A 288358-nucleotide genomic window follows, 5' to 3' on the forward strand; every position below is an offset into this window, starting at 1 on the left:
GTTCCCGTAGCACTGCTAAAAACTGGTTTTCCACATTTAAATTTTTTCCATCTTTCAGCTTGAAAACTGTCTCATGAAATCTTTTGAATTTCAAAGCGACACACTTCTCAGTCTTCTGCAATCCCTCCTACCAGGAACAAAAGTGTCCATATCACACACTGCATCCTGCCCCAGAATTTTTCCAGTGTGCCATGAAAATGGATAAAACTGCACTTTTGTACCCAGGGTCTGTCAGAGACTCTGTGGTCTATGCCTAGCTAGCTGCTTTGGTCAGGTTTCTGGAACCAGTCAGTGAGATAACAGGGACAGTGACAGGACAAATAACAAAAACCTCTTGAGTCAGTTATTAGCACTCTTTCCACATTCATCCATCTCTTGAGCCTGTTGCCTGTGTCCCTTCACCTCAATGTCTGAGTTCTGTGTTATTAATCACTTGCTCATTAGTCCTGCAGCAGAAGTTAAACACTTTTGCTTGTCTGCCACAACTGTGAAGATGCCACAGCAAAAGAGCTATTTCTCAATGTCACCTGTTCAAGAGTGATGTATCTTCAAGTGAAACAACAAGTTTGGCTTTTCAGACTATTATCTCTACAAGCAGACTGTTTCTGCTTATATTTTGGAGGTATTCTTTCACTTAGGAGCTTACACCAACTGTCAACAGAAGCATTAATAACAGGAAAACCTGGTGCAGGTGACTAGAGGCTGGAGTTAGAATGGTGTCAGGTAGAGGCGAAGAGCAACAAGAACATTCTGGAATACTACTGAATTAATATTTTTGGGAAAGGCAGAGAAATATATTTCCTGCTGACAAATCCTACATGTTACAAAACAACTTACTTGGTGGATATTATTCCAGTATTTAGGGGAATATTTTGTCAAATGAAACAGTGTGGCCAAAACAAAATAAACAATAAAAAAATTGGCTGATTGTGTTCCTGTAAAATACTTTTGAGTTTGAATGAACAATCAGAAGCAACTGTACCTCTGCAAATTCTCCAGGTGAGCCATAGCCTCTAGATAATCAAAGACCTGCTAATCAAAGATAAAGTGCTGACAAGAAAAAATGCTTGAAGAAGTTATTAGAACTGCTCTTCTCAAGAATACTGTCAGCCAGTGTTTTTTCTTTGGTGTTTATACTACAGTGATTATTGCAGATGGGCAAGTATTTTTTTCCTCCATCCAATCTTTTTGTGGCCTTAGACCCCAGACCTAGTAGTATGAGATTGTGTCAACTAACACATGCCTGGTTCAAAGGACATGGGCAGCCTGATAGCTGATACTGCTAAGCAGATGAAACCTACATCCACTGGAGAGCCATTGATGGTACCATCCTGGTCTCCAGGACCAGCAAGGATGGAAACCCTGCAACTAGGCCAATAAGGTCACACAAGTTCTACCACTTGCAATTATTTTCTTAAATAAGCAGTGTGCTTTTTTATTCCAACAGAAACTCAATATTAACAGGAGCTGATGGATGTGTAGAACTTCTGAAAGTCCTCATATTTTCTGTAAGCCAGAAAAAGTAACATAACACCAGATTTTCAAACATTCTTTCGATCAATTACAGGCTTTCACTAAGCAAAGTACTTGTTATGAATTTAAAGATAAGCATGTCTATATATGGAGGAAACAAACAGGCTGAGATCATCAGTTTCAAATAGATCTTGATGCCTGTTTATACATATTTATGTACTTCTTTTTGTAATTGGAGTGCTGGCCATTGTATTAAAAGAAATTGCTTTTCAAATTTTTATTACCCTAATTTTGAAGGTAAATATGAGTGACTCAAAGAACAACCAAGCATTGCAGCTGGGACCTTTAGAACCCACCCCAGAAGGAAAAAAATCCAGTGAAATTCAACATGAAGGCCCTATTATCTTCTTTCGTTAACTGTCACTACCAGCTGTATTGGCTGTATGTATACTGTCAGCTGCAGTACGGAGCTGAATTATGCTGACCCCCCTGACAGTTCAATATCTCTATCTACCTTTCTGATTTAACTCAGCCTGAAAGTTTCAAAAGACTACTTTCAAGGACTCACACACAGGATACAGAACAATATTTTGAGCTCCATCAGTGTCTATTCACTTACATTGAGTATATGAATGTGTTTGTGTCCATGGTAAAGCAGCCCTTGGTCTTAAGCCTGCACCTGAATTGAATGCCACTTCTGAGCCCACTGCAAATATTCAGCATAACCAATAGTCCAGACCTGTGCCAATCTATCAATCATTAGCTGGCTATTACTACAACCACGCTATTAAATTCAGCCTCTGGAGATGGATGTTTCTACTCCTCTCTCACACAAAATACTATGCAGAAGGCCAGAGCAATACAACACTTTGAATATAGCCATGTCTCCTTTCTCCTCTTACTATGAGAAAGAGCTGAACCTTCCTTGATGAGTGATTCCTTGCATAACATTAAAGAGTGTAGAATGGAACAGTACCTCCCTCTATAGCCCCTCTTCCTATCTTCCCTAAGAAAACAAATGGCAGGTCCCTCTAGCTTAGTTTTTTTAGGCAATGACTTTTCTCCAAGAGATTTACAGCAGCAGCCTTGTAAGAGATTTGTAGCAGGCAGTCCTTCATCTGTAGTCTGACATCCTCATTATGGGAGCCATAATTTTCCTGGAGTGAAATGACACGAGATTGTAATAGCTCATCACGTATTATGATGGCACAGTCTCTACAGGAAGGCTTGTACTTGGCTTTGTATGTCTCCTTTGGGTAACACAGAACTTTCTCAAGAGGCTGAAATAAATTCTTCTGTTTTGATTGCTACCGTGCCATCATTGCACACCCCATCCCCACCTCCATGCACACACAACAGCACCATCCTAGGTATTTTAAAGAACATTTTCTGAAAAGTGGATTTTTTGGGGGGCTTGGATACCAGATATGGAACATTTCAGCTGCAAATTGCTAGCGTGATTCTGGCTCAGGCTGGTAACGATGTAAAAGTGCAACAGGTGTTCCGCTTGCATGAAATGGTCTATTCATACAGTTCTTCATGCACAGGTGATCTGACATTAGAATGAAGTCTAATAGGTATTAAATAGGGCAAACCCCCACACTTTAATATACAAAGAATATCCATTTTACTTTCAGTATGGCATGAATGTACTACCCTAGGTACAAAGCAGTACCTAAACGAAATGCTTAGAAAGCCATTTTCTTAACACACCAAAATGATAATCTTCTAATGAGTCCTGAATATTTTTGATAGCCTTCTACAGACAGGATCTCTACTGTACACCTCTATCCTCTCACCAGAAAGTTACGTCTCTAAGAGTATAATGGACCAAAATTTTGATTTAGGACTGGAGAAAGAAAATTTCACCTTCCTGATTCATTCAAAAAGCTCTATACTCTTTTCTCTTTCCTCGGAGTCTTCAGTGTCTACATTGAAACAGACCTAATATGACTCATTGTATGTATATATATATGTACTGCAGTACAAAGTAGGATCACATTAGGTTTTCTGACTTTCTCAGAGGGTTTACTGAATTGACCTGTTCTTCTGTGGTCAGACATGCAGCAAGAAGAAAATACTAGCTTTAACTGGTGAGAACTCAGACTTACTGAGCACTGTGCATCTTTTCTTAGTCAGCAATCAAAAAGTCTGCAAGAATCCTACTATTCTAATTCCAAAGAAGGATGCCTTGAATGTTTTTACCTTGACTGACAAAAAATCACAACTGACAGGATTTTTAGTATACAAGCTGGAGTTTGTAATATACAGTTTCAGTTCTCTGCTTTGTTATTGGTGTCCTGTATGATTTGACACAAGCCTCTATGCTGTCATTCCACAGCACTAAAAAATGTACAATGGCATGGTTTAACTTTTCAGAAAGATGATCTGTTTCACATGGGTTCTGAGATATATAGGACCACAGGGGTCTGAGCAGGTCAGTGGGTTTTATCCCCTTATTGCTCATAGAGACAGGCTGACATCCTATTTGCCATGTGTTTGCTGCAATTCCTTCTCAGGATGTTCTTCCATTAGTATTTGGCTGAAATAGCAGAATCACTCCTAAAACTGCATCAATACATGAGTATACGAAAATGAAGTCCATTCACTGGGCACATTATGGAGCGAATACATGTGGTTCTGTATTTAAATAAATTCAAAACCCCATAAAACCAGATGTCATAGGTTAGCAAGCATAGTCCCGGAAGGGATGACCTTGCTAAGGGGTGCTTACAGCTTCCACTGGGACTTGATAGAACCTATCAGCTGGGCAGTTTGAATATGGACAATTCTTTAAGCCACTTAAAGTTGTGACCGCCTCTGTGATCCACACTTAAGAATAGACAAACTCTCCCTCCAAGCTCTCTCTCGTTTCCAGCGCTGGGACAGGTGACTGCGGGCCCCGTGTGGGGGCCAGTGGGCCCGGCCCCTGCTCAGGCCAGGCCGGGCCGGGCCGGGCCGGGCTCCAGGATGACCCCTCAGCAGGGCTGTGGGCAGCCAGAGCGGCTCGGAACCCCCCACCTCCACTGCGGCCAAGATTTCAGCGAAAGCAGCACCGATGTCCGATGTCCGGCAGAGGCCAGGTGACCAACAGCGATAAGACACACAGCTGCAAGGCCGAGGTGAGATTAACCCTTTTAGTGCTGTGAAGAGCTGAAAACCTGAGGGAAGAGAGAGAGGAGATGCTTAAAGCTGAAATTCTGTTGTGAAGCTATGATATATCAGAGTATCCCGTTGTAATTTCATGAAGATATGGGGGGTGGAGTGTTCAACTCGTGAGCAAAAGCACCTGCGCTGAGATAGGCAGATGCTGACACAGCTGTAATTTCATGAGAAGTTTGGACAGGGAGAGATGGAAGCGATGAGGACTTTTGCTCCAAATGGGAAAGGAGAAAACCTCAGTTCCTAGAGATGCTCCCAGAGATAGTCCTAATGATGAAGATGAGGAAGACCCTTTGCTCCCAGGGAAGGAGAATGGCCTCTGTGTTTTGTTTCTGAACGGCTCAACCTTAAAATTGTACCCCAAAAAACTGGCTCGTTGTGATAATGTTTTCATAGCACAAGCAAGAAGAGACTTCTCTTTCTAAATGGACTGAACAAGGTTATTATGAAAGTGGTAAACAGACTGAACATCTTAAGGGCTGTCTTTTTACATTGTCAGTGGGAGAAGGGAGGAAGGTGGGGGGAGGAGGAGAGTTCTGAAGATATGGTATAATTTTTTTCCCCTTCTTTTAGGTCTGTTAATAAACTTCTTTATATTCTTTCAAGTTTGGTGCCTGCTTTGCATTTCTCCTAATTCTTATCTCACAGCAGATAAACAGTAATGAGTATTTTGGACCAAACCACTACACTAAATTGGTGTTTCCGCCTGGTTACAAAACCAACCCGCTACACCAGAACAACCAAAAAAGCCAAAATCAAATAAAAACAACCCCAAGAATATGGAAGCTGAGCACACAGGATGGGATTTTTAAAAATTCAGAGTGGTTGCCAAGCACACATAGATGCAGATTTATTGGTAGGTAGGAGAAGTCAGCAGAATGATAAAAAGCAAAGTTTGTCAATTAGAAGAAGGAGGCAAACAGACTGACTGCAACAATATTCAATTTTTAGTTTGCAAAACGCATTGCTTCCCATTTCATTAATGGCAAGGCCAAGTTTTGACTACCTCTTAGTTGTGCACTTCATTCAGAATTGAGCCTGTTCAAAAATTCCATCTCAAAATTCACACTTAAAAACATATCAAAAAGTACTGAATTTTATCTAATACTATTTTAAAGGTATTTCTCATTAACATGAAACAAAAGATAGAGATTATATTGTACTTTGTAAAATCCTTAAGGTTTTAAATATGGGTGGATAAGGTCAAGATGTTGCACCTGGTGAGAAAAGAAAAGGTAAATATTACCATACAATTAATGCTTTCTTCTCAGAATAGAAGCAGTTTGGACATAACCTACAATTTTCTCAAGTACTAAAGGCATTTCTGTCATTCTAGGGCTTTCTCTCTGTTGTTGTCTCTCTTTCTCAGTATCAGACAATACTTGAAAAACTCTTACCTGTCATTTTCATTCTAGCAATGAAATGAAAATACAGATGAAGCTCTTGGCTAGGGCAGAAGGGCAGACTCAAATCTCTTAAGGAAAATAACAGTAAATTTGGGCAGTCAGATTTGCTCTTTAGCAGCTTGTGATGTAACCATGCCTTAGAGCCCATTACCAGCTTCAGAAATGTATCCAAAAAGCACAAGTCAAAAGATGAACATATGCTTAAAGTTCAACTTCTGTAATACTGATCTAAGATTCAGCAAGTCTCATTTCAGTTCCTTCATGAAATGCTAATCTAAATAAATATAAAAGCACATATAATTATGAATAAGCCAGAATCAAATTTTAAGTTTTCCTCTCCTTTGCGTGACTGACCAGACAAAGCACAGTAAAACTAGTGAGAGCCAGGCAACTACTGCTACTGCTATTACTGCATCCCTACCAAAAACGTAACTAATCTCATTGGTCCAGAGGCAGAGATTCTGGTGATTATTTCTAACACTGGTATCTGTTCAAATAATTTCTACAATTGTAACATACCTGCACTAAATCCCAGTTACCTATGCTACAGCTGGTATGTCTTTACAAGCTTTTCCATAAAGGCTCCCCTAGCCAATGAAGGACAAGCATTTTTTAATCACTGTGAAGTTACCATTACCACCTCTCTGCAGCTGCACAAGGCTTTTCATTTTTGGCTAGAATATTTTTTTTTTTAAGAGTCCACAAATTTGGGGACAGACACTGTGTTTTAACTCATTACTCTCTTCTGGTAATCATGCTGAATATGTTAAGTCTACGTGCAAAAAAGTAGGAGGTAGAATTAAATTTCCATGACAACACTTTGAGGTCCTAAATGAAGCAAAAGTCCTAAATGAATAGACTATTTTAAAAAATTGAATTTAGTCTGTTTAACAGACTGACTAAATAACATCTATGGCACAGACCTAATGCTTTTGATACCCAAGCAGACACAAAAGAGAAACACTGGGACAAAAGTCAATTCTATAAATGGCAAAACGGAGGAAGAGAGATACAAAAGTCAATTCTATAAATGGCAAAACGGAGGAACAGAGATACTGATGGCTCCAAAGGTACACAAGAATTGGCTACAAACTTCTTGTTATCAATTCCCGTGTCAATCACAAAATAACAATTCCTTCTAGAGAGTGCTCCTGCAAAACAGTTCTTTGATGGCCACATCTTTGAACACCACAGAAATATTTGGATAGAACAAGATGGAACAATAAAAGTAATAGCAATGTACATTTAAATGGTAAATCGGTATTTTAACTAGGTATTATAAAATGTGAAAATTGTGATGTTACCGATGAGTCATCAACTTTGGAGGTATTTAAAAGATATGTAGATGTGGCTCTTAGGGACATGGTTTAGCAGGGGACTCGGCAGTGCTGGGTTATAGTTGGATGCAATGATCTTAGAGGTCTTTTCCAACTGAAACAATTCCATGATTCTACTTGCCATTAAACTGACAAGAGCTAAAAAACCCAGTGTGATTCACAACTCACCCACATGTCAGTTTCTGGGTTTTTTTTGGAAGCCTAACAAAACTCCTTCTCTAGTCACAAGGTCTCCTTTTTCTCATTCTGCCTGTCAAAGGATCATTTTATACTTAAGTCATTGCGATACTATTTCTAATCCTGGATATTCTACTATATTGATAGAATAGTAGATAATTCCGCTACTGAGTTAAGATTCGGCAAAAAAAATATTAACAGAGTATTGCTTCATATGTTTAGGCCATGTTCAAACACAACTGCTGGGCCAGTAAGCATACCTTAAAGGGGACTGATGTTAGCCAATGTGATGCTCAACTACAAGAAGGACATGACAGAGGATCTAGGAAACTACAGGCCATGTCAGCAGGACCTCAGTGCCCAGGAAGGTTATGGACTTTGATCACCTTGAGTGCGATCACATGGTATGTACAGGACGATCAGGGGATGAGGACCAGCCAGCATGGTGTTAGGAAAGCCAGGTCTTCATTGACCAACATGATCTCCTTCTATGACAGAGTGATCCCCTTAGTGCTTGAGGGAAAGGCTGTGGGTGTTTGCGGACCTGAGCAAAGCCTTTGACTCTGTCTCCCACAGTATTCTCCTAGGGAACCTGGCTGCTCATGGCTTGGATATATGTGCTGTTTGCTGGATAAAAAAAGGTCTGGATGGCTGAGCCCAAAGAGTGGTGGTGAATAGTGCTACACCCACTTGGCAACTGGTCACTAGTGGTGTTCCCCAGGGCTCAGTATTGGGCCTGTGTAATATGTACTTACATATATTTATAATAATTATCAGTTTTTTTCAATGACCTGGATGAGGGGATTGAGTGCCCCTTTAGTCACTGTGCAGATGACACCAAGTTGAGTGGGAATGTTGACATGCTGTGGGTAGGGAGGTTCTGCAGAAGAATCTGGACATGCTGGATTGATGGGCCAAGACCAGTGGTAAGAGGTTCAGTAAGGCCAAGTGCCAGGTCCTGCCCTTGGGTCCCCATGCAGTTGCTGCAGGCTGGCGGAAGAGTGGCTGAAAGCTGTGTGGTAGAAGAGGCCCTAGGAATGCTGAACATGAACAGTGCCTGAACATGATCCAGCAGCATGCCCAGGTGGCCAAGAAGGCTGATGGCATCCTGGCCTGTATCAGCAACAGTGTGGTCAGCAGGACCAGGGATCGTCCCCCTGTACTTGGCGCTGGTAAGACCACACCTCAAGTTCTGTGTCCTGCTCTGGGCCCTACCCAAGGACATTGAGGCACCGGAGTGTGTTCAGAGAATGGCAGTGGAACTGGTGAAGGGTCTGGAGCACAAGTCTTATGAGGAGTGACTGAGGGAGCTGGGGTTGTTTCACCTGGAGAAAAGGAGGCTGAAAGGGTGACGGTATCACTCTCTACAGCTGCCTGAAAGGAGGGTGTACCCAAGTAGGGATCGGCCTCTTCTCCCAGGTAACAGGAACTGACCTCAGGCTATGCCAAGGGAAGTTTATACTGGATATTACAAAACATTCTTCTACCATAAGCGTGGTCAGGCATTGGAACAGACTGCCCAGGAAAGTGGTTAAGGCCATGCCTGGAAGCGTTAAAAGAAGTGTAGAAATGGTGCATGATTCTACTACAAATTCTTGGCTCCAAATGCGTACATACTACGGTGTCATACGAGCGGCTCTTTTCTTCTTCTCAGCGGGAAGCCCCACTGAGCAGAGCCTGGGTTCCTCACTCAGCTGCCCCCGCTCCGGGTCACACACTGCCCGTGGGGCGAGCGAAGGACGCGGCCTAAGGACAAACAGCTCTACAGCGGCGGCACCTCCGCCGCCATTGCCGCACCGGAAGCGGCGGCGGCGCGCGGGGGGCGGGGCGGGGGCGGGGCCGCCGGCCGGGCAGGTACCCCCCGCGCCGCGGAGCCCTGGCCACGCCCACCCGGGCCCCGCCTCTACAGGCCCCGCCCACCCCCCGGTTCCGCCCCTTCCTCGAGCGGCCGCGGCGCGGGGGAGGAGGATGAGGGGGCGCCGCGGCGGCGCTTGTGGTGCAGCCGCGCTCGTCTGACCGGGCCCCGCCGTCCCCGCCGCTTCGCCGGCGCTCTCTCCGTGCCGCCCTCCGTGCGCCCCGCACCACACCGCCGCTCGGGGCGGGGAGTCGCAGCGAGTGGATGCCTAGCGGGCACCTCCGGGGCAGAGACCCGCGGACGCCATGGGCTGCTGCAGCTCCGCCGCGCACGTGAGTGGCCCGTGTCCCCCTCCCTTCCTCCAACCCCGCCGCTCTCCTCTGCCGGGCCCTGTCACAGCCGCCCGCGGCCCCGCTGCCCGCCCCGTGGCTGTGCCCCTCCCGGCCCCGGGTCTGCCCCTGTCGCTGTCCTGTGGCTGCGCAGCCGCCTGTCCCCTCCACAGCCGCGCTCTCTGGCGGCCGTGCATCCCCTTGTGCCCCTCGCAGCACAGCTTCCCTTAGGCTGCGCACCGCTTTGCTGCCTCCCACCACAGAGCTCCGCTTTGCTGTGGCGGTGCATCCCCTCGCTACACCTGTAGCGCCGTTCTCCCGTGGCTGCGCGCTCGCCCGTGTCCCAGTCTGTAACCATACTCTCTCATGGCTGGGAGCCCCTTGCTTTCCTTCTCCCCTTCACGCTCCTCCACCATCAGCTCTGCTCTCCCATGACTGTGACTCCCTTGCTTTCCTCTTCCGTAGCCTTGCTGTTTCGTGGCTGGGTACAGCCCTCTCACATCCACTCGCCCCAAGCCATGCACATGAACTGTGAACCTTTTTGCTCCCTCTGTAGCTGTGCTTTTCCCGCTTATGGTTATGCACCCCCTTGTTCACCTCCCATAGCCTTGCTCCTACCGTGCTGCGCAGTTCTATCCCTGCATGCTGTTCTGTGTGGTGCTTCCCCTGTGGATCAGCTTCACCTTTCCCCTTCTTCCCCAGCCCTCCTTTGGCTTTGCAATCTTTGCCATACCCTGCTCCAGTTCCTTGCTATGGCTGCAGCTGCAGACCTCCAGTTCTTACCTGCCATCCTCGTAGTGCCTTGCACCACTGTCCTGTGATCCCCACCCCACCTCCCCCCGCCATGCCTCAATACATCTCCCTAGATAGCTCTGCATGCCTTTCCGTTCTTGCAGCATGTTCTTTGGGGTCCCTACTGCCCCACCCGAGAGAGAGAGGCTATTCCGTGGGAGGAAAGTCATCATGCCCAGGGCATCCCTCAAATCCACTGCCTCTGGAAAGGGAGACACAGTGAGGAAGGAGGCTGGGATTAGGACTATGTCCAAGGGTTCAGGTGCCTCCCTACATCCATTTCCCTGTGTGTGATTGGTCCCGTGCACATCTCTTGTTTCCGAGGTCGGCTTTTCTTTCTTCCCCCTCCCCCTTCGCTCTGCTTTGCCCTTACTGACTCCTTTTTTTCCCCCAGAGTGGTGCTGCCAGGCAAGGCACAATCGGGAGCTCCACCCAACGCTCCAGTTTGTGGCTGTGCTTCCCATTTTAACTTTCCCTTTAAACAACACGGCTAAAGCTATGCTGCTTTTTTGCTTGGCTCTTTTCTGAAGGCTGTAGTACGATCACGACTGATGCCTTGGCTGTGCTTTGCTCACTTGTAAATGTTAGTTTCCTTTGGCTGTGTCACTTGCAGTGGCTGAATCCAGCTTCCAGCAGACTGCTTATGTGGGAAAGTCTGTCTCTGCTGTCCCAGATGACTCATCACACAGATGAGTTTTTGTAGCTCATCCGTTCAGGCAGACTTTTTTTTTTTTTTTATATAAGAGCTCTGTCCTTCCAATGCAGAACACTGCGGAGAGCTGTCCAGTTGCAATAGGGAACATCCTTTCTGTGTAGCAAATATGCTGCAAAGAGGGAGGCAATCAGCTTTATGGTGCATGAAGAAATGGTTTGAACTAAGAGAGTGAGATATATGCTAAATGTTAAGGGAAGATTTTGAAATTGTTCAGTCACTGCAGTAGACTGCCAGAGGATATTGTGAAGTCTGTATTGTTTGAGGTTTGCTAAAAAAAAAACCCAAACAAAACCATGTTAGATAAACATCTGTCAGGAGTGGCTTAAGGAAAGCTGATACAGACTTGGAGCACTGAGAGTGAAGTTGATGTTTTGAAGTAATGTTTTGAAGTCTTTTCCAACCTTATTTTCTGTGATTCCTATCCAAATTACTTTTCTTAAGTGTTTTGTAGGCTCTTTCTAGCTCTTTTGTATGAATTTGAATTGCTGTTCACTGTTCTTCTCTTAAAGGAAAATGCAGGCTTCTTTGTTTGTAATGTTAGAGGATGAGTTGGTTTGCATATCTGGCCTGTTCATAGGTTTCAGCCGACTGATTCTGGGTTTTAGTGAAATTTGTGTTCTGCTGCCAGGTTGTATGATGTTAAAAGTATCCTGCTGAACTTTTCATTTGCCTTCCTTATGTGTGGCAAGATGCAGTACAACAATTGAGCTTTGTACCCCATATATATGACTGAAGTATGAAGAATGGCAGTTTATTGAATTTCCTGACCGTAAGCAGTGGTGTGTCTCCTCAGGAAATCCAAATCAAATGCTAGTTGCTAGTAGATAAAATATTCATTTTATCAGCAGTTTTGTCTGGTTATATGGATTACAGAAACCTTGCTACCTGAAATACAGCATTACATTAGGTCCTAATGCCTGTCTTATCATGCCTTTTATCATTAAAAATAAATGTTGTGTTCCTCATCTTCCATGGTCCTTGCACTCCCACTCTTACATTTTTTCCTGGGCAGGGGTCCATCAGACATTCCTTCATGTCTCCTCACCTTTTTGCTTCTCCCTTTGTAGTCCATATTGGTCTTTGACATAGTCTCTCCTCTTATCATGAATGCACTCATTCCTTATGACTTTGTTTTTCAAGTAGATTTTCTCATTATTTTTCAGCTCTCTAGCCTATTTGATCTTCATCTGCTAATCCCCATTTGTTTCTGAGAGAAATGATTACTTCTGTTTTGATTCTGCCAACCATCTTATCTGATTACCGCATCTCCAAGTCCCTTTCTCATGACTGCCACCTTCTCCTCTCATTTCTGATAATGCATCTACCTGTGACTGATTGTTGAACAGGATAGATTTCTTTGTAGTTTTATTCACAGCTTTTATTTCATACTCAATTACCAATTTTTTCCCTTAGATGCATTTCCCATTCCTTTGCTTTGCGGACTGTGTAAAGCTCTATCTTAAGGCCTTTTCCTATGCCTCTTCCCCAGCAGAATCTGAAGGTTTCCAGAGAAAAACTGATTAGAATCGACATGTTTACCTTTATTCAGCATTATTGATTGCTACTTACAGAGATGTATTCTCGTGTTTGTTTTCTGCTTTTTCTGCCTTTTCAACTACCCAAAGCCCCATTCATTCTGTTTTTCAGTTTTAATTTCAAATTTCATGTTTTTACCTTCTGCTGCCATCTTATTCCCTTCTTAATTTTATTCTAAGTTGCTATTCTCCATCCTTAAAAATAACCATACTCTAGTCTGTTTCCCTTCTTTTCCAAATTCCTGAACAGAGGAACGTATGCTTGTTGCTACACATTCTTTCCTCCTTCTTCCTACTACATTAATTCCAGTCCAGATTCTGTGTTGTGCTGAAATGATCTTCGATTAATATCTCTACAGGCTTCTTATGCCCAAGTTGCAAGGACTCCCCTTCTTTCTTACCCTCCTTGATCTCTGTTGCTTTCAATAGTATATGTAATCCTCTACCACATGATGTCTTATTCTCCTTGGGACGTCTGTAGTACCGCAGAATTTTTCGAGTTGGAAAGGATCATTGAATCCAACTCTTAAGTGAATGGTCCTTACAGGGAAAGTACTGTCCTTTTGCAATTATTCACTGCCTTCTACTCTCTGAATATTATTTGCCACTACTTCTATCTGTGTTTGTACTTCCAGCCTTTTCTCCCCTTTTGTTAACTTGCTATTTTTTTCAGCTTTATCTGTTAAGAGTCATGTTAAATTAAACTTAATGCAGCCATACCAGACTTTCTTCCAGATGAGCTCATTCTTTCTGTTACTCCACTGCTGTTTTGCCTGCTGAGGTGATTAGAACTGGAGTACTTCTTTTCCAGTTTCTTTTTTATTTTCATTCTGGTTTTCCATGTTTGCATGAAGTTCTTTCACTTCCATGGGATGACAGCATCTTCTGTGATCTCTACTATTTCTTTGTCATCACAACTAGAATTCTTGTTTACTTCTTGTTCCTTTTCAGTGTTACCTTGTTTCTTTTTGGTGTTATGAGGGTGTTATCTTTTTTTCTTTAGGGACTTGTGCAATTCTGTACTTACTGAGTATCACTAAGCTGTCATTTTTTTGTGCTTGCTGTCTCTTTACTATCACCGTCTTGCACCTTGAACTTTAGAGAAAAGCTTGTGCAATGTCAGCTACATTTTAGCAGTTGTCTTAAAGCAGTCTGTGTATTCCTTGTTAGTTATCATGACCAGATCTTCCTAACGTTTCTTTGAATTGTAGTTTAGCCAAAGTGTACTATTGTATATGAGATGAAAGCCTGTAAAAGAAGGGTCAAACACTGAAGTGGGATTTCTGTCTCCTGTCTGGTATTGCTGTTAGTTGTCAGTACCTTCATGTTGTTTCAGCCCACTGTCCTCTCTTGGCCATATCTTTATCATGAGATGGCTGTTTTCTCAGGATGGGTGCTTCTGTCTGGATGCATCTCTTTTGCCATGGATCTGCTGTGCAACAAACCTTAAGTTTCTTCTTACTTTTGATAGAGGTAGCTCTAGTTCGGGTTTGTGGAATTTTTTGTGTGTTTGTGCTGTTTTGGAAATGATCTTCTCTACCTAAATCTAGGGATCTTTTGAGCAAGTGGTGCAGAAGTTGTGAGTTGTTAGAATAATTGGATTTTTTTCAAGTCTTTAGTTCTGCTGAGAAAGAAGAATGGAACTGAGCGCCAGTATTCTCTTCCCTTGCTTTTCATTCTTCTCCTTTACCAGTGCTATTTTCTTCTATGTCACAGTATCAATCCATTTTAAAACTGGATTTTCAGGAAGTAACTGTTGGAGTTCATCACTCCTGTGTTGCCACAACTGTTAGCCTGTGCCGTAAATCTGTTTGAACTAATCCATACAGGTTTTTTGTTTGTTTCTAAGCAAGAAAACTTCCTTTACAGTATAACTCAAATTGCTCCACTGATCTAGTTTATAGCACAGTTCTGTAGAGTTTGGATTGTTATATCTGAGGGGGCAGAAATTCATACATAGTAAAAGGGAATGAGGTGTGGGGAGAGACAGACTTTAAACTGCTTTCTCATTCAACGGTTGTAATACATCTGTTCTCCCTTCCTGCTGTTCTGCAATGGAAGTAGCTGATTGTAGTTAAAAGGTGTTTGGTTTGGCAACACGTGATAGGAAACAAGGCAATTTATTGAAGTCTCAGTCAGTGTTTGTATTGCAATTGGGAAATACTATGTGTGTTTAAAATAAACTTACAGCTTTTTACATTAGTGACTTAATCTACGATATGTGTGATAGAAGCTTGAAATATCGCTGTAAACTGGAGGCATGACTGAGAAAAACAAAGCACATGTTATTCTTGGTGGGTTTAGTGGTGGCCTTGGTTTTTGAAAGACTGTAAGAACTTCCCATTATAAGAAGAGATGAAGACAGATTATCCCTTATCTTTCCCTTGAACATCTGCTAGCAAAACAACATTGAATAAATCTGGAGTTCCTAACTTTTTGAAAAAATGAGTAGTTCTGACAGAATGTCTCTTCTAACTGTTATGGGCAATACAGATTCTAATTGTACATCAGCCATATATCTTCAGCTGTCAGAAGTTCTCACAGTCAAATGAATTTAAGGGACAACAAAACATGCCTGTTTCATTGTGGGCGTACCATCATGGAAGAAGACCAGACAAATAATGGTGTTGATGAAGGGAAACAGAATGAGTTGTGAATTCTCCTTCCAGGAGATAGGAAGCTTGATTTCCCCTTTAGTATATTGACAGTAGATGAGGCTTCTATTCTAGCCTCTGGTAAGCAGATATAGTATGAGGGATGAAGTGTACAGGCAGGATCCAAGAACATGCTGATGATAAGGCATCTCATGGAGTTGCTTCTGTATTTCTGGTCTGTGAGCTCCGTAAGTTTCCTGTGAAGCATGAGATGTCCTTTTATAAATGCTGTCACAAGCAGCACAACCTGTGCAAATAATTTCTTTTGATCTTAACATAGAAATATTTCAACTACATAGATACTTGTGAGTACTCTATAAAATTCACTGAGCTTTTCCTACTGAGGGCTAGCTAATCTGAGGTTCAGACTACCCTTCTGTTGTATCACTTCTTGAAAGTTGTAAGTAGCGAGTTCTTTCCTTTGCTTTGTCAGGTAATTCAAAGATCGGGCGTTTTAAGAGCTTCAGGAAGTGATAGTTTGTACTGGGAGCAAGCCTGGGACATAGGATCCTTACAAAATTTTTTTTTTTTGGATGGAGTGAGAACAGTTTTGGAGAAGACTGATTATCTTGCATTGTTAATAGTGAATGCTAAATCCAAAGCTTATGTTACTGTAATCTAATTGACATCGAGACTGCTGTCAGCCATCAGACTTTTAGGTTAGTAATTGTGAGGGTATGTTCAGTATCACCCAACTGATGGCTTTTATTTGTCATTATGAAGAAATGACAGTGTTTGTTAAGTAGTGAAGTTGTCAGCTGTCTTTATGCTGCTTACTCTGAAGACAGGCTTTGGCGCTAGCTGTGCATGCTTTTTCCGTATTTTGGCTGACTGTAATTTTTGTTCCTATGAACTTAGTGATTTCTTTTGTGAAAAGTAGAACTTGCAAACCAATTTAACAGAAAGTGTGTCTTTGATATTTTGTATTTGCATCTTTCCGCCTTTGAAGCAGCTTTTGGAAAATTGTGTAGATCTTATGCTTACCTTCTAAAAAATGTTTATGCAGTGTTGTCAGGTTACTTCTACCTGTTGACTAAACTGATGGCTAATTTTTACCTTTGTTTTATGAAACTGTACTGAGAGCTTTGCTATAAATTTTAGAGAAAGTTTGTGTTGGTGAATATCTAATCGGGTTTCTTAGATATTTTTAATATCTAGTATCTAATAGTGGCCTTTCAACCACTTTGAAGTTTCCTAGACTTAGACAGTAAGTAAATGTCATTGCATTGATTGGCCTGCTTTTGCTAGGCCCCTCTGCTCTTCTCTTTTTTTTTTTTTTTTTTCCCATTTAAATCTTCTTGGTAAGCATTTTTCTAATGTGGAATAAAAGTGTATAATTGTATGACAACAGCCTCAAGAGCATCTGTATGTATATTTAAGAAGAGAGACGTGTCAACTTCATTTTGAAGTTCAGCTTTACAGTCCAAAAATTTAGTTTTCTCTGCTTTAATATGATTTCAACCCAGTATGCAATGCACTATAAGAATAAGAGATGATTGCTGTATATTGGAAAGCTGATTCCATACTGCATTTCTACATGCTAGTTTCTAGCAGCCGCTGTTTTTACTAGTGATGTTGCTGGACTGGTGGTGGCGAGCATGGTGAGCAGAACATGGTGACTTGTATCTGATAATATATAATGTTCCTGCTCTTTATTAATGTAGTTAATAACACTAGAAATGAGCACTGGCCTGTTTTGTTTTCATTTGGTTTTAAATTGAAACTACTCTTGCAGCTCTTCAGATATATTATTTGACAGAGGAAGAGACCTCTGCGTATTGTATACAGATCTACAGAAACAAAAGAGGAAACCCATTTGTTCAAGGTCATGATAACCATGACCTGGGAATGCTTTGTCAGACTTCCCATAGTTTGTTATGAAAAACTGAAAAATTATTGCCTAGTTAAAAGGAAATACGCTTATGTAATAAGGTAGGGGCTTGACACATTATTTCCCTTTCCATTCTCCTCCCAGTGTTAGCTCCTGTTAATCTAATACACTCTGTGTCCTTGAGCACTGCCCTCTTACTGTAATTATGAGTGTTTTTCTTTCTTGTTATGCGAGAAATTTCAACCTCTAAGCTGGCAGTTTGTATTTAAGCAGCTATGATTTTCAGTTGGCAAACATATTTGAATATAGGATGGATTTTGAAGGAACATGTATCAAACTGCTATGAATGGCCCTGTAAGTGGCAACATGGTTAGTTCTCACAGCAGTGCTGTGCAGGCCATGAGCTCCTAATGAGCTGTGATGTCTTTGGTCTTAAATTTACAAGAAGACAGTGGAGAGAACAGGGGGAGCTTTTCTATGGAATGTCCTTCACATCTCATGTGGAGACCAGTAACTGGGGAGTTCTGCCCTGGGATTCCTGGTGGGTTTTTTGCATGTGTCTTAATGTCCTGTGATAAAGCTAACATTGGAAAGTAAAGTGTGTTTTTAATTTTATGTTTTAGTAGTCTAAAGTTAGAAAATATTTTGTAATTTGGGATTTTCAGTCTGTAGAAGTAATAACATTTGAAATTCTGTGAAACAGGTTGATGAACAAGTAGAAAATTCAAATGTAATACAGCAACTTGGTATGTGCAAAGTGTCTTCAGAAGTGAAGAAATGTTTTAATTTTTTAGTTTTGTGGGCTTTGGGGGTGTTGTGGGGTTTTGTTTGTTTTTTTGTGGTTTGTTTTATTATTGTTGCTTTGAGTTTTCATTGTTATTGGTTTGGTTTTGTTTTCATGACTGTTTTTTTTATTAGTGAGTAAGAACCATGGAAGTTCCAAAATTGCATTGAAATGGGTATTTTAAGCCCCTGAAAAATACTACTGTGATATTTTTAAAGTATCCTTCTTTATTGCTCATTTGAAATAAATGCTTAATAATGTGTAATGAAGAAAAGAAACAATAACTAAATATTTTGAGACTTAAAAACAAGGCTTTTGTCTGCAGATGGCCTGATCTCTAAACTTCAAAACTGCAGCAGGTGTGCTGATCATGTCAACTCTTTATTTAATCAGCTGTGTTATGTTTCAAGATAAATATTTAGTTGTTGATTGAGGCAGAGGCATGTAATCAAGGAGTTTTGAAGCAATGTTTAATATGAATTGACTGTAAAGATGAATGGAAGATGATCTACAACACAACATATGCTACATTCAAGAGCGAAGTCCCCACGTATGAGTTTTCAGGGTAAACATCCATTAGTAATTCTCTTAAGTGATACCTTATGGTGATCTCGATTTTGTTTACCATATGTTAAAAACTTATAAATACTATTGGTGGAGTCTGAGAACATTAGTGAAATAGAAGATGTGGACCCATTGAATTGGTGGTATTCTTAATCTCTGAAGAGAAGCAAAGTATAAATTCATTACCCTTTGGTGGATAAAGCAGTATTACACCATCAGAAAACTTTTTCTAGCGTTATTTCTGAGTTTCATACTTTTAACAGGCAGGTGCATTTTTTCAGTGGACAAGGCATTGGAGATCAAGTGACGAATGTGAAGTCATTAGGAAAATAAGGATGTAGGTGCCTGTATGTAAAATACTGGTATATGGCTCTTAAGTCTGAAGTGTGACGAGTGTCTGCTTTGCAGTAAACTGAAAAATACACCATTTTGTAATGAAATTGAAGCAGAAATTACACACAAATGGACTCACAGTTGAACTCCACCGTGAATTGCATGTTCTATTATGCAGTCCCTTTTCGAATTGCTCCAAGGTGTTTGGGCTTCTTTCTAGAGATGGCTGGGACATGCTGCAGTAGTGTTACAGTGACAAGCGCTTTTGTCCCTGTAAGTGGGAGACATTGCTTCAGTTTTGCAAGTCTGGGGCAATTCAAGTCTCCCATGAGAATGCAACCATTAGTAAGTTCTTTGAGGTTGGAGCAATACTGCTCTCCCCCAGACGTAGATCCAGGCCAAGTCTATACTAACAGTTTTTTTAGTGTGTTTATGGAGGTATTTTTATGATACAATGTAGTTCATTCTTCCAGGGAATTGGTAAAATTTGGTAGGGTAAAAGTTTGCACTTGCTGGTGCATGTTCCTGCTCTAGTAATGGAGGTGTACCAATAATACGCTGTATAATAAACAAGTTTTATTGTGAACCTGAGAGATTGTCTGAACTCATGATAGTGATGTAAGCTGCTATTTAGTGCTTTGTCTGAATACTTGTAGGTCATGCATAGGAAGTCTGTAGGTAATGGTGAACATTTTAACTAAGTCAACTGAGTCAGTGTTCTTAGACTTCTTGGTGAAGTAAGCCAAGGGTTTTCTATAAAACTGTAACATGATTGGTAAAGACGTGAACTGAAAATAGGTTTATGCTTCAAGACTTTGTTCTGCACACTTTAAACAGTAGATTCACCACATGAACTTTTTATATAGAGAACTGGTTTACTTGAGTTGTTAACTTTTGTTCTCGAAAGTGTACTTGTGTGGGGAATTGAGTGTGTATGCTTGGGATCAGGACTCATATACTCTTTTTCTTTAGGCTCTAGGATCAAGGTCTGTTAAGAGGTGGAAGAAGTTTCATTAGGACAGCATGCAGCTGGTGCTAGTTCTTTTAAACAGCTGCCCAGTGTAGAAAAGTCTGCCATGTCTTAGAAAAATGCCATATCTGTTAAACCTGGAGAATTACTCTATTGCATTGCAAACAGTTTGGTAAACTAGTAAATTATGGCTCATCTTATTTGTAGGCAGAATGCTTCACAGTAAAGGTCAACGTGTGATTAGTACTGTTCTTTAGCTTGTAAAGATGTAAAATGAATAAAATACCATCTCCTTAAATGGCTGTTAGGAAACACTGATAAATGTTTCAAGAGCTGTCTTTTTTCTGTTTTTTTTCTTCTATGTGGGTATGTTTCAATAGCCTTTCAAGATGCAGGGTTAAACTTGGCTTGCAGGACAGCTTCTGAACTGGATGACTTCTTGGTCATCACCTTTTTAACTTGGCTTGCCCATTTCCCAAGGAGCCCTTACATATCATTTGGTGGTATGCACAGTATTGCAAATGGACTCTCCAATTTTGAAGGGTCAAACTTGCATCAGAGGTGTAAAATTTATGTATTCTGTACTCACAGTGCTACTGGAATAAACCAAATACTGTTTATATGATCAGTTGAATCTGTTACTTTATCAGAACCAGTCTGCCTTCTAAGAAAGGTGGATGTCGCAGGACTCCAGCAGTTTCCACAAAAAATGGTCAGGATGAGAACCCTTTTTTGCCTCTAAAGGCCATTTATTAATGCTATGTGCATGCTGTGGCTGTTTGTCTTCTATGAAGATAGTTAGCTTCACAATAATTTCTGAATTCTAATATAAATAAACAAAGAGCAGTTATGTCTGTTTACTCTTCTGTACTGAACTACAGTTGTATGTACTCTGAGTCCAGATGTTACATCAAGGTGATAAAACAACAGAGAATTTAAAGGAGGTGTAGTTAGATTAATATGATTCCTAGGATAGGGTTTTGTAGCACATTGTCTTAACATCAGTGTCCTTAACTATCTGAATGAAGTTGTGGCTTTATTCTTACAACCTTTGTGTTCATATGCAAATTGGAATAGTCCTATACTCTCCAGTTGCTAACTTACACTCACTAGCTGAAGTGGAGCCTAGAGTCTAACCTCTAGGCTCTGACCTGCAACTTGTTTTCATCTGGTGGTTTTAACTCATGCCAGTTACTAATTGGGTTGTCCTTAATTCAGCCCACCTGCCTCACTAGTACTTTAATTTTCTTCTTGAAACATGTGCTCTGACCACCACAAGATTTTTTCTTTCTGCTGCCTGTACCGTGGTGTTGCAACATCATCAGCTGATGGCAAATTCCATCTTTATCCTTATCTTATTCACATCTTTGCTATTAACACACAGCTTGATTATCTGTATATATAGTGCTGCAGATGTTCTTTAATAGGCTTCTTGCTTCAGTCTCATCACTCCCAAATTTTACATTGCATGAGACATCTTGTGTTTCAAATAAATTCTCTGTAGCTCCCTGCATCTGTAGTCTCCTGTTGAAATGCTGTATTTTTACATTTTTTTAATGGTCTTATATGTGTTTCACTCTGGTTATGGCACGTGAGTGCTTGTATGGCAGCATCCAGTACTGCTATTACAGTTGCCAGTGAAAGTGGTAACCACTGGTTTTGGCTATTCTTGTACAGAAGTATATTGCAGTATGCAGAGGAGACCTACTATTTGGTGCTCCAAAGATATATTTTGGAAGTGGCAGCAAGAAAGAAATCTGGAAGAGGGATTTCTGTTTTTGCTTGGGAGTGACTGGATGCAATGAATACCAAGAAAATAACCTCTTTTTTATTTTGTATTTGCGTGCAAGTATTTTTAGTCATGAGAATGTGTAACTCTGAATTTAACTAGGAAAAACCAGTAGTTAATGTCCTGACGTTCTTCACACTTCCTCTTCTGCAAGAGAAGGCTTAATTGTAGACATGCAGTTTTCTAGGTGTGTAGTACTAAAACGTGATGGTAAAACTGCTGAACCCAAGGGTTCTGATTTGGTTTTGAGTTTGCTAAGTCTTGTGCAAAATGGACAGGTGTAAACTTCTGAACACACTCATTTGGGTTCTTGAGTAAATAACTCATGAAATCAACACAGAAAAGCTATTATGAAGAAATGCCCAACCTGCAAGTTTGTCTTGGAGAGACGGGCTCTTTTGCCAGCCTTCCACTTCTGACTGATAGTGCTCAAAATTCTCTGTGCTTTCATGACAGTACAGGCTCTGTGCTTTGTTAATGGCAAGAATATCTTTAGAGAGCATAGTGTAAATTACGAAAGCTCTATTTTAAGAGAAAATGTGAAATGAATCAAATAATTTCAAAAACATTTTTTTTGTCTCTAGCTTTCTTGCATAAGCAAACACTGTAGACTCCTAATCTATCTGGAAGAAGGGCTAAAATAAGTAGAAGTGCAGTTTTAGGATTTCAGGTAAAGCATGTCTGCTATAATGTTGTGGTGTTTCAGTCACAGTGAGGACAAAGTATAGTTTACAGATTGCAGAACGAACATTTGTTAGACCTTATGTTGACCATGGATTAACAATTTATGTTGCTAAAGCATGAAAATCAGTCTGAGTAAGTGCCTAAGGGTGTAGAGTAGACAGAGAGCAGTCACTGGAGAGACACAGACACCAACATCAAAGACAAGGATAAAGGGCTGGGAAGCTATGGAAGAAGATTCATTGGGAATCCAGAGTACAAAGAGGCAACTGGGAAGAAAATAGTAGACAGATAATGGTAGCTAGCTTGGGTTTTGTAAGGTCTGAGGACAAGAAAGATGAGACGGGCTACAGAAGAGGGGTGTTGTTTTAAACATACACAGTTTCAGACCTTGCTACCTTGCTAGGTGGTTAAATTGTAAGTTAGTAAGTATCTAGTGCCTGTTGAGTTTCTTCCAAGGATACTTTTTGTTTAGAATACCTTCCTTATTTTTTAAAAAAATTTGTACTGTTATTTTTTTTTTTTTTAGCACAGTAAGAATTTTAGACAGAGAATTAATTTATCTGTGTAACCTCCTAACTATGTCCTATGTTATGGCATTTCAAGTTTCTTTTTGACATAAAAACTGTAGTCCACTTAGTAAGTAAAATGGATTACTTATGGTAACTGTGACTAGTCAGACAACCTAAATCCTTACCAGAGCTATTCTAGAGGCTTTTAAAAATCCTATTAAAAGATTTTGTATGCAGATGGTAGAGAGAGGATTAAAAAAACCCCAACAAAACAAACAAAGCACACTCTGCAGTGCATTTTGCTGCTCCCTCTTGCCAAGGGCAGTTTACTCTTAAGATAGCAGCTGTAGCTGAAATTTGTCTCTGCTGTTTGTAAATAAAAGTAAATTTCTAAAGAATCTAGAGTTCTTGGGGTGAATTAGGAATAGGAAGCACGAAGTCTTACGTATTTTATGTAATTATGATTATACTAATTATAACAACATAAATGTCACAATCTTGTGGTAAATGTTAAGTTCGAAGAGGGTGTTCGTTTTAAGCGTGAATTGCCAGGATCAGAAGATTCAGTTTTGTTGAATGTGGGTTGTAGAGTGCATAATGTGACCTTTTAGCACCTCTCACTACTGATTATTGAGTAAAATCTAAAGAAGTTTGACTGTTCAGAACCTATGGTGAGTTTGCAGTCTGAATTAAAACTGTATTTATCACATCTGTAAGTGGAACTTCCTTAATAAAAGATTGCAAAATTTGCATGGAATCCCCTAATGCAAAGTCAGACTACTTAGAAAACTGAATTTTTTGAAGTGTGATGCATGCAGGATTTCATTTGTTTACCCAGTTTTTAGCTTTCTAATGGTAGTATTTGAAAAGGTTGCTTTGTGCTTGTGAATTAACAAAAGCCAAAGTCATGAATACCAAAAAAGCACCTTGCTAATATCATTTAAGTTGCATGCTATTGCTTTTTTTTATTAAAAATATGCAAAATACATACTGGAGATAAAAGCAGTTGACATTTCACCCAGCCATTCTGTTTTAATTCAGTACTGACATTTACTACCTTGTCAGCAAAATCTTGAAGATTCTTCAGAGTCTTAAGAGAAAAAAATAAATTCAAAATTTGAATAGGTTATCCCCTTTGCTCTGTCTCTGGAGAGAGCTGTTGTGTATGTAGTCTCCCTGTATCAATCTCCTTTTCTTCCTCAAGGATTAAAACGTTGTCTACAGTTTTTGGGTCTCAGTCAATATATCTGAAGATTCAGTATTTGGGAGCCTGTTGAAAAAACTTGTCTGTGTAACTGTGTATTTTTAAAAGTTGCTGTAATCAGTATTTTTGTTATAACAAATTCAGATTTGGTGGTTGATTTTGTATTACAGCGAGTGCTTATTCTTTCCCTGAAACCTTTCTGCCTAGATGACTGTTTATAAGACTTTAATTGTCTTAGCAATGTATACATGAGAATTTTTACCTCATGAGCAGCAAACTATCTGAATTGCTTACAACTACCTCCGTCATTGAGTGTTTCAACCTTTAATTGCACAACTTTCCATTCTGGCACCATAGCAATACCGATAAAGTATTTCTTCACTGAAATGTTAAGCTCAGCTGCCTTATGGCAGGTAGAAAACTGTTCCTTAATCGTCAATTTGTTGCCTCCTTTCTACAGGCATAGTTCTTGTTCAACCTGCCAATAGTGTTTGAATACTTAGGGGCTTTTGAAAAGTTTAATCCTTTATCTTTGCTGGAAATCAGATTACTGAAAGGCAACTGTGGAAGACTGCAATAGGAGACATTGTCAATTTCATGCCATTAATTTCTGTTTTCTGTTAATAAAAAGACAAGTGAAAATAACCTGTTTTGTGGATAACTATTTGTAAATTTCTGGATAAATTAACTGTTTTCTGGATAAATAACTGTTTGGTGATCTAGCTCCTGTGGAGGCACTTCTTTTGGAGTCCTACATGAACCTTACTCTAAGCCTTTTGACCAAACTTCTTCAACTATCTTGGCACTTAAAGATGGCTCCTGCTGTATGTAAATGCCCTGTAGAATAATTTTCTGCCTTTTTCTATTATGAGCAGACAAAGTGTTGTTAACCTTATATCTCTCTTCTCACACAAGAGTTCCAAGCGAGAGTGGAAGCCTCTGGAAGACCACAGCTGCACAGATGTACCATGGCTGCTCTTATTCATCCTTTTCTGCATAGGAATGGTGAGTAAAACTCAGAGGATTTTGTAAATGTTACATAGTTGAAGACTTTGCATTCATAAGAAAGGAATTTTAAAACCCATCAGTAACTTAATCACTGGAAAAGGTCAGGATATATTTGCATGGGAACCATCAGCTGTAGAAGAAATGGGTAGTATGTACATATCAAAGGTCTTTGGTAGGGATCTGTAATTCATTGTTTATGCCAGTTCTTGCTCCAGCTTCTCATCCCCTGAAACTGCAGTTTCAGTGATAAGTGATTTTCAGCATGGTGAATTACCACTTGACTCATGTTCCTTATGGGGCTCTGCATGTCCCAGAAATGATAGCTGGGAGTCTGGTAAACTGTGAATCCCAGTAAACTTCTTGTGAGAAGCAATGTTTCTGGCTATCAAAGAGTTGACTTTTTGTTTATTTGTTAATTTATTTATTTTTATTGAATGCTTAGTAGAAGCAGCTGTTGTTAACAACCATATTACTAATGATAAGATCTTTCTTTCAAAGTTTTAACAGTTCTGTCCTCTGTGATGAAACCATCACCTTTCTCAAGTCAGCCTCACAACACTCTACGCTTTTTATTACTAGATCAAACCTCCAAGAGTTACAGATTAATGAAAACTAGAAGTACACCTCCTTCCATCTTGTTTCGTTTCATGGACCTATGTCTGCTACTCTTCTTAAACAGAAAACGTCCATTGCTGTTTTCTACTGCTGTGTTGCAAGCAGTTGTCCTTAGAGGCGTTTGGGACTTACGTGCTCTCAGCTTTTTTTTCTGCTGTACCTCGGTCTCTGGTGTTTGGAATAATTCCACTGAAAAATTTCTTCTGCCTTCCCTAGGGTGTTTTTCAATGGTTGGACTTCAAATGCAAAAATTACAATGATTATTTAAAATCAGTGTCACTGTAATATGAATATCTTAAAATTTCAAAAAGCACAGTGCTTCCTGAAACAAGTATCTCTCTTGTGTGTTTGGTTTTTTTCTGGTTTTGCTGATGTTCCATGATTATTCAGTTACACTTACCTGTTCGCCCAGTTATAAATTAGTTTTCTGTGCATGAGTGTCCCAAATTTTGCTGTCTAATCGATATAATATACAGAGCAATCATCCAACTTGGTCACATAATTGGTGCTGTAGGAGACTTCACTTGCAGGGTGAACCACCCACATTTTCACTGTTCCATGCCAACTTCATTACCTGTTGCCATCATTTCATCTGATCCTTCCACTGCCATCTTTTGCTCCATGCATTTGCTTCAGCTGTTTGTTCTGCTTCCACATCTCACATCTTAGCCTGCCTCACATGTGAAAACAGTTTCTTGGTGGTAGTGGAGTGAGCTGGTTGTTCATTTCTCCCTGTCAGTGGTTTGATAATGAAGCTTTTGGGCCAGTCTCTTGTTTGCACAATCACTGCCTTGATCTTGGTTTTGCTTGTGAAATATCTCTGAAAGTTCACAGCAAGACTTGCTTACTTAGGGTATTTTCCGCATTACGTGATCTGAGCCATCTTGCTTTGCATCTGTTTCTTTCCTGCATTTAAAACCTGCATCTTAAACCGTAGTGGCCTTGACCTGGTCACTTGCTTTAAGAGGATTTCCTTAAAAGAAACTTGTGTTAGATAGGCCTGTTCATTCTATCTCATCATTGAAAGCACTTAATTTAAAGGAAAGAAAAAAATCGGAAAGGAAGAAAATCTGGATTGTGTGGAAGATTCTCTAAGATGCATAGCAATCCTTGACATCTCTGCTTGTAGCTCTCCTTCACTGCCTGCCCTTGCTCACTTGCTGACTTCTGCTTCATGCCCGCTTGCTGAAAATATGACTCTCATAAAAACCACATGCAAGGGTCTTAACTATGGTTGTATGATACGCAGTATTAGATGTCTGAATCCTCTTTTAGCTTGCATTTAATTTTATTATTGCACAACAGTTCTATGTGATGATCCTTGTCTTTCCTTTTCCAGTCTGAAAGAATTTTTAGACAATCTCTGCTTAGAAATAAATTAATAAAACCAACTTTTCCCATCTGGCAAACAGAGTATTGCTAAACTGTGGGGTTTTTTTATTCCTCCAGGGTTTTATCTGTGGCTTTTCAATAGCTACAGGAGCAGCTGCAAGACTGCTTTCAGGATATGACAGTTATGGAAATATTTGTGGACAGAAAAATGTTAAGGTGGAGGGAATAGTCAACAGTGGTCTGGACCTCACACACAAGAAGTAAGTATGCGATACAATTTTTGCATTCTGTAAACCAGGAAAGGCAAAACCTTTCTTCCTTTGAGAGTGGTTTTAAATAAAGTGGGAAAAGGGGTATGCTAACTCATTCCTGCTTGACCTTTGACACTCTTCTCACTTAGAGGACAACAGTCTTTTGTAACAACCGGCAACATTAGACTATGTATTGGCAGATATGCAATATGAATACAGCTAAGACATTGAGGAATTATTTTTTCTCAGTATCCATTTCATGTAGGATATTGTATTAGGCTGCTGAAAAGTCTTGTTTGTTAGAGTTTTAGGTCTTAGATTTGGGAGCAAGCCTTTGATATCTGTGTAAAAATGGTTTGCTTTTGATCTTGTATGCTCGGTTTCTGCCACTAGGTGTAGGGGGAGATTAAGTGTGCCTGGCGCCTTAGAATAAGACTTTAAAACTTAAACTGTAGGCAGAATATATGTAAGTGACTTGTGGAAAAAATGCACAAAACTTTAGAGGCACACGCAGCTTTGATTAAGCAGTGTCCTGTTTAAAACTTGTACTTAAAGTTCAGGTACTTCCTATCGGTTGTACAGAAAGACTTTATATTGCTGTAGTAGTACTGGAGCAGTGGCAAGAATTCTGCACTGACAGGTTGAAAACCTGAATGTCTCTTGAGGTGTGTCTGTCAGTAAGTGCTCAGAGGGCTTCTGCACGACTTGGGTGACTTAAGGAAGTAAACTGTTTAGCTTAGTACGGTGTGGTATTAACTGACAAAAAAAATGTTTCTTTCACTGTTGATTACTTCAAGGAACTAAAAAGTTATTAATTTCTGAGTATGAAAGCCTTTTCCTTCACACTTTCAGACTAAGAGAAAATTTGATGATTTTCTTAAATTATTTTGGAAGCATACTTTCCTGAGATCTGGTTCTATTCTAAAGACTCCTAAATATGTAATTTAAGATTTAGTGTAGATAGATAATTGTTGGTTACCAGAAATATTTGAGATAAATAAAATGTCTGGAACTTTTTACAGATCTCTTATGTCAGAAGAATAATTTCTTGATATAATCCCATCTTTCAAGAAGGTTGAAAGGCTTAAAACTTATGCAGCATAATTTTCCTATCTTTTTACACAAACATTTTCTCACTTCCTAAACCCATTTGTATTCAGTACAGAGTTATGATTCTAATGTTCTGAGAAAAAAAGCAAATTTTAAAATCATAATTTTAAGTTTACCTTTAGAAAGAAATGGTGTCTGAGTTCATGTGAAGGTAGAGAAATTCAGACACCTTATTGAAATGTTATAATTAATGTTGTGATAGTCTTTTACATCTGACATAAATCAGACCAACATGTGGGGAAACCTCTACCACTAAGTGATTTCCTCTTGTAAATGCAAGCTCAAAAGACAGCAGAAAAAAAGAGAGACTGTTTTTAACACAGCTAATTGACAGAGCCTGTTGTTTGTCAAGAGTCTTAATGAGGTTCAAAAGAATTACGTTTTTCTAACAAAGATGTCATGGCTTGAGGCATGATCTAAGCAAATTAATAGATACATATTTGAGATATAATCATCTCTATTTGGTTAAGAAAAACATTCTGCTAAGGCACATTATTCTTTAACTATTCACATGAAGTGCCTGGTATAGTCCAGGGTGTTCAGTTTTGGAAGAGATTGGTTCTTATGTAAGTGAGTGATCCTTCCTTCTCTCACAGCCCATAGTTTCTTCTGAAAATTTGCCAAGCACATTTAAAAAGCTATCTGCTTTGCATCTGTCTCTAGCAGATGGAGTTCCTACAGTGTCTGAGGTGGAGTTCATGGGAGTATTTAATACTATTTTTACAGGGGCACTTTGCAGACAGACTGTAAAAATAAACTCTTCTTCCTGTCTGTACATTTCAGTTTGTGTAGAGAAAGAAAAGACTTTTAAGCTCCACAAATGGGGCTCTGGAAACATGAAGTTAATTCTCATTGCATTTTGCTTGCAGGGTAGTTCCATTTTCGTTTCCCAGTCCAAGCGCTGAAAAGCTAAATCATCTGTAAAAATAACATTTTCTTCCTTGTATATGACAGCAACCCATAGGCACTGTCACGTGGAAGTGAAATTGATGTGGTCTGTGTGGATATGGAAATCTAGGTGGTAAGAATGAAAAGCAGAGTTCTTACAGGGTTATGATTTGCTCTGTGTACATCAGATTTGCTGAAACCAGTGAACTGAAATGTTGGGAAGGAGGATTTTACAACCTGGTCTCATGAACAAACACTGGGTCAGGCATCTTTTTATTTTTACAAGAAACCACAACACACTTTAATAGTCTGTGCTCTAGAGTCAGACATAGGATTATACTCTAGATCTGGCAGGGAATTCTAATCAAACCTGTCTGCTTCAAGTAAGCTCCTTGCTTTACAAGTTCTGGTAGTTACAAGGGGTTAAAGAAATGACCTTTTTATTTGCAAATAAATGATGACCATGGCAGCCAAGTATAAGTCCCTGGAGTGCTAATTCAGTCTGGTTTTTGATCACCAATGTTATTTGGACAGAATTCAGTTCGTGCTGTCTGCTCAAGTAGAAGGAGATGTGCATATGATGCTATGGAGGACAGTTAGGGTGGCATTCTACCTGAATACATGCCTTTGACCTCAGGAAATGATTGGAAATGTTTAGGTAGTGGGAAAACCCAGGGATGGTTTGCAGCATCTACAGAGAATATTTGGTTGAGTGAAACTGTATATGCCCCAATGTTAAAGACATTTTTGACACTAGACTCTCACCTCCATTAGATGGCACAGATCAGTTATGATATCTGGTAGCTTGATCTATATGCCTTGGAAAAAGAGAACCTGAATGAGGAAATATTTCCCTTGCAATCTAAGTTCCCTATCCCTTACGTGGCAGCCTGGACCAACAGCCCTGTTAGGGCCTGGAGTGGTCTTTCTTTTCATTGGTTTGCTGTTGTGTTACCAGGTGGTTGCCATGTGGTCATCTTCACACCCTCTTAGGTTGGTTTTTGTGGGGGTTTTGCTTGGTTCTGTACTTCATGTTGCAATATGAGCATTACAGTTCCTATACCATGCCCTATGGGCTGTACACTCTAGCTGTTAATTTTTAGGTAATATTTAAGATGCTAGCTTTGTCTATTCTAAGCGTTATTAATGTTCAAATTAGCTCTTGGTTTCACTTTATTTCTCTACAGCTACCTGAAAGGAGGCTGTAGATGGGGGAATCAACTTCTTCTCCCAGGTTACAAGTGACAGGATGAGAGGAAATGGTCTCACACTGTGCAAGGGGAGGTTTAGATTGGACATTATGACAAATTCTTTTTGCCAAAAAGGTTATCAAGCCTAGGGAAGTTGTTGAGTCACCATTCCTGGAGGTATTTAAAAGATGTGTAGACGTGGTGCTTAGGGACATGGTTTAGTGGTGGACTCGGCAGTGCTGCATTTACAGTTAGAGTAGATGATGTGAAGGGTCTTTCCCAACGAAAATGATTCTATCATTCTAAATCTACCTTCTTTTAGTTTAAAGCCATTACCCTTTGTCCTTTCACTATCTGCCTGTGTGAAAAGTCACTTTATGTCTTTTACAGAAGCCCCCTACAAGTACTGGAAAGCTGCCAAAAGGTGTCTTTACAGCCTTGCCTTCTCCAGGCTGAACAGCCCCAACTCTCTAAGCCTGTCTTCATATGCTCCAGCCCTCTCATCATTTTCATGGGTCTCCTCTGCACTTGCTATAAGGGGTTCATGTCTTTCCTGTACTGGGCATCCCAGAGCTGGGTGCAGTATACGAGGTGGGGGACACTCCTGAGGGCAGAGTAAAACTTGCCTTGCTAGTTACGCTTCTTTTTATGAAGCCCTGGATACAGTTGGCTTTCTGGGCTGCAGGTGTACATTGCTGGGTCATGTCCAATTTTTCATGCACCAGTACCTCCAGGTCCCTCTCTGCAGGGCTGATACTTTATAAAGATGCATAAACTTGCATATGTTGTATGTCTACTATATTGACTTCCAAATAGCAAACATTTTCATTTGCAGTGTTGCAGCATCTCTAACAATATGATTACTTTGTTTACATCAGTCTTTGTACTGCTGATATAAGTTGTTTCCTTATTAGAAAATTAGTCTATTGCTGATTGTAAATAACTGGAATTGCAGCACAAAGCATGTAGTGACATTCTTCTAGAGAGAAAAAAAACCTGTTCCGTGGTGACACAGTATGAAATTTTCTGCAGTAAAACCACTTGTTTTCTACAAGTAAGCTTTATAAACAAAAAAATTAACTTTTCTTCTGTAATGCTGGTGCCTAGCATTTTGGCTCTTGTTCTAGCTGCTAGAAAGTAAAAAAAAAATCTCACTTGTGTCTTCCTAGGCCACAGATTGAAGCCACAGATTTGATAGCCTGGAGTTTTCTGTGCGCCTCCCTTACTGCTGTCAGAACAGTCTCCGTACTATACAATGCAGTGTTGGAATTACATGTGTCTGTTTAAGGCTATGCCCACACTTCTGTCAAAACTGCATATGACACTATAATTGCGTTGTATTTCTCAACTTCCAGGTTTGAGTTAAAATTGTAGCATTTATTTTACAAAATATTCTGGCAATTAAAATGATAGCTTGACCCTTGAACTGAAACCACTGTGGAAGTGGGCTGAGTTCTAGCTTGCTAATGGCGACATTCCTGATTGGGTTTCCTTAGGGAAATTCAGAGGACCCTCCTGCCCAGGAAATGGAGTCCAGTCCTACAGTTCCCAGAACCCAGGGTCTTTGCCTGGGCTGAGGGATGTGGATGGAGAGTCACATATGGGACATTGACACAGCTGGTTACAGACTGGCAGTGACAAGGTGCTGCCTTCAACAGTGGCACTCACAAGAACAGCCAACCATGTCCTCTCCTCCTCATGGGATGACAGTGGCAGAAGGTCCCTAGTGTAGGCACAGGCATGATGGTTTCCAGGTTCGGAAGCTCTAATACATTTGTGGATTCTCTGAGTACCAGCACAGCACCTCTGCCCCTTATCCACCTCATGGGTTCCCCCTACTCAGCAGCTGATCCAGTTTGGTGCTGACTGTCAAACACTCACACACTCATTCCACAGGCATCACAGACCCAGTTTCCCCAAAATAATACCACAGACCTTCTGCCCACCCAACACTTCTCACTCAGAGCTCCCTACTCACCACCGTCTGATACAGCTTGGAGTTTGCTACTGAGTTGTACCAGGAGCAGGACTCAGTGATCCTTGTGGGTCTCTTCCAAATCAGGATTGTCTATGATTCTCTAATTTGCATAGATCTGTTCTGGGGAAGGTACAACAGCCAGCACCACAAGGGCTGTGACCACCTATGCTGAGTCTATCACCTCTGCTTTTCTTTTGTGGGCACACATTGTTCCCACCCCAGCAGCTCATTGCCAAGACCCCTTGCTGCTACTGGCACTGAGACCCCACTCACTTTGGTAGCTGACACCACAGTCCTGGGGCAGCCAAACCCCTGGTCTGCTTCCAGTTGCTGGCACTTAAAACTCTCACACCCATGTCAGTCCCCCCAGTAGCTGGCACTTATCCCTGCAGCTCTTGCAGCATCCATGCACATGGGATAGAATTAGGCAAAGAGGGTTAAAAGCTTCAGCAATAGGACAAGACAGACTGCAGTGATGAGGTGCTGAGATCAGATAATGTACTGTACTGACCAACATCAACTATTCCCTTTTACACCCCTTTCTGTTTGCTACCCTGTCCTATGCACATTCCCTCAGCAGCTGGCACAGTGTCACTGACCCCTCTGACATTCTGTGCTTAGGAGTTTGCATCCCTATCAATCACAAAGTCCTTGTCTGCAGTTTCTTGATAGCCCATCAATTAGTGTGATGGACTGTTTCTATTAACATTAAGTGGACAACTTTTATGTGTGAGTGTCTCCCTCCTTTTCCTTATCTCAATTTGGCAAGGTCTTCAGTCAGATAGTCTTACTGAAAAATCGTAATTTTCATAATCCACATATCCTTACCAATTAGTGAGACTGACCGGGTTTGTTCCCATCCTAGCCTCCCTTGCCATTATCAATCAGATTTGACTCTGTAGGTTCTTGTTTGTAGCTCCTTTGACCAAATACCCTCAAAGGAGTAGACACTCTCTTTCTATGTGCCCTTACTGTATGGGATAACAACTGGAGGAACTTCAATTAAAACAGCTATTGTATGTCTTGGTATAAACTCAAGAGTATTTTCTTTGAAATAAGGATAACTGTGGCTTATTGCTTGCATGCAGTTACTTTAACTGTGTCTGCAGGACAGAATTTTCATGTTCACACTTGTTTCTCAGACTTCAGTGAACATAGACCCTAGTTTATGAAGTCCTGAGATGCGTAGTGTGTAATAAGTAAAAAAGAAATAGAGGTGGATGATTTCACTGAGATGTTGACAAAGAAAGGAATGTTTTAAGAATGCAAGTAATCTATTACCATGTTACAGTTGATTTAGATGACATGAGTTTTGAGGGACTTTCAAGGAAGACTGTACTATATAGTAATCGTTCTTGAACTGACACTGGGTAATAGAACAGTAGACAGCAATTAGCATATAGACAGAAGGTGTCCAGGCAGGAGCTAAATGCTTTCTAGGAGCAGAAGGGATTTTTACTGGTTACAGAATGAATTCCCATCATGAGGACTGCAAAAATAGAAATGGCATTTTATGTGGCAGATTGCTGGTGTTTTCATATATGATGTTAGGTAATATGAAGAGAATATTTCAATGCATAGTATATCCCAGAACAGTAGGAATTTAAGATTTGGTCAACTTTCGAAGACAAAAGCATCTGTATTATACCAGTGGAAGTTTTGTAGTGTTAGTGTTTCTCATAAAGTGTATATAGCCAGGAGATGTTAGTTAAGAATCTATAATATGTACTTCATGCATTGAATTTTTAAATGGCACTCATTGTGGAAAGTTAGCAAAGAGAATCTCTTTAAAAATACTACACTTAAACATTAGATAATTCTACTTGAAATATCCAAAGGATTTTTATTTCTAACTAAATACTAAAGTAATCTGTTCTGTCATGGCATGGAAAATCAATCTAAACTAAAAAGCTGTTCTTAATTACTGGCATTATGCGTATTCATTAATATAGTCATGGACCTTTTCCTTTTTGCAGCATGAGAGTGACTTTATTTGGTTTGTTGGGTGTTTTTGGAAAAAATTTGGCAATCTCAAGCTCAAGTTTAAGGTTGGAGTAAAGGTTTGTGAATGTTTGGATTCATATCTGTGAAGAGGCATGGTAGGACTACTGCTGGTTTTCTGGGTAGCACCATTTGAATGGACTTGAATCAGGTAGAGTTAAACACCCATTCTGTGTGATCCAAAGGTAGATAAATACCCATACATTTGTTGTGCATATATTGAGTACATAAATTCTTTTGATCTACGGAGTTATAATAATATCAAATTTCCTGTGTTTCTGGGTAGACTGAATCACTCAGTCTTGACTGAATCCCATAGTTTGAAATTTTTTTCAGTGTAATTGTTAATTAAAATAGAAGTAATTTACCTTTTTTCCTTCCCTAGGTATGTATTCTTCTTGGATCCATGCAACATTGATCTAGTACATCAGAAGATTAAGTCTATTGCCTTGTGTGTATCAGCTTGCCCACGGACAGAACTGAAAACTCTGGCTGATGTACAGAAATTTGCAGAAACTAATGGTATGAAAAAAATAGGTTTGTTTTTGTTCATATTTTCATAGGATCTAAAAAAGACTTGTGCATTAGCTGAGCTAATAATTATTTATGTATTAAGAAATATGAATAGAAATAATGAGCTCTTTTCATTAAGCTAAAACATTACTGTATCTTACAGCATCGTAGTATTCCATCATGTCTTGGGCAGTTTGGAAAGCTTGTTTTTAAAACAGGAGTACAAAGTGTAACAAGCATTTGAAGGAATGTCTGACTATATGGTGTGTTTTCAGCTACGAAGGAAACATTCTGACATTGCCGCTTAGCAGTAGTGCTGTTGAAATGCTCTTGTGTGCATGGGGTCAGTGAGAGCTGATACTGTTTAATGGCACTCGTGGCACAGAGTATGGGTGTGTGTGTGAAAATACCGCTGCTTTCCTTCAGTGCTACAGTGCGGTTCCTGATTGGTTTGGTTTTGTTTTCCTATGCTTTTCTTTAAAAAATAAGTGTAAAGGAAACTAATTGCATTAACAAGGAAATATTATACCTTGTCTTCCTTAAGAGCAGTACTTTTTCTCAATAGAAGTAGTAGTAGTATTGACATTACTAGCTCAGTTCCTATTTTAGCAGTCTATGGAATAAAATGTATGAGAAGTAACCAACCTTTGGACATACAAAAGAAAGTAAAGAAAAAAACTCAATTTGAGGAAATTTCAGCATTTTTTAGCTATTCAAGTGGGAACATCTTCCTAATGGGTGGGAACAGTCCTAAAGTTATCTTTTAAAATGATGCAGTAATATTTCTTTGCAAGGTTCTTGACTAAAAATGAGTCAGTCTGGATGACCCAGTTCAAAGCAGTGGAACTGATTACTTTCCACAAAAGAAACTGTTTATTTCTGTAGTAGCATTAGGTTGTATGAGTACTTCTTGTTTGAAAGCAGAGTGAGTTGATGTGGCCCTGGGACACTGCTAGTGCCCGTGGTCTCCCACTGCACTGTATCTGCGCATCTGGGTGTCTGATATCTGAATCAGGAAGCTGAATTGCTATGGGGCATCACAGCTTTCACAGAGCCGCACAAACAGCTTCCTTGTGTGATCTGTGCACCGTTGTCAATTACAAGTGAAAATAGTCAATATCTAAAGTTGCATTCTTTACTCCTTCTCTGAGCATGCTGTGTTTTCTTAGCTAATGCAGGCCAGTTCTTTGTTAGTATGAAGTGAAGGTCATTTGTAGTGGAGTTTAAGTACCTCTTGAAGTACTGGAATTCAGCCGTGTCTTCCTTATCACCAACATTGCTTCTATGTTTATAAGTTAAATCCCTTACTAATTGTGCCTGAAATATGTTCAGTATAACTATCTCTTAAAGTACAACAAAAACCACTCTTCCCAAAACATGCTATGCTATGTCTTGTCCTCATGATTCTTTAAGTGTATTTTCCTTAGAGCTTTAGATTTTAAAAAATAAAGATTTTTTTTTTTTTTTTAATTAATATGACAGGCAATTTTTTCAGTTTCCAGAAGCTTGGTCAAAAGTATGAAACCTGGTGCTGGAGCAAAACAAAATCACTAATGAATTCAATTCCTAATTTTCCTTATATGCTATTTGGCTTATCAAAAACAGGTATTACACTAAACTGAGCTTTCCTTTTATAAATGAAGTCTATGCATGAAATCACTCTGTTCAGAGAAATATTCTCACCCTCATGGTTATATTTCTGCTTAAATGTTCACCAACCTATGGAAGTTCCAAAAAATTATGTTTTGCATCAAATGAACAGCTTAATTGTTGATTATCTTAACAGTTGCATATATATATATATATAGTAAAAGTTCAAGTGTGATTCAGCCTTTTTATAGAGCAACAACAGTGAATTAGTACCAGAACTATAGTGGTCAGTAAGCAGAATAATTTTTCTGAGATCCACTTTGTAAATATGTTAAGTGGATTTAAATTAATTCATACTAGGATTGGGTTTGGCAGTCTATTTTAAGTGACCATTGACTCCACTGTAAAAATAATAATAATGAAATCTGAGGACCTTGGACATGACTGCATATAGAGCTTAATGTCAATTTCTGTGTTTGTGATGATATATAGTTAAGAATAGAGAGTTCAGCTGTCAATTTCTGAAGAAGGAGGGCAAGTTGTGTTTGATTTTGTGATAATCAGTACTGAATTTTCTCAGGCTTACAACTTCTAAGATTTAAAAAGAAAAACCTAATGTTTTAAGTATATAGGTAAAGAATGCAGTCAACTGTTAATTTTGCTCTGTTGAGCCTTTCTGAAAGCTTTAACCCTTCCCACATCTTGAAAATAGCAATTATCTGGACACAGACTATGTAGGTTGTTCCATGTGCTTTTGTAGAGTTGGCCATTTTCACCTAGCTCATATGCCATCCCTGATATCACCTTACTTGTCCATGCACCTTGAAATTCTTTAAAAAATTACTGCTTAAGAACCCTTCCTCAACCCAAAGAAATCACCTGCTGTCCCTCAGTTGCCCATCAAGAGGTAGTGTGGTAAGTTCAAATAAATGTGTTTTTTAATACAAACAGCTTTATCAAGAGCTTTAACATGTAAAACATACTAAAATATATTTATATTTACTAGTGATGATATCTAAACCGTATATGATTTTCCAGCTAGCCTAGCATTTATGGTATTTTTACTAAAGTGAGACAGGCACTTGATTGCCTCAACACAACAGGACAGAGCTGCCAATCCCAAAGATTCAGAACGCTTATGGCAGAGCCCATATTTATTGTGCAGTTCTGCAAGCGAGATTATTTATAAGCATTTAGGGCAGGGAAAATGCTTGCTTGAGGCAAGAAGACCATTTCGTGACAAAGCAGCGTTTTAGCTTTCTGAATCAGTAATGATGCACTTGCTCTTCTGCTGTAATTTGGAAAAAGGAGCTGATTTTGTGAATAACATGGCACCATTTCAGGGCAGTAACTTCACTCCCACCCCTACCCTCACTTGCCCTCTCCCAGTCAGGTCCTGCATTTTCAGTACCTTCCCCTCAAGGAAGAGAAGAAGCCCACCCCTTGCAAAGCCAGGCTGATTTTAACAAAATAAAAAAGCATGTACATTTAATCTGTTCACAAGAACTGACACCCAGAAAACTAGAACCAGCTGGGACCTTTTACAAGAGGAGGAGAAAGGGAAAGAGAAAGCTGGGCACTTGACCACTCAGACCTTTGACCCATACAGAAATGCAAGCTGTAAAATACAGGAATATTCCAGTGCAACTCCTGGAAGTGACACAGGATGGTTGCCGTGTTACCTGAGAAATGCTGTAATGCTGTTCTCAAACAGCCATGCTAGTATTTGAGTTTGTAGAGCAATCGACGGGACACAACTGGGAATGTTACATGTTTTGAACTGACTGCTTTTGCTCTCCCCAGTCTTTTCTCACCCAGTATAACACCTCAGGCACAGAATGCTTGTGATTCAATGTTTTTGTTGGTCTTGGCCCTTAAAAAATGGTGTATTTTGAGCAGTGTGACTGAAAGCTGTTTTTCCCAGAAACTCAATTGATGCTTCAAAACTTAATGTCCGTGAAATACTGCAGTGATGTTTTCAAGGACTTGCCAAAGCATTTTGAAATATCCTTGAAGATACAATTCATCTATGACTGTGCCAAATGAATAATGAAATGTCATTATTAAAGAGAAACACTAGACAGGTGGCTACAATTTCTGTTGTGTTTAATTCAGTAATAACTACAGTGTCTGCTCAGTGTGGGAACTACTATTCCTGTTCATTGTGTAAATAATTGGATGCATATTTAGGAACCTAAAATGAAATTTTTGTTTTGCAGCGCATTGGCAGACATCTCTGTTGTCAGAATTCTGTAGCTAGACCAGAGTAGTTGTGATCTGGGTGGACGTAGAGCCAGAGGGAATGCTTCATTAAGTTTGCTATAGAGACTGTCCCGAAAGAGATCAATAAAGGAAATCAGTCTGGCTAAGTGAGAGCATGTGATATCTCTGAGCTATTAGAAGGAACCACGGGAGAAACAAAAAGGATTTTTCTTTCGTCTGAAGATAATGACGTCTTCATGTGTAGTAGTCAAAGTACATCTTTGCAGTTCCTGTTGGCACTTGCCTTAGAAATAGCTGTTACATGGGTCACTGCGAGCTTCTGACATTTTTTTTTCTGCTCTTGTTCCCCCTGCCTTTGTTTTCAGTGAAAATATGCTGATTAATCCTTTGCTTACGATTTTCTTGAAGTATGTTGTACTGTGTTAGTTATAGGAATCTTATGCTTAAAGCAATTCTGCACCCATAGGTCTTTGGAAATCTGTGTATGTTAATTTTGAGTGTAATTTTTTTTTTATTGACTAGAGTAAAAATACATTATGAGCAGTTTTGAGATACAGTCATCCACTGCTACTCTATCTTGTTACCAGAACTGTCCATCAGGTTTGTGTAGTATTGGAAATGTATCCTCTAGTTAGAATGAGTGTTTCCTCAACAGAAAGTGGCAGCACATGGAGTCCTCCAGTAATGCTGTGTTGTGTTATTGATTACATTAATAAACAATTTGGAAAGGGGAAGAAACAGCGAGGTTATAAATCTTGTTGTGACTACTGAATTATTTAGAATTATATGGAGGAAAAAACCCTGCTATCAATTGCAGTGGAATAAAATGTCAAATCAAAAGGAGTGTCCCCAGAATGAAGGAGTGGGAAACTATTGTTATGCATATAGTGCTTTAATTTTAAATCGTTATTGGTACTTGGGGAAGAGATTGTGTAACTACCGAGGATCACGAGGATGAAGTTGGAGGCAGAGCATTGTCCGAAAGAGTAATGTTTATGAATTATGAAGAGGGACTGCATTTTGTGTAAACTCATGCTTTGTTGGCATCATAAAGGCTGTGTTCTGCTCTTTTCTTGACAATTTTTTTTAAACTTACACACAAACACACACGTATGTATGTACTCAGTATGTATTCACATACTGTATGTATATACATACTGAGAAGGGAAGCAAGGATTATCGTAATAAGAGGACCAGTGATTTCCTCTGTCTGTAAAGAGAAAACTTTCAGGAAGAATAAGGTCATTAAAAGCAGCAATATCTTAGAGAAGGTTGAAAAATTATTATTCCTTTATCTCATAACCTGAGTAATGTGAAACTAGAGATCAAAAATGAAATCGCTAAGCTTCAAAGAGATTTTTCTGCACACAAGTTATAGTTAATTTACAAAACTTACTGCCATGAGAATATTTTAAATACAAAAAATAAACTCTTAGAATAGTACTGTTTGGATATTGTGTTAGCACTGAAGAATATCCTTAAGTTCTAAGTGGTGCAGAGCTAAAGATTCAGTAGGAGAAACATCTGCTACTTAACTAGATGGATTCTTAATTTGGTTCCAGAGTAGCTGGTTTTATTTAGCACTGGAAGAAATATGAGTGGAGGAATAGGTAGATTAATATTTGTGTTCAACTGTACTGTTAATAAGAATGGGAGAAAGTGAAGACTATTGTCTTTTTTTTAATTACAACTCAAAATACACACATATATATATATATATATATAAATTCTGAATCTGGGAATTTTTTTACATACTCTTAGTTGTAACAGCATGTTTTTGGTCTTCAATTCTAGAGACTTTTGAAGATGTAACTAGTGGGATTTTTGATGTATCTTTCTTGGAATATTCTTGCAGGCACTGGAGACTCCTTACTTTCATTTCAGTCCTATATTTACGTATAAAAGCAACTGTAATTTCTCCTGCCCTTTGATGCTTATTGCTTTAAAGGAGTGGTGGCATGTCTCTCTGCAACAACTGGAAGTATAGATATGTATAAACCTTGCTGTTCTTTCTTGAAAACCCACACTGTGCTTCTGGAAGGCACCAGTGGGTAGATCTAGAGTATGAAGCTTTCTTTTTTCACTAAGGATAGCTCTGTCATATTAATCTGAGAAGTCCTGACAGCAAGGTGGTCTGTCCTATGCCTTTTTGCTCATCTCAAGGCATCCCTATTTTGCTAGGGCCCAGAAATCAGATTTAGGTGTCAAGGTTCATCTCTGTCCTTTTTTGGTCTTCTGGCTCTATTCCTGCACATTTGCAAAAGGCATAGCTGCAATTTTTAGCTATGTTTGTGCAATCCTCTAGTACTTCCACTTTATATGATACTTTAGACTACATTAAAATCTATGGCTAAGAAGTAGAGTTCTTGTTTTCTCAGTCATTTCCAGCTCTGATGCTAATCTATGCATAACTAAATGCTACTTCATTCCTAAATGAAGCATCATATCTGTGTGCTCTTGGAAAGGTTTTGTTTTTCTAAAATAGGTAAATAGGAAATTTATACAATCCTAAGCTTTTGTGCTTAGTGCTTCTGTTCTGAATAGAATTACTTCCTATAGTTGTAGATGGGTTATAATTACTATTGTCAAACCTAGCAGTCAAAGAATAAAGTAAGTCTGGTCAACATAATGTGGTTTGTTTCATGGTAATCTGAACCTTTTTCCATTTGGCAGGAGTTCATGTAGAGAGGTTCATGTTATTACTTGCAGTAGGCGTGCTTTTTCTGGGGTCATGCAACATTGTTCTCTTTACTGATAGAACTCAGCCAAGGATTGTAACTACCACCTTTTGTGGAAGTAGTGTTTGGCATCCTGCCAGTTCTGTGGGTTTTGGCTCTTGAATTTGCAGCAGCCAGATACATGAGACGCTGTTTTAAGCTCTCACTTTTCTACGCTGTGTTGCTAGTCCATAATATGCTAAGGCAATACCCAATTATTGGAAGTGTACCAAGTTGTCTCATTGCATGAAGCTTTGAATGGGTAGTGTGGTTCAGATTAACACTTTAGAGCTGATCGAGTTTGACAGATAGATTTCAGCCAGGTTCTGGGGTGAGAAATGTAGGAAAGTGTTAAGAATTTTATCCTTGTGACAGTCTGGGAGCCTTGTCCTTCCTGAACACCAGTGAACTGCAGCTCTGTCAGTGTCAATAACATACTCTAGCCTTTATTGCATGGGTTGGTGGAGCATAATCATCTGTGAGTCATGTATTCACAATGTTAACTAAGTTTTAATTGGTGAACTTAGTCATAAAATACACAGAACTCAAGAGGAAGTAGGACTGGGCTGAAAGTCCAGAGATGAGGAGTTGTGATTTAAACAGTCTCATTGCTGCTAACATTTCTGCACATTTCTGTGTCTGTGAGTTTTATTCCTGTGTCAGAGGACTTCATGAACTAATAGGATGTTATGTGTGAAGGAGACAATGAAATAAGATACTAAGTTTTTGAACTATAATCTCTGCTTTGTCATATGGCCTTTTAGAAGTCAGTTATCAGTCACTATAGAATATACTGAGTTGGGGGGACCCACCATGAAGTCCACCTTCTGGCCCTGTGCAGGATACTCCAAGAATCACACCATGTACGTGAGTGTATTGTCCAAACACTTCTTGAACTCTGTTAGGCTTATGCTGTAACCACTTCCCTGGGGAGCCTGTTCCAGTGCCCAATCACCTCTGAAAAGGTGAAGAACCTTTTCATAATATGCAACCTAAATCTCTCCTGACACAACTTCAGGCCATTCACTCAGAGTGCCTGCCTCTCCTTTTCCCCTCACAAGGAAGTTGCAGGCTCCCCTCAGTCTTGTCCAGGCTGAATCAACCAAGTGACCTCATCCATTCCTCACACAGCTTCTCCTCAAGTTCCTTCATCATCTTTGGTGCCCTCCTTTGGATGCTCTTCAAGAGCTTAATATCTTTCTCATATTGTGGCACCCAAAACTGCCCCCAGCACTCGAGGTGAGGCTGCCCTATTACCGCAGGCCTGGGCCCTAGGGTATATCACCGTGTCCCGCAGCCGTAGGGAGGAGGAGGAGAGAAGATCCAGCAGGCAGGAATTGTGCAGCAAGATTGCCTTATTTAATTATTTTACAAACTCTTTTATAGACTTTTTTCTTCATAGTCTAATTGGACAAAGGATCAGCCACCCCTTGGGGGTGATTGGCTAAAATCCTAAAACATCCATTGTCAAAATATTTTTCTACTATACCATAAACAAGACTTCTCAAGGTTGCAGGTGGCTTGGTTGTTTACATTCCCTGCTACCTCTTCTGCATGAGAGAAAAGTCTCTCACGGACTTAGAAAATAGCAAGAAAATCCTTGCTAGCAGCATTTTTGTATCTACACTGCCCCAGTGCAGAGCAGAGTGGGACAATCCCCACCCTTGCCCAGCTGGTGATGCTGTGCCTCATGCACGCCAGGACAAGGTTGGCTCTCCTGGCTGCCAGGGCACTGCTGGCTGATATTCAATTTGCCCTTGACCAGGACCCCCAGGTCCCTTTCCACAGCACTGTTCTCCAGGGTCTTATTCCCCGGTCTGTCCATGCATCCAGGGTTGCCCTGTCCCAGGTGCAGAATCCAGCACTTGTCTTTCTTAAACTTTATACAGGTGGTGATTACCCAGCCCTCTCATTTGTTGAGGCCTCTCTGCAGGGCCTCTGCCTTTGAGAGAGTGAATGGCTCCTCCCAATTTTGTATCATCAAACTTACTGTGACCCTCAGTCTTGTGTCCAAGTTGTTTGTGAAGATGTTGAACAGCAAAGGGGCTCAGCTGGAGGCCCATGGAATCCCACCAGTGACAGGCCACCAGTCTGATGTCACCCATTCACTGTAACCCTCTGTGCTCGACCCCTGAGCCAGCTGCTCACCCACCACAGGATGTCTTTATCCAGCTGTGGGCTGGACATTTTCTCCAGAAGTTTGAAAAATATTACATCAACTGGCTTCCCTTGATCAGCTAGGTGGTTTACCCTGTCCTAGAAGAAAGTCTTGTTAGACAAGAAGGACTTTCCTCTCATGAAGCTGGTTGTGATGATGGCTGTGGTGTCATGCATGCTAAGAAAGCATTAAACACATCACGTATGTCATGCCACATTTGTGCACAATACACACACCATGTCAGACTCAGAATGGAGGTTCATATAAATTACTTCATCAAAACTGTGGTTTGTAGTCTCTCAGGCTGTGCTTTGCCATGTGTGTGTGAGAAGGGGTATGTGGAGCTGCTTGGAGCTCTTTGTAGCTTAAACAAAATATACTCCTAAACTTCTAAGGTGATTGTGCTGCTCCTGATACTGAAGCTATCCATGTTGTCTCTGCATAGTTCTGTATTTTTCTGCTTAAATCCTTGACTCTGAATATGAGTCCATGTTTCTATATCTGAAAGTCCTTGTTTTAGCTGCTGTTAGTAAGTGTTGATAGATGGGTAGACCCTGCTGAGCTCTCAGAATGGAGTCCAAAACCCCTGGTATGCTTTCCACTACTATAAGTCAGGGAATATAAATGTCATTGGTGTCCTCTGTGGACTGCTCCTCTTACTGGATGACTTAGGAAATCCTACCATTTCTCAAGCTGTAAACTCTTGATAGTAATGCTGCTTTAGCAGGGGTTTGTTTGTTGGTTTACAGTACAGCAAATACAGGAAGGAAAGCTGTACTGGAGCTCTGGTCTCTAAAAGTATTTTTATCTAACCACCTTTGGTTAGTTTGGACCTTCCTGTTTACTGTACTGTTGTGGAAAGCAGGGCATTATGCCTTTTGTGCACTGTGTCTTCTGAGCACACAAGACTTGCAATAATTTGCCTTCTCATTTAGAAAGAATCTTTGAAGTCAAAGTTATGGCTTTCTACAGCATCTTTATATATAAATTTGGGCTAAATATAGCTATTTTCTGTGAATGCCAGAGATAATGGCTGTTCAGCTCCTTACTAATCCAAGCCTAGACAAAAGAGAAGGGAGATTTAGAAAAGAAGTTCCTACAGCTAGGTTGGAAGTTTGTCTCTTGAGATACTTTGCTCCAGTTATGGCTCCAATACGTTCTAATGGCTGGAGCAGTTCTATTCATTGAAAAGACACCATGGAACAGAAGCCATGGTATGTCTCCATGACACCACTTTGTGTGTAAAACCACCAAATACAGAATCGTGGGACCAAAGTGTGCACACACAGGTCGGGCACATTACTATGTGCTCACCAGTAGCCCTAAAACAGATGCTCTGCATAGTTTAGAAGTATTTTTCTTTAAGGTTGAAACATGTTGGGATCTGAAATGCAATCCTTGTAGGACAGTTTGATGTCATTTGCCTAAGGGCTTCTCCAGAAGAAATATGTGCATTCCTGTAGGAAGCAAAAGATGTATTATTTCAATGATCTTTTAGTTTGTTTTCTGTGTTCTGCACATACTGGTTTTGAAACATTTATGAGTGATAATAATTTAGGAATAAAAGTAGTGACTTTGGTAAACTAATTATCTCAGCAAGGTAGATGACTCAAATGTTTCCTTAAACTTTTTCAGGCCTTACAAACTTGAAGAGCAACAAAAAGATAGGCTGTGCTAGACAGTCTCTACTAACCTAGAGTAACTAATAGGGAGTGGAAGGTTTGACAGTGAAGTTCATTCTTCTCTCTCTCACCTTAGAAAATGAAAACTTCTATTTAATGATGCACACGGACTCTTTTGTTAAGAAATCAGTTTTAAATTTAATGTAAAGTGACGTTATTCAAGCACGCGTTTGAGTTCTAAAACTCTCCTACACAGTATTAGAGAAGTTGGAAGGTTCAAAATATAAATAAGTATTTATGGGAATAATTAGAGTTTCTGCCTAGTTATATGGGACAAAAGGACTAATAATCTTATGGGCATTATTTTGGCTTTGGGACTGGTAGTTTCTTTAAATACAGGGTGGTTAATACCCTTTGTTTGACAAACTCCAGGAAAATATTTCTGTGCTTGGCTGTAACTCTAAAGAAGCATGCTGTGTGAGGTAGGCAGCTGGAGGGCAAAGATCCAGAGTAGCCCAACAGCAGTTCCCAGGCAAGAGATGGTAGTGGCAGCCTGAGTTGTCAGGCATGACAGGAGGGAACATACTGTTGGCTTCCAGAGGGACCTGTCAAGGTGTCTCAAGTTTCCTCTACAGCCAGAAGTGTACTGGGTTACCGTGCAGGTCTTACTTGAATGGCTTGTGACCTGTATTCAGATCAGGGTCTGGTATTTGATTTTGCTTCGTTTATATTTGTGATCCAAACAGGTCTTCAGATACACATTTGTACAAAGAGTTTCCTTTCCTCTCCATAGCAAATCCTACCCTTTTTCTCTCCTGCCTGAACTGCTAGCAGTCAAAATGGAGCATGGGCATCCACATATCAGTCCTGTCCCTCTGGCTTGTTTAGATGTGGGGGCCTTTGCATAAGATACTTAAACTGTAGTTCACAGTGGTCACTTGGCAGAATGGCCAAGCTGACCCCAAACATTGTGTGTCATGAATCTGTATACACTTGTCCACATAACACACATCCCACTTCTTCTCATAGAACTCCTTGTTCTCACCATAGAATCATAACCAGGGAATTATTTAGGCTGGAAAGCACCCTTAAGATCATCAAGTCCATCAGTAAACCATTTACCTACGCTCCACATCTGCATGTCTTTTTAAGTACCTCCAGGGATGGTGGCTCAATTGCTTCCCTGGGCAGCCTGTTCCAATGCTTGATGACCCTTTTGGTGAAAAAATTACTCTTAATACCCAGTCTAAACTTTCCCTGGCACAGCTTGATGCCATTTTTTCTTGCCCTGTCTCTTGTTACCTGGGAGAACAGTTAACACTGTACCTCCACCTCACTACAGCCTACTTTCAGGCAGTTGTAGAGAGTGATAAGATCACCCCTGATACTCCTTTTCTCCAGGCTAAACACCGCCAGCTCCTTCAGTTGCTCCTCATAAGACTTGTGCTCCAGACCGTTCACCAGTTCCGTTGCCCTTCTCGGGACACTCTCGAGGACCTCAATGTCTTTCTTGCAGTGAGAGATCCAGAACTGGACACAGGATTTGAGGGGTGGCCTCACCAGTGCCAGGTACAGGGAGACAATCCCTGCCCTGGTCCTGCGAGCCACACTATTTCTGAAACAGGCCATTGGCCTTCTTGGCCACCTGGGTACAAGTGGGTCATGTTGAGCTGGCTGTCATCCATCTTTATAACTTATCTTTTAGTCTATATTCAAAGCAAAATAAATGTAAATATCTGCAATCTTCTTTTTCCTTTGGCTTTTAAGATAAACCTGTAACACTCTCTACTGCCAGCCCCTCTATCAGCTGGAGTTGTTATTAAGTGCACATGATCTGGAAGTTTTCATATGTACAAGAAAAAACTAAGAATTTTTGCAGCAGCATAGAGCCTTTTGTCCAAGAAGGACAAAATATTTTAGATACTACATTTACAACTAAGATCTAAGGAATGTTGTTTTGTCTGATGTCTGTTTATCTTATGCCATGTTTTCCACATAGGCAAGCAGAGGCATAATGATTCATATTAACAGTATAATTGAAAATGCATTTCAGATGTTTCACCTGGTAACTTTTCTTTGTAGGAAATCTAATTTTCTTCAATAGTGCATTTGGTGGTTAGAACTGGCTTCCAAAAAACCTCTTTGTAGAAGTTGTACTTAAATAGTGTTCCAGAGACTGCATTAGATAGAGAGCAGCTGAGGCAGCTAAGTAGGCTCTCTGCTCTTTCTGTCTGTAAATAGAAGAGGTCTCTTCATAGAGGTAGAAATAAAGCAATGATAAATAAAATTTCTGCAAATAATGCTCTACAAATTCTACAAATAATAGTTCTGTTTTGTGTAATGCACGCCAAGATAAAGCTGTTTGTCAAAAGTCTTGGTTTATTTTGGGTAATAGTGTATATGTATTATCCAGATCCAGTTTGCAGAACTCTCTTCTACAAAGTATTCCTGAAGAGGAGACTTTAATAATGGAAAGAATTGTTTATATGGATGATCAAGATTAAGATAAGTCCTTATTAAGATAAATGCTTAGTGTATTGCATAGGGAAAAAGGACACTGAAAGTTATGTATTAAAAGCCCTTGCATTTGGAAGTAAGCAATCTATTAGGAAACAAGCTTGGAAGGAAATTAATTTTTGGATAGGCAGCTTGTATCATTGGAGGCTTCCTTACCTCTGCAATTTCTGACATACCAGGGCTCCAGTCTGATTTGGAAGTTGCTGATTTCCTAGAAGCATTGGGTCAGATGTTCAGTGTCTTCATTATAGATAAATTGAAAGAAACCTCTCCTAGGTAAGGCACTTCCATTAGGCAAGTGTCAGGTACAAAGGAAAACTTAATTTATGTTTGAATTTTGTTATAGGCAACTTGATCTTTATTGTGCTGTACCAATTTGTTTAATGGAGAGAGTTCAGCTTTTTAGAAGCTTTGGATACGTAATGCAGAGCTTCTGTTATTTTTCAGCCAACTTTCTAACTTTATCAGTTCAGGTTCATTGTTTCTCTCACTGAAATATGTAGACCAGTTGTATTTTGAATATGCACACGTAAAAAACCGCTGCAAACCCAAGAATATTTTCTTTCTATCGTGCATGTTGTGTTACGCAATGTTCATGCCTTAAAAATGATCAAGAAAAACATGGTGGAATAGCCAGGGAGAGGGACTTCATAGTATTTTGTGTCCTTCTCTTTTATACTGTATTGTGAATTAGTCTTTTCCACTCAAATACCCAAACTTTGGAAAACCCAAAGCTAGATGGAGAGTGTCGTTGTACTCTACTGACGACTGTGTTGGATTCACCACTACCTTACAGGAGGAACTGTAGCAAAGCTTCTTGGTAATAACATGAGGAGGTGCAGAATTAGCAGCTGTATCAGTTTTAATGATGTTTGCAAGGAATATGAATGTTTGATTTTTATTTGTTTTCCACACCAATTTTTTTTTTCCTTTTCAACAGGATCCACTCTGTGTAGCTATGAACTACAGCCAGCAGAATATACTACAGACCCAAGGGCTGCCAAGTTATGTCCTAAATATCCTGTTCCAGAGAGGTAATATTAATAAGTTGTCTGATTTGGGGTGGAGGGAGCAGAGATTTGTTTTGTTCATGACAGTTCTTTAGAAAATACCAGCACATGTTCACTCTTACCAGGTAGATGTTTCAGTACATTATTGTATATATTTATAAAATACTCTTTTTTAAAAGGTAGTGAAAATAACTCTCAAAGAAAACCCCAAATTTTCTATGTATAGGTTACTGAGACTATTGAGCTGATATCTTCAAATTCTCTTCTATTTTATGTGACTGACACTGTTTCAAGTATCAGCTGTTTTACTGCCTTTCACCCTATCTGTAGCCAGCTGCCAGTCAGCAATGCAGATCTGAGACAATAGTGGAACACTTTTAATCTTTGGGAGGAAAAATTATGTAGGGATGCACAGCTCTCTGCAGCATTTGCTTCTTATACCTTACCTCAGTCAGTCAGATAGATGCGAATGGCTTCATTTTTTACTCTTTCCGTCCCAAACAACTAATATAAGGATAGTAAAGTACAAAAAAGAGGGCTGTATTTTATTAACAGATCATTTTTAGGTTTATTGCTTTAAGTATTATATTGGACTGCTGTTTGTGCAGTAGGATTGCAAAGTTCATAGCTTCATAAATTCTTCTAGCTATACTGACTGGACCTTTGGAGATGAGCATTGCTGAGAAAAGAAGTGATCTGTTAGCTGTTGTGCACAGCCTTCTGTCAGTAATTGCACTAACTCAAGAAGAGCCATGTTGTGTTTCCTCAAAATTTATCTTCTCAAATACACTCAGTAGTGGGTGATAACTGCAGAGTCTTTTTTTATGCATAATTTTCTGTCATGTTTTTAGTAAATGTGGTATTTGTGTCAGTTCTACAAACTCTGATTTTAAGTCTTTCTTGTTTACATGGTAACCTCTCCACTGAATATTTTTTTTTGTATTAGAGTGACAATTAGCGGCAGCTGGAATATTAACTTTTTTTTACTTTTCCCTATATAGATTAATATTCCATGCAGCTAGTCAGCTGTTACAGCAGTAATACAAAAACAAATGAAAACTTCACTGCCAGTTTGCGTACTGAAAAGGCTTGTTAGTCTTAATTTTTGCCAGAATTATATTGACTTCTCATTGTGTGCTCCCACGTCATTCAGTCTCAATGAATATAGCTTAGTTAGAAAGCAGAAGAATAGAACAATGTGTTAGAGCTCTAATGATGCTATGTAAATTCCTCATAAAAACTACCTCAAGACTTATTTTAAAAAAGCTATTGTGTAGGGGGAGTATTTCCCCTTTTTGATATGGTATTACTAAAATGTACAATATGTTTGAGTATTTTTGAGATTGAAAGTTTGAACTTAATACCCTAAGGCAAAAAAAGCCTTAGGCACTGGTTTTTGGGTTTTTATAGTTAAATTATTTGAGTAAACGTAATTTGAAGGTGGAATGGAATCCTCTTGAGACAACCAAATGAAAACCCAACTTCTTGTAGACTGAGGCATTCAGAAAGAACTTACCTAACAGTCAGATTTGATCTGTGTCATCATTTAAACCCATCCAGCAACTCAGCCCCACACAGCCACTCACTCACTTCCCCACTAGCAGGACTGGGGAGACAATTGGAAGGGTAAAAGGTAGAAAGCTTGTGGGTTGATATAAAGATAGTTTGACAGGGGAAGGAAAAACTGCACACACAAGCAAAGCAAAACAAGGAATTAATTCATCACTTCGCATGGGTAGGCAGGTGTTCAGCCATCTCCAGGAGAGCTGGGCCTCATCGCATGCAACAGTTATTTGGGAAGACAAACACTATCACTCCAAATGTACCCTCCTTCCTCTTCTTCCCCCCATTTTATATCCCAAGTATGATGCCATGTGGTCTGGAATATCCCTTTAGTCTCTTGGGGTCACCTGTCCTGTGTCTCTTCCCAACCTCCCATGCACCCCCAACTTCCCCACCATCACAGCAGTGCAAAAAGCAGAAAAGGCCCTGGCTCTGTGCAAGCCCTGCTCAGCAATAACAAAAACATCTCTGTATTATCAACACTGTGTTCAGCGCAAATCCAGAACTCAGCCCCATACCAGCCACTGTGAGGAAAATTATCTTTACCCCAGTTGAAACCAGCGCAATCTGTCAAGGGTTATGAACCCTGTGATTCCCATTAATTCCATGGGATGGAGATAGCATATGGTGTGAAGACTGTCCCTTGATGTTTTCTCTTTGATGACCAGGCTTCTTCACAGCCTTCAGTTGATGCTGTTAATGGACTCTTACCATCCATCTTCAAGGTATTACGTCCAACTTTGACAGAGCAGTACAGTCTAGCGGTGCAGTCAGCGATATGTGTGTCTTCCACACCCAGCCTCAGTAGACATGACTTGACTGTTTAGAGGATTTGGAGGAAAACCTGTCCAGTCCCTGTGGCATTTAAACCAGCTGTGCCGAGGGACTGCCCTGTAGAGGTTATAAAGAGCAGCTAGGTGTGGCATTCCAATCAGACTCCACCTCCCCTCACACAGATTACTGTATTTGCCCATGGGTAGTAGTGAAAGGAAAATCTCTTTGAAATCTAATACTTGAGTAATCAGATGGATCTTCTAACTTTATTTGAATATTGCTTTAAAAATACAGCTTCTGAGACCATCTGCTGGCTTGAACTTTATTCGTTCTTGTTTATGATTAAGCATCATGTTGCTATTCTTAGAAATTTGTAATTCCTTTTCAGTAGATAATATGCCAAGATATAATCAAGAGGTCATATAAAATAGCACAGGTCATGGCGAATAGATCTATTATTGTGTTTTTTATTAAGACACTTTACCTCACATACTCATTCAGTCAGTACCACTGAAGCAGAAGCAGATCTCAAAAGTGGAGTCTCAGGAGTCCCATTTACTCAAGAAAGCTTGTTGGAATCACTAACCTATTTTTTTAAATTAATTAAAACAAACTTAGCAATTAATTACTGTACATGAAAATAGGTAACTTAAAATAGATAGTGAAATTGCTTTAGGTTAAGGGATATTAGATGAGTAATATAAACTCTGATGCAAAAAGCATGTTTTCCCTCTGTTGGGATGTATTTTGGAAGAGGGCTTTAATCCCATTAGTTCGCTTTTCAAAGTGGATATTTTTGTATTTGGATGAAGGAATGACATTCTTTTGCTTACTCCTGCCTCAAAATTTGGGCTTTGTTACTGGTAGTGACAACTTACAAATGCTCTAGGCTTTCTGCGAAGTTGTAGTACTTAATAATTAAATAAACCTCTCAAATTTCAGTCTTTTTCAGTAATACTGCATATAATGAGCAGCAGTGTTTCAAAATAGGCTATGTTGTAAGAGGCTAAGAGGATGCATGGACTGCCTTTTAAGTAGGGCAGCCATCACTATGGGTTTAATTTGTTTTTTAACAACTGTGACTAATGCACAATTACTTTGCTGTGCTTAACTGCTGTATTCATTATTATCTGAAAGTAGACCATCAATATGAGCATCTCCAAATGCATTTACCTACTCAGCACAGTAAGCCTAGAGCCATAAAATTTGCAATCATCAGTGACTTCAAATGAAAACCTAGGCTCTACTAATTACCTAGATATGGCAGGTGATCATAATTTCTCCCGATTTCTTTACAGTATAATTACACATTAATGGTTTTCAGCATGTCATCCTTTTTCCCCAAAAAAACAATGGATAGGAAAGACGTGCCTAAGGCAGCTGGTTTATTCACTATGTGTTTAAAATGATGGTTAGAATTTTGGAAAGACATGGCCTTAAAAAATAGTTATTGAGGACAGAAAATTGTTGATTTCTAGGTCATTGCTGAAATGGGGAAACTGCAGAAAATTATGTTCATTGCTGCTACAGTCCACTGAAATCTTTCACATAAGGAAGATTGGGCAGGGTGAAACAATACAAAAGACATTTTTTCAGTGGATCCAATTACAGGAAGGAACATGTAATTAATGTCTGAAATGTAACAGGGAATTGATCAAATGATCACTTTGAGATCTGACATATTCTATGAGCAAGACAGACAGCTACTAAATGGGAGACATTTAGAAAACAAAATTAGCCACTTTTAAAGGAAAGTTTTTGCTCTCTTGTATCTTTCTCTGATGGACTTGAAAGCAGGTTCTTCTGAGCATTGTGCAAAGTTTAGTGCGTAGTCTCAATAGTTTTTTGTGAGGGTGCTTCCAAAACCGTTCAAAGCAGTAGAGACATCCTGGCATGTTTTGCGTAATTTTAACAAAGTCAATGAATAGAAACACTGTGATTGTAAAATTCAATACAAGAACAAGCTTAGTATGGGGAAAGACTAGGAATAAATACATTGGTTTTGCTTGGCAGCAATTGTGAATGCTGATGTCCTTTAGCACAAAATGCATACTCTCAAGAAGTGTATTGTTATTCTGCAATTTCCTTTGCTGCAAATATGGGCCAGTATTCCATTCTAACATGAGTGAAAGGCATTGTTTCAGCTGCTCGTTCACCACTTGAAAGAAAGACATTTAAGTGGAAATAGGAACATATACTTTCTGAGCCTTGTCATTTAAGGATGGGAGGGTAATAATTTCCTATTGGAATGTACACTCCAGCCTCACAGGGTTATGTGTAAGAACTGCATCACTTTCCATTATGATCATCCTCATTTCAGCAGCACTTGTGCATTCAACACATGGTTTCTGATTATGATGTTGTAAGGGTAGAATGATTGCATCTATTCACCTTTCATTTGTGTGTTGATGTGGCATTTATATTAAGTAGGAGTAATTTTTTTTTCTGATTTTTTTTCTTGTGTCACCAGTGCACCTATTCCATTCTTCCATCGCTGTGCTCCTGTGAACATTTCCTGCTATGCCAAGTTTGCAGAGGCCCTGATCACCTTTGTCAGTGACAGTAGTGTCTTACACAGGCTGATTAGTGGAGTTATGACCAGCAAAGAGATTATAATGGGACTTTGCTTGTTATCACTAGGTAATTGTTTTTCTCATTACTAGCTGTTTCTTAGTGTACTGCATTAGGAGATTGTTAACACACTCTAACCACAGTATGAGCAAAAAACATGTATAATAGCGACAATCCCTTAGCAAATTCTTCAGAATGCTTTTTTAAAATTGTATTTGAGAGCTGGGTAACTTATTCAGAAGTATTATATATATGCATTCCTCTTTTTTTATTTCTCTTCCACTGATTACAAGATAGTGGATGTGTGGCTGTTAATTAGCCAACATTAGTTTTAACAGTTAAGAGAGCATCCCCTTTTTCCAAAGTTTTGTTATAGTATTCCCTTTTCCCATTTGTAGTAGTCATCTTCTACCAACTCCAGTCCAAATAAACCCTTTCCAAATAAAAAGGACAGGGTGAGAAATGCACAATGTTGGATGTAGGGGATTTCATTTGTTTCATTTAACGTACTTGCGCAAAGATATGAGAACTTTCAGAGTGAAAACAGGAAAATTAGATGCCCATTTGTTGTACTGTATGTTACCTCCTTCTTCCCCTTCCTCCCAAATTAAAAACTTCAGGTCTTTGAAAATCTCAGCCTTGTTTAAAGAGCTGGAAATTCCCAACAGTACAGAGGTCCTGAATTGTTTCTATAGCTGCGAGATGCCTCTAATTTATAGAGTGACACTTTGTGCTAGACTGAAGAGCTGTCTTAACAAAGTCATCTTGTTTAGAGTGGAATGTTGCCCACCCACATAAATTGCTTTCCTAGTGAGTCTATTTTACTCATACAGTGTATAAAATCTGAAATCCTGAAGTGGGAGGATCAAGATATTAGCTATGCATATGCACAGTATATCATTTAGAAAGAAACATTGCAAAGCTGTATCAGATATAGGGATCCTTTGTTTTCAGTTTGCTTTTGTGGTTAAAAAAAAAAACGGGGGGAGGAAGGGAAAAAGAAAGGAAAAAGAAGAGGATACTACATACCATTAACCTCCCCCTACACACACACGAAACACCACTGTGTATGTTTTTAGCTGTAACTGGAAAGCTGTTTATTTTTACGTCTTGATAGCTTCAGTATTTGGCAATAATGGTAGAAAACTGGAATCTGAAAGCTAGTGGCTGATTTGCAGTGCTACTGTTCAGTTAGAAGTTAGTGCAGAATTTACATACAGTTAATTTAAAAAATAGTTTTCCTAATTTCATAGTTAAACCGAAATTATTTATTTTAAAACAGTGGGTTAGACTGTGATTCAAAAAGCCAGGTTCCAGTGGCTTGCACGTAACTGCTGAACACAAACATGTATGTGTTAAACTATGAGTAGGCACTTGTACACCCCACTCACTTAGCCTTAGCTGTATAGTTTTTTTACTTATGACTGGCATGACGTTTTGGAATACACAGATATCATATTAACTGCACTTGTTTGAAATGTGTATTTGAGTGCAGACTCTGCTCTGGTCCTCAGGAGGTGTGCTCATGTTACCAGACCCGAAGTACTGTCATGTCTTGCTGTTTGTTTGTTCATTGTCTAAGTACATCTCTGTCTGTATGCACGCATTATGTCTTGTATTTAATGTATCGTGTAAATGTATTTGTGCTCTCATTGTTTTAATCAACATTATCAAAGCAGAAGTTGTAAAGTGCCTAATTTTCTTAACTGTCTATTCAGTGAGTTTGTAAGACTCAAAGAAGAAATCTGTAAAAATTCTGTTGGAAGGCAGTTTTCTTAGTGCAGTGGGAAAATTAGGAAGGCTATTTCTACTTGAAGTAATCAGTCTGCTTATTTTATTTGTCTTCTCTTGCAGTGTTGTCCATGATTTTGATGGTTATAATAAGGTACATTTCAAGAGTACTTGTCTGGATTTTAACAATTCTTGTCATTCTGGGATCACTTGGTAAGTCTTGCTTGTCTCCCAGTGTGAGCACCCAGTTCTAATCCTTGTGCTCCACGTCCTCAGCCCAGCTACATCCCATACAGATCTTGGATCATGCATTTCCCTTCAGCCTGTTTTTGAGTCCCTTTCAAAATGCACATCAGAAATGCCACCTTAGTAATTGCAGACCTCTCTCAGAGTACATTGCTCCTTGGATATTTGCATATGCTGCTTGGCAGGCAATCTTCATGTCAGCTTAGCTCACTAGACCCCACAGGTGTCAGTGCAGGAGATTCCTCACAGCACTTGTAGCACAACCCTAAACGTTGCCTACTTCTTAACCTGCCTTCCAAATAGGTCAGCAAGGCAGCACACCTGGCTGTGTCTGATGGCTGGTGCATGAAGAAATCAAAGGGCAGCTATTGCTTATGCAGCTGAATATGTTACCACCCTGACATGTTCATCAGCCCCTTCAGTTCTTTGAGTAGCTCTTTAAGACCTCTTATTGAAGAGAGGAAGTAAAGGTTCTTGTCTAGAAATTCTAATAAAATCCTTATATTTCCATATGGCTCAGGAAGACCTGCATGACCTAGATCATGTGTGAAATGCAACCGGCCATGCTATCTTGGAAATGTCCAAAGGTTATCTCTTCCAAAATGATGTAGCTTGTATGAAAATAGCCTTATTTTATCAGATCAGCTTTTAAATTTGTAAAACTAAAGTTTTCTACGCTTCTTACTGAGCAGATAAGCCAAAATGTCTGGGCAGATGACTGTAGGGAAGAAAAAAACCCACAATAATCATATTAGGAAGCACTAGTGATTTAATTCTTGCAATCCATGACTGCAGTGGATGGAAAAAAATCAGCAGATCATCTGTATTTTTTCAGGATCACTTTGGTTTTCTGCTTAATGGCCTCACAATCTATGACCAGGGAAAAGGAAAAATATAGATTTTTTTTTTTTTCATTTCTATTCTCTTTAGAAGCTGAGAAACCATGTTCAGTGAAACAGTGGAATGACTTATTTTATTGGCAGCTGTTACTATGTTGTAAAAAGTTTCATCCTTTACACAGCCTGAATAAAAACCTGTCTTCTATGACACATACTGCTTATTCTGTCTTGGCTGTTTGTTTCGGAGATGCCGAAAGAGCATTCTTCATTTTAGACTTGAACAGAGTACCTTCAGCAAAAACATGTGATCACAGAATGGGTAAGGTTGGAAGGGACCAGAGGGGCTCATCTGGTACAACCTCCCGACTAAGCTCATGCATTTGATTCAGAAATACCACCAGAACAGAGAAGGACACTCAAAAGAAAAAAGAAATGTCTCAGAGAGGAGAGGTTATCTCTCTGAGGGGCTGGAGACCTGTGTTTAAGAAAAGCTCTATCTTGGAAAGGCAGCTAGAATAGGAGAGTGTTATTCTGGCCATAAGGCTAGGTTTTCATAACAGGGATGAGAAGATAGTACCTCACGTTGTATTTGCCTCCTGTGCCTTTCACTAATGTTTTTTCCAGTGTCCAAGATGTTGTCTGAAGCAAGTTAAGCTACATACCATTATGGTGCTGTTTCCAGCATCAGGCTGATCCTTGTTGTTTCAATTACCCAGGAGTGGTAGACTCCTTGTTTTGTTGTTGCTATTTCACATCCTAGTCCAAAGGTCTGTCTCTGTTCTCCCTCCTAAATTCTTACCCCCTGCATTGTTATACACACATATACATCCATACATATAGCCTACCATAGAACTATTTATTCTTCCTTTTGTTCCTCTCTTACCTGTCTAGTGGGAGCTGTGCTGTTCATTGTTAGGGCTCCCCATGAAGTAATTCTTCCATGCAGTTTACCCTAGAACACAGAATCAAGGTTCTGCAAGTCTCTTAAGTGGTCATAGTGTGGTGAGACTGTGAAAAGAGTTGATTCACCTGAGAAGAGGGCAACAGATGACAACTAAGTACTTCTCCCTCCTCTCAGGTTCCTGTTGGGTTGAGCATCACTGCTCTTGAGTGTTCAGTACCAGATTAGACTTAAAATGAAAGAACTGTTTCATTTCTCTGGGACTAGGTAGCATGACTGTGTCACACAGAAGATGTATCATTCATTTATCCTTTCTGTTTTCTCACTAAAACGTAGGTGGTACAGGAGTCCTGTGGTGGCTCTATGCTAAACAACGACTATCTGCCAGTGCTCTTGAGACTCAAATAGCCAAAGACAATCTTCAGGCTCTCTTGATCTATGCCATTGCAGCTACAGTCTTCACGGTATGGTTTGCTAATGACTGCATCATTTTCTTGTTCTTGTCTTCCTGTTGGTCTCTGTTTTTTTATTCAGGTGAAAGCATTGTATTTCACACATTTTTGAACAGTTTATTTCTGCCACAATTTCTGTTGAAGTGATTTTCTTTCATTATGTTATTTTTTTAACTTTCAGGAACTGTTCTCTAATACCTAAATATGAGTCAGGGGAGATTTTCTAGGAACAGTTCTCTAATATCTGATTTTGAGTCAGGAGAGACTTTCTAACCCTGCAGCTACTTTCATCATGTGAAATGTCCACAGGGACTTCCAAGAATAGGTATGATATTGGACTGCCAATCCAAAGAGATTTTTCTTAGGTTCTCAGTTCAGAGGTACTTAGTCATCTCAGTGTATTTAAAAATCCTTAGCCTACTTCTGAAAGAAGTTGTTCTCAAGTCGTTGTGAACTGAAATACTAACACTGACTATTGGACCAATTTATCTTTTTTGGGCCTTGCTGTTCATTTCAGAGTCACTGAATTTACTACCAAAAACTGACAATGTTTGACTAATTTCACAGGAATTGTAGACTCCCTGTTTTCTTCCTCTTTTTTCACATCCTAATCCAAAAGTTCCTCTCTGTTCCCTCTCCTAGATTTTTAGTCCCTATGTTATTACACACATATATACATACATCCTGTAAGATCACCACACCATAGTCAAATATAAATTTTAAATTACCTTTCTGCTAAAACTTGCCAATTTCACTGTTTTGTAAAACATAACTGAGGATAGAACCTGGTCTTATCTAATCAGCTTGAGGCTGATGATGATTCCAAATACATAATTATGAGAATGGAATTCCCCAAAAGTATAATTTGGAAAATAATTTATCACTAGAGGAAGCTGATAGAGGTTTTACATTTTGATCTTGTGATCTTCTAGATAGAGTATCTGTTAATTTAGTGTGTTTGAATATCCTTGCTATGCAAAAGAATAGCTTGATTCTGTTTCAGTACTCTAAAATGTGATTTGAAAACTTCCCCCTCTAGGTTATCTTGTTCTTAATTATGTTAATTATGCGCAAAAGAGTAGCTCTCACCATTGCCTTGTTCCACGTGGCCGGCAAGGTCTTCATTCACCTGCCGCTGTTAGTCTTCCAGCCATTTTGGACATTCTTTGTGCTTATCCTCTTCTGGACATACTGGATTGCAGTCCTGCTTTTTCTTGGTACTACAGGTAAGCAGCTGTCACTTATTTTAAATACATTTCACTTTGGTTTTGTATTATTTCAAGCAGAGTTGGCTAAAAAGCATTTGGGAATCTCAAGGAAAAAAGCCCACTTGTTGTGCTTCTATTCCTGTCTACTTCACTGACTTCAGAGCACTTGTTTCAAGAAAGTTATTGTGCATTTTAATGTGCATTCCCAGCATGGTACTTTGTGTGTGATGCTTTTTGTGTGTGGCTTTTTGATTTGATGCAAGCTGGCTTGCTGCAAACCATGAGACTCTATTAATAAAACTGCTGTAGCAATTTTTCAAATAATTCCCTCAAATTTTACACGTGCAAATTAAAGACAGCATAATCTTGGAGCTAATATCACCAAGTGTTGTTGGCAGTACTCACACAGATGAGTACACAGTAAGGGAAGCGCCATTGCACACAATTACTGTCTCCCACAATGTAAATATTGTGGAATTAGTTTTCAGTTGTTTGTAACTTAGGTGTCCAGTATTATTCCAGAATCATTAGGGAGATTTTTCTGCTGTTTGTACACTGTATTCAGAGAGCAGCCAATGTACTCTTAATTCTGCCTGCTCTTCAGTACATAGAAGGTGAAAGCTTTATTTGTATTCAGGGTCTGACAAGAGCATCTAGAATTAATCAATCCTATAGGTCCAAATCTTACTTATTTCAGCAGAGAAACATAGCAGATGCTTTTTAAAAAGTGTGTTATTTTGCAGTATATTGTAGATAACAGAGGCTGTCATTCATAAATACCTTAAAATTTTGAAATGTGTTGTTTACTACTGATCCAAAAGTAACAGTGTTTCAAGTCACAAAGCTATTTCACAGTAATACAAGGTAAGTATTTTTCATATCCTGAGTTCTTAGCAAGGGTTGGAGGCAATAGAATTCATGTGTTCTTGTTCTCATTACTGCTGAAATTTTTAGTTTTCATTGCACGCTGTGCTGTGTGCAGAAAATGGTCGCCACTGAAAATCTCAGCCCTGTGCTTCACTTTCTGAATCAGACCACTGCACAGGCACTAAATTTGTAGCAGAATGTAGTCTGATTTTACAGGTAACTGGTAGAACCCTTCAACTGGCCTTGATTCTTCAAAAACTTATTTATCTTTTTAGCTTATATGCACTCAAACAAAATATTTGTGCAAATAAAGCCAAATCCTTGTTCACTGAAACCAGATTTCAATAGTTAACTTATTCACAAGAAAACATTGATTTTATATGTAAGTATAAAAACATAACTAGGAACGCGGATAATGTGCTGTGAGTGCTAAGTCAAAACAATTGTTTTTCAAGGTATGCACTTTATGCACATAAAGTTACTTGCAGTGTTTTTCTGAATCTCATCAGCTGTTCATGTGACTTGTATAAGATGAAATATCTCACTGTGCATTAACACATTGAAATAGACCTTATCCTAGGAGTGTTCTGACATGCTGTCAGTCTCTGTACATGATTCATATTAGAGAAAGAGTCAGTGCATTCTTGAATATATGAAATCATATATTTAGAATTTCTAAGGCTGTTCCGTATGTCTGTTAATAGCTTTAAAGCTACAAAAACTTACTGTAAGGAAAACAAAAGTGATTGTTAATGCTGACATCTAGATGTAAGGAGCTGATACGGATTCCTGCTGTATGAATAATACTGATAAAGCAGCTAACTCAATTTAAGAATGACTGAAGTAGACTTTCATTCTGTTTAACTATATGAATTTTTGCTATAAGATGGTGGTTAGTTGTGGAAATTTTTTTAGTGTTTTTTTTTTTCCCAATACCATTATACTTATTGTCTCAAAAACTATCTTTCTTAAGAACAGTCTTCCTGAACATGACATTTAAAACTATGAGTAGAAACTGGAGGGTTTCTGCTGTAACTGGTTATGAACCATATGCTTCCTTCTTTATCAGGTGATGTAAGCATCAATTACTTTTTTACCCTCATTTATTTCTAGGTAGTCCTGTCCCAAATGAAGAAGGATTTGTTGAATTTCAGATGGCAGGTCCTTTGAAATACATGTGGTGGTACCACATAGTGGGACTCATCTGGATCAGCGAGTTTATCCTAGCCTGTCAGCAGATGACAGTAGCAGGGGCTGTTGTGACATACTATTTTACAAGGTAAGGATAACTTTGATAGCTCTATCATGAGCCACACTGGGCACCACTAAATTTGTGTTGGTTTGGCCAAATTTAGAAATATATCTTCTGAGAGAAGGCAGGTTACAACCACCCCTCCCCCACCAGGTTCTGGAATAGTTGAATTTTCCTCGAAGGAAATTGAAAGAGATAAAAACTATTTAACAAACACACAGGAAAAGAATAATAATGCTAAATGATAAAACCTCTCACTGTGGAGAGAAAAACCTGGGAAAATTTCAGAGTCCTTCCGCAGTCTCTCTCTCCCCCTCCTTGGAGCTGGGATGGGGTGGTGAGCCCACCTCCAGGGCCAGGGCCTCGGTGGAAAGTTCTCCCGATGTATTCTGATGTTGAAACAGTCCAGCAGAGAGAAAAGGAAAAAAACGAAAAGGAAAACAAAAGTTCAGCTCTCCGGAGGAAAAGGAGCTGAAAAACTGACCGAAAGCTGGCTGGAAAGCAAGCAGGCTGCTTCCCCACCCTCGCTCTGCAGAAGCAGACAGGTTTTATCTCTGTGTCCTCAGAACATGAAAACAAACTGCTTTGGAAAAGTACACTTTTCTCTCTCCCCTCTCAGGCTCAATTTAAAGGCATAGAAAGGCATATATGCTAATTTCTGGGCATAGTGCAGCGATAGGGAATACAACATCAAGTCACCCCAAGACAGTAGCCTACACATTGACTTAGCAGAAATAATGAGGGGCAGGGGTTTTGGGGAGAATACTTGTATCCATTGTGAAAGCTGGGGAACAGTTAAATTGCCTTGACTCTTTTTAAATCATGTGAAGTCCTGAAATATCTGTTTTGCCAGTTATAGATGGTGTTCTTGACATATAAGACTTGAAGTCTTATTTGCCTTGTAACCTGTGCACATTCTACAGAGATGGGTGGTTGTTTACAAAGTAGGATGTGCCTGGAAGGTCATCTGTTTTGCTAATAATTAATGCTGGTAAGATCTGTAGAGGTTAAAAAAATAATGAAAGCAATTGATTATTATTTTAATTGCAAAACAGTGCCTTTTAAATTATTTACAGTGCTTCACTAGTCTTCATTAATCTTTCTTTCATGAGATTACGTAAGATCTTATTAGATTCATCATTTACATATAGATTCTGACAAGATTGTATACAAGTAAAAATTCTTGTAAAATTTTAAAGCTCCATATTTCATTGCTATGTTTGTGGACTAAGTTGTGTATCAGTTTTTGAATAATGTATGCAGATATTTTTCAAGTGCATGATTCAGATCACAAATATTTAATTGGTTTGTCTTTTTAATTGAGGCTGTTATCTGAACTACATTTTACTCCTTTTCTGCCCTACTCTTTAAAATAGTATCAAAAGCACAGAATCAATTTACTGTGCTGTCAGAAATTTTGTTATTTTCTTAATGATGAAGTTCTCCAGTATACCAGTGAAATGCATCTATGAAATTATTACAAGATGTTACAGGGATGTAATCTTGTGAATAGTTAAACTAGATTGAGTACGGAATGAGGAAAATACAGAGAGAAGAGAATAACTCTACATTTAAATAGATTGCTTAGGAACATGTATGCTTCACCTGTAAGTTTATGTATTTCCTATCACCTGAGGGTGAATGGATTTTCTTTTTTTTCCATATTCTATAATTCCATAACAGCAATTTTATTTTAAGTTAGTAAATACTCATTTCTCTCTGCTCTTATCTTCTTCTTGCATTTTAAGGTGCAATCATAATTTGAAAAGTGACTTGTAAAAATGGAAAAGGCATTAATTTGCACTTACCCATTATTTTGCATATGAGCAGCTTCCCAAATCAAATGAGACGAGGTTATCCATGGAGAAATGTTTTATATGTGTTCACTGCTCATTCACCTTAGCCAGATGGATTCCTTAAAACTCAGGCAATAAAAGGCCTCAAAGTGTTTTGCAAGACAGACTTTGCCCTGAACATGAGAAAGTGTTTGGGTTGCCTGGGCATAAGACTCAAGCCATTTTTGTGATTGTGCCCAACAGGGAGTAAAATTTGTCTTCCCCTGAAAGTTAGTTGAGAGAACATACAGGGTAAACCTATTTTAATCATTAACGTCTCAGATTATGTTATGCAGGTATTAGTTTCATGGAATGAAGAACCTACTTTATTATCTTTTCTGAATAAAATTTGCATCTTTCTGAAGCTGGGGAGATCCTTTATTTTTTGAATGTTAGCACATGTTTCTTAATATGCTTATTATCATGCTCTTATTTCTAATAAAGAAGAAGAGCCATTCTTTAAATGTTTAATAGTGCTGTTCTTTGAGAGAGACATATAAGTGAGTTTCTTGGTAGAAAAGTGGCTTCAAACTGTGAAAGTATTTATCTGATAAATTAAAAATATTATAGCTACATTGCATTAAATAACTTGTTTTAAGGCTCAACACTTGGTACCTTGAGGACATAATAGCTAAATCAGAAATGCAAAAAATCTGAGAAAAGACTGTAGGTGATCAATTAGTAATATCCTCTCCAAAGTCCACACAAAGATCTCCAACGAAACAAGAGGGGAGAAGGCAAGTTTATCTAAAAATGTATTAGCACGGTTTCTTACTGTTTTAGAAGGTTTTGAATTGCACACCATCCAATGTAACTTTACAGGAACTGCCAGTTGTTAACAGTGGTAATGAAGCCAGCTGCTAGTAAGACTACCTGTCACCAATGAGTATTTTCAGTTGCTCAGAGAATCACTGGCAAAGGTATTGGCAAAAACAGGTTAGTATAAAAGTGAAAGTGTGACAGTTCATTGACAAGATTCACTCTACTTCTTAGTAGATGGTTAAAGCACACAGAGGAAAAGTAGGATTAAAATCTAAAATCAGTTGATCTAAAACTAAACCTAAGATTATTTATGTGGAAGCTGGGGATGGAAAAAGGTTAAGGATGAGAAAGGATAAGGATAAAAAGGAGTAAGGGAGACCCTCCCATTGAGTCACAAGAGTGGACCCTCTTGCCTCTTTCAACCCCAGACTTGACCAACAGTTTAGGCCTAAAGATTTTAACAGCACTTAAACTTAGCATCACTTAATCAATACCCTAATTTAACCAATTTTCCAGAAGAGTCTATAGAATTTACTGTGAGCACAACAGTAACTCAGTTATAGACTTGACTTACTTAGCAATCTAACATTCATAGTACATTTGCTGTAGTACATTCACACTCAGACTTGTATGTACAAGGTATAGATCAGTAAAAATAATTCCTTTCAAGTTCAGGGAAGTGCTCACGCTGGATGCCTTTGCACCTTCTCAACAGGCAAAGGGTTGAGGCTTGAGCAGTGGGGTGTCAGCACAGGCTCTGTCAGCAGCATTTGACATTGGTCCTCTGAGTATCACAAACTTGAGAGTTCACTGGCTCAGAGAGGCCCCACTCAGAGGGAGGTGCTGGTCACAGCCCACTGCAGTCCAGGAATCTGCGGGGTTGCAAGAGAACTGGCTTCAGTGATAGTAATTCTCCATCCTGGCCACAATTCAGGTCTGCAATTTTCTTTGAAAGTTCAATAACAGAAATGTTGTTCTTCCTAGGTTGTTATTTAGTCACAAAAAAGAAAGTTTACAAGGCTGTTTAAAAACAGGAGCTTGTTAGACAGGACAAGTTCCTGGGAGCAGACCATGTTTCTGATAAGTTTGAGGAGCTGAGCCCAGGTGCTCTTTGTCAAGACTGAGGCCTAACAAGCATTTCTGAGATCACAGTGCAGCCCAAAGCAGGAAGGGACAAAGGGGATGCACCACCACACTACTCATATGTGTTACGAATAGATAAACACAGAAGAGCAAAGAAAACTAAGTCTCTGTGAATAAAGCAGATCAAACCCAGAAAGGTTTGAAATACACCCCAAAACTTGATTAAAACCAAAGGAGGTTAGATGTTGGTGCCAAAAAAAACTTGATATATTTTATTTAATTGTAAAAGAGGCAAAGAGAGAAAATAAAGAAAGAAAGAAATCGAAAAAGAGCGGGGTGGGGCAGGGAGAGTGACACAGGTTAGGTAGAAACATATCATCCTTCCAAGGATCCCAATGATGTCTGGTGACTTCCCTCCATCTGATCTTCTTTGTGCTTGGGGTCCCCTGCTGCACCCCAAAAAGTATAGTCCAATGGATTCTATACTTTTTGGGCCAGGTGGGAAAGCCCAGGTGCCTCCCCTGGGGAGGACAAGTTTGACACTGTCCCTTGCAACACTATGGATCTGTTGCATCATGTTGCAGTGCTGTGGTGGAGGCTTTGATGGGCCATGACATCCCCACTGCTGTCATTCACATGAGTGGCCGTAGATCTGGCTATCCCAGGGTGAAGGGCCCCACATCTGAGCTGGTCTGCACAGCAGAGGATGGGAATTCACTGCCTTTGACTAGAGGCTTTTTCACCACACACCCAAAGCCTCTCTCCGCCCTCCCTTTGGTGTGACAGTCTGTGGGAGACTGGCAGCTGATAGCCCTGGGGCTGTGGTCTCCACCAGGTGAAGGTGAGGCTTTACCCTCCTGTGAATGTATTCTTTTCCCGAAGCCCAGACTTGAGTCACTTTATCTTATCTCCATCAACTTGCAGTCCAGGGCCTCAGTCGGGAGGCTCATGGAGGGTGTGGTGGTCTTCCATGCAGCTTTTGTTATACAGTTTTGCTATAATAGGCAGTAAGTCCTAAGCCAAAAAAATTTCAGTCTCTGACAGTAAGACATACTGATTCCTTATCCTAGTCCTACTTCTGCATTAGAGAAAAATCTGCGAGTTACACAGATTGTCAGGGTGGAGTAAGCAATATATCCTGAAAGCTAGTATGAGGATAATATATTCCTTTTCCACATTGTTTTGTTGAGAATTTGTAGCACTTGTAGAAGATTTCACATAAATACTGATCATTCTACTTCATTTTTTTTCTCTTTTCAACAGGGAGAAAAGAAATCTGCCATTTACTCCTATTCTGGCATCTGTTAATCGCCTTGTTTGTTACCACCTAGGAACAGTAGCAAAGGGGTCTTTCATTATCACACTAGTGAAGATACCACGAATGATTCTCATGTATATTCACACACAACTCAAAGGAAAAGTAAGAGAAATAGATTCCATTTTCTTACCAAAACTCAAGGCCTGACGTGTTTACCTGTTTGTTTAGTCAATGTGGGAGGTTGGAAGTCTTGTTTTGGAATAGATCAAGGGTAAGAATAAATTCTTCACTATCAGGGTGGTGAGACACTAGAACAGGTTACCCAGAGAAGTTGTAGATACCCCACCCCTGGAAGTGTTCTGAGTCACATTGGATGAGGCTTTGAGCAACCTGGCCTAGTGAAAGGTGTCCCTGGCTGCTGGTGTTGGGAGTTCCTTCCAACCCAAACCATCCTATGAATATGAATATTTAGACTTCATAGGACCATGGGACTGATACAGATTGCTTAAGTTAGTGGGCTGAATATCAGTTACTGAAACACCAGGGAATATTTTTCCATAAAAACTCTTTATCTATGTTTTCCCACATTCTGTGCTTTTCTAGGAAAATGCTTGTGCTCGCTGTATGCTTAAAGCCTGCATCTGCTGCCTTTGGTGTCTAGAAAAGTGCCTGACATACTTAAATCAGGTAAGATTTTCAATATTTAAATTTTATGTAAGGGCTGGTACTAGTATATATATTCTCAGAGTGCAGTCTGATGCCAACACATAATGTCTTGTACTTTGGACCTGAACTTGAATGAAAATACTTCAGTCTTGTCTCCATTACTGAAATTATACTGCAAAACACTACATTGACCTTTGGAATGTAAACAAAAACTAAAAATAGCCAATATTCATCTTTATGAACATGGTATCTAAACTTTTTAACAATGTATTTAGTGGTTGGAAACATTCCCTCTTATGTCTACTCGTTCAAACTGCCTCTGAGTTTCAAAATATTTTTGCAGTGAGACGAGAATTAAGCTTTGCTAGGTGTAATATTTAAGATTCCCACAGTATAAGAACTATACAAAACATCAAATTGTCATCATTGTCTCCAAAGGGGAAAAGGAGTTGCAAAGTGCAACATACTAGCTGGTCCTTGTAAAAGACCCTTTGTAAAAGTGGGTTTATGGGCCTGTAGTTCCACCTCTTACATATGTACATAAATACCTTGGTAATATCTGTTTCACTGTTGTTAATTTTTTTTGCTTGTGGAAATGTACAAAATAAAATCATAAGAAAGCATTTTAAACCCCTCAATGTAATCCTTGAAAACTGTCCTCACTAACCTTAAATGCAGTCTAGTTGAGTATCTAGAAATTATCTTGGTTGACTTGTATGACACTCAAATTCTTTTATATTTCCAGATTTCTTTTTTGGAACTATTTAATTTCTGTAGCTATGCTACCGTTCACCACCTCCTGCAGAGAAACTGCAAATTCCGTTTAATGAGTTTTTTTGAACAAACTAGTTAATGCATAAATTATGAGCAAGGAAGGAGAAGAATAGTACTTCTTTACCTCATATAATCTTCTGTCAGCTGGTTCATATTGCTTGATTCAACAACTCTCAAGGGAATTTTGGTTCATTAAAATCATATGATGAATGTGACTTACTCAGAAGCTGTATCTTCCCCCTCACCTTCCCCACCCTCTATCTGAAATACCTGATCGTTCTATGAACAAATCTTCAATCTCCTTTTCTCAGAATGCGTATACAGCCACAGCTATCAACAGCACCAATTTCTGCACCTCAGCAAAGGATGCCTTTGTTATCCTAGTGGAAAATGCTTTGCGAGTGGCTGCCATAAACACAGTTGGGGATTTTATGCTGTTTCTAGGAAAGGTATGTCTGCTGCATACAGTTGTTACAGACCTACAGAGAAGCAATCTTTCTTTAGCAATGGCTTGAACCCTAATACAAAATGCCTTAAAAATCCTGTTTCTTAGTGTGCACTTTATCACATCTAGCAGCATCCTATTAGGAAGGGACTATTCAGGATAGGGAGCATAAGCAGATGACCCGCTTAAACTTAGTAAAAGTGACTAGAGAGGAATAGCTGAAGCTTATGACACCTTTTCCATTATTTTTTTAGGGAGTCAAGAGAAAAGTGATTAGAAGTTCTAAGGTTTTGATTTTGTGGTTAAGACAGAATTGCAAGGAAAGGAAGCTTTTCTTTTAAATTCTGTTTAGGAAGGATTCTTCAGGTTTATGTTGAAAATTTGACATATTATTGACCACCCTTTATTGGGGTGACAAAATTGGACTGGAAGAGTACAGAAGCCTGCTATGAGGAACTGCCAGCTTAAGCAACAAAGTTAGTTCTACTCTGAGAATTAAAAGGAGACTAGAATAATTTCTTCAGTCAGTCAGCCTCTTGGGTCTCCAGCTGATGGAGACAGACTGTATGGAAACGTAATCCAGTGAATTATTTCTATCCTTTGAAGTGCCATAATTTACTGAAACAATTAATACCAGTCTTCTTAAATCACCTGTGCCTAAGTATTTGGACACTGGTTGGACTGATCTGTATTCCTTATTGCATTCCTCTACTTCTGTTAAATCAGAGTACAGCGGGCTGAACTTTGAATCCAGTAATTAAGTGAGTAAGATGTGAGAAGGAATAAACACATTAGGGAGATAAAGGTGCTTGAGAGAACCTGAAATTACATAACAAAGTTTTACTGAGGTATCTGAAAAATGTTAGGAAACACCTCCCTGAAAAGAAGTCTCAGATTATTAGAAAAATGTGCCAGTGACAGAAATGTTCAAATGAACAGTGCATATAAAAATTAGTATCAGCTGTAACAATGCTACACTATCAGCATCTCCTCTACCAGTTCAATGTGGTGTTTTCATAAAAGCTGACCTATGTAATGATTTTGTGTTTAGTTGCAGTTCATAATAATAAATTCAGAAATGTTCAAAACGTTAAGTGGCCAATTAGTCCTTTTATTTTTGCCAAAACCACACTGGTACCCAGTGGAATATATGTTAGGGCCTCACACATAGTGTAGTTCTGTGGAGACTATTACATGAAGTGCCTCATGTGAATTCTGATCTACTTGCTCCTGTATGGAGGGGAGATAGATATTAAACAAGCTTGAAAGTTGTTCCACTAGCAAAATGAAAAACATACCATCCTCCTTATACCTGACTTTCTCCCTCCACCCCAAATAAAAAAACCCTACTGCATGTTAGCTGATGCGCTGCATCAGGTTGTGGGGTTTATATAATTGACAGGATAAAGTTCTTTTTTACAGGAATATTGTATAACACTAGAACAATGACAGCAGAATATAAATGTAATCTGCTCTGAAAAATAATCTTTGTGCTGAAGGATGTGTAACAATTGACTTGAACCTGCTGAAAAATGAATTAAATGTCATTTACCCCGAGGGACATGGTAGGAGGTAAAGGAGGTAAAGATCTTGTTACCTACCATGTGTAACCTCTAATTCTAACCCTGGCAGACCAAGAAGCATATTGCCTTAAAAAAAATAAACCAAACAAAAAATATCAAAAGGCTTCTGCCATTAGAGTTGCCTACCATTTTCTTCTTCAGGTCCTGATTGTCTGCAGCACAGGTTTGGCCGGCATTATGTTGCTGAATTACCAACGAGATTACACCATCTGGGTGCTGCCACTCATCATTGTCTGCCTCTTTGCATTCCTGGTTGCTCACTGCTTCCTTTCCATTTATGAAATGGTTGTTGATGTCCTTTTCTTATGTTTTGCCATCGATACAAAATACAATGATGGGAGCCCTGGCAGGGAATTCTACATGGATAAAGTTCTCATGGTAAGTTTCCCCTTACTCTCAAAGTCTAAGGATCTGGTTCCATAAAATAGGTATTTTGACAGTGGAATGAATGCACTAGCTGAGTTCAATATGGGGATTTTTGGGTTGTTTGATTTTTTTACCTTGCCTTCTTGTTTATGGCTTGATCAGGAGACAGTGTCATCTGATAAGCATCAAATAAGGAATGATGCTTCCTTCCTGTGGTATTCGCTTTTATTTGCTAGCTGTTAGATGAGCAGTCAGCTTGCAGAATCATACTATTGGGTATCATGTCTTGTAAATGCCACAGTGCAAAATAGAAAGAAGCAAAACTAAGGGAAGAAAATTTGGGTTTTGTACTTTCCCAAGAAGGACCTCTCTTTGGATGTGAGAGAGAAAAAAATAACAGACTATTCTACCTCACACATAGATAGAGTGACCACAGTGGAGTTTTTGTACAGACACGAACCAGAATTTGTGTGACTCTGTCACACATAGAAACACCAGGCTTTATGTTCTGTCCTGGAGCCTACATGCTTTGTCAAGGCTTTTTGCAAGGCCATTTAATTTTGTTTATTTTTGTTCCATGTTGTTTTCTGTTCACTCTAACTAGAAACCAAGATGTAAAATTCTGCTTCTCGAGCCCTTCACTTTGTTGTTGAGTAGGAAATTTCTTGACAGTGTTTTTAAGTGGCAGCTGTAGAATGTGTCTCTGTAAAATGTACCCTCGTGTAGGCTAGAGGAAGATTCTCCTGACTTCCTAGCATGATTTTTTTTTTATTACTGTGGGAAAACCATGCCAAGAATTTAGTGCTAAATTTTTTGTAAACCCCTACAGAATCTAAAGTATATAATAAAAAAAGTGGCAGCTGATTAGTTGCTTCTTAACAAAGAGTAACAGTAAAATGCAGCATGTTCTATCAGAAGAAAGCGCTGATAAATTCTAAAAGCATTGTGGGTTTCTTTAGTCAGCAGTCAATATCAGAGAATCCCAGCAGCTAAAGTTTACTGACATTTTCTGCAGAATTCTTGCCTTTAGGAGAAAAAAATTGCTTAAAATTGAATTAGCACCTTTTCTAATTTTCATGAAAAGGAGATTGTGATTTGGTGAAAAATGTAAGAGGTTGTATTGAGGAAAGTTAGGGAAATCACCCAAACCTTGCAAGTAATTACCTCCAAGTCCTTTTGTTTAATGGAGTTCTAACATTATGCACAGGATACAAGGCAGTAAATGGGATTCTGGTATGTTTGGGGTTTTTGTTGTTATGGTTTATTTTTTGTTTGGTTTTGGCTTGTTTTTTGCTTTTTTTGAAAACCAGCCTTTTACCTTCTTTCCCCATAAAGGAGAGCATTGCAGGGTAAATGTGAAAGTTGTAAGAGCACACAAGGCAAACATTTGTCTGGCTTCCAGAATTAAGTGAGGGAGGCCTTTGTGGCTGTTTGGCAGGCTTTTTTGATATTTCATGGTCAAGTCTAAGCAAGAGAAGTGGGAGATGCAAACTGCCTGGATATTTTGAGTAGTTACATCTTGAAGTTCTGTCTTGAGTTTGATGTTTGGAGTCTGCTCTATGAAAGCACTTGTCATTTCATTACTGTTTTTCAGGAGTTTGTGGAGAACAGTAGGAAATCTATGAAAGAAGCTGGCCGGGGAGGTGGAGCTGAGGGCAGAGAGCTAAAACCAATGGTAGGTGCAGATGAGGAGGTGGCGATCCTCCAAGAGTTTCACTTTTACTTCTTCTCCCTCTTTGTCTTTACTGACTGCACTTCTTCAGGAGAAGTTTTTGTTCTCTGTATCACTCAAGATGTTCTGCTTTTTCTGTTTGTGAGCTTGCCTATCACCTGGATGGCAGAGTTTTTGTCACAGCTGAGACCATCTCCTGTAAAAGTAAGATGAAAGGAACTGTCTCATATGAAACAAATGCAGTATAATTTCATTAGGATTAGTGGCGCATGATATGTGGTATATGCAGACACCTCAATTGCTGAATAGTCTAAAAATAAGACAGCTCTGAGATTCATTGGGCTCTTCTTTGCCCTGAGATGAACAATTTTTGCTCATCTTACATTCCCTACAAAAGCCTGAAATGAAGAACACTACTGAGTGCATCCGTTGTTGCAAAGTAAAACCAGGTATTTAAAGCCCTCACCAAATTATCTTACACAGTGCCAAGGAATTGGATACAGTGATTCCTTTCAACCTGCTCAAATGACATTTCTCCCAGTTGTTTGTTTTATTGCCAACTACTTATGTTGCTTGTCTCTTGTGTGCTCTTTCCATCTCACACTGTCAGATGCACAGACAGTGAACAATGCATCATTTATGCTTCTGCAGCCTGTTTTACTAATGGTGTGCCTGTTAGGAAGGCGTTGCATGTCTGAGTAGCCTGGAATAAGGAACACTATATATGGTACAGATAACAGATAGGAGGATAAGTTTGGAAGGTGGAGAACAGAGAGCGTATAATGGAGAGCCAGGCTGGGCAAGGTATGACTTGTCATTGTACATTATGACTTTGTAAGAGAGAGTATTTTTCCATCATTACTTTCTCAGAGTGTTTGGGGTCGTATTTCTATACCATGGGGATAATTTTTTAACCAAATGGAATCTAAATAAGTGTATGCTAACAGAAGAATTTATTTTTTCAACAATGTATGTGAAGCCATGTTGCATGAGCATTTTTTGACTAAGCTGGAATGGGTCCCTGCTATAGACTGGATAGATGTGTAGCTTTGTGTGTTTTGCTATTTCATTATGGCATACCAATTTCTAGATTTGCTTATGCCTAAATGCTGCTGTGTTTATACATATAAAAAACTAATTCAATGCTCATTTACTGTTTTCTTCTGGGAGTAATTCTAGCCGGTCAAGCAGACACTAACATTGGGATTTTCAAAGCAGCCTAAATGCTATATAGATGCAAATGTGTCATGAAAATGACTGAGAATTGGGTATGAAAACTCTCTAGTCATATGTACAAAAAATTCAGTTCAAAATTTTATGTTGAATTCTTAATTCAAATAATTGGTTTACCTTAAGTGGTTTTCCACTCATGCTGTTGTCAGAGCTGGCACAGGCTGCTACTTATACTTTTGTACTTGACTGCCTAAAGCTTGGATGTTAAAAAACTTTATTTACCCCCAGCCCTGTAAAAGCACAAACCAAGTACTTGCAAATCAAGGGTGGTCTTATTCTTAGAGGAATTTTTTTCTCGGCTCTTGAGCCTGGTACTGGCTGAAAGTCGTCATGGGACTGCTGGGGAAGATGCTGAGCACTTGGGGCTCAGCATGGGAGTAGTCACCTGCTGAATTGCTCCCAGTTCTGCTGCTCATGTGATTGTCTTGTTTGGAACTGTTTGGGCCTTGTGGTTTTCCATTTTTGGGCATTCAGCTCCAGTTGATTTAACGTTGAAATACTAGGTTCTCACTTCCTGAAAACGATGGGACACAGCAGTTAAATTTCTGATACCTTTCCCCAAAGTACTGATAGATGGCCTCAGTTACATCTAGAATAGGATCATTCATGAGTCTGTTATGTATCAGTAGTACCCATAGTCCCAAAATTGCATGTCTGAAATTTAGATCAATATTACTTTTTTCTCTTATTTTAAAAACACAGTCTTTACTGTTTTGCTTCAGTTTCCTTGAAATGCAGATATTTTTTAGATATGACAATTATTTCTTATAGTGAAATGCTGATATTTCTTAGATATGACAATTATTTCTTAAAGTGAAATGCCCTAAGTGCAGTTGTATTTAAAGTAGATCTTAGTAGCAGAGATGAGGAAACACTTAGGATGTTCTGTTCTCATATCAGGGCACAACAAAAAACCCCACCTTTTCATGCTTCTTTCTTTATGGCTTCCAGTGACCCCTTTGATTCAGTTTCTCCTTGTCCTTTGGCATTTGTCTAAGACTGTACTGTATGACTTTGTTTTCTAGGCCTCTGGAGCAAGTTCATCTTGAAACTAGCCAGCCATATTGGAACCCATTGACATTCCAAAACAGTATATATATACATATATACATACATATATATATATATATATATATATATATATATATATATATATATAAAAATATACAGCCAAAATCAGAGAAAAGGAACAGGGATTTAAAACTTTTTTTAACAATTATTTTTGTGAAACATGTACTCTTTTCATACGGGTGGCTTTTACAAGCAGCTTTATCATTGTTCCATTTCTTAAATTATTTGTTGTGGTCATGGAAATGTTGATTCTTATCTGCTCGATATTTTAAAATCTGGAGGAAGTATCATTGTAAAGATAATTTGAAATCATGACTGGGTTTAGAGACAGATTTCCCATGACACTGCTAATCTGCTGAGAGTTTTACTTGTTTTGTTTATTTTAAATTTGCATTAAATTCGGGACAGTGACGTACAGAAAACCTTAAAATCAAGGAAAGTCTCAAATTTAGATTTTCAATAGGTGGTTTCAGCAAGAATTCATCCAGTTCAAATGTGTTTGTAAGCAGTTATTTTACTTTACAGCCCTGGCAGGGTACAGTTTTGTTTACCAGTATCAGATATCACAATAACCAACTCCTCAGGTATTTAGGTGTGTGGGAGCCCTTGCATCTCCTATTAAACAGAACCTACAAAATGGGGACAGATAATTTTTATATGCAATTAACTTCCTGCTTACCCTACTTACCCCTCATACCCATTGCCCTCTATCCTCCCCTTGAGTTCAGTAGCCTCCTTCACACTTCAGCAGTGTTCCTTTGAAGGGTATGGATTCTCCATACAGGCAATTGAAATAACAGATTGCTAAAGCTTAGTCTTAGCCATACTCGTGATTAATTCATGACTAGATACAAAGATGCTGAGGATGGGAAGAGAGATGAACTGTACTACTGTACATAAAAAAGTACTGTATGCTTCATTTCATCTAATGAGAAAGCTCTGGGAGGTAGCAGGGATCATTCCTTGCCTGTTGTTTGATCCATATTTGTACATACTGTAGAGGGTGGCTAAAGCCAGAAAGGGCAGAGAAACATTCCTTTGGAAGTAAAACTGCCAGGATAGTTATCTGAAGTTATTAAATAATGACACGAGAACATGCTTTTTTATTATTATTAGATACATAAATTTATTTTCAGTCTGGAAGCTCACCAGATATGAATGCTAATATTCAATTATTCAGCATAGTGAAATGGTAAATGCTTAAGTGTATTTGCTAAGAATTAATGATCTGTCTATGCTATATATTCCTTTTGTTACCATTTTTTTAAGAAAACTATTTTTGTTATTGTAAAGTTAATATTTCAGAGCAGAATTTTTAAAATTATTGCACTAAATACAAGCTGTCTACAAATAATGATGCCTCAATGGTTCAATCACTCCATTCAAGAAAATCTTTTGAAAAAGAGTAAGAGCCTTTCTACAGAAGCTTTATGATGGAGTGGAGAGGTATGTCTAGGTAGAGACATGCACAACTCGTGTTATCAAGGTTTAGTAAGTAAGCAGTTATCTGTGCTTCCTTTCAGACTATCAGACTTTTAAATTGCTGCTGAAGGTTTAAAAAATCATGTAGTATCATGTAGCTAACTAGTGCTCTTATCTTTTGGCAATAGTAAAATGTTTCACTTTTGCTTCCAGAAGTCATTTGATAACTTAAATTTGTTACATTTTTTTTTTCTGTAAGCCAATTAAAACAATTTACACTTTTCATATCACAGATCGCAAACTATTCGAAAGGTATGAAAATAAAGATATGTTTGGAAAGGATAGCTGCTGGGGAGACAAAGAGCATTATCCAGTCTGGGAAGCACTTACTCATTTAAGTGAACTGTATCTGTAACTACTAGCATCAGGAGGGCTCTATAAGTATGGAAGTTGTAACTTACACATCTGTGTAAATGCTGACTGGACTATAGCTTCAGCCTAGGGATTTAAACTGGAGCACTAGTGAGGCCTCTCAGTGCAAGTTAGAGGTCAGACTTGCCCAGAAGAAACAGTGGGGCAGCCTTACGTTTGTGGAAAGGAGACATTCTTGCAGTGTCTAAGACAGCAGTGGCACTCAGCACCAGTATTTGTGTAGATCAGAGGGGTTCAGCAACACAAATTTAAAAACTGGCTTAGATGAATCCTAGAAACTGGTTTTCAAGGCTAAAAGTCTTATCAAGTACCCAGTTGCTTCCAGTGAAGCTAGTTTTCATCATGTTTGGAGGTTATTGGAGGTGCTTAATTAAAGAATCCTTGTATTCTGCTCATTTTGATAAAAAATTTCTTCCCTGACTGGCTCCGCAAGTTTATGTTCTCCGCTCACTGGAAGTCCTGGGTGGGGACTTTTCTCTGTAATTGCAACTGGGACTGCAGTTGGTAACAAATTTTGTATTTTTGTATGACTTGACTGTGCACCATTTTTATAGCAGTTTATCCTGTCTTAAAAATAAATTTGTTTATTTACATGGTGTTTAAAAGATACAGGCAACATTTTTCTATGGGTAGTTGTAACATTTAAGTGAGAAATCTATATCATTACAAAGTTCTTAATAAAAACGTGTGCACCATTCTTGAGTGTATATCCAGCATGCAGAGCTTTTCAGTCCTGTCAAAAAGGCATTTCATCCACACACAGGCTTTACAGTGGCCCTTTAAAGCTTTTGAATGTCCTTTGAAGTTCATTTGCAACCAAACTACAAGCTGCCCTCTTCCAGCTCTGTCTTGTGCACAGAGATAAGCAGAAGACAGAATTCTGAAAAAACAACTTTTCAGGACAAATTTAGACTCTGCTTTCTGTTCCTAGTGGGGATAGTGGAGTGGGAGGACATTTTGGCATGTAAATCCCGTACATAAATTTTGGCAGTAGGGGTACTGGGGTCTGCCAGCTGTGATGGATTAAATACTTTTTCTCATTGTTGGTTATTAAAGCCAGTGTATGGTCTGCTTTGTGGGAAGCAGTCTAGACTAAGTAGAGAGTGATGCTGCACTGAGAATAACAATGCAGAGGAGCAGACGAGACAGCTGAAACAGAGAAGTCATCTCCTCAGAAAGTCCATTGAATTGAGTAGTGCTCAAAGACTGGAGATTTAGGCTAGACAGTTTGGATTTAGAAACAATCATTGAGATTACTGCTTCCCAGCATTTGGTTTCGGCATCATAGCCTCTGACCAGCTAGGTTTCAGAGGACAAAAAGCATACCATCCCTCAAATTGTTAATTTTTTTTCCATGTTATTTTTTCTGTTTGGAAGTTGAACAGCACCATGTCATCTTTATTGCTTCTTCCAGTCCTGCAGAATATTTTTTTGTTGTTGTTCTTTTGAGTCTCATTTCCATATTGCTCTCTGAGTAAAGGAGTGGCAAGTGTCAGTGTCAGCTCCCCTTTGTTCCTTGATCTTACCACATTCCCTTTCACCTTCCTGAGGCAATGATTCAGGGTATCACCTGGACTGAATGGGAGGGGGAGTAGGTGCTGAGCTAAAGTCCTGAGGTGAGACTGTTTTGGTTTTTTTTTTTGTGGTATTACTCCATCACTGTGGTTAAAAGTGCAACCAATTACTTCTAGAATTTCATTGCTGCTCCACAGCTAGACTTAACACATCAGATGGCCATCTTCAGCTGTCCAGTAGCTCCCAGCTACCAGAACCAGGACGGCCTTCTAAATGTGGCCTTAGCTTGGCATAGTAACTAAAGGACTTTCTTCAGTGGGAAATTGTGTCCTGGAAGGGACAACTAGGAGAACTGACAGTGGAAAATGCAGTTAAATGTTGTGGTGGGTTGACCACGGCTGTAACATGCAATGGTACTCTGTTGCTTGCTCAGTCCCTGCAGCATGATGGGAGAAAGCAGTGAAAGGACAAAAAAGCATTGATATAAATGTAGTTCATTAAGCAAAGAAGGGGAAAGAAAAAAGCAAAGGCAATCAGTTACCAGCAGACCAATGCCCAGCCAATCTCCAAGCAGCAACGGCTTCAGAACCACACCCACCCCAGTTTTATTGGTGTTACATTATATAGTGTGAAATGTTTCTTCAGTCTGTTCAGGTCAGCTGTCCTGGCTGTGTGCCCTCTCATCCTTTTGCCCAACCCCAAATGACTGCTGGGGTGGTAGAGTGGGAAACAGAGAAGGCCTTGACCCTGTGCAAGCACTACTCAGCAACAGGTAAAGCTTTGTGTTATCAAAACAGTTTTGGTTGCAGATCTAAAACACAGCACTTTGCAGGTTGCTGAAAAGAAAATTAACTTCATCCAGCCTAACCCAGTATACAGGTCCACTTACCCAACAGTTAATCCAAGACTTGCTCCCTGCATTTCTGTACAGCATCTTCTCAGGGTGGTTACTTCTTTCTGAAAGGGCTTTTTTTTGCAGTAGGCAATTAGCCTGCTTCACAGTGCTCCCTTTCATGGAGGGAGCAGGGGATGTTAGCTCTTACTCTTTCAGCACATAATGGGGATATAAAGCAAAAATGAGCCCTTTCTGTATTAGTGTTCTGGCAATTGAGCAGCCAGTGTTGGAGACAACATACTTAATGTGCCCTCAGGGCATGCACTTTAGTGGTTTGCTCTGAGTGGTTATGACGTATTCTATGAATGTATGTTATAGAGTCAGAATAAAATGCATGTAGCAGACATATACTCATCACCATCTAGTGAGCATTTAGTTCAGAGTGCATATTACATGCTGTATTGAATATGGCACAGTCATCTTAAGAAATAGTCTTAAGATTTATAAGTAGATACCTAACAGCATTCCTGTTTTTTAAATCATGGCTTGGCCTGTGCAGATACTGTTTACTAAATCTAAATATCACTAGCCCATTGTTTCTTGAACAGCTTGTGTCACATTATCAACACAGAAATCCTATTTCATCTTTGTGAAAAAAACAAAAAACCAACAAAATGACCCTCGTGTTTCCCAACACAAAACCCAAGAGAGTTCTTTGAAGCATTTCTTGCACTCGGCTTCTTTGTTGGGATGATGAAAGTTTACTCTAAATATTTCATTTTCAAATGCTCTTCCAACTATTTCATCTCTGCTGTTATTTCCATCACATAACAAGATTATGGAGACTAGTAAATCTATATTTCTTGTGTTCCATAGCAAATACTGTTCTTGAGGTACTTTTTTCTTTAAAGAGATGAGAAAAGAGGTGAAACATGTCTCTTGTGATGTGGGTCATGTATAAAAGGCAAAATTTCTGGTCTGGGATGGAGCTGTGATGAGTCTTGCAATCTGATACAATCAAGCCAAAGCTCCTCAGAGACTAGGATTATGAAAATATTTTTTGGGACAATTGGTAGCACGAATTGATCTGAAAATACCTTTTTGGAGGCTAAACTATGTGGCATTCATTTGACAGACATCTGTTAAAATGGAACTAGCAGAAAACCAGCAAACACCCATCAGATTCTACTCCCCTGTCCTCACTGAGGTCAAGTCATCATATTTGAGTGTGATGAGCAGAATCTGGTGTTAGAAGCATTTGTTACTTTTCAGTAGAAACATGGGACTTGCCTTAGAACCAAAGTTGCAAGAATTCAGAGTAAAAGTACCAGCTCACTTTAACAGAACTAGCCTGATTTTGTTAATGGCCTCTCTAAGTATGTGACTTACAAGTAGATACCTAACAGCATTCCTGTTTTATGCTGGCAGCATAGGGGGCTCCCGTTCCTCAAGTGTACCACCTCTCTTCTCTGGCTTGAGTGGGAATAGGGACACCTTATTTCAGAAAGGTTTGGTGAAATTAGGACTTACTTAGGAAATTAGGAATTAGGACTACTTATGAAACCCAGCAGAAGTTGTGCACTGACTGGAGTTCCCACTATAACCATGTTTTTTAACTCTCAAATACCACATGTGCTCCGTGTTAGTATTAGCTGGATCCCTCCCTGCTGCTCAGACTGAAACGGGAGAGTATCTCATTTGAAAAACAGCGCCACAGACAATTTCATCGTGTCTCCTTGGGGAGTGAGGGAAGAGAAAACAGAAAGATGGTTTTGTTTCTAATGTAGGCTAGAAAGCAGCTGCCAGAAGTTAGGTGGAGCCATGGAGACCAGGTAGAAAATATTCCACAGAATTTTTGCAGTAGTTAAGAAAATTCACATTCCAATTCAGGTATCTCACAGCAACATTTCCTGTGTCCTGCTTTTATTTTACTCTGGAGCTCTTCAGAGCAAAATGAAGGTGGAATCCTATACCTGCAGAAGAGAATTATTTCTATATAATGGATTGTGTTGCTGATTACAGAAACTACCCTAAGGAAAAAGGAAAATCTTCTGAACAGATTTTAAAGGCTTGACAGTACTTGCATTGTCATAGTCCATCAAAGCTTCATCTGGAAATGAATTTTTCATCCTACTTCACTCATACTTCTAACAGGGCAATCAAACCCCTGGACTGGCTTAGTGATTTACATTGAATCAAGATCAACTAACAAGTGCTCCTTTTTCCAGTGGAATGCCACCTCCTTTGAGAATGGGAAAAGTAAATGTGACACTGTTTATTGTTGTCTGGAGAACTTAAAGTATTTTATACTGCAAGCTGTGAATGCAAGAAGATAAAAGAAATTAACAGTGCTGATCTAATCTTAGATTTTCTGTGTAAACTGACGTGCCAGGATACTGATGCAAAACTGTATTTTAGTCTAAGAAATGTATAGATTTTTTAATGTATCAAAATAAAGTTTTCCTTTTAAGTAAGAAAGATATTTCAATGTCTTCCATGTGGTGTGTGTAAGCCCTGCTCTTCTTAACAGTACAATCTCATGTTCCTGAGACGCAAGCCAAATTTTTGCTGAAGTTTTACTTTACTCTGTCCCTGCCCTTTAGCTGAGTAGCTGCAGTAACACTGGACATACTGTTCGGGTTCCAAGAAAAGCATTTTGACGCTAATGTTTTCTGAGATGAGCGTGTGAATGGGGTTTGGTAGACCAAAGTCAGGATATTTTTGCTGCCTTTGTTCTCACTGATCCTCAGTGATCCTCTCACATCTGCTTCTCAGCTTCTCTCCAGCATGTTGGAAATTGCCTCTCTAGGCCAAGAGTGTCACCCATCACCATGTTCCTCAGCCTCTCTGATAGGCTACAGGGTGTGCTGAAGGTCAGTCACGTACAGAAGCTGTTGGAAAGTTCTTCACTGTGGAAGGGGAGGTTGTGGTCACACATGCAGACAAGTCCTTGCTCATACCCAGGAAGTAGGACTCTCAGGGCTCATAAGGCTCTCTGGAGCATACTGGCTCATAACCTATGCTTTGCCTTACCAGGGCAGCTATGGGGCAATGCACAGTAGGGAGGCATGAAGGAAATCTTGTTATGCATTATCAGCCATTCAAGCTGCATATCACAGCATCTCTTGTGGCACTTCCTTGTTCTTCAAGGGTCCTGTGCACACTCCCCACTGCACAGCTGTTCTAATGAGCTTGAATGTCCAAAGATGAATGGTGAGTAGAAGCAGTAACAGAGGCACATGCAGTCATAAAGATTCCTTCCCCTCTCTATCCCATAGGCACAGCAGATTTCTGCTTTTTGCTGCCATTTTCTTTTTTTACACTAATACACTTAAGCCAAGCTGAACCATGTCTTCTGCTTCTATTACTCTTCACTGCAAACCACTTCAGTACTGCCTTTGCATAAGATGATTTACTTTTTCTGGAAACTACTGCTACTTAGGCTGATGCTGTTGAGGCCGACCAGTCAATACCATCAGGAGGAAAAGGACCGGAGAGCCCATCGGGTAGAACCTCTGCACACAGGCAGGGTCCCATGCTATGAACCCAAAGTGTTCTGCTGCGTGTCAGTGGTCTGCAGTTCCTGTGAAGGTATGTCCCTTTGGCTCGGAGTGTCTATTTCATGGTTTATTAACAGTGAAGCTGCTTGGCTAGGTGGGTTTAGTTGCCTGGAGCAAAAGAGGCTCCAGAGATACCCTTCACCAGTAGAGGTGTTAGGGTCAGGAGGCACAAAACATACATGTTGTAAAAACCCTGTCTGGTTTCCACTGTATTTTGCCTGTGTCAGAACTGCAGAACAGGAGTTGTTTAGCTTTTTTCACCCTCTCTAGCAGTGAGGGACTGAAGCACTGTCTGCAGAGATCGATGCTCTGAAATGAGTTTCATGACTTCCAGGAGAAAAAAAAAAAAAGCAAGCACCTAAAGGTGGGCTGCAGAAGGCTAGGGAGAGAAGCACATGCAGAGAGAACAGAATGGGACATGGAAAGGAAAGGAAGGAAAACTTCAGGTTACTGTGGTGGTGTGTGGAAGAAAACTGCTCTCCGGCTGTGAGCAGGGACCTGGAGACAGAGGACTGGAGCTGCAGATGCAGGATTTTTCCTTCAACCACACAGCAGTTCCCACTGCCAAGACATTCTGCATGCAGTGGGCATGTACCTCCGATTACTTAGCCTTGGGACTCAGTCCCTGGCACTGGCAATTGCAGAACACCACAGGCAAATGCCTCCTCAGATCCCTGCTCCCTGGAAAGCCCTGCTGTCCCACTGGAGATGAAGGACCAGTCTGCTCGCTAGCAGCACAGTACAGGTCCTTGGCCACTGAACAAGCTCTTCTGCGTGGAGAGGATGGGGCCCTCTCTATGCAGCATTTAGTGTGCAGCAAAGGGGATCCTTCTCTGAGCAAGGGAGCCCAGATCCTGTGCTACTGGAGTCTGGCATGGCTCCTTCCCTCCACCGCAGGCCACTAAGGAGCTGACCCAGTTTTAGTCACTGGTATTTAGATGTTTAATGAAGATTAGCTAGTGCCTAGGGAGAGATTATTTAGAATTTCTAATTACTGTTTAAATTAAGAATGTGTGAAATGGATGGAGCTTGCACTCCTGCACACAGAAAACCTAAAAAGGCTGTTTTTCTGACAGATTACTGCAGATTACTGCATAATCTTCATCTAGTGCTTACTCTTGTTTACCTTAGATACACTAAAAATAAAATGGAAGAAAATCCAGCACCAGAGTATATTTTCTGAGACCCTTGCCAGAGCAGTCAAAGCTAGAAATAAAGCCTGTGACAGAAGCTACTGAATTGTAGTATCTCACTACCTCAGCTGACAGTAATCAAGTGGGAGACAAATAAATGGGTGAGCAGGCATTTCACACTGCAGTCCTCTGAAGAAGAAATCACAAACCTGAACCCTGTGCCCTAGGAAAAGGCTGCCGCAGTCTCAGAAATAGTGATAAGATGTCCCCTGTTTTTACTTACTTTTCTGATAGCTCTTACTTGTATTCTGGTTTTAACTATTAAGTCCTGAACACAAACCTTAGACAAAGAACATTTGCTAGTCATTGGCGATGCCAGATGGAGTAGGGTGGTCTAGCTACTTCTGATTGCAAGGGCCTGCCATGTCCCCCCACCTTTGCTTCCAGGTGAGAAAAGGATGGCTCAAAGATCTGGACACCTGCCTGGGGCCAACACACTGCTGCTCCACCACAGACCTCCTCTGTAGCCTGGGACCTACACTTGCTCTCTTCATGCCTCGCTTTCTTCAAGGAAGGGGATACCATGAAGGCCAAGTACATTAAAGATCAGTCGGCACTCAGATACCGCAGGAGGATGGATGAATGAAATAGGGGCAGGTAAGGCTGTGTGTGAAATTGGGATCTAAAAATACCTCTCTGCAGCTTCAAGAGGCAATGAATTGGCTGGAAGTTGCAACCCATGCAAGGGAGATTATACAGATGTGAACACCTCAGACTCATTCCTCTTCTGAGAGTTAAAATATCTGAAAACTCAATCCTCCACTAGAAAATCATCTCCAGTCCTTTACTGGGTCTTGGTAGTTCGCTGTGCCTGCTTTCTGCAAGAAGAAAAATCCACTTGTTGGAAGGGTGCTGGGTCTCTTTCAAATCTCTCAAAATTGCACTATCCCTAGTGACAACAAGAGACCTAACTTTAGTACCTGGTGTTGAACATTGCTGAATGAAGGAAAAGCATTTCAGAGCATGAGTTTGCTGCCTGTTCTGAAAGGTTGGGTAGGAGGGCTGCGGAGGAGTTCTTCCTTCTTATGGTCACAGAAGCTCTACTGCCTCCAGGCGAGGAGTATCACAGCTTGCTCTTGAAAGCTGTGGTGTTGGATCTGTGCATTATGGGACAACATAAGGACAAGAAAACCTCAGAAGGATCTGTATTGCATTGCAGCAGGAGACCAGCCTGCCAGAAGAGCATGTGAGGTTCATGCTGTTTATGATGAAGATGAAGCTTGACAGCTTTATAAAAATATAATTTTTTCCCCCAAAAGACCAGCATAAGTGCTTGCAGGTCTGAATTTCCCAGAAGATGAACAGCTTGAAAAGCTATTAAGCTTCTGGAAGAAATAATAAGGAATCAAAGCTTGAATGAAGAGTGTAGGAGAACTATACAGTGTGTTCATGGGCCAGGGCCCCCCACTTTCCATAATCACCATCTGAACTTAGTTTAAGAATAGCACATAACAAGGCAAGTAAAAAGCACACATTGAGGTTTTAAGCCACAGGGGCAAATGAACTCTTGTTTGAAATAAGCTAAACATTTGATATGTGGTCACACACTGTGGTGGGGCTCCAGAAGGGCTCCAGCCATGACATGGTGAAGGAACTGGGGGGAAGGAGGGAATGGACTGATGACCTGCCAAGCCAGAGGCAGGACATCAGTTGGGGTAAGTCCCAGCAATGGGGAAACCTTGTTTGGTGTCCAGGCTGCTGTGGGCCAGCCTTCTATTTGCATGTACCTTGTAGCTCTGCCCACGCCCATTAAGGTCCTGCAGATCTTTTCCAGCTACTATTACTGGAGGGATCAGGGTAGAAGAGCAGTAAGTAGGGAAAAGGCAATGGAAAATCTAATCTGGAAAGGGCAGTAAAGTAGCAATGAAGTGCCAGAACTCAGAGACCCTCCTCTGAAGTGGAAAGCCCAGAGGGGATCCAAGAACATTATCTATACCATGCTTACTGGAGGGATGGCAGTGAAGTGTTTCTTTGCAGGGTGAGTATTTGTGCTTGCCTTTACCAATTACAGCTGCTGTAATGAACACAGCTGTTGCTGGAAATAAAAAAAAAAAATTTAAAAAACCCAAAACTAAGTTGCTTTGGCTAGAATTAAGCATTTGCATGGAAGTGTTTGGAAAAGTCCTATGAAGACAAATGAGCTCTTTCTGTCTGATCATCATTGGATTTGCAGCAGAAGGAGATTTTGGAGAGACCCTCCCTTGAGTGTCTTACTTTTGCAAGGGGGAAGAGCTGTCCTTGCTGCTTGTTCTGATACAAAAAATGTTAAGAAGGTCTGGTAATAAATGATGCAGTGTTGCAGGCTAGGACACAGAGCACCTTGGTGTGATAGTGGTAACACGTTAGGCATGGGGTACTGAGTATGTCACATATGTCCAGATATCCCTGTGGTGTGCTTGTGCAGGTGGAAGCTGTTAAAACTTACTAGCACTTCACACTGAAGTAGTCTACTCTTTGGAAAAAAAAAAGAGCAGCTGCTCCTGAGTCAAAGGGTTAAAATTTTTTGTATCACAAAACCTAGACAAATACAAAATTTTTGTTTTCACTCTTGCAGATGAGTCCTGCCAACTCATTCAGCCTAAGGGCACAGCTCAGTACCAGGCACAGGCAGCATCATAAGCCTAAACAGCAACAGCTTCATCTGCTATTCTGTTCCTTCCTTTGCAGTCACAATAATAAAATCCAGGGGGAATTAAAAGTATCCTGGCTGCAGAGCCCATCATCCAACCATTGTAATATGACTGTGAAATACAGAGCCACAGACTAGCAGGCACAATTAGCTAATAAGACCGGTGCTCCATCATAACCCCATTTTAAACAGGCTGCTGATAGAGTAATTTTGACACCAAAATAGCATCACAGGAAATGCATATTCACTGAAACTCATTGTGCGTTCTATTAAGCAACACTACAAAGAAGCCAGCAAATGATTTTCACTGGGGGCTGTCAGCAGGAGCAATTTCTCTGCTCAGACCCGTGCTGATGAGAAAATTTTCCATGTCCCCTTCCCCCAAGCAGAGCCAGAAGGGCATGGTTACACATGCCAGCTGTGAAGGTTTTAGGCTGCCCACAGCTTCCCTCACAGACCTCAGCTGGGAGAAACACCATGGCTGTTCAGCAGCACATTGGCTCTGCCATATCCTCCATAAATAACTCAGCTCAGCTCAACTCAGTGTGCATTGAGCCATATTTATTCCTGTGGGGCACTAGGCCTGTTCTTACCCCTACACATGAAGATCAGGAAACCAAACCAGCCATGCTCGACTGTTTGAGTCAGCTCCTAGAAAATGGAGGACCAGCAGCTCAGAGCCCGTTAGGGAATGTAATTTAATGCTCTTTAATGCCCCGACAATGTACAACTGCTTCCCACAGCATGCATGGATGCACAGCACTCCCTGGGTTTGGAAGCTCCCCAGCAATGGTGCTCTCTGTCACAGTCCTAACTGGAAACAATGCAGCTCTCTGAAAGGAAAAGGCAACATTTTTTTCTGCTCTAGTTTCTCCTGTAAGAACAAACTGCTCTCTTTTATATCTAATCTAGGTTTTTAACAAACCAGCAAAGGGCAGTTCATCTTATTAGAGCCCACGACATGAAATCTTTCACCACAAAAATAATCCTAGTGCAATGAAGTCTCCAGTCTTCAAAGGCACCTCTTGGGCCAGCTCCAGCCCTGAAAAGCCTTATTCTGAGATGAAATGTGGTGCTGCAGCTGGGTGGTATGGCTTCCAGTGACCCTTCCTGAGATCTATTCTCTCAGTGCCCCCCGCCTCTGCCTTCTGAGCCTGCCCGCAGGGTGGACTCACAACGTGCCAGGATTGCTGTGAGCTTTGCCAGCCTCTTGCCTAAAGGACTGTTGCCAGCTTGATGACTTTCTGACAGATGTCAACCCTGTGTGCCCCACTTCTCTCCTCCTCCAAGGCAGGGCTGATTTGTATCAGCATTTGTCCCCCCCACAGCCTGCGATGCACACACCTGACATGATTTTTTACTGGACACAGCCAGCCTATGAGTGCTGCCAGAGGTGTGAACAGATGAGAAGCTCACCTCCTGACTGGCCCAGTCCAGAGCCAGAAGACTGTGCACAAAGCACTGGCATTGACAGTACTTGACCTCCCCCAGCTCCTGTCCTTTCCTCCTCCTTATCAGACTGCAACCCAAGGTGATGCACCAGAGGTTATTGCTCTCTGGGAGGTAGCAGAAAATTAGCATTTGGGGCAAAGGTGATCTGCTGCCTCCGAGTTTCAGTTACAGTGAGTGTAGGACAGGATTATAACACCCTTTCATGCTCCCCAGCTTCTTCTCCTTAAGGAGATTTATGGCTCATCAAGCCCAAAAAGTGCTGTGGTTTTTTTCCTGCTGCGAATCTTCTTTTGCTGTGCAGCCAGAATTCACTGCAAGATCTGAGAAGTTAAAGGGTCAGATCCTTCATCCGTTACTGCTCCCTGAAGTGGTCACACAAATATATGCAACACTGCCTTCACAGAAGTGCAGAAATGTGACTTCTAACCCTTTTATGACTGTCTTTTTGTCCTTGAGGATCACATCCCTGAATCACCTTTCTTACCTCACCTCAATTGCTGCAGTCCTATTTTTTTCTATTCTTTGAACAGACAGTTGATCTTCATGCCGCACATAAAACTCACCCTGTGCTTTTGCTGTCCACATGCTCAGCCACTTCCCTTCCACTTGTTTACCTTACACTGCTTGTCTTCACCTACCCAAACATCACCCAGCTGTGCCTCTGTTCAGCTCTGCTGTTCTCTGTGATTTTCCAAAACCAAACCTTTGGACCCAGCCTTGAGCTCTATGTATAATCTATACCTCTCCCCCACCCAGGCCTTGCCTCCATGATATTTCTCTCCTCTTCCAGCTCTCCTGGAACCTGAGGTGTCCCACAGTCATGTTTATGCTCTGACTCTTGCTTCTGTCATCTGGGACAAAGTTCCCCATATTTCCCTCTCTCTCTCTCTCTCGGTTCTTTTTCAAGCTAGATGTCAAATTTTTTGTCTCACAGTTTAAACATCCTCAAGGAAAGAAAATGGAAGCTGTGTGCATTCTGCAGCACTGGCTTGCCCCAGTAACTTCAGTGAAGGTAGGCAAATGGACAACAGCTTCCAATCTCTGTCCTGCCTTTTACAGGATCAGTCAATGGCTGTGTATTTCTGCTGCTATTTTAAACTTTGATCACCTTGCTTTGTACCTAATGCTAGCAACAAGACACAGATGTATTGCTACCTCCTTGCATGTCCATCCTGCAGTTCCTCTCTCTGTGTAGGTGGGTCGCTGTGTAGTGCTTGGTAAACCAGGGGTCTGACTCCAATATAAAATGTTATGCTGGAATTTCAACTGCCCTTGGCTCTGTCTGCCCCCCACTTACTTGCACTACAAGCAGAGTGGAGAGCAGATATGCACAATCAAGTATTTTTAACCATGTCACCCTAAAATTATTTGAACAGGGACCCAAAGGACTTATGCATGGTGTGTTCTAGTTCATTCAAGTACCATTTAAGTGGAATTGCTAGTTGCAGGGTCCCTCGTTGGCACAGGCAACAAGCCCATAGATACAATCTGTCTACATTTCACTCACAGATAGAATAGATAGATTCAGATCTAAAAAACCTAAAGCTTTGTTTTAGAATGTGTTTTGTCTTGGATTCACTTACAATTTAAACACTGATTTGTTTGAAGTGCTCACTTTGAGAAGACATGAGGAAGTTAGGCACTCCACACTGGCTCCAGTAACATGGGGAGACTCACACTGGTTTCTGCAGGATTTCACTGCACTTTTCAAATGAAAACCAAGACGTGCCCTAAATGCTTTCAGCACATGGCACTTTTTAATTAAAATTTATTTCAGTTAGTGACCTTAGCAGAGCATAGTGCCACGTGTTGTTACCTGCTTGTCCTCTGCGAGGCCACAGCTGGCAGGTGGCACACCCTGACGACCCTGGGCACACAGACCTACATGCAGGCTCTTCTAATGGCGGGTGTGCCCCTGCAGCCATCACATGGTGTCCTCTTCTGCATGGACCCTCAGCATCCCCAGGTGGGTGAGGGCTGTGGAGCTCAGGGACAGAGAGGTGCCTGCAGGAGCAGGCACTGAGGGAGACTGGGGCATGGTGGGGACAGGAAGTGCAGTGATGGGTGCTGCTGATACCCAGGTCTGGGGTGCTTGTGGGGGTGTGGCAGAAGCCCTGAGACAACACAGGTCACAGCAAAGTCAGAAAAAATGCTTGCAAATTTGCAACCTCCATCACTTTGCCTTCTCTCTGCTCTTCAAATCTTTTACAAAATACTTCAAATGTCCCCAACAACTTTAGTAAAACTCTACTTGCCTGAGCAAAACTGCAACTACTTAAAAAGAGGACGTGGCCCCAGGAGGATTCAGTAAAAAATGCTATAAATTATAAATGCTTGTCAGTGATCAGCAAGCTGCCTGTTTGACCAGCTGGCCAGAAAATGGCAGGCTTTTCAAGTCAGGCACGTCCAAATTGCAATAGCAGCAGTCACCTGTTCCTGTGAAGGAAGGTGTACACTGTACACAGATGCTTTCTTGAGCACTATGACAGTCTGATTTCCATTTCAGGTCTCTGGCAACAGCTGCACCCTCTAGAGGAGCATGCTGTGGAGCTTCTTCACTGGTCAGGGTGACCACCTTGGGCATGGGAAATCTCCAACTAATTGCAGCATGGTTCATTCTCCCCCACAGAACAGGCAAACACCGTGGGGAAGTGGAAGAGGACTGGCTAATCTTTCTTTACTAGAAAGTGCTGATGATGTTCGGCTGCAGTCATAGCTGGCTGTCCTAGGGAGGAAGATGTGGGGCTGTCACCAGCTGCTCCTCAGGCTTTCAGACCACCCACAGCTCCCAAAAGGAGAGCCAGGATTGCTCTTGAAAGAAGTAAGATGAAGGTGTCTTTACAAACAGACTGTGTGAATCTGCTTGTCGACAGGGCCAGGGATTTGTAGATAAGTAAGTAACAGGCGAAATTATCAGTTTCAGAAAATACTACTAATTGACATGGACTGCTGCTCAGCCAAGGTCGTGCTAAATTCCTGAACTTAGAGAAGAAGAACAAAGACTTAATAGAATATGAATATCATTTAATATACAAAAAGGGGGTTGTATCTTAAGAGAGGCATACAGTACACGGATCAGGGAGTCCATACCTTGCAAGTACCTTAGCCAATGGGGAAAGGAAGAGGGTGATGCTGCTGGGAAATTAGGAAAAAAGGAGGCTGCATCCTCCAACAATTTGAGACACCCCAGGGCGAAATGCCCCATGGCCTCTCTCTTTGTTCATGAATAAAGTTACAGGAATCCTCTGTCTCCTTTTTGGACATAAACCTCTGGTGACGTGATTTTTTCTGCACACTGTCCATGTCACAGCCTCCAGCTCCGTTGTGCCCAGGCTACGGTCTCTGTGTGCACAAAAGCTTCCTCCTCTGCAAAGTTTTCCGGTGCCAGCACCCCTGTTCAATGTTAACTGGAGGGTAAAAATGGCAGGTCATGGACTATGATTGGTGCTACAGCAATCCTTCTAGGCACTGATCACAGGCAGGTAACCCACTGCTCTCCTCCAGACAGGCAGACTGACGAAGACACAGTGCCATCAGCTGGGAATTTGCAGAGTCCGGGCCACTTTCCTGCCAAAAGGCAGGGGCTTCATTTTGGTGACTACAAGCTTTTTGTGGCAGACAACAGTGCATGCAGAGCATATGCCTGTCATAGGTGACGTGGGCAAGCCAGTCTGCAGCACAAAAGCAGGATTAGAAGGTGTTGAGTAGGGCAGCACTAATTCTTGCTAAGAAGCAGATTTAGGGAGCCTTTTGTCCTTCATTCCACACCTTGCCATCCATCAGCACTTACTTGCTACATGAAGGCAGGCATGGCAGCAGCAGTGCCACTGGCACTAGCAGCAGTGTGCCATGGGGACAAAAGCCTTTGCCTGCAATTTGATTTGGGAACATTTTATAATGAAAGGGGAGGTGCAGGCAGCAAGCTGGATGGACATTATTCCTTAAGCTTTAACAGCTGGGGGACTGCAACTGACTCTGCAGCCCAGCAGAGTGCATACAGCCTTGAAAACCTAATTAATTATGCTCCTTCTCTTCCACACTGAAACTGGTCTTTCCAGTTGTGCTGGAGTATGCCAACATATCTCTCCCTGGAGGTGAGAGCTCATATTTCCTTCTCCCCACTAAAAATAATAGGCAACAGCAGAGCCTTTTCACAGGTGTGCTTGCTGTAATGCCACACGAAAAACCTCCCTTTTTCTGCTCTTTCTCTTGCTGCTGCCTCTGATCCTCCCCGGTTTATCTCTTCACTCTGCCTGTCTTCTTTCTGCTCCTGGATGGCTGCAGGGCTTCTCAAAATCTGGTTTTAAAATATGAAGTGACTTTTGGACTGTGTGGCTCTGGGCCATGCCTTCATAGGCAGTGGCTGAGGAAATGTACTTATCCACTGCTTTTTGACATGGTCAAAGCTTATTCCTATAGACACTTTGGCATGAGAGGAGCAACTTCAGAAACTGACAAAATGATGTGGTTCGAAGACCTCAGCCTTCATCTTCATAGAGGGATGGCTCCTGAGCAATATACTTGTTTTTCACATAATGCACCTTCTGTTTCTTTCCAGCAGTTCTCATGAATTCCCTTGAGTCTGCTTTATTTGAGGGGTGTATAGGGGTTTATCCTACTTATATTGATATATCTTGTGTTCTGAAGAATTCCCTCTGTTAGAGACGGGGAAGGAGCAGGAGGTGCATGGGTGGGGCAGAGAATTAAATTCACAGTAGTTAAATGAAATTAAAGGCCAAATTCTAGTCAGCTGGGTCCTTTTGAAACTTACCTCTCCCAACAGAAACAGTCAGTATCAGGGGAACAAAATTCACAGCAGGGCAGTGTCCCAACGATGGCACAAGCCTGGTGATGCGTTTTAGTACCAGCACCGTGCTGAAGGCTGCTGTAACACCGTGAAGCTGCACTACAGCCCAGTGGCTGTTTGTAGCTGGATTTCTGTCAAACGCCATCATTATGAAATTACTATTTCCTTTCAACACTGCGGTGTTGGAATTCGTTTGTTTGTTTTTTTAAATTTTTTTTACTTTATTTTTAGAACTTGGATTAGTGAGCTCTGTGATAAAGCAAAGTAAACACGTATACACAATACTCAGCCATAGAATGGCTGGGGTTGGAAGGGACCTCAAAGATCACACGGCAGGACAGTACAGCCTCACGTGTGATTGCAGTTGTTGCGATCCCACATGACACCCAGGGTATGGGGACAGGCTCCCCACTGCGGGACACCCCGAACTTGAACCCGCCGCCCCAGCGCAGCGCACTCGCGGCCCGCCCCCGCGTTGGCTGCCAGCTCCCACTGCGCATTCCCAGCGGGCATCCTGGACGAAGGAGGGCTTGTGCCGCCGGCGGGAGCCTGCATCCCCGTGCTGCTCCGGGGGAAGGGCGGACCTGCCCGTCTGTCCCAAAATGTGGAGTGTATCAAGATTGCCTTAAGTGAGGATGTGCTTCGGTGTAAGATCTTTGTATGCTTTCAAGCCTAATCAGCAAGAAAGGAGACGTAATCAGTGGAACAGGGAGCGGCTAGCATCGTCTAGTTCAGGACATCCGGGAACTAACAAGCTGTGCGGATGTAGTAAATCAAGATGTTAATGTTACATACATTGATAACTTGGCAATACACTCAAGCTCCATGTATCCTATAGCTGAACTATGTGCATTATGATACTTGAAATCACGCCTGTAGATAAAAAAATCCCTGACCAGGTGAAACCCCTTCCCCTGAGCATGCGTAGAAATTATCTGGGGTGTATTAAGGTATGGAAATTTCCGACTAATCGTGATAGCGGAGCTGTACTTGAGAAGTCACTGACTCCTAACTTGTGCGTGTAAATAATGTAGCGGCAAGGCCGGCACGGGGCGCTCCGTCTCTGGAATACCACGGAGCTCGCGCAGCTCTGAAATAAACAACCAATGCCTCTCCTGAGTGTGTAATTATTGGCTTGTGGCGAGGAATCCGATTTTGTGGAGAGCGCTCCCGCGGCTGGGGGCGCTGCCAGGGGCTCCGCCGGCACCTTCGGCGGTGCGGGGGCCAAGGGGCAGCCCCGCCCCGCTCGCCCTGGGTCGCAGCGGGGTCCCGGGGCAGTGTCCGGCCGCAGGCTCTGCGCCGTGCCCCGTGCTCCGGGCGCCGGCGGTGCCGCTGGTGCTGCTGCCCCGCAAAATAGCGCGGCTCTGGTGTAGCGTGCCTCCCTGTAGCGTGTATCTCTGTCGGCAGTAACTATGGTGCATGCATAGACCCTTCTGTTTTCTCACTGATGTAGTTGAAGGGATCTAATTATAACAGCGTTTTTGTATGTTTGTTTTTCCTGTGTCTGCTGCCTTATAATTTTCTCTTTCCCTTACTTGCTATCTACCTCCTCGGGGAAATCACTGAGGAGCAAAGATGTGCCTGGCCAGGGGCTGAGCTTTCCAGTCCAGAGCTGGGTTGGAAAATGGGGAATAAAAAGCAGTGAAGTTTTGGTGCTGTAATTTTTTTCTCATTAGTTTTCTCTTTCAAACCAAAAGAAAAATGACCTAATCTGAGAGCCCATCATCCCTTCTTAATGAAACAATTAATTCCTTTAAGAAGCAGCAGAACTCTGTTTACACATCTGCTTCCACCCTAAGTCAAGGACACCTGATCGCAGTGATGATGTGGCTGAGCCCAGCTGCTCAAATCTCCCACCTGCCCAGCCCCGGATGCCAAGCTGGTAATAGGGAGCCCCTTTACTGAACCACCTAACCCCAAAAACCTGTGAGAAGGGAAAGTGCATTCTCAGATTTTAGAAGCAAACATAGGAAAACCCACAACAACTGTTGAAGCTCACACCTTACCATCTGCTCCAGATCAGGATTGCTGTGTTTCTCCAGCTTACCATGAAAAGCATGGTTATTGAAAGCTCCTGGCATCTTCTTTTTTTCCTGTTAAAATGGTAGGAAGATAGAGATATGTATTCCTAACAACTGGCTTGTTTTGCTTCTGCTCTGAGTAGATGACTGTGTTAAACTGGGACCTTGTGAATTCTGGCTGCCATCCTGCCTGTCCCCCTCACACTTCCCTCCAGCACAGCACCCATCTAAGAAGGATGTTTTTCAAGGGCTCGATTCAGATTGGTGGTTTCCACTCTCCTGGCACCATTACTTGAGTAAAATGATATGTCCTCTTATGACTGGCTCATCACAAACACCCTCTTCCACTGCTCACATAGTAAAGAACTACATAAATAAATGTAGTTTATGTTTATATATAAATACATATAATAAATAAAGTGTGTAAGCAGACATAACAAGCAACGTCAATCCTTGTAATACAAACCTGAGAAACATAGGCACACAATAGAGCTGTACAATTCACAAGAAGTTGAATCCATAAACTCTCTGTCATCTGTCCTGCATACCTCGCCAGGGCAGACAAGGCTAAACCTTGAAAACACAAGGATCAATTTAAAAAAATGAAAATAATCTCCCACCCTACCAACGGACTGCAGTTCCTAAACAAAACAGGACTGTTGAATTCTACACTGCCTTTCTTTTCCCGATGAGAACAGATCGCAGTGCAGGGCGCTGGGGCCCCGCACGAGGCCGGCCATGGGGACATGAGCGCGCTGCCTCCTGAGGCACGCTCCGGGTCAGGCAAGGCTGCCCTCTGGTGTTTCCCAGCAGGATATCCAGCCTACCACCGGGGCTGCGAGCCGGGGATGCCAACATCAGAGTGCTTCCCGCACAGCCCTCCCTCCTCAGGCCAGCTGACCAGCATCACACGGCTCCATCACTGGGGAGTACCCCCGGATCCCTAAAATAGGACACGAGGAAGCGGCGACCAACCGTGCTGACTGACCCACCCCGCTCCCGGGTAGCACAGATCACCCGTACCATCGAATCCTTCAAAAAGACTCACAGCAAGCCAAGGGGGCCTGTGCCCACACTTGTCTTGTGCAGACCACAGGGCTGTTTTCTTCCCCTTCTCCTGACTCTTTTCTGCTGCTTTCATTAAAAAAACCCTCTCATATATCTCCAAACAAAAGCAATTCATGTAGTTTTAAGAGGAATGGTGGAAGAAGGTAGCTCTGTCAAAATATTTCTTTGCGTGAGGACAAGTGGAGACCTCAGGGCAGCCTTTGTTGGCCCTTCATATTGATTAATTCATATTTACACTGCTTTGCTTCATTTGAATGGAGCTTGTTGTGATTTATTTCTCATGTATTTTCAGAAATGTAGCCCTGGCCTGCCAACACGGACAGGAATTCCACAGGCTGTAGTTTGGTTTCAAGTGTTTGTTTACTATTCTTGTAGTAGACAGTTGGTTGCATTGTGATGCTTAATAAATCCCCTTTTTACTGTGTGTGTCGGTATGCAAGCAGAGCCTGCCCGCTGGGGGTTGAGACAAACACCCCCAGTGCAGGTAGCTCGGTGTGCAAGCTGCCGGTGCCAGCCGCAGGTTGTACCCTGGATGGCAGGAAGCCAGCCGGGAATGGGGGAGGACTCTTCGTCTAACGAAGGGCATGGGCCCTGCGGGGTGGGCAAGAGGGAGACATTATCCCGAGACTCCGCAGGAGCCAGTGGACACGGAGAGACCCCGGACTAAACACCAGCGTCGGAATGCGCGCGGCAGCTCGAGCCGTCCTCGTGTCGCTGCACCACGAGTGAAAACGCTCCAAGAGGGGAGAGGTCTGGGAATGCGTTATGGAAAACCTGCGGCCGAGCCGGTGGGAGGAACTGGTCAGACTGGGGGGGTGTGGGGTGTGCAGGGAGCCAAGCGGGGCACCCGTCGGGTCACCGGAGCAGCCCGCTGCGAAGGGGCTGCGGTCCCAGCTGCGGCAGTCCTCGTTTCACCTAGGATCTCCGAAGCAGGGAGGAGCCTGTTGAAATTTCCGGAGTAGATCCAGTATCAGTCGTAAGGGTGGACTCGAGCCCCTCCGCTAGGGCAGTATTTTGTTCAAATTTGGTGACATTCCTGCGGGGGAGTGTGTGTGTGTGGTTGAAGTCCCTCGGAAGGCCCACGTAGAGGGTGGGGAAGTGTTTTTTGTCCGGTGCCGCAGAGTTATCCCAGGAGCCGCAGTCGCGGGGCGGGAGGAGCGGCCACTCTCACCTGGAGCTTGGCGGAGCGATGCCATCACGGGGACCGCCGATCACACCGATTCCCTTTCCTGCGGCAGTGGTTGCCGGGCGATTCCCATATCCCAGGGTTTATTGCTGTGTCTGAAAGACGGCGCCGGGGGCTAATTGAGGGAATCTTACTACCGTGCATTCTATCAGTACTAATTAATGAATATTTACACATGTGTAAATTCCATTTAAAGGACGTAAAATCAATTTTGAAAAAACATCAAAATAAACCTTTTTGAGTGGACAAAAAATGGAGTCCATCCTCGGGGTAGGGGGGCGGTTGGTGGAAAGATGTCTTGAGGAAATATTCATCCTAATCAAAAGAGACAAACAAAAGAAAGAAATTCTCATGCAAAAGTGGATATGAGATAAAATCTGTCTTGAAGGGTTTCCAGCAGTCCATATGTAGGCTCTTTCTAATATGACTTGCAACCATGGTTAATTGGGTCTCTGAAAAACAGACACGCTGTTATTTAGTCATTATTCTTAACCTCTGACTTGACTCTAGAAGAAATGAAGAGGCCCAGCAACAATGATGCAAAGAACTTCCATTTCCTGTGGCTCCCAGACAGTATTTTTTACTTGATTTTGGCTAACTTAATTTCTTGTTTGCAGAAAGACATTGGGAAGAGGTTTCTAAGAGTATGCAGGGAGTTATTTAATTTTTGCATTATGTCTGCTCTGCTACGTTGAGGAGTTCTTGTATTTGTTTTGGGTCTTTTGGTTGGTCTTTTTTCCCCCCAAACTTGTATTTCTGTGTAGAAAACCGTGATTTTTTTAATGTAATATCAAGGAAATTATTTTCCATTTTCATTTAAATGGAAAATCTCAGGAACCTGTATTCATAATACAAACATTTTAAATAATTAATAGCTGTTTATTAAAATCTTAATCTTATTATTGCAAGTTTTTAGGTAGTTACCAAGAAATATTCCTGCTAGCTATTCAATTTGAAACAGTCTTGCTTGGTTATGATGGAATGCTATTACCATCTGGCAGCTACTCAGTGCCTGTGTGAAATGGCTGAGTTGTCTAAGTGTGCTTTGTGTCTCAAGTGTTGCCAAATGAGGGAATGAACTAGCAAACTTAATAGCAGACTGAGGTCAGGAGCCAAAACCTACATGATCTGGGAATTGTGGAGATGGGAGTAGCAGTGTGAAGAGGAAATCAGGCATGTTACAGATCAAGAGGGAAAAACAAATAAGAGCTAAACTGTGGCCTAATTTAGCATGAGAACAGAATAAAGTGTTTGCTATTTTGAAAACATTGTAAAAGTGGTAACAATGCCTGAGAACATTCTGTTTTGAACTTTTTCCTTAAGGTAAGCCATGTTTTAAATGAGATTATTTTATATCCACTTCTGCTCTCAGACACTGACTATTGTGTGCTGTCCAACTTGCTCATGAATTGGCACTTTAAAAACTGCTGTACAGCAATTGCTTACACAGCATTATTTTACATTTCTCACTGATACTAATTATTTTTGTCTGGGCCACCAGTGTCTTAAGTTAGCTGAATATTTTACTCCTTTAGATCATAATACTGATTCTGCCTTTAAACTGCATAAGTTATTAGATTAATAACGCTGTAGGCATTAATAAAATACAAAACTGGCAGTCAGAAACATAACCAAAATACAAGCAGTGCATATAGACAACAGTTCAATGTTTGTTAATTATATGATGTAATATTTAATTACAGTATTTTATGCTCAGTATCAATTTTTTTGTGTGGAAAATAAACATTCAATGTCAAAATACAGTTGTAGCATTTAGTGGCCATTATTTTCCACAGCTTACACCAGAATTAACACAGATAATCTGTTTGCAAGAACCCATCACTTCTGGCACGTAATTTCTTCCTTTACTTACCAGTAGCTATACTACTGAAAGAGAGTTCTCATGAAAACTGGGCTGAAATGACTGTAAATTCCAGCTGTTTCTGTAAGTGAACACCTAGGCCCTGTTAAAAGGAAGAAGCAGATCAGAGAATATAGCATTAGCACACCTGCTGGATGTACTCTCCTTCACTGCCTGTACCTGATTACATTTAAAAATTAAACAACTCCACACTTATGTGAGGGAAAACCTGTCTGCTGTATATTCTACTGTGTATTTCCCTGAATTCACATGATCTTTTCTCCGGACAGATAAAATAGGTATTGTATCAAGATAGTTCTTGCCCTATTTGGAGCCCATTTTGCAGATGTGTGTGGTTAGATATTTCCCAAGCAGGGGACTTACTTTCTCTTGGTTTTCAGTCTATGCTGTCACTACTGCCATAACACATTGAAACACAGTAACTGGTAATAATAATAACAATAATAATAATAATTGTAATAATAATAACGAATGCTACCTTCATCTAGGGCACATTGATATCTCCCACGGGATACAAGGTTTCTGAACTTGGAGTGAAATTTTAAAAGAGCAATAATATTTGTTACGTAATCCATATAGATTTACTAATCTCCAGAAAAATACTCCAAAGTCTACAGGTGACAGGCGTGGTAAAAAACAAAACAAAACAAAAAAAGGCATAATTTTTTGTTTATAAAGCTATAGAAAAAGCTTCTAATATAACACACATTTTTAGCTATAGTAATGCACTTAAAGAATAAATATTGCACCTAAATATACCAGAGTGCTTTCAATAAACTATGCTGCACATTAAATCAAGTGAAATGAACTGCCCACAAAATAATTTTATATTAATTATAGGTCACATTTAGCTGTAATATGAGAAGATTTTGGCTTAGTTTTCTATACACTGTAATCAAGAACCCCAGACTAGATAAATTTTTCGTAACATATAATTTTCATGTAACTTTTCTAATGAAACAAAGAAAATCTCCCCAGTTACAGAGACAGATTATATGACCAGATAAAGACATTAGAGTTGGTGCCAGGGGAGTGATAGTTGGTCCTTACCAACCACTATAAAAGACATAGACTGCTATCAAGTCACTAAATTCAGGTTATCATATAACCTTAAAACGTGCACATCAGTTGTAAATTCTTCAGAGCAAAGAATCTTTTTACTCTGCTTTGAGGGTCTTTCTGAGGGTGATAGAGCCCTTCAAAACGTCCTCTATTTTAATTTAAAAAATAATTTATATGCCACTAAGCCATAGATCATTTATTATATTATAGAATATTATATTATAGAATTATTATAGAATAGAATTTAAAAGAATAATATTAATAATTCTAATGGAATTATTATTATAGAATAGAATCATAGAACAGAGTCACAGAATAGAATATTTTCAGTTGGAAGGGACCCATAAGGATAATTGAGTCCAGCTCACTGTTCCTTTCAGGACTATCAAAACCATATGAATAAGAGCATAATGCAAATGCTTTTCTAATTACTTGTTGCAAATTAATAAACCAAACTAGTCTACTGAAAGAAATTACTTCAATAGTACTAAGGAACCACAAAAGCACTTTGAAAGCTTGTTTCAGAAGGCGTGTGGGCACTACATGTAATTACATACCAAGTGGGTAAGTAGCTGAGCTTCAGAGCAGTATCAGTATTTTCACTCATTTCAGTCACCACAAGGTGGTAGCATTTCTGAACATTACTCATACTGCCTGCCTTCTCTAGTACTTCAGCAGCGGCCTGATTTTTAATCGCAGAATGGTTGAGGTTGGAAGGCTCTGGATGTCTTCTGGTCCAGCCCCTCAACTCCAGCAGAAACACCCAGAGCCAGCTACCCAGATGGCTTTTGATCATCTCCAGAGTGGGAGACTCAACACCACTCTGAGCAACCTGCACCAGTGTTTGGTGACCCTCAGATTAAAGAACTCCAACATTTTCCTGATGTTGTTATTGTTCATATTAACATATTAATGTTCGAGAGGAACCTCCTGTGCTTCAGTATGTGCCCATTGCCTCTTGTCCTGTCACTGGGCACTACTGATAACATCATAGCTCCACCTTCTGTACACACTGCCTCCAGGTATTTGTACAGTGAGGTGATCCCCCTTGAGTTTTTCTTCTCCAGACTAAACAGTCCCAGCTCATTCAGCTTTTCCTCATAGGAAATAAACATCCATAAAGATCTTTGTGTTGGCCCGAACTCTCCACAGTACCCAAAATACTCTCCATGTGCTCACAACTAGACGCAGCATTACAGGTATGACATCAACAGTGCTGAGGAAAGGGGAAGAAGAACCTCCCTTAGCCTGCTGGCAATGCTCCTCCTAATGCAGCCCAGGACATAAATATTTTCTAATAATAAGAATAATATTAAAGAGCTCCAGGAAGCTCAGAGAAAAGTCTGGTGACTACTCTGGCTTTATTCTCACTGTGAAGATACATTACAGTACACTGTCTGCCCATTACTGTCTCAATTCTTCCTCACGCTTTTCCCCTCTATAGTCAATTCTTTTCCAACATTCAGTCTTCAGAAAAAGTTAAAATAAAGAAGAGCACAAGACAACAATTCTGCTCCTGGTTTCACAATTAAAAGCCAGTAGCTTATTCATTTGCACAGGTGAAGAGCAAGTTATGTCCCACCTGACTTAACTTAAAAGTTAATGTTTTCAAAATGCCTTAGAAAAGAAATTACATCTCTTTTGTTTACAGTTCAGTTCAAAATTGTAATTTAATTTCTAGTTTAAGGAATAAACTTATGCTAATAAGTTCCTCTCCATCAATGGTGGAGCTACCTGGTATGCTTTTTAAGGCACCAGTACTTTTTTCGCTATCAGTACAAATGTCTTGATAAACTAGCAGTAAGATGCAAAACATGTAACGAACTAAATGTGATAAGGAAGACACTGTACCTACACAAGAGGAAAATAGCTAATCAGCAACTTTGTAAAGAAAAGGCTACATTGGCTAGAGTGATCAAATCAAAGGACATAACTTACAAAGTCAGCACATGCAAACCGAGGCTGTTTATTCTCCAGCAGCCTGCATAAAGCAAGCTCCCACTGTGTTTACACTGGGTGTAAAACACAATGGCCAAGATGATTTGACCTGCACAAAACCTGGCTCTTTCTGCAAGTTTAAGAGCTTCCAGAACAGTGTTGAGCACAGAGAGAAATTCAGCTGTGTTTGTATTCCTCCATGAACATACAACCAAAAATGCTAACAGGTAGTTTTAATTACCTCTAGCAGCAGCAGTGCGTACCACCCACCTAATAAAGCATGGCAGCTGCCTCTGGAAGTGCCAATCTCTTCCTACTAATGATAAAGTTTTCAAACCTGAGTGCTTTGTGTTGCACCTAAATCAGATGTACAGACAACAATGATGTAAAAGTTCTCAAAAAGGACTTCATTTGCACATGGGTCTCCCTTCATTCTCCCTTGGCCTGCAAAGGCAGAGAATGAACACATAGTTTTGTGAGCAGCGGAGCATGCTTCAGCATAGAAATATCTCTGGGTGAAGAGCTCTCAATACCTGAACAGTGAACTAAACAATACTTTGAAGGTAAAGAGAGCTGGGAATTGTGAAACACTTTCAATAGGAACTCTTAGACTGCTGAGGAGGTTGTGAAATAAATGTTGTTGGAAGTTGTTTTTAAAAATCCATCTCAGATGTGCCCTAAGCTTCTAGCCACTGTATATCTTGTTATGGAGTTGAGAACACTTTACTGTACTTCAAAAAAAGCAGTCATCCAGCCATGATCAGCATTCACAGGAAACCACGTACCTTCACACAGGCCGCAGGGATTGGTTGCATTTGTTGTTCTCACAAGCTGTATGTGTTGGTGAAATAAATATCAGGCATGCTTTATTTGCTGTTGAATTTCTTTTAAAGTGAAGACATACTAGATGACTTCTTTTGGCCTCTCCACACTTTATGCTTTGTATTTTTGTTCAAAACCAGGGGGAATTTTATCTCAGGACTAAAAGTAATCTCCTCTGTATGCATCAATAAGGTCTAGGTGACCTGCCAAAACTCAAGATATGTAAGGTTATTGTGGTAAGAATAGAAACAGATGGCAGAGTCAGGTATTTTTCCACACACTTTCATCTGCTTCACAGTTCAAAGCCTTCAGTCACCTCCCAGGGTTAATCTTTCTTCCATGTTCTCTCCTTCTCCGTCGGTACTTTACATAATGGTATCAGACTTTGGCATCTTGTCTGGTTTTTTTGCGTTGTTTCTTTCTTGTATCAGCAAACACCCAGTTCAAAACAGTAACAGTAACACATCTTCACTTCTTATTTCAAGATATAGATGACTTTTGTTTTGGAGGAAGATATGCATTCAATTTTGAAAATGATATTACTTAAAAAACTTATTTTCACAAAGGAGCTCTGTCCTGCACTGTACAAAAGTCTTAAACTAATTACAATAGTTGAAACTTAGCATTTAAACCAGAGTCAAATCACCATTACAGAAATTAATGCCAAATATTATAATAAGAATTTTTAGTACTGAAAAGCTTTTAAATATATCGTTTAGTAGCCCATGGCACAGATGGGTGTGGAACAACAGTGCCCTATCAAATAAGAGGACCCTTAAAGAAACTGGGGGACTGAGTATTTCATATGCAGACCACAATATTTCTAGCAATAGGAGAAAAGTCCTATAAAAGACAAAAAATCCCTCACATGTTAACAATTTCAACAATAAATTGGGAGGGCACTAATTTCTCTGTTCAAAGCCTGAAAGCCTCTTAGGTGCAAGGATATCAGGACTTTTATTTGCTAATAATGCCAACCCTTTTTTTGAGATCTGAAGAAGGAGGGTGATACTTACATGCTTTTGCCATGCTTTTGCCATGCATGGAGAACAGAAAAATCTCTGGAAAGAAGTTCAGAAGTAAGTTTGTTAATATCTGAATATATGATCCACAGTAGTATTTACATAAGTGTCTATACATACCACAAGTGATTCAGTCTATCACCTTAATGCTGCCTTGTGTTTAGCTTATGCAGCAGAAGGACAGAAAGAGAGAGACATGATTTGAATGTAAGCAAACTATATGGCAAAGGCATGCCTTACCATTTGTTCTCAAGAAACTTTTAAAATTTATACTTTTAAAACTTAGATCTTGTTCTTGCCACTGGTCACTTTTTCCAATATAACACCTCAGTGCTGATCAGGTTTTGCAGTCTGTCCTGCTCAGCAGCTGAATACATCTCCTACCATCAGTGTTCCTGCCCAAGTTGGTGTCATGCAGAGAACGGTCCTACAGCCTCCAGAGAATCCTTGTATTTGGGCTGATGTACAGCACCATAAATTCATTATCCTACTTTTCCCTGAACATGATTTGACTTGCACAGGAATCATCACTGCCTATGAACAAATCTGTTCTCTTTTGAGTTGAAAAGCAAGTTAAATATTCAACATGTTCTCTGGAAGATCAACTCAAAGAGAGAATATTACATAGCGTAGGGAAGGCATTAAAAGAAAAACCAGCCCTCCCACTCATTCCTCTAGAAGATACTGAAGTAGAAGTTTCTTAATATCCAGCCTCAAATATCTGGAGTCTTGACTGCTAAGCAGCACAGGCACCTGAAAACCTTTCACACCCTGAAACCTGAGAAGTTTTTAACCTGTGGAGGTATTAGGCAGTGCAGAAGCTCCAAGCCTCAAGCAGGTAAACAAACTGCCAGAAAACAGGCAAATGTTAAAAAAGTTCAGGGACAGCTGGAGGGTTTCATGGCATTCTAATCCCCATTCTACATGCTGATTTCAAAACATTCTAATGGTTTTATGTAGCACTGCTGATATTACCTGGCATTACCAGTGCTCCCTCAGGCCTAAAACCAATTGTTACTCTGTTTCCTTTGCTTGGACTAGATGAACTATAAAATTTTTTACACATGTCAAGGAAGTATGACTTCTTCTAAAGCTTTCTACAAATAGGGTTTTAATTAAAAGAACAGTTACAGAAATGAAACAAGAGAATTCTGTTACTATTGGCATATTATACAAAATGTGCTATTTTAAATCAGAAGCAACACAAATACAGGTGGTTTCAAAAGCTTTAAAGAAAAATTTTATCTTAGAAGCAGAAAAAATATATTTATATTTAGAAGAAAAAACCTAAAGGGTTCCTTTGCAACTTTTTCAAAAAAATTCTAAGCCGTTTTGAAGAGTAGCAATAAGGCACATTTTACCAGATGTACCTTGATTAAACTTTGACAGTCAACACCAAAGGAAGCTGCTGGGAATATATTAATGTTCTTCACACACAGCAGAGAGGAATAGGCGTGAGCAAATTTCAGCCCAAGTATTCTGACCTGTTAGTACCTAAATATACTGAAATAGTACAAATCAAAGATTTAAAAGTTTTAGGATGAAGGATCATCTTTCCTTAATTGCAGATAGGTTACTCCCAAACAGACATAAAGAAAGATTTTTCAGAGTAAAGTGTTTGATATTTCTTTAGTTTACTAATGAAAGACTATGATTCAAAAATTGCTATGTTTCAAGAACCATGTTTATCCTATCTTTAGAGGTCCTACAGATATATCAACATTCTGAAACTCCTCAAGTGAAAGAGAAAGGTGAATGTGAGTTTTAAACTGATCCATGTTTCTTGGTTTGTGGACTCAACACTTCAAAAATTAAAAAACATGGGGATATTTTAAATTTTAAATTAGAGTGTGTTTAATGTTGGATAATGCTTGCTTTAGTGTTTGTTTTGCAACATTTTTTGTTGCTTTTCCTTGAGATTTGTTCTTGCTTGGAGTATTTACTTGAATTTTATAAAATTCAATGTAACTCACCAAAGATTTCTTTCAAAGGCTTGGAGGAATATATTTAAATTAAACCATGTTGGCATTCTGTATTGTAAATAACTACATACACAGTTATTTTTAAACTAGATCACCCTGGAATATGGAGTAATGAGTAAAGCAGAGTGTTTATAAGGTGATTCATAGCCTTTTAAATACCAGAAATCTGATAGCAACCTGGCTCCTATTACTTTTTTTACTACACAGGTATATTGTCATACTCATTTATCCTCCACATAGGAATTAAAAAATTTCCCCAAAACATTTTCTGGAAGCAACACCATCATAAAGTTTAGAAATTCTTCAAAAATAACGAATTTATTTAGTTTTTTTCTTTACCATTATAAAAATAACAATTGCAATATAAGTTTTGGGCCTATTTAATAATAGGTACTGATTTTGTCTTTGGTATTGTCTGCATCTTAGACCTCAGACATTTCTACATATGGTGATAGTTGTAGCTCTTGAAATAAAAGTGCTGAAGAAATGTAGATTATGTTCTAAAACAATCTCCAGCTTAGGCTACTTCTTACTTCATGACACATAATTCCTACAGTCCTGACTTTAAATTATAAACAAAGTTGCAAAGGTTAGCAGTACAAATCTTCCAACATTGACAAATACTACTGTCATTTACTTGCACAAAACAGATTATATAAAACTTTTGCTCTGTGTAGAAGCTTATTTTCTACATACTTTTTACTTCCTGTTAGTTGGACAGATGCACTGCCACGTAAATATGAACAATACATATGCATTTTATGTAGATTACAATAAAAGGAATCTTTAGCAAAAAATCTCAGTGCTTTTACCTCTGGACACAGAGAAAAAGAAAGCCAAAACCATAGCATTGAGCTAGTTACCTCAATAAGAAGATCAGGAAAACAAGAAAATAATAATGAGAAAAACCACCAATATCAATAAACTAAGAGTCTTGCCACATTGAGACAATAATTTTAAATATATGGTATAGACAAGGACCCAGTAAAAATGGACAGAGTGAGATAATCTTAACACAAGTACCACTTCCATTACAACACTCCCTAATCGTTTTATAGTTTGCCTTGAAGCCTGAGATATTTTTCAGAAAGAAGAGCAGCAACGGTGTGGCAAAGAGGTTAAGGGCCTTCAGAGACTTAGATACTTATGCAGCCTTACACTGAGGTTTGTGAGAGACATGATGGGGATGATGATATGTGGCTTATTCTGCTTCTGAGTGTTAGAGACAGTAAATGAACATTTGAGTCTGCCTGTGGGGAGGAGAAAGTGAAAATTATTTTATTTAGCAATAAGTCTTTATATCTGCCAGACCTGTCAAATGGCTCTTCTACACATGCAGCAGTATTTAGCGATTTCAACTGACAATACTTTAAAAATATGCTCTGTGTTGAAAAACAGTTTAAAAATAAATGAACTGTTCATTGTAGAACCCGTACTAGAGAAGCCTGTTAAATGGCTGATCCTTTACCTAGGTTATATTTAGAGATACCTCACACATAATTTTTCTGGTTTTGAAACTTCAAGGAGATGATTATTGAATTTTTACTAAAAATTACTATGGAAACCTTTCTCATAATACTTCACTAACCATTTGTTTATGAATATGATATTTGCAAAGCACATAAATTAAATACTTTTGTTATTAAAGAAACACAAAGAAAGATGGACTAACCAAATTGTGAGTACAGCCAGAACTCCTTTAGAAAAGGGTTTTTAGCAACTCCCAGACACAAGCTTTTTCACATTGCAAGGTAAGAGCCCAAAATGAATAATAAGGCTTTAAAGCCCTGCAGAAAAATTGATGCAAACAAATACTTCATTTTTGAAGTATATAGGCATAGTAAAGACTTCTGAACTTTAATTTCAGGAAAACAATTAGTCAGTATGAAAATTGGAATAATTCTCAAGCCTTATGGTGTAACCATGACATGTTGTTCCCCTCCTTACCACCACTGCCCTTCCCTGAGTTCTCACAACGTTTGGAAAGCAAAGTAATGCTGAGGGACAGGGCACAGGAAAGGGGACAAGATGTGCAGCACATCATTGGCCTCTCTGTCCTTCCTACTGCTCCTTCCCCCTTGTTTGTCTTCGTTCTTTCTCGCCCCCATTGTCAGAAGATGTCTGAAAAAAAAAAAGAAAAAAAGAGGAAAAAAGTTAGCACCCTCTCCCCCCCACAAACTGTTGCTCTTTAACAGGTGAGGGGTCTTCACTGAGCTACTAACAGAAAAGAATGCATGATAGAAGAGACTTATTGCTCATGCCTGAGCCTGTGCTGTCTAGGCGGACTGCTGTAGTCACTGCCATCACCAAAGTGAAACTCTTCTGCAGTTCGTGCTGGGCAATTGTCTGCTTTGATTATTACACAAGCTAGTCCAGCAAAAAATTCCTGCCTTGACATAATGTAGCAATCGCAAAAGCAGCTTGTAAGCTGATTTCCCCTGGCCGTTAGTTTTCAGTTACGATGGTTTGCAAACAGACTGAAATGTAGGAAGGCATACTAACAAAAAAGTATTCTAGTGAGACAATTTTGGCTGGTCATTTTTGTGCATCATTCCATGATCAGCTGACCTGGAGAAATCTTCCAGAATCCCTTTTGCTTTCAGTGGAAAGTAGAGCTCACTACCTTATGTTAAAGCCATTTTCAGTGCTGTCGACACAGTGGTACCAGAGCAAACAGTATTCTAGTGGAGAGAAGACAAAACAGGATTATCTTGACATTTATTAGTACATCACTGACCACTAACACTCATGCTGCAGGTGGTCGGTTAACACCATTGAGACAGAACTATGAAGCTGCAAGTAGCCAATAGGCCAATTATTATTAGGTGGTTAATGGACTGGTGTACAACAGGCTACTAATGTAGATTTCAGCAAGTCATTTATAGAAAAATGGCCCCTGCACCCAGACATACCCTTAAAAATTTCTTTTTCAACACCTTGGCACGAAAACATTTTGCAACAAGATCATTCATATAGATATAAAAAGTTATTCAACTCTATCCAGATGAAGATTTTGGCAAGGAAGTCCATTCCAGAAATAAAAGCATAACTATTTACTCACATAATGCTGATTTTAAAAGTGCCTATACTTGCCTTGTGGTTACCATGTTCTTTTTTTCTTTTATTGCCAGACTAGTATTTGAAGACACTTACATACTTACCTCCTCATTTTAAGATAACCACTTAATAACACAGACACACCCCAGGCAGTTAGAAACTAAGAAAATGGCCAATTTGTCTGAATGTTCATGGCTTAAATCTTACAAACACCATAAAATGACACACACAAAAGATTTTTTTTTTTTGCATGTAGTAGTGACTATATCACATAAATGTAAAGTTAATTATATTAAAGTATCTGATTGAGTAACCTTATTTGTTCCTTGTTAACTGTTTTCCTACATTTGTTCCCCATTAGCCTCATGAGGTTTATCAGTTGATGTGATTGAATCTGACAGATCTCATCTACAGTTCACATGACAAGTTACCTGAATGAACATAAAAGACTCTTTTTTTTAGAAACACTTTTTAGAAAACTGCTAAAGATATGAGGCTCCACCACCTTCTTAGAACCTGTGAGAATCGAGTAACAGGTAGTGACGTAAATTCGCCCTAATGGCCCTGACCAGCAATAACTTGGGATGTTCTCCCCTCCACCCAAAGGCTCCAAAGAGTCTAAGTTGAGGGCTGGGCAGGCCCTGAACTGAGTTGTCCTGCCCTGTGGATGGACACTGTCGTATCACTGTCCCTCGTCCTGCCTCTGGCCTCATGTCCCATCCTGGACCCGATCCATTACTGTGCCTTGTCTGGGACTGCTGGCAGCCCCTGTATTGAAGTACCCCAGACCATGGTGTGTTCAGGTGCAGCCAGACTGCCCTCTGGTCAGGGAGGGTGCTTCTGCCTGTGTTGGGGGCATCCTCAGCACCTGTTTTGTCCCCCAACTTGTTGAGTAGCTCTGCTGTTGCTGCTCAGTGACACTGACTATGTATAATGGAGTCACATGAATAGGAAATGCAGGTTTTCTCTCTGTCATCTCTCAAAGTAAACTGCCTTGTGAAGGGGGAAAGGGGAATACCAGGGAAAAAGGAGAGCACAAAGAGCATGTCAAACATTGCTTCAAGCAAGCAAAATTCATATGTGCCAGAAACTGTTATTAGCAGTGTTAACACAACAACACAGCAGCTCAATCCAGCAGACTTAATACAAGACCATTTTGATTTACAATCACATTGAACAGGATTTACGTAGAAGATGCTTGAGGAATGAGTCTCTTGCACCACAAAATGACTGTGGTTTCAGGATTCAGTAATGCTGAAATGTGTGCAGAGAAGTACAAGTACCTGTAACTCTTAAGTACCTTAAATTCTTTTCTCTGTCTCCTGTTTAAGTTGCTTCTTGGGCTTTCAAGAGTCATTTTTCCTCTTCATTTCCATACCACAGAAAAGGAACATGTGAGAAGAAAGCTAAGAAAATGAGTGAAAGTTTTTGCTACTGAATTTAAAGAAGTCAGTATTTTAGCATATAGCCCAGTTATACCAGATGGCAAAGTATTTCTGAAAATGTTCCATATAGAAGACCTAAGTTCTTAAAACATAGAGACAGTGTCAGAAATGGTAGTACAAGTACAGGGAAGTACTTCTAGCAAGAGGAGGTCACAGGAATGAACTGTTATACCAGCTAACATTGATAATACTCTTGTCACGGTCATCAGATAAAATTTCTAATGCAGTCAAAGCACGAAACAATGGAAGCACAAATAAGGGGCAGATGTTCTCTGGCGTACTGTTTAACTGTGTTGAAAACATGAAAGCTCGGAAAGCAGAGGCAAGTTGAAAATTATCTTATTCTTGCCTGAAGGCACAGAAGGCAAACACCCTGTTCTAATCCTTTGAAAGATGAGTACAGCAGCCCTTTCACCTAGAAATTCAGCATAATGAAAAGACGGAACACTTCCAACTGGTAGTTACTGAAAACACCCTGATATGAAAGATGCTTATTTTTAAAAGTTTCTTTTAAATTAAAATTTGTCTCCCTAGCACATACCCACAAAGCAGAAGCAAATAATGGAAATGGTAGGCATCTAGCTCATGATTTCTTAGAGACAGTTACAGATAGTTGAAGTTTTGCACATGATTTTCATGCCTCATCTGCTCCATGCTATTTTGACACAGGCCAACATGACAGAAAATTTCCCTGACAAGCATTGGAAGATTTCTTCGAGACTCTTATGGTATCCTAGTTAAAGCCAGATGAGATTGTATAAAAGTATACTTTTGTTATTTGACGTCTCTTGAAAACCAAATTGGGATGCTGTGCTCTGCAGTGATAGTCTAGAACAATTATAAGAATAACAAAAAAATTAAGGTGTAGAACTTTCAAAAAATGTTTAGGTGTTTTCCATATGAGTCAAGTTCCACTAGTGCTCAACAAAGTATCTATTTAAAGAATGTGAAAATCATGGCACTTCGTACTGAGAAGTCTGTTTCCTTCTCCCTTCAGTTAATGACCTGTCTCAGGTTTCCCCATGCTTTCAAGTCTTCTTGTTTACCTTACACCTGAGACAGCACCAAAATATCCTTTATAAAGGATTTGTATTCAGATTCTAATTTTCCTCTGGCTCTTATTTCATCTTTCTGTATAAATGATTACCTATTCTTAAGAGCCATGTAATGTATGCATCCCTTTGACAGGTCAGTGCTGTGTCCTATACCCGATAAGCAAGGCAATAGCTGTGGAATGGGAAAAATCAAAAGCACTGGTTTGAGACTATCAGATGATAGTATGAAGTCCTTCTGCATAATTGTTCTGCCTCAAATGTATAAACTGGTAGCTTGGTTAATTCACATTGCTTCTGGATGACAGTGGGACTGAACCCAAACTCTATAATTTCAGGACCAAAAGACTCACTGTTGTGAACTTCTTCCATCAGCAGTCCACAAAGTAGTTCTAGGAGTGAGAATATTTTAATATTTCAGTATGCTTCTTTGGAAGCTTGTGGCTAAATTTTATTGGGGTACTAATGCATATGGCTCCTAGTACAAACACATTTTCATGAATTCAGGCAAAACAACAAATTTACCTTTAGAGCCTATTCAAAGCTAAGTAAAATTAAAAATAAAATGGGGCAAGGGGGTGTTAATGATCTAACTCATTAATAGTAAAGCTTTCTATTAAAATTTCTCCTACCTGAGATGATTTTTCTCTACATCTTTCCAACCTTTGAAAGGTTGACACAAGTCTGTTGACATGCTGTAGTGAATGACTTGAGACAAGACACTTTATGTAATGTAAGTATTTCAAATGAATGTCCTCACACAACTACAGAATAAACAAGCATTCCAAAACATTATAAAAATTAATTTTCATTTCCTATGGATTTGAATCCTAAATGCTTTCCTTTGATGAAAAACTTCCATAATGTCTGGTCTGCACTATGACAACAACTTTAGACTTTACCTCCTCAGGTCTCTGTAATAACTGTAGTATGACAACACCATTCATTCCCCAAATTCCCATGGGACATTATTAGTCAAGGGTTAGTTTTGTGTGGCTTTTTCAGGATTATGACTTGCTTACTGGCCACTCAGACATCAAATTCTGGTTTTCTTATTACTTGTTTAATTTTAGGTTTAAGATTTTAGCCTTTGCTAGACATATGTTTTGCAGCTAACCTCTGGATATTAATAGACACAATTACTTAGATATTATTGTTTCACTTTAATGGGAATGGAATTGAAGAGTGAGATGTGAAGATCTGGAAATTGCATTTTCAAGGTATTTTTATTTTTAGTTTAATCTTCTGGATTATATTTTAAAACATAATATATATTTTTAAATATATTTATTTTAGAATATAAAAAAGGAAGAATTCAATAGTGGTGGACAATCAGCAAGGCAATGTTCAGAATATGATGCTATGTTCTTCCTCTTCCATATTACAGCATTCTGACACTTTGAAAAGCCAGGAATCTATTTTTAAGTCATAAAATTTTTTTCTTCTAGGCATTTCTATTTAATCTCTTTCTGCTGTAAATTTGAAAACTTCTATTTCAGATGAAGAAAAGCCACTACTTTAAAATTACTTTAAGAGGAAATTAGAAAATACATGACACTTCAGATTTTATGCTACTGTTTTCCCTGAGGGGACCCAAAAACTCCATAAATCTAAAATACCTTATTTAAAACAACTTTTGTTCCCCCCTCCCCCCAATTTGATACTTATGTCACTAAAATAGCCCAAGCAAATTCCCTTAGGCATATTAACCATGTTCAGAGTTAATAAAAATAAATGTACAGCACCATATTGTGTTATCTGGATATTAAAAGGCATAATGTGCCAAAATGGTAACATCAAAACTACAGGTTTTTTATGCTACAGAAGCATTTCTGTAATCAGTGCATATTTTCTTGCAATACTGAGATTTTGTTACAGGGAAATGCTTTATCTTTAACCACAAAAAAAATCCCCAAAACTTCTCACATATGAGTTCCACCAGTAGAAAATTAAACTCCTTTGTATTTCACTACTGGGTCATAGCATACTCTCAGGCATCAAAATGTTTTCTGTTGAAGTGAAATTGAGCAGAATAATTACAGCATACTAAATAATTCAGGGCTCAGTGGTTTTTCTGTGGTATGAGTTGATGCGTCTTGTATAATGTCAAAAGTAAATTAAATTTCAGCTCATGACATTTAACAAGAAGCTGACGAACAGGTAGTTTCTTGGCATACTTCTGGGGTTTTATTTACTTTAAAATAAATATCACTACATTTAAAATATGAGAACTTTCTAGAGGTTTTTTTGAGTTAACCTTTGCAATAGTTTTAATCAAGGTTTCTTCATAGTATGGACGTATCACTTGCAAGTACATGATATGTTAGTAATTTTATTCTCATAATAACATACGTTTTTTCCCAGACAACTATTTTTCCCAACAACTTACTCAATGCATATGGCAACTCATGTTCTCTTAACTGTTCATATGTTACACTCAACAACCCATGCATGCAGATAGTTGCATCTTCACTGCTGATATTAACTAGTTAACAAGAAAAAAAATTAATTTCTTTGTGAAGTCTTCAAATTCTGTGCTGTTTACTTAAAAAAAACCCCCAAACAAACAGATGTGCATGTGTTTCCATTGGATTAAGAACTGAAACAGTAGAGAGGAAAAATATTGAAGGTGAACTTAACTAATTTCTAACCCACCTCCTAACTTTAGGTGCTAGATCAGCTACCATTTCACTTAGCCTAGAATAGAAACTGCAGATCCTTATGTCTTAATCTGTAGTTGCTTGTGTAACCATCAAACCAAGGGTCTAAGAGAGCCTTAAGGTGTAAGGTTAGGCATGTGGCTTGACTAAATAACCCAGTTTGGGGACATTGTAAGAGATTAATCCAATATCCCCAGGGAATTCTGGCACAGGCAGGGTTTGAATCGAATTCCAGCATGGCTTCACCTGAGTTATGTGACTTTTTCATTGCCTATTGATATTTCTTGGCTTGCATTACCCATTTTTACAACAGACCAGAAAATTATTGGAAAACAACTCATGCATTAGAGAATTGTCCTGTCTCCCTTCAGGAGGATACAAGAAGTAAGTTATTGCTGATGTTTACAAGAAACTTGGATACTGAATAGAGAGGATTGATATAATTTCTCCGTAGAATTAACGGGAAAAGAGACAATTCAGAGATCACAAACCCACAATTTTGCTTTGAGATGACGTGTTGCAGAGTCATACCAGAGTCTTTATGTTAAGGTCTTGCTCATCATTTCAGTTCTTGGGGATTAGCAGCACTGATAATATCTAAACCACAAAGTTCTTCCTCTCTGTTCTCGTGACATGACTTTGGTGACATACTAGTCATAAGTCACTTTAGTAAATGCAATGTTGCCTGGATGGTTTTTAGCTCACAGCAGAGTATATTTAAAATATATTTCTCTCATCCACAGGCAATTCTTATTGATCTTACTTTTGTGCTCTATCAATTACCTATTGCTTTTCCTCTCACTCTCATCCATATGCCCAGAGCTTTTCATTGACCTGACCCACCTTGCCTTCTGCTTTCTTTCTGCCTTCTTCAAAGCAATCTTTGCAAACAAGAGTATCTTTCAGCCTCTATTTTCCTTCAAATCAACACATAAGTATGCATCATCCTAAGGAGTCACGGCCTTTCCCTTTATTATTTATGCATATTTCTGCAGCAGTTAACAACAACCAAACTCCAGTCAATCAAACAGCTACAGCGAGTTTTTATATGTTAAGCACATGTTAATGCAGCATTTACTCTACCTGTTAGTTACTTTAAAAAAATTTGTGATAGTGGCCCTTTGAGGTATCTCCACCTAAGAAAAGTAAGCTAGAACTCTGTAGTCTCACAGAATGTCTTTCTGGAAGAAGTGATTCTCACCAGCTGAAAACCTAAATATTTCTGTCTTCCTGTAAATGGACACCTAGCTAGGACAGGACATACACATCCACTGTACTTTCCAAGTAAGGAACACTGCAGTATCAATAAAAAACTGTCAGCCTACTGAGAGTATTGCCTTTAAAGGGGCATGAAATCTATTCATAACCTAGTTTTGCACTATTTAATTTGCTTGAATTTGCTTTCAGTGCATGTCCAGTCAGTGTTCATATAACAGACCTGTGTCTGTACATTCTTCATCTCCTCGATCTTAGTGGTAAAACAGAAAAAAGTACTAGAGAGAGTTGGGAATACAACTCAACTCTTCAAGTGTCTGCTCTCCTTCACTGCTTCGGGGCCAAGCCTGCGGGCGGGGCCGAGCCCCGGGGACCAGCGGGTCCCCGATTTCGCGGGGCGGGACCGGCCGGCAGAAGCCACCTGCCCCCAGCGCCTCCCACCGCCCGCCCGGGACCGCGCCCGGAGCTCGCTCAGCCGCCGCCTGGGCCCGGGGCGAGGCTTCCTACACTCGGCCGTCGCCGCCTTCCCCGGGCGTCAACCCCGGGCTGCGGCCGCCGGGCGGGGTGAGCGGGAGATCGCGCCTTATGCAACCGGCTCAGGGAGCGGCCGCCGCCGCCTCGCCGGCAGCAGCAGCCCGGCGCTGTCCGTGAGTCCCGGGGCCGAGGGGGGAGAAGGTGTCCGGCCTCAGCCTCAGCCGTGCGCGGGGAGCGCAGCGCTCCCGCCCCGCTCCCGCCAGGCCGTCCGCAGGTGCGGCGAGGCTGAGGCGGGCGGGGGCTCCGGCCGTGCCGGGGCTGAGGCGGGCGTCGGGCGCCGTCGGAGCTCGCTGTCTCCCTTGCTCCTGAGCGGTGTTGGGCCCGCGAGTCCCGCTGTAGAGGAGGAGAGGGCGGGAAGAGCCTCAGCCCGTGCCAGCCTTCGCCTCCGCGCCCTGCCGGGCCGTGTGCCCGGCCGCCCGGCTGCGGGGAGATGCGTGGCTGGGACGACCTCTACCCTCTCCCAGTGCCGCCCTCCTGGGTGCCGGGGGCTGCCGTCGGGATTCTTTCCCTGCACTTCCTCCAGAAACTCCTCTTCCCCTACTTCTGGGCCGACCTGAGGTACCTACTCAAAGTGTTCACCTATGGGCTGAGAGTGGAGATGTACCGGCTGCAAGGGAGGGTTGTCACCGTCCTGGACAAGTTTGTGAAGCTGGCAGAGAAGCAGCCCCACAAACCGTTCCTCATCTACGAGGGGACCGTTCACACCTACCGGGATGTGGACCGAAGGAGTAACAGGATAGCGCAGGTCTTTCTGCAGCACGAGGCTCTGAAGAAGGGAGACACGGTGGCCTTGCTGATGGGGAATGAGCCCGACTTCATCCACGTGTGGTTCGGACTGGCCAAGTTGGGCTGTGTGGTGGCGTTCCTCAACTTCAATGTCCGCTTCAGATCTCTCCTGCACTGTGTCAGTAGCTGTGAGCCCAAGATACTGGTTGTGGGAGCAGGTAGGGTATACTCCTCATTCCTATATCCAAAGCTTTTAATGTCACATCTCCCATATGTCTGGCCCTCCAGATCCTTTATTGGAAACCTGATTTACAGATGTTCACAGAATCAAAGAAATACAGGGCTGGAGCAGGCTTCAAGATGATAAAGCTTCAGCCTCTCAGGCAGAATCAGTTTTATCCATGCTTTGTGAAAATCCATTTACCCTTTTCTTAAAAAACGTGTATTGCAGGAGAGTTTTCAACATCTAAGTACAGCCTGTTACCAGTGTTCAGTTGCTTCAGTAGTAGCTTAAAGTGTCTCTGAAAACATTAAAATTACCTATTAAGTATAATTTTCCTTTACTTCTCAAATAGTAAAATTTAATCTTATTTAAGTAATGTACTTTATTCTCTTGTACTATCTCCCCATCTTTCTGCTGATCAAACACACTGTAAAATTGGAAAGTCTAAGCTTGGACTGTACAACCTCTGCTGTTCAGCTGCAGAGGTATGACAGTTTTCCAGGAGTAAAGTTTTGGGAGTAAGGCACATAGGAGGTTGATTCATAAAAACCAACTTACTGTTGGTGTTGGATTGTGGAAGAAATTGCTGTGTTTGAATCCGGATGGTAGTGTGTGTGGTGTAAGTTTCTTGAGTATTACATTTTTATTAAATGCTTCAAAAGAATTTAAAATATTGTTGTAGGCATCCTGGGCATTGGACGTTCAAATTTGGCTTCAATTAGATAGATGTGTAAACTGAAGACAGATCCAAAACATAAACTTGCCATAGCATTTATGATCAAATGAAAATGAACCTGCAGTGCTCAACAATCACACAGAACCTTGACACTTGGTTGGAGGAAAATATATCAAAATATTGCATACTAATGTAATCCCATCTCTCTAAAATTAATGTTTCAAGTTTACTTTGCCTTTTTCTGTTGCACACCTTCTTGATTTTACTCCTGTTACACAAGTTGTGGGGTTTTGTACCCATGATACCTAAATGACGGAATTTCCTTCCTTCTGTTTTCTGCTGCTGTGAATTTGTGTTTTAAAAAATGCATTTAAGATTTTTCCCTTGCATATTTTTAAATTATAAATCTTGTCATTCTGATTCTATATGGTTTGCTGGTTTAAGATGCTTGGTAATTAAAACAAGCCAATTTAAATATAATCCAAATACATGATAACAAGACTTCTGAACTGACAGCTTTTCATTTTGCCCTCTTACTTAATTTTTTTAAAAAATCTTGTTTAAGCCCCTTCTTATGAATATGTACTTTTGAGTGTATGGATTGAGGAAGGGAATTAATGTTCAGGAACTTCGTGCTCATTGACTGTGGCTAGGGAGAAACTGTGGATCAAAGCTTGTATCTAAGAGAAGTTTTTATTTAAATTAGAGGTAACTAATGGATGAAAAAAGCATCTGCAGAGCAGGGCAAGGAACTGTGTTTCTCCACTCTTAATTTTCTACCAGCAGCTGACAGTAAGAGCAACCATGTTGAACTAGGTTCTTTTGGGAGTCTGCCTCTGCTCACAAGAGGTGTGGGCAGACAGATGGTACAACAGAGATACCAACAAATTAGTCTCTCAGTTGTTGTTCTACATTTTGGACTTCTTACTTTATTAGTGACTTTTAGTGTCTGGTTTAAGTCTGTCAGTCCCATGAGCCTTCTCAGTACTTTTCTTCAGGACTTAGAGGCTCTTTTTATCTCTATCTGTGAAAGAAGTTAAAGTTGCTAGGTCCTCAGCTATTGACCACCTCATATGGGAGCCTCTCCAAAGGAGTATAGATTTAGGAAATGAAAGTTTGTACTTAGTCCAGTGACTGTGAGGCCTAACTCACACCACTCTTGAAAGAAACATATTGTAACTAATTATTGTAGATAGTAATTTCCCCGTAATGTTTATAAAAATTGCAGAGCAATGTTTAATGCTGGGGTTACGCAGTCAGTTTCATAATTCTTAGAGGGCTATTAAACATCTTTTCATCCAATGTTAGTGTGAGTTTCAAGGGATTCTTCCTCATCAATAGACATGAGTTGTGCATTTTCCTATTGTGGCATCATTTTCACAGGAGTGTGGATAGTTTGAATGTAGTATTTTTTTCCCAAAGTATTTACACTAAAACCAATCAACTTGTTGTCTAATATCTATCATTGCCATAGACAGGCATCGTGTTTGGCAATTAAGATTGTTTTTTTTTAAATCAGAGAATAGTGTGTAATGGCAGTATTTCTGGATAGTGAAATTCTTTTAAAAAATATGCGCGTTTTTCACCCCTACACAAAGAAATACAGGTTAACTTGGCAATTCTGTTTCTTGCAATAGTTACAAACTAGATCTTCAGTGTTTTGGATGACCTTTGATCTTATTCACAGACTGCAGCACAGAAGATATTATCCCCTTAACAATTTGACTGCCTGTGCTCAGCAAGACCAAATTTGCTCTTGAAATTCTTGTCTGTAATAGCACATTAGAACAGGAACTTGTATAGTGGTTCTACTGTTTTATCATGCTGTGTACCTAGTTAATAGTAAGGTTTCATTTATGCTGAAGGGAATCTTCTACCTTTGGCTGCTATCTGAAGCAATTCCCACAGATAATTGTTTATGGCTGAATCTTCCCTGCTCCCAGTGATGTAGTGTAGCTACATCCCAGTAAATGATGATGTAGCCTCCCTTTGTGTGAGATGATTGCATCTTGAAGCTTTTTTTGTACCTAATTTTCAAAAATGCTTTTATTTTTTACAAATGCGATACCTCCAAACAAATAGGCTGGATACTATTTATGGTTGCGTTTTCTTCCATACCTTGTTCCATTTTTTCATAGGGCCTCTTGTAAAAGATCACTCTCATGTGCCATTTTTTACTCCTCGCTTTTGTTGTGTGCCTGCATATTTTTCAGACATTGTGGTTTGGTAACCTCGTCCAGTTAGTATCATCTTGTCTTTGCTTCAGCACTTGGATTCAGACTTTCTTCTGGTCTGACAATTCTCTCATACTCTGATTCCTTTTTTTTAGTTCAGAGTGTTTCAGTAGTATTTAAGTTTTGTGGGTTTGATTTTGCCTTTATGTATTCTATGAACCCAGCAATTGAATGTTTTATTCTTAAGTTTCAGATATAAAAACTTCATTATTTCTTCCTCTTGTTGATTTCTTATATGAAATGACTATCTCTAACAGTCTGATTTTTTTTTTTCTATGACACTGATGCTCTTTCAATTCATTTAGTGCAATCAAGTAAATTTTTTGTCTTCTCATCCAGGCTCTGGTTAAATGGCAAATACAGATTCTGATTTGCCAGTATTTACTCTTTCTGTTCTTTTCCAGTAATTCCACTTTCCCTTGTGTCAGAGAGAGAGTTTTTTACTTTAACTATCCTCATTTGTCTGCTGTGTTCCCCAAGTATTTAGCTCTTGCTTTAATGTGTTACTTAACTTCTCACACTTGATTCCCAGAAACACTGTCTCCCACCACTTCCATTTTGGAGACTGTTTCTTGAAAGAGATTTAAAAGCTGGAGTTTAAAACTTCATTTTTAATAAAACAGTAGTTAACTAACTTGTAAGTTAATGAGGAACTTGTAAAAGAGAAAGGAAGAAATGTATGCTCTGCTCTTTCTAAAGGTGTTCATTCTTACTACATTTGTTACCAGATTATGTCACCCTTAGTTGTTTAAAAGCTGCTGGTTAAACAGAGGAGGTAAGGTGCTGCTTAAAATGAAGATATCTTTTAAGGAACTATGTCCTTTCTGGGGAATATATATTTCTATTGACTGAAGTCTTGCTTGAAGAAGGGATTGCATTGCAATCCCTTTTGTATCATTCTATCTATTACAGTGTAACAGCAATACTACTATTTTTTTTACAGTAGTACAGTACTGCAGTACTACTAAACAACACTTGCAGTCCAGTGCGCTACCAGAAATGCACAAATGGAATTTATTTGCCGGGGCATCTCTAGTCTGTTCCTACTGGGAAGAGTTCAGCTCAGAGTAGGACATCACAGATTGCCATCATGACTTCTGATGCAAGGATTCAGGTGTTAAAGGATTGCTTTCTGAACTGCATGAGATTGATTTACATGAGTCCTGATAACAAAGCCTATTAAGGGAGTGTACATGCTGCGTGGACACGTGTGGGCAGTCTGCTCTATGTGGCTCTGCTTGAGCAGGGAGATCAGACCAAGATGACCTCCAGAGACCCCTTCTATTCACAGCCATCTTGTGATTTTGCAGTTCTGTGCAGAGGTAGGTCTCCCAGTTGTATTGCAGTTTTCTGGCTAGGATTCTTTACTCTTGAGGCACTAGCAGTGCTTTCTGCCTCTGCTAAGTGTATTCTGAACTAGACAGAAGCATGTCTAAATCCTGGAGAAGGAGAGTAAACAAAGTATTTTTTGGTATTTGTAAATTAAGGTCATATGATGTTATGTACAAGTAGAAGTCTCATCTCTCATGTTAGTCACTGAATGAAAAAAAAGAATGGATTCTATCACAACTGCCTTTTCTTATCCATTTGGAATAAAGAGCTATTTAAACCTAAACATTTAAGACAAGGGGACCATAGAAGACATGTGGAAGACACCCTTACCGTCTCTATTAGACACCATATCTCTTTGATCACTTGCTCTTACTTAGTCTCTGTCTTGTCCCAGATGGTCTTTGAGTGGAAAAAAGAGCCAACTGTGATTTGCAAGGTGGTTTATGTTTTATTACCTTTACTGCCTTCAATGATGCTTCAAGATGCCAACACTGATCCTGAGCCACAGCTGACTTTTCTACTATTATTACTTTGTGAGAAGCCATGCCCAGTCACTTGGGGGATCAAGTACAAGTGGCAACTATTTTCTGAGGCCAGACAGTGTGGGGAAGAGTTTGGACTTGATATAACTTCCTGAGCATATCAGCCAGGGTACACATCAAAATTATGTAAGAACTGTTTCATAGAGTTTTCTTTCTTAGTAACTTTCTGTTCGGTACAAGCTGATCTCATAATCTAATGTATTCCTTTCATCAGTGTGGGATTGCATCCTTGCCAGCAGCCTGCATGATTTCTTTGCTAGAAAAGAACATAAGAAACCTTTGTGCAACTGGAAGCCTGGGACAGTAATTCAAAATATATTTTCCTTGCTTTCTCAAAAGATGTAACATGGTTATGTATTCATGTGAATATAAAGTAACAGTTTCAAAACTTTTTTGAATAATGCTTTAAAAGTAAGAGGACAAGAAAAGCAAACAAAAGTGGGAAAAATGTATCTATCCTGATCAATTCCAGATATTTTTTCCCAGTATAAGCCAAATAATTAGCAAATGGTGGACATTTGTATGCAAACAATGTAAACAACACAAACGGAACTTGCCAAATTTTATATGAGCAGACATTTCTCCCAAAACAAGTAACCCAAAATCTGAATATACTTTCATAAAAAGTAAACAAGTACTTGAGAGAAACTCCAAGTTTACATAGCCGAGTTGCTTTACTGTAATTGCTTTTCTATATGAAGTGCACGTACAAGGTAGCTCTAGAAATATTCAAATTATAGCCCTTCTCAGAGGGCTGTGTCTTCCTGACACGTGGAAAAGGTGATATGTAAAGACTAGACAGCCCTACACAATGTCTGGCACAGAAATTTTCTGTTTGGGGAACAAAATGTTAGTTGACTATCATTAGAATTATTATTTGGAAATAATGTTAGTACAATTGAGAGTCATCTACAAACACCTCATCTCCTGTGTGTTCCAGAAGTAACTTTCAGTTTCTGGCCCTTTGAATACAGCTGTTTTAAATTACCTTTTTTTATTCAGGAAATAATTTATTGTTTCTGCTGTTCTCTGCTATCTACTGAGAAGTTTCTTTCATGGCAACGTTTAATTACAAGCTGTTCACATATTGTTCCAACTACTAGATTCCTGAGCATAGAAGAAAAATTATGCTGTGTAATCATTTAGTAGTTCAATAGTAGTAAAAAACTCCAGAGCCATTTGTTTTAAGAGGGAGTGTTTAGAGAAACAGTAAACAACATGTATGTTTAATCTGAAGATTAATCTTAACTTCTTTGGGTAAATATGTTTCAGTCTACTGAAAGGGAGCTGTGTCCTCATGTAATTCTTGAATCTTAAATGATGATGTGTCTGCAGGGTTGAGATTAGTAGTTGCCATATTTCTTCCTTTGATGCGAGAAAAGGGGAAAAAATAAAAAGAAGAGGCAAGTCCTCTTCTTTTTGACAGACTTGCATTGTAGATGGAGCCAGTGCATTAATAAAGAATGACAGAGAATGCCATATTCTCCTACTACTTTTGAGAACAGAAATAGAGTTCCAGCTGCTTTTAACACCTCTGTTTCTTTTGCTGGGTTCTCAGTCTAACTTGCACCTACACAAGCTATCCTTAGTGTATTTGAGAGACATATATGCATAATAGGAGGGAAAAAATCAGTATAAGAAGGTAATATGTATATAGTTGTTCTATCACACTTGATTTATGAATAGGTGTTAGAAGTAGTACAGTTGTATTTTTCTGTTTATTGCTTGAAAAATATACCATAATTCTATTATACAACAGCAAGACAGAATTAATATGCCAATGAACCTTGACATTCATGGCATCAGGTTTCCTGCAGTTAATACTACTGTTCTTAACATTGTTTTTTATTCACATTTTTTCGCTCTGTTGCTATCTATAATGGGGCGGTACTCCAGTGATTCAAACAGGAGGCTATCCATCTTTCAGATTTATAAAATTGTTTGGGTGATTCTTTCCTGGAATCATTCTGCAGTAAAAAAAAGTTTGAACAAAAATTTTTGGTGTTACGCTACACCAGATCTATTTGCTAAATGTTCATAAAGTACATAAAACTTGTACTCTGTAGGCTTTAGGTATATAAAACATGTTTAGTTGGCGATAGTAGGCTATATATCTGCAATAACAATACAGATTAGTATGTTATTAATCAGAATAACTACATCAGTCTGTCATTAGGAAAGGAGTTTTCTGAAAGATTAAAAATACTCAGTTGTTTTGATGTAAAATTTATGCATACAGTATAATATTTGTGAAATGAGTTAGGATTTGACACCAGGATTTCAAATGCTGACTCTGGCAATGCCTCATTGTGAGGTTCTGGGTAAGTCATGTCAACTTTGTTTGTTTATTCATCTATAAAAACTGAGATAATAAAATAAATTTATACCCACAGGAATATTTGCAAGATTAATTATTTAGACTGAGATGTATCAAATTACTTAAGTGTAAATGCGTTCTGCTGAAAGCAGTATTGCTCTTGTTCTTGATGTGTTTCCTGGATTAGTACTTTAATGACTGTGCAGTCTTCTGAGAAAGAGATGTTGTAAAAATGCTTCAAAATATCAATACCAAATGCATTATTTAAGGACTGGCCTCTATATATATTTTCTCTTTGTATTTAGTCTGGGAATCTCTCTCATTGTTTCTTTCCTGATAAGCCAACAAAATAAACCTCAGCTAAATTGCTGTTTGTTTTTAAATTTGTCACTTCTGTGCTTTTGAAAAAACCCCAACTTCTGTATGGGAGGTTGCTGTTGAGGGCATCCAAGGAAACCTGTACTGTAATTACCACTTATGTATGTATTTGTGTTGCATTTTCAATGGATTTCTTCAAGATTTATTTGAAGTTGAAATTTAACCACACTTCATTCTGGTCTTAGCAATGACTAAGGGTTACCTGAAATCATGTGGGGAATAGGAACTAGTAATCAAGACTCACAAGTTTGCCTTGAGAGCAAGTTGACAATTTGACTATGTGGTATCAGCAGTATTTTTAGCACATTATATCCTGTTTTCAGTAAATTTTCATTCTAGTCCATTGTTATTTTACTTAATCTCTTTATATCCATGGAGGTGACTTGCATTTCTCTTTCTATTATAAAAAGTAAAACTTCAAGAGGAAAAATACTTTATTCTCTAGTTTTGTGAAGACGTAAGTAACACTATTTCATGTTAATTTTTAAGATTTGCTTGGGACATTAGAAGAAATTCTTCCTAAACTTCAGAAAGATGTTAGTGTTTGGATTATGGCCAAAGACTCCACGTTTCCAAGTGTGCATACCCTTTTAGACAAAATAGAAACTGCATCTGAAGACCCTGTTCCAGTTAATCGATGCTCTGCCAACAACCTCAAGTCAGCTGTTCTATACATTTTTACTTCGGGAACAACAGGTACAGGTCTGCTAAAGAGTCTTTGTTTTCCTTCAGCTTTCATCTAGAAACTTGATTTTTCTGAAACTCTAATATCTCAATAGCAAAATGTCACATTTCTCATCTAGAAGCATTGTTATAGAAAACCACATGTATTTCTTGTAAGTAACTTTTTCTGTTTGGTGGTTTACAAGTTCCTCTTCTTTATTTTCTCTTGTCACACTGTACAAATACTATGAGAGTCTTTACCTCTCATTACTTCACAGCTAAGGCATTTATGAAACACTGCTTTTTTGGTCAGTTTACAACCATAATAGATAGTATTTTGTGACCATGTAACGCTGCCTAGCTAAAATTATTAAGATTTTACCTAGAACTTTAAAAAACAATCTTGAAACAAGGAAATAGACATTTGTTTTTCTTTCATTAATTCGTGGTTTATGCATGTCACTGTAGAGACAGAAAAGAGCATTATGTTACTAGCCTTTTAGTTTAGAAACAGATGTCTGAATTGTGCTCCAGCAGCTAAAAAGCTAAGACTTAAAAAAACCTGATCACTGGCATGAAAGGCAGCATTATGTTTTTAAGATGAGTAGATTGGCATTCTCATTCAGTTGAACACAACAGTTTTAGTCACATGAAGATTGAAAATGTGTATGTGGTTTGAGGCTTTGTTCCTTCATACAAATAATAATTCAGTTTATTTGCTTCAGGTTCTCAAGAAAAATTAGGAAATAAGAACATCAGTCTCCAGTAAAAAAGTTAAGTTATAAATATTGTCAAGAGATGAGGTTTTGTTTGTAATATTGCTAATAGAAATATGGTTGAGCTTGCTTGTTAAGAGTTGGGAGTTGAATTTAGCTAAAAAATATTACAGAGTTGTCCAGGTGGAATGATTTTGTTCTTACAATGCAATCAGAATATCTGTGTGATATCTCAAATTTCAGTTATGTAGAATTCAAAATATATATTTTTGAGACGTAGTATATAATACATTAATTTACATTGAATTTCTTTTATATACTACGTAACTAAAACAGTAAGATTTGTTTAGTCTGAAGAGTATTGAATAACTAATTCTGAGTAACTGAGCATTTTCTCATGTTTTGATAACCCAGTGATTAAAAAACTAGTTAAAACTAGCTAAACTTAGTTAAAAGGAGTATTTTGCACAGTCTATAGTAGTCCCTCTGTAAAGGCAGAAACAAAAACCCCAAGACTGAAAACTTCTTGCTGTAAGCAGTTCATTGGCAACACAGGCGTATTCCCTTTTCTCTTTAGGGTAGAAAAGTGGGGTAGCTAGTGGAGTAGCCTTGAGGTGTAGCTAGACTCTCCACAGATTACACTTTCAGCTCTAGCTAAGTCTTCAAGTGAACGATAGCTTTACTAGAATAGGTGAGAAAACTTTATGAAACATTACATTTCTGAAAAATTGAACAGTTCTCACTGTTCATCATCAGCCTGACTCAGACTGAAATTTGTGTGTTTGAGAACATATATAATGCAAGATCACATCCCCTACTCAAATTAATAGGTACCAGAGTAGTAGCCCAAGAAGCCCTTGCATGTGAGTCTGCGTGTTGCTGAAGAGAAATGTTGTCCTGAACCTGAAGAAACTCATTCAGAAAAACCTAGCTGACATGGTCTTTTCACTGGTTTTTTTTTTAATTAATTCCTCGTAGTCTTCATAGAGCTCTAAAGCAAATTGAAAGATTCTTACACAAGCACCTGCTGTGTGTTCCACTCCATGTAGATCCCATACCTTTCTTATTTATCTTACAGTCACTGTGACTCTTGCCGTAACAAGACCTGGTGTGATGCCTCTTTATGTTAAAAGAAGTCCATATGTAGAGTAAATGTTTTTGTCCCTTCTTACACTATATAATTTGATAGCAGGCAAGCCACTGAGTTTCTTCTTATTTCCACTTACATGAGTGGATGTGACATCAAACTAAATAGCAAAGAGATGAGGTTACAAACTGGCTAATCTTTATGTGTGCAGAAACATGCAATATTCTATTAAACAGCCAGTTGTCCATTTATGGCCATCTGAAAAGACAGCTGACAATTTGGTTACAGAAGAAAGAAATTGATTCTTTTATGATTTTAGAGACTTTATACAGGGATTCTCTTTAAGAGAAGCCTTAATGCATTATTTTGTTGTTATTACAGGTCTTCCAAAGGCAGCAGTCATTAGTCATTTGCAGATTCTTAAAGGAGCTGCTGGACTGTGGGCTTTTGGTGCTACTTCAGAAGACATCGTTTATATTACTCTGCCTCTTTATCACAGTGCAGCTTCTCTTCTTGGCATTGGTGGATGCATTGAACTGGGTAAGGCTTGTTTGATTTTGTTGTTAATAGAGAATTAATTATTATAAAAATGTATAAAACACACTTAGGTTCACTACCCCTAGGGAAAGTAATGCTTCGCTCAAATGAGTCTTTTTTGGAATAGCTGTGTATTTTGGGGAGAGGGGGAGTTTTGTAATAACAAAGGATCTCTACAAGCTCTCTTTGTGGAGAAGAATTAGTTAACATAATTTGTGTCACAAATATTTTAACTTTTTAATATTTAGGTAAAAAGGAGCTTAAGGACATACGCAATATTTTGGCAGTGTGTATGGTGCATTAGTATATGTACAGGCTAAACATAGTACAGTAGAAGAGACTTAAAATGTATTTTGGTGAACTTAAAATATTGACAAAGACATTTATAGTAAACAATCAGCTTTTCCATGTATTTTTAAACCATATAGAACCTTTTTCCATTTAATTTTTGTACTGTTTTTACACTGACAATAAAACACATCTATTAATGAAATCAGGTAGGTGTACTCCCTGACTGTCTTATAAAAGATTTATTTGGAACTCCATGGCAAATATTTTCTGTTTCCTTAGGCATCAAGTACAAGTCAGAGCAAGGGAAAGATCATTGTACCACATAGTTCTCTGAACGAGGCTGTCTTAGTTCCTCAAATGTTCTGTTTTATAGCTAAGCTGCCGCACAGAGAAATTGCTTAATTTCCTTTTCCTTACTTTTTCCATAAAGGTGCAACCTGTGTGTTAAAAAAGAAGTTCTCAGCCAGTCAGTTTTGGAGTGACTGCAGAAGGTACAACGTGACTGTCATCCAGTACATTGGAGAACTTTGCCGTTACCTTTGCAATCAGCCAGTGGTAAGTGGAATCACAGTGATACCTATTTGTCTGTCAGTGCACTTATTATTCTTAATGTGGGTATGTTAAAAGGGAAATTGAACTGTGTTGGGCATGTCATTCTGCCCTTCTTTTTATGTGAGGTTCTGCAAATATTTGGTGATATGTAGACGCTTAATAAAAATAATGGTTTGAATCATGAAGAGCTAAAAGTATTATAAGGAACGACTTTGAGACTAAAAACTGGCTCAGTATCATTTGATGAAAAAATACTATTTCATGGAATTTCACAAGGTAAGTTCAGAAAACCAGGATTACCATTTGATGACTTTTCTGAATTATCAAAACTTGTTTTCTTGGCATCTGAGCATGTCATTTTAAAAAATGACTTTGCACAATTATCATTAAAAACAGCTTTTATTTAAAATATTAAATAAAAATAAATAAAAACCTCCAAGTGCCTGTATAACATTAAGCAAAAAGAAAATATCCTCTTTTAATTTAACAAAATATTCAGGATGACAGAAAGAATTTTGTGAAAATATATAGAAGTTGGATGTAATGCAACTGTTATCTCTTTGAAAAGCCTCCCTTTGCCACGATCATAATTCCATTTTGTTATTTAAAAAAAATAATCCGTGGTTTATCTCCTTTTCAGTGAATTTTATTAAAATTTCTCATCCCTTAGAAAAAGGTATCAGTAACTCAAAGTATTTAGTCTGAAAATTATTAACATCCTCCTTAAGCAGTATTCTAAAATAAGAGAATGCAAATTAGTCTTGTTTTCCAACAGAATAATAATTTGCATTAATATCTCGAGTTGCTGACCAAAGAATGGAAAAGGTCATTGGATTGCTATTCCCTTAGGAAATTTTTCAAAAGTATGTTTAAGCAATGTAGTTGTGGGTCATAGATCCTACTGCACTATCCATGCATGCCTCAATAAAGAGGATGTTCTTGAATTAAAGGGAGCATGGCTGATGGCCCAGTGAAGGCCACTGGCAGTGATGAAGAAACAGAATAGTGGTAACTTCTCTATCTGATTTTTTTTTTTTGTTATGTTTTGGGGTTTTGTTTATTTTTAATTTTTATTTGTTTGGGGGATTTTAACTTTATAGTAAAATATACAAAAAATTACTGAATAACAAAAAATCAAATTATAGATCATAAGAAAAGTCAAGGCATAGGAGAGGCATAGTTTTTATAAATTGTGATTCTTTCCTCATTGTAGGCTAACTTGATTTTCGCAAAGTCATTTCCCTTCTCTCCAAAACTTCACAATTTTTGCCATGTTCGCAGTCTGAGATATTAATTGTTCCCCTTTTCAGTTCCCTTACTTTACAGGGAGAGCATGGCTTTTTTTCCCCACTCCTTTTTATCTTAAAGCAAGAATTATAGATTAATATACTTAATTTCTGAAACAAACTCTTCCATTTTTAAATCCTTACCAAGCCACCATGAAGTTAAGGCAATTTTAAATTGTGCAAATAAAAGTAATTTATACCATCCTTAACTATTTATATAGTTATACAATGGTTATACAATCATTAACTATTCATTAACTGTATAACTGTTCTCTTTGTTAATTTACGTGCATACTCTGTAGGAGCTGGCATGTCTAAACTCTTCTGTGAGGCTTCTGTTTTGCTTGCTTGCTAAGCCTTCTCCAGAAAAACTAAAATTATAAAACAGATCGGTTTGACAGCTAGGTACTTTAAGAAAAATATTAAGTATTTGTCATGTTAAAACTGGCAGAGAAACATGTTCACACAAGTAAGTGGAAGGTTTTATGATATGTTATGCAATGCACTCTTAGTTTTCAAGTAAGTAAAATAATTTCCTAAGTTGGTTTCTCTATTTAAGTTTCATTAATGTCGAAGTACTATATATGCTAGCAGCTTGAGAAATATATGGCAAGTTTAAAGTTCTTTGAAGATACTTTGTGGGCAGTGTTCTCAAGATTAGAGTGCTACAAAGCCCTTCTAATCAACACAGATTGAAACCATAGTGAGTACCTTATTTTCTTAATTTGTTTCTTTAACACTGAACTTGAAATAAATGGTATATTGCTTACAGCTGGAGTCCACACTGTGGCCTCTTATTTCATAAATTTTGAATTGAACTTTGGGCAAGTCTCTGTGGTAGCATATTGACTCTTGGCTGAGCTTTCCTTACTGGTTTTGTCTTATTTGGTCATTCTGCCTCCCACTCACATCTGCAACAGCTCTTGAAGACTCTTGCAGTAGGATTTTTCTGAGGTTATTCTGCATCCAGTTTGGTTTAGTAATCTGTTGTCTGGAAAGAACATTAGTTAGAAAAGGAAGTTGCCTTTTTCCTTAGGTAAAAGTACAAAAAGACCTGGCATTATGTGACATTCATAGATTTTGCTGGGCTTTTAAGTGAGCAGTCCTCATGCCTGCCCTCTTCCAAACACTTTTTCTCCAGTGTTTTGAATATAGTGAACATACAATGGCCAGCATTGATGGCTAATAGCCATCAGTAGCTACAAAATGGGTCCTGCTCTAAGCTACTACCGTGACTACACAAGTGAAAAAGAATGTTCAGAAAACTGATAAATTGGTCTTGCTGGCTGACTTTGCTCAAAGTCTCTATTAACAGTGATCTGCAAAGCTACAAGAGTATGGCATAGCAAAGCTCCCTGTATCCTCTTCTTAGCAAAAGACTTGGAAAGCCTTCTCTACTAATCTGTGGATATGTTTTCCCAGAGGCTTGCAACTAATTTAAATTTTAACATCTGAACTGTAAATTAAATCTTCCAAAGGCATTTGCAGATTTATTTCAAATTTGACGTAATGATCTATTTAATAATGCATTGCATCCTGAGGCTTTTGGAAAGATAGGAATGATAATGCAGCATCTCTTTCCTACTCTTCTGTGGAGAAGACCTGAATCCTGAAATGTGTTACAAACAGAGTGTAGAAATCAGTTTCCTCAATCGTTATGTCCTGTTTTCTACTTTCATAAGCTGTGATGCAGTATGACAGTATTTGTATGATTTGTGATACCTTATGTGAAATAGGTGAACTCTCTATTAAAACCAGTTCATTTCTACTTGTATTCAAAGTCTGTTTCACAAGGAATTGTATAATTGCTTAGAATTTCCCATTTAATATGTGTCCTGGTTTATGTCCACTTGGTATTGAGACAGTGTTATCCTCCAGCATCAGTAACAATTCTTATTTCCTTGGGGTTACCTAAGAGTATAAGACCATGTATATCAGCTTTCAGACTTTGTTTTGTTAAGCTGAGGCAAGACAATCTCTCTACTAGATACAGTTTGGCCAAGGGATCCCATCTTTGGATGGGATTAAGCTCTCTTAAGTGACTTAAGATGCTTAGAGATTTCTTTTGTTAAAACTCTTCTGTGTTAGGACAATAGTAGTTTAGAAGGAGAAAACAAGGAATTCAATTACTGGGATAAGGAAACAGAATGAATATCTATATCCCTGCAGTTGACTCAAGTTTGTGGAAAGGGGTGTAAGAATGGGGTTTATGTAGTTGGACAGCACTAGTCGCTCACCTAGAAGCAGTCTTCCTTAAAGGAAGGCAATTTAATAGTCACGTAAGCAAGGAAAAATTAGTCAGCAGACACTTTCCTACAATTCAGATTTTACTTGTAATTACATTTTATTCCCCATTAAAGTTTAGATCAATTTATGTTCAGTATTGGAAATTGTTCTTTTTAATATCCTTAAAATGTAGAGTGGAAATTTGTCAAGCCCCTTGCAAGTTTTTGGCATAAAGATTTTATTGCATTCCCCAAACCAGTAACGTGACACAGTTACAAACAACCACATCTCTACCTTCCATGAGAAGGCTCCTAAGAATTTTTACATGTCATTAAAATTTGATTTACAGGGGGAATTTTGCAATTTATTTATTCTTCTACTGACCTATCCTTTAAAAAAAAATTGAAACCATTTGCATGTGTCATAAGACATCATTCTTAATCCAAGGTGTTGCTGATTTACTGCAGTATTAACAGTGCCTAAAATGAAATTGAACACTGTTTTTACATACTGTTAGAGAAAATAGAACTTTTAGACTAAGAGCATATCCAGCACATCTGAGATTGAAGCTTAGAAAAGGCCATGAGATTTGGAAGCTTGTATTTTTTCCCTCTAGACTGTATCAATTGATCTTATAAAAACCAGATTGTATGTCACAGCAAACTTTGTGCTTTCAACTGCCATACCTACAACAACAGTATTATTTTTAAAAAGTGGCTTTATAAATACATTATAAACCCACCTATTTTTCCTACTGCCTTTTGATACTTATATGTACTGGCATACCTCTCTTGGTATCATCCACAGATGATCCTGTGTCTGTTTTCTCATTCTCCCCACTAATAATGGTAGAGGTTTTCAGACCTTCTTTGTGGAAAATGTCTTCTGTAATGCCTTAGGAAGCATTAGTTCTTCATATGCAAAACAGCACTGAAGGCTAGTTACAATGTCAACTACTGGTTCTGGCATGGTGGATCAAGACTTTTCTGAGTGTTTAAAAGGTCGTACAACTTGACCAGTTTCTCTTCTTCCAGCTTTCAGTTTTTCGTAGACTCATCTTTTGGGTTAAACTAGTGGAGTCATGCAGAAAACGTCCTTATATTAAAGCCTGGAAATCACAGTCATGCTTTCACAAAGGGAAGCTTCATATTCCTCACAGAATACTGTGTGCAACATGCATCGCAAGAAATAATCTGTGTGTGCTTTAATTCTCTGAACTGATCTTTGAGAAGTTGTCTGTAATTTGTTTTGACTAGTGTGCTCCTGGGGCAACCACCAAAACCAAAACAATCTACTTCATATTACTGGGTGGAACACAGACAAAAGTGACTTTTTTTTTGTTGGTAGATATTTTCTGAGGAAATGGGAGTACAACTAAACAAAACATTTAGAAGAGCTAAATGAAGAAAACTTATTTTAGAATATAATTCTAGTAGATTACCAGGAGATTGATTATTAAAAATGGGGTGAGAATGAGCTTACTATTTAGTATCTCTAGTGAGCTACTAAATAGTAAGCAAGCAGTTTCTGAACTAGAAAGATATGTCCTTTTCCTACTGTTCCTGTTCTTTCTTAAGGTGCATCTCTTCACACCCTTCCTGTTTTCTTTTATTTGTATTTTTAAATTTGGGTATGTGTTCTGCAAAAAATCTAGTTGCAGTTCATAATTATGCATTACTAAATAATGAACATGGATGTGCATCTTGAAAAATGTATTCCATCTATAACAGTAGGATATCTCCCATCTTATTGTCTTCTAAACTACCTGATGCCCCTTTTTCAGGGCTAATGTATCAGTAGAGGAACTGGTGAATGTGTTGTTACATACACACCTTGTAAATACTTGAATGCAAATCCTGAGTCATCTGTCTTATCATATTTTATAATTAACAGATGCATTCTCAGGCCCTGAGATTGCTTTCAATTTCATCAAGGCCATGATACAGAGAGCACTTCATGCCTCCTTTTCCTTGAATTATCTTTGTTTCTCTCCCTTTGGATTTTCCTTATGCAAAAATAATAGAAGTAGGACAATGAACTTGTTTTCTTGTATTTCTTTAAAGCAGCTGCTCAGCACATTTTTTATGTAGCTGCAATTATGAATCCTTCTTGCACCAGTTAGTATACTGTTGATAGCACTCTAAAAGGCATTTACCAACAGCTTAATCATGTAGATAGTCAAAGTGTTTTATTAAGAACACTTAAGGAGAAAAGACTGACAGATGAAAAATCCCAGGTATGTGGTATTTAATGTAATAAGGCAGATCTTGACTTGTCAATTAATTAATATACAAAAGAAACAAGCACACAAGATGGAGACATAGTGTGTCAAACTGATTTATGATGTGTGCAGATGTTTGGTACACAGTTCAAAGATCTTGGCAGAGTGAATGGAAAAGAATTCCAGGTGTATGGTAAGAATGTGCTCTTGCTTATTAATGTACTGATGTCAATAAAAAAGGCATTGAAAAAGTGCTTCACCTTTGCTGTTAGAAATAAGTGGATGTATACTGAACACCCGTTTTATTTCAGACTCACTCTGAATTAAGAAAATAAAATCACGGTGCAGGAAAATAAACAGACATTTCTAGAAACCTTGGAAATCTGGTACAACATTCTGTTATTCTAAAATCTCTTGTCCTAACTATCTGTGGAGAGCTATTAATACATTCAGAAACACGAACCGTAATTGAATTATCACAGGATGTGCAATTTGAACTTACTTGAATTTATCTTGTGGTAGCTGACCAGGGGAAGGCACTGAGTGCTTTGTGAATGAGATGCTGTGAGGAAATACAGCTTTTAGTGTAGGAGGTGTTAATTTGGTACTGTGTTTTTGCAGTGGGCTACAAATACACATGCACACAATTTCTGCATGCCAACTGTTGCAGGGCAGCTGGCTGACATGCCACAGTTTGATCAGCTGTCAAGAATGGCACAGGGATAGCAGAGCTTTTCTGCTGGAAGAGAGATGTATTAGGTGACTCCTTGGAATTCCTTCCACTCCTTAGTTATATTTATTGTACCAAAGGGAAGCTGGTTGATGAAATGCCATCTGAATATGGTGGAAATACAAAGCATGACTATTTGGTCTAGTCAGTTTAAAGCAAAAGTTTCTGCATATTTGTTTTATTTCTTTTTTCATTAGGACACCCTAAGTGTTTGTCATTCAACCATGTTTTTGTAATTTGTTGGAATTATCATCTCTTTTCCTTTCCTTCTCTTACTTGCAGCATTTTATTTACTGCATAACTATTCAGCCACAGTGCCCATGGATACCAATATGCCTGTCCTAAGAGCTGGACTTTGGCAGTGATACGGACAATAATATATGTGATGATGTTTGATGTTAAAAAGAGGTGACAGATATTAGAATGGCTAACTCACTTTACTGTGGCTCACTTTACATTGAAAGCTAGTTACAGATAAAGCTAAAATGAACTAATATAATATATTAATTAAAAAAATTATAAAAATAGATAAAATATAGCTATATTAATTTACTCGCATGTAAAATGAATGTGAGTAAAACTCACTGCTTGAAGTTTCCCTAATTTTAATAACTTTTTTCATGCTTATTAAACCTGCTGGCAGATTAAATTACACATAATTTTAATTTTTATGGTTGAAAGACTGTTAAATGCATGACAGTTTTAATGTCTTCACCAGAAAGCCCTGCAGTACTCTTCAGGGAATCTTGTATCAACAGACAAGTACAACTATGGTGAGCTGACTAGATCACAAATAAAGCAGTTGTGGCAATGCAATCTAACAGTGAATCTATCTTAGTTGTGAAGAAGGGAATTACTGCCCTACCTTTTTAGAAAATTTGTTTTCTGTGATCAGTCCTTGATAACATCACATACCTTCTTTATATTTTTGCAAAAGGCCTGAGTGCTGTAAGAGCATCTCTTCCTAAATTGAGATGGCCTTACGTTGTACTGTTGATGTTGATGATAGGTGCTAACATTGCAAGGAAAGTAGGATGATGACGTGTCAGGTCTACTCTGCATCTTTTCCACTGCACAAACAAATTCCTGCTGTGTTAATATAAACCAGCCAAAGTAATGTGAGGAACTGAAAGGTTCCTGCACTTATAAATGATGGGGTATTTGTTCTTTTGGGAAAAAAACCCAAACACCATAGTCCATGTAGGCCACTGTCTTCTAGCTCATCCTGGTTTGTGTCTTTTCAGCAAACAGCTATCAATGCTTTTCTTTTTCTTAAAGTATAAATAGTAGAAGCAAGGTCACCTTTTTATTAGCTTGGTCTCTAGAGGTTTTGAATGATCCTGACCTGATGAAAGACTCACTTAATTACTGTGTATATATATATGCATATATTTATATCTTCTGTTCATTGTGGAACAAAGAATTTCCTTGAAAGTATCTCTTGAGCTATTTTTTGTATCTTAGCAGAGGCAGTACATTTGAATAATTCAGTGACATCAGCAAGAGGTAGCTGCAGTTTGGCTATGGACACATTCATTTCAGATTAGCATTGAAATTGCAAGGAAAATAACCCACTTTGAAAAGTTTTATGTTGAGCTTACAGGAATATTCTATAAATGGTGGCCAATTTTCTTGAGGGGAAAAAAAATCCATTAAAAACTTTCCCGATTAAGTTCAAAGTAACACTGAAACAGTTTATTTTAAAAATTAATAATATTAATGCTGTTCATTGACAAGATAATGACTTTGAATATGTGATATAACAGATGCTATTATTTCAAGTATATGAAAAGCTACACTCTTGCATTGTGATATTGTGTGTGAAGTAGAAAAAACAAACCACTGAAAAAATGACATCTGTGGGCAACTTTTAGATACTTTGTTCCAGGCTATGTCTGAGTCAGATTCATAATGCTATGTAATGCAGCACTTGTTAATAATGATTTAGCATGAAGTCAGTGAAGTATGTGCTTATGTGTTTAGAAATTACTTTCACTTCTAAAGATAGAAGAAGGGGAAAAGAAAGAATTGGGTTGTTGTAAAAACAGAATTGGTAGTGACCAGGGTAGGCTGGTGAGTGATTTATTTTTGACGTAAAATTGCAGGATAATGCCTCAGACTATAACCTGTCAACACTTGCATCTAGTGAACTAGGTGCATTCCTTCTGCAAAGTCTTACTTTGCAGAAGACTCTAAAGATGAATGAATACATTTTTATCTTTCTGTGAGTTACTGGTTTTGAAGAGGGAAGAAAAAAACATAGATGGTCTTTGTGATTTAGAGGAACTTAAAATTCCATTGTGTTTGCAATTTTTCATTACAGTAGGAAGAATTCACATCCTCATGAAAAATTTAATTTCTCCAAGACATAAGTCTCTGAGGAATACTGCTGTCTATGTACTCAGTAGAGGCTTTACTGTTTTTAACATCCAAATTATTAAAAAGATTCCTGTTTCACTCAGCTGACCAGATCTCTTGGCAAAAATAATTTGCTGTGATTTTATGTGAGACTAAAGGTGTTAAAATGGATTTTTAATATAAAGCCATAATTAATTCATACTGGTTTGGTGGGGGGGGGGATGCGTAATAGAAAAGTAGAAAATAGGGACTCTGTTTTCTGTAGTATATGTATGTGAATGTGTACATACATATATGTGTATATATATGTGTATATATATGTATATATATGTATATATATTTGTAAAGAGGTGTTTGCATACATATATGTGAGTGTACGTAGATAGAGGTATGTGGAGACAGTGTTGCAGTGGCAGAGTGCTATGCAGTTCTGAAGGTATGTGGTAACAAATTGTACCTATGTTTTATGCTCTCTCACTTCTAGGGAATTCTTTATTGCCACTTGAAATGGTTAAAAAGCGAGTCTTATTTTAAACTAGATGAAATTTTAAAAAAATAAACCCAAACAAACCCAAACAGTATAGATGTTTTGCCCTCTGGTACTTCAGCTTGAACATGATTGTATTTTAAAGGTAGTCCGTGCAATCTCAATGTTTGGGAATGTGTTAATAAAATTAGAACATCTTACTGAACTGGATGCATACTGTTGTGTTCATTGTGGTAAACAGGGGAGCTGACAGCAGTAAAGACTCACGATCACTAGAAATAATATATTCCAGTAACATTGAACAACCTTGCAAGTCTTAATATTGAAAAAAATACAGAAGATGACTCATATGCAATATGTGGGAAGGAGCATATTTTTTTACAAGTGTGTGAAATCTAATTGTTTCCTCACAATCAGTCTGAAGACAAGAAAGTAACTATTCATCTCTTCTGACTTTAATCCTGTGACAGAAATAATTCCCGTCTTTCTCTCTTCTTCCCAATTTTTTAATTCCTCTGGGGAGAAATAGACTGAGACAATACAACTTTTAAAATATGGAAGTGTTTATATAAATTATTGTAGTCATAATTCATGAAATAATTTGTTCAACAAGAGAAGAGGTTTTAGATTGCAGCTTACTACTTTGCAACTGTCCACCAGCTGTGCCAGCTTTCTTTAACTTATTGAGTGTTTTTTTCCTTCTTTTTGTTTTTTTTACTGGATGTATTTCGAAGAAGGTACATTTTATCGGCAATATATGCAGAAATCAAATGCAATTATCAGTATACGATATTTTAATATTTTTTTTCTTTTTTTAACAGAAGGAAGGAGAAAAAAATCACAAAGTCCGACTAGCAGTTGGAAATGGAGTAAGAAATGATGTATGGAGGGAATTTTTAGACAGATTTGGTGCTGTTAAGATCTGTGAGTTCTATGGTGCTACCGAAGGAAACATTTGTTTCATGAACCACACAGGAAAAGTTGGATCCGTTGGACGCACCAATTTCTTTTATAAGGTGACTATTTACTTACATTCTACTTAGTTAGTGGTAGTGCTGAAAAATTGTGTTTCTTAGTTTGAGTACAGTCGTAAGTCCAAGAAAAATTTTCTAACTCGGTTATTGCAAGTTAGTTGACCCTCTGTAAAATCTTGGCACCTGACCCAGTTAAACTCTCAGCAGTAACACTTGAGATTTTGCATAGAGTTCACGAGAGTCAATAAGGCCTTGGCTCTCTTCGGACAGTTTTGAGTAATCTGACAGTTACCAAGTATAGTTTCAGGCCTCTACTACATTAGAGGACAAAAGAAAAAGTTGGATTCATACCTAAGTTCTTTGTGCCTGAGAACTCAGCATCAGAAATAAGCATACAAATGTCCTATTCTGATTTACTTTTCTACAAATTATAGTTAGAAATGTGTTTATAGAGTATATTTATATCGCATATTGCTATGTAAATATTTGGCATAAATGGGAAAGAATAATAATATACTATAATAATTATGTGCAGTATCATATAGAGAGATACAAATGTAATAGATATTTTATACCTAGGTGCAATTAAACATAATTAACTCAAACTACATCTAGTCTGTATCAGTATTCAGAAATGTCAAATATAAGACAATACATATATAAACTCTGTTGATTTATTGTGACAGAGAATACTTGGCAAGATTATTAATTTTAAAATGCTATACCCCTTTATCTAAAGTCTGCTATATGTGTTTGCTGTATTCTAAGTTACTAAAACTAGAAAAAAAACTCTTCTGTATTTCATCAGCTTTGAAAATGGCAGTCATATGTCTTGGGGAGGAGGATTACATATTATTTATATCACACATTATGACTTTCCTCCATCCTTCCGAGTAAATGAAGAATTTATTTCTGCTTGAAATTCCCAGATAGACTTTTTCTTTTCGATCCTATTAGTATGACCTTTTAAGTGATTTGAAAGTCCCTAAGTAACACGTCCCAAGCTTTAGCTAATAATATGAAAGATGTTCAGTAAGCCTTTTTGCAAGGAGACTACATATTTATCATTATGTTGTTGTTTATGCCAGTTTTTACTCTTGAAATAAATAATACATCACGCATTGCCTGGAATTTTAAATGGACTGATACCTATCTATTTACAAGTCCTGTTGACTTAAATGACGTTTGTGCTCCTTAGGAGAACTGATAGCAAAACGTCCTGACAAAACTTCTTTTTAGAGAGTGATGTAAAACCGTTGTTTGGAAATACACCAGAGGTATCTTCTGATGACATGTAAATAGGTTTCTAGGCAGCATATGTTCCAGGGTCCACAACTTCAATACTCCATCACCACATTACAATCACTACAGACTCTTTACACTTTGGGGCCAGAGGAATTCTTCACTTCTAATACAGGAACTCAGACTGCAGGGAAGAATCTGGAACCACACAGAAAACACCCCAGGAGCTAGTGTGTTGCTCAGAAACCACTGAGAGCTCAGGAATTTAAGCAGATGACTCCACTGATTCCCTGTCCTACATGTCTGAAGCTCTGTAGCAGGCATGGTGGCCATCCAGTGCTGATGGATATCTCCAGAAGGGTCCAGAACTGCTACAGGAAATCAGGAATCTGGAATTTAGGGAGTAGTAGGTGAACGAGGAACCGTAAACCTGATGTTAATTTTTGTTTCAGACTTTTCTAAGCCAGATGCCTTATTATCTTACAAGATTTTGCATGTGTTCCAAATCTGAGTAAGCTTGTCTTCAGTATTGCAGAACTTTTGGCAGAATTTTGACATAAGTCATTAACCTTTTGGAAATACCATATAAAGTCCACAGCAGATAAAGATTAAACTTGGAACTAGCTGTGTATTTATTTCATCATCTGTATTTTTAATCAAGTAGCATGGTGATTTTGCATGTGGCATTAAATATGTATTTTAAGGCCATAGGTAAGTTAATTTTTACTATTTCAGGCAATTGTTATGGAGGGTTTTTTAAATACATTTTGCGGCTTGCAGATTACTAAACAATGCCTTCTGAAGTGTAGCTGTTGTTCGTTTTACTTCAGTCTAAATGACATCCACGAGACAAGTAGTGATATGTAATGGAGAGCAGCATTATTTTTGATTTGCTGACCTGTGAATGATCTGAAGTTGGAAAGAATATCTGTCTCCTGCTGTAAAACAGACAAGGGCACAGACAAGGCCTAGCTACCCAGTTCCCAGCGTTTGTTGTTTCTTCAAAGACATGCTACAACAGCTTTTGAAGCATTCTCTTGACACACAGGACAACATTCTCTTTCACACACTTTCTAGGGATTTCCTAAACACTTATTTCTTAAACTGGGAATAGAAAGAAAGAGAACTGAGAAAGTGGGAGGAAGAGGCTTGTGTGCTCTTATATATGATACACTAAAGGAGAAGGAAGAAACTTGCTCTCTTCCTACAGCATAATTGCACAACTAGCAACAAAGTAAATGCAGTACAAAGCCCTATATGTACAGAGGGAATAATAGCAGAAAGGTTCAAAGTATAACATTTTTAGCAGGGAAAAAGGAAGATAAATAGGAGTGCATTCCTATTGTAGGTAGTGACAATGGTACAGTTTGTAAAGGTGAAATACAGATAAAAGATACAGCTCTTAAAGGCAAGCTGAGCTCCCAGAATGAGCCAAGTAACTTCTCTGCCAGTTACTGCTAAGGGCTGGGGACAAATGCTTGTGATAGATATTAAGGTTCTGTAGAACACATTTATTTTCATAAAAATATTGGAAGACATAAGCTAATAAGAAGAAATGGATGAATGTTACAGCTGTTGCCAGAAGTCACTGTATTTAAGATGTTAACTAAAAGCAGTGCTCATGTTTGCACTTGTTTCTTTTCACACTGTGTTCTTTATATGAGGGATTGGTTCACGTGATTGAAAGCCTCCCTGTGGAATATGAATAAATCTTTCAATAAAGATGTTTGCATAGAGTCAATGAACAGAGAAGTAGAAGCCTCCGAATAGCTTTTCAGCTGGTAAAACTTAAAATGTTTTACAAATAGATAGTGTATTGATTAACTCAGTAATATAATAAATTGCTGTTTAATCTTTGCATCTGACATACTATGTATCTAACAAATGCTAATAATCAATTTTGTTATATATGACATACATTATGTATGTATTTATATAAATGCGATATGGGAAAAATCTGGAAGACCCTCAGTTGTGTCTATCAAATATATATAAAAGTCTCTCACTCCTTAAATTCTGAGTGATGGCAGACAACAAAGAAGCTTGGGATTAGTGAGATCCAAGGAAGCTTATGAGAAGGGCTAAAAATAACACGTGGCATGTTCACCTGAAAAGCATTATGAAAAAAAAAAATCCAAACTTTATTTGTAAATGTAATTTTTCATTATTTTAAGCATAGATATTCAAACTATCACAGGAATCTAAGTCTCTTACTCAAAACTGTGTAGATAAAAATCAGCTTTGAGCTGAGAAACACTTAAATCTTACAACATATTTAAATAATTTCAGTATATAAAATGTCTTTCACACAGCCATTCAGAATTAGTATTATGCATTTCTTCATGCAGTAATAGAACTTGTGGCAGACGAGAAATCTTTTAGTTTAAAAGTAAACAAAGCTAGTTTTAAGCAAATTTTCAGATCCTGGAGAAATCTGTTCACAAGAAGAATACTGATTTGTAAATCCAAGCAATGGAAGCGCCTAAGTTCATTGGCCAGTGAAAATTAATGTTGTTTCTTCTCCTTTGACTAATTTTGAGCTAAAATAATGTACTACAATTGTATTCTAAGGTATTCTAAGGTATTTCTTACATGTCATGTAAGAAAACAATGTGATTCAGTTAATATCAAACGTAGCTTAAAAGATTTGTTTCTTGGTTTTGTTTACTTTGGCTAACAACACTGTGTGGAGGACTTATGCATCTGCTCTTTACAGCATAAATAAGCCATTACAAGTATATTTAAAAGCTGTCTCTAAGATACAATGATATTATGCTCCAAAATTTTTTTCTTATGTTTCAGTTTTCAAAGATGCTTGAAATTAAATCTAGTACATGTAATGTTTGGTTTAGAAGCTGATATTCTCCCAGAGAATTCAAAACCACTTCATCTCTAAAACAAGTAATAAAGAGCTTGTGATCTCTGCTTTCTGATAAAGGTTCTCTGAGCATTCTCTGCGAGTTGAAACTTTAGGAATGTCAAAACTATTTTCAAAACAATATTTAAATCCACGTATTTCCAATCAGTTGAAAAAAAGAAAAAAGGGTGAGGGAAGCTGTTACTAGACAACATCTAGGCAGCATAGTAAGAGACAATAATGTTGCATGTTTACTCATTATAAGTTTCAGCTAGCTAAATTATGATCTTTTTTTGCTACATTTATGTCGTGCTTCAGAGAGTAAAATGTAGATTAAAATGACGAATGTTGAATGCAGTACTCTATGAAAATAATATGATAAGGCTTCAACAGCTCAGGTCCTCGTCCCATTAAAATTTGAATAATGAGTTGAACCAAATGCTAGTCTGTGCCCACACTAAATACTTTGCTTTGGAGCTTTCATTTTCTAGTATTTAATACGAAAAACAAGCTGCTTAGAATCATAGAATGATTTAGCTTGAAAAAGACTTTTGCACAGGCACAGCTGTTGGCACAGTCTCTGTATAGTTTCACGATGCATATATAATACAAGATGTGGTATTTTCTTTTAATTATGTATTTTCATGACTACTATTTCAAAAACTTAATTGGAATACACCTCATTAATATTCTGAAGTTGTAGGCAAAAATATGTATGCAACATACTATAGTTATATATAATATAATAGTCTCAACAGTTTTTAGATTATCTCAGATACTGAATTACAGTTTCTGAGTATTTATAACAACTTAAAATTCTTCATTCTATCAGCGCTCAAGAGCTCTATCTTTTCAAAATACTACCCTGTATGATGCATTATTTTAAGCTATTCTAATCAGACACGAAAACACAATACATTTCATTTTATACCATTTCATTCTTATTATTTATATTTCTCATTGCATTTGGTCATATGAAACCTATTAAAGTAATAAATGTCAACGTAAAAAAAAAAGAAGGTGAAAAAGAGTAGCATTTAAATGTAGACAGCCAGAAAAAAAGACCCACTCCCATTCTGTTCCTCAAGAACAATCAATTATTTTCTAATTGAGGCAAACTTTTTGGCTCTCAAATTCTTGACTTTGGTAAATGGTTTAATCTGAGGTTAATAAAAATAATTACCCTTCACTTAATTAGAATAGTGTCCCATTCTTGCAACATTATTTTGCACGCTATGACCTTTTTCCTTTGATCAATTGTTAAAATATCTTTTTATTTCAGACTTAGGGTAGAAAAAAACACAGTGCTGAACATTGAAAGTACTCAATGAACCAGTTTTGTCCATATGAGACTTAAATAGTGGGATTCAAGTTGCTCTTTATTCAGACTTCTTTGAGAAAAAAATTATTTGATATATTTACAACAACATATCAAATTAGGATAACGATGCAACTCTTCATCCAAATTAGTGGCAGAAAAGGAAAGAGATTTGTGTTTTAACATCCTACTCTTTACTTCAGTCACTTTCATATAACCTTCCCTAAGTTACATTGCATTTCTTTGTTGTGAAGAGTGTAGGTGTATATTCATGTTTTATAAAATTGTTCCCCTATTGCCAAGATTTCTCAGAAGATAATTACATATCCTTGGTTTCACTAGTTGTTAAAGATTGCTGATGTATTTCTTTTTGAGAAAGCGACACAGAATCCCAGGCAATTCTAAATTGTCTCTTTAGAATAATAAAGAGACAATTTGGACTACCGCAAACACCATGGTCCAAATGGTATAAGGCATAAGGTATCTGTCAGTGTCTCGTAAAGGTCCAGTTTGGATTCATATCACAGCAGAAAAATGAAGTGAAATAAGAGTCAAATGCTGTATATTCAAGAAAGAAAAAAAAAAAAGTATTGCAGTTGCTAGTTTTGATAAGAGTATCTTGTCCTCTCCTTCAGTTTGCTTGGAACCATGGGAGTACATATCCTTCTGCTGGTGCTCACTCCTACCACCATACAGAGAAAGTGAGAGGGAAGAACTGAGGCTAGTTAAGGAAGAGTAAAGCCCAACAGGAAGCAGGTTTTCCTTTGTGAGGCCTTTTACTTCCCAGCTGTTTCCAGTGCCAGAAGACCCCAAGAACACTTCATACCAGCCACCACCATTAAATGTCACTTAAATACTAGAGATACGCTCTTACTATGCTGACTGACGTAGCTCTTCTGCTGATGATGTGGATCCTATAACTTACTTGTAAGAAAATTAACAAAACGACAGTTCTATGTCTTCATTTACAAAACTGTTTTGATGTTGCTTACCTCCAGAAAATGGCATAAATTTACATACAGAGTATTTTCAGTTTTAAATGAAACTGCATTCTTTCAGATCAGCAAGACTGGAGTACAGGTTTCCTCATGTATATTTACTGCCACCAGATGTCACTGTGTAGATGAATAACTGATGACTTCTTCCCTTTTTTAGCTTTTTTTCCCATTTGATTTAATCAAGTATGATTTCCAAAAAGATGAACCAATTAGAAATAAGCATGGTTGGTGTGAAAAAGTTAAGAAAGGTAAGTATGTATTTTAATAGGATATTACGGCATATTGATTTTAATAAAAATACTTCAGAGAGTTGTTTTAAGGAGCCTTGCTATTGTTACTGCAATTTACCAAATCTTTGCTCTGAAAAAAAGCAATATGATTTTTGATCTCAGATAAAACAGCATTAAACGCACCAGTGCTGATATCAGAAGCACTCAGGAGATCCTTGGATATATTCACAGAGCAGAGGAGTTATGTTCAAAAGTGATGCTATGGTATTATCTTTCAAAATATACCTAGTGACATCTGTGTTTTTAAAGGAGGCTAACATAAGGAAATGGTTGCCTAAGAGATCTACAGGAAGCACTGGTGGATTAGAGCAAATGCTTTTTGATGAGAGATTAAGTGTTTCTGACTACGTGATGTGATTCAGCTTAATAATTAAAAAAAAAACCACCAACAAAACAAAACAACAAAACCCCAAAATTGCTTCCTTATGGCTGTCCTCAAAATATTTATCATGATTACAGAATCATGATTACACAAATTTTTCAGAGTGTTTATCAGATACTGGAGCATATACTGAAGTGTGGGAAGGTAACAGCTGAAACTAAAGCTAGAAAAACTCGTATTGAAGGTCAGGCAGACAGCTTTAATAGGGAGCTGAAACACAATTTTCAAATGAGTTATGAGATTCTCTAACAGTTGGTAATCAAAGGTGGGCAATTTGAAGAAGGTATGTCCCCAAAAGCTGAAATTTTATAGGAATTTATCTCCAGGGATGCCACACTGACCTGTGAAGGGAACACATGCTCTAATTAGACACTTAGTCTAATTTTTTTCCAACTACACCACTCAGTCTAATAAAAAGTATTATCTCTGTCTATAATCTTTGTTTTTTCCATGCCTTATTTCTTCAGAGCATTATGGCTGCAATGATACTACCAGTGAACTAAATATTTCCACTTTAAACTTACCAGTTTATGAAAAAAAACGGCACAGCTGTTTTTTAAGGAGGCAGTCTCAAATTAAAAATTGTGACTACTTTTGGAAGCATTTTGATATATTTTCATATTTATAATTCTTGTCTCTGATACAAAGTAATGTAACTATTAAGCTTTATTGTTCAGAACTTGCTCCCAAAAAGGGTATTTCATACAATTGTTCCATGTTCTGCAAACTAACACCTTGATACTCTACATGCATAACAGGATAACCCTTTCCTCTATGCTCCCTACATTTTGAGGAAAAAAAATTGTATTAAAACTTCTATATTGTGCTCCAAAAAGTAAACTGATGATGCTGTATCACTTAAGAAGTCACAGAATCATAGAATATTCTGAGTTAGAAGGGACCCAGAAGGATTAAGTCAAACTCTTTAAGTGGATGGCCCTCACAGGGATTAAACCTACAAGCTCAGTGTTATTAACACCAGGCTCCAACCAACTGAGGTAATTTCAGTGTTCTCAGAACTTCTGAAAAGAGACTAAATAGGGACATAATGCCTGGGTTGAACACCTGCTTTTGATTAACAGTAGTTTTTCATTAGGAAGCTGATGAAGCTGAGACTCATTGGAAATTCAGTAACATGGGGGGAGTAAATTCAATATTAACTTGAATTGTGCACTTTCAGAGGATAATAAACTACTAATGAGCTTGCAATTGACGGATGACCATTCTGGTAGAAACCTGATGAGTCACCAGTAAGAAATGCAAGTGATTGTGAATTTGAGTGGACAATATTGTAAGTAATATTAATGTCAGGTACATAAATGGCCAATGATGTTCTAGGTTTATATTCTTTCAACTTCTCCATATAGGGGAGGCTGGTCTTCTGATTTCCAAAGTCAACGCGAAGAACCCCTTCTTTGGTTACGCTGGCAATAAAAGACACACAGAAAAGAAATTACTCTGTGAGGTATTTAAGAAGGGAGATCTTTATTTTAATACTGGAGATCTAATGGTTCAAGACCATGACAATTTTCTATATTTTTGGGACAGGATTGGAGATACCTTCAGGTATAATTATTGTTTCTTTTCACATTTCTTCATTAAAGATATACAGAATAGAATAATGTGGTTATATTTGTTTTTGACTGGAACTATTCAATTTATTGGTATTGTGATGTAGTTTATAATGATTCTGAAGTGGATGATAGGGGCTTAATTTTGTCACAAGTGTTCCTTAATTAATAATCCTGTGGATTTGAATGGCTCATTTTCAGAACGGTTTGTAGGAATTCCAGCTCTTTGAACACTCTTCAGTAAGCATGTAACTAGTGATGCATTTGCTGTGAGCAAGGAAGTAGGGTATTGGTGTTGAAAAAATGTATCAAATAGTAGAGCTTGGCCGCATTTGATGCATTTATATACATGTAAAAAGCTTGGAAACAATTGCATTGATCTTCAATGCCCCCTACAGTGTTCCAATACCCAGTAAGGTTTGAATTGCAACATTGTCTTCTGGTGATCCAATTCCAGGGTGACAAGTGTGAAAAAATTTGAGGTGGTGTTAGTCTGAAATGAATGGAGTTTCTACTAAAGTTAATGTTTTTTTAAGAGGAGGTGTCATGGGATAAAATTATTTTTTTCACACATTTTAGATGGAAAGGGGAGAATGTTGCCACTACAGAAGTTTCTGATGTCATTGTAATGTTGGACTTCATACAAGAAGCAAATGTTTATGGTGTGTCTGTGCCAGGTAAAAGCTTTAGTTACACGTTTTTCTTCTCCCAGGTTAGTTGTTAACCCTCATAACTCTTCTTATTTTGTGTTTCAAACATATGAATCATGTTTGATTGATTCATCTGTTTAATACCCAGCTAAAATGTAGATTTTGATGCAGATAATGAAAATACCACTCGATTGTGAATGAGCCAGTGAATCATGCATTTTTTATCTGCATGCAATGAGGAGTATTTTTGAAAATTTTCCATGCATAAATTTGTGATAGCTATATAACCTAAATTAAAATATAAAGGTTTATTAAATTCACATCTGTGGAAAATCTAGACACGTGTCAAATAAAATACAACTTCAAAAATTAACTGTAATGTAACTCTAAAGGAAAATGTGTGAATACATTATTCTGTCTTATTTCACTTAGCCTCATAAAATAACTGTAAACACCTAAGTTACAAAACCAAGAAGAAAGTGAAAAAGAATACAAAGAGGAAAATGAATCTGTAAGGAAAAAAATACATTAATTTCTTTTTAATAGGTTCTCTTTTTGTTATTTTTCATGAGATCATATGGGCTTGATTCTCATTCATGCTAAAACTTTTTTAAAAATATATGCTAGGTCTCTCTGTGATAAATATACATTTCTGTATGGGAGACTGTTTGATGCTGTTCTTTGCGTTGGTGGCTAAAACAGTGTTGATAACTTACAGTGCTTGGCTACCACTCACTGGAGCTTGCACAGTACCAAGGCTTTCTCAGTGCATGAGAATGCTGGGGACAGCAAGAACTTGGGAGCAGATGTAGATGGTACAATGGTCTGAAACCGCCTAAAGATATTCCATATCATATGATGCCATGCTTAGTTATTAAAGCTGGAGGAAATGAAGAGGATGAGAGGTTTGTGATTGTGGCATTTGTCGTCCCAAAAAACCACTACATTCTCTGCTTGAGGCCCTGCCATGGAGGAGGTAGCTGGACATCTACCTGATGATGGGAAATATTGAACGATACCCTGGTTTTACTTTGCTTGTGCATGTATCTCTTCCTTTCCCTATTAAACTGCCATTACCTTAACCCTTGAGCCTTCCTTTCCTTCACTTCCCTTTCTGTCCCATGGAAGAAGGGATGGAACATGAAGCTGACTGGATGTTTGATTGTTGGCAAGGATAAACCCACCACAAAATGATAAAGGAGTTTAAAATGAGAAAAGGTGTCACTTACCTGTATTTTAAAGCCATACAATAAGAAAGATCATAGAAAGAAGACTGTCTGAAAATCAGACTCATAAGTATGAGAGACACTCATTTCCTATACAACACTTACCTGTTTACCTACTCAGTTTATCTGACTGTCTTGATAATTGCACTTAAACAAATCAAGTTCCTTACAGATTTTGTAGCATTACCAAAAATTAAACCACAACAAAGATAAGGTTGGCAGAACATATCTGGTGTTACTACTAGCTGATGGTTAAAGTGTGCAGTTACTTTTGATAGCTGAAGTTCATTGCTTTTACATTTTACCCATTTTGTTCTTTCCCAAAGATGCACAGTGCTCTCCTTTTCCAGACAAAACAGTATGAACTTTTAATCTCTCTCTCTGATAATTCAGATCCACAGTTTTGAGAAAAGATACTGGCAGGAGAAAGAGACTAAAACAGAAATGAAGACATAATTGGCTAGTCCAGGAAAGAGGCTCATCACTCTTGTTTTTGAGAGAGGAATGTTGTTGATGTTAATCCACATTTATCGATTATATCAAGCATGGAACTCCATTTACTCTTACCCACCACATTCATTTACAGCATCATTGCTTAACTGATCACTTGAATGATCTCCAAGTACATGTAATACCACATAAAATAAGAATGAGATCTTGCAGCTTCACTGAAACTCAAAATATGATACATGACTTGGTTTGTTAATGCACTACAGTACTTTTTTATATGGTGTATCACTACAGTGTCAACTTTATTGACGTTACAAAATTCTCATCTCTCTTCCTTTTGCACAGGTCATGAGGGAAAAGCAGGAATGGCTTCTCTTATTTTAAAGCACAATGCATCATTAGATTTGGAGCAGATGTATAAGCAAGTAGTGACCTATCTACCAAGTTATGCTTGTCCCCTTTTCTTAAGGGTCCAGGTAAGCTGCATTATTGCACTGTGTATACAAACATCTATATCATTTAAACACGGAGATGGCTAAGTGAATAACAAAAAGCTCTCTTTCACGTATCACTAGATTAATTTTAAACCTAGTCCTATTTGCTGTCTTCATTAATGGAGTCCTGGAAAAGGGATTACACAAAAAGTCAATGAATTTGCAGATTATGTTTAAATGGGAGAAATTGTACAAATGAGCAAGGACAGAGATCATACAGAAGGATTTGGGCAGATCAGAACATGAGCATGGTGAAAGAAAAAGATTCAGATTTAAAATATGAACAATTGCATCTGAAGAAAAGAATCTAAAATCCATTTTATTCAGTGAAAATGAGAGAGAAATAGAGCTAAAGCAGGAGACAGTGACTGTGCACAATAAAATGAATGTTATTTTCTGTGTAACAACGACAAATGTTAAAGCAATTGAAAGTATACTAGATAAATTGAAAAGGTGAATAAAAAATGTATGTTATTGTTGTCACCACGGTAATCAACAAAGTCATCCTTATTTGTGCACTGCTTTGCTCTAGTAACTGTCCAGTTAGTGGGGAAAAATAGTCCCTGCCCCAAAGAGTGTAAAAATGTAAATACAATACAGTGGACTACATAGGGCTAGGAAAAAATGTAACAGTATCAAAAGCATACAATATTGATAATCATGATAAATGAAGTCTGATGAGCATTTTCTGGTGTTTTGCAAACATCATGATAAAGACAAACAGAAAAATGTTTTTGAATATGTTTATGAAGGAGTCCCCTATGTTTGGGGAGCAGATAAAAAAATAGTCATTGTTTAAAGAGTGAAGGTAAGTTATGGAAGTTGTTGTCCTAGGCCACCTAGAGACTGAATACTGGTTCAGAATAAAGAGGGGAAACAAAAAATCTGTGAAAGACCTTGAAAGTGAAATATGCGTATATGTATATATCAATCTATCTCATAAGTCCAGGAAGATATCTTTTGCAGCAACATTCAGATATGAGCAAGCAAGATTAGACTTGAGAATGTTGCAGTAGTCAGTTTGTGAAATTATGAGAATCTAGTCTAGATTTATTCCTGTACAGCTGTACAAAAAAGCCTTTATACTGGACAGAAGGAATCTGAATCTTGGTTGTTGCATTGATATCAAGTATTTGGAATTTAAATTAAAATTTAAATGCCTTCATTACAGATTAATTACTGTTGGTACAGCTGTCATTAACCAAGAAAGAAGGTAGTGGGTAGAACTTTTGAGGGAAAAATACTGAAAATATATTAAGCTTGATCTGACATATAATCATATTTAGAAGATGTCAGAACATTTCTTAGACCAACCAGAACACAGGTAGATAAAATCAGTAGGTATGCCTGGGGTAGATAAAATGGCTCTTTGACTTTTTTTTTTTTAATATAATACTTAATTTTTTGTATTCAGAGATGGTTTCATATATATAAAGATATAAAGACAGAAGAGAAGGTGATTGAGAGAGGTCATAAAGTTGGGCTGAGTATAGGTAGTCAGAATAGAGAAGACAGTCTCACTAGAGATGCCTCCCACTACTTTTTCGAGGGATACCATAGCACTGAAGCGGTCTGAAAACAAAATGAATGGTCAGATCCATCTTTCTTTGGACCTGGCTGAATATCAGTATGGCTGATTTAGTACGTGATTCTTTCAACCCCTTTTTTAAGGTGACAGTAGTCATAGATATAGTGCACTTCTTGAGTTTTATCATTAAGGAGTTCTTGGTAGTAAGAGGTAGTAAGAAGCTTTATGGTGTGTAGTTTCCTTTTATAATGTGCACAGTGAAGAAGATCGATTGTCTTGGGCATGCTGGGGCTACACCACGTGTGACACTAAAGAGACACTGCACAGGGATGCAGAAAGAAATGGGCTCTAGCTTTTGTCATCCACATGTCTGGTGTGGGTCTGTAGCAGCACACAAGCTCCAGTTTTCCAGTGCAATGAGAATAAACTTACTTAAAGCAAGTAAGACTTTGAAAAATAAATGTGAATGTGAGCAAAAGAAAAGTAGCTTCTTTTTCAATAATCTATCTTTCTCTCTGCTATAGGAAAAAATGGAAATGACGGGAACATTCAAACAACAAAAATTTCAACTTGTAGATGAAGGTTTTAATCCATCTACAATTACTGATCCTCTTTATTTCTTAGACAATTCTAAGAAAGCATATGTCTTGTTAACCAAAGAATTACATGAGATGATCTTGTCTGGGAAAATGAAGCTTTAATGAATTGACCAACTAATAGGCTATTAAGGGACAGTCGACAAGCTATTGTATGAGAAAACAATAAAATTCATCACCAGTATTTATACATCATTATCCAGAATAATGTTTTTTGTATTTGATATTTACATTCAGATATGTCTTATATCTTTACTTACTTGATCATTATTTTTCGGTAATCATTTTTTACCTCTTGAGACAAATTTCTAAGCAAATAACCTGTAAAACATAACTGAAATATATTTTATATTAACTTTGGAATATAAATGCTGAATCTGATACTTTTTCTTAGTACTAAATGAACACAAATGATACATGGTATGATATATGGTAAAAAAAGGATCAACAGATGAACATATTGTGTCGTATGTTGTGTTTACAGGGAGAAAATATGCCAGTAAGATTTTTTTTTTCTGTAGTTTACATACTTCTGAATATGTATTGTAAGAAGTAAAGGCTTGACAGTGGTTGGAACTAAAAAACTTTTCTGCAGAGGACTTTTCTGATGGGACATAAAAGAAAATGAAGCAGACAAAAGTGTTCCAAACAAATCCAAATACTAACATCACTGCTGAGCTTTTTTTCTGTCATAATCTGTGCTATTTCATTTGTTAAACTGGCTGTTTGGACTGTCAGATTCTGAAGACAAAGCAAACCTTCGTGAAATGTTTAGCAGCAGATCAACAACAGACAGAGAAAATCTGCACACTTAATGGGGAAAATCATTTATATAGCATAAAAAGAATTATTGCAGCACTTTGTTATGCATATTGATTAACAAAAAGCTGCCATACTCTTAGTAATGATTACTAGATATCATTATTTTATGAGAATAGAATATAGTTGAATTTTTAAACCACTAAATTTTATGTTCTAATAATTGCTTTTTCTAAGTTTTAAAATAAAGTATAAGATTATTTAAACCAAATACCATCCTGTCTCTGTTTGATTTAAGTCTGATTGCACAGTCTGTTTTCCAGCCTCTTTTGATACTTTATGTGCCCAGTGCTGTCTTCTAATGCATCGTGATGCCTGCTTTGATCAGCCAGAAGGAGTATCAGAGAATACTGAAAGGGTGACTCTTTCCAGCACTGGGCATCCCAAGTCTCTCTCTTCCATCGTAACAGTGGTGTGAAACTAGGTTCTCATGAATGAGTAGGATGTAGCACACTTTAAAAATAATTTTCTTGTGTCTTTCTACTTTTTTCATCTAGCAAGACATTAGAAGCTGTGTCAATTATTGAATCTTTGATTATCACTTTAACTGATTTTCTTAAAAAGCCAACCAAGGATGCAGTGAAAAATACATGAGAATCATAGCTTACTTATGTTTTTGAATACAGTATTCCTTACAGGACTGACAGTATAAATAAGCAAATTTACAGTCTTGCAATTTAGAAAGCAGTGAGATGTAACAAATACCTACCCCAACATCATGCTTAATGGTAGATGTTAATGTAAAATGCATAATGGAGAATGAAGATAATTGTTGCATAAGAATGGAAGGGGCTCACTATGATCTAGCACATCCTGAACAGTCCCACTTTTTCTGTTTCCTTAGGCAGTGCCCAAATGGCTGGCTGTAGCTGAAAGCTGGGGCAGGGCATGTTTGCCACTTACTGAGACAGATGGAAGTGCCATTACCTAGTCAAGAACTGCAAAATTTAAGAATGAGGTATTTATTATAAAGGTAAACCCAACTTTGCATGTTAGGCTGTGACTTTGAGCAAAGGATTCGTTGTTGAAATCAAAACTACTTTAACTCTTACATAGGTGTATACTTCAGGACCCCTTTTATTGCAACAATAAAAATTACATCCTTTCGATGGAAAATAATTATTTTCTGATTTTTTTTTTCAGTATGGCACTCTGACATCCACAGTATTATGTTTAATCTTGTAGTATAATACTGAAGAATTCAGTGAAATCAATTGCTTAGCTTTGGTAACATATTTAGCAGTTCTAAAATTTATTTAGCTTTATAACACTTTGACACTATATATGACCAGTGAAAAGTTTCTACCTCTTAAATGCAACAGAAACGAGAGGGGGGAAAAAAAACATGAAAAAAGAAAACACTTTTCCCTTAAAAAAAACCAGAAAGAAACCTAAAAACTTGTTCATGAGTGTCACCATTTGGTTGCTTATTTTGTAAAGTATCTAAGATGAAGCAGATTGTTTCTGTGAACACTGGTGGGGTGAGAGAAAGCACCAGAGAAAGAATAAAGTCTTTCATGCTCTGTCCACTACAGGATCAGCCAGCTGGTGTTTCCAAGCTCTTGGGTACGTTTTCAGTAGCACTGGGAGTCTTCTAACACAGCTGCCTTGGGAGCCTACAAGCATTTGTTTCCCAGTTGTGACCACTGGTGAAATACAGAATTCCAGCTACTCCCGTGTTTTCTGTAGTATAACCAAGACAATCTGGGCAATCTGCCTGTTTTCAAAGGCCAGTAAAATAGTTCTGTTCTATGCACTACCCCAAGAAACAGGATGTCTGTGACATCAAGAAAATAATACATAGGCTCTGTATTTCCTAAGGGGAAAACAGTATATTACTCTCAATCCAGTAGTTTTCTTTCATTTAGCCAGTAGGTTGGGTGTCAGCAGATGCACTGAAGCATGTTGCAGCAAAATATCACATTCCTCATGGATACCTAAGTTGTTGAACCAGCACTGCGGTTAGGAAGAATAATGATGGTGCTCATGTCAGACACCACAAAGGGTCTTCCTTTCAGAATGAAACAATATTAGGACTGACCTGTTCATTTCTTACCCTTACACAGAACAACATTTGGACTAGCTGAGGTCTGAGGGTTTGAGTATTGCTGCAAAATGATGCCCCAGTATTTGTCAGGGAAAACTAATTTCATGCAGTAGGTGGTAAAGAAGCAGATGAGGGGTGGCCAGGGTGTGGATGGAGAGTTGCACTACTAATCTCATGTATTAAAAACAGAAGTGAGAGAAAGATTAAAATAAATGAAGGTAATTATTTTTGAGATTTAATGTATATAAAGTTTTCCTCTGTGTTTAAGGAAGGTCAATCATGAAAGAAATGTTTATTGGAAAAAAAAAAGAGGTTGGCGTTACTGTGCAAAAAAGGTAAAATTCTGAAAGTGTAAACACATACCCACTCTCTTGTCCTGGTGAATCTTGTACAGTTAGTACAGTTATAGTCTGTATTAATTTTCATAAGTCTTTCTCAGTATCCCCAGAAAACAGTGAAAAAATACAAGCAGATCATTGCCTGAATTTTATTCTCCTCATCCAAGGCAGATAAATAGAGCTTTTTTTTTCTTGTCATACCTATAACAGCCACCATAAAGAATGCATTTCAACTGACATACAAATTTCCCACAGATGGCATACAGAAAACATCTACTGCTGATTTTGCACCTTTTTTTTTTTTTTTCCCTGGAGGAAAAAAGGAGGTAAAGGGAGGAGGAGCAGTCTTTCCTGCATTTTTTATATCTAAAAATACTGGATGTGTATGGGAGAAAAGAAAAAAAAGTCACTCTTCTTAAAAAAAGAAAAAAGAAAAAAGTACATTTACAGTAGACTGTCCCCACCTAACAATGCAACTAGTAATTTGATGTGCATTATCACAGCAGAAATAACGACACATACCAGTATGTATAAAATTTATTAAGTCAAGAATAGTTTAAAGAAAATAATATCTTTCTGTTTAATATCTGCTATCACAAAAATTAGATGCAAAGACAGCCAAAGAAAGTTTGATGTGAATAGCAGCAATTTCAGAAATAATAGTGCGACATGTCTTATTAGCAGTACTGTCAAAAACTGACAGCATAATGTGGCAATTAATTTGGCTGTAAGGGTAACGTCAGAAGATCATCTGATTGTGTCCTGACACTCAGGAGTTAATACCTTAAACATTATACCCTTAATTAGACAAATAGATTATATGATTTATGCCATAATTTTAAATAAACTGGGTCATTAGCAGAGTGAAATGCAATTCCTATGTCCCTAACGAGTCTGAGAATCTTTTACCAAAGTAGACTTCATTGAGTTTCTCCAAAGACTGCAATAAGCACAGCTCAAATCAAATGGTCAAGAATTGCTTTTGCAACACAACGAAGCAGTCCTTGTTGCTGCCTTGCAGTAGGAGGTATACTGATCTATTCCCATTTGGAGCCATTCTGGCACCATGAGGTTTGCATACTTCCTGTTATTCCCTAGTACTGCATTACAAGTGGGAGGTTTTGCATTATGTCGGCTATATACATATATATATACACGCATTTATAAATAAGAAGGGCACTTACACTGGCAGAAAATCACTTGTTATTGTGTCTCCTTTTCTTCATGTAGCTGATACTACTATGCTGACAAAAAATAATGTTTCTTACAAGTATGTGTGGACAGTGTTACCAGCATAGGACTGTCCAAGTCTGGTAAGATGCTTTTTGTGGTGGTTCTGGGTTTAGAACTCAACTAAATATCTCAGTTCACTTAAAAACCAACAAATCAACCAACTGACCCACCAAATAACACCTCCAAAACCAAACTCCACATTATAGCAAATTGAGTAAAGAGTATTCAATTATTTGAAATGTATTTTGCAAGAAAAGAGTCAATGCCTTGATGGGAATTCTAATATGAAATATTAGAAATATTGCTCATTCAGTGCAAACTGCTGAATACATACAGATAAACAGAATTGCCAGACTCTTACAGTGCTTATGCTATGGAAGGGCATATATTGGTTTTAAAATACTGCCAAAAAATGTAGATTTGCTGCAAAACCACACAACTTATTTTTATATATAATTTGCCTGATAGAGTTCATTACTTACCTATTTTTGCCAGGCTTTCATGCATCATTGTTAACTATATGTGGCAAAAATATGTAGCAACAGGTGCCTTTATGGGATGGTGGATGACAGAGAAACTAACTGGTGGCTTTGGGAGTAATGACAAGAGTGTTATCTGTGATTCAAAAAAAAACCATGTTACAGTGATTGCCACAATTTCCATTCATTTTTCTGTTTATTCTGCCTTTCTTGTTTATTCTTTTCTCTTTGCTAATAACAAAACATAATTGCATTCCAAATTTTTTAAATTGGTAATATTGAGGAAGTCACTGATGCTGAAATTAGTCATGTCACCTTAGAATTCTGTTGAATCCAATAACGTGTACTGACTTTAGTAATCTGAGCACAGTTTTATACTAGATATGTGAAATGTTACCATAGGAGGGTTTAAAACAACATTGGACTTGTTAAGCTATTGGTATTGAAAGCATAGAAATTAAACATGCAGGCTTTAGCCGTTGAAAATCTGGAAAATTACTTAAATTTTTCTCCAAACACAGGACACAATCACAGTAATTTTAAAATTGATGAGATCATTAAATACTTGCCTATCTACCCAATTATTTCAGAACTTTTTTTCCCAAAGTAATTTCTACTAGGCAGCTTACAGTACTTTTCTAAATACATGTGTCTTCTACTATATGCTAATAATTTTCTTCACAGGGTGGGCTGTACTTTAATAGTAATGCACTTGATCAATACTACTCCTTTTTTTTTTTTTTTTTTTTTTTTACCAGACAAGCTTTTTTCACAGCTTTTTCCACTTAGGCAGAAACACCTGTGCTGTACCAGTCCTAGCTCATAAGAAACTGTGATGACAGATTAATTTGTGCCAGACTGTATTCCCCATGTTTGAGGATTCAATTTTACTGGTATGGAAAAGCATGAAGATGGATCTCTGGAGAGGCGTGCCTGCGCATTAGCTCACTCTGACAGCTTCTTGCTCTGAAGGAATATGGGAATAAATGCTACCTCAGATATTGCTCTAGTTACATTTGAATGATAAGACTTCTCAGTAACTTAAGAAAATTCATAGACAGAAAAATGGACATGAACATCAAAATTGTCTTCTGATATTTAACTTTCTTCTATCAAGAAAAACTAGCAGCTATCAGCTTTAGTGGGTGCATAAAGAGCTAATAATGTCATTAAAATGTCAAAATTAAAAGGTATTTATTTATTTGTCTGCTTCTAAAACAAGCATGTAGTTTGCCTTTCATTTCACTAACATTACAATGAAAATCAATACTTCTAGAATACAATTCTATTGTGATATTAAATGAGTACCATGTGTGTGGCTGAAAAAGACACCTCTTAAATATCTCCATCGGCTGCATTTCATAGTGCAAACTTTGGAAAAAAATTCCTAAATTTTAAAAATAAAAGTTTTAAAGAAATCCCAAATTGGCAGTAAACACTGTATATCCTAAATGAGACACTGCAATTTAGGGAGTTGAAGTGGATTAAACCAATCAGATAGAGCGAGATACAGGGAGAAAAGATTAGGTTTCAAACACTTTACAGTCTTCTGGTAGACTTGTAATTATCCCTGGCTATGGAAATTTTCACAAGAAAGTGGGATTAAGTCCTGAGAAATTAAAAAAAAAAACAAACCGAGAAACAAAACACTAGCTATAAAAATGTGGACTGTGCTCCAGATTTGTGAGTGGATCCTTATTTCTGCAATAATCTAAATGAAAATCTTGGATACAAAGAGACTAAGAGACTGTAATTTTGGAAAAGTCTGGATTAAAATTCCAAAGGTATGGCACATTTTGAAGTTCTAATACTCAGAGCCCTTCCACTTGTAACCTTCTGCCTTTACCATATTTTTATTGTTCTAAGCATATATATGTATATATATATATATATATATATATATATATAAATTTCTATCAGATTGCAGACGAACAGCCTTTGGGGAGGTCTTATAGAAGCCTTCCAGTACCTGAATGAGGCTTCAAGAAAGTGTGGAGAATGACTTTTTACAAGGCCATGGAGTGATAGGACAAGGGAAAATGGCTTTAAACTGGAGAAGCATAGATTTAAACTGGGTATTAGGAAGAAGTTTTTTACTGTGACGGTGGTGAGGCACTGGAACAGGCTGCCCAGAGAAACTGTGGATGCCCCATGCCTGGAAGTGCTTATTGCCAGGCTGGATGGGGGTCTGAGCAACCTGGTCTAGCGGGAAGTGTCCCTGCCCGTGACAGGGACTTGGAACTAGACAGTCTTTAAGGTCCCTTCCAATGCAAACTGTGCTGAAATTCTGTGATACTAAACAAGAGAGATCTAAGTTCCTGCTTCATTTGCAGCTATCATGCATCAGGAGCAGAGTTGCTCATTTCACAGCTGAGTAGCTGAAGGAAATGGAGTTGCTGCAGGCATTGTTTCAGTGCCTAGCTCAAGAGCTCAAATGCTGAGTGAAATTCACGGGATACCACAACAGAGCCTTAAAAAATGTGAGGGAAGAATTATAAGCCTGCAAATAAGATCCACAGAAGTCATCTCAAAGAGCAAGAACTGCCTAAATTGACTAGTAGGGAACAGTGAGAAGATTATGTCTTAAATCCATCTCCTGTCAGCATGTAGGCATCTAATTCTCATTTGCTGGGAGCACAGAGATAATTGAGCATCACCTAGAATTACACAAAACCAAGTTTTTTTGCAAATATTTGTAATTCTACAGATTGCCATGAAAAATGTAGCCATATACGTTCAGCTCAGTTTCTATATAAGCATTTAATTAGAATCATAAATAAAAGAGAGAAAATTATTTATTGATAACATGTGAAAGCTCTGCAATCAGTTATATATCTCTGCAGTAACAAAGCCATATTCTGTCACAAGATAAGAACAACCTCTTGGAGTACAAAAAAATATAACTCCAGTTCCATTTTGCTAGCCACAAAAATCCAATTTTTGTGAAGAGAAGCTTATATCTACCCAAATGCCCATAATCTGCCATTAACAAGGAGGTTTTGTTGGGAAATTTGCAGATAAAAACAATATGGAGTATGATTCACCATTGTCTCAGTCTGATTTTGGTAGATCTCTGCTACAACGAGGAGTCCCTATGCCATTTTTCAGGTATATTCTGAGCTAGCTTGAGGTAGTAAGTTTTCTCCAGAGGTACAGATTATGTTTAAAGACACTCCTCTTTTGCTGTATTAAAATGAGAAATGTGGCATACAGAAAGCAGATGTTTGTGAAATATTTTTGAGATCACTCACTTTGTTCAGCTAGCTCATAATATTAAACACTACCTAACTAAAATGTTGATCCTATAGTCTGTATTTTTCTTGAATGTCTCTATGTGATGTTTGATACAAGTTCTTCTTAGACAACTTTTGACCTAGTTAAGATAATCTCTGCTGTGCTTTTGTACATAAAGAATAATGTCAGAAAAGGACTTTCTAAAAACTGTTTCTAGAAAACAGTTTCCAGGACGGATTGAGGACAGTCAGGGAATTACCAATAGCTTTTTATTTACACAGCCGGCCAGTGGCTGACCATTACCCTCATGTTAGCTGTGCTGTATATGTTTTGCTGGCAATTTCCACAGTTACATTCAGAACCTGTATATTCAGGCATATTCAGAATTTAAGTGGAAATCATTCTTTCTGCAACCCATTAATCACAGTATCTTGCTTTCTGTTACCATCATCCTGTCTCTATTTAAAAAATTAATACTCTAAGTATAGGAGCCAGCAGTACATTAAAACTGCACAGTGAAATCAACAGAAGCATTACACTAGATAGCATTGTTGCATTTATTAAAAGGCCTGTTGCATTCAATAAAATATTAAAACAAAAATGTATGACTTGTTTTGATGATATTCTGTTGTAAAAATAGTTCTACACATATGTTTCTTAATCTGCAAGAGAATTAGGTATTTGCTGTGATATTAAGATTGGAGTCACTAAGTAGTTATTTGAAAAAATTATGTCATTTCCAAAACTGCAGCTATTAAAAACCTTACTACAAGCTTTTTGAACAAATAGAGTTTGTTTTATAACTGCTAATTCACACATCTGGCAGGTGCTGGTCATTGCAGAGGTTCTCACTGCAAATTCTCACATTACACCGGGCGACACAGACAGCTCAAAGCCATAACCCTGCATTCAGCACTGGATTTCTGCTTTTGTTTCCTTTTCTGAATCCCAAACAACCCATGTAGTCATTCCATTTTGAAATAAACCCCAAATATTATTAAGAAAAATGGAAATTATTTCAGCTATTGAAATTCTTAGTAACACTGAGGAAACCATTAAGTGGAACCCACAGAAACACACACAGGAAACAATATTATACCTGCATATTCCATTACATCATTCTTTGTTAATAAGACCCTGTCCAAATTAATGATTTTTTTAGTCTTAACTTTCAACAAATACTCATTTTGCAGCCTGTCATTGAACAAACAGTCAGAGAAACCCTATTCCTTGTGGTAGAAATCCCTGCAAAGACAAAGAGCTTTAAGAAAAACAAAATGCTTTTTTTTTCCTTCCTTGCTTCAGCTTTTATTTGTGTGCTACAGCAATAAAGCCTGACTCCAGAAACAGTGTTGCAACTACTAAAGGTCTCATACACATTTATGTATGTGTTTGCAAAATGGGTCAACTGCCAGGCAGCTTCACTCGTACGAATACGACCTATTAATTGTGCAGGTGGTGGTAGACCTGGAGTGACGATGAGGTTATTCATCCTGGTCTCTCAGAGATACTTACAATAGATGCTAGCTAAAAATATCTGTGCTACAGACCTCTTCTTTCTCCTATGTTCTGTTATTCCATTTTTTTAAAAAAAAGCTACTTTTAAGGTAACAGGAGGCTACGGACAATTTTTTGGTAATGCAAAATCACTCATGGATTAAGGAGCCCTGGAATTAAACCTATGAATCTCCTGAGGAATGAAAACCACATTCTGCTAATGCAGAAGTTTGTTAGGCAGATGTTCCCAATGACAGTAATCAAGTTAGAAAGCTTTTGAAAGAGCTATTGAGTTAGTAAATTACATCCTCAAAATAAAATATTTAGAACTGGGAAACTGAGGACTGGTGTTACTGATTTAAAAATAGATAAAATGGAGATAAATGCTGACAGTAAAAGAACAGACAGAAAATATTTCTTTTCTCTTTAAAAACCTCTGACAGTTTCCTCTCTCTTACGATTGGCTGATACATTTCCTATCAGTGGAACTACACTTTCCAATGTAGGTCAAAGCCTGCCAAAGAGGAAAGCGTGTCAAAAGAAAATGCAAAGGCACAATGTGATAGAAGCACCTTGTTGATTTGAGTAGCTATTCACTCTGAGAAAGGAGCAGAGGGCAAGAATTCTGTTGTATATAAATTCACATTACAGAGTTTAGCTGTAAGTAGTTGTGGTGGTTTTGGCTGGGGTATAATTTATTATGTCATCACAGTGTCAAGTATGCGGCTGTGTTTTTGATTTGTGCTGAGCACAGGGTTGATAATATAGAGATGTTTTTGTTATTGCTGAGCAGGGCTTACACAGAGCCAAGGCCTTTTCTGTTTGTCGTACTGCCATGATGGCAAGGAATTTGAGGCTGCATGGGAGGCTGGGAGGAGACACAGCCAGGACAGGTGACCCCAACTGACCAAAGGGGATTTCATATCATATCCCACATATATACACCACACCACATCATGCTCAGTATATGTACTGGGCGGAAGAAGGAGGAAGGAAAGGTTTGGAGGGATTTGTCATTTGTCTTCCCAAGTAACCATCACATGTAATGGGCCCCTGGTCTCTTGGAGATGGCTGAACGCCTGCCTGCACATGGGAAGCACTGAATGAATTTCTTGTTTTGAGTTGCTTGTTTGTATTCCTTTTGCTTTCCCAATTAAACGGGCTTTACCTCAACCCACTTGGCTTTATCTCAACCCATAAGTTTTCTAGCTTTTATCCTTACAGTTCTTTCCCCAGTCCTGATGATGTGGGAGTGAGTGAGCAGCTGCGTGGGGCTAGGTTGCTGGCTGGGATGAAACCATGACAGTAATCTATTTTTATTGTAAAAGGTTAAAGGCTAATTGTTCATCTGATGATGTATGTGCCAAATCTATAGCATACTTCATGTTTCATATTTCATGCTACACACTACACAATTACAGACCTCATGTCAAAACCTTGTGTGCACCAACAGGCTCTTCAAGCTGTTTTCACAGGGGTCTGGCACCCAGCTGCAGGGGAAGAGAGGCAAGCTGCCTCCTAAGGCCCTTCCTGCCTTTGATAGGGAGGTGCTTCTCTCCTCAGACATTTGAGTGATCTTTGATGGATGTTATGGGTATCACTGAGCCCTGACGGTACCGTGCTGATTCTAAGCATGAAACTAGGCAAGGAAGGCTAGAGACCAGCATGGCTTAGTAGGGACCTGCTGGTCAAAACAAAAGGAAAGAGGCAAATGCATAAGCAGTAGAAATGACAACAGGTAACCTGGGAAAAGTATAGGCATGATGTCTGGTTGTAGAGGATTGAGTGAGGAAGTTGAGGAAGACCAAGGCAAAGCTAGAACTGAACCTAGCAAGGAATGCGAAGAATAACAGGAGGGTCTTCTACAGGTATGCTAACCAGAAAAGGAAGGTCAAAGAACCTTCCCATGTCCTTATAAATAATGCTGGAAGACTGTTAACAATGGGTGAGGGGAAGGATGATGTACTCAACAATTTTTTGCCTCAGTTTTCAATGGCAACCTCTGTTTTCACATCTCTCGAGTGGATGAACAGCAGGATGGGGACTGTGGGAGCAAAGTTCCTCCCATGGTAAGCGAAGATCCGGTTCATGACCCCCTGAGGAATCTGAATGTATGTAAGTCTGTGGGACCAAATGAGGTGCATCCCAGAATCCTGAGGGAATTGGCTGATGTAGTTGCCAAACCACTCTCCATGGTATTTAAAAAATCATGGTGGTCAGGGGAAATCCCAGGTGACTGGAAAAAGAAACATTGTATCCATCTTTTAAAAGGGTAGAAAGGAGAACCCTGGCAACCTCACCTCTGTGCCTGGGAAGACCATGGAACAGATTCTTCTAGAAGCTGTGCTAAGGCACATGGAGAACAGGGAGGTGATTCAAGACAGCCAGCATGGCTTCACCAAGGGCAAGTCCTGCCTGATCAACCCAGTGGCCTTGAATGATGGAGTGACCACGTTAGTGGACAAGGGAAGGGTTAAGATGTCATTTATCTGAACTTTTGTAACGTCTTTGACATGGTTTCCCACAACTTCCCTATCTCTAAATTACAGAGAGATGGATTTGACTGGTGGACTGTTCAGTGGATAAGGAATTGGTTGGATGACCACATCCAGAAGGTGGTGGTCAACAGCTCAGGGTCCTGACAGACATCAGTAACAAGTCCCTCAGGGGTCCATACAGGGATCAGTATTATTTAATTATAATCTTCATTATATTCAGTATCTTCATTGATGACACAGACATCAGGATTGAGTGCACCCTCAGCAAATTTGCAGATGACGCCAACCTGAGTGGTGCAGCTAAGACACCTGAAGGATGGAATGGCATCCAGAGAGATCTCGACAAGACAGAATTCCCACTATCCATGGGAATCTCATGATTTTTAACAAGACCAAGTGCAAGGTGTTGCACCTGGCCTATGGCAACCTCTGGTATCAGCACAGGCTGGGGATGAACAGATGGAGAGAAGCCCTGGGGAGAAGGCCTTGGGGGTGCTGGTGGGTGAGAAGCTGGACATGACCCAGCCATGGGCATTCACAGCCCAGAGAGCCAAATGTGTCCTGGGCTGCATCCAAAGCAGCGTGGGCAGCAGGGAGGGAGGGGATTCTGCCCCTCTGCTCTGCTCTGCCCTGGTGAGACCCCACCTGGAACACTGCATCCAGCTCTGGGGTCCCAGCACAGGAAGGACAGGGACCTGTAGGAGTGGGTACAGAGGAGGGACACCAATCTGTTTAGAGGGATGGAGCATTTCTCTTATGAGGAATGGCTGAGGAAATGGTGATTGTTCAACCTGGAAAAGAGAAGGCTTCTGGGTGACCTAACTGTGACTTTCCAGGACATAAAGGGGGCCTACAAGAAGTCTGGAGAGGAAACTTTTACAAGGATGTGACAGAACAACAGGGAATGGCTTTAAACGGAAAGAGAGTAGGTTTAGATTAGCTATTAGGAAGAAATTCTTTGCTATGCGGGTGGTGAAGCACTGGAACAGGTTGCCCAGGAAATTGTGGGTGCCCCACCCTGGAAGTGTTCAAGGCCAGGCTGGATGGGCATTTGAGCAACCTGGTCTAATGAAAGGTGTCCCTGTCCAAAGCAGGGAGCATGGGGCTAGATGACCTTTAAGGTCCATTCCAATGCAGGCCATTCTATGCTTCTGTGATTCTATGATTGTAACCCTGACCTGCTGTCCTGACTTCGGCTTGACCCGGGATCTTCCTCATTGCTAGAGACTGGGCTGTTCTTAAACTGCTCTGCTTTTCTGGTCTGACTGCTGCTGGACTGTGTCCTTGATGGTTAAAGCATTGCCTCAAACTGGCTTGCTCCCATCCCCGGTGCCTGAGCAGTATTTTCCTGGTGGAACAGCCTACAAGTACAGAGCAAACCCTTCACAGAGAGTCAGCTATTTCTAGAATCCCAAACCAGACAGTTCAGAAGGTTTTGCAGCCCATAAAAACAGGTGTATTATGAAAAATGCCATTAGTAACTATTCCTGGAGGTTTCTTTTAATTTAAATAATGCTGTTGGCTGAATTTAATGTCTTCAAGGAGTTGACTAAGAACTAAGCTAAACCGGAGAGGAAAAGGATAGTTATTGCAAACTTGCTTCTGCCTTCAGACTGTGACAACTCATTCGACTCATCTTTGATAGCTGAAGAAGAGCTTAAATGTTCTGATTATTAAAATGTATCAAATTATTTCCTTTCTCTAATCAGTGAACTACTGCTTTAGTTATTACAAAAAGGTCATACAGTTTACAATTAGAAGCAAAGTAGGTATTAAATTAATAAAATAGTGATAGTTTGAGAAAACGAACAGCATTTGTGATTCCATGTACAACACTTACAAAGACAGTATAATTCAATAAATTGAACTACTCCCATTTGTGGAAGAAGTGTCCCGTTCTACCAAATGCCCTTGACACAACTTATAACTTCCAGAGTGGGAAAGGCTACATATATATAGAACTACATCAGGTTTGTACTATTAGATATTAGTTATATGAACACATAGGTATACACTTATTACAGCTATTGTCCAAAAAAGCAAAAGCCATGACAGCTGGGGACAGAAACCGGATGCCAAAGCATGAAGACAACAGCAGAGGTGGCAGCAAAACTGGAAAGGAAGAGGATCTGGCAGCCACTCATTCATGAACAAATACCTAATTTGCAGGAGAAAATCTTCAAAGTTTGACAAACTAGTTCCTTGGGGAACCTAGACTAGTCTCATAGCTTCCTAGATGTTTGTCCAGTCAACTAGAAGAACTGGAAAGGTCTATAACTGCTAAGATGTGACTAGATGAAAAGATGCTGCCTGGTGGGTAGTACACAAATTCTTCCAAGTATGAATGCAAAAGGTTTGTTGAGATTGTGGAAACTCTACAAATGCCCCAAATGGAGCATTTCCAGGTTATAAACAAAATAATAATTAAAAAACCCACAACAACAACAACAAAACAAAGTGGCACCTGAATATGTAACAGGATTACAGGACTAAAAGAGTTATGCTGAAGTGGAGAGAAACAACACAACCCAAAGGAGGACTTGCATAGAAAATTCTTTCCAGAGTGGTTTGTGACTAAAGCTTATTTGATCTAAAAATGTGCAAGTCATCAAAGTCATAAAATTAAACTGTGGATCAAGCAACAGGCACAGTAAAGACAACACTCAAAACTATGGAAACTGGTGTCCCATGTGACCAAACATTATTAGTTGCAAGGAAAATTTAAGGAGAAACAAAATAACCCCCAAAACCTAATGTATATAAAGATGATGGAAGAGTGACTGCAAGAGATGCAGATCAATTAAATCATAAAAGAAATGCTGTAAGTTTTCATGCTTATCAACCTCCAGACAACAAAATGGATTCTAAGATCTCTGCCACTGTCATTAGCTAGGCTGACACCAGGAGATGAAAAAGGCCCTCTCCTATTTGGTCTCTGTTTGACTGGTAAAGCATGTTTGTACACTTACATCAATGATGCTGAAAATCTTTTGGTAATAAACATATCTCAAAAGGAAACTTAACTGAATTTTTTGGCCAACATCTGGTGCAATTCCAAGTTATTCTGTGCCCTGAAAATATATAATTGCAATACTTAATCTTGAAGAAATAATTACCAAATTTTGATAATTTTGTCTGCTGTGTTTTGTGATTCAGACAAAGGCAAAACATACTAAGACGGTGCTTAAACAGAATTACCACACCACATTTAATGCTAGTAATGAAGACATATGTAATTATTTATATTGGTAGAAATGTGGGGCTACCATATCTGAAAATAGGTCTAAGACACTTTATTGTCACATATCACTGTGAAAACAGTTGTATGACTATCAGTGAGTAAGCTCTTTATATATTTTTCTACATTTTACCTTTATATATTTTATCAGTAGAAAACTGGGCTGGTTTATCCAAGAAAACTTGAACATCGCTGCCTCATAATAGTGTAAATGTACCCAACTTAAATCCTTTAAATTCCTACAGAAAAAACCAGCTGAGTTTGGTAATTAAGCTTCTATTGTAGCATCATCATTTTAATAAAATTTGTTTTAGCAAAAGAAAGAAAAAAACAGTTTAAATTCAGCAGAGTGCTTTGACAGTGGTATTTTTTTCCATGAGAACTTGAATTTTCACATTTTTAGTACTAGTAACATAAAAGTAGGGTCTTGTCTATATTTTAGGTCTGCCTCATGGCATTATATTACAGTTGGACTCAATGATCATACTGGTCTATTCAAACCTAAACAATTCTATGACTATGATTCCATGGCTACCGTTGTCACATTCTACTTACTATCCTGTTCCAAGTGCTGTTACATATAGGAAAGGAATATAGGATATCAAAATACAGCCTAAATGACATGATGTGGTTAACACTGAATTTCTAGCAGAAGCAATATTTTTCTTTATTGTGTACAAGGATTGATGACACATTACTTGCAATGTGAAATGCCAAAGAGATGTGTTACAAATGCTGCTACACACCTGTGTTACTCAAACTGAGAAAAAAGTACCATGTTTGCTTTAAGTTAATGTAATGGGGATCATTGGATATTTTTCCTCTGTGGTGCATCATACTCTCCTGCATTATAGTCTTTTCTTTCTGTGAAGCAAAAAATGCTATGCTGGATTTTGCAGGTGAGCTAAGCCTCATATTTGTAATGGTGTGATACCTCTGCAGCTGCCACAGAAGCTGTATGATTAAGAGACACATGAAAGGTTATTGAATCCAACTTACATACAGCTGGTGGTGCTTGGAAAGCATCCTTTCCCAAGTTTGTATCTCAGGGTGATCCCTTGATAACTGAAGATGACCAAAGCTGGCAAGGAAAAACACATAGTCTGAAATCTGCTTGCTCCAGAAGTGATTTCCTCTATGGGCCAATACTCTCCAAGCACAGGCAGCTACTCAAAAAGAAAGAAAGAAAGACGAAAATTTAAACCACCTGTGAAAAGACGGACTGTGAAGCTGTGGTGTAAGAGAGAGAATTTGAAACGTGGAAAGATCCAAGGCAGTACAATATGATACAAGCAGAGATAAGACACAGACCAAGGCCAAGATTACCTGTCACTTGGTAAGGATAGACGGGTTGTGTGGTAAAGAAAGCAGCTATGGCTGTTGCCTTTTTGTGTGTGCACGGACCTGGCAGCTGTGCTCCTCTGCCTGAGAGACCTCGCGCAGGGAGGGAGGATCTGCCCCTGCTCTGTGTCTCTGGGTCCTCGACCTGAGGGGCAACAGCAGGAGCAATGGTCAGCTGCAGTAGAAAAGCCTCTTGTTATCCAGGTTTCGGATGAATGTGGGTACTGCCTTGCCAATTCATTGTCATTGCATAAATTTAATCCTGTTAGCAAAACTTTTTCTGTTATTTAAGTAAGCTTGAATCTGGCGAACATACTAAAATACATTACGTGTTCTGCATAATAATGGAGCGATTTTTATTCAGTTGTATTCATTATAGACAGCAGTTGTAGAAAGGTAAGAACTTGCTATGGCCTATTTTGTTAATACAGATATATCTATCTTGCTATAATGGAAAAAGGAAATCCATTTAAAAGGCACCATTAATCTACAAAACCACTACCCATGCTATGTTTTAAAAGTATATTAAATTTTAGAACTGCACTCAATTAAAATAAAGTACAAATTAAGAAATAGAAACCAATTTAAGTCACAGAAAATAAATAGAATTCACTGGGGTATTCAATTTGTCACCTTTTCTTTTGGAAAACTGGAACTGATTCAAGTCAGCTAATGACTAGGCCATAAAATTGTTCACCCTGTATTCCTCTACTGTAGCAGCATTAATGACTGTTTGTATCAATAAATTAAATCAGCAGAACAGTAAGCATGGACAAATAATTAAAATAAGCCCTGAACCCTGGCTACTGGACATTTTTTATAGCTGACAGGTGGAATAAAGTTATATATAATTCACCTAATACTCCTAAGTATTCACCTCATTTTAGAGGTGAAAATTTCTTTTTCTCCCCAGCTAAATATTGTCCTATGCAGGATGGGATCAAGTGTTTAAACCAAACGCAGTTGGACAGGCTCTCCACTCTTTAAGAAGTATTTCTTAACCACAGAGATGTGTTCAGTTAGACTGAATACATGAGTTTTACACTATCTTCTTTGGAAAGGAGGTGGAAATTCTGCATGAAACCACTGATTTCACTGGCAATAAGAGAAGACAGAAACAATAAATATTTTAGACTTGTGATTGAATCCTTTTAAAACCTTAATATGTGTAATTTCTGCCTAGACATAGTATAACTTCAGTGTTTTTCCTGTAATGTGCAGGTGCCATTACACGTTTGTTTCATAGGTAGTGTATAAAATAATCACTTCATGTTGCTTCAGTGTCTAGTGAGTACACAAGTGAGTAAATAAATAACTGCAAAAGACTACTTATGCTTGCAATTTTTACATCAAATCATATCAACAGAGTATTTTCTAGTGAAAAAATCCAACAAACCAATAAACTAGTGAAAACATAATACTGCCATTTAACAAAACAGCTCCAAATTTCTGTTTTCAGTAAAGCCTGAGAACAACTTTAGAAGAATCATAGAATGGCCTGGGGTTGGAAGGGACCTTAAAGATCACCTAGCTCCAAACCCCCGGCTTTGAACAGGGACACTTTTCACTAGACCAGGCTGCTCAAGAATTCCATCTAGCCTGGCCTTGAACACTTCCAGGGATGGGGCATCCACCGTTTCTCTGGGCAGCCCGTTCCTCACAGTGGAGAATTTTCTCCTCATACCTAATCTAAACCTACTCTCATCCAGTTTGAAGACATTACCCTTTGCACTGTCACTACATGCCCTGTTAAAAGTCCCTCTCCATCTTTCTTGTAGGCCTCGTACAGGTACTGGAGGCTGCAATTAGGTTACCCTAGTCCTCTCTTCTCCAGGCTAAAAAATCCCAATTCTCTTAGTCTTTCCTCACAGGAGAGGTGCTCCATCCTCCTAATCAACTCTGTGCTTCAGTGTGTTGATATTTAGCCAGGCAGACACGCATTAACCTTGATGGTGCTGCCACTGCACTGGCATAGTGCATGAAAGCATCCATTTGTTTTTAACAGAGAATATTTTCCTTCTATGCATGTATCACGCGACTCAGATCTTTTTCCCCAAGCACATTTTAGTATAACAGAAAATCTGGTAATTATGGCAAAAATATGGGCAACAATTTCAGCTGTCAGTCATTCCTGGAGAAAAAATAAACATGGTAGAGAGCACGAAGCTGGAAAGGAAAAAATACAGGGATGCGTTCTATTCTGCTGACTTCCCCCCATCCGTGGTTGGAGCTGCAGGCTCGGGGCCGCTGCTCGGGCACCTCCCGCTCTTCAGAAACCGGCAATTCCGAAGGAAGCCTCGTGCGAGAACTGAAGCTACCAATTCCCCGTCCAGATCGGGGCTGGATCACGCTCCAAAGCAACCGGGCATGTTTCAGGTTCTACCAACAGGTCTCCTCCCCAGCTTCCACGGGACGCGGCCGCGCCCGTCCCGCCGTGGATGGGCCCGGTGTCCGCCCGCGCTCCGAGCGCGCCCTGCCCCGCGCCCCCCGCGGCGGGCGCTGCCCCGGGGCGCGACCCTGCGAGGGCCCCGCCGGCCGTGCCGGGGCCGCCACAGCGGCGGTGTCCCTTTGCCCCTCTCTGGGAGACACGGGCTCCCTCCGCCAGCCCGGACGAGGGCGGGCGCTCCCGTCTGGGACTGCTCCTCTCACCACCCGCCTGAGCAGGGAAGGCACCGTCCCCCCGCCCAAAGGAACCCGTGTTCGCCCCACGGAGGCGCCCGGCGGCGCCCTCGACCCCGTGGGGTTGCGGGGCAGGGCCGAGTCCCACGGCGGGGAGGAGGAGCAGGAGCAGCCGCGGCGGGGATTGGGGCCCGCCGGCACCGCCCGGCCGGCCTGGGGGAGGAGGCGGCGGGAGGAGGAGCGGCGGCAGGGACCGCAGCGAGCTGGCGGGGCTCGGCGCGGCGGTCCCTGAAGATGGCGGCGGCGGAGCCGGGCGCTGCTCCGGGCGGCGGGGGCTGCGCGCCAGCGGGCGGCGGCTCTGTACCTGTCCTCTTCTGCTTTTCGGTTTTCGCGCGGCCCTCCAGTGTGCCCCACGGCGCTGGCTACGAGCTGCTGATCCAGAAGTTCCTCAGCCTGTACGGGGACCAGATAGACATGCACCGCAAGTTCGTGGTGCAGCTCTTCGCCGAGGAGTGGAGCCAGTACATCGACCTGCCGAAGGGCTTCCTCGTCAACGAGCGCTGCAAGGTGCGCCTGGTCCCGCTGCAGATCCAGGTGAGACCCGGCGGCGCGGCAGCGCCGGCCGCCACAGGTGCGTGTGAGGGCGGGCAGCCCCGCCCGTCCCGCCGCGGCAGCTCCGGGCCCCTTCCGGGAGAAATGGGGGATCCTGGAGCGGGCTGGGACTGTGAGCGCAGCCCCCACAGCCCGCGCTGACTGGCTTCCCCGTGGAAACTTTTGTTTTCCTAAGGCGGGGAGGCAGGTGCGCTTTGCGCCACACGCGTGTGGTAACCGGGCTTTGCGTTCAGAGAGCCAGAACTTGGCGTCATGAATGGGAAAACAAGTCAGGTCGCTGAAGTAATCGATGCTCTCTGTTAAATCAGGCGGCTGGTGCTACCCGGCCTTAACAGGAGGTAATGCTGCAAGGTGGAAACTCAAAGGGTGCCGGTGACGTGTGCTCTGCCAGAACTCGGCACCTTGGATTGTAGTTCGTCAGGACCTCTGTACCCCTCTCTGCCTCTAAAAGCCCTTTTCGACATACAGGTTTATAGCTGTGTAGTTCTGTAGCCACAAACCAGGAAGCCAGACTGCCAGATAGACGCAGTTACAGATGTTCTCCTATGAAGATACCTTTATGCCCACTAGAGATTGGTGCAAGCTGTGCTGTAATACTTCCATTCAGAACACATTGCTTCTTCCTTTCTCCAGTATCCAAGAATTCAACTTAAAAAAAACTCAACAAACCAAAACAAATCCCAGTAATAAACCCCACATCATTGTTGTTTTCATTCAGAACATTCTTTTTAAATTTATAATTAAGAAGTTTTAGTTTGTCTAGCTGACATTTCTAAGAAGTTGGAAAAGTGGTATCATAAAAGCTGAAACATTGCTTGTCTTCTCTTAATGTTTTCAGAAATGGCTAATAAATGCTGTTTGTAAACTCTGCTTAATCATAGTGTCTTGTACCCATAAACTCTCAAGGTGGCCTGTTTGCATCAAGGATGCCTTTGGAATCTTTTTTTTTTTCCCCCTTAAGTCTATGGATGGAAAGAATGGTTGAGAAGACCAAACTAGTTTAATAACTTATTTTATTATTTATTATTAACTCTCATACACTCATCATATTCAGTTTAAAACTTTTCTGTTTCTGTGTTGTAAACAGAATTTACGGGGACCCAATCAGAAAAACTGGAAAGGGACAGTGTTTCCAACTTGCAAAAAGAGTTGATATGGGTGCTAATTAAAGCAAGGGTTTTAAAAACAGAATTTGTGTAATCTGGGCATGTAACAGTGTTGCAGGTCAGAATCTTGGTTCTTATTTGTGCACGCATAACACTACTCTGCAAAGACTCTCTTGCAGTTGCCTTCTTCACTGAAACTGTAAATGCAGCCCAAGCATTTGTAGCAGAGCATATCTCTTGGAATAAAGGTCAGTATTAAGACAAGGAAGGACACATCATTCCCAGGGTGCAAATGTGCTAAACAGCTTTGGCTGCAGGGATTCAGGATGAACTAGTATTTTATGCATTATTTCCTGTTTGGTTGCCTATACCAGTACTGTTACAGTTCTGTGACAGTTGCAGCTGCTGATATGAATAGGATGGTATTTGTGGGTTATTCCTTGATATGTTTCAGCAGCTGTGAATGAGCTGAAGACATCTCAAGTGAGACATTACAATGATGTCAGTCAGCTTGCCTTAAGCCAGAGACAGGTGCTCAGAGATCACTTGTTTGAGGAATATTTGGTATGATACAGACACAGCTGTGCTTTTTAAGACCTTTAGGACTTAGTGATGGGAATATTATACTTTCTGTATATTCATTCAGGCATTGCCACTTATATTATATGCCCTTTTTTCCCTTCACTCCCTCCTTCCTTTTCTCCCTTCCTCCCTCACTCCCTGATATTTTATCTGCAGTTACACACAACATTGATTTGTTAACTCTGTGTGTGGCATAGTCAGTTGAATCACTGTTTTGGATGTATGTTTCAAGAGGGACAACTTTTGCTTGCTGCTGTGATTAGACTTGCGTATTTAGGAAGATATTTTTGGTTTAAAATTAGAATTCACAGATGCTAGCATCTGTACCCCTAGACAATAATTTCAGTGTTTTTATATGCATGTTTCTTGAAGTACATGTATGCATTTAGTTGGAGGTAGCATTTTAACCTTTAGGGCAGCTAGTGCCCATAAGCTCTGGAATGGTATCCTTCCGTTTTGATTCCTGTGCAAACCTGTCATAGAAGGATGCCTTTTGATACAATAGCTCACAAAATGTCAGCACTAAATGATGTTTGACTGGGCTGTTTCAATTTCCTGTCCCTGCAGCTGAGGGGGCCAGTAATCCCATGGAGAAATTGCCATATGCTGCCCTTGGAAAGCCACTCCATGAACTGAGTTCAAGGCTTGATCTTTACTGGGACATTTGCTCCCCAGTTGTTTTATGCCTTTGTACCATCCTCATATATGTACATTTGTTTATTTTGGGTGTCCTGACATGAAACAGCCATTTAAGGTTTTGATGGCCCCACAGTGTTAGGCAGGCTGGTGGGGTGCACTACACTGTGATGTTCTGCCTGGCTGCCACTCCTCAACTCAAATCGCTTCAACCACAGACTTGCAGTGAAGAGGGACATTTCCTCAGGCCTTTCCCAACTGGAGGGACTGATACTAGCTGAAGGGAGTCATCTGCTTTTCATAAATTTTAAGTCTTTTAGAAGTCTTTTAACAAATAATATTTATACTTTGGGTGAGAGAATGCAGGACCACTTTAATCTCCTCTAAATACTGTTAAGTAGTGCTACAGAAATGATTTTGTCCTGCTGTAATATTGTAGCTGCCTTTGGAGGAGAGAAGTAAAGAAAAAGACCTTGGTGTTATCCAAAGAAAAGACAGCTATATGCACATTACAGCTGTGTTATAGAGGAGTTCAGGCAGCTTTCAAATATATAACCAAGAGAGGCTATTTCACAGTTGCTGTCGTAACTTCAAGGTGACTTCTCCTCAGCAGTACTTGTGCTCTATGTTTACAAACTGGTAAACCTTAAGATACTGAATCTAAAAGGGTAAAATTATTGCTGACATCATTGCATAAACTATTTCAGTATGGGTTTTTTGAGACAGGTTGATGTCTCAGGTGCGTCTTTCTTGAGAAAAGCTGCTTGCAGAATGATAGTCAAGTGTTGCTGAATGATAAGGTAAATAAAATGTAACAACTTATACACAGATTTTCACTCTTATTGCACATATCTGATATTGCTCAGATAGTTTGGAACTATAACTAACATCAACTCAGGAACCCAAGTCCATTTTCCGAAGATCAGGAAAAATCAGAGCATAAATTGCAGGGGAGTTATTTGGGGTTTTTAGGGTGATATATTAGTACATTCCTAAATAAATGAGTTTTTTGAAAAGCAGCATGTGGAACCTTAAAAAAGGAAAAAAAAAAAAAAAGGCTGAAAATATTGAAAGAGGATTTTTTTTCCTCAAATCCAGACTCCTTCTTTGTGTATCTTTACTCTGCAGCAAGCATATTAGTAATTTTAAATTTTGCTGAAGACTTTTGTACTACATTAGTTATATGAACTTCAAGTGCTTTTTAAACTAAATCTGTCCTTTTAAAATGCTGAATTGCATGTAAAAGGCTGCACATTGGCTTAGCATAAGATAAATATTTATGTTCCTAAACTGAAACACTTGTAACCTATTTTTCTCCTGAAATACATTAAACTATTTTATTCAATCTTTTTTCCTGTGAAAGATAGGCAGCAAAGTACAACTGAATCTTACAGATTTCCTTTTAGAAATACAAGAGAAGAAAATATGGTAGCTTCTTTTTGTTGTTGTCTTTTTTTATGCCATTCTTGAAATACCAAGGCTGCAACATCCTCTGGTCTGCCCTTTTAGTGGGTAACCTTGGTGTGAGATTTATGAGGTGACTAGTGATGTCAAATGGGATTATTTCTTTGCTTCCAGGTTCTTGTTCATTAGAAATACTGTGAGGAAATTTCATTTTGTATGTATCATGATTTCCTGGAGTTTGAGCAGGGAAAGTACAGATAAAAAGCCAGTATATGTGAATATTTTTGTAAAACTGAACCTGTAATTATAGGACTTCATCACAATCACCTTTTGTCTGATTAATAATAATCAGCAAAGATGAAATAGATGTGAAAAATCACCTCTCCTTTCCCACCTAGGTCTTTTCTAGAGGAGGATTTAAAGCTGTATGTAACTCGTGACAGCATACCTTTAAATCCTGGTCTGGACAAGGTCCTAGAGATGACTTCTTTAGCTGGGTAAAAGAGCTGCATCAGGTTACGTGGCCATTTGATGTACCTATTCTGGTTGTGCTGTAGATAACCTTCAGTTGGAGGACAGAAAATCCTAACTAAGAGAAATGAAGTGCAACAAATGGAAATGCTTATATACTATTGAGAGGAACCTCAGGTCATTTGGATTTTGATTTTCTTTTTTACTTTTCTTTTGAGTTCAAGTTGTTTAATGTTATTGTGGCTGAGTAAATGTTATATTCAGGGTAGATTCAGGCAGGTACTGTATGGTTGCAGTGGCTCACAATCCTTGCCCAGCCTGCCTCTTTCCACAGTGAAATCAAACAGGTGTTGATGTGCCAGCCCAGGGCTTGATGTTTAGGTGTAGTTTTGCCCTCACCCCAGCTCTTTGGGCTGTAACAGTGGGGAGGTCTGGGTCATTTTCACTGTCAGGAGATGGGAAGTGGAGGTGTCACATGACCCTGACACAGCATCATTGTAGAAGAGGAGGATGGCATTGAAAGCAAGTGAGCAGTAGGATTTACGTAGCACACTGAAGAACCAGTAAACTAAACCTTTTCTTTATACATGGCAAATACTTACATGAATTTACTTATGGACTGTGTTAGCTGCTATTTATGAAACTTAATTTCAAGCTGCTTTCTGCTGCTCTCTGTCCTTTCTACATCTGCTCTTCCAGGCACCATCAGCAAGTGTTGACTCTTTGATCTTAGCATCTATTTTTTCCAGTTTCCTCTTGTTCTGACACAATTCAGACTGCAAGTTAATCAGAAATAAATATGAAGATCAATATATGAAGTATTTGTGTTAGATTTTGTAAAAGCTTTTATTTAGCAAATATATAGTTGGCACAACTTTATTTTAGAGTGCTGCTGGTGTGAATCTGAATACATAAATTAAATCATATGAAACGAATCTGACAATAAAGAAAAGCAGATATAGTGCTTTTGCTACAGGTGCCTGTGATTTTTGACATAAACATATGAGATTCAGTGGAAGTCTATAAGGATACTCCCTGGCCAGAAAGACAGTCAGTTTTCTTCTGCACTTCACTGTCAAATCAGAATAAAGAGTTGTGCTCTGTAAGACAGCTTCCAAATCCACTGTTTTTAATTATTCCATTGTCCTTGTCCTTGACAAAACTTAGGGCAAATACTGTTTTTGCGGAAGATTCCAGGCTGGAAGGAACTGCAAGCTTCTGAGGAAGCAGAATTCAGGTATTTCAGGACAAGATGGAGAAACAGGGTACAATACGATGCACTTCAAAATGGAAGTAGCAATGTAGAAATAATCAGCTACACAAATAAAAGATGAAGGAGAGTTTAAGGGATGATTTTTAAGTTCAAAATGCACCTTAGGGGTCTAAGTATCATCAATTATGAAATGAGAAAATAGTGTACTGAAAAGTACAAAATAAACAGGGCCTGAAAGGGCTGTGAATTGGCTGATATTTGAGGCCCTGCTAGTGCAGTGAAGTAGTATGGGCAGAGAAACACTACTGTGATAGTAGTATTGAGTGCCTCATTCCAGACTGCAATTTAAAAACTACCCCAGGGAGGACCATGAAAATAATTTGAGTTGTAGGAAGAAATACTAAAAGCATTAGATATATTTTAGAATAAGGAAGGGGAGGGGAAGGCCTAAAGGGAGGCGAGGTCTGAGTCTTGAGGTCTGATAATAGGCTTTTCACGTGGTTATCCATGTGAAGGACGATGGTAATGCTCTTGTGTTTCAAATTCACTGTGGACGTAACTAGAAATAACTCTTAAATGGCAGCAAAGGAGCTGTGAATGAGAAAACACTGAAAGATAAAGGTAATAGAGATGTGGGATGAGTTTTATAGGAGGTCTATTGCTGATGGGTCAGACCATGTAGTTATCTGTGAAGAATATTTGTGTTTGTTTGATCCTTCTGTGGGGCAGACTATGCAGCTTTTTGAAAACCTTCCTACTCTATTCACATTTGTTCCTCTGCTAAGGATGGTAGTGCCATCTGCTGCGTTGGCAGAGGAAGGTGTACACTAAGGCAGTAGATTAACTTCACATAAACCATTCTACAGTCCATGATGGTTTGTGGTAGTTCAAAAAGATCTTAAAAAATTACAGGATCACAGAATCAATTTGACTGTAAAAGACCTCTGAGACTGAGCTCAGCCTATGACTGAACACTGCCATGTCAACTAGGTCATGGCACCTTCACCATCTTCAGCGACTCCACCACCTACCTGTGCACCCCATTCTAATATCTAGTCACTCCTTCTGTGAAGAAATCCTTCCTAATGTCCAACCTAAACCTCCCCTGGTACAGCTTTTAAAGTGATGGAAAGATTTATAGGAGAAAATAAGTCTTTGTTTGTCATATAAATGCCAAGACAAAATAACACATTTTATGAGTAGGAGCCCCACTTATAAATATTGTCTTTTCCAATTATTCTATTTTTATTGCTGAATGGTGGGAAAGTTAAATGTCATGATTGACTTCTGTGATGGTCGTAAGTGCCAGAGTTGAAATGGGTCATAGTAGGTGCTCCCTGTGGTGTTGAATTGTACGTTAGTACTGCCTGCCAACTGCTTTTTGCATTGGTCAAGCACGTAGATCGGTCAAGAGCAAGGCGGTTATTTAATTTTATGTTCAATCTTTCTTGGTCCCAGGCCTCATTCATTACCTGGTACAGAGTTGCAGAAGTGTTATTTGGGAAAAATATCTTGAGGCTGCCTTCCCTAACCGCTTGATCAAATCAGCTGCTGCGTTGCTGAATGCTGAAAATCTCCAAGGATGGAGATCTCACAACTGTGGTAACCTTTTTCAGTGCAGCTGCATCTTCCTGGTGAAAAAGATTTCCCTAATGCTTGTTGTGATGCTCTTCTGTCTTCTGTGGTATCAGTGGACCCAGTGTTACGTCATCTGCACTCTGGTTGTTACTGCATTTGCCTCTGTAACTGCATGTATTAATAGGGTTGGTGTTTGGCTCACAAGGACTGGAGGAACCATGTTTGTGAATGTTTGCTGCTTTAATAGTAGTAGTGTAATGAATCTGAGCGTTGAGGGAATTTAGCATTTACAATTGTTCTCATACAAATAATTTTCCCAACAGTCTGAACAGGCCATTGCATATGTTTAAGCATGGCCATTATTGTAGTTTTTCAGCCTTGGGAATTGAGATCAACAGCATTTTACTCAGGAGAGATGTGGTGAATCAATGAAAATTTTGGAATGAATGTTCATGGATTCCCAATTCCTTTGTGGTGAGTTGACCTTCGCTGACCAGCAGATAACCCACCAAGCTGCTCCATCACGAGTCCTCAATAGGACAGAGGGGAGAAAATATGACAAGAAGCTTGTGCATCAAGGTAAGGACAGGGAGGGATCACTTGCCAATTGTCATCATAGACAAAACAGACTTGGGGAAATTAGTTTAATATAGTGCTGATCAATAACAGACTAGAATAATCAGAAATAAGAGCGAATGTAAAAACAACTCTTCCCCATCTCTCCCTTCTTCCCAGGTTTAGCTCTACTTCCAACTTCTCTACCTCCTGCCTTCAAGCAGCACAGAGGGAGGGGGAATGGGGTTTATGGTCAGTTCATGAAACTTCACCTCTGCACTCATCCTTCTCACACTCTTCCCCTGCTCCATCATGGGGTCCCTCCCATGTGACATAGTATGTCATGAACTTCCCAAATGTGCATCCTTCCCCCAGGTTGCTGTCCTTCACAAACATGCTCCAGCATGGGCTCCTTTCCGCAGAGTCAGAGGTCCTGCTAGGAGCCTGCTTCAGCATGGGCTCTCCAGAGTCACAGCCTTCTGTAAGGTACATCACAGGCCTTCTTCAAGGCTCTGCTGTGGAGTCCTCCAGGGGCTGCAGGTGGATCTCTGCTCCATTGTGGATGGACCCCCATGGGCTGTGGGAGCACAGCTGCCTCACCACGGGCTGCACCAGGGACTGCAGGGGAATCTCTGCTCCAGCACCTGGGGCACCTCCCGCCCCTCCTTCTGCACTGACCTTGCTGTCTGCAGAGCTGTTTCTCCCACATATTCTCACTCTCCTCTCACAGCTGCTGTTGCATAGTGGGTTTTTTTACCCTTTCTTAAATATGTTAGCATAGAGTTGTCACCAGCATCACTGATGCAGCAGATCTGTCTTGGATTCAGCTGGCATTAGTGCTCTCTCAACACTGGGCTGTTTCTGGCATCTTCTCACGAAAGCCACCCCTACAGCCTCCCCTTACTACCAAAACCGTGTCATCTGAACCCAATACATCTGCACTCTTCAGAAATACATTCTTTTACAGATTTTGTAATTTTGTTTCGGTTTAAAACATTACAACCTCAGTTTGCAGAAAATGAAGTGTATATAATTAATGTGTACTTCCCAGAAGCTCGCTATTTAGTTCAGTTTATCTGTCTGCTGAAAAACTCGTGAATGGATGTAATTTCTTTTGAGTTGCCTTACAACTAAATGATAGTATGTAGCTATTTTCTTTCCCTGTAGCTTCTACTTTGTTTCTAGAGGTAGTGCAAGTAACTTATTTATACAAATACAAAGCACTCTAAGTGTAAGAAAATGAAATATTTGATTTATTTTTCTTATCCCCTCCCTTCTACCCCAGTTGGTAGCCTGTATGAGGGAAACTCTAGGAGATTACTTTTTCTTCATTAAAATGTATTCAGTTCAGTTTCTAATATTTACAGGCTTCTCTGCTTTCATTCTAGCCTTTGGACTTACATCAGACGTATGCTGAAACATGTCATAGACAAATCGAATTGACTACACAATGGAAGTATTGAAAATATATGTACATATGAAATTTGAAAACAAGTAGAAGTCTGAATATTTTTTTTAACTTTAATTTATCCTGAGTCTATATAATTTCCAAGAACTGTGGATTTAAAAATTAATTTGAAGAATGTAATTTTGCTTTTGTTACTTTTTCTTTTTTTTTGCTGTACTTTAGGCAGTATTTTCCTCTGCCCCCTTCAAAGTTCAGAAATTTCCATGTATGTTTATGTTGACTTGTGCTTCCCACCTAATAAAATCTTGATTATGTATTGATGACTATACCATACTGTTCAGTATCAGCTATTCGTTTGAATTTAGAAACATACCAAAATCGGGCTTGAAAAAATTTTCTCCTATTTTGACTCAAAACAACACAAATCCATTATCTGGCAGAGGTATGGCAGACTGTCATTCTGCTGCATTTCTGAAAGGTGTCCACCGCCATGGAAAACATTACCTTTATTTCTTTTTTCAGATTACTACTTTGGGCAACCTGACACCCTCAAGCACTGTTTTTTTCTGTTGTGACATGCAAGAACGGTTCCGGCCTGCCATCAAATACTTTGGTGATATCATCAGTGTGGGCCAACGACTGGTATGTTTGCTTTTTTTTTTTTCACTTGTACTGAGTTTTGATCACTCATTGTGAACTATTATTTTATAAACAGTCTAAAAATTACTTAGTCTAAGGTAATAACAATGCCTTTGTTATTATTGTTCTTTAATAATTTTTTTTCTTTTTTTTTCTTTATGTTTTCTTCTCTATCCCCTTGCAGCTCCAAGGTGCACGGCTCTTGGGAATTCCAGTTATTGTCACTGAACAGTATCCCAAAGGTCTTGGCAGCACTGTGCAAGAAATTGATTTAACAGGAGCTAAACTTGTGCTTCCCAAGACAAAATTTTCGATGGTGTTGCCAGAAGTTGAAGCAGCATTAGCAGAGATCCCTGGAGTCCGCAGTATTGTCCTCTTTGGAGTAGAAGTAGGTGCCTCGCTGTTCTTATATTGGTTTATGGTAACATCTGTTGGCCCTCAAAGGGGGCATTGCTTTCTGTAGTTAAAAAATCAACTCAATTAATATTACTTTGAGCTCAGATATCTTCTACAAAATAAATTATTTTTGTGTTGTCTTTAATATTACCTCATAATAAAATTTGAAATGAGATACTTATAAACTGCAGGCACCTGTCTCAATCTTAGCTGGCATTTAAAATGCATATTGAGTTCCCTAGTAATGCCAGGGGTAGAAAAATACGTATTTGAACTCTAATTAATTATGTAATTATGTAATTTGGGATTGTGTTACTTTCATTTTATAATAATGGTTTGTTGGTGGCTTTTTTGCCTTTGATTTCTCCCCTGTAGACTCATGTCTGCATCCAGCAAACAGCATTGGAATTAATTGGCAGAGGTCTGGAAGTTCATATTGTAGCTGATGCCACCTCCTCAAGAAGTATGATGGACAGAATGTTTGCTCTTGAGGTAAGTTTCTTAGTCAAGGCTTTCTTCACTTTGGGTTTGTATGTTAAGTTCCCTGCTTATTGTAAGCTAACAAGGAATTTCTAAGGACAAAGCAGTGGATAAATGTAGATTTTAGAAGAGGTGAGTGCTCTGATTCTTAAAATAGCATTGAAGATGGAGAAGAATTACTGCCTTTTTTTTCTCCTTGTGATTTAATATGCATAACCCACTTTGGGATATTTGGAATTTAGAAGTGATTGTTTCATACGATATAGGTTACTCTGTATAAACATTAGCATTTTAGCATATCCCTTTATGCAGTGTTATCTCTCTAGCAGAGTAAAAGTGCTATAAAGCTTTTGGCTTTGTTGCTCCAAAGAACAGGTGTTGAGTTTATTTATTCAGGTGTGGAAATTCTTGAAATGCAATGAAATGTAGTAAGTGATCCTGTTCAAAGCTTCTTCTTCTATGTCTGTCCCTCCTTCTGCTTTACCTCATCAGTGCAAATTAAAGCTTAATCTCAAGACCCTGATTATAGTAAAGGTTCCCCTCCCCCCTGCTTTTAAGAGCTTAGTCAAACTAAATGTTGAGAAAGTGGAGATAAAAGTAACGAGGATTTAAAAGCACATACAACTATGTGGTAACAAATTCATGCAAATGATTTTTTGATGGTGTACTCTTAACTTGCCTACAGGCATCACTGTTGGAAATCAAAACCTGATACATACATTAAGTATTGCAATTTTTGCTTCGGGCTCTAACAATTATTTGGAAATAGAAACTAATAATAACCACAGCATGTTATACTTTTTCATAGATTTTGAGAGGACTTAATTTCTTAAAGGGTAAAGAGAAATCCCCAGCATATAGTGATTGATGAAACCCATGACTTTGATTAAGTGGAAACCTAATGTCAACTGTCACATAGAGCATAGGGACACACACAGAGTACAGGAGTGACTGAAGTCATGGACTTCCCAAATCAATGTGGTGCAGCAGCAGTAGGAGACAAAACAAATATAGAAAACCTGAAATCTGTCTGCCTTATTGTGTTTTTGTACATTTATCACTTACACAGTGTCTGTAAGCATAGAAGTTGGGCCAATGTAATAGAGGTTAAAACAGTGACTAGCTAGCTTTGCTTTACTTTCTAGTTAAAAAGGTATTGATCTTAAAAGTGTGATTGCATACAAAGGCTGTAAATTTTTCTGGTTTTGGTAACTTTTTAGTATGCCTTTGCAATGCTTTCTCAGTAAGCAAAAGAAAGTGTTTTGCTGTGGTCCGTTATGTCATCGTAATATGACTCAGCAAACACTTGCTGCCCTGCAGTGTTGAGCCAGCAGTAACAGCTTCTCTGCTGCACATGGCAGCACATACCAACATTGTCCTCTTGTGTTACAGAGCCTCGATTAAAAATGCTACTGAGGGATGTGGGCTAGAGCAAGCAAGACATGGGCATGCTTGGAAGGAGGAGAAAGGGATGTGTATTGGACATGTCCTTAATCCTGATTGACTGTGGCATTACATTTCTTAGTGAAGCGGGCAGCATACCAAAGTGTTGGGTAATCCTGCTTTGGTTTCACCATAGAGCTCACAGTCCCTAGTCACATTCTTTTAATGAGTGAGTCTAACACTGTCTCTTGGGCAAACCTGTGCAAACTGGTGAGCTGAGACGACTTTTATTGATCAGGGTTCCTGGACCCTTTTCCTTACCTTTCTGGGAAGATGAGTGTAATATTTACCTTTCCACAGTAACACAGCCCTTCTCTATTCAGAGTGACCTTTCAAGAATAATAAAGAGTGATGTTGCAGTGATAACAACTAGCTTCCTCAGTAACCTCAAGTAACTCCCATCTGGTCCCACCTGCGCCTTCAGTTCTCCACAGTTCCCATCACATAGGATGTGTTTTGATTGTGCTGGTGATGAATATGCAAATATCTGAGAGGGTGTACTAGGAAGTACAATTTGACTTAACAGATATCAAAAGCTTTTGTGTCTGCCTGGATAACAGGTTGTCTCCACTTCTGTTGTGTGCTTAAAAATGACAGCAGACAACAGCTTGTAGTTAAAAAAATCCCCAGAAACCAAAAAAATCTCAAAATTTTCATTGATGAAAAACCTCAGCCCAACAGTTCAAGGTTATGACTGTTCTGAATCTCTGCCCTGTGTGGTGAAGATGCCTTATGCCCGTGCTTGGTCTTGGATTGGGACAGTTTAGTCTGCTCCTGCTGGATTTCTTTTCTCTTCTTCATCTTTTCTACTTGTTTCTGCAGTGTGGATGCAATATACTGTTGATACTTTCCTTCTTGTCAAAAACAGCATTCTAAAAAAACTTGTAATTTCCTTGGAAATCATCCAATATACTTAGCAAACGCATCTCTTAATTTCTGCTAATCTGAAATCTATAAAAATTATATGTAGTCCTAGAAAAGGTATAAGCCAATGCCAGCGTCTTTGACATGTTATGGTATGTTTTGCTTTTAAAAAGATGATGTTCTCTCTTTTCAATCAACATTTCACAAATGGCAGTGATTTTTTAAGAGTCTGGGGTTTTTTCTCATCCATACTAGTGAAAACCAAAACCTCTGTATTCTTGGAGAAGCTTATCTTGAAAATATTGCCATGATATTTCATTTTAATCTTCCTATTTTTCTTCTTCTTTGTATGTGTGTGAGGTTTAACAAATATGGTTGTATGGACTAGGAGAGCTGAGGAAGGTAGCTGCTTTGTTTCATCTTAAGAATATTGCAAGGCTTGTTGCTACTACAGCAGGCAGGAAGCATTGACTTCAGTAAATCTAGCCTTGTTAGTTTGTTTTTATGTAGGCGGTAGTTAGATATACTTTACTGGCTGGTCCCTTAAAATTAATAACTTTCCCCCATCAGTTGCTTTATAATTGAGCAGCTAGAAAGTCTGGAGCTTCTCTTTGCTTTAGTAGTTACAGTTGAAACCAATATGTGCATATCTCTATTCTATGCCATTTGCCCATTTGCTCATTCAGGATCCCATTAGATTTGGTGGAGCATGCAGCTGAGTAGAAGATGATGTAGGGAAAGCTGACTCTATGAAGAATTTTACTGCCAAAGCATCTGTATGATGGCTGGGAAGATGATGGGGGGGTATGGGTTGGTCAGCTTTTGCTGAAGATAACTTTGCTATGTAAGCAACAACCACAGTTTTAAAAGTCCAGTAACTTAGCAATAAGTCCTGTGCCTTGGCCTATGTGAAGTCCAAGCCCTGTTGAGTTGCATACTTAGAAGGTCTAGCAGACCTCTTTTGGTTTTGCTTTCTCTGCAGCTATGAATTTTATCCTGTAGCCTGTGAGAACTAACTCTGGAATTACTGCCTGTAATGAATTCATACGTCATTTAAAAAGAGCTGCTGTTGTGCCAGTATGATTTATAATGTCTGTAGAAGAGATTTTCCTTCTGTCTCCAGAGATTATTGCTACTAGTGTGCTCTGTAGTCCAACAGCTGGTATGTAACAAGGACCGAAGAAGAAATTTTTATAATTTCTAGCTCTTGCTTTTAGGTTGGACCCCGCTATTTTGTTTTTCCCCAGGCCCTTCAAATCTGCATGAGAGTGAAGAAAGGTGTTCTCTGGGTCATACAAGGGGAAGGGGTTGTTTTTAAGATGTGTGGGGCTGCTGCCTGTTAAATCTGACTTGGGGAAAGAATCCTGTTCAAGGAGAAAGCCGTATTTGTAATCCAGGGCAGCCTTTTGCCATAAGAAAGGCTAAACCCAGTCAATTTTCACCTTAGCTTTATAAATGATACCACTAAGAAATGCTGGAAAGGAACTGGCAGTGCTTTTGTTAATAGGAGATGTTTTTAACAGTGCTATCTATGTCTTTTTTTTCAAAATACACTCATTCACATTTGCAAATATCTTACATTATTTCCTCTCTGCTCTTTTCTTTTTCAGCGTCTTGCACGTACTGGAATTATAGTTACTACTAGCGAAGCAATATTGCTGCAGCTGGTAGCTGATAAAGAACATCCAAAATTCAAAGAAATCCAAAATCTCATTAAGGCAAGTGCCCCTGAGTCAGGGCTCCTTTCTAAAGTTTAAAGTAGGCATGGAGGAAGCAGATCTCACTGTCCTCTTTAAAGGGGAAGGAAAGCTATAAGCGCACATGTACACCTTCTTTTGCTCTAAGTTTGGTAGGAGTGTAAAACTTAAAATTTACATACTTGTGCTTGCCTTAGCAAAATTGTCGGGTTATATGTCTGGGTGCCAGTGTGTTCTCTTTAGTTACAGCTGTCAGAGGTTTGGGGTACCGTAGGACCCTTTTGTAGTCAAACTTCTTTCTTTATTTAAAAAAAAAAAAAAAATTAACAGAGGTGCCTGCTAGTCCATACTATACACTGATTGTGATTGTAATGGCTCAAAAACCCCCATATTTCTGTGACACCTCTTGATTGTGTGCTTTGCAAGTGTTCTGTAATGTCCTGTTTTACTTTTGTATTAATAGAAGATAATTACATATTGGATAAATGTGATGTGGTACGCTTTAATGTTCTATGTAAATGAAGTATTTTATTAGGGCATAAATTAAGACTGAGTAAGATATATGAACTACATGTGCGCTTCTGTTCTCTAGGATAAAATTTAAGCACTTTGCTTCATAGACAAGACACATAAATTAGGCAGAGCTGATGTTTGATTGCCCTAGGTAGCTGAAGTCTGCATCATGACTTTTGACTATACTGAAATTGACTGTCCAAGGCTGTACTTCACTTAGGTGTATACAAACAGAACACTGTCATGTAATGAGTTCTCTGTAAACAACTGGTGTAAACTCCTTCAGAACTTGCAGATATTACCAAAGCTTTAAATTGGAAATGCTAAGGATGTTTAAGAAAGAAAACTTTTCAGGTTCAAGTGCTAAATCTACTAATAAGTTTAGATATATTTTGCGTTGTTTTACCCCCAGTTTAATTAGATTGAATAATTCTATCCAATTTACTCAAGAGGGCTCTGAAAGAAGGCTCAGCTTCTCTGGGTTTTTGCGCATTTTTTTGTGGGCTGTAGTTGGGTGGAGTTTGAAAAGAATCTGGCCCCAAACCATTCTTCAGGAAAATAGCATAATTAGCATAATGATATATATTTTTTCTATCTAGAACTAATCTTTTAACATGTGATTGTTCATAAAGGCACTTCCTTCATGTTCTAGGGGATTAAACAATGTTGTATAAAGTTTACAGTGTGCCTGAGACATTTATTTTTTTAAAAGAGTACTAGAAGATATCGTAATAAACACTGATCTTTTTGGTAGAAAAGCTGTTAAAGTACATGTATTGTTTTAAATTCCTTATTCTCCCCACAAGATGGCTCTAAAAGAATTGTTTCATAAATAAAAATTGTTTCAATTGTTTCATATAACCTTTATATGTTCAAAACAAATAAAGAGTTAACATTTGCTGTCTCTCTTTTGCTTCTGATATTTATTGAAGAGCAAATCCTGAAAGCTGTGTTTGCCGTGGACCTTGTTCTAGTTTGTACAGCTGTGGAAGTTCTATGGATGTCATGGGAATTTTGTGTAAAGATCAAGGATGGATAATGTTGAATGATTTTTGTCTTCTGCATCTAGTTACAATGTTATTTAACACTCCAGAATATGAGGAATGAACATTATGCTTCAAGCTGGAGGCTGGGATGCAAGTTGTGTTAAGAACCATTGTCCTATATCACTGACCTACTTTAAAACTTCTTTTCTGGTATATTAATCGTGTTTCTTAGCAATATAAAGTTCACTTATATAAATCAACAGCTGCGCACAAAGATACTATAAATTTCTTACGAAATAATGGGCTTATTGGCTTCTTACCTTTATGTGTTGATGGTATCAAGAGACAGTAGTTGAAGGGAAAAAATGTAACATTTTTTTACACAGTTATTTTTGGAACAATATCAATTGCCTCAGTAACAAATGCATGGATTTTTAAGAGGCAATGACATTGGTTACTAAAATTTTACCATTTGCATAAAATGTAAGCTGAAAGACAGATGTCACATCTTCCTTCACGTTCCTCTTTTGCCGCAAAGGGAGTCATTGGGTAGCAAGATGGCACTAGGGAAGAAGCTACAAAATATTCTCCATAATGATTCTACTTTTATTTTTTCTCCTTTCATTTGCACAGCCTTCTGTGTCACACTAGATTTTTGTCAAGGTCCTTAATTTGTGGGGGTTTTTCCCATAAGCTTAACTAATAAGAATTCAGAAATACCCAGTGTTATCTTATAAAACTGAACTCTTAGATGTGAATTAGGGGCAAAATAAATTCTTCTTTTGTTAGATGGGTGCATTATTCAGCATCACGTGGGTCATTCAGATGAGATTGTAAGAGTGTTTAAAAAGAATAGAAAAAAAAGTTGCCATATTTCTCTTATGTATAGTAAGCTTATTCAAAGGATATAATTTCCTTTACTTCTTTATTGCTCTCACTCATCTGTATTTTCTGTTCTCTGACAAGTGGGTGTTCCCATGCAGTAGAACAGCAGAAATGAGCCGTTTGAGAAGAGGTCTGTGGGCTATTGCATTATCTAAAGTACTATTTTGTCCTGCAAGGATAGGAAATAAATTAATGAAATAACAAGGAGGAGGATTGCGTAAGGGTATATTCAGCTGATTGTGAAGAAGCCTTCTGTCAAGCTTTTCTTTATTTGAAGACTTCACCACAGCTATGGCTAAGCAATACAATTGTCACCTGCTCTAGGTGGCTTCAGCATAATTTCTCTTTTCTTGGGGAAACAGAAAGACACTTCTTGATGGAGAAGGGTGGTTTATTTTCCCATGTAGGAGTTCTGGTTCTGTGCAAGGTTGGTGATACATCACTAATACATTGTCTACCTCACTGCAGTAGCTGATGTATAAATGCTACACTGAGTATAGTAAGATAAGTGCGTGATTAGTTTTAATCTGCTAAATCCTTACAAAGATGAGTATTTTTTTCTTATTAGGAAAATTTAGGTTTTGAGTTTAAAATGTGATCCTGTTTATTCACAGAACAATGGTCCTTTTATTATTTTTCCACATGCATGATAATTTTGTATGAACTAAAGCGAGTAGGGTTTCCAGTAACCTTTACAAAACCTGAAAACAGAGAATGAATAAAATATCAGCTGTTGTAAGCCAATGTTTTCTATTATGGCTGAAGAAATTATGCTGTGGGACTGTTCCACCATCATTTTTGCACTTGCCTGTCAGTAGCTCTCAGGCAACTGTTCACTTAAATAAATTGTGCTGCTTATTGAGTATGTTTCCTATTAGACATAGGGTGGTACCCTCTCTCCACCCCATGCCCTGCCCCCATATTTAGTACTTTATCTAAACAATTACATTAAGCTTTTGGAGAGAAGAATTCAGATCAGTCATTTTCTACTGCCACAGACTGTTTTCCTCTTCTGTAAGAGATGAAGGCTGGATACTCTGTTGCTTTAAAAGCTTAGTTTTAATGGACTTAATTAATTAACAAAGTAATTAATGGAGCTGTGGAGCCCTGAAGACTGGCAAGTGAAGTTAAGGATGATAAAGGCTTTTCCTTTGATAAGGGGTGATGCTGACTAGTAGTGCTTCGTAGTCCACTTGTTCTTGGAGTATTTTTCTGCCACTATTAAGTGCTATGGCAATGGCAGAAGATGGCAGTGATTTCTAGAATCTGGGGTTTGGTTTTTTTTTTTTTCTTGCTGGATAGATTAGAGATAAAATGTACTAAATAGGTATAGCAGATGTCCTTCAAATAGGTTTAGAAAAATCTGCTCTGCAAATGGACTATGGCAGGAAATCCATGAAAAAAAAGTTCTGTTTTGATTGTCCAGCGCTGGTTTCATCTTAATAATTGGAATACTTTCATCAAGCTGTTGTTAGTCCTTTCTGTAATCTCAAGTAGTACTTCTGGTACAGCAGAGATTGCAACTGATGATACATGCTGCTCCTCTTAGACAAGACTGTGCATATACATAAATACAAGGTGAAGTGTGGGGTCTGGTCTTTTATTACTCATTTGAATTGCAGAACTTAGTTTTCCATATGAGATAAAAGAATATTTGCAAAGGACTGCTGTGAATGGAGGGAATTTATTAAGTATTAGCATGCTTAGGTCAGCTTAATAGACTTAGTAAGACCGCCAGGGTTGGCAGCTCTCCTGCCACTGACAGCATTAGGCTTTACTTTAATGAAACCCTTTTATCTGCTCAAGAGAGAAGATTGTGCAAACAAATGAAGAGAGCAGTTAATAGAGAATAGGTGGTGAAGTGCAAAGGCAAAATGGAAAAGAAAAAGTTTTCTAATTATTACTGGCTTGCTTTTTTTTTTTGTTGTTTTTTTTGGTTTTTTTGGTTTTTTTGCATAGGGATGTTAGGAAGCTGGAACATTGTTAATATAGAGTTACATACCCTAATTTTCAAAAACGGAGTAGGTCACAGCAGTCATTGCCTCTATCTTGCTGTGCCCTTTATTTCCTTCCTGTACTGATTTTACCTTTTTTTCATTATAACTGTCCAAAAAGCAGACTCTGCTAAGCTTCTTTTTAATCTGAGTATCACAAAAATTGCCAGCTGGAAGGGCAAATATTCTGTTACCAAATAAAAAAGGAGAAGGTGTCAGAGACAGACTGAAGATCACCACATACTTGGCACTGATATTCCCAAGGCAAGTATTACCTGCCGTATGGCTTGAAGAGCAGGAATATGTACAACTGAGACTTGGACAAATGAAAATTTTTGAAAACAAAGTTATCATAATTGGAATGGTTTTACCTGTCTAGCACATCATTTTTTACAGCTAAAAGATCTTTTTACACCTGAAATAAAGTGAGTTAAAACTAAGCCGGTGCTATTCATCTTGCACAACTGGGAGAAGGCAGGATTGTTAGGTTGAGCCAATATGCATTAGTGCCAGCCTTAGTTCAGCTGAATTCTAAAAGGTGGATTTTAAGATATTGTTCAGGCATCTAGAAAAGCAGATGTTTGACTACGACATTGTTTCCATAGTTCCTAGAGGCTTATTAAAATTAAATGTTATGCTGACATTATTTTGAAGTTCAAATATTACAGAATCTTAGAATGGTCTGGGGTGGAAGGGACCTTAAAGATCATCTACTTCCAACCTGCCTGCTATGGCCAGGGACTGTTTCTACTAGATGAGGTTGCTCAGAGCTCTATTCAACCTGGCCTTGAACACTTTTGGGGATGGTCGGACATCCACAACTTCTCTGGACAGCATGTGCCAGTGCCTCACCACCTCACAGTAAAGAATTTCTTCCTAATACCTACTCTAAATTTGCCCTCTTTCAGTTTAAAGCCATTCCCTCTTGTCCTATCATGCCCTTGTAGAAGTCCCTCTCCAGCTTTCTTGTAAGTCCCCTTTAGGTTCTGGAAGGTGCAATGAGATCTTTCTGCAGTCTTCTCTTCTCCAGGCTGAACAACCCCAACTCTCTCAGCCAAGGAGAGGTGCTCCCCTCTAGACTTACTCTAGCAGGTCTTCACCATTCTTATGCTGGGGGCCCCAGAGCTGAGCACAATACTACAGCTGGGTTCTCTACCTGTTTGTGCTATTTGTGTCCCAGTAAAACACATCAGGCATTCTACCTTCAGATTTTGATCCAGAATTTAAAGATCTCATTGGGTATGTTAATAATTTCAAAGGGACTTGAATTGAGGCATTGCAGACAGGGAAGACTTCATAAAGTCTGATGGGAGTAAGCTAACTGTTCAGCAGAGTGTTTAACCAACTTGTGGCATCAGTGTTTCCACTTTAGCTGTCTGGATAGCTTAAACCCACAAACTTAGAGTCCTTTCAGCCATTATCTATTTGTCGCTTGTGTGTGTATATGCCCAGTGTCATTTTTTGCTTTTCTTGTATTTGTACTCAGGCACCGGAAATCTTGGGGGTTTGGCATGTTGAATAACTGCTGGATGTTCCTAGTAAAAATTATTTTATCCAAGGAATATATTGATTTCCATGTTGTCTGCTAGCAACTTCAAGGCTATGAAAAAATTCTTACAGGAGAAAGACAATTTAAATTTGGGCAAAGATGGGAAAATGTTGTCACAAAAAGCACAGTAAATACAGATTTAATGCTCTTGGTGCCTGCTGCCTCAATACTCAAGGTGCCATTACTTGTAACACCTATACCCTGTGCATGCACAGTTTTATTAGTGTTTAATAAACGTGTTTGGGATAATAAGTATGATTTAAATGAGTGGTTTCACTAAAATTATTAAAATCACCAGAAAAAACATATCATAGGAGATATATTACTTATAATCTAGTAAGACTGTGCTAACCAGGTAGACTACAGTATTATGTTGCTGTATGAAGTTTCTTTATGCAAAACCCCACCCATGGTAAAGATTGTAACTTGTATTTCTACAACTTCTATTGCAAGAATTAGTGTATTAAAAATTCCAAGGGGATTAGTATACTAAAAATTCCAAGGTACATATAGAGTTAAATGTGTACAATCTTACTCCCATGTACTACATTGGACTTCTACGTTTTAATTCAATGGGCCAGGCTGTTGGTTTTTTGTTTGATTGGAAATGAGTGGTTTGCTGAGTTCTGATGTAGCAGCATGGAGCCCAGGATGTCATTCTGCACTCAGCTGGGACTGAGGCAGTCAGCTCTGATGGTGCTGATAACGGTGAGCTACTTGATCCATGGGTGGCAGTGACTGGAGGTGACTAGAACTATCAATGCTGGGACCATCCAAAGGCTCAGAGCAGGCTTTGCCAGCTCCAGGAGACAGACCTTTGCAATGCACAGTATCAGTCACTTCACAGAAACATTGCAAGAAGCCTGCGAGAGCAAAGTAGCAAGTTTCCTCCTAGGAAGCAGAAGTAGTTGAATGCTTTCATCTCTCTCCTGGGGTCACATTGAAGGGAGGAGAAGCTAAAGTCTGCTATGGAACCATTCTTCCCTCCTCAGTGATAAACATCTCCTCATGATTATCTGAAGGTCAAGCAGAAGACTGAAACTGAAAAGCTAAAACCATCAATTTTAGTGTTTTAGGCAGTTACTTTATTTTAATGAGTACTCAGGAGGATACTCAATCTGCAGGAGTTGAGCCCTGCAGCAAATGACAGTTCAAAGTCCCCCAAATACTGAAGATTTACCAATCTCCAGTCTGTAAAATGAGATGGGGTTAGAAAATTTTCCTGAAAAGTCACGATTTGCAGAGTCACTGTATTATATTAAATGCGTCTTTCTAATCATGTATCTATGAAACAGAGTTTCTCCTATAAAAAGTGCCGTAAGTTCATTCCAAATGGCATATTTTAGTATATTTTATTAATATTAAAAATTCTGTTCATATTATCATTAGTTTAAAACAATTGGGTAACATATAGCAGGTTTACATTGTGTATTTTCTGATGGGAATAACTAATGTGATCTTATAAAAACATGTTTTCATGTTAAAAAAATCTGTATTTCATACTCTGCATATGGAAAGAAGAGTGGCAACATCTGCATTCCACGTTATTATACATAAAATCCTTGCATTCTCAGTGGAAGACTGACTAACAAACGCTGAAGTGCTATGCTGAAGTAATTTCCTCTATGAAAAACCTGTTCTGAGCTTGCAAAGAGTAATAACTGAAAATATTTCTTGTAATGCATTGGGGTAGAAGCAGATTAAGATGTGTAACAAAACACCACACTGCAGGGATATGCAGTATTGCAGTCAAGGACAATAATATGAAGGACAATAATATGGTTAAAATTATTTGAATGTGACTCTTTTGTTTTCTAGATATGTTAGTTAATATAGATAATCTGTATTTCCACTGCTCATTATCAGTAGTTTTCATTACTCAGGAAATAATTTCTGCATCATTTTTAACTTATGCTCTGAATAGAATTTAGATCATGTTTTTAAACATCACCAGTATTGAATAGAAACTTCAAATTTTCTCAGCATGTGCCTCCATTATGCCTTTACACTGACAAACCAACAAGAGTCACGGAGGCCAGCCTGATTTGAGATAGATTGTCCAGTCCCTTGGTGATCCTGCACCAGTGCTGCACAGCTGCCTGGGAGCTCTGAGGTAACTCCAGTCCCTCTGCTGGTGCAAAATTGTGTGTGTGACAGATGCCACATAAAGTGGACCAAGATATGACATCTTAACAGCTTTTGAAACAGCTTTTCACGCACCTCATATCCTGGTGAATGAGCAGAGACAGTAATCAGGCCTTCTGAATTACTTGCCTACAGAAAAAGATAGTTAAGGGCTGAATTCCTGCCTCTGGTTGTTCTGAAAGTTCTTGTCTGGTCTCCCAAGCTAATACATCAGAAATGGCTGCTCAACACATTGCTTACCTCCTGACATTACAGATTTGAAGAAAACACATTTAGTTTCCAAAAAGGATCTGGTGGCAAAGTGGAATTTGGGGGACCAGGTGGGGTACAGCACCAGACTTTTTTTGTATTATGCTGATTTAAGATGCTCCTTCAAAACTTCTGTGATATGCAGAAGAGGAAATCACTGTAGCCAAACCTTAACACTGGCATAGGAATGGTAAGAATTTCTGCTATCATAGACTTATTTATTTCACATTTTAAATCTTACAGGGAATTTTGTCATTGAATGTCAGAAATCCAGGATATGCAAGTATGCATCAAATAGAGAAGAATAGTAGGCAGAATTCAAATCCAAATGCTAGTAGTGTCTTACAGTCTTTAGCAGTGGAATGCAGTACTTAGATACGTAATTTGTCCACAGAAATAAACTGATGTGAAGTGAGGAAAAACCAGGAAGTAAATGTGACTTTATAGTGACATTCACACAAAATAAGGTTCTTAGTGAAACCTCACTAATATTGTTGGTGCCTGATACAATCCCCTGCTCCCATAAATACTTTCAATAAATGTGTCTTCTCTTTTTCTTGCATGTGTAGGGAAAAATAAGAGATCATTCCTTACTGGAATAAAAGCCAACAAAGAATTTCTGAGTGCATAAAAAGTGGAAACAAAAACAAAAAGTGCATATGCAGAGAGATTAAATCTTCCCAGGAGGGTTTTTGCAGGCATTCGGGTAGTGTATGGGGCAGTATTCTATTGCTTGTCTCACATCACAACCTGTTTCTGAATACCAGTAGAATAAATGCAGTAGAAAACATTTAGAATAGTATTTTCAAATGTAACTTGGGTTTGAATACATACTAGAATTTATTGAAAACCTCCACTTCAGATATTTGGGAAGTCACTTTATTTAGATTCTTAAAAAAATTCAGTTGTTTAAAGATGTGGGATATTTCAAACTATTCAATTTTGGACTGATCCTTCTTGGTCATCAGTATTGTAAATCTCTTACCTGCATAAGCACACAAGTAAACGTTTATGAAAATACCCTTTCACAGGTATATATTTCTGTTATTAAAGTGGACTTCTTTTCATGTCATCTTTTGTTCTGTAGCTAAGAGGCAAATGAGATGTTGCCCCATGGGCTGCTGATCTCCCGTTGAAGTTGCTGGACATCACTCTCTTGATACTTAGTTTCTTTGAGGATGTCATTCTGGAATCCAGATTATGACACCAGTTTATTTGGGTTAATGATTTGATTAACTCGTGACTAATCCCCCTGATTGCAAAGAGATTAGCCATTTCATGGAATGAAATAGTTTCATCATGTGTTCCTTAAAACAAGCTAAAATGCTCTCTATTACTGCTCATCAGAAGTCCTCAAGATCTTCCACTTTTTCCACGGTCTTTAGTGAGTTATGTTCTTTTTTTCCTAGGGAAAGTAAATAATCTTTACTTACCTGAATAATGTGTGGAATAAACAGAAGCAATTACATTCTCATCACCATAAAAATAATAGTTATTTAGCAATTGTTATTAATACCAAAAGCATTTTTTTCTGAAAATGCTAGTTGTGCTCTTTTTATTGTTACATGCAACCTTGCAGAGACTCAATTATTCTTCTAGTCTTTTTAAAACCTGATGGAGTAGAGTCTTCTTTAAAGAGTGTTACCTGTTGCTGCTCTGTAAGACAGAAAGGTCACATCTGCATTACCACATTGCATCCTTGGAAAAAAATCAATAGTATTCAAGGATCAGTGAAAAGGGAGCCCAGAAAGTTGCTAGGCAGGCATTATTTGCTTCCTATGTTCAGCAACATAATAAAAGGTTCAGTCTGGCTAGGTTTAGCTGTATTAAAATGGAGAGCTCACTTGGTCACAGTTGAGAGACAGCTTGGAAAGCTGTTCCTTACTGTTTTCCCATTGTTAGCTGTTATTTTCAAACTGAAAGGCTGGTGTCTGGCTGTGTCTTATTTTGAATGTTGTAAAAATTTAGGAGTCCCAGGCACAGGCCAAATATTTTGTGTGAACATAATTTTTAAATGGTTGACAATTTTAAACTAGTGGGATGAAAGGAAATACTTGCTCTCTAGAAGAGGATAGGGGGATAAATCCTAGGAAAAAAAGAGAAAGCCATCAAAGCTTTAAGAGTTATAATCACAAAAGAAAGAGACATCAGCCAAGAGTGGCTTCAAACAGGAAATTAAAGACAATTGCAAATTGTGAGAAGAATGTGTTTTTGAAATATTCCTCTAGTGGAAATGGCAGCACAAACTCTGACTATGTTCAAATAAAATATGTATGTGTTACCTGCATATCAAATCCTGCTAATAAACAGAACTATAAGATATATTTGCTTCCAAAAGTCACTAGCTGATTAAAATTTAAATGGTGAGCCAAACTGAATAGTTGCCATTTCATGGAGACAAGCATTTTGCATCTGCACAGACCACCTGAGGCTGGCAGGCCTCCTTACACTTGCATTGAGATCATCAGTGGGTCAATAGTGCTCAACCAGCACTGTTTCAGACAAAACTCCCAACAAGCTAGAAAACTTCTATGAGAAAAAAAATCAGTCCAGGAGCAGGATCCAAATCCCCTAATAGGCTCAGTAAATATTAAAGTTATAAATAAACTTTTGTTCCTGTATGGATAGGTAAGTCATTAACCAGTTTAAAAATATATAATTATTTTATGACTTTAAAAAAATTTGTATTTATGTGGCAGGACAGTATATCCTGCCAGATCCAAAAGCCTGGGGGAGGCAAGGCTGCAAGGCAAGGTCCCTGTGTCCAACCAGCAGTGAGGCTGGAGATGCGTTCCCAGAAGGCAGAAGGACATAGGGTGTATGTACACTCCACATACCGGCCAATACGCACATCCAGACAGACGTCCAGAGTGCTCACACAGACACAGACTACACTAAGGCTGTCATTCCACTCCCTTCTCCAGGGGAGTAGGATAGGGGTCAATAAGTGACAAAATATACACATTTGTGGATGAGGTGTGTCCCTCTGGCAGCTCTCTTAGACGCTGTGTCTGCCTAGCCACCGCCCCTTGATTGCAGTCTCCCCAGCTGCTAACATTAGGACACACAACCCCTGGGGTTTCAGCTTCACACCAGCTGCTGTGTGTTGCACACACACACGTGCACACAGAGCTGGCTGGGACTCCTCTGTCCCCACAGCCAAACCCCATGAGCTCTTGCCCTCAGAGGACCCCACACCCACTTACTCCTGTCCACTTCACCAGATGAAGATTGTCATCCAGCATGATCCTCGCTGGTGCTTGTACACCCACTCCCACTATGGATACTGCACCACAGATATAGGTCTCTGACTCCAGCTGCTGCAGTCAGACTCCGTATGTGTGCACACAAGTGCACATTTGCAGCATACATACACACACACACATAAACACAGAGCTGTCAGTGTGACAAAGCAAAGAAGGACTCTGGTGAGCAGCTGGGACAGGCAGCATGGCCTAGGAGCAGGGCATGGCTGACAAGCACACCCACTGGCCGACTACGTACCTGTCACCAGCCCTTTTTGCCCCCTCTCTCCTCATTTTCCTGTTCCTGGTCCTCCCCAAATCACCTCAACCTCTGACCCTTTCCCAAGCATCTCATAGTAAATCCTATGGGACCCCAAGCTGCTCTTTCCTTGCATGAAGAACATGTCCCCAACCCTTGGCAGCAGCCCCCCACAGTCAGACTCACAGAATGATAGAATCATTAAAGTTGGAAAAGACTTCCAAGATCTTTGAGTTCAACCTTTGACCAAACACCATCATGTCAACTAGACCAATGCACTAAGTGCCACATCCAGTAGTTTCTTGAACACTTTTGAGGATGGTGATGCCACCACTTCCCTGGGCAGTCCATTCCAGTGCTTAACCATCCTTTCAGTGAAAAATTTCTTCCTGGTATCCAACCTGAACTTCCCCTGGTGCAGCTTGAGGCTATGACCTCTTGTGCAGTAGCTAGTTGACTAGGAGAAGAGATTGATTCCCACCTGGCTACAATCTCCTTTCAAATAGTTTTAAAGGGTGCAAACATCTTCCTTGAGCCTCCTTTTCTCCAAGCTAAACACCCCAGCTCCCTCAGCCTCTCTTCAGAGGACTATATCTCCAGACCCTTCTCCAGCTTTGTTCCAGTCTCTGGACATGCTCCAGCACCTCAATGTCTTCCTTGTAGTGAGGGGTCTGGAACTTAACACAGAACTCAAGGTGTGGCCTCACCACTGCTGAGTACACAATCACTGACAATCCCTGCCTTGGTCCTGTTGGCCACACTGTTGCTGATACAAGCCAGGATGCCATTGGCCTTCTTGGCCACCTGGGCACACTGCTGGCTCATGCTCAGCCATTCTGATGAGCACTCCCAGGTCATTTTCCATAAGGTAGCTTTTAGCCAAGGTTTTTCTCAAGCCTGTAGCACTGTGTGGGGTTTATGTGACCCAAGAGCAGGACTCAGCGCTTGGCCTTTTTTCACCTTATGCAACTGGCCTCACACCAATGATCCAGCCTGCCCGAATCCCTCTGCAGAGCCTTCCTACTTTCCAGCAGATCTGGGCTACCCCCCAACTTGGTGTCATCTGTGGTCTTACTGAGGGTGCACTCAATACCCTCATCCAGATCATCAGTAAAGTATTAAACAGGACTGGCTGCAGTCCTGAGCCTTGGGGAACCCAATTAGTGACTGTCCAACAACTGGCTGCAGCACCTTTTACCAGTCATCCAGACATTTCTTAACCCAGCAAAGAGAGCTCCTGTCCAAGCCATGGGCTGCCAGCTTTTCCAGGAGAATGCTGCGGGAGACAGTGTCAAAGGCTTTACTGAAATCCATGTAGACAACACCCACAGCCTTTCCCTCATCCACGGGGTGCGTCACCTGGTCATAGAAGGGGATCAGGTTGGTCAGGCAAGACCTGCATTTCCTAAGCCTGTGATGGCTGGGCCTGATCCCCTGGTTGTCCTGTACAGGCCATGTGTCACATGCAAGATGATCAGTTCCATAACCTTCCTGGGCACCTGTCAGGCTGACAGGCCTGTGATTCCCTGGATCCTCCTTCCAACCCTTCTGTAAATGGGCAACACACTGGACAACCTCCAGTCGTCTGGAACCTCCTCAGTTAACCAGGACGGAAGATAAATGATGGAGAGTGTCTTGGTGAGCTCTTCTGCCAGCTCCATCAGTTCCCGTGGAGGAATCCATCCAGTCCCACAGACTTGTGAGCGTCTAAGTGCCACAGCAGGTCACTAATGATTTCCCCCTGAATTGCAGGGGGTCTGTCCTGATCCCTGCCCTGTTGACCAGCTCAGGGGGCCTGGGAATAACTGGTCTTACTCTTAAAGACCAAGACCAAGAAGGCATTAAGTACCTCAGCCTTTTCCTTACCCTTGGTTACAATGTTCCACCCTGGGTCCAATAAAGGATGGAGGTTTTCCTTGGCCCTCCTTTTGTTATTAATATATTTATAAACACATTTTTTATTGTCTTTCACAGCAGTTGCCAGATTAAGTTCTAGCTCAGCTTTTCCCATTCTAATTTTCTCTCTACATGACCTAAAAACATCCTTCGACTGTCCCTGAGGTTCCTGCTTTTTGATCCAAAGCTCATATACTCTCTTTTTTCCCTGAGTTTCCCTGCCCTGCCAGCTCATCTATTGGCACACGGGGATGGCCTGCTCCTGTGCATTTAGAGTTCCTCCCAGCCTTCCTGGACCCTTTTGTTATTAAGGGTTTTTTCCTGGGGAACCCTCTGAACCAGTGTCCTGAACAGGCCAAAGGCCACCCTCTGAAAGTCCAAGGTCCAAGCGTTTTGCTGATCCCCTTCCTTACTTCTCCAAGAATCAAAAACTCTGTGACTGATTCCATGGTCGCTGTGCCCAAGATGGTCTCTGGCCACCACTTCTCCCACAGCCCTTCTCTGTTTGTAAACAGCAGGTCTGGCAGGGCATGCCCTGGTAGGTTCCCTTACCAGATGTGTGAGGAAGTTACCTTCCACACTCTCCAGGAACCTCCTAGACTGTTTCCTCTCTGTAGAGGTATTCCATGTGGAACAGGGGCATATGATACCCCAGGACAGCCTGGGCAGTCTGGGCACCCCAGGGTTGCTAGGGAAGAACCCCTGAAGGGGCCTCAGGCTGCAGACAGGCTTGAAAGACACCTGGCAGCAGGCAGCCTTGAAAATCCTTGGCAAAGTTACACACTGGTCAGCTCTCCTGCTGCTTAGAAGCTGTCCCGTGGGAATAGGGCATGAATCTTTGTAAAGTAGATATAAGTGAGTGTAAGTAAACAGTAAAGGGAGCACGATGCTCAAATCGTATCGGTGTTTGTATTGTGACTCCAGCCGGCTCCCCTGTGCTTGGAACCCCTCTCCCTGCTAAACCTCTCCACTGTGCTGTGTTTCCAGCATTCCAGCAGACATTTGGCAAGTTAAAGTCTCCCACAAGAACAAGAGCTAGAGGAACTCACGGGCTAGAATCCTTTTCCCTTCTTTTATACAGGTGAATCCCACTTGTCTACAGTGGGCCTAATGCCACAGAAATTATCCCATGATCAAAACAGCCAAAATTCCCTCAGTGACACCAATCTATAGGAGAGAGTGAGAAGCATGGCCTGGAGGTGCTCCTGATAGCTAGGGATGGGTTTCTTGCTGGATGCCAACAGGAATCGTCCTGTGACCGCCCTGGGAGGGCCATGGCAAGGTGGTTTGTTCCTCAGGAGGCCTTGTTTTGGGTTCCTGCCTGCCATCCTGCCACAGGGCTCCTCAGGGCTTGTGCTATGGGCCTCTGATGGGCAGGTGCAGCCAGGACAGGATATTATTTGGGGAATCCCCCTCCTGCCGTTGTCACTCTGTGCTCCTTGGTGGGTGTGCCTATGAGCTTTATCATGTAGCCTAACAAAATCAGTTCAGTAATCAGATATTTACAACGTTCCATACATAAAGACAGCAAGTACCAAACAAAAATTTGATGACTAATTTTCTTTCATCTTTCAACTCACGTGCCTGTGAACACCCATGTAATAGTACCGGAGGATGACTTGTTGCATTGTAGTCTTTCATCTTTGCTTGAAAGAAAGCAAGTAAGGATGACAAAAGAAGGAAGCAATGCTTTCATTTTTCCAGGGTTATTAGCTCTAGTAAGTCTACCATTAGTTCCTCCATACTGTCTCATTGCTGGTTTTTAAGAATTGACTCTCTTGGCATCGTTTACTATTGTCTGAGAAGACAGGAATAGTAATTAATTAAGTATTCAACCTGGGGAAAAATTGTCTGCATGACAGGAAATGATGAACTGGAAAAGCTGGGTTGAGCAGGCAAGGTTGATAAGAGACTTTAAACCCATTAAAACAAAATGACATTTGACAAAATCAATCACATTGGTACCTCTAGTCTTATGAAGGAAAACAGAAATCAGTTTGGTTCCCTTCAATTTTTCTTCTGTTTTCTGAGTACCTGAGATAAAAGGAAGGTAGAGATTGCTTGCTTGTTTCATGTTGGCTTTGTAATGAAGATTTCTAATTCATACTTAAATTATTATTTTTCAACTATGCTAAACAGTATTACCTTTGAAAGTAAACCTGTATTTCCACATGTCCCAAATATGACAATGACTTATATTGAATATTTTCTTTCCCATGACATTACAATAATTGTTTTTTAAGGGCATTTTTTTTCAGGATTATACATCTTTGAATTTTTCATATGTAAATGGAAACATCTTACATGTCATCATTAAAGCAAGGTACCACATTTTGAAGTCTTAGATAAAAATAAATTAATTTTCAGCAGAAAATGCATTTCAGATGCATTAAAGCAAGCCAATTAAACTTCAGGTATACTGCTCCCGAACATTTTAAGTAAGTACTAGTGTTTCTTTGGGACATCTCATTGCAAGTGTAGTTTATCACATAGGAAGGTCTAAATTTAATTTATTCTTTACATTCATTCCTGACTTGCTCTTTCTGCTTGGCATAAGTAAAGCCTATTTACTTGTAGCTGTCCAGAATTGAAAACTCTGAATGTTCAAGGCTAACTATAAAACTCCTCTGTTTTCTATTTTTGAATCCCCCCTGCATGCATGCAAGCGCGCACACACATTCGCGTGCTTTAATTGGGGGTTTTGTGACACTTCATAGCATTTTAGTACTTCTAGAATGTCTCGGCTTCAGAAGCCAGTGTCCCTCCCAGCAGATTATAGAATATAGCTCCATGGCAAGGGGTTGAACTAGATGATTTTGAAGGTCCTTTCCAGTCTAAACCGTCTTATGATTCTATGATTATTCATTTACCTTAATAGCTTTTTGCACAAAACCCCCGATGCTGCAAATCTCTGGTGTAGTTTGCTCTTAACTGGAATGACTGATGATCCCATTAGCATTGGTTAACTTTCAATTACAGTGCCTTGACAGTGATAACAACTACATCTTAACAACTTAACTTAGTGATAAGGCCTTGAGTACTTTTAAAAAACTTAATGTCTTTTATAAATCTTTATGTTTAAATACAAATTCTGCTTTCCACATGCTGTTCAATTTTGCGACATATTGGTTCTACTCTAATGTGGCATTACGCATGTATCACTAGGACACTTGTAGCGTGCAGCCCCCATGCTAATACCTCTTTTGTGGTCTTGCAGATGATAACAGTATTTTCTGCTGTCTTTACAGAAGCACAGCTGATTGGAAAATGTAGCAGCATGGAAAACTTGAGTCCACATAATCTGATTGTGGACAACAGATCATTCTGACTCTCTTAACTAAGCAGCCGTGCAGGGGAGACGCTTGAGTCAGACTCCCAACAGCTGGAAGACATAGATAGGTATACATCAGGCTACAGGAGGTCTGCTTCAAGACTGACCCTGAAGAAAACATGATCTGGAAGGGTATTAGATAGCAGAAGCAAACCAAGGAATGCACAGTTGTCCCCGTTGCCAGTTTCCCCAGCATACTGTAATGGAAACTCAGCAGCCAGCCAGAGGCAACATGTGAGGAGTTAATATGGGAGAGACAGACGTGTTTAAAGTGAAGTTTAGCAGACCAGTAGCCATGGGGTTACCACTTCTCAAAATATGGATAAATATGATAATGGAGAGGGGACTGATGATCACGATGTTGTTATTCTGCTTGTTACTTTGTAAACAGTCTCTTGAACCACTTATCAAACAGTTACGTTAACCTTCCACTTAGTTATGGCAACTCACCACAATTTCTTGAATTTCAGAGTGATATTTCTTTTTGTCAATATATTTGATGGTGCTTTTGGGGATTTTAAAACCATGAATTAATAGATGCCTAACAAGATGTGAAAAAATATTATGCTTTCAAATTTAGACAGAGTGGATGCAAACAACAACTTAAAGAACATTTTTTAATGTTCTTTAATGTAAAGGATCTCACATGCTCCGTCTGTAATGCACAGATTTTGATCTTAAAATTTAATGAACTTTTAATGACAATTTAATGAAAATTTAATGATCTTCTTTTTATGATGAAGAGCTAGGCTGCCCACACATCTTAAAAGCAGTAATTTTGTGCTTAAGATAAGGTAACAGAAGTTATTTCAACCAATAGTTGCTGTAATACATGAAATCTATATATATAGTGGACAATAAGCTATTTCTCACACACTTCCAGAAATTAAAAAGAATGTGCTCAGAGCTGCATAATCAAATATGGTTGGATTGTGATATCCAAAGGCCGACCACATTCTGTTAATAAAAGTCACAAGGGCCTTGAAGGTATCTCTTCTCAGGATAATCTTTTAAGTGCACTCATAGGTTAATCAGTAACCATGTGAGCAAGACACTCTGGAAACAGGCACATGCAGTACTTTGGAATGCATTAAATGCTGGAAAGGTGAAGAGACAGAGCAAAGTACAATTGGGCAATGCTTTGCAGGTAAATTTGGATTCAGAGGACAATGCTTTTACAAGATATATTTAACCCTTGGAGGTATAACCAGCCCAGGCTTACAAAACATCTGTATTTACAGATGAACTAGTGTGATTTGTAGATGTTTTCATCTGGGACTTCAGTTTGGGCATCTTTATAGCTGGACGTGCCAAAAAGGCCAGATTCAAAGCTCTGATGTGAGGTACAATGATAAACATGCAAGTGTGTTTGATGTAATAATATGATTTCTGAGAAAAGAGATTTCACATAGAGAAGACCAGTCCTTAAATTCTCCCCTATAATGTTAGTTTATTTTTATCCCTTTTTTTTTTCCTGAGAAAAGATGTAGAATCTGATAGTACATAGTAATTTGAATAAATAGGATTTTATTAACCTTGGGAGAAAATCTTACTTTTAAATTCCTTAAGAGCCCTCTTGTGCTGATTCGGTATTCTGTGATTTCTTTAAATAAAAAGATACTATTTTTTCTACTGGAAGATAAATTGGAAATTAAAAAAATTAGGAAAAATCTACTTTTTGTTGCCACCATGCTTGGCCTTCACTAGAAAATTGTTTTCTCTCTGGAAAATTTATTACAAGGAAACATAGCCAAGATGCTTTTAGCTTATGACCTGGCAAAGAAATATTGGTGGAAAACAACATATTCATTGCCAAGATGCAGTCAGTAAACACAGGCTGGAGAAACATGAAGCACCTTAATTTCTTTATGCATTTCAGTGGCCACAAAACGATTTAAGTATCTACTTGTGCACCATGACCTAACAACCCTATAGAGACATTTCCTAAAGAAAAAGCTACATATAAAAACAAGCTACTCTTACAAAACGGTCCTGGTGTTTACTTCTTCCCTGTTTTAAGAATGTGTATCAAAGGTGCCTGAAGGAAAGCTTTTCCATTTGAATAGCGACGGAATTGATACACTGATGCCAACTATGCTTGGTTTCTAGACATAATAATAAATGTGTGTGGGAAACAATCAGATAGCGCAGATCCTTTAAAGCATGACAAGTTCAGTGTGTTTTGTACAGTGTGCATTTATGTGTCTGGTCTCTGCTGAATGAGTACCTTGTACTACCAGCCACCTGTCTGCCACAGATCTCACTTTGGACATTGGGTCCCAGAGCACCTATTTCCTTTGTAATCACTGTCAAGGGTCAGGCCATCCACATTACAATAACAATCCCTCCTTTAATTTTGTCTAGGAAAAAGGAGCTAAAAGCTTTATCCATACTTTCATGGTGACATGGATGAGATAAATAGGAACCCAAGAAGGATTTTCTATCAGAGGAAGGGAAATGGTGCAAAAAGGAGCCTGGGGTATGTTGTCTCTGAAAGTTGCCCAGAAGTGACTGTTCTAAGCCTTCATCTAACCGCTTTGGTTAAAAGTTGATTCGAGGTACAATTAATATTTAAAGGGGCTTAAGTTATTCCCCTATTTTAGATAGAGACAATGAGTACTCTTATCTTAAGTCTTGCATTTCCAGACCTCCCATTGCTGAAAAGCTCTTTCACTCAGAAATATCTCACTACATTAAGTAAGATCTTTGTCTTCCCTCTTCTCTGGATGACTTCTTGACAGAGTATCAATCAAACCTGAATGTTTTCAGCAAGGGAGTTCTGGTGATCTGCCTAAACCAAAGGCACATGCAACGAATAGGCAATGTTGTGAGGGATCACATGGTCTTCAATGGCTAAAGAATGCAATCTGTAAATTAGAAGTCTATTTTTGTTAATGTGAGGTAACTGAACACAGAAATATTTGAGCATCAATTATTGTTGCTTTATATTATTAGTAGTTTTCTAGCAGTAACTGTTAAGGACTACTTGGCACAAACTTCACAAAATTCCCATGGCTTTGTTTTTTTAACAATTTCTAGTAAACTTGACACATACTATTCCAGTAAAGGTCAGCTACTTCTTTTGTTTCAGGAGAAATATATCCAGCAGGTGCTTATTTTCTGGTATTCAGGCTATATTTACACTGAAATAAGATTGGCATATTTCAGGGAGGTTTCAACCATCCTTTGAGGAATGCAGTTAAAGGAGCGGGAGGTCCTAGGGGTATTTCAGAAGTTTACCTTGAGTTCTGCTACTTTTCAGCTTCGAATTGTAGACTTATATAATATCCTGAGTTGGAAGGAACCCATCGGGATCATGGAATCCAACCTCTGACCCTGCACAGGACACCCCAAAAATCACACCATGTGCCAGAGAGCATTGTCCAAATGCTTCCTTGGTCAGGCTTCTTCTGTCAGGCTTGGTGCTGTGACCACTTCTTTGAGGTGCCTGTTCCTGTGCCCAACCACTCTCTGGGTGAAAAACCTTTTCCTGACATCCCAGCTAAACCTCCCCTGATTCAGCGTCATGCTGTTTCCTTGAGTCCTATCACTGGTCACAAGAGTGAAGAGATTGGTGCCTGCCCCTTTCTGTGAAGATGTTGAAGACCTCAGTGAGGTCTCCCTTCAGTCTCCTTCAGGCTGAACAGACCAAGTGACCTCAGCTGCTCCTCATACAGCCTCCCCTCCAGACCCTTCACCATCTCCATGGCCCTCCTTTGGATGCTGTCTGATAACTTAATGTCTTTTTTATATTGTGGCACCAAAACTGCCCCCAGCACTCAAGGTGAGGCCACCCCAGTGCAGAGCAGAGCAGGACAATCCCCTCCCTTGCCCAGTTGGCAATGCTGTGCCTGATGCCCCCCAGGACACGGGAGGCCCTCCTGGCTGCCAGGGCACTGCTGACTCAGGTTCAATTTGCCATTGAACAGAACCCCCAGGTCCATTTCCACAGCGCTGCTCTCCAGCCTCTCGTTGCCCAGTCCATACACACATCCAGAGTTGCCCCATCCCAGGTGCAGGATGCTTGTTAAACTTCATACAGGTGGTGATTTCCCAGCCCTGTAATTTGTCCAGGTCTCTCTGCAGGGCCTCTCTGTGATTTACCAAAATATGAATATCGATCTAATATCGATATCCAACTGAGATGGACAAAAACTCTCTAACAGTTTAGAGTTAGAAAGTGTATGTTTTATTTGGCACTGGGCTCTACATGGGATAGCTCCATAAGACACAGGCCCTGATATAAGCAAACATGATACCTTTTATTTCCAAATATTATGAATATCCAAAATACAAATGCATATTCATAGCGTTAACACCTCCCATTCTCCACTTCATATGGAAATGAGCTTACATGTCATTAAGCATGCATTGTGTGTGTTCTGCATTGAGTCAGTGGTCTTGAATTGGGTCAGTGGTTCTAAGGAAGATGAAGTAACTCATCCTCCTCATTTTGACCTTTTTGCCTTTCTGAGTTTTAACAATCCTAATTACTTTAGTGACCTCTAAGCTTCTTCTTGCATGACTTCTGGACGGGTTCCCACAAAGGGAGGAAATTGGTAATTGTCCTTGTTCCATACACCAACTTATCAATGTTTCTACTCCTTATTCTAAGCACAGCTAAACAAACATGCAAATGACAGATCATCAGTTATTTAGTAATCAGTTACTAACATCTAAAACCCTATTTCAGGTCCAGCTCTCCTAACTATTTTAATTAACTCTCACTGGGCCCAAATTCTTTCCTATTCCACCTTTTCCCTTTGGAGGAGGCACTCATTTTGGAGCACTTCCTCCTAAAATTTCACTTCTCAAAACTGAGCATGGCTAGCTCAGTTGGTAGAGCATGAGAGCCTTAATCTCAGGGTTGTGGGTTTGAGCCCCATATCGGGCACCAAATTTATGTCCTGGTTTTTGGAGACAAAATTTTAGGAGGAATGAGCACCTCCTCCAAAGGGAAAAGGGGCTTCCTTTTACCTCCGCCAATGGGACGAATTGGTAACAAGAAGTGAATGTAGGAAAAAACAAACTGTTTATTAACACAAACCAGAGTAGAACAGGATAAAAAACCAAAACTCAAAATACAACAAATGCCCAGAGAGGGAACAGATACACATGTTCGGACCAGCTGGGGCCACCCTGTGGGCCTGTTGGAACCACCCTGAAGGCTCCCCAGACCAGAGGGAAGGGAAGGGAGGCAGTGAGGCAAGGGGAAGGGAAGAGAAAAAACAAAAAAACCCAACAGAACCTTTTTCCAGAGAGCCGGAACACAAAAGAAACCCAAAGATCAACCCAGCGCTCCCGGCGCACTCCCCCCGAGCCCCGCCGAGCCCCAGAGCCCCCGAGCCTTCGGGCTGAGCCCTTGAACCGACCCGCACTCGGTCCCGTGGCTCCGCCCCCACCCCCGGCTCCATCTTAAAGGCACAGCGTCCTTGGGCATTGAGCGGACGGTTAAGGAATAGAGCGGCCTCATAACATCACCCCAGGACAGCTTTCCTCTCATGAAGCCATGCTGGGTGTGACCAATGGCTGCATTGTTCTTTTCAAAACTTCCCAGAAAAATATTTTCCATGATTTTACTGGGCACAGAAGTGAGACTTACAGGCCTGTAGGACCTCCTTTTTGCTCTTAAAAACTGGAGCAACATTAGGCAGCAGATCCTGCACAAGTCCAGGGTCAACAGGAAACTGATCTTTCTTGCAGTCTTGGTCCTCCACCTCAGGGCACTGACACCCCCCTGGTCTGTCATCTGTGTTGAAGACAGAGGTAAAGACTGCATTAAACACCTCTGCCTTGTCCATGTCCCTGTTTGTGAGATGACCATCCTCATCCTGTAACTGGCTGACGTAATTTCTACACTGCCTTTTGCTGTTAATATATTTGAAAAAATCTCTGCTTATTTTCCCCCAAAGTTCTGGCCAGCTTCAACTCCAGTTGAGCTCTGGCTGCACAAATTTTCTTTCAACAAAAAGAGTTTGTGGGGAAGTGAAGTTCCTCCCTCTACAAAAAAAGGGCAGGTTCAGGACTACTTGAACTTGAAGAGCCACCACTTGATGGGACTTGATGAGATACATCCTAAGGTCCTGAGGGAGCTAATGCTAATGTTTCCAAGCCACTCTCCATCATATTTGAAAAGTCATGGTGGTCAAGCAAAGTCCCTGGTGACCCGAAAAGGGTAACATCACTCCAATTTTTAAAAAGAAGAGAAGGGAAGATCTGTGGAACTACAGACCAGTGAGCCTCCCCCCTGTGTCTGGGAAGATCATGAAGCAGATTCTCCTAGAAGATACACTGTAGCACATAAAGGACAAGGAGGTGACCTGAGGCAGCCAGCACACCTTTAGTAAGGGCAAATTGTGCCTGACCAATCTGGTGACCACCTATGATGGAGTGATGGCAGCGGTCAACATGGAAAGACCAACAGATGTCATCTATCTAGAATTCTGTAAGGCCTTTGATACGATCCCACATCCCATCCTTATCTCTAAATTGGAGATACATGGATTTAATAGATGGACTTGATCATATATTTGATTCAGTGGATAAGAAATTGGCTGGATGGATGCAGCCAGAGAGTTGTGGTCTAAGGCTCTGTGTTCAGATGAAGGCCAATGACAAAGTCCCTGAGGGCTTTCTCTTGGGACTGGTGCTCTTCAACATCCTCATCAATGGCATAGACAGTGGGATTGAGTGCACCCTCAGCAGGTTTGGAGATGATACCAAGCTGAGTGTGCAGCTGACACAACAGAAGGATGGGATGCCATCCAGAGGGGCCTTGATAAACATGAGAATTGGGTCAAAGAGAACTTCATGAAGGTCAACAAATCCAAGTGCCAGTTGCTGCACCTGAGTTGGTACAATAGACTGAGAGAAGAAGTCACCGAAGCAGCCCTGTGGAGGACTTCTGGATTCTTGTGGGTGAAAAGCTGGACACGAGCTGGCAGTGTACACTCCCAGCCCAGAATGCTAATGATATCTTGGGCTACAACAAAAGAGAAGGGATCATCAGGTTGAGAGAGGCAATTCTTCCCTTCTACTCTGCCCTTGTGAGACCTCACCTGGGGTTCTGCATCTGGCTCTGGGGTCCTCAGCACAAGAAAGATGTACACCTGTTAGAGCAGGTCTAGAGGAGGTCATGAAGATGATCAGAGGGCTGGAGCACCTCATGTGAAGACAGGCTGAGAGAGCTGGGGTTGTTCAGCCTGGAGAAGAAAGTGTCTGGGGGAGCCTTCTCTTCATTGTGGCCTTCTAGTACTATGAAGAGGCTTATAAAAAGGAAGAAGATAATGCTTTTATTAAATTTACAGCCCCAAAGTCCTGCTTCAGAAGTGGTAATGGACACTTGCCTTCACCTCCCTTTTTGTAAGTAGAGTTGGGATTGTTCCTGCCAGTATACATCACCTTGTGTTTACTGACACTGTATTTCATTCACCCTGTGTTTTGTTGCCCACTCAATGGATTTAGTCAGGTGTTTCTGCCATTCTTCCCTTGGCCCTTGTAATTAAAGATTTTTTAAGCTTATTCAGCAAGCCATTGCCTTACACACATTTTCAGGTCATTTTATTCATGTATTTCATGTTACTTGCTTTTTCTCATGAATTTAGTATAGTATTATATAATTTTTCCTTTAAAGCAACCTTCTTTATGATAGGAAGATCCCAGGAAAAAACACATTTTGTTGTACACCCTTATTGATTTGCTCTTCTTACTGCTGAAAACACGCGGCTGAATGGTTTTTAAAACTTAGAGAAAGGCATAGTTCCTCAAATATGAGTTTATCTTTCATATGTGTTTAAAAAAACCCAAATAAACAATACTCTTGAATATGTAAGTTCCCAAGATGCAAATATTATCTGGAAGATGGCTTTTTGAAACAAAGTGCCTTATGCAGCAACTCACACAACATGTCCTGCTTCAGTGGTAGGTTCTGATGTAAGTATTTGATGGAAAAGACATCTCTGTGGTATTCCAGAAGATGAAGAATCTGGCCAGTATCAAAGAATTAAAAAACCAAACCCACAGCATGGAAGGTGCTGGTAGAGTAATGACAGGAGTAAAATGAACACATTTTTAAACCTAGCTCTTTGGAGACAAGTCCAGAAGTAGGGACGGAACGCTTTTAGATCTGATTAAAAGATTCAAAAACTGAACGGTCTGAGAAAAAAAAAACAACAACCTCTTTCAAAGGCAGCTGGTTCTACTAGAGTTAGAAAGAACAGGATGAGATATGATTTTATGCTATTTAAGAGCACAAGTGATGAACAAATGTACATACTTCGTTAGACAGTCTTGTTTTGACCAAGTAAACCTGAGAAATCTTTCAGAACAGTTTTATAAGGGTGGCATGTGTTTGTAAGAATTACATTTTTTTATTTATTGTGCTTTTCCTTTACGGATTGCTTTATCTTAAAAAAAAAAAAATGTTCCTCTGGAGTTAATGAGTTGGATTAATATAAACTGCTTTCCTGTTCCCTGCACTGACTAGGAACCACTCACTAATTATCACAGGCAATCAGCTTGCCTATGAGTATTTAAGAAGCTTGTCTTTTTACTTTACACTGATTTTTTGAGAAAGATAAAAAATTCTTTCCTATTAAGACTGTGCAGTCAATGGAACAGAAATCCCACCTTGTCAGAAAGCCCATGAAATATCAAGTACCTTCTCAAGAATAAGCAGAAGGAGCAGGAATAGGCCTCCATGCTGCCTTTCTTCTTCCTCACTGTGTGTCACTCTCTCCTTAGACGTTTACAATTGGCAATATTTATTTTCTGGAGGAAATGCCACAGTATTTTAACAGATGTGTACTTCTGTACATAACATTTTCTAAGAGAAATAGAATTTCCAAAGGGTCAGGAGAGACACAGATCCCTAATTCCACATGGCTTAGTGTGGTCCAGTTGTAGTCTCTCCACTGAAATAATAGCAGAAAATATTAGTGGAGAATATATAATATAGAGAGTGCAGTAATTTTCTTGCAAATTTTCCAGGTGAACTCTGCACTTTCAAGCTCATCCAATTGGCCTTCAGGGGAATTCTCCTCTTTCAAAGATGTGTCCAAAAAACAGAATTGGAAATGAAAATGTTACATAGTTGAAATGAAACCACTTACCACACCCCTTCAGAGGGGTGTTCGAGTCATATGTTCAGGTGCCCTGGGGGCCACATCCCCTCCTTATCTCACCTCCTCAGCAGCCTCCAAAATCTCCACTGAACCACAGATAGAAGGCTTTTTTTAAAAATCCCATCTCTTTTAAAAGGTGTTAAGAATTTCTGTAGTGTTGCCACTGGCCACAGTATAAGTGTGAAGATTCAGGGGTCTCATTAAAAAGTACAATCAAATTACAATGAACCTAAGGAGAATTTTAAAAATATCAACAAACGAATATGAAATTAATTAGTATTAAATAACACATTAAATATTATCTTCCCCCCCCCTAATTATTGTAGAGCAGTTGAGCAACATTTTATTGAGAACCAAACTTCAACAAACTCGGTTCATCATTTGGGGTGCAATTTGTGGAATAAAAATGCTCTTGCTACAATTGCATGGTCTTTCTGCATGGGCTAATGCCTCTGTGTCGTCAGGCACTGGCCATAGGTGGTAGTCCAGCACTGGTGTTGGGGTTGTGTCACTTCTACACACTTTTTGTTTTGTGTTTTCCTTGGGAATATGCAAGTTAGAACTGGCTAGATCACAACATTACTCCTTCCTCAAATAGGAATATGAAGTTAATGTCTTGGTTTGAAAGATAGGTGTCTGCAAAGGAAGGCAGAAGCCTCCCTTGGAATGGCAGATGCAACCCCCTTCCCTCCGAGTTATTATAATTTTGAAAGCAAGGGGCTTTCAGACAAAGATGTGGAAAATAGGAATAATAGTTCTTTACTATTATATATCTATATGTGTATAACCTGTCAAACAAGCAACAATAACTATGGCAGTAACAGCAAACAATCACAAACCCAGTCCCAGCCTTTTTGGCTGTCAGGTGCTGGGGATCCCGGAGAAGGATGGAACAAAAGCTTCACAAACTGCTGGGCAGCTGATCCCGGTGTCCGGCCGGACCCTCGGGAACCGCAGGCTGGAGCGGCAGGCTGGAACGGCAGGGGCAAGCACAAATCCCGGGTGGCAGATGTGATGTATCCAAATGGGGAACCCCCCCGGAAGTCTGGGAAGGCAGGGCAAGCATGGCTACAACGTGGCGAAGGCTCAAAGCAACAGCGGGGCAGGGCGGCCACAGACTGGCTCCAAGCAGGGCAGGGAAGGCGGGCTTTGGGATTCTGGGGCTTCTCCAGCAGAAGGAAAAGCAGCCGAAGAAAGCAGCCTCCCTCTCTGTCTGAACGCTGGAGACCTAACTGACCACACACCCAGGTGAAACAAAAAACTAGCCAGCTCTTTTGTTTTTCTTAAATACCAAGCCATTTGTTCCCCTAGCAATATGTATTGGGGAAATTCCTTTAACAGAAAAAAACCCAAAAAAACCCAGGAGAGCTCCTAAAACCCCAACAGTTAATTAGTTGTAATTCTACAACCTTTAATCATTTGTAGAATTTAAATGCTTGTGAAGTTGTTTTTAGTTTTTAGTTGTTCTTTGTTTGGTTGTTTGTATTTTGGGGGGGTTGCTTTTGTTTTTTTTTTTTTACTTTCTTCTTCTGCACACTGAGGTAATAAACACACAGAAGAGATTATTTTTTTCCTCAACTGAAATGGAATTTATTTTACACCATGAAAGCTTTTGCTGGACATAACTTCAGAAATTACTATGAGACAGGACTTTATTCAGTGTGTATATAGGCTGTGATGGATGCCCAAATAAAATGTTGAATACCTGAATTTCCTAAATTATTCTATTGACTAATTGTAAATAAAATACTTTACAGTTCTGTATGCTTGTTGGGGTTTTGGGAGTTCCCCTTCTGGTTTTCTTCCCTCTTGAGGAATTTTCCCCATATACGTTGGTGTGTGCTTGGCGTTCAGAGGAGGGGGAGGCTGCTGCCGTCCCGTCAGCACTGCAGGCTTTCTGCTCCTTCAGCTGCCTTCTTTTTACCTACCAGAGAAACCCCGGGATTCCCAAACCCGCCTTTCCCTGCCCCTGCCGTTGCTTCGAGCCTTTGCTACTCTGTAGCCCTGCATGCCCTGCCTGCCGAGACCTCCCAGGGTTTCCCACTGCAACTCCGCAGTTTGATCCATCTCATCTGCCACCTGGGATTTGTGCTCATCCCTGCTGTTCCAGCTTGCTGTTCCTGAGGGTCCGGCCGGACACCGGGATCGGCTGCCCAGGGGTTTGTGAAGCCTTTGTCCCATCCCTTCCCGGGATCCCAGGGCACCGGTGCCGCGTGCTCCCCGAGCTCGCTCCGGAGCGCCCCCTGCAGCCGCGGGGGAACCATCGCACCTGCCCTGCTCACCGGGAGCCGCCAGCGCCCCTGCCGGCTGCGAGCGGAACTGCACCCGAGGGGAAAGGGCCCGACAGCCGAGAAGGCTGGGACTGGGTTTGTGATTGTTTGCTGTTACTGCCATGGTTATTGTTGTTTGTTTGACTGGTTATACACATACAGATATATAATAGTAAAGAACTGTTATTCCTATTCCTCATACCTTTGCCTGAAAGCCCCTTAATTTCAAAATTATAATAACTCGGAGGAAAGGGGGTTGCAATTTCTTTTTCATTTCAAGGGAGATTCCTGCCTTCCTTTGCAGACACCTATCTTTCAAACCGAGACAATGCTGAAGGTTACAACTCTGAAAATGCCTTCTGCAAAATGGAAAATTCTAGTTCTTAAGGGAGCTTGAGGTGGGGAGGGGCACTTTGAATGGAGTGAGAAAAGCTTAGATACGCACAATCATTTTTTCTACATGACTTCAATGCTCCTGAAAGTGAGAAAATAATAGCAATGGCTTTGATTGGACATGCTGCAAACAACCACTCTGAAATTCTCCCCATACAACTCTCCTAATGCACCTCAGTGCTGGCTTGTGACATCCCTCACAGTTCTGGTTCTGGACCTTTCTTGAGCAGAGGCTGCCAACTGTATAGCATTGTACCAAATTACATGGTGGTTTTCAGATATGTGCAAGTTGTGCCAAAGAGAAATTTATTTGAAGAAATGAATCAGATGTTGAGATGATGTTCGAAATAAAATAGTACCATTTATATGCTGAGTTTATTTCTAAGGTCTCTTTGATACACAAGTCTAAACAATCCAACTCTTGTTAAAGTGCTGGGGTTTGGGTTCTTTTCCAGATATAGAACACGAAAGCCACTCTGAACAGGCTCAGCTGAGAAGAAGTTGGTTAGTTAGTATGCATAGTAGCAACCTCCAGAATTATTTGGAAAGAGCCAAATGTGGAACAACTGATGCAGTGGAACAACCTTTTCCAAACTTTCAAGGGTTTGCTTCTTGGAGCTTGTTCTGTTCAGCACACAAAATGACAGAGAGATTTGTGTTCCCATGTAAACCACATGTTGCTAGATCCCTCAGTAGGACACATGTGTGGATGTAAGATGGGAAACTTCCAGTTTTAGGTTCAGCTCTGCCACAGAGCGTCAAATCATAACAAAAATATTTTTAACATGGTAATTGCATACCCTAATTTCTTGTTTCTATTATTCTGGAACTAGCATTGATGAAAGAGGAAAAAAAAGGCCTGGTCACCATGTTGTAAGTGTTTTTGAACCCTTAGGGTAGAATTTTTAAAAGTGCCTAACCCTGGCCTTTCTTTGTCCCTCTGACATCAAGAGGAGCAGAAATAAGCCAATGCAGGCAACACTATCCTTAACATGTTTTGTAGCAGAACTTATACCTCAAATGACCCCTTATTATTCCTCTTCTCCTCTTTACTTAGTAGCCCATTTTAATTCACTTAATCTCCAAATTGGTTAGCCAGGAATATTTGATGGCTAAAGGCACTATTGTTACTTCAGGACTATAAAGCTTTCATGCTTTTAGGAAATGCAGGGTAAATACATTCAATTTCAGAAACTATCCGAGCATCACAACATCATACTGACTAATACAACAAAAATACATGAAGTCTGTTAATATAAAGATTAAAAAAGGGATGATTGGTCAGAGCATCTAGTATACAAAATGGTCTAGAAATCTTACGAATGCAGTGAGGTATTTTTATGAGGTTGCTAGTGTATCTTGCTTTTAACGCAACTGGAAGGATCACAGCAAAAAATATATTTTGGTCTTTTCTTTTTGGTTGTCTGACTGCTTCTCTTCTCACCAAGACTAAAACTTAAAGGGGTAACATAAACCAGGCACTTGAATATTTTGAAAATGTAAAGTTTAAATGTACCTTTTTCTGTAAGCTCCAGTCTGGTCTTTTTTGATGGGATCATAAATCGAGAAAGAATATCATGGCAAAATTCCCCCCTTTGATCTAAAACTGAAGACTAAGATTCTGTTCTTGGTTATACCACAGCAAGACTTGGCTGGTATTAATCAGTGAATTTTCACTTTTATCATACATGAGCACTAGACAATTTAGAATTTTGCACAGACACTTTTTTATATTTTGTGCCAAACACTAATGTGATAATACATGGAGAATAAAACTAAAAAAATGCTAACTCTACTTCAGAGCTAGCCTAACATCTCATTTTGACCTGAGGGAAATTCTAAAATCTTGAAGCTTTTACAGAATTCTGGAAAAAGTTACAGAAGAATTTGATGTTACCAGGGAATTACTATATGCAGCGATACAGTTCTTCAGTGATGAACTAGATAAACTGCACCACCATCCTTGGTCATAATTTTTCCAGTTTTTGACCAATTACCTTATTTAAAGATGGCTGGAGTCAGCAAAGAGTACCTGAACTCCAGGGATTTTCTGATCTGATCCTGTAATCTGGGTTGGAACATAATGCTAGCTTTGAAAATGAAGGAAATGTGAAGGAGTGTAGGTCCTGATCAAAGCAGCTTGTCTTAGACTCCTCATTGTTCTTTTGCCTGTGGATTTCACTGTCAGACACCACTGGCTGGGTTTTTCCCAAGCAGATAGTTAAACGGGGTCTTCTGTTCCTCTTTATTTGGATATTTAATGGAATTTCTTGATACGACAATTTTGTTAGAAATAATTTTAGGAGAGATTTTCTGCATTTTTCTACTAAAACATTATACTTTTCAGTGATTATAGTGTTTCCCTTTATGTATGAATTGTTAATTGCTAAGGCAGATGCAGTAAATTTTTAAACATGGAGTTATATTATTATCATTAACTTTAATTAACATTAAGGGATAAGAACTTTTCCTGCCATAACCCTGCAAGGTTCAGTTGTCATGACAACTACTATATGTCTGTCTTTTTAATGCAAAGAAAATACTCATGACAATTATTTCAACTTTTTCAATAAACTTCTTAAATTTTTATTTTCTGAATTACAGACGCCATAACAATGAATTCAACACTGTCTCAGCTGGTAAAATAGTAATATGGAGTACCAGCATATTTGCCTCTTCTAACATGGAAGACTGTACACAGCAGACAACAGTGACCTAGTTACAAGGTGTATTACAGGGAATAAAAGTGAAAATGGAGGAAAGTAATCACAGGCTACTCTTACTATCAGTGGCTCTTTCTGCAAATAGCAGGATTTTTCAACTTATGACACTAAAATTTTTCATCTATGACAATAGAAAGAGATGAATTAGACAATGTTGATGGAATAGCAAAGCAAAATTATTTTTAAAAAGCATTTCAGAATATGCTTTTCCTCCTTTTCTCCTTTCTTGCTTTGCTGATGAGATAGTAGACTCAAACGTAAACTAACCAGCAGGTGGTAGCAGTGTTTAAGATTTCTGGAACTGCTATATAAATCATGCAAATTACTAATACATAGACAGAGAAAATATTTCAGAGTACAGACCGCGCAGTCAATGCCTCTGCAAGTTCATGGCAAAGTTCTTCCATCTTTATTAATGATGTATGGACATTTAGTTGACATCTTTAAGCAATTTCAAAGTTTATTTCATGTGCAGGGTAGTAGTCAAATGAGACTAATAGGTTGTGGGGGGTTTTGTGCGGTTTTTGTTTTTGTGGGGTTCTGTAGCGGGTTTTTTTCTGGCTTGGTTTGGGTTATTTGGCAGGAGATTAAATATTAGCCTAACACTTCAACTTCACTCATTTCACTGCCGTTTCCGTTTCATCTGTAAAACATAGAAAGGTTTTGACAGTGTTCACATCAGAGATTGTATTTTTATTTCATGTTCATTCCAATTCCAGTAAATTTCAGCTTTATCCTTTCATTTTGTTTGGCTTCTTTTATTACAGTTGTTAAAGTGAGTGGAAGAAATGTACCCTATGGAATCATGTCTTTGCAATTCCTTTTGTTATCTAAAATAAATAATTGCAAGCAACATGAGAGCTCTGGTTGTTGTAGCACACACAAGGAGTGTTTTTAACTGGAGAACTTTTGTGTAATAGGATAATTTTGGGTCATGATACATGCAGTCTTTGGTAATGGCTAAAATTTTTCTGAAAAATTCCTGAGGCAGGTGCCTCTTAATGAAAATTTTGTGATACCAACTCTGTAGCAAGGTACCTGTACTTGAGTAAGTGACCCTAATCAGAGAAATTTTGATCCATACTAGACAATCACTAAGAACAACATAGTTGTGTTAAAATTACTGATGTATATAGTCATGGAATTTCCCAACTGGTAAGTAGAAGGAAAAAAGCGTATCTCCCCAGACCTCAGTTTTAAGATGTTACAATTAAAGTGTTCAAATTATACTTAAAGGCCTTTCAACAACTCCCCACATTCATGTAAATACTAACATGAATAAAATATACCAGGCATGAATGACATATCAGGTCTTTTCTTTTGTATTTAAGGCATATTCATTGCTCTTCTCCATAACAGGCAACCCGAAATATCACAAAATGGGAAGGGAAAGAATGACTGATAGGATATAATTATGACAGAAATGGAAAACAACTTATACTGTAAAATAGTTCCAGGAAATTATTTTGTACTCCATATCCCCTCTGATTTTAGAGGGGAGAAGAAAAAATAGAGAGTTAGGCACTGAGAAAGAAGAAAACACGTATCTGAGTCACAAGTTTGAAACACAGAATGATTTAATCGTAACATACCATCTAAATGCAGCCATGGTAGACTCCTGCAATAGATCAGCAGACAAAAGGGCCTCTAAACAATTACAGAATCAGAGAATCACAGAATATGCAGAGCTGGAAGTACCCTCAAGGATCACAGAGGTCACCTCTCAGCCTTGCACAGGACCATCACCAAGAATCATAGCATGTGCCTTGAACTCTGTCAGACTGTGATCACTTCCTTGGGGATCTGTTCCAGTGCCTGGTGTTTTTTCTGTGTGAGAAACCATTTTCTAATATCCAACCTAAACCTCCTTTGACACAACTTTAGGCCATTCCCTCAGGTCCCATCCACTGATCACCATAGAGATCAGATCAGTGTCTGCCCCTCCTCTTCTCACGAGGAAGTTGTAACTGCAATTAGGTCTCCCCTCAGTCTCTTCTCCAGCCTGAAGAGACCAAGTGATCTCAGACAGTCCTCATATGGCTTCCCCTCAGGGCCCTTCACCTTTTTCATGGATGCTGTCTGATAACTTAATGTTTTTTTAATATTGTGGTACCAGAACTGCCGCAGCACTTGAGGTGAGGCTGCCCCAGTGCAGAGCAGAGCAGGACAATCCCCTCCCTTGCCTGGCTGGCAATGCTGTGCCTGGTGCCCCCCCAGGACACGGGAGGCCCTCCAGAATCTGTAGTGATGTACCTAGTGACCTTATTTATGAGTTACTAAGTTCTATCTGTATGGCATATTCACTTATCTATACAAATAGGCTCTGCTTCAAGAACATTGATACAGCTGCCCTGCACAGATATTGCATACAGAATATTTCATTATAAACTATCTGCAGTTATTTTGGCATTAAAATAAATTCATCATATGATTTTAGAGAGATACTTTAAATATTCCAGATCACAATGCACATATAATGTTCATTTAGTATCGTACCTGTCAGAAAGTTTTGTTGGTACAGCAGCATATTGCAATTCCCATCTGGGGATGTGTAGCTTCTCTGAGTACCTTGACATGCTACACCTCTTAAGAAAAGAAACAGAGATCTTGTGTCCTTGGTACTTTAGAGGTAGTTGCAATATATAAGCCTCATACAGCTGCCAAGACCTGTTCCTCTTGGCAGGGTCAACCACATTTTTGGTAATCCAACTTTCTCTCTACCATTTACAGCTGGTAATTAATGTAAAATGTTTTATTTCTTCAGGTTGTGTTTTTATTTCTCTTTGATAATGCTTTATATTCAAATTGATTTTTGATTCAAGAAACTCCCTAGATGTATGTTGTCAATAATGTTTTCTTTTTCTTGTGTGAATTTAGTTACGAGTAGTGCTAGTAAAACTTCTTTTACTGTCTTGCATCCATTAACAGTAGAAAGAATAGAAAAATGCAGTTTTTTGAAAAGAGAAAAAAAAGCTAATAATTAGTGTAGAATTTAGTTAAATATTTGCTTTCACACACAAGTTCACAGGGTATTCTTAAGCTTGTAAATGTAGGCAATTGCTGAACTAGGTCATTTATAAATTACCATGTGTTACCTGTGCTAACTTGTTAAGAATTCAGTGGCAAGTAGACAAGAAAACCTTTGCTGATTTTCCTTAGTAAGTGGGTGCAATCAGTTGCCTAGAAGTTATAGGGTTGTATCAGCATACCATGTCTGATGTATTTCATTGGCTTTTCCACACAAATGCAAAAAGAAACATAATTTTTTTATAGAGTGTATTGTTAAGATTCTTAATATAGTGGGCTTTTTCATGTTTATTACTTGAAATGTTTGATCCTTTGATGCTTTCTGGTTTTCAGGTCATAAATTTCTGGAATGAGAAGTAGGATTTGACACGTGGTCTTTCATTTCCATTTATTTCAGCTAGCATTCTTTCATAATTTATAGATGACTTTCATATCAATATTTGCTTCATGAAACTCTTTAACTTGCCGATACTAGCTTTTTAACGAGTAGCATATTACACAGTTAATAAATCATTTTCACATTCACTTTTCAGAAAGAATCATACAAATGACTAGAAGTCTTCAGTACTTGAACATGATGGTTTATTGTCTGTTTCAGTTGTGCTTTGTATGTACTTATAAATATGTTGCACTGCCAGCCAGTAAGCAATTCCAAGCACTCTTGTTTTCATCTTGTATAATGGTCAAAGGACAGACATCTGCAGCAGCTGTCTTAAGTGTTTGGCTAATTCACTATATTTCTATACTTCTGTGAAAATACTTAATCCCTCCCTACATTATTTTACCTGTCAGGAGCCCCCACTGTGAGCATTCCTCTCAGCAGAATGTTCTACACTGACTAAGCAAAAGTTAGCATGGCTATACTGACATTTCCTATCGAGCACAGTAAGACCATCTTGTTTGAGGTTTTCTTTTACATTCCTGCCATAGCTTCTTCTTCTTGAAAGGCTGAGTGAATTTCTATATAGTAACATACCAGGTATTGCCAAATCATTTAGTCCATATGATAGCTGTCTTACTAAGGTAAAAGTTACGACTTGCTTGTTGTTTTGAGTATTGAACAATCCTTCCCTTCCCTTCCCTTCCCTCCCCTCCTTCCCTCCTTCGTATGTAAGGGATGATTACCTGCCTGGGTGAACAGGATATTGAGATACTAAGATTCAAAAAAGATAACACGACCTGTTTATTGTACTGATCCATAGAAAAGGAATCCTAGGACATAACAGTAACATGAAAAAATTGCAGTGTTGGTCCAACTAACCTGACTTCTCACCAGGCACTAATTATCCTAAGAAAAACAAGCTGTGAATAATCAAGTGCCTTGTTTCTGTGATGTAGCACCTGGACTTGTTTAAGGAAGGGATGCCATGTTTACAGACAGCCTAAGGAAGCTTATCAGATGCTGCAGGTGGTGCAGTCAGTCTGTGCATGTCATTTCTTTTTATAGGATTGATTTGTGGATGAATCAACCATAAAAAATTATTTAATATATTCCATAACTTAGAGCAAAAGAAATTACTGAGTAAAACTGAAGCAGTTGAAACACTTTTAAAATGAATCTCACAAGTTGCTTATTTACTTTTCAGAGTATAAAACTGAGAACTCTGGAAAAGGATCAATCTCCTCTCCAGTAACCACTCACACTGTCCCTCAAGCTCTGTGCTATCATGACCTGTTACTTCACTTCCTTTTGCTGGTATCACCATCTAAATATGATTTACATGTGTAAATTGGCAAAACCTTATTCAGTAATTTAACTCTGTCATTCTGGATAACCTCTCCACTTTCTTGGTTAGATTGCTTGCAGTGACTGTAACATGAAGTACTAATCAGCAGTAATCAGCTAGCAAGCTTGCCCTGTTTTTCCATACATCTGCTGCTGCTTATTGTTGATGTTTGGAAATACACACACTTTTCTCTATTGAAGAATGTAACTGAAAATTCCAAAGAAATGGATAAAATTTATAAGCAAAATTCTACAAACTAGAAATGAGAACTGAGGAACACATACTCTACTGTGGCTTAGCAACACTTTGGTTGAGTCCTGTTTTTTTACTTGTTTTTGATGTTGTTAGGGTTTTTTCCTGTCAGAGCTTAAGTCTAGGGAATATCTATGTACTTGTGGCAGAACAATGGTATGGGAGGATTACTGGGCCAAGATTTTCATTAGAATGAAAATTAGGAGAAATTATTTTAAAATGTGAACACATGTAGATGACAAACTACTTCAATATATTATTTTTAAAATGCTTTTTATTTAGTTAGTTTATGGCTATGAAAATGCTGCAGGCATGTTCACAAGTGTTTCTTTCTATTCTTTTCTTCTGGGTGGAGGGCTTGGGGATACACTTTTGTTCTACATTACAGTTTCCAGTGTGTTTTTGTTTCCAACAGTAAATCAATTCCTACAGTATATGATCTTCCCCAGTGTGGCTAAGCTGCAAGTCAGACTAAAAGAGGAAACCACTCTTAATCTTACCTGATAGTAATGATCTGTTCAGTAGAAAGGTCAAATGCCTACCACATCTATCACAGCCTTTCCCCTTGCAATGAGACATTGCTAATAACTCAATTAAGGGACCTTGCAGATTGTCAAAACTTCTAAAGTCTTGATTTGACTCCTGTTCAGAAGATTGCATGGAACAGAATAATTTCTGTTCCTCCCTGGGGGATGTTGCCCATGACAACATTTTTGACCTCCCTTGGCTGATGTTCAAGTATATGTACACAAATTAACGCAGCATATAAATATGTATTTACACACATACACACATGTTCACATATATGGGTATCTGTAAACACACAAATATATACAAATAAATATATATCTAAACAAATATGAAACTCTTCTAGCTGTAAGAAATTATGAGTTTACAAGGATGATAGACTCATATAACTAAGTAGTACCTTTCAGACCATGATTTGAAATTTATAAATTTATTTTCAGATACTGTCCTCTTAGCATGCTTATTCTCTCTTTCATTTTGGTTTATATCTAATAAACATATATGGAGTTTCCCCCATTTTTCTCCCTCAAAATCTGAGTAATGGTGGAATAAAGTTTTTAAAACCATATGTGAAATTGTGCTCAAGGCAGCTATGTTGACAGGGTGCTAGTAGTGATGACTGGCATTTTGGCATTACCCAGTACTGTTTTCTTCTGGCTCATGCTTCTGTAGTTGTGTGTAATGTCATGTGCAACATTATCAAAAGCTTTTCTAGACAAACCCAATACTTGTGATTAGTGCTTTCCTTTGCTCAGGAGGCTATTAGGTTGTTTGAGGAAGAAAAGGGATTGTCTTGGCGTTATTTGGTTTTTGATTCAGTTTGCAATTTGGTCTGTTCTTGTCTTGTTTCATTTGAAGAGCTGACATTCATTTACTTGCTTCATGTTTACTCAGTCTTTCCCCTTGGCCTCATGGACATTAAACTCAGGGTTGTGTATGTATCTCTGGAGGTCATCTGGTCCAAGCCCCCTAATGCAGCAAGGCCACCCACACCTAATACAGCAAGCCCGTCCCCAACAAGTCGTCAAAGCCACTCCCTAATTCAGGCCACAGTCAGTTGCTGAAAATGGTATCCTGACAGATTTTTGGTATCTCTAAGGAGGGGGGATCCACAACCTCCCCAGGAAACCCATTCCCTTTGCAATTATTAAGCCTGTTGTTGGAAATATTTACTTGGCAATAATAAAGTGAATGAGAAGGATCTCATTCTTCACCTGGCAAACAAAAGCTGTAATAGGTACCACCTCCACCTCTCTCCTTCTCTGTCCTGTTTTTTCTTTCCAGATTTAGTTTGCAATTGGAGTTTTGACAGATGTGAAAAGCTGAGTTAAAATAATGAAGCTGTGTTAACTTCAGGTCGTAATTCTAGGTCCTCTATTGGGACCATATCTAGAATCCCCAAATTTGTGCTACTGCTGCTGCCATCAACTCCACTGTTTCACCTATCTGCTGCCAAGCACTCTATCTATGGTTAGTGGAGTACATGAAGGAAAACACCTTTTCCTCCTTTTTATGTAGAAAATAAGGTTTATCATATGTCTTCAGAAATGTCCTCTGATCATCAAGGTATAGGACGTTTTTAAATAGGCTGTTTTTTCTCTAATTCTATTTTCATTAGATAATTTTGGGTATCTGGTCATGAATGAATGCCCTGAACAACAACTAATTTACTCAGCTATTGTTTATATTGAATATCCAATAAAATATTTGGTATCATAAAACTAACTGTAAGAGTGTCAGAATACCCTACAATGCACAAACGAAGTTCCCTGTGAGGAACAAGTTGCTCATTCTCCTCTCTATCTCTGCTGGAGAGGTCAGATTTGTAGTTAAGGGTCCCTGACTTCAGTGAAAATCTTCATCTGAAGAACAAGTATTTTGTGCTGTGAAAAGGAAGAACTGGACTTAGTAGAGATCACAGGATTCTAGTAGAAAATAAAAACAACTTGCCTTCTGAAGTTTATTGCTGGGGCAGTTAAACCTTACTCCTTCAAACATAACATAAAAAAAGTAATTTCAGAACTAAATTAAAAAATAAAATGCTTTAAAAACTTATTTCCTTGAAAAAAATTATGAATTGTCCTAGTATTTTTGCTTACTGAAGTATACTTAGGCAGTTTAAGTGTATGAAATATACAACATACATACAAGCAGAGCATAATTTAGAATTATGTCATCTGTGCCTAAATGTCTAGACCAGGTATCCTGTTCAGTTCAGCAGCAGGCTAGCTATTACAGTATACTGTAATATACTATATACTATATAACCACTTGGAACTTGGATAGGTTTCAAAAATACTAATGGTATTTGCTTTTCTAGTCTGGAAAGTGACCCATTAGCTCTTCACCTACTGTATGTAGACAACAAACAAGACCATTTCAGCTATAAACTTGAAGACCTCTAATTAATTCAGTAAGATGATTTATTTCATTATAAAAGCATAACTGTTGGACTTGTTAGTCATGGCCTTTTTTTTCTGCTGAAAGTATCTTTGCCTGGGTAGAGTACATGATTAACAATCGAGATTGTTAACATTTATCCCTGGTTCTTGAAATTATTTGTTGCATTATTACAGGTAAATCACTTTCTCATCTTTCAAAATGCATCCCACAACTTCTAACTACTTTTCAGAATATAATACTGATGTCTGTACAACTATTTGATATCATTGAATAAGCAGTATTAAAAGTAACAAAAACTCTTTCTAGATATGAGAAGGTTCAGATACAAGTCCAAACATAACTGTATCGCAACCACCTGTCCTTTATCAATAATATTGTATACTTATATTTTCTTAAATCTGGGACAATAATAAAAGAAGTATTAATTACTTTACTAGGAGTAGATAGCCTTGATGACTTCTTTGCTCTTTGTCTTGGAATTTTATTTGTGTCAGTGGAAATGCCACATGTAGTTCCAAGATTAAGGAGGAAAACTTGCCTTTTAAAAAATATTACCTGGAAAATGTTCATATTATTTAGAGTGTTGGGTACCCCTACCTGCTTTTTCACTATCTCTGGACTTGTTGATACTTGCCTTTTATTAAACTTACAGGTGTTCAATATCATGCCAGTTGCAAAAATTAGGAAACACTGAGCATTGTTTATGTATCGGTTCTGTCAGGAAGTGTCAGGTGAATGTTACTCTTTTAATTAGATGATTTGAAATACAGGAGTACAGCATAGCATCTTGCTTTTTCTATATTAGCTCTTACATATATAGCGTTACAGACACATTCTACTCAGCTTGTATTAAAGACAAGATGCATAAATATTAAGAAAAAGGCATAATAAGTAAAATGGAAATAGTATCATTAAATAACTTCAGAGTGTAAAAGACAGACATAATGTCAACGTCCGATTTTTAAAATCTATTTAGAAATATAGTCAAATATGCTAAAACTCGGAGAATAATTGGCCCCATAGAGTTTCTTTCTTGCTTGCAGAAATAAGGTTTTCCAAAGGTAATAGGATTACCAGCCTTTGTCTTTGAATTACTTAGAGGGCAATTGAGTAGTATCAGTCTTAAAAGTGCTGAGATAAAAACATTTAGTTTCCAATACAGCCCTGGAGGCCACACACTGCCTGCTCTGCGCTACCTGAGGAGTTCATGTTACTGAAATATAACAGTCTAAATGAGCGAAAGACAATTGCAATGTGACCTTTCGGCCCCATCAGTGACCACTGTGCTGAAGTAACAGGCCCATTGCAAAGCTGAGGGCTTAAACATACAGTCTTTTGAGATATGAGCTTGGGGCAACATTCTTGATTAAAATAACACAATATAAACAAGGAGTAAATTGGTTTACTTTACCTGACCCAGAACAGAAATGGGATCTTCATATCTATACAGTGGTGATGCACTTTTGATCTTACACTCCCTGCAGAGACCCAGTATCCTTCAGTCTTCCGCTTTTCGGATGAGATCAACACCGCAGAAGTTCCTGTCTCTGTGTCTTCCCCTCAGAGCTGTGCAGAAAGCACACCTGGTCAAATTTGACAGTTGACAAATCCCAGAAACTAACATTCAGAATTATTTTCATTTTTTTCTATCATTATAAATTTTGATTTTAGCCAGGAAGAAGGTCTGGCAGAACTGGAAAACAGAAGTAGATGATTAATCTGAGTGGTCCCACCAGGAAATCTTGGCAAATCTTAGGTTACAGGGGATGATCAACTTCTTATGTGATTAATTTTAAAACTTCAAAATTGGCCTATGCAGGACATGTTATCACAATTTTCAGATCTGGTAAAAAATGAAGTTGTTTATGTAGGGAAAGCTAAATAAAAATTAAGAAAACTGGAAGAAATTATCCAAAGAAATGATTTCTGATGTTTTCTGTTTAGGAGATAGTAAACATAATGGTAAAGTTGTAATAAGGATTTATATGAAAAAAACATGTGTTAAGCAAAAAAAATTAGCCTCCAATCTATGTAATATGGCTCTTTTTCTGCCTTACCTGTAAATTTCAGCAGAGATTTAAAAGATTCAGCTTTCAGTAACAAAATCATTACCATATAATTAGCCTAGAACATTAACTGAAATGCAGAACAAATTAATTTGCTTTACAATAATGAATTAGTGGTATTTGTGAGGTGAAAATATTGTAATGTCAGTTTTTGTATTAACAAATTATTTGTTAATTAAGATGTCAGAAATGCTTCATTTGTATTGCACTACCCTATTACTTCCATGTGGCAGCTAAAGTTACTTTAATGGTAAGTACAACACAGTATTTATTTTGCTAACTAATCATAAATGGATTATTTAATCTGTTTTCCTGTAATTAAATATGGATATATAAGAGCTATTGTGTTCTAATAATGGCATCCCATACCAAAGCAAAAATCATTCTAGCTATTGTGTCATTTCAGAGTGACCATACCAATGCTCTTCTTGTCATAGTGTCAAAGGAGCTGTGAATTTAGGATTAAATTAAATCTCAGTGCCAAAGGGACAAACTTAAACGACTTCAAAGAAATTACTCCTGTATATCTTTGGCCAGCTTCTAGTACCCTCTGCTCATTCTGAAATACATGTTAAATCCCTGTAACACCTTTGTTGCTTCTTTCCTTGTTTTTGCTGAAAGCACTTTGGCCTGGTATATTGAATAACAACACTAAAAGTATTTAGGTATTTAAAATGTTTATTTAATTGCTTTGACAGATTTGAAAGCTCACATCACCAATCCCTTGGATAGATATGAAAATTATTATTGCACTGTATTTTTCATTGGTACCTAGTCTCTGTGCTGTTCCTACCTCCTATCAGAACGTCTGAATTTGTATCCCGAAGCTGAGTCTTGCAATGCCTTTACAATAGATACACAAATAACTGCATATTAAGTATAGGAGAATTCAGATAAATGGATAGTGATGTCTTTGAAACTAGTGTCTCTGACTGTGTAGTATTTCCATTTTATTGTGTGCATTTGATTCTTTATTTGTAGGTATTTTAAAAGAATTAAGACACTAGATAGTCTTCTAGGCCAGAAGAATTCTAGAGTTAGATTAGTTCTAGAGTCTCTAGCTTCTAAAGTTCCTTGCAAGTGAAAATATAGGAACAATTTTCATTCATTACTTTGTGCCACAAAAATATCAAGGCAAACTAACATACTACCTAAAAGCCTTTTTTTTTGGAAAATAATCAAAGAAGTCTTTTGCAAATATTTGTTTCAGCCTAAGGAACATAAGTATTAGTTAAAGAAAACGGTTTTGCCCAAGAGTTACACTTGCAAGACATCTTTCTAAGTATGTGGAATTCTCGTGCTATCACAGAGAGGCTTATGTTAGAGAAAGGCTGCATCAGGCTCAGTCCTGTTTGTGAACTTGCTGTGTTGGACCTATGCAGAATCCCACTGATACAATCAGAGTTCAGGGAGGCATAAAGCCAGCTATGCAGCAAAGATTTATTTGCAAGGATCAGAGTCTTGGATAGAGAACGTGTGAATTTTGTTGGATGGTTCATTAATTTTTCACAGCTTTGATGGAAACACAACCGATAACAGAACTATTAGTTTTACAGCTCATAGATCACAACTACCAGAAAAGGACAGAGTCAGCTGGCTGGGGTAGTGTAATAACCCACCAAGGGCTCCCACCATCAGGAGCACAGACTTCCCGTTACATGGTGGGGAGGCATCCACTGCACTTGGTAGCAGGCATCAATTATTTCAGAAGTTCACTTTGCTACAGTACAAGGCTGTAGGATTTTACAGAATAATTCATAGGAATGCTAATGGTTTGTTTTGCCAGTATTTATCAGTGTTGGGTTGTACCTTTAGACTGTTGAAAATATACAGATTTAAGAGGATCTGAGACTTTGACAAGATATGACCTTGAGAGCAGGTGATCTTTTTCTCTGATTATATACTTTTTCAGTTGGCAAGTGCAGCATTGATCCCTGTACTTTTTATTATTAGTGTCATTGAAAATTCTTCATGGTTTAGTTGTTTCTCATGACAGTGTCAAAATAAGGACAAAGGCAACCAAGACTATGAAAATAAAATACTCTTTTCTTCTATGCCCAGAAAAATTTTTATTTCCTACTAATGGGCTCCCTCAGGAAAGAACAGAGGGAAAGAGGAAAGAACAGCTAATCACGTTTTTCCTAGCAGTAGCACACCTGGAAAGCTCTGACCTGCACTGCAACCCCTGCTAGGCAGGGCAAGACTTCCAGGACCATGGCAGAGAGAACTGTGGATAAAATAGTTGTTGAGAAAGGAGATTAAATAAATGGGATTATCTTTAATAGGATCACTCAGTAGGGCAGAAAACTGTGAAAGAATACTCCTATGACAAAGCAAACAAACTCCAAATTAACAGTAGGCTGATGTGACACAGGGCTAAGGGGAGTGGAAATTAACTTCATAATTGGGCTATTTGCCTTTCTGGAGCTTAGTTTAATGGAGGGAATTTAATAAAATTTGTCTTTCACTCTTTAAATATTAGATATAATATGAAGAAGTGGATTTCTTTAAGCTTAGAGAACTTTTACTAAACAAGCTTACTATGTAAGACTTTGTAAAATGTGCCTTCTTACTGGCTTGCCCAAACCTAGAACTAGTATAAAACATTATTTTTTTTCCATAGTACCGTAGTTTTGTTCTTGTGCTAAGCAAAGTTGAAAAAATTAAACTTTCAGAATGCTAATCCCAGAAAGAGTGTCAGGAACTTTCAGTTCATTAAAGGAACATATATTTCCTAATTGACTTCCTATTTAAATAAGTGTAACATCTCCAAATGTTTTTGTTCAGCTTGTTGAACTGCTTTTCTTCTTTTATAGAGATTTAATGGAGGATTATTTATCAATTCTACAGGTACATGGCAGGTAATGCCTCCCAGATAAGGCCCATGGTAAGGCTTGATAGAAAGGTAGGGTGCACTGCAATGCAGAAGAGGAAATCTTAAACGGATCTAAGGCTCAGAAATAAGTATGGTACCTTGTATTACTTATAGGGCAAGGTGTTGCTAGGAAAATGTTGAACTGATTAGTTCAACAAAAAAACCCATTCTGATGGACAACACATTTTATATCAGTCATTGACAAAGACTAATTTTAAGCCCAAACTCTATTCTAATTTTAAACCTAAACTTTTCAAAAATGACTGATCAGGTGTAAAATGTTGACCAGTTGCATACTGAATTATCTCTTGCTGAATAGCAATGTTACATTTGATGCCATTACTTTTGACAAGCCGCAGAAACTCTTGAGTGTGAATTAGGTTCATTGACAGAATGTGTTCAGAAACTGCTGTCCCTAAACCAGTAATTTTAACACATCCAACATCTGTATTACATTAGATTTAATTCATACAGAATAATTCCAGTCATTTACAGTAAGTATTGAAAGCAATATAAAACATATGTCTCATAAACTGTCTGCCATAATCTATGTAGGTTCTTTGCTACAGTACAAATGCTTATGTTCAGGATGCTAAAGAATGGGTTTAAGCATATTTTTGCATTTAATGAAAATCATAGGAAGTTTCAGTCAGTTTTTTACTTTTGTGCATCCCATAGAACTGACTTGTCTTGCGATAAGCTACCAAAATTACGTCTCTAGTTGAGCTGGACAAATAGATTCAGCTCACCCTATGAGAACTCGAAAAAACCATTTGTTTATTGACGAATCCATCCCTTAGTGGGTGTGTCATGCATTCCAATAGCCATGACAAATTATCTATAGTTCTGTGTATATAATGTATATATATGTGTATTCCTATGACACCTGTCCAGCTAATTCTACAGAATGGGTCATAAAATATAATGACTCTGATTGCATCTTCAAATATTCACCTTGTGCCCCTGCTAGTTATATGACATGTTATCTCTCTTTAGCTGTTATGATTTTATAACAATAAGCTCATTTAAAATTCTGCTTTAATTGTGAGAAGTAGGATGTTTCCCATGTTTGTAGTAAAAGCTACTATCACTATGACTGTGATTCTTTCTTTTTCTAGGAAAAAGAAATCTGATGAATGACATTGGATATAAACTAATTGAAAAAGTAGAAGGAAGAGACATGGAGCATGGGATACAATGATATTTACACACTTTCTGGGTACTAACTAAATTGTTTTAATCCTTTTCTTAAGTGGGCAATGGAAAACCTAATCTCGGTATTCTCATCTCTAGGAGAACACAAGGCAATTATGTTCTTTGTCCTGGAACTAGGGGAAAAAGTGCCAAATTATTAGAAAGAGCAATTTAGGTTCTTAGGACTTCAGGGAGCATCTGCATTTACGTATATGTACATATATACAGGTATGTATGTCTTGTCACATATTTTTAGACATATATATTTGTAAATAAATACAAAGATAGTTACAGACTTGAGCAATGGGCCAGCTCCTTCTGAGGTGTTTTCACTTTCAGTTGCGTCACACAGGGATTCTCCAGCTACATCTGGATAACAACAGTGGGACTTAATTTTGTTTCCACGATGGGGTAATGAGGTTCATCTGCAACAGTTTTAGAGGTACAAGGGAACTTACGATGTGATAAACCTCATCCTGTTTTAATAAGCACGTCTGCTTCTTTTCCTAAACTACAACAGGACATCCACTCTGGTATGTCCAGACCTTCTCTTTGAATGTTTATTCCTGCCTACTTTTCATGAAGTGGCTTTAAATGTGAGGTAAAAGAAATAGTGGCATAGAAATCATAATTTTTATACCTTGTATTCACTTTCAACATAGGTTAATGTTCCAACACATTAGGAAATCTTCAGTAAAGAAAAAGTAAACTTTGGGCAATAGCATTTTCTTAAGAAATGTTTCAAGGAGCATATACACTGAGCAATCCTGGTCCCTCTGATTGAACCACATGGGCAAAATTCTGGCACCACTTGAATCAGCTGAGGTTTGCCTGTTCTATCCACTGAGACAGGATACCCTCTCCTGTTTTTCACCATCTAGTCAAATGAAAATAAAGGAAATACTATCTCTATGTGTTTTGTAATGTCAGCATCAGAAAACACATTTTTTCTGTCACTTTTAGTTGTAGATAAGATGCTTAGATGCTACTGACAATTAATAAGTTAATTGGTAATTGCTAATTAGTCATGTTCCTAAAAAAACACAACCAAACATTTCATTAAAGTAGAAAGAGGATAGGAGTCACAGACATTTCATGTGAAAAAGCCACATACAAATTAATGATTATCCTCCTGACCTTCCAGAAACATCTTTCCAAAATCTATGAGAAACCTACCAGGAAACAGGAATCTAAGTCAGTAGTCCCTAAGGTAGTTAAGCATTGGTTGCTAAAGTAAAGAACTCTTTGTTGCCTGAACATTTCCTTTGATTTAACTTGGAAGGGTTGCTGGAAAATTGTTTGAGTTGGCCTTCTCCTGTCCAGTGATTTCTGTGTAGTCCACATCTAAGTAAATATGTAATCACAACAGCATAGAATTATGTTAAAATCTGACTCTAGAATAGTAAAGTATTTGGAGACTTCGATAGCCTTGCCTTTTTACAGTTGAGAGGTATTTGAGGGGGCAGAGAAGAGAAGACAAACCATTCTGGTTCTCAGAACCCTACAAAATAGTGTCTAGATGAAATCTGATTCTCATAAAACAAGTACAAATCCAAGAACACTGCACAGAATGACATGTGAGAGTAACAAATACAAGGAGTACAGTAAAATAAAATTTCAAAGGAAATGCACATTGGAATTAATATCATTTGTGGAGTACATCTGTACGAGTGAGTACAGATAATTTGATTCTCTATTAAATTCTGACACTTCACACTTATTTTACTAAGAATCAAATCAGCATATTATGAAGCAACCTACAAAATCACATTCCATTAAGTCAAAGCGCATTTCAACCTCGGTGATGATTCATTACCTTCCACATAGAATAAAACTTTGCACCAACCTCAAAGTTTTCTTTCACTGCCAGCCAGATTATATATTAAGTTCTACAGAAGTAATTTTTATAAGTTTGCTTTTGGCAACACTTACAGTGTGAGTGATACGCAGTATGACACCAGATTGAATTCCTGTTACACATTATAAAAGACACCTAGGTGGCAGTTTCTCCTCTCCTCTCCTCTCCTCTCCTCTCCTCTCCTCTCCTCTCCTCTCCTCTCCTCTCCTCTCCTCTCCTCTCCTCTCCTCTCCTCTCCTCTCCTCTCCTCTCCTCTCCTCTCCTCTCCTCTCCTCTCCTCTCCTCTCCTCTCCTCTCCTCTCCTCTCCTCTCCTCTCCTCTCCTCTCCTCTCCTCTCCTCTCCTCTCCTCTCCTCTCCTCTCCTCTCCTCTCCTCTCCTCTCCTCTCCTCTCCTCTCCTCTCCTCTCCTCTCCTCTCCTCTCCTCTCCTCTCCTCTCCTCTCCTCTCCTCTCCTCTCCTCTCCTCTCCTCTCCTCTCCTCTCCTCTCCTCTCCTCTCCTCTCCTCTCCTCTCCTCTCCTCTCCTCTCCTCTCCTCTCCTCTCCTCTCCTCTCCTCTCCTCTCCTCTCCTCTCCTCTCCTCTCCTCTCCTCTCCTCTCCTCTCCTCTCCTCTCCTCTCCCCTTTTATTTTTCTGCTTCTTTCTTTTCTCTCTTGCTTTATACCAAATCTTGTAATGAATTTCTGAGGAACAAGAAAGCTGATAATGAATATACAGAGATTTGAATAATCAGCCAGTTCCAAGAAAAACACTGGAACAAGTAGTTATTGTACTGCAGTATTATCTGAATTCTTCTTTCCAATTTCTAAGAACAGATTTTACTCTAACGGACTGTGGAGACTTTTTAAGTCTATATGAATTTGACTTTGAACATATATTTTCAAAAATATACTGTGTTATGTCACAGATACATTCATGCAATTATTCAACAGATCAGGGATTACATAAAGGTCAGGCCATTTAGTATTTCTATTTAATTTTTTTACTGAAAAAATTTTTCCAGTTTTCAGGTTTCATCTTTATTTTCCAGTGACGAGGATGTTACAGCTTGAAGAAATGACCAATGTGAACAATTTATGAAGGAATAATACACAAGTATTAAAAGTCAGTATAACAGGGAATGTGAGCAGAATTGGATGCAGAATGCTCGAATTCTGAGACTTCATATAACAACATTTCTGTCTTCAGAATACTAATGAAATTTCTTATCTATATATTTTACTTCACAAAGGCAGAAGTATTTCTGAATCTATTCCGTTTACTGCTGTGAGAGGTTTCTTTTGCCATTGATTTCCATGAGCTTGAGTTGAGATCAAGATGCATAGTAAGTACTTTGAAGCATTTATTGATTGGAAAAAAAAAACCTGATTATTTTTTCTTTACTCATCTCCTTAAAAGGCTATATTGAGCCCTTTCTTTAGACAAAGAGGTTTGAGTGTCTCTGATTTTTGCAATTTTCAGCTTGCAATATTCAGATAAGGATTTCTGCACTCTGTTTGTCAAGAAAAGTGTGACTGACACTGATACAGCAGCCCACACATATCTGTAGCTAACTGAGAAGGTGGCAGCCTGTTGAGACAGAAGATTTCTTATAAAGAAAGTATGTAAAAGTCTTAATCCTTCTTCCTGTAGAGGTCGGCTGGAGTTTTGCATTTGATTTTGTGGAAACCAAATTGGTCCCCAGTTGAATAGAAAACAATCACTCACTGTATAGTGAGAATTTATATCCTGCAAAAAAGTATACATTATTAAAAGGGACTGACATAGGGGTCACTGAGCAATTTTAGTAGCCTACAGATCATTACATTTATTACTCAATTTTTTTTCCTTTTATGCAAGAAAAACTCACAGTGACTTCAGTAAGAGTTTTTCTTACTTAAGGAGTACAGAACTGAGTACTTAGTTGAGAACGAAAGCAACATTAATGACTTCCATATGTTATTGCATAAAACTCATTCATATGTTTTTGATTTAAAATATTATAAAACAGAAAACAAAAATAGTCTGTGTAACTTTTTGTGAGAAGTAGAAATGCTCTAAAGATCACGGATGAGAACAATTGGATTTTAGTTAGATGTGCAGTAATCGTTTGAACCCTGGAAATAATTTCTTCAGAATAGTCTCTTGTTCTTTTTGTTCAGTCTATCTGTCTTACATACTGTTTCCATTCTCTTGTCTTCGCCTTTATTATTTCCAAAAACCCTGTGGGGATATTATGTCAGCACTTCTTGACCTCATGTGGTGAAGTTGTCAATGTTGAATTAAGCATTTTTTTACTATAACCATACCAATCCCATGCACAGATCTTTCCTGCAACATCCTTGATCATGGAGTGAGGTGAAAATACATAGGAAAAACCTGTAAATGAACTACCGTGAAAATGTAGGAGCTTACAAACAAATTCAAACTTGTTAAATAAATTATGACTTGACGTATGAATACTGTTCAGCTCCTGTTTTTATGTGGAAATCCTTAAGCAGAGACAAAATCCCCTGTCCAAAGATAAGGAATTGTAAACACTTCAAAACTAAAATTCAAAAGAGAAAGAAATCCTTTTGCCACTGAATCTGCAAATAGTATTAGCAGCATCCGTAGGTACTGAAAATAGTAAACTTTGTTTTTCTATTTTTTTTAAATAAAACCCATAACAGAATATGATATAACCCACTACTGTAAGGACAGTAGTCCAAGCTGGACTTCTACTTCAATCTTGGTATCTGGAATTTGAAATTATGTGTGCTCTCTAGCTCAAGTTTTTCTCCATGGCCATTATTTGGGTTCCTCTGCCAGAGGAACTTTCATGCTGTAGCCAGACAGCATGAAAACAGCTGCAATTTTTGCATTTACTGTATTCAAAATTTAGCTTGTAATTTACCTGGATGTGAACCATGTAAAATAGTGTAATCCTTAGATCATAATACAAGCAGTTCATCTTTTTCTTCACATTTATTTAATGAACTGTGCTATGTTATTTTGTTACTGATGAAGTGAGGAAGAAAGCATGAATATGGTAGTCTTCTAATGAGCTGTGTTCATACCAGACTAGCAGTTTTCAAGCAAACATGCTGTGGCTGGAGATTTAGGTCAGTAGGTCAGGAATTACTCTTTTAGAGAAAAAAGGCTGACACTGACTCACAAGGCTGTAAAATTTAGTAGCACATGTTAAGTCAGACATGTATAATAATAGCAAATAATGCAAGCTGAAATGAAATAAAAGGATCAAGGAACGGGAAACATCTCCAGTCATCTTCCTTTGTATTGCTACATTTTTAAGAGCATTGAGGAAGACGAGTCAGTAGGATGAGAGGAACAAGCAATCATCATTTCATAATTTTATACACATATTAGAGATAAATATAAAATATAAAAATATATATTATATAATATATAATGTACAAACAAATATTTATATGATTAGGAAAAACACCCCTTGAAATCTGTAACTCAGTAAGAAGAATCTCTCATTGAAATGTTATCTTCTTAATGTTGACAGTAAGTGAACATGGCATTCAAAATTAGAGGTGGAGAGTCATCTTGGATATCTCTTTTCATTGCCTTGTATCCTTGATTCACCTAAAGTTCCCAACAAAACAGACCAGCAGCTTGTGCCCCATCCAGAAGCAAGAAGTCCTTACATTCTCTAGAGGTACATTCTATTGGCTCACTTTCTACAAGATCTTGCTTTCTAGGGAGGCATCCAAATTCAATGTAAACCTCTGAGTCTTTTTATAGAAATTCAGTACCTTCTGCTTCACATCAAAGTAATAGTAGTTGCTTACTATATAACTGAATGCATATAGTTAAAAAAATGTGTGTGCTCATCCTCATCCTGCCTACAATGATGTAATTAGAAAATTAAAGGGAAACATTGCATGCAATTTATTTCCTGGGGTATTTCCTGCAAGGCTGTTTTAAACATATAGCATATTATTGCATTATTAGTGCAAATTACTGTGAGGCTTTTCTAGCACTAGATATCAACTAAAAAGTAGATAACTTGGATCAATATTTTTAAAAAACTTACTCTCCAGCCACTATGCCCCAAACCTTCAGCATTTGTTTTTCTTTTGGTGGCAGAACATTGATCACATTGTGTCAAAGACTAAAGAAATATCACTTTGACAAGAAGGATTTAGTTAAAGAGTGCACGTTGTTAACAGGGGTGGTAGTAATAATGTACGGAGTGTAACATACACACTTGTTCTGGCTTCCAGATGTTTGGCTTCACAATTATTATGTGCACTGTGAAATAAATAAATCTTTCAGTAATATAGCAAAGCATTTTGGATTCCACCAGTTACTCTTTTTGAAGATGAAATAAAAGTTTTCTTTCACTATTAATTTTGAGGTACTACATAACCTCTCTCAGGTAAATCCTGAAACTTTAGGATGACCAGTGAATTTTGAGAGTGAACATAAAAGTTAGTTCAAGAAAATCCACTATTATTTCCTAGATACAAACCTACTCACTGTTTAAAATTCTTAGCTTTCCAGAAGTAAACACAATTTCAAGTCAGTAGTACAGTTAATATTATTTCAGAATCCTCTATTCTGATACTGATTTAAATCTAGTCAAGTATAAGAGAAAATATTGGCAAATTCAACTTTTGGAGAAATTGTCTCAGGTCTCATCAGAAGGATGTCTGTATTTTTCCAATTTCTGTCCAGATTTGTTTATTTTTTCTTTTCTTTTTTTTTTTTTAATTTAATGTCAGATGTTCTCCAAAATGCATTTGATGGAAGTCCTTTAAGGCAGCTTTATAATTTTTACAATACTTTCAAGTGATCACATTTTTAATAGGGCAGTATTTCTATTTCTTGAGCTATTTCTTGTACTTGTGTGTAAACTCTTTACAACATAACCCAAATCTGTGTTTATATCTAGGAAGAACTGTACAAGTCCAGAAAAAGAACAGAAGCCAAAGATGGAGGTAAATACAACATAACATTGGATTTCTAATACTTGGGTGGAAGGAAACCCTGTTCTGGCATTATCACATCCTACTGGCTGTAATACGTTTGTTACTGGGACACTAGAAAGTTGAATTTTAAATCAAGTATCAGGATATTCTGAACCTGATAATTTCTGTAAGACCCAGCATTTAATGAGCAACACTGAGATTTGAATGTGAAATGTACAAATCATTCAATGTGTTGAAAGAATTGACTGTACAAGACCTGACATGTTTAGCAGATGGGAATCCTATCTTTTGTCCCATTTAACTGCATTTAAATGTTGCTATTTTCACCATAAACACAAGTACAATACACAAACAAGAACTTCTCTTGCTAACATCCTGATAATTTTGCCAACAAATTTAAGAATTATAACAGAAAATAAGAGACGTTATTTAGGAGTTTAAGTATCTCTTCAGTCTGGTCTGTGGGCTTCAGCTTGATATATAAATGCAGAAAGATATAAAAACACTTAAGCAGTGAAAGTAATTATAGTCTTTCCCCTAGGTGTTTCATTTCAGCAGAAGGCCAGTATGCTGGAACAAGACACAAACACAGTAATTACACCTGTATAAAATGCAGGGCTCTGTGTGTGTGTGTATGCCCTATTATCCAGTAAAGTGAACTTGTTGTGATTTTTTCCATCTTTGTATCCAGGTTTCACCTAGATGAAAAATGACTGTCTGCGGGGAAACACAAAAGGTGGAAAGCATTTTAGGTGTGAGAAATAAAAGAAGGCTTCAGTAAATAAAGCAAAAGGATTTAGAATTCAGCTTTGCCTGTGAAAACTAGAAGAAGATAGAGTTATGCAGTACCAAGGATATTAAAACAATGGTTAGGGTTTCTAGGTTTGGCCTAGAGAGATTTTGGAGTTGCAAAAAAATATTCTTAGCAAGATAGATAAGTTTAGGCCTTATAATGGGATATTGTGTATTGTTATGTCAGGGCATAACAAGCCAGTATTGTATTCAACAGTTGTACGTGTGCTATTACGAATTGGTTAAGACAGCTGTCTTCAACTTTTAGAAGCATGCTGATTGGCTAACAAGCTTTTGAAAATGCTTTGCAACCAGGAAGTTGTTGGATGCCCTTGGCAGCGCGAGCTTTATACCAACTTTGTCTGAACTCGGTTTGTGAGACTGATAATGGAATAAAAAAATAAAAGACTCCTGGAGCACCTGACCAGGCTCCCTGTCCCATTTGTCGATGAAGATGCCAACATCTGTCATTTCAGAAAAATGTTCTTTTTGGGAGAATGGCTACTGCGGAGTTTGGGTTTAACTGTGAGCCAGAGCATAGACAGTAACTGTCTGGGTTTCTCTGTGTTATTCTATCCAATTCACTGGTATTTCTGCATCCATCTTACAGCACTACACTTGACCTCGTCCTCCTATCTGAGGCGAAGTCATTCATCACTACTGTCTTCTTTTTATCACTAGGATTGGGTTTTTTTGTTGTGTCTTGCTGTTAATACTTTTCTTGGTGGACCTTCTGTGATAGTCTTGTTACACTACCAAAAAGTATTTTCTCAGCTAACGTAATTTAGTCCGTGTCTTAGCTGTTTATTCACATTGTATCGTAAGAAAAATAAAAGTACATTGATGGTGCTGATTCTCAGTCTGGAAAAGCACAGAGTTCCAAGCTTGTAGGTAGCTACTTTGAAGATAGATAACAAAAGAAGACAACAATAGAACTATATAAAAGCTCAGAGTTTTGTTCACATGGGTCTAATGGGATTGGGATCCAAAAATTATGTCCTTACAAATGATCTGAAAAACTTCTCTTTGTCCAGGTACTTCTTTTTATTTTGGTTACTTGTGAAAGTCACATCGCTGTCACTATGTGTGTGGGAGCTCCAAAGGCTAAATTATATTTTACAAGTGGGCTCACTTGTATAAAGTGCTAGAATGACTTGCCAAAGACCACAGAGGAAGTTTGGGGCAGAAAAAGAACAGAATGTGCATTTCCTATAACCTTGTCCAGTCTTTGAACCACCGGTTCAGCCTCCTGTTTTCACTGTTACTGTCATCACCATGACTCACAAGTTGTCCAATCTGCAGTCAAGCTTGAACCTTTTAGTAATTAGAACTGGCCAAGTTTTCCTTCTAAAAGAAAAACTTGAAGTATTGAAACAAACTTGTGAAAAGGGGGCTTTGGTCAACTTTGAACACCACTTGTATTCACTAATTATTGCTAATTATGCAACGGAACCTCCTTAAAATGATTTTTCTGAGAAAGAAAGCCAAGTGGTGGACATTTGTAATACATAATGGGATCATTTCACCCATTTTTCATGGGTAAAAACTGAGAAACTCTTTTAGATATTAAGAAATTAAAAAATATTGTGATCCTCTTTAAGGAATTCTGAGAAAAAAACCAAAATGAAAACATTTAATAAACAATTACATAAGAATAATTTGCTCCTCTCAAGGATTTAACTTCTTGTCTTTTAGCTAGATCAAAACAAATTAAACCATTTAATTCAGTTTATGCTGAAGAAATCTCTTCTAACAGTCACAAATTAGGAGCTTCTGTTGTGAACAGAAGCATTTTTGTCATGTGTTTTAAACATCTAACATTTAAAAAAAAGTTTTCTTAAAATAATATTTTTATGTATCTTAGAATTGCTATATTTTAAGGGTTTTTTTGCTTATCACTGAAGCTTACCTCACTTGTTGGCACTTTTCTTCCCTCTGGAAAACTTTGACATACATATTTATTGCAGTTCACAGTTTTTTGTGTTTCATCTGTCACTAAGGTCTCCTTACACAAGTGGAGAAGTATGCAACAATGAAAAATAATGGCAAGAAAACACTAAGACAAACATTTCTAATGCTGCAAGAGAGTTTGATCTGGCATCAGAGATCTGGCATAAAGGTTCAAGTCATGGGGTTAAGACGGGTTTCTTTTTTTTTTTTTTTCTAAACTCCTTTCCCTTCTTCTCAGTGATACCATGAAACAAAATCTACTAGCACCATAAAACATTATTCCACTGTGTCACTGAATTTATGTACACCTGTATTCCAGGAACTGCTGCAACTAAGAAAGAAGCTGCTCTTACTTTGTGAGACCAAACTATGTCAATATTTTAAAGAATGATGCAACTAAGGTAACTAGTTATAAAAATAATTCTACATTTTTCATTTTACTAAAATGCATCTTGGACTTCTGACCAAGACAGATCTGTCAAATATTGCTTTTGAAGTGTCCACAAGTTTGAGTAATTTTTCACATCCTCACTGAAAGCACAGGTCTAGGGGAAAGAAAGGTGCCACTCTACTGAATGGGAAGACAGGTAAGAATGCCTTTGCAGTTTTTCTTTGGGGGAAAAATCAAGGTCACTCACTTTAATCAGCTGTGACAAATAGAGTTTGGACATGGATTTTAGCTGCATGTTGCCTGCTTGCAGTTAGTGCAGAGGTCGCCTGGCACCAAGTGAAATGAGTTTCTATCTGTTCTTATCTCGTCTTCCACTTCTTTCTAGCACAAAGCCAAGCACAGTATCTTAAATCTGCTTAATTTCATCTGCCTCAGTAGAAAGAACCAGAAATATTAAAAGATAGAAATATTTGAAAAAGTGGGTTAGGAGAAACTATCCTATGCTTTCCATATACTGTCCTTTATTTTATCCCAGAGATTACCAGTACTTTTGTGAATGGGCTTAGGCAGATGTTAGCAAGTCAGAATAGCATCAACAGGAAATTTATGAACAAATCTGAATTGAAAATTTAGAGGTATACCTCTGTTGCAATATCTCCTGGGAAAGCACTTCAGCAGTGCACAAATCTCATTAGCTCTGCGACAGAGCTCTGCACAGGGCTCTGCTGCCTTCCATGCTCCCTCATTCACCATAAAGATCACACCTACTGCCTTACGTTCTTTCCTCTTCAAGAAGAAGATAATGGTAAAATACACAACTATGAAGGAGCAGACAAGTGGATGAGTGAAGAGCTGAAGACTAAGATGAAGCAGCCTTTTAATTTAAAAAAAAAAAAAAATGTACACACATAAAGATTTATGTTAACATTAACCAAAAAGCAAACTACAGTGATTTTTTTTGTCATTTTACCACTGTATTATACTTGATTCCTCTTTTGTGCAAAAACCTATTCTAGAAAGAAATTCTTGTCCAAAAATTGACCAAGCATCTAGACAGCTAGACACTCAGAGGTGTACAGTACTGACTCTAGCAGGACTTGTGTGCATAAACACAGTTGTAGAACTGAGACGTAGTATTTAGCACTGGAATGGTTAAGGATATACTAGGAATGTCTTGCAATTGAATCTGCCTAAATATGTTTGAATTATTAGTGGGTTAGCGCAGAAAGCAGGAGGGGTTACTAAAGCACTTCTTACCCTGTTCCCAAGTTGTTTATCAAGTTCAGCCAAAGTTAAATGTTATGCTCAATGCACTTCAAGTTTTATAGGTGGTATGGGGATAGATACATGTAGAGCTCTGCTACTTTCTGCTCGTATTCAGCAATTGCTAACCTTCTTTTGCTCATTATCTAAAGCTGGTCTCCATGGGTCGCAACTATTTGGGACACATACATTTAGCAACACCCCTATGTTAATATGGTTCTCCAGAGATCACAGCTGGGACACAGCGTTTCTGTAGCTGCTTGTGATTAGATTAAGACTGTTCTCTTTCCAACCTTTACTTCTTATGTCACTGTAGAACCATGAAGCCTGCTTTTGCAACTTGTGCCCACTTAAATTCTGGAAACATCTCAAGGAGATTATGGTTTCTTGTAGTTTTCTTCTTTTTTTGTGTGTGTTGTTTGTTTGTTTTAATTTGGTTTTTTTAATATTAATTTTTAATTACTCCTGCTGACATTTAAACAATTTTACTGTAAATATTTTTAAATCACTCTTATTCCTGGAGGAATTACAAAACAGTATGTTCACATCCCCCTTCCCTTGCTCTCTTATTGTGAAAAAGGAAAGTATGTTCATCACTGCATTTATACAAGAGGGTACCATTTGCTTAAAGCTGCCATCCAAGTTCCTTGCATAACAGCTATTTAACCCACTTCAGATGAAATCTGCTCTGCAACTGTAAACTTACTAAGTACTGCATGTGCCCTGAATACTTATTTTAACTGTAAAAAGGATAAGGCATACCAGATGAACATCTTTACCACTGGATACAAAAGGGCGTGCCTGAGGAGTCTGCAGCAGAAGACTTAATTTCCTGCTCTGACATTGCTAGATTTCAAAAAGGACACCCAGTGCCTGAAAGTGGGCTTCCAGGCCAGTACAGATACAGACTGGGAGTCCAAAAAATCTCAGATTCCCTTCGCAGGAAAGAGCCTCTTTCAAGTTTTGGTTCTTGACTTGCTGTGTCTAGATTTGACCCTCCTCTCCAATGTGCACAATTGTGCACGTATCCACAGTCTTTCCTACTGATCATATTCCTCTGCCTCTGTAAGTGGTACACTATTTTCTTTCTGTTTAACTGTTCCTGGTTTCTTTTTGCAATATTCCTCATGGCTGCCTCCAAAAGGCAAAGTCCTTGTCTTGTAATGGGTGTAGTGCAACCAGGTTTCTGTCTCCTGGTTAGACAGGGTACACCTAAACATCTGCAAAGGTGTACATATGTTGTGTACTGAGTGAAGAAATATACTGAGTGCTTTCACATGGATACATCTATGTATCCTTGTAGAGGACAAATCAGGTGTAAGGCTATCAGAAAGTTCTCTGGTACTAAGTGAATTTATGATATTGCCTATTTAGTAATGAAAACAATCTTGAATTAATATTGCTTAAATGCATTTTGTACTTGCGAGCATTCTTCTTAGGTGAGGCTTTTAGTTTCATTCTACTTACTGCTGTCCTTGCTAATATTCTTCAAAAATTAGTTGATTAGTTGTTTCACTTTTCTGGAAAAACCTGGAGAAATGCAGTGAAGTTTAGACGCCTGTCACATTGTGAAAGACTATCAGAATATCACATGTGAAAAACTAGCTGTGGTTTAACAACTGCACATTCATTTATTAACTACCTGGTACAAGCATTGTGATCGTATCTTCCATCCCTGAGATTCAGCTCTGTGGGAGGGAGACCCTGAAATGGAGTCAGTGAAGCCCATGAGCAGGATAGCAAAGCCAGCTGCTTGCTGGAGACCAAGGAGAGCAGGCTGACATCCTGCACCCATACAGTGCATACGAGATCAATGGTCCCCAGCTGTTGCAGGAAGTTTGTAAACAACTGAAGAAAGCCTGAGCTGCACTCCAGCTCTCATCTTCCCTTTTTATCACCCAGCTGTGAGTATTCATGCAGACAGTTTTATTGATGTGGAGGTAGTACAGAGCTACTAGCTCACATGATCCTTACGTTGCAGCATTTGTTTGTTCGCGTTTCCTAAAATCCTAACTCCTGAATACCTGTGATTGAATGAAAATTTAAACTCAGAATATAAATTTCTAACCTCCATTTTACCATTTTTGCAGGACAAAGCTCTTCACATGTCACAGCCTCCTAATGGGTGATACTTTGCATTTAGGGATTTTGGTCAAATTCCTTTCTGTGTTCTTTCCTTCTTTCCTTCTCCCTAGTCCCTCTTTATAACATCCACATTTGAAGAGAAAGTAAATTATGACACAATTGCTGAAAACTTGCTTACTTTTAAGGTTTGGTACAGTCATTGCAAGAAAGTATATGTAATGTATATAAGGATCTAATTTCTAATAACACACATTTATTTTATAACTTTTGCATGATGCTGATATTTCCTGTGTAATGGATGGATGGGCACATATGGTGCATGTACAGTATATGGTGTATGGCATTATGCTGAGGGCGTTTTGACACTCTAGCTGGCAGCTGATTCTTTAAGTAGTAAAAAAAAAAGACTCTCTTGATCCTGTCTGTTCTTCTATATAGTGACACTGCAAGTGTGCAGATAGACATAAGTATTAAATCACTAAAATGGTGTAGTACGTATTTCTTTGAAGAATAAATTATGTCCAAAAATTACTGTTAAAAAGTAATTAAAATTTTATCCAATATAAGACAGGGCTAGTCTCATAGCTGAGCTTTGTAGGTCTCAAATTTGTTAATGATTTTTATTGGTTTTCCACTGCTCTTCTTTTTTGATGTAATTTTTATTTTTGTTTAATTCTTCAGTACTGCTGAGTACTTTTTCAGCTGGCTTATTTCTTAGTAGGGCTCTAAGGAGGGGGCTTGACATAGCAGAAAGAGCTGATAGCTGCTCCTGACACTTTACATGGTGGCCACCTTCAAGATAGGATTCAAAACATGTAATGAAAGCTCTCTATCTGTAGCAGATTAAAAAAAGCTCTTGACCACCCGGCAGAGCTACCAACTCACATGATCCTTACGTTGCAGCGTTTGTGTTTCCTAAAATCCTAACTCCTGAATACCTGTGATTGAATGAAAATTTAAACTCAGAATATAAATTTCTAACCTCCATTTACCACTACCCATCTATATCTTCTCTGCAACCTCCTAAAATTCACTCCAAGGTTTGAAACTCTGTGTGGAAAGAAAATAATATTTAAGAGCAATTTTTGAAAACCCTGCATTAGCTGAACACAAAATATTAACTTTATTTTAGTTCACATTTTTAGACCTTTCCCATGAATGTTTTTATAATATTAAATTTTAAATATATTATAGCACTGAAAAAATATGTTCACATTTCACATAGTTATTTAATCTAGTTGATGGTTATCCCATGAAACAATAAGGACTCAAATCAGAGAGTTTGTGTCAGTACTGTCAGCTCAGCATTTTAAAACTGGCAGAAGACTAGGTGAACAACATGTCATCATAATGACATTTTATATCATTAACTGAGAAAGCTGATAATTTTAACAAGTGCAATTTTATTCAATTTAATTTATGTTTAATAAATGCTTTTAATATTGTCATAAGCATTGTTTTAATATAGACTGGGAAAACAATTGGAGTTCCCTCAGACTCTGAATTTGCATAATAGCTGTACTCCATACAATGCTTCACTCCATAGCTACTTTCACTAGAATAACAAGCTTTAGAGGAAGTTTTTCCTATCAGTCTCCTAATTCCTTCACTATTGCAGCTGCAGAGCTGCAGTTGCAGAACTTCAGAACTTCAAAGGGTATAGTGAAAGTAAATCTGCAAAGAAACGTAGAGGCTTCAGTACAATCTAGAACATCAAGGCCATCTTTGATAATTTAGAAATGCTTTGGTATGAGTCTGGTTTTAGACTTCAAATTTCAAAAGAATTATTTCTATTACACATAGTTTCTTTTTTTTTCCTACTCATTCTCTTTTTTAATTTGTGCACAGTTTCTTTATGATTCCCTATCAGATCAGAGAAGCTCTTTGATCTCTAGGATTTACAGACTATGCACCTGGTGTTTGCTGAACAAATTTTGGAAGTGGTAATAAACTGGAAAACATAAGACTTAATTTTGTTTCTGTATCCTTTCTTTGGGGAGAGGGGAGGAAGGGATGAAGGTGTTTTGCCAAGTTTAGAACAATTGGTTGAATTTGACTGTTGAATGCTAAGTTACTGGAGGACTTGTCTGACTTGCCAAATCCTAGAATGATTCTTGAATGTTCAGTAGAATGAAAATTGACAGTCTTATGGGTTGTTAGTTTAAAGTTTGCTGCGTTTGTTGGCTACATTTTTTTCCTTTTTTTTCTGGCAGAATTGATCTGGATAAATTTTTTTCTCTCCCCTTATATATAATAGTAAAAATATTTTGGAAGAGAACACTGAACTTCTTTACCTATCCAAAATCTTGCAAAGTTGCTAACAAGTTTGCTATTTCCTTTCAGCTCATCAGCTGACTGTAGTTTAGTCATAACCTAAAAATCACTGTGAAGTGAGTTCCTAGAAAAGGATAGAAATCAGCTGCCACTTCTTATGTGACCCTGTAGTCTTCAGAACAGGACTCTGCTATTCCCCAAAACACTGGTTAAGTGTGAGGCTCGGGAAAATGAAAACAGTAAAAAGCTATGAGAGAGAGAAAGAATACACCCAATAACTTCCTTTTTATTCCTTTGTTTCTTTGCACGCTGTCCTTTCTCTCTCTATGTCCCTTTTCCTAAAGTGAGAAATGTAGTACTGTGATCAGAAAACTTAGGTAAATAGTACTTAAAAAATATTTTAGTTCCAGGGTTGAGTAAAATTTTAGTAAAGAGGCTCTGATATTTGGTGTTATACATTTCCCTCACTAGCATCATGTAAAGCTGTGGAATCTGCTAGAAACCAGCATTCTAATCCCTAAGATAAATATTTTTTAGTTCTGTAAGCAATATTGTGAATGAGAACATATGGCTGAAACAAATGGTAATAATACTCTTTTTTCACCGGGTCATATCAGCATGAAATACGTGTTCTGTCATTTATAACAATAAAGGGATTTGTTTTATTAAAGAGTTGTTTATTCATACACGCTATGCAGCTGCTAATGTCAGTTTATCATTGTGATCTTGTTATGTTCATTATGTGGCAGCTGGAGGTTTGCTCTCCATGGGCTTTCCAGAGGTCGAAAGAAGTCTTTCTTGTAATTTAAAAGGCTCTATTCCTTAAAACGAGCTTGACATCTTTCAGAACATAGTCTACTTTGCTAATATCAGACTATTCTACATAGACATGTATTTCAGATATGTTTTGTGATGAGGTATTTTATATATATACACGAATCTTTATACATACTGCTAAAGACAGAGATTCTTATCTGTTTTCTGTTCTGATTTTCTTGTGGACCATTAAAAATCTGTCTCCTTTATCAAACACAATTTAGGGTTTGGGATTTATTTTAATGACTTATTAGAGTGGTAAAGTGAAGCAGTAGGATCAATTAATTACATGACTAAGCAACTTCATTTGTATTTTTCATACTTGTTTTTTTCTGCATAGATTTGTACTGTAACTGACTGAAACTCACAAAAATTTAAAATGTTTCTATTTCCTTCAGAAAAGATCCACTCTGGAGGAACAACTACATGTGATATCTGTTCCTTTCAAAACTGGTGAAGGATTTATCTATCTAAAATAGGAAGAAAAAAGAATCAAATTTATTATCCAGATTTCTTTGATAAGAGTCTGTGAATGCTTGTGTGTAAATGCAGAGTAAACACTATTATTTTTAGAGGTTGCTTGCAAATGAGAGAGTTTTGGTTTTGTTTAGCAAGCAGATTGAACTCATAATTTTGTTTTACTCCTCACATTTAGGAAGATCAGGGTTTGACATGTTTCTTTTTTATTTTGCCTCAAGGGTAGAAAGAACTGGAGTGAGGTGCAGCATAGTTTTGTTTTGTCCAGACAGAAGAAAACATGTAGGCTGAAGGCGCTCATTTGAATGTAGCCTATAATTTGGATGGAGAAAAGAGTGAATTTCCCATTCAATTATTAAGAAATGGTTATTTTAGTCCAGAGGGATTTAGAAACTGATAGGATCTTTGTTTGCATGAAAATAAAATTTATACTTCTTTGAAAAGTGAGTGTGTTTAAGTCTGCATGAACTGTTTTGAGATTAATTTTGGTATAGACGTCTAGGAATTTTCACAGAATTAAAGCAACACAGGGGAAAGAAGAAGCTTTTCTCCTGTGTAAACCTCGATCATCTTCTCTGTCTTCTTGAACTTCGTTCATTCAGCCCATTGGGGCCAAACTCTTACATACTATACCAATTTTCAGGATTTTCCATCTCTTCTATTTTGAATTGTTTGATTCTGTTGAGTGCAGTTGTAAGTCCTGGCGAGAGTTTTAAAGATGACCTTTATATTTAAACTGTTATGAGGAATATGTCCTCAAGGAATTAAGCACATACATTTCAGTGTAACACTGTTGATTGAGACACTCCTCATCATCTCCTAAAATCTCTATCTTTGCCCCCAGTTTAACTTCTAGAGAGTGAATTAACTTGGTGACCTAATGACTTAGTTTTTTAATAAACATTTGGATACAATGACATAAACCAGCAAGACAGGCTTATAGCCAATAAAAAGGTTTCTTAAGATAAAGTTTATATATCAAAAGCAGCTGGTTTTCCAAGACATACTTCTTTCTAATTATCCTTGTTACTGGAAATCAAGACAATAAAATAATAGATATGCTATCCTATATAGTAGAATGAAAATAGACCTAAAATGTTAATGTCCTTTAACTTTGAAGAGCAGAGAGTAGAAAACTGATTTGTTAAACTTAATTAATATTTTAAAAACTTCATTAAACAACTCAATTTTATTTCCCTTCCAGCTTTAAGAGTGTGAAAAAACAAGCTTATATTTTCCTGATTGTTATTCTTACTTTTAGAGAAATCATCTAATTTTCTACTTGATACACAAAGTTTGCATGAGGACAAGTATCATTTTTGTTCCAGGTCCACATTTATTCCAAGTACGTGACCATAATGATGTAAAACACATAGCAATGCATAACTTGGATTAACATTTATGGATCCTTCTTAACAATAAACATACCTTATATTTCCATTATGCACATTTTTTAGATTTTTATATGCAGCATTCATTATTCCTTCAATAAAACAATGGAGGGAACAAACAGTTTCTTTGTTGAACACCATTTCATCTGGAATTCTGAGGATACTTTTTTTTAACATTGTGTTAAATTGTTTTGCAACAGATGGCTCTAAATCCAGTTGAAGAACATGTATTTGGAGTAAAATTGTTCTTCCAAGAATACACACATGTTACATTTTTTGGACAAATTAATTTACTACTTTAAAAATACGTACATACTAACATTCATGACAATGATTAATCAAGTTTACATAAGAGTTTTAGTGTAACTGTAGAAGATCAGTCATGTTTATCAATCTCATGCTAATAGCATTCCTTAGTAGTCCAGCTCTTTCATGTTCCTGTCTTAAGTCTTTACTCTTGTAAACTTCTCACTCATGCGGTTTTGTACTCATGAGTGAAAGATTAGCAATGAACCAGACTAAAATACATTCAAGATCTGTCCCCCTTTTTCTGACCTTTTTTTCTTAGTAGCTATTCACTCTTAGTTCTTCTTGAGACTCTGGCAAACTGCGAGAGTGCTGAGATTATTTTTCTGTTTTCTTTATGAAGGAGAAGAGACTTAGCAACTTATACTTCTGTTTATGAAACACTGTTTCGACATGAGGTATCTCACACTTCGTACGTGTTTCTATATTATGTATTGGCTTTACAGTGAAAAGTCTCCCGTTACATTGTGAGATGTCTATGGGCCCTTGAAAGTCCAAATTCTGTACATGCTTGACTCTGTGTCCCCAGTGATGTTCTTACTGACATAACAGTGTATGTGCACATTTTAAAATTTTATGATACTGAAATGAAATGCTGAAAAAAGCAATCCTACCTTTTTATTCTATTTGCTTGTTGATAGTCTCACATGAACTGGATAGACGATAAAAGCCAATAAGCTATTTTCACTTTCTTTCATGAAGGATCTAATCAATCTCATATTTACCCGTGTAAACTGTAATTTTTAAATCAGTCTTTTAACAGGTCTGAAAAAAACTTCATCAGTTGTATACTGCTGTCCTTGAATTTAATAGGTTGATGTTAAAAAAAGATCTCACTATCAAGGGCACTGAACCCATAACAACAGAGGATTTCAAGGGAAATCTGTGTCTTCCATCTCTGACTCAGTGAAGTACATTATACAGTACTGCTGATTTATAAGTAACAGTTCTTAGATCTTTAAACTAGATTCACTGTGACTTGGATAATTTCCAGTATCATTGAAATACAGCAAAGAGTATCAGTAAGTACTCAGTACTGCTCTTAGAAAACGTCCTCAGGAAATGACTATAATAATATTTTTATGCTACCAGTCTGAACTATTACTGTGTGTTATCAAATAATTTCTATGAATTAAAAATCTTGAATGCAAATGCAGCTGCTTTTTACCTGCCTCCTACTGCTACTATCTCACAACTTACTTGAGAAAAATTCTCGGTTTTTTGTGAAAGGAGCTGTAAATTGTAGTGTCATTAATACATGTAAAAATTAGGTAAAATTTGCTCTCTTCAGAAATAGTTCTTTGTCAAGGGAAAATGATTTTGTAAAAAACTAGGTAAACCCTAAACTAGTAGTCATAACAAACAAATGGAAATAAAAATATGTTTCTAATAGCCATGTCTTCTCAGTACAATTAGAGCAAGAGACTAAACATTGTAAACAACTTTTTATCTGCCAAAACATGAGTTTAGAGCAATTATATATACAAAGCAGCCGTATAACTTTGCTCTTCATATTTGTTTTGCATTTTAAAGATGCCATCAACACCGAACCACAAAATAACCAAGCAATAACCAACAGAACAGAAAACAGAAAACAGCCTTTTAGGTTTTGATATTTAAATGAAGAAGGAAATAATTTTAAACAGTTTGGCTTAAAAATGTATTTTAAAAAATTCATTAGTATTTGACTAAAACTTGAAGATACTGTACATTTTAGAAGAAAAATAATTAATTTGCTTTAAAATTATATTTAATAGAAGGTTTAATGCCTGAATATAAAAATAGAAAAAATACTTTAGAAGCATAGAAATATAAAACTTTATGCACCTTTCCAGATAGGTAAAGCAGCAGTTAACCCTGGCAATACTGAGGCAGGGTGGGGTGTTGAAAGTTATGAAGATACTAGTCAGTGTCTGCTGTATATGCCTCTCTGCTCTCACCATCTTTTGATGGTTTTCAGTTGCACTTCAATAGCAGGTGCTGTGCTATTTAAAACAGAGCTGGAAAATTAAACCCATTCAAGCTGCTCCTTTTTTTGCCCACCCCTTCCGATAATGGAGGAATTTTCGGAGGGATTATAAATTGGAATCCCAATTTACTGAAAATCGCCATATTAATAACAAGGACTCTACAAACAAGAGATGGTGTTTTATCGGCAAAAGGGTATTCACCACTGGACAAAGGAGAGTTTTCATGGCTTAATGCCTGCATCCCCTTCCACACCCCTTCAGTCCAAGAAAACAATGAGGAACTGCATCAAACAAATCCCCTCAGAAGCTAGATCATCCCTGTTGCACTACACACTCTCCTCAGATGTCTCCACTTCATTGGTTCGACTCCGTGCAGCTGCCTCCAGCACCAGCACCTCTCCACTCAGCTCTGCTGGGATTGGGCTCCACACAGCTTGGCCCTCTGCCACTGCTGCTCTTTCTCATTTCTTTTTCTCAGAGTGGCATCTTGGGCTTGCCATCTCTGTCTTTCAGCACTAAACCACAAAACCTGTGGTTTAGAGCAACAGGAAAAGGAACCACCAGTGCTGAAGAGGGTTTAGACCTGCCTGGATGACCCAATACCTTTTTCCAGCAGAGATCCAGGCAAAAAAGGCCAACTTTCCATTTCTGGGCCCATATGTTTTTCCCCATGGAAAGCTTGCTTCCCGAGCGATGACATATGTGGTATTGAATAGACAGTTCTAAAAGCTCCACCCTCTTGTCTCTGTAGCCAGGACAGGTCCGTATCTGCATTACAGGTTCTTGACACTGTATGTCTGGATAGTCAGTCTTATACAAAGACAAAGAATATTCTTTCATCCAGACTTGTTAATTTGTATTCCATGTTCAAGATATGTGAGCCTTCTCTTCAATTAGTAACATAGGAAGTGATCTGAAAGTCCTGAGCAAAACTCACAAAATATCAGACCAGATAAACAATGAGTGCTGTACAGATATTTTTGCAGAAATGGAGGGCATCCATAAATATTTCTGGAGAGAACAAAACCATGACATGCAACAGAGAATGGGATAACATTCTGAGCAGGTCTAATAAAATTAACCTTGCTTCAACAAGAGACATGCTATTGCTGTGGACTAGTTTGTAAGCATTTATAATGATTAGTCATTTACAATTGTTTTAGTTATTGGTGCTGATTTCATTTAATTGTAAATTATGGAAAGCAAAGGCACTCCTTTTCAGTTCAAAATCATTGGTTTATACATCACTGAATGAATTATTACTCTTCTTCTCATTTTGCACATTGAAACCTTCCTCCAAATAATATGTAGTGTAGGTATTTCTTTTCCTCATCCTGAGGACTGTTTAACAGTTTGCGACATTAAAAATATCTCCAGGCGCATTTTTAGCCTGGTTTCCTCAGGAAACAAGGCTTAGGCACTCATGCTGTCTGTGTGTCTGAGTTTCTCTCACTGGTACCCTGGAGCACCTTGGACAATTTCAGCAAAATTTGACAGACATTGAGTTTTCAAAGTATTAAGCTCTTTCAACCAGCCTGCACAAAATATTGCCCTGGGGCCTCGTTCAGGCTCCAGAGCTGTTTGTTTGATCCATCAGAGTTGAGTTGTTCTGTTTAGGCTCACCCAGCAGCCAAGAAATAGTAACTAGCCAGGCAGTAAGCTTGCAGAGAGCTGCTGGTCAGTTGGCACAGCACAAAGCCACAGTGTGTGATACTTGCTGAGCTATCAGGTCAGGAAAAGATTGATAGGGACCTGACAAGTTGTGGGTAGACTCCATGCAGGCATACAGATATGGCTGAGTAGAACCACAAAGGACTGGGTTTTTAACCATTCTATAAAATAAATACTAAGTGAAACCCTGAAAAACCAAATAAACCCAATAAAAAAACCTCTGTAATTTTATTTGTCAACAGAACTACTTAAGTGATGAAACAAAACACAGGGTTCAACACTCATCCAAATATGTGCATAGCACATCTGTTAGGAAGCACTCAGTATCTGAAAGCTACAGAAACAGACACGCATATCCAGAACGCATGTGAGCATGTGTGTGCATGTAGATATATATGCATACTTGCATATGAATGAACTAATCCTTGCATCTTCATAAGCTGATGGACACACTCCATATAAAAACCCTCAAATTCTGTGCCCTTGGTATTACCAGCACATTCTGGCCTCAGGACACCTAGTTGCTACTCTACTAGATGGTGGAGCATAGTATTTGGCCAGTAAGATTAGGGTCAACTCTACCAATTTTAATCAAGCTTACTGATTTGGCTTTTCTAAATAAAAATTCTGGATAAACTATGTCGTTTCTCACTAGCAGGGCTCATAGTACATAATTACAATGTAAGCTGCAAATAAGCTTCACAAGGGCAATGGTATCACAGAAACTTCCTAGTAGTTCTAGAAAGCAGCTTTGTTTCAGGAAAAAAGTCAGAAACTATTTCACAAATTTCTTTTATTGCCAAAAATCTATTTCAAAATGTGTTAACCATTTGCCTTTGCTCTTTACCATGAATTGCTGTCTGTCTTAGTTTAAGTACAAAGTGATTGGAGCCAAATGATTAAGGCAACAATTTAATATTTTTGTATCATTTAATGAATGTGTATTAAAAATTAATAACAAAATTGAAGGAAAAAAACCAAAACCAACATTTGAATGGCATTACAGAGTGGACAGCAAATGTCCTGTAAGTAATGCCAGCAGGCAGGAAATAACATAGATTAAATTCAAAGCAGCCATTCGTGTCTTCAGTCCCTCCAAGAATGCTAGTATAAATCCAGCTGGCACCTCAGGTAGCTTCTCTAGCCACATCTGCCTGATGCATTTGGCTGTGTCTGATACTTTTTTTTCTTTTTTTTTTTTTTTTTCTTTTCTTAAGGAATGGTCTAACTGCTAGGAAAAGTATAATTCATTTATTTCAGAATTTCACAGAACAGATAATTCACCACGTGGCAACTTCTCTCCTCTTTCCTGATCAGGTTTTTCCTACTGTTGAATGCTGAGCAGGAATAACTGAACAGCTATGACTGCCATGCTTCATATTATTTAGAGAGGCATGGCTGTATTTCCATCAGATGCCTGTGGTTTTCCTTTTTCAGCAAGATGCCCAATCATGAGCTTGAAGAAATGCTAACTTCTTGCTGTTGCACCTAGAAAGCCCTGAACCAAAGCCAGCAGTATATCAGCAAGCAAATAGGTGTTCAGTCCAACTATGTAAAGCACTAGCTGGTTAGCATCGTGCTAGTCCAAAATGTTTTCACAAGAATCTAGAAATAATTTTGCACCAAAAATTATCTGGCCAGATCTCACCTTCAGTTAATTCTGCTGAATTTTGGCTTAAAATCAGGAAGGATTTGGATAACTGACTAGAAAAGGATCATAGTCTCAAAATGTGAATCAAAACTTTCAAAAGCCTCTAAATTGGAAGTGGAGTTTTGTTACAAGATGTCTTTTTTTATAACAACAGGACAACACGGGATTATGGAATTTAAATGCTTTTTATTTTGGTTATATGTTTTTTAGCTCAGGAGAGTACAAACTATTTCTCTACTTCAAATAGATGTCTTTTGTATATCTGCATGTATATGATGCAGTCATCCTGGAAAATGGTATATAAATTCCCAGTTCAGATTTGAGTTAGAAGTGTTGTGTGAAACCTCAAAATGACAATACTCTATTGCACCAAAAAAAAAACCCAAACAAAAAAACCCATAAAAAAGTGCATTATTCAATCTATTTCTTTATGCCTGCACAGCATCAAGCAAACAACTCAATAAACCGTACGAAATAACAAATAAGCACAAGAGAGTACAGCTGAAATAATCCCAAAGAATTAAGGCCAAGTAATTACAGCTTCTTAGATATGTTGACTATAAAGTAGTGTTTTCCTTGAGGGAATTTGAGGTTAACCATATGGCATACTGACCTAATCTTCAAAGGTACAAGAATGGGAGGCTTTAGATGAAGCATGGTATTGCTGTCTAATTCTGTGACACAGAAGAACAATTTATGTAGCTCTGTAGACATTTTGGTAGTCTTTATTATTAAAGTAGTTGTGTGAGTTAGTATTATGGCCAACATTCAAACATAATTTTTTAGGATATAGAGAGGAGTGATAGAGCCAGGAAATCAAGTTGCCAATGTGGAACAGTGATTCACTGCAGAATGAGTCACTTGTGTCTAAGGGCAGAACTGGTCCTATTTGTGTTTTGCATTGTGTCAATATTTCCATGGCAAATCATTGTTTTCAGGGCTTCTATCCATGGAGAATGGATTTTAAATTAAAACTGGTACACAAAACACCAGGCCAACAGCACAAGTGTTAATTGGTGGAAGTTGTGTTTTCCCGTATAAAAGCCATTTGGATCATTTGTATGTATTTTTCAAGACAAAATTGATTTTGAAATGAATATTTGAACCATATTTATATTTTGTGAACTTGAGAGGAAAAGATCTGTGAATTTTTCTGTCTCTCATTTTTTTAGCTTTTATATTATTGCTCATTCTTTCCACTACCTATTCTTTGAATCCTTAATACTTTGTACCACAGGCATTTTTGTTTCAGGATTTTTTTAGCTACAGGTGTAAACCCAGTTGACCTCTGAGAGCCTGATTACATAGTCAAACAATAGCAGACTTTTAACTCCCAATATGTTCCTTGCAATGGGACTTATATTTATGGTTTATTTTCTAACTATTTCATAACAGGTAAGATGAAAATTTGGGTTATAAGTGTTTTTAGTTTAAAAATATAAAAGGTTTCAATGAAAACTTCATGATCAGAGCAAAATCTTTCCAAGTAATGACAGTACATGAATAATTCTAGATTTCCCAAACAGATAGTATGAACCCAAGTGTCATTGGTTTCTGTCTGGCATTTGACAGGCATACTTAAAACTTCAGGTGTGACAAACTGACTTCTTCAGAAAAATTATAGAAATGGAGGGGGAGGAGATCTTTTTCTGTCCAGTTTGGGAGATGGATAAACTGGACACTTCTATGTAAGCCCGTTACCTGTGTATTAAACATCAGTAATATATCTCTATAATTTGAAGATTTCCTACCATGACAATTTTTTTTTTCTTAACTCCTTTTCTACAGATTTTAGTACTTTGGGATTTATATGCATGTATTTCATTACCAGGCACCTACCTTGAAATAAGTAAGGCTGCCTGACAGTTTGGTGAAGAGGGAGGAATTTAATAAGTGGTCACAAAGTTTAACAGTACTAGGGCATCATTATACCTTCTGTGAAGCTTATTTATCCTAGAACAGTCTATCTTGGAAATATTTGAAATGATCTGGTGTAACTCAATGTGGGGTTGCTTTTTTTTTTTTTTTTTGGCACAAAGCAAAACAGCTAGGTCAAGTTATAAAAGTTTTTGCTAAGGGGAGCTTTTACCTCTGAAGATATGATGGAGTTTAGACACTTGCTTTTTCAGATGCAAGGAATTATCTTTTCATTCATGATTATACCCCCTGTTAAGGTAAATAAAATTACCACCTCACAATTATGAAAATGTCCAATGAAATTAATAACACCACTTAAATTATCTTTAAAGTGTGTTTAGGATAGCAAATGCAAACTCTAATAAGTATTCAATAAAATATCAAATCAGAAACATAATGCTGTTTAATAAATACTAAGGACAGAAGATGATGATGATGATGATTTAAAATCTTAGAAATTTCTTGCACTGAGGTCAATACTACAACACACTGTCTTAATATTAAGAGCTTTAACCCCTCCCCCCCTTTTTTTAAAGTTTTAGGTTTTATTAAATTAAAAGGACAACTCAGAATTACTACATAACTGTGACGACATCACCTTTGACACCACCTATTACCCATGCACTAATATTCTGTCACTTGTCTCATAAGAGCTTCTTCTTTCACAAAGAAATGTAGCTAATACCATGGGTTATAAAGAGTGTTAAAGATCTGAAGTCCAGCTTTTCTTTTTAATAGGGTACACAGACCCTAATTTGAAGTTGTAGATTTTTCAAAACTTCCTTTTTAAAATTTGAATAATTGTATTTAATATCAGGAAAAAATTATTTATTACTACCACAAGGTATTCAGGTCTAAAATTTAGAAAGAAGATTAAGAGTTCCTTCTAAAAAAGCTTTTTCTGCATAAAGTAAATGTGGTGAACTTCTACTGCCACTTCTCATTTTTGTGGAAGAAATTTTGTTTTCCTGGCTTTTTGTGTTTCTTTTCCTCTTCTGGCCTAAATTTAAAAGTTTGAATTTAGGTTTTAACCTGAAAGTACTCAGGGAAGATGATGGAAGAAATCATCACCCCTCCGCTTCCTGGAGTGGAAGGTTGCTGAGAACAGTGAACCAGCCTACACAAAATAGGAGTGAGAAACAGATGGGAATAAAGACCATAATCTTGTTTTCCTCTCCATATGACTCAGAAGAGCAATTCCTTGTGTGGGTGATATGTACTTCATTTGAATGGATGTGACATTTCCATTTTGCCCTTGCAGCCCAGCAGTCAAGAGCTATGTATATGTCACAATTCTTCTGACTCCAGTCAAGAAAGAGGTGGTCAAGACAAAGGGGAATGGTTAAAGGTCTTGGGTTTCCTGTGGTATACCCACATATGCACTGTGGAGACTGTAAGAAAATATTTCACACCTCCTCTTGTCTTTACCTTTCCAAAAGCGGAAAATTTTCTCTGAAGTGTCAGTGGATTCATTATTTCCAGCACAGATTATCTGAGTGCTTCTGCAGGGGGATGTTGCTCTGCAAGACTTTAGCAGAAGTCTCACAAGAGGACATTCACTTTCACTGGGAGCTCCCTCCAACACTTAATTGTCTCATTCAATTATTTCATTCTTGAAGATGCTGAGTGGAATTTCAGCTAATGCCTACGGAGAGTTTAACAATAGTACTTTGCCCACTGCACTCTGTGGCAAGGCAGGGCTGCAAGAGCTGTCAGTATGCTTGCAATGTAGTAGGATTTCTTTGGAGTAACTCTTTATTTTAGAAGCTTACTGCCATTAATAGAAAACACCCTCAAAGGTATGCATGTTTCTTGCATAGTGAAGAGATCCATAGTGTTGCATTCAGAAATTTGCCTGGAGTTTGGATGTGTCTCTTTAGTCAACATTAGAAGAGTTTTATACTATATTCATCAAAACATGACTTTTCTTAAATGAAGATTACAAAGCTACTATAGATGTCAAAGAGCAGCAGTTGTCTGCTCAGCTGGAAACCAGGTATTCAGTAACAGCAGTCCCCATGATGTGGCTTACTGTGCATAAAAGGATATAGGTGAAAGATGATTCATAATGTTAGCCTAACAGGCTGTTGAATCAGCTGAGATGCCTGAAAGACTCAATACCTTCTGCTTGTATGCTGCAAAGGGAAGTCTGTTATATAAATGTGCACCTACTAAAGGATTTAGCAATATCTCCACCCTTAGAGATATCCAAAGCCTGTCTGGACACAGCCTTGAACAATCTGTTCCAGCTACCCCTATTTTGAGCAGGGATGTTGGACTAGTTGATCTCCACAAGCCCCTTCCAGCCTCAACCCCTCTGTGATCCTCCATAATAACACCTATGTGATAATGTGCAAAGACCCATTAAGTTGGGTGCCTTTCCTTCCTCAGCCATATCCCAATTGCTAATTAATATCATTTAGGATGCTTGCAAGAGTAAGAAAATCAAAACTGGTTCAACTCCAGCATTTTTACACTTTTTATAGTTCTGAATCCAGAGGAAAACAAATTTAAAAATGCTTTTATTCCCAAAGAAGTAAAAATGCTTTTTTTTTTAATTTTACCATTTTATGTAATTTATTTCCTGTCAGTAGAATGATAATTTTATTATTCATAATTCAAATAATTTCTCTATATTGCCATGCTTCTACATACAGAGTTCAGTAGCAGAATTAGCTGATTCATTTTTGATAGTAAGCAATACCTGCCCCTGAGCCACTGGGAGTTGTACTTAAACCCTTGTCAATCTAGAAATAGGAGATGAAAAATGATAACTCTTTTTCATCTTTGAGGTGTCAGTACTAAAATCTCAACATGAAAAGCTCCTGAGACACGAAATTTTATAGCTGTGTGTTTTCTGGGTGAAAAACATAGTGGAAATCATTCCGGCTTTTTAATAATTATCTCATTTTGAGCTCAGTGCAGCTGGTTTCATAGTAATTAAAGTACTGGGGGTAAAAATTCAATACAGAGACCATAGAATAAATAGAATTGAACTTCACATTCTGCACACACTGAATTGCACTAGGTAGTTGTTGTATTGTTGTTCCTAATACTTGGGTTTTTTCTTGGTTGGTCTGATCCAAATGGCATGCAGGCTCCTCTTCTAAAGGTTATAGTTCCAAGCCGTGAGTTTGGAGGTTTGCATGTTTGTATTTAGCTTATGAAGAGCATCACATTGTGGAAAGACACTGGTATAAATATTGTAGGCAATGGAGCTGGATAAACTTTCATAAAAAAGAAGCCAAATGTCCAGTTTCATATGTGTATCTGGTTTTGTTTTTTGATTTTTGGGGGGTTTTAAAGTTTTGGTTATTGGTGCTTTGGGTTTCTAAAATAATTTTATTTTATTTATGCAGATTTTTTTGCCATTCAAGGGTTAAATCAGAAACCACAGACTTTGACTACATTGTCTCCCCCACCCTGCATCCATTAGAAGACTTTGAACTCAATTCATGTCTGCAATCCTCCTTCCATTACAAAGTAATGTCAAGATCTCTGCAAAGACTGTGCTCTGTTTAATGTCTTATTTGTCATCTAGTTAAATCCTACTGTTTGACATTTAGAATGATCTCTAATAGCTTTGCCACTTTCCTAGGATCTTCATCCCCATTCAGCATAGCTGTTGTATAATCTTTACTAAAATAGTATGCCTAAAAACAAATAACGTATATGTTACATAGATTTTGGAATTGTAAAAGGCTATGTAAACATCAAGTCTGTGGAGATTCAATCATGTTATTTCAAGTGTAAAGAAAAGAAAACAGATGTCATACATGAAACTTAAACTACCTTAATCATAAACAGAAAAGATTAAAAGAAGGGAGAAACTAGCGGTTGCTGTTAGTCTTATTACAATCAGCTTCAAGATTACTTCTCACAATTATCCCCTTTTCAAAATGGAATTTAAAAAACATCTGGGACAATCTGAAGTCTTTCCTTTTCCATGCTGAACAAACCCAGTTCTTTCAGCCTTTCCTCACAGGAGAGGTTCTCCAGCCCTCTGATCATCTCTGTGTCCCTCCTCTGAACTCACTCCAACAGGTCCGTGTCCTACCTGTGCTGAGGATCCCAGAGCCGGATGCAGTGTTCCAGGTGAGGTTTCACCAGAGCAGAGTGGAGGGACAGAAACTGTAGCCTTTATCTTGTCCACTGATGGAGTCACTCCATCATTCAAGGCCACTGGGTTGGTCAAGCAGGACTTGCTGTTGGTGAAGCTGTGCTGGCTGTCTCAAGTCATGTCCCTGTCCTTCATGTTCCTTAGCATAGCTTCTACATCTTGTAAGTAAAAAATAACTTTCCCTAATATGTAATTATTAACATGAATTAAGGGAATAATTCCCACTACACTATAGGCTTGACTGTACAGTAGTAGCATTAATCTGATATTCAGACTAAACTTCCATCTTCGAGATCAGTCATTTAAATTATATGCTGCTTTAGTCTGCAAATTAGAGCATTACATTTCTTATGCTCAAACTTCATTATTTAGATGGAGAGTTAACTCTTTTTTTGTCAGAATTTATTCTGTTTGCAATTTTCTGGAAGCATTTGGCACACAAATTCATTGCTACTTTCTTCAGGGAACAAAGTTGAATGAGGTGTACCCTTTCCTTCCCAAACCTCCAAATGGTGCTTCTGATTCTCTGTCCCAGTATATCAAGTCCTTGTCTGTACCTCTCCAATTCTCTGTGGGATAGCATTGCAAATGAAATGATCTCTGTTTGAAGTGCAACAGGTAAACTTGAAAGAGTCATCAATTAGCAAGCATACCTATAGGGGTGGTGAGGGATTCAGCATCAGGGACATTCTGGCTTTTTGCTGTTGTTTGCACTAGGAGAAGCTCTCTACCTGGGGATTGTTCCTACTGACATTGCAACGTACAGACATGGTGAAAAACATTCACTGTAACACAATTACTCAGTCAAAATGCAAAGGAGAATTACAATTTCCTGTGTTTACGCAGGAAACAGGAGTGGCCAGAGAAGAGGACATAAGTATACACCATAATATATCAAACTGGTTGTTCTGACATGGATAAGGAAAGCCATGTCCATAAAACCTGTTGTACTCTTCCATGGGTGTACCATCTAAAATTAGCAGGATAACAAGACCTTCTGAATGACAGAAACTACTCCTGAATCATAGTGGGATGCTTACACCAAAATGACTAGAAACAGCACATGTCTGTGACTTGTTGCAGTGCAGGTGGCAGTGGCCACTGCAGCAGAGCATTCAGAGGACTGGTGGACAGGCTTCCAGAACACAGAGGTCTCATTCTCACCCCATGGTTATGGCGAGTTCCCATGTTCCTAGTGGTTCTTAGTTTATATGTTTTAAGTTTATTGGTTCAGGAGTTCTCCACCCAGTTTTATGTATAAGTTTTATGTTTATGTATTTCCCCTAGTTGCCTATGTATTAGTTCTGGACAGTTCCCCCTTCTTCAATGCTCCGTATGTCTACGCATATAATTCCCTCCCTTAAGTTACCCCTATTGGATATTCCTCTGTTATCTCTTCCTCCTCAGTAGATCCCCATTGGTTATTTCCCTTTGTTCCACTCCCATATAAAATACTGTGTTCTCTCCTTTTTGCTGGTCTTTGTCCCTGGACCCTCCACCAGCAATAAACCAGCTGGAACCTACACAAAGACCCCTCTCTTGTCCTTTGCTTCTGCTGATGCTTTCACACCACCTTTGTTTGGGGCTTGCTCCTTGTGAAGGAGGCAGCTTTCCCTGCAGGCTGCAGCTGACAGCTTTGCCTGCTTGCTGCAGCCAACCCCTAGTGGTACGTTGCCAGTATTTTGTCCCCCATCTGCAAACAGGCCAGCAAAGCCATCATCCATCATTATATGGATGACGTGTTGATCTCTGCCCCAACCAAGGAATATCTGGACTGGACATTACATATCACTATCAATGCCCTAGAAAATCAAGGCTTTGAATTGCAACCAGAAAAGGTACAAAGAGCGAGCCCATGGAGATACCTTGGCCTTAAGATTACAGAGCGTACCTTCACAGCCCAGCCATTGGCCATCAATAATAACCCCAAGGCCCTACAGGAGCTATATCAACTGTGCGGGTCCCTTAACTGGCTAAGGCCATGGCTGGGCATCACAACGGAAGACCTCGCCCCTCTTTTTAATCTTTTGAGGGGGAGTGATGAACTGACCTCCCTGAGGACCCTCACAGATGAGGCCAAGGTATCAAAAAAGCATAGGATGCTTTATCTTCAGAACAGGCTCACCGGTGTTCACCGAGTCTTCCTTTCCAGCTCGCCATCCTTGGAACACATCCACCTACACAGCCTCATGTTCCAGTGGGACGAAGGGCAGAAGGACTCCCTCATAATCACTGAATGGGTGTACCTTCTGCACCAACCATCCAAGAGTACCACGACACCACAAGAACTAATGGCACGGCTTACTATGAAGGCTAGAGCTTGGCTCCTCACCCTGGTGGGGTGTGATCTTACATGCATTTACTTACCAATCACAAATGAATCATTGGAATGCCTAGTAGAAAATAATACAAATTTGCAATTTGCATTGGACAGTCACCCTGGAGAAATTTTGGTCCATTACCCTAAACACAAATTGTTCAATTCTACATTCAATTTAATTCCAAAAGAAATCCAAAGCCACAAACCTCTCAATGCTATGACTATTTTTACAGACAGCTCTGGGAGATCCTATAACATCAGTGATGACTTGGAGGGATCCCCAGACACAGAAGTGGGAGTTTGATGTGGAGGTGGTTCATGGATCGCCACAAGTTGCTGAACTAGTGGTTGTTGTCAGGGCATTTGAGAGATTTAAGGGACCTTTCAATCTGGTTACTGATTCGACCTGTGTTGCTGGGGTAACTGCAAGAGCTGAGAATGCTCTTCTAAAAGAAGTATCCAACAAAAAAATATACAACTTGCTGTCAAAGCTCATTTATCTCATCTCCCACCGAGAGCAACCTTTTTATGTAATGCATGTGAGATTGCATACTGATCTCCTGGGACCGTTGCCAAGGATAATCGAAAAGCAGATGCCCTAGCCATGCCTGCTCAACTTACCATCTTGCCAGACATCTTCCAGCAGGCGAAGCTGAGCCATTCGATGTTTCACGAGAATGTTCCAGCTCTTATCCACATGTTCCACCTCACGCGAGAGAAATTGTGGCGACATGTCCTAACTGCCAAAAATATCAATTACCATCCCTAGGCAGTGGAATCAACCCTAGAGGCCTTAATAGCGGTGAGGTGTGGCAAACCAATGTCATCCTCTTTCCTGAGTTTGGGAGACTTAGATATATTCATGTATTGGTGGACACCTTTTCAGGAGCCGTATATGCCTCAGCCCATGCGGGAGAGAAAGTGAAGGATGTAGAAAAACATCTGATACAAGTCTTCACTACGCTTGGTACCCCCCATGAGATAAAAACTGACAACGGGCCTGCATATACCTCTCAGTAGCGATTCCTGCAGCAGTGGGGAGTGACCCACAATACTGGTATCCCTCACTACACCACTGGTCAGTCAATTGTGGAACAGACCCACCAAACCTTGAAAAGGGTTTTGCAACAGCAAAAAGGAGGATCAGAGATAAACTCGCTGGTGTTAAGGATATGTAAAGCCCTATTTACTATTAATTTCCTCAACAACTCCTTTGATGACCCGAATCCTCCAGTGCTCAGGCATTTTCAGAACATGAAACAGCAGAAATTGAAAGAGAAGCCTCTGGTTCTTATAAAAGACCTGGAGACATTACAGGTCCAAGGACCTTACCAACTAATCACCTGGGGACGTGGATACGTGCGTGTCCACACCCTCAGGCCTAAGGTGGATCCCAAAAAAGTGGGTTAAACCTTATATTCCATCAAAAAACTTAAAATCACAGGAACAACAATCCTCACGGGCAGACAATGACCCAAAGGATGTAACATTTGCCGCCTGGAGGAGATGCCGTCGAGAAGAAACAGGAAACCCTGACCCCCTCAACCCCAACAACCCTAATAACCTGTTCTTCTTGCTCTTTCAGGTGTAACCCAAGTTTACCTAATTCCTTGTATTTACCTGTTTACCTGTTTTTGGTGAAAAAACCCCAAAAACCTTTATGTTGGAAGGAAGAGCCAACAGAAAGTCATTTAAGATACTTACCTTATATGTTTTTCCCTTTTAGAGCACTCATCATGGCACCCATGAAAGTTCTGACCTACCTCTGGTTCCTGATGTGGAGATGGATCCTCCTGATGTCCTCGTCAAGCATCGCATGGATTGTCCCTCAGCCTTGCGCAAACATGTGGACAGTCCTGGCCAAAATCATTGGCCAGGACCACGTGTTTGTCCATCAGTAGTGTGGATAACCCATTGTCATCATGCCTGGTGGGCGTCCCCTTAAGGCTGAATGAAATGCCGGTTGTTGGCCCAGCAAAAGGTTGGGATATCTGGGTGAACTCTCTAAAAATTGTTCAGGATGAGCCCCAAGAATTGGAGTTATTGGGGTCTTACAAAGCAGAATTCAGTGTAAACTGGGATTTAGGCTGACAGTTAGAACATCATATAAAAATTTGAAAAATGTCAGCCCCAAAGAGGCTTATTAAAAATTTAAAAATTGGTGCAATCTCACCCAGGTGTCTCAACTCTATGGTGGAGTCCCTACCTCTGCCTCAAGTGTCCACCACACAGAACTCCCTAAGGGGATGTTTTAAGTATGTGGAAGGAGAGCTTGGGCCAGCATCCCATCCAGTCTTCTAGGAGTACCCTGTATGCTTGGCCGGCTCTCACTGCTCGCCCCCAACAAGACCCAGCTCCTCAACTGGAGGAACCAGGCACAACTGGCACGACCAAAAAGTGAGGCACAACAATTGGACCCAAATTGTGATGATGATGTCCACACCTGGTCCCATACACAGAGGGTGGCTGCATCCATCTTTGTGCCATGGATAGCAGCAGCAAAAGCCCTGGGGGAACCTTCCCATTTGGAGTGTTGGGTAACGAGGCAGGCCAACCTGACCTCTTACGCCATCAGCCAACTGCTGGAGGATGAAGAGACCACCAGGTGGGCCATGCTGCAGAACTGAGCAGCCATAGACTATCTGCTGGTCGTCCATGGACATGGATGCAAGGACTTTTAGGGATTCTGTTGCTCTGTTTATCATCAAACAGCAAGAACATTCATGCGATGTTCCGAGGAATGAAAGATCACATCAGGAAAATCCAGCAGGAGACAGAGGACTGGTTCAAAGATTTGCTCAAAAGCTTTGGGATGTCGGGATGGGGTGCTTCAATTATGAAGTTAATATTTTGGTTTATATTGATTTTTGTTCTTATTCTGTTTGTTTTGTTTCAAGAATTATTTAGTTCAAGCTGTAACCAATTTCTTCTTAAAAACAAAAGGGGAGATGTCGCAGTGCAGGTGGCAGTGGCCACCGCAGCAGAGCATTCAGAGGACTGGTGGACAGGCTTCCAGAACACAGAGGTCTCATTCTCACCCCATGATTACGGTTCCCATGTTCCTAGTGGTTCTTAGTTTACATGTGTAAGTTTATTGGTTCAGGAGTTCTCCACCCAGTTTTATGTATAAATTTCATGTTTATGCATTTTCCTTAATTGCCTATGTATTAATTCTGGAAAGTTCTCCCTTCTTCGATGCTTTGTATGCCTACTTATGTAATTCCCTCCCTTAAGTTATCCCTATTGGATATTCCGCTGTTGTCCCCTCCTTCTCAGTTGATCCCCATTGGTTATTTCCCTTTGTTCCACTCCCATATAAAATACTGTGATGTGTCTCACTTCTTAGTCTTTGTCCCTGGACCCTCCACCAGCAATAAACCAGCTGGAACCTACACAAAGACCCCTCTCTTGTCCTTTGCCTCTGCTGATGCTTTTACACCACCTTTGTTTGGGGCTTGCTCCTTGTGAAGGAGGCAGCTTTCCCTGCAGGCTGCAGCTGACAGCTTTGCCTGCTTGCTACAGCCAACCCCTGCCTTTTGCAGCTGACTGCTTTCCCTGCTAGCGGCAGCTGACCCCTGCCTGTAGCAGAAGAAGTCAAGGACGTCTGCAGCTGGATGCTGTGCTGCCTTGGGCAGCCCCAACAGTGTCAGTGACTGAATGCTTTCAAATAATGCTGGCATTTCTTTTCCTAGCTGAAATCTCCTGTTGACTAGTTTATCTATCAAGGTCGAACTTAAACACTGATGTCAATGGAAAAAAGTTTCTTTAGCCTGACATTTTCCTCAAACTGGTATTTGTGGCACAGTCGTCTGCTACCTATCCTGGTAGAGAGGTTTGTAATTTTATTTAAGCTTTTACTGACAGCAGTGACTGATGTTATAAACAAAGTCTGTTCCCAGATTAGCCAGTGAAAACCAAGCCCAGTTGTCAAATCAAGAGGGTGACTGTACTGATGGTGACAGACTCAGCATCACAGACAAGTATGGGTAAGTCCCCACCACCACCATGCTAGAAGAGAATGAACATAAGCAAGCAGGGCCATAGGTGAAAAATTTGAGGCAAATGCTATGTAAACACCTAGTTATATGCTCCAGCTAATTAATTAAAAATACATCTACTCCAGATTCAGTTTACATTACCTAATGATCAAGCAGTGCAAATATCTGGTATCAGGGACCACCAGATCTTTGGAGGGGTGGGAGGGAGAAGGCTGGAATGCATTTTCTGTATCTTAGTTTCAATGTTTAAATCAATTTTTAGCAAACTTTTGAAAATTTCCTGCTAAGTGCTTTTGAAAACAGCCTGCTAAACTGTGGTGACTTGAGCATTGCAGAAGTCTGTGTATGACTGCAAGCACTCTGAAGAATCTATTTTTGGTGGTACTGTGGCATGAAAGCTGGACACGTTTCTTTGTTTTGAATCAAATACTATGTGTGGAGATAAGTAACAGTAAAGGAACAGATGTAAATAGATGTAAGTATTCAAACTGCCTGAGAACTGACCAAAACCATAAAGGATGAAAGAGAGCTACAAACTGAAAAAGAAAAGATGAATTAACACATTCCTCTCCATTAGAGCTAAGAATGCTGCAATTGTGTTGGGGTTCAATCCAGGACATGTGATGTTAGAGAAGTGTCTATATGTAACAAAGAAGCAAATGTAGCTCCTGCTGGTCAGCATTTTTCAAAGTTTGTTTTATTTCCCTGGTCACTGCTATTTGTATTCCTGATGCAATACAGTAGGAAAAGTACCATGAAATATTTAGAGAAGTTGTTCCTAGGGAACTGCTTTTGGACAAGGTGGCATGAGGTTCTACAAGTTTACTGTAAAGTTACTGAAAGAGCATATTTACTACTCAGAACATCATGTTGACTCTGAAAAACACCAAGTGCAAACTAATCAACATTATATTCTGTACAGACTACCAGAAACTGTATGGAAATGCATTATTTCCTATATAGAAAACTGCAAAACACAGTCTGTAAAATAACAAACCTATATGGCACAATTTACTCAAATGCCTTCACTTCCTGCGCCTTAAAGATGAGTTTGAGAGATTTAAACTCTGTGTTACATTGTGTTTGGCTTGGAAATAGGAAACACATTTTAAAGCTGAGATTTGGGTTTCTTTTTTAGACAAAAAAAGCTAAACTCCCTGCTCAAGTTCCCTTCTGGAACAAAAGAAATTCCAGCCCGAGATCACTACACGATTGCAGCTGGCTGGCAAGGCATCCTGAGGTAGACTTGGTCTCTGTGTGCCCCATACCTTCCCCTCCATTCAGATGCACAGCAAAACCAGGAATGTCCTGGAAACTAGTGTCTAAAGCATCCAGTGGGAAACACAACCTACCACCAAACCCTGAAAGCCTTCACATTCTCTTCTGTGTCAGAGCAAAAATACACTAACCTGCTAGTAACTCATATATGGCTGAGTGTCACAGAGCTAGAAATCTACTTAGAATTTCCCAGTGTTGGGAATTTTTTGACAAATGGTACGCCCACCCTATAGCAAAACCAGAGTAATCAAACCCAAGCTATGCTTTATGTATACTTTATCTTAACACATGGTAAATTGCCATCTCTGAAGGGATGCAGATGGCTTCAGGCTAGCAGGACACCAGTTTGCCATTACAGTTAGCATGAGGCAAAAGCAGAACAGAGCAAAAATATCTGGCAGCAGCTCTTAACCTGGTGGGGACATATAATTTCTTCAGATTCACTGACTCTTGAGCTAATCCAAGCTCTACTATCACAGGTGTTCAGCCATCCCCTATGTATCTCCGGTTGCCTTATTCCCGTTATCTCAGTAAACAGAATAATGAAATACCTTTGGGTTAGAGTGTAAGGGTAGGCATTAGGACTTCCCTGTGGTCCTTTCCTTCAATACTTTTATTTTGCTGGACCTTGTTTCATTTTACCCTGCTGTGACATGGCCTGTCAGGACATGACAGCAGACTTAGGCTCCTAATTACCCTTCCAGCCCTCAGGAGAGCTGGCATTTGGATTGTGAAAGGGATCTTTTGAGCCACAAAAGGTCTCTGCCATCTCTAATACTAGCTAAGCACAACACTGCAATCATTCTGCTTTGCCAAGTAGTGGGCAATGTGAGGTATAAAGTAAGAGCAAGAATTTATGTTAGCTACCAATGGAGACTTTATTGCAGAGCTCTGGCCCTGCATATTAGATTTGCTCATTTAGAAAGCGTACGTCAAATCACCAAAATATTTTCCTTTCTCTTTTCAGATCATCTGCATATAATGTATGTATATAGCAACTTACTGTTCTGAAAAATAATTAATAAATTATATGTATAAAATGTCTATAGAATGACAATAGTTTAAAAAAAAATTAAAGCATGTGCATTTGTCCATTTCTGGCATATATTTTACCCATCTCTGATTTTTAATCTCTTGAATAGCTGTCTTTTGTACAAAAATGCCCTAGAATTTTCACACAGTTCAGTCTTTCTTTATTTGTAAGTCCTTCTTCTACTCTTCCCCTTTCTGCTCTCCCCCTTTTTAATGGGACACGACTTTTTCTGAATAGTAATCTCAGACTGCTTTCAAAATACATTTTTTGCTTTCCTGTTAAAGACAGTTTTGCTGACTGTAGAGACAAGACAGGCTATTAACAAGCTTCCCATGAAACACTCTATTTCTGTCTAATACTTTTATAGCTATTACTCCTGTCCAACAGAAGGCCATTCTGCTATCTATGACTTCAGAACAAGAGTGACTCAGAGCATAGGTCCCAGGTTTATTTCTGCTTGAAAAGCAGCTCTAAAGTATTTGTGTTTTCATAATCATGAACTGCTCAGTACAATAATATGCAAAACTGCCAGTATGTCAACCCTTCCCAGTCTTCTTGGCCATCAATTTTATATATCTTTAGTCAGATTAACCAGTTTCTGTTGAAAACTCCCCTTTCTTCAGCTGTCCCTGTGAAGTGCCTAGAAAATCATTTCAGTATAGACTGTCTGATGTTCCACATCTTGTGTTCTCTTTGTACCAAGTATTTAGGTCAAACAAATATTAAACAATGCTGTACCAATTGAAAAATTTTCCACATGGAGAAGGGAATGTTTGGTTGTTTCTATTTCTTTTTAAAGTGCATTGATTTCCAAGGAAGCATAATAAAGTCATGTTTTCATGCTTATTTGTGACCTGAATAAACAGTACTTTTGTAAGACCTTTTTTTCAACATCTACTGTCCGGAAATATTGACAATCAATGAAATCATTAGGCTATAAAACTTCTTTTTGCAAATAATTTTTCAAAGTTCTGTGATGAGTTTACTCTGAACAACTTGGTCTGTTTCTTTTTCCCCAGACTATGTGAGACTGTGAGATGCACAAGTAATTGTGATGATTCTTGAAGCACTTCTAATTCAAATAGAGAGGGTTATTGAACTGACATGGCATGGCCATACCCTATATTATTGACAGAATGGATGGGTTCACTTTTTTTGAGGAGGGAAAAAAAAGGCTTTCACATGAAAAGGACCCCAAAAAGAAAAAAAAAAGTTTACCTGTGTGTTCCCAAGATTTAGAAAATAAGAAGGGCAATCCATTCTGAGATGTTCTGTAGATCTGGGAATTTTCCCTTGAGACTTGTTGGAAGGCATTCATTAAGGCAATCACTGCGTGAAACAAAAAAATTTGTATTTTTAAGATGATGTAGTATAAAACTCTAATTTAGCAAAAAGAGAAATGCAAGATTTTAATGAATTCATCACGTCAGAGTAAAAGTAAAAATTCATGATGAAATGAAAACAGTAAAGGACCTGTGTGAGAAATTCTGGCTGTGTGTAGAGAAAATAGAGTAGAATCCAGAGTACACATATATTTGTAGGCAACATGTTAAAGAAGTAACTCATTGAAGACAAATTTGCTCCAAATAACAAAATCTACCAATAACTGTTAAACAGAAGACTGCTTGTTGAAAACCATTGAAAAAACCTTGCCCTTTTGAATTTATTAGGTTAAAGGGATTAATTAATGATCTATTCAGTGATTGAGAAGAGAAGTCTCATCTTTTTTTGCCTGCACTTGCACACTAATGTTGATTCTAATTAGGTAAGGTTCATACAGCTGAAACTAAACTAGTTTTCAGAGCTTCAGTACCTGCAGTAGCTGACCTTTAAAAATCTTTCTGAAGGTTAACATAATTCTGAAGGTGTTTCTAAAATATTTTTCACACATCTAATGTGACTTTAAAACCCCGAGCTTTTGACCTTTATGAACATATCAGGAAGACTGATGAGAAGTTACTCAAGCAGGAAAAACAAATGAGTGCACACTTGTTATGAGTAAATATAGACTGGAAATTATACTTCTAAGAATTCAAGGAATCGGATTTTGGAGGAATTTTCATACAGGGATAAAAAGGAACAAGTTATTTTTTAAGCGTAAGTTTATATTCTTGTGGAGGACAGGATAGAAGATTATTTGCAGTAAAAAGGGTCTAGACTTACTATTCCAGGAGCGTCTTTCCAGTTTTATGTTCTTATATCACATTAGAGAAAACTGCAAGCTGTTGGAGTGTATGATTTTTATTGGGCAGTTGCTGAAGCTCCACACAGGAACAAGTGTTAAGTCCTTAACCCAAGGGAGTCTGAGTTTGGTTTTGAGAGGAACAGTACTCAGCACATTACACAGTTGGAGCTAGTGTCTAAAATACACAAAAATACCAAAGTTAAATACCCGTTTTCAAGAAATTGCTACTTAGCAGCTTACAACCCACTCTCTTAAGTAAGATGCTACTAGAAATAGAATTTATTTTCTTAAATCATCTAACTGCTTTAGAAATACATACTCATTAGCTTCTCTAAGTGCATGATCAGAGAAACATTAATTTTTTTAAAAAAGAATATTTTATTAAGGGCCAGCAGGAAATGACAGAGACATTCTGGGGTTTATGATTCAGCATATGACTTGATACAATGTTTCATCTTGTTTCAATATGTCAAATTAAATTGGATAATTCTGAAATATAAGTTATCTATTTTGCCACATTACAAAATTGCTACATTTGAATGAAGAGCACTACAAATCTGTAAAATACTGGTCAGTTTTTCTATTTCCATATTTCATCAATTAATAAAAGCAATGTATCAAAATTTGTTACTGTTCTAAAATTGCTGATTACTATCTGTTATTTTTTAAGCTAGTTTTGAAGTGAAATTTTAATGTAATTGCTTTTTTTTTGGTGACAATATTCCACATGTTGCAGCTCAGCAGAATTTGCCACATTTATATGCTTAAATAGCACAGATCATGATTCTTAATTGAACTTATGGTTAGGCAAGGTTATACTTTCTACAAGGAAACTGTGGGAAAACACAGGTAATTAAGCCGGGTTGCAACCTTGCATAAATCCTTAATTTGGAATAGCCTTGACAAGGCAGCAAATAAATAGTGTATCAATATTTGGCTCTTTTTTCCTCTGAAAAGATCTGTTTCTTCTTGTGAGTTTCAATGAGCTCCTTCCCACGCCATACATCTGAAGGAGAGCAATAGAAGCCCCAAGGAACACTTTCTCTTGGTTTCACAGCATCATTCTATCTTCTGTGGACAACAGCTGGCAATTAATCACAAAAACCCTGGTCCTATCCAGACGCATTTATATTCCAGGTGTTCTTCTGAAAATCTAGGCTGTGAATGAGATTTTGTCTGCCTTTTTAATGTTGCTTGCTCTCTTGGCTTTACAGCATAGTACCCCCAAGCGGCCTGTTTAAGTCAGGATTCAAACATAATAGTTCACTGACGGGTTTTTAATGAACAAAGCTGAAACTAGACTAAGATTAAGAAAATAAAGAGGGTAGCAGGGAGCATTTCAAAGAATCCTATGTAAACAGAACTCAGCTCAGCAACCATGTCGGAGGAAATTAGTGTTTTACTTAAAATCACTCAGAAGACAATCACCTAGATTTTCACTTTGCAATGCCTTTCAGTGGCCTGTGGTCCTGGCTCATGATTTTGCTCAGAGTGTCTGTAAAATGGTAAAACTAATCTTTGGAAGTAATTTTTTCCCGTGTCATGGAGGTTTTGTGTGATCATGAGCCAAGAAGGACTGGGTAGAACTCAAACTTTTTATCGTGTTTGTCACATGGCATTAAAAACATCTGGGCAAATGCTAGCCTAATGACAGTGACACTGAAAGGATGGCAGAAAGGAGAGAAAAGGAGAGAGGGAGCTCCACCCATACCGTTTTTTTAATTGGCAGTTCCCCTAGTTTTTATTCATGAACTAAAATGTAGTACATTTTGTACTGGAAACTTCTGCTTCAAGTAGCCAGTCAGCTTGTTGAAGTAAAAACTCCCTGGACAGTTGTCATCAGGTGTTTTGATTGAAACCATGTTGTTTTAAACAGATGCGGGATCATATTCTGCAAGGACCCAAGTGTTGAACAGCCTCACTGAATTCAGTCGCAGGTGAAGCTGCACTGGTTGGTATCAATCAGGGAGAGTGCAGTTCCTCCTTCAACATGCAGCCTTCAACATGTCAGAGGAACTGGCTCCATAATTGGCTTGGGACTGCCGAGGATGCTGAATACACTCTTGCTGTAGTCTTTACTCACAACCCAGTGAGAGTTATTCTGGACCTGAATGGTGAATCAGATGATGAATGAATATTTGTTTTAAGGTCTGGCTGGTTTATGTACAATGATAAGGATGTTTTCATCCGATTTGTTTCTACCACTAGCATAATCCTTACATAAAGGCTAAATACTGCAGCCATTCTATCTTTCACCATAGTATGGTAGGATATCAAGCCTTGAACTGAGGTTTCTGGGATATATCTCTCCCTGAACAGTGTCAGTTAATTCATCTGAGTGAAAGACAATCATGTGACAGCAAACAAAGGGTTTCATGTCATATGATAACTTCAGGATTTTTTCTCTTGTTTTCAAATATGAAATATATAGTACTGTATGTGTTTAGGATTTCGTGTCAAAGACAAATTTCACCTCATTGAACATGATAGCTGAATGATACTGCCAATTGAAATACCAAGTTAAGATAAACCACATATTGTCACAGTCCACATGGTGGTTTATACAAGAACTGATATGTGGGGTTATATTGGGGGTATTTCAAAAGTGATGCCAAAAATGGCTGGATGGAATTACAGCAGCAGTAGTTACAAGTTAACTACCAACTTACATTTTGGATTTTGTTTCTTTTTCACCACATAATTATTTCATCAAATAAAAAGAAAAGAAAGAGAGAAATTAAAAGAAAATTGATTAGTTAGGATTTGAAACATTACTACACAACTCTGAGTGCTCAAGGGTCTTCTGTTAAGGGCCGCAACCAGAAAACTCTGACCACCTTCCCTACAGCAGCAGCTCACCCAAAGCCAAGGCAGTGTGGCTTGCATGGGGGTCCCACCAGCAGAACTTTTGAATCTGCATCTTCATTTTTAGAAAGATACACTAGTCTAGAAATCTTATTACTCTCTGACAATAATCATGATAATTTTAATGAAGTGCCATAGGGTAGATTAAAGAGCAAAATAATGAAATTACATGGGGAAGCTATAATCTACCCTCTTAATCAGTTTTATTGTTAATAGTGTAATTGATTATTGCATGCTGCCAACATGCACATGAAAGGAAATCATATGCCCAAGAGATTTACAGTCTTACAGACCTGTTCTTGTTTACTGCTGTATGTGACTGTATACATGTATATATGTACCATATATATGCCTGGTAAAAGGAAGGTTTCCCTATCTTTGTGGTATCTCTGTGACCAAGTAAATTTAAATCTCACATTTAAATCTCTCATTTTATTTTAAGGTAAGTTGTTTGATTTTGTGTAAATCCATGAATGATACAGAATGGTATTTCAGAATTTGCCAATACAGGACTGCAGAATTAAACAAGAAGATAATGCCATATAATTCAGTAGATTTTTTCATTTTATACTAGAGAAGTCAAGCTGACATGTGATTTTGATGCAGCTTTTGTTTACATGAGTCACCCCAAACCAGTCCACAATATTTGTTCTTTTTAATCCCCTAAATCAAAAAGGGAGTATACATTAAATACACATATGTAGAAAGAAAAAATCTATAGCTACATGATGAATTTGAAAGTTTTTAATTCTAGAAACCATTCTGATTAACCAAAGATTTAAGCAAATTAATGCTTGATTTTAAAAAATTATTTTAAAAAATCTTTAAATCAATATATGGAATGAAGTTGATGAAAATGCTCTGGCATGAAGCATTATAAACGTTGTGAGAAATGCTTTATAGAAGGCAAAAAAAATTTAAATAAAGAAATCAAATAAAATCCACATTAGCTTTTTCTAGTAGAAAGGAGTTTGTGACTAAGTCCCTTTCAAGCTGAGTAAAGACCATTTCTCTGTTCATAAAAGCATCCAACATTTGTAAGGCTATGGGCATATTGCATTTCCTGTCTGAAAAAACAGATGTATGACAGTCAAAACAACCTCATACTGCTCCTCATAAGGGAAGCCTTAAATTTATCCCAGCACCCACTTTTAGGCAAATGTAGACAGGGAAGCTTCCTTTGATACTATATTAAAAAATTACAAAAATTCAAATATAGATTTTTAAAAATAAATTCCCATCCATGTCACAATGAGGCTAATCTATAGCACGTGAGCTCTGTTTTCTTTCATGTTTTAAAATGTTGACTTGCAAACTGAAGTAGGAAGTAATTGCACTACAGGAGAAACCTTCCTTTTACCAGGATAATTGAAAGAATTTTTATTCTTTTGTTTAAACTTGAAGAACAGATCTGTAAGATCTAATTTAAAGTAATAAGGATGCTACAATCCAGAAAACTGTACTTATGAAACACCCTGACTTTTCAATGAGGTACAAAACATTTCGTGGTATATGAAATCTGCCAGGAGAAGAGTAGTAGAGAGAAACAGAAACAGAAAACAGGGACAAGGTCAAGTCTGGAATATTTCAGAGACTGAACAAATGACAGATGAGTGTGATAGAGGCATGAAGGAATAGATTCCTGGAAATGTATTTTATAATTAGAACATGAGTCCTGAGTATCTATCTGGTGGGAAATCTTCAACTCTAGTTAGGTCGACAGATTAAATACTTTGTGTTTTCTTTCAATATAATGGATAGGTCACCGCAACTTCTTATATTCAAATCCAAATTTGGCATACTGTCAGTAGTTGGCTATTCACCATTTCTTTGGTTACTCCAACTAGAAGTCAGAAAACTGGTCACAATGTATCTCGACAAAAGGAAGAAAAGGTATTAGATATTCGTAATTTCTCTGGAGGTTGGTATAATTGTACACATTTCAATCAAATGCCAGTGCAGAGATCTGTGTAACCATACTGTGCATCATTTAAGCTCATCTGTTAGAGCTAAAAATGATTTAAATAAAGATCTTTGGATGCAGATGAATTTAATTTATAATTACCATTTCATAATTTTAGAATTACTAATGTGGAAACAAGCTAATCTTTTTCCACATGAAAACCTGATATAGAAAATTGCTCTTTTTTTCACTCCCTTTTGGTACAGACTACCACAATTTCTAGATAAAACCATGTGATGTGAAAAAGGAAAGCCAAACATACCAAAACAAAGATTTATTTTTGTAACACTGAAGACAGAAAAAGGAGATAAAATTGAAAATTGATGAACAGAAGGTATAAGATTTTCTGATACACCTAAAAAAACAGCTTGAAAGAGATTTATGAATGTGATGACAGTACAAATCAGGGGAAGGCTTAGGAACCACTAGCTTAATGAAGATGTATTGATTACTGTTTTAGCAGTTGCTGAGCTTTGTCTGCAGGCTTTCCACCTACCATAATGTAATCAATGTTATACACACTTCTTCAGTGCAGAATTAAACAGATTGGACCATTTCATCTTGGATCCCCAGGGAAGCCAATCTCAGAGGCAGTAACAGTGAGGAGCTCTGGAGACAACAATTGCAATTGCAAAGATACACACAGCAGTTATAGTGGGATTATTAATTAAGATGTTTACTTCATGAGGTATTGCCAAATGGTATGCTACAACAGTCATGACCATGCTCTTCTGAGACCCTAAGCCAACAAGAGCCATTTAACTGCAATTAGAATATCACAGAGCCCAAGCTAATAAGCCTTGACCTGAAGAATGGTATATTATTTTAGGAAAGATGCCATGCTAATGTGGCATGGATTGTATTGGTTGAGAGTGCAAAAGAACAAGATTATTTGCTAGCTAAAACCTGTACAGACACCATCATACTTTCAGCACAGAGTTTAGGTTGCTCTGGTAGTTCAGTTGTGTATTTCTAAACTGAGTATTTTCTACAAAAAAAAGCCAGAGCCCCAGCTAAGAACAAGATGACTATGTTTCCATATAGAAGTTATGATATCTGCTATGTAATAGTTTATAATTAATCTAATCAAATCCTAATTTCATTGCTTTTTAGCTATCATTAAACATAATGCTGGAAGTTGGGGAGAAGTGAGATTGCAAAGAGGTTAACTGCTCTTTCTCTCTCTTTGGAAATAACTGAGGTCCCCACAAAATTACAAAAACATGCTACTTTGCCAGAATTGTATGTTTTAAATTAAGATTGACTTGCTGTTAATGGGTAATACAGAATCACAGAATCACCAAATGACAGAACAGGTCAGGTTTGAAGGGATCACAGTGGGTCATCTGGTCCAACCTCTCTGCTCAAACAGGGTCATCCCAGAGCACATGGCACAGGGTTGTGTCCAGATGCTTCTTGAATATCTCCGGTGAGGGAGACTCCACCACCTCTCTAGACAATATTCAGGCAGAACTTCCTGTGCATCAGTTTTTGCCCATTGCCTCTTGTCTTATTGCTTATACCAAGAAGAGCCTAGATCCATCCTCTGACACTGTCCCTTTAGATATTTATACACATTGCTGAGGTCCCTTCTCAGTTGTCTTTTTTGAAGCCTGAAAAGACCCAGCTTCCTCATCCTTTCCTCATATGAGAGAGGCTCCAGTCCTTTAATCATCTATAATCATCCTCTGGGCCTGCTTCAGGAGCTCCACATCTCTCTTGTCCTGAGGATCCCAGAACTGGACACATATCTGTACATTCTTAGAAAATACATTCTATTCTCAAGACATCATTATGACTGTTAAAAGACTTCTTACTTTGGAGGATAATATGACTTGCTGTGGAGCCATCTCATATGTAGATGCAAGGTGACAGGAACTGAGATGCTGGAGGATGCAGAACTGCAAAATCATGTTCCATGAGGGGTCCCTCATTCTGTGCTTATCAAACAAATGGGTACTGGTACAAAGATTTTCAGACAGTGGCTTTATTTTAAAAAGTGTCTTGGACTAAAACATTTACTGTGTTTAGCGAGTGAAACAGGAAGTAATAGACTGGTATTGGTATTCATGTTATGAGCTAGGACTGCCTTCTAAAGGAAAGGAAAAAGATGTGTTTGAAAATACAAAGGAAGTAGAATTGTGGAAGAATCTCATTCTTCCCCTGCAATTCAGTTATAGACTAATTTTGGCCTATCCAGGACCTTTGTAAGGCCATCAAAAAGAGGAGCAGAGAGGGAGTTCTAGAACAAACACAAACAATTGGCAAAATATTTAGACCATTTCATATTTTCCTGCATATGCCATAAGTGAAGGCCCCTCCCACCCCTCCCCCAAATAATAATGTTTTGCAGTCTGAGCAAAAGCTTTCAATCCCCAAAGCTAAGCAGGCAAAAACTGCTACACTGACTGAGGACAAGTGGGACCATACCCAAAGCAATTTGAGAGTCAACATCCACAATAAAGCTACAGACCCCAGAACTTCTCCAAGAGCCTGGAAACCTGATTTTCCAAATGTAAGTTTGCTAGAAAACAGATTAGTTGGAACTCTATTTTTCAAGATGTTGTATTTCTAGCATAGCAGCAATGTATAATGCAGAGACCAATGACCGTGACTTCAGGTATTGAAGTCTGGGGTGAGACATAAAATCCTTCATCCCAGTCCAAAAAGAAAACTACCTCAGTAGCAAAACATCATTAGAGAAATCATGTGGTGTCATTCATACTTTTCTCAATCAAATTATACTTTGGCATCAGCCAAGTACAGCTGTCATATTTAATAGAATCATGGATGCAATGAGCCTGTAATATTTAAAACTGATGCCAGAGGAAAAAAGGAATTGCAGACTTACAAAAAAGCAAAAAATGACAAACAGAATAGTCAATATAGTACAGTACTTGAAGTATTTTCCGATTCAGAAAAAATGTACTATATATCTAGCAGGGGAAAACAACAGTAACAGCTTATAATGCAGTCCTGAAAACTTGGTGGACACAAACTGAGACAAGTTTCATCATAGCATCCAGCAAAAATGAAGAGAAGGGGTGATATAAACCTGCCAATTTGTACAAGAACACTGAAACTGATAACACTAGAACTAGCAACCCTACCAAAGCAAAGAGATCCCTTAAACATCTTTAGCAAAAGTAATGCCTGTGCCCGAGGGGGAATCTACAGATCCCAGTCACTGAGACACATCACATATACATCAAAAGTATCTGATACATCTTATGGAGTACTCTGCTTTCAAACATCTTGCCTTAACTACACCTAATATGCCATATTATTTGTGCTTAGCAGCGCCTGAAACTCTACTAAATTAGCACAGCATCACCAACAGAGCTGTGTCTGTAATAGTCCTCATAAACTGCTGGTAAATGCGGTTTCTAACCTAGTAGCTTTCCTGAAACTAACAGCAGTGTTGTGCCTCAGAAAAATCTGACTTTGAAAATCCCATTGTGCTATTACAGGGGTTTGGTATGCTCTTTCTTGTGCTATCTAGACTAAAATGGTTTGTTCTGGTTCTGTGTTCATCTTCCCTGACAGCTCGGGAAATGTCTTCATGTCTTTTCCTCCTGAGATGTGGCTATTCCCAGAATGGGAACTTCTTTATTAAGAAATCTTGTTTTACTTCCCTCTTAACAGTTGTCTTAGTTTTTTCCCCTCTGTGTGGCTCTTTTATGAGATACGACGAACTGTGAAAAAAGGTCTGCCATCAACATAGTTCTGGCACTTTTGTCTACATCTTGGTACAACAAAAATGGAAAGCAAGTCAGTGAAAGAACCATAACCAAATGCTACTATCAGAGATGAGGGATCTGAACTAATACGAATCAGTGTAATTGTTCAAATCATTAAGATTTGACAGACTTAATTGTCCCCAGTATGCTCCTGTGCCAGTAGGAAACAGGATATTACCCAATGCGCCAAAATGTTTTTGAGAGGAAGACAATGCATTGGATGAAGTAGTGATTTTGAGGATGAGTTCTGCAGCACAGAAGTACTGAGCTCAGCTTAGCGAAGGTTGAAAGTAAAGGCTGTGTCCATCCATTTAGCCTTCTTGGCAGCGTGCTCCCTGGGGTGACAACTGTGAACAAAGGGGTGTCATCAACATAGTTCTGTCTAGTGAGAAGGAGGCAGATGTTGGGCTGTTCATCCTTGTAGACAGCAGCTGTGGTTTGGGTTATAACTCCTTGCTGAGCAGTGTAGAGAAAGATTGCAGCCTTGTAAAGTGTGAAGGAACAGTTTGTCTAACATGTAGCTTGTTTTTCATGGATGTGACGTATTGCAAGCATTTTCCTTATTCCCTAGGGAAATGGTGGACTACCAGCTGCAGAGCATAATTAATATTAGACTGAATCCCCAATGAGGTCATCATAATAAATATCATAAACATCTTAAAGTGCATTTGATGGTCTCCTTCAACATCTGTAGTTTAAACATCTGTAGTATTTGTGGCAGTCATCACTTTATGGGGCAGAAAAAGATTAATATTTTGCTAATAAAAAAATGGTCTAGATTGTTTCTATCTTTTCTCTTCTCTGTGCCTACATTAATTCTCCTAATCTTTTTGAAATAATCTGCTCCTCAGATCCTTTTTGCTAAGGCCCAGTTTCCTCCTAAGAAAATCTTACAGAGTGAAAGGGAGCAAAAGACCATGATACAAGGCAGACACTGTGTTTGCAGTAGGATTTTTAGATTTTGGCATAAAAATTTCTCTGCAGTAAATGTATGTTTTTCATCAGACCTTACTCTACCATGTGGCCTAATCTTCTTGATATTTTGCCCAACATATTATGAACTCAAACTACTATTTCTTTCCTTTGTACAAGCCAATAATATAAATGCTAGAGCAAATGGTATAAATCCCAGTGGAACACATATATCTATTTCATTTGGGTTATTGGTTGCCAATGGGAATAAACAGATTTTTGTCTTTGAAGAGTTCATTAGCTTCTAAGGAAAAAAAAAAAAAGGCAATACAAAACTCCCTTTCTAACCTTGTAAATCTATTGGGAACCAAACTCAAAACTTCATTTAGTATTTTTGGGAGCGTCTGCTGACCTTGGCTTTGACAAACATTGTAAGCTGTACTTTAGCCCACACAGCTTTAGATACTCACAGTTAACTTAGAAGATATCCAATACTGCTTGTGTCGCAGCTGAAAAAGGTGTTGGTTTAGAAAACAACTGCCTGAGCTACCATGATGAACCCTTCTATTTGATTATCCTTATTGCCAGCTTTTCCCTACTGTTTGAACACTTACCTTTTCCTCAAGGTTGGCCAAGGGAGTATTATCTTTCCTGGACAGTGTAAAGAACCCACCAATATTCTCTGAAAATCCTATGTCCTTATAGAAGTGCAGGGTATGCAGGAGGTGTGAATCCCCAGCTACCAGTCTCACTGTCTGTTTCCATTAAGAAACTAAATATAGGAAACTAGCAAGATATACTAGGCGAAATACTATGATTCTTACTTGATTTAAATTGCTATCAACATTGAAAGGATGACTGTTCAAAAAAATACCAGTAAGTCTACTGGTTTTGTTTTCCCAGAAGGCACTGTCATCCTGCTGGTGGTCTTGTCTCTAGACTGAATCTCTAGAGGGAATTCTAAAGAACCACTTCTAACCATAGGTACTTCACAATAAAAAAAAATTATAAAGTGGAAAAAGAGTCTCTGGCTAAAGAGTAGATAGAAGAATGTACTAGAATTCTTTTTTATTTGGGATCAATTTTACTTGTTCCATACCAGCTTAAAGTAATTGGTTTACGATGAAGAATACTATGTTGAAGGAATCAAGTAATTAAATGAAATGATTTTCATCCAAAATGTATGCATGAGAGCTTGCAAATGTTGGCAAATTAGTTACAATTTTCAGACCTCTAAATACAAATTCCTGGATAAATTTATAACATCGAATAAATAAATGTAATTGTACTGCTAAATCTATATATAATATTTTCAAATAGATTTCAAAATATATCAGAAGTGATTGACAATGTATTTTAAAGTAATTTCAACTATTAAAATGTAGGCTAAGCAGTAATTACATTACCCTAGTTGTTCACACTTCATACAAAGTATTTATTTGATGTAAGAAAATAGTACCAAGATATTAATAAAAAGTCATGTAAGCTCTTCTTTTTTTTTTTTTGGTACGTGGTTAAAACTGATTGGTGAATACAACATCAGGTTTTCTTGAGATATGAAATGTCCATAGGTAGTGTGACTATTACTGTTCCAAGAACAAAGCCACAGAAAACTCAGCATTCAGATTTCTACCACAATCATCTCTGTGTCTTCTGTTTTGTGGCTGTCTCACACTCCCCCACACTTGACTGCCTCCTTCAAAATAACTGCTATCAAAATTCAATTACTGAAGATAATAGGGTCTTTCTTTCCTTCAACTGCTATCATGAGTTTGTTTGAATTTCATGTCCAACCATTCTCCTAGCACAAGCATTGGACGTTTCTTACATAAAGTCTCTTAAGCGATGTCAGTAGTGCACAGTTTCATCAGCTATAGAGAAAAAACATGAAGGAGAAATTACCTTCCATGTTTGAACTACATTTTTTTCTAGTGCTATGATTTTTTCCTGTCTCTTTCAGGATAGCGATAGGACTGTGTTCAAATTTAGTCAGCCAGTTCACCGTCAGCTCTGGGCCATCACAAAGCAGAACACATGACCTTTAACGCATTTGTGCAATGAAAAATTATAGTCAAGGATACTGGTTGTAGACCAAGCAACCAAAGTGTTTAATATCCAAAAAACATATTCAGCATTTCACAGCATGCCTCCTTATGTAAACAAAATTACTCTGTATCATTCTAAACAATTTAATAAAATGTAAGAAATATAATAATAAATGAGTATTCACATGCAACATTTTATCAAGGCTATTTTCTTCTGAACAGATATAGTGGTTTCATGTGTACCATAGTCTCAGAATTTAAATAATTGTATGGAGTAAAAAACAAAACCAGAAGATCTTGCCCAAAAATTTAAATCCAACTATGAAGTTTCTTTACTCATGCAAACAGAAGGAGCATAAATGTGGTGACACCATGCAGCGAAGACAGAATTTAAAGGGAGAACAACAGAGGAATAATGAACCAGAATTAAAATAGTACTTTACCTTTCCAGAACAATGTTAAAGTTGAATTCAAGGGCCAAGGCAGAATGGCTAGATGGCATGAGAGTATGGAACTAGAAATTATTAAAAATTAACTAGAAATATTAAACATGAAAACTGCTGTTAAAAATGAATTTACTGCCCCAGATCAGGAGAATTTCATCATCTTCTCTGTAGAATACTGCAAAGTCCTCCCTTGTGGCATAGTTGGGCTCAGAGGAAGATCTTTAATTCAGAGTGAAAATCGAAACAGATTTTTCCTGTGCCTGTGATTCATGCACTACATATTTGTGAATTATTGTCCTGGTTTGAGCTAGGGTAGAGTTAATTTCTTCTCAGTTTTTCTTTCTAAATGGGAGGCTAACCTTTTGAAAGCAGAACACATGTGTAAATCTTATTAGATTTTTGATCACAGGAATGTGGTTGGAAACTGCCATGATTGCAGCAAGTGCTATTCCAGCCTGTACCAAGATTTGTTTCCAGCACAGGTCAAGAGGCACTGTTGCTTTTCTGTGACATAGAGTGAGATCCCACATGTAAGGAACATGGTTGCAAAATGAAACAGGTGATGAAAAGGAACTTTTTCACAAATTACTGATAATGGTAATGACAGAACAGCAAATATATAGAAATTATAGGTACCTATAATCTGAATATTTCTAGCTATCAGTAGTGTTATAGAACCCTCCTCGTACTGTGGGTTTCAGAATGTAGAGATCTGTCCTTGCCTGTTATGAGCACTGTAGTCAGAAATTTGTATTTCCTTCTTGAAAATAATCCAATAATATTTCCTCCTCATAGTATGAGAAACTTCAGAAAAATGAGAACTAATTTCTGCTGTGAACGTTTTTCTGTATAGATACAGAATCTAAGAGTGAAAACAATCAGTAAGGTTGAGTGAAGAGGTTTAAGCAGGATACTGCTTAGTTGATATATTAGTGTGTAAAGAACCACAGGTAGACTACTAGAGATGTGGGAAGATACCTGTAATCTTCTCAGTTTTTGGAAAGTGTGAGTTAAAGGACAAAACATGCAAGGCAGCAATTTTGGAGGTACAGCCATCTTAAACAGGGAATTTGTACTAGCATATCCCTAAAAACTGTATATTTAGGGATATCTTCAGATGCTTGCATCTTTCCTGGGCCTGTGTCATGGTTTAACCCATCGGCAGTATGGAACGTCCCGTTGGTCAGTTGGAGTCAGTTTTCCCAACTCAGTATCCCTCAAAATTCTTGTGCACCCCAGCCTACTTGCTGGCAGGGCAGTATGAGGAGCAGAAAAGGTCTTTACACTGAATAAGCAGTGTTCAGCAATAACTAAAGCATTGAAGTGTTATCAACACTGCTTTTATCACAAATCCAAAACAGCACCAAACAAACTATATGAAGAAGATTAACTCTACCCCAGCCCAAGCCAGTTGAGTCTGTCCATAATTTCTCTCACACTTGCAGTTTCAATTAAAAATAGCTTCTTTTTAAGACATAGTGGTAAAAGTGTAAATGAATACATTTAAATGAATGCAAATGTAAATGAACAGGTGAAGATATTTTGTGTATGGAAACCCATTTTGGGACGGTTTCCAGGTTTAAAAAAAATCAAAATAAATAAAACCAGCAGATGCATCAGCATTTGTCTGTGAAATTCTGAGGCTCCAACTCTGCAGGCAGAACTCACAGGCAGTTTTTAAAGGCTAAAGTGCTTATATAATCCATGTGTGAATCATTTATATGTAAGCCTAATCAATGTTTATAGTATGGTAAGAAATTCTCATCTTCTCCATGCAATGAAGAGTTAATTTCTTGTCTAATTTAATTTAGTTTATGTAAGTCTGACAACAAAATCCAACAGAAGATTATAGATACTCTGTACATCCTGTGATTATTGCACTGTGACATTGTCATGGTTTATCCCCATCCAGCAACTAGGCCCCTCAGAGCCACTTGCTCACTCCCCCCACTTTATCAAGTAGAGAATTGGAAGGGTTAAAGGAAGAAAGCTCATGCATTGAGATGAAGACAGTTTAATCGGGAAAACAAAAGCCATGAACACAAGCAAAGGAAAAAAAGGAATTCATTCACCCCTTCCCATGGGCAGGCAGGTGTTCAGTTTCCCCAGGAGAGCAGGGCCCCATCACATGCAACAGTTACTTGGAAAGACAAAAACCATTGCTCCAAACATCCCCCCTCTTTCTCCTTCTTCCCCCCACTTTATAAACACAACATGATGCCATACAGCCTGGAATATCCCTTTGGTCAGTTGGGTCACCTGTCCTGGCTGTGTCTCCTCCCAACCTCCCATGCACCCCCCAACTTCCCCACCATCACAGCAGTGCAAAACGCAGAAAAGGCCCTGGCTCTGTGCAAGCCCTGCTCAGCAATAACAAAAACATCTCTACATTATCAACACTGTTCAGCACAAATACAAAAGAAGCTCCATACCAGCCACCACGACAATTAACTCTACCCCAGCAAAAAACAGCACGGACATATTTTTTGCGTAGACATTGTAGAAGTAATGTACCTCGGTTATACTCTTACAAAAACAAAATTAAAATTTGAACTCACTAACATCCAGCTGGGACACCCTCTCCTGCTTATCAGGCTGCGTCACGATTCATCAAACATAGGTTGCATTACAATCTCTGCCACCTTTTCAGCAGCTGCTGCTGCTGTGGTTTCCTTTCCTGCTGGGCTGTTCTAGCATTTCTGATGCCAAGCCTGAACTGCTAGGCCCCACAGCATCTATTAATTTTGGTTCATCTCTGCACACACTGTATCTCATTGAATATTGGATTAGCTGGAAGTCGTGGGTTAATATAACATTATATTTTCAGGTATAATTATGACTATTAGCATTCACTTTGATATTAGACACAGAGATCACTTGTTAACTAGTGGTATATTGTAAGTGCACAAACCTCACTACTGAATTACATGCCTTACCTAAATTGTTAACCATGAGATATTCTCAGCCTTTCTGAGGATGTTTGTAGCATTCTGCTGTTGATTTATGGTGCCATTTACCTCCATGCATGACTTATACCATAGGTGGAAGCCCAGTGAAATGAAAAGATGGATGGACTTCCCTCACTCCAGTAGGTTACTGGACATATTTATTTTAGAGCTGTTCTATTTCCCACTTAACTAAATAGCAAAATTTTATTTTAAATTAAATACTTAAATAATTCATTTAGTTGAGTAAAATACTTTTACTTGAACAGATAAAATGTGAATAAACTTATTGCCCTGGGACATTTTAGTACCTATATGAACACCAAATCCTCTGAAGAGCTTCAAAAATTCATACTTTCTGTAAGTAGCAATGAAAGGAATATTTACTTTTGTTATGGACCTGCTTTTTACCATGCCTTTCTCTGATCTTGCTTTTCATACAGGACTGGAGATAACAACACTGCAATATACAGAATCCATATTATATATAAACTCTAATTGGAAATCACCAAAATACATAACGATTAAAGATTTCCTCATTATTGTCTGGACCACTTGCTGATCCAGACTGACTATAAACAGTTCAGAAAAAAAATTGTTTTGCTGCCTATTAAGAGACTGGTAAACCATTGTTCTCACAGTTGTAGGTGCAATATTACCCAATAATGCTTTTCAAGACTTAGCTTAGCAATGTCCTGAAGTATCACAGGAGATAACTAGAGTGTCAGTGACAAAGATGTTGGTAAAGCTTGTCTAATGCCATGACTGCTCAGGAAAAATCATATTAGTTTTCTTTTCCATGACATCTGTAACATCTCAGTCAGTGACTAGTTCCAAGTAATTGTCTACTCTTGGGGCTGGTTGAGTGTTTCATGATGAGGGGTTTTTGTTATACTTGGATAAACACACTAAAACTCAGAACTGACTTTTGGCTTGCACACTAAAAGCTGGCTTCAGAAAGGACAAATGTTTTTTTGGCTTGAGTTTTGGTCAACAGTATCTCTTGGTGAGACTCTAGAAGTACTAGGCGAGTTTCAAACTGATAAATAAGCCAAACACATAAAGTTGCTTTTGATCAATGAGGATACTGGGAGAAAAGCAAGATACCACTTCATTTGTTCTCATTTCTTTTTGCACTGACAAATTTTTTGTTTACCAACTTGCTATCAAATATTCCTCCTATGACAACACATACTCAGAACAAAAAAATATAGAAACTTTTTTTATCATGTTTTGTTTTGTGGCAAAATACTGTGCCTATGCCAATGCTTGCTTGCGACCTTGCAATAAATGGGAATAGAATGCAAATTCTAGCCATTTATGCTAATTGAACAAAAGGGATTAAAACCATAGTCTAACATGCAAAGATAAATCTAACTTGGAATAATTTATTTAAATTATTTACAGACTAAGAACAATCTCCTGGGTCTTGTACTCCTGTTTTGAAGACAATTTTCAGTAGCAATAAAATAGCAGTGTCTGTATCTATTACTCAGCTTGGTACTGTAATTTACTAGGTACGACAATAGTAGTCAGCTTGTCTCTTTTGGTAAGGGCATGTCTGCAAAGACGTTTGTGGGGAATAAAAATAAGCAGAATTAGCCTTGGAAAAATTATTAGAAGAGCTAATGGCATTGTTCTACCTTCTATTAGGGAGTTGTAACTGGGGATTCTGACCCAGAGCTTTCAATTGAGAGGATTACATGGATTTTTAGGAAAATTTTCTCAGAAAGGAGTATCTGCAAAGTTCAGCTCTCATTTAATTTCCATATGTAATATAAATATTCTGTT

General features: G+C 38.7%; 3 protein-coding genes across 11 annotated transcripts; all 3 read left to right on the plus strand.

The window, feature by feature from the left end:
• The first annotated feature begins 9507 nt into the window (after positions 1–9507).
• Positions 9508–97861, plus strand: SLC44A1 (solute carrier family 44 member 1). 7 transcript variants are annotated; one of them, XR_005603790.1, is made up of 18 exons: positions 9508–9742; positions 25019–25108; positions 27176–27318; positions 34862–34998; positions 48757–48850; positions 53634–53803; positions 55589–55678; positions 57788–57915; positions 58943–59129; positions 61092–61257; positions 66174–66330; positions 66772–66855; positions 67920–68057; positions 69778–70014; positions 71597–71677; positions 81625–81773; positions 83323–88028; positions 89523–97861. XR_005603790.1 is itself a non-coding variant. In XM_039566628.1 (17 exons), exons 1-16 carry the CDS (start codon positions 9716–9718, stop codon positions 81724–81726), a joined length of 2031 nt encoding a protein of 676 aa, XP_039422562.1. In that variant the 5' UTR covers positions 9508–9715; the 3' UTR covers positions 81727–81773; positions 83323–97861. The 7 variants fall into 7 exon arrangements, 5 of the variants coding, with proteins under 5 accessions (XP_039422562.1, XP_039422564.1, XP_039422563.1 ...); XR_005603789.1 differs by having other exon boundaries at positions 83323–83532; positions 87951–97861; XM_039566628.1 differs by having other exon boundaries at positions 83323–97861.
• A 16832-nt stretch (positions 97862–114693) lies between these two features.
• On the plus strand, positions 114694–151957 carry SLC27A6 (solute carrier family 27 member 6). Of its 2 annotated transcripts, XM_010399991.3 has the most exons (10): positions 114695–115713; positions 123687–123893; positions 126045–126203; positions 126922–127046; positions 137173–137367; positions 143898–143988; positions 145780–145978; positions 146563–146660; positions 148655–148785; positions 150856–151957. In XM_010399991.3, the coding sequence occupies exons 1-10, from the start codon at positions 115200–115202 to the stop codon at positions 151030–151032; spliced, it is 1896 nt and encodes a 631-aa protein (XP_010398293.1). In that variant the 5' UTR covers positions 114695–115199; the 3' UTR covers positions 151033–151957. The 2 variants fall into 2 exon arrangements, with proteins under 2 accessions (XP_010398295.1, XP_010398293.1); XM_010399993.3 differs by lacking the exon at positions 123687–123893 and having other exon boundaries at positions 114694–115713.
• An 18586-nt stretch (positions 151958–170543) lies between these two features.
• Positions 170544–186771, plus strand: ISOC1 (isochorismatase domain containing 1). Of its 2 annotated transcripts, none has more exons than XM_039567427.1 (5): positions 170544–170864; positions 180358–180477; positions 180659–180862; positions 181246–181362; positions 185268–186771. In XM_039567427.1, the coding sequence occupies exons 1-5, from the start codon at positions 170565–170567 to the stop codon at positions 185412–185414; spliced, it is 888 nt and encodes a 295-aa protein (XP_039423361.1). In that variant the 5' UTR covers positions 170544–170564; the 3' UTR covers positions 185415–186771. The 2 variants fall into 2 exon arrangements, with proteins under 2 accessions (XP_039423361.1, XP_039423362.1); XM_039567428.1 differs by lacking the exon at positions 185268–186771 and adding an exon at positions 184640–185249.
• Positions 186772–288358: the final 101587 nt, after the last annotated feature.

This window comes from Corvus cornix, chromosome Z (genome assembly GCF_000738735.6).
Source record: "Corvus cornix cornix isolate S_Up_H32 chromosome Z, ASM73873v5, whole genome shotgun sequence".
Lineage (NCBI taxonomy): Eukaryota > Metazoa > Chordata > Aves > Passeriformes > Corvidae > Corvus > Corvus cornix.

Excerpts from the sequence above, each read along its gene's own strand:
- SLC44A1 (XM_039566627.1), top strand. The coding sequence starts at position 9,716 with ATGGGCTGCTGCAGCTCCGCCGCGCAC. Across the intron at positions 57,916-58,942 it reads TTGCAGCTACAGTCTTCACG|GTTATCTTGTTCTTAATTAT; the intron begins GTATGGTTTGCT and ends TTCCCCCTCTAG. Across the intron at positions 70,015-71,596 it reads ACATGGATAAAGTTCTCATG|GAGTTTGTGGAGAACAGTAG; the intron begins GTAAGTTTCCCC and ends ACTGTTTTTCAG.
- SLC27A6 (XM_010399991.3), top strand. The coding sequence starts at position 115,200 with ATGCGTGGCTGGGACGACCTCTACCCTCTCCCAGTGCCGCCCTCCTGG. Across the intron at positions 123,894-126,044 it reads TTTTACTTCGGGAACAACAG|GTCTTCCAAAGGCAGCAGTC; the intron begins GTACAGGTCTGC and ends TTGTTATTACAG. Across the intron at positions 127,047-137,172 it reads ACCTTTGCAATCAGCCAGTG|AAGGAAGGAGAAAAAAATCA; the intron begins GTAAGTGGAATC and ends TTTTTTTAACAG.
- ISOC1 (XM_039567427.1), top strand. The coding sequence starts at position 170,565 with ATGGCGGCGGCGGAGCCGGGCGCTGCTCCGGGCGGCGGGGGCTGCGCG. Across the intron at positions 180,478-180,658 it reads TCAGTGTGGGCCAACGACTG|CTCCAAGGTGCACGGCTCTT; the intron begins GTATGTTTGCTT and ends ATCCCCTTGCAG. Across the intron at positions 180,863-181,245 it reads TTGTCCTCTTTGGAGTAGAA|ACTCATGTCTGCATCCAGCA; the intron begins GTAGGTGCCTCG and ends TCTCCCCTGTAG.